Source organism: Corylus avellana, chromosome 2, assembly GCF_965113065.1.
Source record: "Corylus avellana chromosome 2, dhCorAvel1.hap1.2, whole genome shotgun sequence".
NCBI classification, from domain to species: domain Eukaryota; kingdom Viridiplantae; phylum Streptophyta; class Magnoliopsida; order Fagales; family Betulaceae; genus Corylus; species Corylus avellana.
In genome coordinates, this window is record NC_142491.1 from 19,959,446 (window position 1) to 20,231,433 (window position 271,988).

The window sequence follows — 271,988 nt, forward strand, 5'->3', positions numbered from 1 at the left end:
ACGATCCAAGTTGCAAGTCCAAGTCATCGCCATGCATCCTCCTTCTTCCACCCTCTGGGCAACCATAGCGTCCATGGCTAATAACACCGCAACAAAAACAGAATCGAGGAATCCATTCATACTGGAACGCGATCTAGATAAATCGGTCTCTAACTTTCAGCATTCGCCCCCTGGCAAGGGGTTTTGACACATTTACTTTGATTTTTACCCTAAAAAACTCACCTCATCCCATTCCCTCATCATTAGTGTCAATCTCCTCCACTTCCCCAACAGTAGAACCCAGTCTTTGGCCCACTGCTCTACTCATATAGGCTAACAGCAAATTGTACATCCGAACCCAGAACGCTACGTTCTCAAAATCAATATTGGCTGGTGAGGAGAGAACCCATCAAAATCTTCAATAGCAAAAAGGTTCCCATCAACGACCCAAGGCCGACCCTCTAGAACCAATTACTTGTCCCCCACATTCTCAAACTCCAGGAGGAACAAATTCTCTCCCATCACCTTGAAAGAGAGTTCCCCTGTCGGTTTCCATCTTCTCATCAGCATACCCCTTACCGTGTTTTTTGCAATAACACGATCAACAATCAACCTTCCTACCAAGCAATTTTGGCCTTTCACAACTCCATCTTCCAGCACCTCCTCGTGCACCACCACATCACTACCTTCTTCCTCCGAAAGTTGTAATCTACTCCACAACTTGGATAATTCCTCTGTTGTGCCCCCCATAATCCTCAGCTTCAAACACACACGAATATTGTTCACTAGTTGAAGCCTTCACGACCTTTGCAGATCTGAAGAGAGTTTTCTCGTCCTCTATGTTTCGCAAGAAACCCTAGAGAGCGTTTTTATCCCACCCTTACTTAGGAGTGTATACTTGGTTGTGCTTGTAGTATTTCTTAAAGTATGATTTTTTATATACATTTTAAACACAATTTTCAGTTAGATTGAATTTTTTTTCTTTAATTCTGCTTAAAAAAACTTTATCCTTTCATTATAAATTATGAGGTCAGTTACAGTACTGTCTATTTTTTTTTTTCTTTTTTAAATTTTACTGATTAACACACTTAGATCGATTACAATACTTCCTATTATTTATGGTTTTTTTTTTCTTCATTATACTTAACATGTTTATTGTATTATTACATAATAAATATGTCCTTATTTTTATTTATTTTTTGATTTGATCACACAAGAGATATTAAAAATAGGAAGTGCTATGAATTAAGATGAAAAAATAATTACCTATATATTTTTACCATTACACTCCACCAATGAATCAGACATACCCGAATTACAAGACTAGTTATAGTTTCGTCTGAATTTTTAATTTGATTAATTAGTCAAATCAGTTCAATTTTATTTCTATTATTATTATTATTATTATTTTTTGTCATAGTTATTTCCAATAATCACGTAAATCGTATATTTAGTTATATTTTGTTTTTTTTTGTTTTTTTTTTTACTACTCGTCAGTGTCGTCACCATTGCTCTCAAGCCGTAAACCGTAACAGCAACTGCCTTTTTTTACTAGTTAGTCGGTGAGCGCTCACAAAACACACGCAAGTGCTCTCAATCTCGGCGCAACGACCAATTCCTTTACGATCACAGAGAGATTATCATCTTAAACGACGTCGCAACGCGCGATGCCGAAGAAGTTGGGCGTGAACAGCAAGGCCGAGGAGGCTAGGGCTCGGAGGAGCGCGACCGAAGCCGAGCGCAAGGAGCGCGAGGCACGCCAGAAGGAGGAGCAGTACTGGCGCGAAGCCGAGGGGGCGAAGTCTCGCGCCGCCAAGAAGCGTGAGGAGGAGGCGGAGAAGCGCGCCGAGACCGCGGCGCGCCGGGCGGAGGTGCGGCGACAGGCGGAGCTGGAGGAGAAGGAGCTCGAGAAGGCGGCGAGGAAGCCAGACAAGAAGGCGATCCGGGTCTCAATCCCGGTCCCGAAGGTGACCGAGGCCGAGCTGAGGCGCCGGCGCGAGGAGGAGCAAGCCGAACTGCAGAAGAAGGCCGAGGAGGCGAAGAAACGGCATAGCAGGACCGCGGCGGAGGAGGAGTACGAAAGGATGGTGCTGGTGCAGAACACGAACCGCGACGATTCAATCCTCGAGGCGAGGACGGTGGAGGAGGCGATCGCGCAGATGACTGTCGCCGATAGCTTGCCGGTGGATCGCCACCCTGAGAGGCGGCTCAAGGCCTCCTTTAAGGTGCGCTCTTTGGTTCAGAATTGTGACTTTTTTTCGTTGAATGCTGAATTATTTGTGGAGGGTTAGGGTTTTTCTTTGTTCCGTGAATTCTATTAAATTCGATAATGGTTGCTTGGTTTTGGTTTATATATATGTGTTTATGGCATTTGAGCTCTTACTTTGAGGAAATGAAGTTCGAATCACTTTTGAGGGGACAATTGCTGTCGTTGTGGAGAATTGATTTTTATGTTAACTTTTATCTTGCGCATGGTGCTCTATGTATTTCTAGAGTAAGAGATTATAGAACTGAGACAAATGCTGGAAATGAGAATGTAGGTTATCAAGGATGCAATATTTGAAATTAGCATGTATTTCAATCGATGATATTTTTGAGTTTTGCAATGCATATGGTAAATTGGGAAATGTTAAGTTAGTGTGTGTGAAAAAATTTGTTTGGTCTGGGTAAAGTTATGGAGCGGATAGATATACTGATTCTAAATTGGGCTAACATATTGTGTGCACAAGAGCCTGTTTCATCAATAGGAGTGGTTAAATGAGTTGAACTCATGCCGTACAGATTGTGACAAATGTTAGGAATGGTTGTGGATGAATGTCCAAAGGGAAATGTTATTATCTGTGTTGGGGAATGGCTGATATCAATCAAATTGTTTTATGGGAAGAGACAAGAGAATGGTTTACTTCGTGGAGGTTTTTGATGACTTATATGTAAATTTAACTAGCTTTTACAGGCTTATAGTGGACAATGATGGAGAGCAGGATAGCATTTGTGCAAATTTGATTTAGGAAAGAAATTGAAGCAGGAGATGTATTGTTGACAATTGACATGGGCCTGTGGCTTTTACAACCCTTTTAGTTGACATTATGCTGCTCTTTTTCTAAATAGGTAAGGCTGAGCTAGTGATGTCTACACAACGCTGTAAGTGGGAAGAGAGTAATGTACCTTGAAAGGATATGTTGGAGAAGCTGGTGTTCTTAGCTCTCTCTGTATCTTGTCTGTGTGCACATGCATACTCATCTTCTTTGTATGCACTTACTATGTAGTATCGTAAGTGGGCAGTTGCCTGACTTCAATATTTCTAGCTTGAATTTTTGGGTTAATTACCTTTTTAGTATCTAAGTTTTCATGTTTTTATTTTTTCTCACCTAGGTTTCAATTCGTGTCACAGATGGTACCTAACTTATGAATAAATACTAGCTTAGTACCTCTGTCACCATTCTATTAGCCAAAATAACAGACTGCAATGGGGGTAGTTTTGGCCACCTCCTGCGGCCGAACCACCCCCATGGCCTCTGAGGGTGGCTCAACCACCCCCAAGGCCTTTGGGAGTGGTTTCGGCCACTTATTTTTGGCCATTGGAGGTAGTTGAAACCATCCCTATGGTAGTCCGTTAATTTGGCTGACGGAATGGTGACAAAAGTACTAAATTTGTATTTACCCACAAGTCAGGTACCATTTATGATACAAATTGAAACTTAAGTGGAAAAAAATAAAAAAGTGAAAACCTAGGTACTAAAAAGGTAATTTACCCTAATATTTTTCTCTTTATTTTTGTTTCTTGTATACTTCTTTTGTACTTAGGGTGTGCCTTTGTGCTCTTTTAGTAAATTTGCGATTACTTGTTAGATTTTTTTTTTCTTCTTTTCCAACTGAAAGTTGTCCCAATACAGAAGATATGAATTAGTAGCTCAGAACCTACTCCTACTCCCATAAAAGAAGATACAATTTCTTTCTTTCTTTCTTTTTAGTGCACACTCACATGTATTTTCTTTCTGTACACTTATTAGGGTAAGATTTAATTTTTTTTTTTACAAAAGAATTGCAATTTTTAAGAATGGAGTTTTGTGGGCATTGTACGTGTGTTATTTATCATCCAATGGTGGAGTTGCAATTTGCATAATTATTAGTGTTATTTCTCTCCCTGCCACTTCTATGATATAAGTGCTATTGCTGGTTTCTTCTATGAAATATAGCTTTGGATTCTGTAGCGAGAAACTTTCCTCTTCCTTTAATATTGACAAGTTGGATGAAAATATTTTGAGATGTTATTTGGTTATGGCCAAGCCACTTTCTAGTATGGGTGTTTGATACATTTGCTCCTTCGTATCCTATTAATGTATGGTCCCCGAAAATTTTCTTCTTCCTCTGTTGTTCAGTGTTGATTTCTTCTGTTACTTGTAGGCTTTTGAGGAAGCTGAGCTTCCCAAGCTGAAGGAAGAGAAACCAGGTCTTACTCACACTCAATACAAGGACATGATATGGAAGCTATGGAAGAAATCTCAGGACAATCCTCTTAACCAGGTAAGTTTTAGAATTTATCATCTCTAATGGAGGCTTTTGATTTCAATCTGAATTTTTGTAATCTTGTGTTTTCCTTGCACCGCTTTTGGACATTCAGTAGAATTAACGTTTCCCTTTTCCTTTTTATTTTCCCATGCTTTTACTAGCTTAGTTCTACATGAAAACTGAATAAGGTCCAACTCTGTTTTAACTTCATGTTCTGATCCATAAGATATGGTTTACAACTACATCTAGCTATATTTAATATTCAGACCCTTCAGTTACTCATAGAAGAATCTGTTTTTATCGTTTGGTGGGTTAACTGTGGATGGGTTGTTCATTACTTTTTCTGATTCCAACTCTTTTAACTGGTTGTAATTGTGCACAAGCAGATTGCTGAATGAGTGATCACAGCTGCATCTTCAACCTAGAACAGCGGGCAGGTTTCATTGGGGCTAGTCAAGGAGTACTGCATTTTGATGTGTGGCAGAGCATACGTGATTCATATGCTATATGTGGTTTCTGGCCTGTTGTATGTATAGTGTCCGCTTACACTTAATAAAAACTGGATAGAGAAAAACAATGCTAGCCATTGTCTCTAGCCTATTAAATCCCTGCGGATTTGGTTACAGTTGTCCTATAACATTTTTTTTTTTAATTCAATAAACAACTGACTGTTTTATATGCAGAGAAATGGTATTGCATGAAATTGGAGTAATACCATTTCCTTTGTTGCGAAACATGGTATATGCTGAAATAGTTGTTTTGGAGGGTGTTTGCCATCCTCCCCATGTGGAATACTGTAAATTGACATGCCGAGTTTTGGTTGTGTAACTACCCAGAATTGCTTGTGTATCTTCTTTGCATCTCTTGCTTCTTGTGCTATTTAATGTTGTAAGTCACAATTTTCGAAGTGGAGCTAGGTTTTGGGTTTGGCTCATTATGTGTAATGCCCCCACATAGTTACAATTGTTTTGCTAAAACCTAATGCAGACTACATACGGCCTGCCCTATATTCTTTTGCAAGGTTGCTTTAAGGCTTAATATACCTTTCATTTGTATTTTGCTAAATGTTTCCTGAAAATTCTTGAAGGCCATCGTGTTTTTGGGTTAATTTGATTTTGGATTAGGTCAACTTCCAAGTGTCACTGAACATGGATATCTCTATTAAAGATCAATTTTTCTTGTGGGTAGGGTTAGGTCTATCAAATAAATGCACGGAGTAATGGCTTCCTTAGTCCGAAAATGCTACCTTAAGCAGGTGGTGGTTGTAGTTATAGAGCCTTGCAAATTTCCGTTTGTTTTTATTGTCTGACAATCAAATGCACACCTATTAGTTTTAATAGCTTGACTGCTTGAGCAGTGTGGAACGCATGCTCGAGGTTCTTTATTGATTGTGTATTTTTCAATGAATGTGATGTTGTTCAAGGCAGGTTATCTTTGGGCCACATCGGCTGTGAATATCTCTATTTATGAGGAATGATAGGGACTCAACTTTTTTGCCCAACAAAAGTCCAACTTTTGCCTTATTTATTTTTAAAAAATAAAATAAAATAAAAAATGAAAAAAATGTTTGAAGCAACCCTATCTATTTTTTGTCTTTCTTTTATTTGGTATTTTTTTAAAAATGAAAAATGGTATTTTTTTCATAATAATGTCATTTTTTTTTAAGAAAATGTCATTATTATGAAGAAAAATACTATTTTTCATTTTTAAAAAAATACTAAATAAAAGAAAGACCAAAAATATATAGGGTTGCTTCAGACATTTTTTCCATTTTCCATTTTGGTTTTTTTAGAAAAAAAAAATAAAAGGTAAAAGTTGGACTTTTGTTGGGAAAAAAAGTTGGGCCTTTAGCATTTCTCCTATATATATATATATACATAGGGTAATGATATATATCACTTCATCAATGTTGGTTGTTGGGGGTTGAGTTTTATGGTTGGCTTATGTAATTTGTGTGTCAGTGTGTGTTTTTTATTTTTAATTTTTATGTCGTTTGTGTGTTGCTATGCGCTCTAAGTCATAAATTGAGCAATCTTCGTTGCATAGAAAGAGCGAAAATGAAGGAAGATTTGGTAACTTTTTTTTTTCCTTCGTAAAAACTACTTCATTCCACGTAAACCAGATTACAGAGGAGGAACAACAAAACGAAAAAAAAAAATCCAACACAAAAACCCAGCCATAAAAGACATCAGCACCTCAAAGCCCCGAAGGAAATTCAGGAAGGTGACAGTCACGTGAGAATGCAGCTTTTGAAGGCTGCGGCCTAATATGATGGATAAAACTATCAGGAATACAAGAACCCCTAAAAACTTAGATCTAATTCGGTAACCAAAGAAACCGAACAGACTAGGAGGTGGCAACTTAGATCTAGCCCGATTTCCATGGGAACCGAACAAACTAAGAAGGAAAAGAATAGCGGAAAGGGGATCTCCTACATAGACAAAGAGTTTGAAGCCCAAACAGTCCAGGTTGAGTCGTACAAACCACAACACCAACAAACAGAAAAACACCGAAAAAAATTTAGAAACCAGCAGCTTCATCTTCGAACAAGGCGGAGGAAGGCGGTGAGCGGAACCTGTCCGGCATGTTGGACCCACGTGTGAGTGCGTGTGGACCACGCATTAGTGCATGGCTGTGTGGAGAAGAGGTGGAAGGAGGCACCGGGAAGTTGGAATGCCGGTGAGAGGGGTGGTATGGTGTGTTATAGGCTGGGCCAAGTGGAGAAAACAAGATCTGATTTTGAAAAATCCCATCTTGAAAGCTTCGCATAAATGGCCAGCGACGCGGTGGAGAACAGAAGACCAAAACTGTTGTTTTAAGAGAATCTTGGCTAAATCGTCAAAGACAATGAGTTGATCTAGAGAAAACTCTAAAGCGCAAAGACCGAGAGAAAACTCTAAGGAGATTAGAGTTCTCTCGAGAAGAGAGAAACTAAGCAAAAAGAAAAGCATAAAACTGTAGAAAATGGGAGGAGGAGGGAAACCAGAAGGTTTCCCCTCCTCCTCTAGCATCGGCGGCAAGTTTTTTTCTATCAAGGAGAGAGAACAAAGCTTTTTTTCTATCAAGGATTAATTTTTTAAAGCAAGCATCCACACATTCTCTTCTCATGTGCACAGAAAACTATCAATTGGGATTTGGTACTTATTGATATGTTCTTAATTCTTACACAGCTCTACTCAATGAGGGGCCATTTTAAAGCATTGCTCAGCTAGGAAGGAGCTTTGCCCTAATTGTCTTAATTCAATAAATAGACCTTTTGATACCATTTTCTGTCGGTGGAGAAATGAGAAATGAGAAATGATAAAAATCATTTCTCATCTCATCTTTTATCCATTTCCATTTAGTGAATGAATAAATCAATCATTGAATTTGTGGTACTCATATATGAATCTACAAATCCAATAGTTGATTTACAAGAAAAATAGTTGAGAGAATGATGTGTAACATGTCTCATAGAGAAATAACTCCATTTGAGATTGAGTGCTAAGAGCAGTCACATCCGGTTCTTGAATCTCTATTTTTCTTCAAATTTCGAAGAACCATACCCTAAAATGATTCTACATTCGGTTATTTACCATTCTTCGTTTTAGACAAAATGTTATTTGAAAAGCCATTCTCACATTCTTTGAGTCTTTTTTTATTCAATTCTCTACCTCTCTTCGAATAAATAAAAACTAAAATGAGGGATATTTTGGTTTTTTTAGGTATTTCCGTTAGAAGTTAACAGCTAAATTTGACTGAGGGGTTCAAATTGATTGCAATTAAAAGTTCATGGGTTCAAATTAAGAGATTTTAAAGTTTGAAGAATTTATCAAATCGCATGATAATTCAGTGATCTAAACCCTTTAGAATTTCAAGGAGGCTTAAAGGATGTCGGTAGCCATAGAACTTCTCTCCAAAATTCTCCGCCATAACATCCGGTGTGCTTATCATCATTTACAGACAATACACGTGTGCCTTGAAGGCCATTTCCAGATGAAGTATGTCCTCTTACGATTTTAGCCATTTATGATTTATGTGCCATTCATTACGAAGTGCCAAATCAGAAGGCACCTTATTTGCTCCTAATTTCTTTTTCTTTTTCTTTTTTTTGAACAAAAATTAAATAATAAATGGGCATTAGTTGGCCACGATTCTACGAGTATAAAGAAGGATCAGGATTCAGGGCGGTAATGAGCATGACTGCGAAATTTCTTGTTGGTCAGGTTTAATAGTGCATTGAATTTAGAATTCTAGTTTCTTTCTCTTTTTGTGGGCTTTCAACCAATTATTGCATTTGGGCAGCTTTCTAACAGATTGCAGCAGATATATATATATATATAAACCTGATTTGGTGTCTCTTTTTCCTTCACTAGTGGGTTTCTTCGTCGAGATAGAAGTTTGATATATAAACCTGATTTGGTGTCTCTTTTTCCTTCACTAGTGGGTTTCTTGGTCGAGATAGAAGTTTGAGTAAATTTCCTTTCTTATTTATTTTTTTTAAAGAGAAATCATTTCAGTCTCATTAATTGACGAAGGATCACAAGCATAAAATACTTATATCACAAATCAAAAGTTTTAAAAAATCATAGCCGAAGCTACAAGGTTACAAGTCATAAATACATACATAACAATCTTTGATATTCAAGACCTATCTATGACATTAAAATCCGCTAACCTATGACTATTCTTCAGTTGTAACAACAGGTTTACTCCAGACAGACTCAATCCGATACATAGGTAGCAATATCTTCCTGCCGAAACTTATCCTCCTCGACTCGCAAGCAAGGAAATTATTCACATTTTCAACCCAATTGGCCAGGACCACAAAATACAGGAAAAAAAAAAAAAAAAAAAAAAAGCTAACAAAACACCACCAGAGGAAGGTTGCCGAATGATTCTAGCCAGAAAGCGAAATAACCACGTGCAGGCACGTGTGAGTCATGATCTGTCATGGGGTTGTCGAAATTAGAAGCGACAGGTGTTGTTGGAAGTGGGCAGGGCCGGTGCGTGAGGTGGAGTGGCGCGCGTCGAGGTGGGTCTGACGGAGAGATGTAGATCGATCTTTAAATAGTCTAATCCAAGAACTCCATCAGCCCCAGAAAAAGATACGGCAGAAATGGTGAACGGCACACCCGGCACGGTGGGGCTTGAGCCTGTAACAAAAGAAAAAAGGGGGGGTGGGGGTTCTCCCCCTCCCCCAACTGTGCGGCTAGGGTTTTTCTGATTTCCTTTCTTATGGAGTGCGGTTGTGGACTATAAAGTTGTTAAAGTATTGATTAAATGATTAATTTTTTTTTTATTAGCTTAAAATTTTAAAATAAGTGATGATTTAGCATGATATCACACTAGAGGTCATAGCCGAACCCTAACATTATCAATTAACCTCTCATTTAAATTAAAATTTTATGTGTTATGGCTCACCTATTGAAAGATTTAACAAAAGCTATTATAAATATATGTAACAACTTCAAACTATGTGAGTTCCTTAATGTTTCAATTTTTATAATGATATCAATCTACTATAGCATAAGTTACAAAATTCAGAAAAACCCAAAAAAAAAGCAGTAAAATTAAATAAACCTTTCCACAGCTGGCCGTGGGTCACCTCCGACCGAGAAGTTTTTTTTTTTTTTAAAAAAAAAAAAAAAAAAACAAAATTAAATGAAGGATCTAATTGCATTTTTATAAATTTTAAGAGAATAAATTAATGGACATTTTACATCACACGTGGGTCACATGATATGCTTTCCACATAAAGGATATTACAAATTGAATGGTGGATCGGTGGGCCATTACAAAAATTTTAAGATTGGGAAACATTGCAAATTGATTAGAAAATTCTAGAAGATAGAAGATGCATCTATAATTTTGGAAGTGGGTTTAAATTATGAAGAGCAACTCAAAGGGTGCAAAAATACTCCCTCTTCATTTTCACATACGAATCCTTTAAGCAGAATGACCTTAGGTTGCTTGATGCAATCATATGAAGTCATTTTATCATTCTTATGAAAGATTCAGGCAAATAGAGTACTACAACCCGGAATGTGGTTCATGACAAAGAGAATTTTACATGTATAATTTTAATCATATTATAAGCCAATTTTCAAATGTGAGTTGTACTCCAAGTTTGTATAGTTTAGTATCTGAGCTAGCACTACATTGAGTATGGGATTGGACCCACTCATTGAGTATAGAATTGAAGGAATTGCGGCTTTGTAGTTGAGTCACGGAAGGGACGACTTATAACCTAGATTAAGGGTCTGTTTAAGATTGCGTTTGAGGGGTGTAAAAGTACTTTTAACACTCAAAAAGGTTTGAAGAAAAAAAATATCCGTTTGGTAAAAAAATTAAAAGCACTTTTAAGGGTCAAAAAAGTCTAAAAAAAGCAACAAAAAAATAAAATAAAATAAAAACACTTTTGGTAAAAACTTAAAAATGAAGATTTTACCCAAAATCTCTTTTTAACTTAAAAGTTCTATTTCTTAAACACAATCTCAAACATGCTCTAAAACGTCTTGATATCATGTATAGGCATGATGTTACGTCATTGAATACTAAGAGGTGAGTAGAGCCGTCAAAAGAGAAAGAGATACCATTGATCGGGTCAGTGTCAATAGACTTGGTCGTTGTAAACGTCGGTTGTGGATTATAGTGGTATCAAGTATGTTATGATCCTAAGTATCCCACATAGCCCACTTTAAAAACCCTGTTGAGTAAACATAAGTGATATAAGCCACCATCGGGTCAATGTTGATAGATTGGGACCCATGGACGTAAGTGTTTTAAATGGCTTAAGTGCAATCTTAAAAATGTGTATATAGACTCTTGGGCACCATCCCTTTGCAAGCCGCTCTTCGAGGGTAAGTTCTCGCTAATATTTATATCAAGTAACTACTCTTAACTACTTCACAAACCTGTTGAGAAAACGTAGGAAAGTGATATGTTCATGAGTGGGAGAGGTGAAGCTGGGAAAGATATCTCAGTTTTGCAACTACTCATGGCTACTTCACTCCTTTGGGTGACAATGACATGAAGCTATTAAATTTTGCCTTAAGTACTGAACAACTTTTATTAAATGCTCAAACCAATCCAGTAATGGAGCAGTTTGTGAAGGATGGACCACAATAGTTCACATAAAAACTCACTCTTTACACATCATAGCCATGAGGCAATTTTAGGCTTTTGCTAAGTCAGGAAATGGTGAAACTCTCGGGAACTGAAACATCTCTACTCAGATCTGCAATGGGTTGGTGCCTGCAGATCAAAAACTCATATTGTCTATGATGGTTGGAATACTTGGAATTGACATCAGAATGGCATCACTCCTGAGGTCCAAGAGAGTGAAGAAGAGGACAATCATAGTAGGCTTAAAATCAAATAACTGCGGTAGAGAGATGCTGCTTCAGCTGCTTACTTTGGCTGTAAAGCCAGGGGATAGTGTGCTGGCTATTCATGTTCAAGTTTCAAACGACACTTTTGATCCAAACACTTTCCACATCCATGAAGATCTCTGCAAGTCTAAGCAGGTAAGATATTCTCATTTTTAAGTGGAATGGAAAAAGTAGAAACAGAGAGGAGCCAAATTTACTGGTTTGCTTGTTTTAATGGCTTGTCATGCAGGTGGATTTGCAGGTTAAGGTTTGTGTTGGAGAGTCGTACATTTCTGAATTAACCCGTCAAGTACGAGTAAACTATGCAACCATCCTTGCACTTGGATGCAACACTTCAGGGTACTGAATGTTAGAATATATGATTTGATTTCATTTTTGATTATAATCTCATTCCTTTTTTAGTAATATTCTAATCTGATTTGATATTGTTTTTGCCTACCATACTTGAATTATCTTCAACTATCCCAATTTTCCTGTAAATAAGAGGTTTTTGACACTTTTCTAGTGGTGGATCGACGTAGGTGTTTATCACCAAACCACCCGTAAATTCTTGTGTTATTTTCTTTTTTTCTCCACCATTTTCTTCCACAATTTACATTTAATTATGAGTTTCTTCACTGAAACCATTGACCAAATCTCTCTCTCTCTCTCTCTCTCTCATATGGTTATTTGTTATGCAGGCCAAGACAGTCAGTCGTTAATATTTGTCTGAAAAGGTTGCCTCCCACTTGCTTTCTTCTGGTTTTGGATAGCATAGGAAGAATCCTCGTGGAGAAGCAGGGAACTTCCCAACAAGGCTCTTCAAAGGTAGTCCTCCAAACTTCTCTGTCACTTCCATTGAACCACACATGCTATGATCAATCAATTCCCACCCGGAATTTGCGAAAATCATTGACCACACCATCCCCCTCAACGTCGTCATCAACACCGGAAATTAATAATAACGGACCGTTCAATGTCAAGAAGACTCTGCAGGTTCCTGACATTGTCACAACACAAAAACCATTTCAGAGATCCATTAAGCATTTCACATCAGAAGAGCTTAGTTGTGCAACTTCCAATTTTAGCCCTGCAATGGTAATAGGAGAAGGTGGCCACAGTAAGGTGTACAGAGCAAACCTTGAGGATGGTCGTGCTGCAGCCGTGAAAGTCCTTAAAAACACCCATTCTTCAGCAGCTGATCTTCTCCGAGAAGTAGGCCTGTTGTCTGGAATAAAACATGAGCACATAGTTCAGATGATTGGTTACTGTAATAACAAGGACATGTATGCAATTGTGTATGATCAACTAGAGGGAAGCCTGAAGCAAAATTTGAGACAACTCTCCTGGAGTGAGAGGATAGTGGTCGCGATTGGTCTGGCGAAGGCATTGCAGTACCTTCATCATTCTTGCAACCCCCCTGTCATTCATAGAGATGTGAAATCATCTAACATTCTCCTCTCTGACAATTGTCAGCCACAAGTAAGTTCAGTCCAAATTAGATTCAAATATCCAGTGATGCTGATCATTTTAGTCTCATGTTAATTATTTGAGGCTTTTTGGTATGGAAGAGAAGCATTTTTTTCTTGTGAAAAGAGTAATAATTTGGTAATTCTTATCCATGAGGCAATAGGAATTGAAGCCTATAACTATCCATTGCTTCTAAGGATTTAGTGGCTTTGATTTTAGGTGGTATTCGAGTTTTGTAGTTAGAGGAATGTGGAATGGGTTTCTCCAAAGAGCTAGTATTGCAGATTTTGGGACTGAAAGATGTATGCATGTGTGGGTTGAATGGTAGGTGAAAGTTGGAAGGCAAGTCTAGGGTGTGAGTTACTGTCAGAGCCATTGAGCTGATAGGAAATGGTTTATCTAATTATTTATAGTTAATATTCGAACATTCACCTTCACGTGTAAGCTCAAACTCTTCCTTAACAAGTAAGGTTTAACACGTGAAATACTTAATTGAAATAGAAGAAGAATGACTGAGACAACGTTCAAACTTAGGATCTTTATTCTGATACCATGTTAAACCATCATCCATCTCAAAAGCTTAAATTGGTAGGAAATTGTTTATTTCATCGTTTGGTTAATAATCTAATAAAGAGCACCATTTTTGTATTGGGGTCTTGGGTTTGAGAGTGTTAAGTTTGAGTTATAGTAGCTGAAGTTTTTAATCCTTATTGTTAACAGTAAATTTCTTGTGGACATCCAAACCACATTAAATCTAGTTCTTACCATTGTACTGGTTTGCTTGTTTATCACTACACCTGCTCCATTTATATGCAAGTTCAATTAGTTCCAAGACATGAACTTATGTGAAAAATACCTAACTCCATATTTCGCCATGAATATTCTGCCTTCATATAAGTTTCCACACCAAGAGATTATCTTGGCTTTTAATTCTCAGCTGACAGATTTTGGATCAGCATTGGTGCTTCATCAATCTCATCAAGCAAAGCCCTTTAATGTTGTTGGGACCTTCGGATACATGGCCCCTGAGTACATGATGTTTGGGACAGTTGATGAGAAGACAGACGTGTACTCCTTTGGGGTTGTGCTTCTGGAACTCATCACTGGCAAAGAGGCAATTCAAACCAACCTGAGGGAAAATCTTCAAAGCTTAGTGCTTTGGGTAATGGAAGAAAATATTTGGCTTTGAAATATTATCCTCAAATCTTAAAAGTTTTGAGCATATATGCCCGTTTGACATGCATGCAGGCAAGGTCTTTACTCAGCTGCGGCTTATGTGAACGTTTAATAGACCCTACCCTTCTTGAAGACTACAAGAAGGAAGAGATGGAAACAATGATGTTTGCAGCACGCCTCTGCCTCTTGCATTCATCTCCTGAAAGGCCAACAATGGAAATGGTACTTCTTTTTTTCTTTTTCTTTTTTTGGGTGAAAAACATCTTTTGTAAGTATTCTCTATAATGCTAAATGTATTTCAACATAAGCATTGTTTGTAGGGTCCCCAAGTTAATCTGCAGAACTTATATCATGTTAGAATATTAATTAACATGATATAAGTGCCAAAAGCCCTGGATTCGAACTAGACCGACGACAGTCCGGGTTAACTCGGTTTGCGATGTTGTTTTGTTTGTGCAGATACTGAGGTTATTTGAGGAGCCAGAATACAGGCTAAAGATGCACGAGAGAGATAAGTCCCTGGATGAGAATAGTTCTAGAGGTGAAAGAGGCTCATGGAGACATGATGACTCAGTCACTGATGAATCTATAGATGATTGTATTCATTCTCTTTAAGCTTTTTAGTCAGCTTATATATAGGAAAAATTATCTGAAAATGCAAGCTCAATTACCAATTGCTCTGTAGTTTGTTTAGATAATTATATCAAACAAAAGACCTTTTATTAGGCCATCTCTGCCCTGTAAACGAGTCACACATATAATCATATATGTCAAATGTTCCATTTTATTAATAAGAAATGTTGTACTATATTCTATATGCATTTCTGATTTTTATCAGTAATTTTCTTTGTTGTATTCTAACAAATTGGATTCTCTGTTCAAATCTTCATCAAATTAACAATTGCATAATAATTCAATGTCTTAGATTTCCAGGCCAGATTACAAGGGTTGACAACAAGAATGCTGAAAAGTAAATGTCTATAATGAGCACTCAATCACAGATGAAAGTTTCTGAAAATTCAATCAAAATTAAGCTCCAATGAAATTTATTATGTTATTGCAGCACTAACATTGTGTTCGCTGCCAACAAGGTTTTTCCCTACTTAAGATAAGATTTTGATTAAACAAAATGGAGCAAGTCCTACAAAGATTTATCTAGAAGATTCTCTACAAAAATTTATGTAGATGGTTATCCATCAATCTAGAAAGTTCTTTACAAAAATTTATCTAGATGGTTCTCCATCCATCTAGAAGGTTCTCTACAAAGATTTATCTAGAGAGTTCTCCATCCATCTAGAAGGTTCTCAATTTGTCTCTATCATCTAGATGGTTCTAACTTGGAGGCCAAGTTCATTTATCTAGATGGTTCTAACTTTGGCTATAAATAGCCAAGGGGCCTTATGCCTCAAATGATGATTGATGATGATCAACAACAACATATGAGAAGAGAAGCCAGGAGAGAAGAGCTTCAGTTATACTCCAGAGAGAGAATTAAGAAAAGAGTGTTTTAATACACGATTGAGAGTGTATATTAGTTTCAACAAAGGCTGCTTCTCTCTGTATTATTTTACTGTTGTATTAACTCAAGTTTTGCATAATTTGAGTAAACACCACTGTAACAAGTTGTTTATAATGGATTAATCAGAGTTAGTCCCGTGGATGTAGGCCCACTGCCGAACCACGTAAATACTGTGTGTTGATCTCTTGCATTTATCATTCAATTATTATTCTGTGGAGTTTGCACAATCATGATTCAAGGGTGTGTCCATCCCTAACACATTGTTCTGACACAATCATATAATGAAAAAATACAAAAGAAAAACTAAGAGAAGAGAGGAAACAATGAAAATATTTATTGCAATTATAATAATTAAGGAGGCCCCAAGGACTAGTTTGAAGAATGTTCCTAAGCAATGGCTAACTGAGAGAAGTTAATAGGGGCTACAAATCTTGGCGGACCGCCGAAGAGGGTTAGAGCTGTTAGGAAATTAATCTTATTTCCCAAGACCCGTGAGATGCGAAAAATAAGAAGAATGCGGAATAACAAAGATAAGCAATCACACACGACACAAAGATTTAAGTGGTTCGGCTTAACAAGCCTACATCTACTGGCGGAGACGACCCAGAGAAAATTCACTATCAAAAGATGAGTACAAGAGAGTAACAGGGTGAGAAAACCACTCAAACCCAAAGCCCCAAATACACACAATTCTCACTTTGCCCAAAGGAGAATAATAACAAAAAGGGGAAAAGAAAACACTCTCTTTCTTGCTCTCACTTTTTCTCTCTCTCAATTGCTTTTGGCACACAAAAACATAAGGAGCTCATGCCTTTATATACTAGGCAAAGTCGGTGGAAATCTCCAAGAGCCAAAAGGAATCCCAATAAGTGTGGGACAAGCCTTCCAACTCCAACTAGGAGAAGGAATCCAAGTACAAGACAAACTTGTAAATAAATCAAAAACCGGTTGGGTCCACCATAACTTTCAAGGCACGCATAACAATCTCCCACTTGACTTGAAGTCCACCAAGTCGCAACACAGTGAATCTCCTCTGGATGTCTCCTCCACCTATCTTCAAGTTCGAAGACCAACTGAAGCTGCGCACAGCTTCAGTTTCTCAATAATCACACCTTTTGTCAACATGTCTGCTGGATTCTCAGTTCCACGAATCTTCTCAAGTAACAATTGTCCACTTTCAAGAAGAAATCGAATGAAGTGATACCTCAACTGTATATGCTTTGTTCTTGAATGATACGCTGGGTTCTTCGCAAGAAAAATGGCACTCTGACTATCACTGTGTAGAACGCCCTTCTCATTCTTCTTTCCCAACTCATCCAAAAAACCTTGTAGCCAAACCATCTCCTTTCCAGCTTCTGTCACGGCTACATACTCCGCCTCTGTAGTGGAAAGGGCTACAATTTTCTGTAACCTTGAGGTCCAACACACAGCAGTACCTCCTAGAGTATATACAAACCCTGTAGTACTTTTCCTGCTATCAACATCACCCGCTAGATCAGCATCCACGTAGCCCTGCAGCTTCAATTCTGCACCTATGAAGCAAAGGGACATATCTGAAGTTCCTCTCAGATATCGCAAAATCCACTTGACTGCCTCCCAATGCTGCTTCCCTGGATTACTCATGTACCTGCTCACAACTCCTACTGCATGTGCAATATCCGGTCTAGTACAGACCATTGCATACATCAGACTTCCGATAGCTGAGGCATAAGGTACCTTGCTCATGTATGCTTTCTCTTGATCCGTCTTCGGTGACTGATCCTTGGTTAGTCTAAAGTGACTCCCCAAGGGTGTGCTCACTGACTTAGCTTCATTCATGCTAAATCTGCTGAGAATCTTCTTCACATATTCTGTCTGTGAAATCTTCAGTGTACTATTGGCCCTGTCCCTGATGATTCTCATCCCAAGGATTTGTTTAGCAGCACCCAAATCCTTCATTGCAAACTGCTTTCCTAGGATGCAGCCTTCACACAAATCAGACTTAACTGACTTCAGCTCCGGTAGTTTCCCCTTTGACAAAAGTACCTTCATGCCTTTCTCGCTCATGTGCCCAAGCCTTAGGTGCCATAATTTTGAGTCAGCACCCGTATCTGCAACAGCAATTGTATCCTTGCTATTCGTCGTCATATAGAAAGTACCCGCCTTATGACCACGAGCCAAAATCCTGACTCCCTTGCTAACCTTCCACTTTCCACCGTGGAAATGAATTGAATGCCCTTCATCATCAAGCTGTCCTACTGAAATCAGGTTCTTTTTCAGCTCTGGGATATGCCTGACATTTTGTAGCTTCCATACCGAGTCACTGTGGACTCTAATACGAACATTGCCTATACCCACAACATCTAGTGCCGTTCCGTTAGCCAAGTACACCTTCCCGAAATCTCCAGCCACATAATTTTCGAGAACTTCACGGATCGGTGTAGTGTGAAAAGAAGCTCCTGAGTCCAAGACCCAAGAATCAAGAGAACTGTCAACAGATAGAAGTAGGGCATCGTGCACTTCTTCTGTTGCCACGACATTTGCGGCGTCATTTTCGGTCTTTTTCTTCAGCTCTCTGCAGTTCTTCTTGAAGTGGCCTGTCTTGCCACAGTTCCAACACTCAGGTTGTCGTCCAAACCTGGATTTGCTCCTACCCTTCCTGGACTTAGATCTGCCCCTCACAGAGTTTCTGTCTTGTCCTCTACCCCGAGTCTCGAGGTTTAAAGCAGCACCAGAATAAGAGGCTTCACCCGCATCTCTTCTGCGAACCTCTTCACTGAGAATCAAATCCCTAACGTCTTCATAGTTCAATTTACTCTTTCCTACAGAGTTACTCACAGCCATCCTCACTGCTTCCCAGCTATTTGGCAAAGATGCCAAGACGATCAACGCACGAACCTCATCATCAAAATTAATTTCCACCGAGGATAATTGATTTGTGATGGTGTTGAACTCATTGAGATGATGTGCCACCGAAGCTCCTTCCGCCATCTTTAGGTTGAACAATTTCTTCATCAGATGCACCTTGTTTTTAGCCGACGGCTTCTCGTACATACTTGACAAAGCCTTCATTAGACCTGCTGTGGTCTTTTCCTTTACAAAGTTGTGTGCAACTGATTTTGACAGTGATAACCTGATAACTGCTAGGGCTTTACGATCAAGCAGAGCCCACTCGCTATCATACATGTCGTCGGGTTGTTCTTCCAAAAGAGGTTGATGAAGATCCTTCCCATAAAGAATGTCTTCAATCTGTACCTTCCAATACCCAAAATCTTTGCCGTCGAATTTCTCGATTCCCATCTTTCCTTCTTCACTTGCCATCGCTCCCACTCGAACCAAAGGCTCTGATACCAGTTGTTAGGAAATTAATCTTATTTCCCAAGACCCGTGAGATGCGAAAAATAAGAAGAATGCGGAATAACAAAGATAAGCAATCACACACGACACAAAGATTTAAGTGGTTCGGCTTAACAAGCCTACATCCACTGGCGGAGACGACCCAGAGAAAATTCACTATCAAAAGATGAGTACAAGAGAGTAACAGGGTGAGAAAACCACTCAAACCCAAAGCCCCAAATACACACAATTCTCACTTTGCCCAAAGGAGAATAATAACAAAAAGGGGAAAAGAAAACACTCTCTTTCTTGCTCTCACTTTTTCTCTCTCTCAATTGCTTTTGGCACACAAAAACATAAGGAGCTCATGCCTTTATATACTAGGCAAAGTCGGTGGAAATCTCCAAGAGCCAAAAGGAATCCCAATAAGTGTGGGACAAGCCTTCCAACTCCAACTAGGAGAAGGAATCCAAGTACAAGACAAACTTGTAAATAAATCAAAAACCGGTTGGGTCCACCATAACTTTCAAGGCACGCATAACAAGAGCTGCCAGCTTCGAAGCAGCCTGAGTTGGGTGGAATAAATCCCAGAACAAATATTCCTCTCGATTCAAACATAGATTTGCTTTTGGTTCACAAAAGGATTCTCCATTGAACTTCCCAGCTCCACAACATGCAGTCTCCACCCCTGTAAAATCTGGAAAATTTACGGATAGATTATTAGATACACGTGATTTTAACATTCTCTTTAACGTGTGAGCTAAAATTCTATCTTATTAAGTGATGCCCGACATGTGCAATATATATTGAAGGGTGAATGAATTGCTTACTGAATAAAAGGGGGTTCTCTATAACATTTATTGTCATTTTGTATGCGTTTCCAAGTGAGTACTTCATGCCCTCATATTGAGAGCTCAGCTTCAACAAGAGGGAAGCAAGCATTGCATGAAAAGCTCTTGCGTGGTCGTTGAGCTCCTCCAAACACCCCCCGGTAGCATTGTAGATTCTTTGAGATGGACAGCAGCCAACTGGTGCGACACTTATAATGCCAAACTTCCTTGCTCCCAGATTGAGAAGAGCCTGCAGCCATTTATGTTAGCCTGATCATGTCAATTCATGTTTACCAATTTCTTCTTTTTGAAGTAACTTCTGTGAAAGAATAATCTAAGTAATGTTAGAAAAGAAAGATAAAAACAGAAAACCAATTGATCTAAATTAACGTGTGTTATTATGTCGCTTTTCTTAAGAAATTATTTGCCATCAAGGAGTCATGGAACACGTGCTAGCTATAGTATATGCAAGTGCATACACCCAAGTATTGCAATGGAACCAAACTATTGCTTTAAAGCAATAGTTTGGTGTGCATTTGACCCTTTTTTTTCTTTACTATTCAATAATGAGAAAAGGGTTACAGGAGAGAAAACAAACTAAACAGGGTGAGCTTCCCAACGACAAAATCCAAACGGAAAAGGCAATACAGAGATGAAAATAGAAACAAACAGTAGGCAATAGAACCAAAAGGGGTCCGGGCTTCTCTAAGGGCCACACAGCCCGCACTAAGCGGTGCAAAAAGGCTCGATTAGAAGCCCCATGCAGTAAAGACAACCACTACGGTTCAGTGGTTGCAGTGGTGCATTAGACTTTATAAATGCCAATTTGACGCTCTTTTTATAATGTGGAATTTTCTTTTTTGAAGGCTCTTTAATACCATCCATTTAAAGCATTTTCAGATCACAAAGTAGATATATTAATTTTGAAAATTCTTTAACAAGAAAACCCTTTGACTGGATTCCTCTGTGTGTGTGTGTGTGTGTGAGAGAGAGAGAGAGAGAATGAATGTCACCTTTAAGTGGGTCTCATAAGCGAATCCTAAAGTGGCCATGAAATCTTGCTTTGACAAAGAGCTGTTGGAATGGTAATAGCCAAAGAGATCATTACTGCCAGTGCTAATGAAGAACAAAGACTTGGAAAGAAACTTTTGGGTTGCCAAGGGACCCATTGTAGCAATAAGAGAGCTGCGGACTGTGCAAAATTGCTGTATTTGATCCCCCAATGAAATAACATTCTGTTGCTTGTTTGATGAGGCATAAAACTTCATTAACGTTAACTGATCAGGAGAAAATAAGAAATTTAATCAATATATATATCACATGCTTAAAAGAGGAATAATTACTATTTTTCACACAAAACATCTTTCTTATATATATATATATATATATATATCTTCTGATCCATATAAAGATGTTATATGGAGTCAATGATATAACATTAATTATCGTTTAATCTTAATCACGAGACATTGACGTGAAATCTCTTCAAGGTAGAACCACTTTGTGACCTATTTGACTATTTCTGTCAAAAAAACTATGGATACACATCCCTGCGTACAAGAACCGTATATCGATTAAGAGTCTGTTTGAGATTGCATTTGAGAAATAGAGCTTCTAAGTTAAAAAAAAAAAAAATGTTTTTTTTTGCAAAAGTTTCATTTTTAAGCTTTTGCCAAAAGTACATTTTGGTTATTTTGAGGTTTTTAAGACCCTTATATATATATATATATATATATATATATAGGCCCTCACCATTGACTGTCCTGTTAATTGAAAGATGCCAGACCCTCCAGAGGCAAAGTTTATACCTCTCAAGCTTTGCAGCTTCAGACTAGATGAGGTGCTTAGAGAAAGAAAAGGTGGAGGGCTTTTCTCGTAGCCAATTAGCTTGGCTGATGAAGAAATTAACAAAAGCAAAGTGAATTTATGGAATAATTAATTAATTAATTCATACAGAAAAGCATGCCCTTTTGTGGGAAAAAAACTTATTATATACTAACCAATAAAATCAGCACTATTAAAGCCATTACTGAACCTTCCCGTGGGCATGGAGGAAGGAAAATCATTGCCATTGAAAGGAAAATCAGCTCTTGCCTTGCTGCTTGCCAAGAAACTGTTGGTCCCGACATCGGCAGTTGAGTCCCCCAGAATAAAAACAGCCGGCAAGGCTGCCTCTGCCACGTCAAGGACGATTGTATTCGTGGCCAACAGTAGGAGTAGTAGAAGATCCCATCTCTTTGCCATGAGAAATTGAGAGAAAAAAGAATTAAACTTCCAATAAAGCTTAATTATTAGTTAGTTAGTTAATTAGCCGTTAAGATCTTCATGGATTTATATAGAAATTAAGAAGTTGTCGTTTCAAGCAAGAGTGCATACATGCAAAAACAAATCCTTTGATTGGGCGGATTGTCCCAGAGATTTTTCTAAGGCCGGATTGACCAAGTCCAAATGTCAGTGATTAATGAGCACTTTTTTCATTGAAAAAATGAAGTAATGTTTTAATATCTCATAAGTTTAAATTGATAGGACAAAATTGATTTAATCATATAAATAATGCTCAATCGGATCTGGATTTACTAAAATTCTTAAGGAAATTTTAGTTTATGAAATTTCAATCTAGGTCATCTTTTTTTCATCTAAAGGTCATTGTTCTACCACGTGTCCCACTACTAATAAAATAATAAAATAATAAATGGACAACCTAAATTAGAAATTTCAAAAATTAAAATTTCTTAGAAATTTCAGTAGATCTTGATCCTGCTCATTCTCTCGTTCTTGGGCACATCTAGTCCACAATAGACCCAATCTTCTCTTGATCTATTTGAATCACACCCCTGTACCCCTGTTTAATCCAACTCTTCCATCAATAGCTTATCCATCACTATTTTATTCAACATTCCTTCCGGGTCAGTAGCCAATAACCCACCCAAGTAAAGTATTTAATTAAAATTAGAATAAATTGTAGAGTTAAAATTGAAAATTATACCATATTACATCACCAATAAGAGGCAATATAAACTAGGGCGGCTATATATGATATAATACATACACAGATTGCCTAGTTTAATGTGTTTGACTGAGTATTATATTAGTGAAAGAGAGAAAGAAATATAAACAAAAGGAGTCCAAGGAAGTGAAAGGGGCAGGCCATCCTTGTATGGCTGTCTTTATGTGTGTTTTCAAATATAATTTTTTTTTTTTGGGGGGTAATATTCAAATATGGTTTTTGAAGTGTAATTCATCTAGTGGGGAGTGGGGAAATGTAAAAGCCAAATTCCTTGTGACATAAATAAACGAAGCAAACACTTTATACAATTGAAGGCCCACGGCCAACAATCTAATACGTAAAATATTTGATTTAAACGAGGTGAATTGAAAGAGTCAGGGTTCGAACTCATAACTTCTTGCTCTGAAATTATTTTTAAATCACCACTTATCTTAAAAATTTAAAGGATTGTATTTTTTTACTTGGACATCAATCAAAAAGAGCTCCCCCCACAATTCCAAAAGCCATTACAAGAAACAATAATTATGTCAACATTTTCAGTAACAAGGTAAAGAACGTGTAAAAATCAGAAATGATCATGTAAAAGTGTAACAGAATATCCAAAGAGAGTTCCGGTCAAGCCTCAAGTGGCCCATTTCACAGCCTTTTAAATTTAACCTATGAGAATGAAGCCACATTACTTGCTTGATCAGGAAGTGGACCCATTTTGGGCCCTTTTGTTTGAGCCCACCCTATATTTCTTTTAGGTCGAGCCCACCGTGTCTTTTTTTTTTTTTTTTTTTTTTTGGCGGGGGTAACATATAGAGATAAGGGGGAAAATAAATCTAAATAATATATGGTTTTATAATTCAATTATTACTCATGTAACAGATTATTGCGTGACAGTTACAATAATTAAAATTTTGCTATCTTTTAGGAGTAATGTTATAAGTCTTCTTAGAGTCCTCTTAGAATCATTATAAATGTGATGTGGCTTTTAAAATCACCAATAGATTAAAAGTCAATAAATCACATCTCAAATCCAACAGTGATGAATGTTACGAGATCTAGCTTATCACGTTATATAACTAATGTTCATCCAAATAGGTCTCTAAATATTTATTTTCCTTTGCTTTAAAAAAAAAAAAAAAAAAAAAAAAAAAATCTTATAATTCAAACATTGTATTTGAATGTTATCACATGTAACAAGTTGTCGTGTGACAGTTATAATAACTAGAATTTGATGTCTTTTAGATAAAGGAAGGTATATCTATCTCTATATATATATATAGACACGAGGTCTTATCTTATCATGTGATGTAAAACCAATTAATTACTAGAATTCAACTTCTTTTTGATAAAGGAATGTAATGGAGTTAATTTTATCTACTGATCATATAACCAATTTTAGCTTACAAAACACTTACCTAACACAAATTATTAATCAACTAATCCTCTACTCTCTTTTTCTTTCTTTCTTTCCCTCACTCTCTCTTCTTTTTTAAAATATATATATATATATATAATAAATTTGGTTTTGAGCTGTAAATCGTTTAGTGGAGACATGAAAATGCCCAAAATCCTTGTGACATAAATAAAGAGGCTATAGGATAGGTCAGTTGTCTTTAATTTGTCCACGGGTGTAAGGTGGGGCCGAGCTAGAAATTTTAATGGGGGAACTAAAAAAAAAAATTGGCTATACTTGGGTCCGCCTCTAGGTGCTAAGTTTTTAATAAAACTCAAAAATGGCTTATTTGAGTTTTATTGAAAACTCAAATTAATGTAATTCTAAAAGTTACTCTTGTGTTATTTTAAAAATGATGTAACTTTTAACATTATTATTTGATCTAAATTCAATAATAATTAATCATAAGCTCAATAATGATTATAAAAGTCACATCATTTGTAAAGCGACACAACAAGAGAACTTCTAACATTATACACGGCTTAATAATTAATCCACAAAGCAAAAGGAGTTTTCATTCGGCAAAAGTTGATTTTAAAGTACCCAAATGAAATCAAATAAAGAAATTGATTGCAGAAGTATGAATAATAATAATAATAATAAACCAAGCAAAACTTGCAAAGTAAAGAATTAATATGACTCGAGTTGAGTCAATCACATGTGTTCTAGTAATGGTTAATTAATATTTGCTCTATGATCTTCTTCTTCTTCAACCTCTGTTTACAGAGGTCTTGTTTGTTTGCCTGCAGCCCTGCCACAGAGAAGTGCATTCTTTGGAATGGGGAACTCATCCCTTATTGATTCGACAGGTGAATACACTCGGAGATAGAATTGTTGTCCCAGATATTGCCTTGCCCAAAACTCACTTCTCACATTCCACATCCCCACATTATCAAGTGCCATGTAAATTGCAGTCCATGAGTTTGGATATACCTGCACCACCACCAACATTTTTACCATTTTCAGTACACAATATTCCAATGCAGCTAGGCCACAGGTGGCAATTCGTGCTCGGATTTGCTTTAAGGCATAGATATACGATTATATAGGTCAACTTTAATCTGATCGATTTAATTAAACCGATATAATCATTTTGTGTCAAATTGTAGGGCGTGTCAAAAATTGTGGATAACGCATATATTAACCTGTGTGGTGCAACGCGAAACTGCATCTCTTAGATTGTATTGCTTTCGACTGGATGGCGTCCACACTCCTCCGTCCATTCTGCATTACAACATCCGATTTAGATTAGTACATGAATTGTGCCCGCATGCGTACACACAAACACTGAGAACTTGTTTGGGATTGTGTTATAAAGTTTAAAAAATGTTTTTATTTTTTATTTTTTTTTAAGACAAAAACTCTATTTTTCATTACAATTCCAAACAAACTCTGAGCGTCGTTTTTAGCTATTTCTCTTATGCATGTTCTTACCCAACAACCCAGAAGGAGTATCCATCAATGTGCCAGCTCTGGACAATGTTCTCATGGTTCTGAAAAACGATCTCAACAAAGGCTCTATAGTCGGCACCCATAACTGAAGTGTCAAGGTACATCTTTTTACCAGTAGGATTATCAGAGATGCTTCCTACACGAAAAACACCACCAATCTTGAAGTAATCTGCAATCTTCAGGGGAGTGTCAGCAGGGACAAAAGACACACTATTGACTGCATATCTTTGCTTGGCATCAACTTGTGCAGCCGAGCTCTCCAGCTTGATGGTCCTGGAAATGTTAATTAGACCATAGTGGTATGATCCCTGTGGGTTAGGTCTTGGTCCACTTGCAGTAAGGTTGGTCCTGAAATGCACAAAAAAGGGTACATTTAACTATTAAAGCGTGTTGGACACAACGATTTCGCATATCAAAAGTGCAATTTAAAACCAAATCACAGGTACCTAATTGCACGAGCCTGATTAAGAGACCAAGCTATTTGGGTGGTTGGTCCACCGGGAATTTCGCCGGAAACGGGTCGTTTGGAATTGCTATAGTGAAGGGTGGCAGTAGTGGTGAGTACCCGTCTGGTGAAACGGGTCGAGACTGCGACGAAGTAGTCTTGAGCCGGCTGGTCCGCTGTGACAAGCACCGAATAAGATTGGCCTACATGGATGTCAAGCTCGGAGAAGGTGGTTTGCATCGTGTGGGTGCCCTCAACCTCAACAAGCTTCATCTTGTGGCCCTGAATCCTGAAGTTGAGTGAATTTTGGAGACCCACATTTGATATCCTAAGCCTATAGGTTTTTCCTATAAGAAGTAAAGAAATACGTACCCATTAATTGTCACTCATTATAGAAATCAAAACGGTAGTAAACTGTAAAAGTAAAAGATTTTTGAAAAATTACCTTGTTCAAAAGTGAAAGATGTAGCATTTGCCCCTCGACCATTGACTAGAATAGCATCGGGGAAGGGAAGCCTATGGCCACGATCTAAGATGGTCTTCAATTTCTGAATTAGTAACACAACAATGTCAATATACAGGGGATATATTCTTTTACCAATTAACCAGAAAAAAAAAGAAAAAAAAAAAGAAAAGAAAAAAAGAGGCCAATTCTTTTACCGTGTGATTAGTCTTGTACCAATCTCCAATGAGAAGAGAGTAATCTCCAGCAGGTTCAGGGAATGGGACAGGAATCCTAGGCCTGCTGAGGATTTTTATAGCCCCAAAGCCACCAGCTGCCTTGTGGAATGCAAGAGATGGGAAGTAGAAAAAGCTGCCTATTTGATCCTTCACCTGTAGCGTGTAGGTGAAGTTTTTGCCTGGAGGAATGGGGCATGTGGTTCCATACACTCCATCTTGGTAAGAATTTCTCCTTTGCTGAAGCCCGTTCCTGTTACATTTTCCCATTTCAGCTCCATTCCAAAACCCATTACATTAAATCACAAATGCCGGGTCCGCGAGGGTCGGCTTGAATGATCGATTTGTTTAGTTAATAATACAAAGTTCTCACGATACACGGTTTTTACGAGCGGGATCGTTTATTAGGGTTCTAAGTCATTTGAAAAAAAAAAAAAAAAAAAAAAAATTACAAAAGTCAAAAGCAAGCACTATTCCAGTCAAGCATCAAGTGGGCTCATTACATGTATTGTTCACAAAAGCAGCCTACCAAACTGCCAATCACGTTACATGTTTGATTAAGGTTGCATCTCATGAGTGATGCCAGCTGTAAATTTGAATTGCAGCTAAATCTTCCAAAAAGGACTGTATTTTTTGCCCTTTGCTTCTTTTAAAATTATTATTATTACATGTACATAATAACTAAAACTCAAACTCTTTTAAATAAACGAGAATGTTTTATCTACATTTATGATGTGATCCAACAACCAATTTAATTAGAAATAGCATACAAATTATGAACTTTAATCTAAACAGAGTTATTAATCAACTAATCCTCTATTGATCCCTAGCCCCAAGAATTAAACAAGAGTTTGATAAGAATTAATCAACTAATTAATCCTCTAGAGGTAAATCCGGGACCATCTTTTTGGTGTCATATCATATTATCATAATATAAGTGGAAGAAACATTACAACTTTACTTTATTAGCTGTCTTACGTACCATTTAAATAAATGCTTGATTGAATTTTCATTTGATCTTGTTATGTAGGACAAATATTCAGGATCTCTAAAGTTTGGTACAAAAAGTTGTTTGGTTTGTAGGAAAGTAAAACGAATTGAAGTTTATATAAAAGACAAAGACAAAGAACAAAAAGAAAAAGAAACAATCTTTGTATTCTTAAATATTGTTCAGCAGCAGCAGCAGCAGCAAGAGAAGTTAAGAAACAAAAACAAATGGTTGGAAAATGAAATGGAAGATCAAGATAGAGAGATTTGATTTCTCACCATGACAAGAGGAAAGGTTCTGGTAAGCTGTTATGAACATTTATGATTAAATTGTCATTGGTAACAGAGTATATTTCAGGCCCGGGAAACTGGCCGTTGATGAGAATTCCCTGCAGCAGCCAACAAAAACAGAAAGATGACAATGAAATGATTTGTTTTTTTTTTTGGGGGGGATCAAAACATGATTAGAAACAAAAACAGAGCAACCTGCTACATCAAACAATTAACAAACCTGTTGACGAACACCAAGGGGATAAATGTTGCCATAGGTGACATTCCAGTTGAAGAACCTGTAAGGGTCCTCAGCATTTACAACACCCAAGATCATAACAATGGCGGAAAAAAGCCATGCAGCAACTCCTGCTTGTTTTTGCAGCATTTTTGAGAAGTGTATCAATGGGGATGATGATGCAGAGAGAAAGGTGTCTTCAGCCTTCAGGGGTTTGAAGGGTTGTGGAATGAGACACTTTAATATTGGCAGAGGAAACTGAATAGGAGTCTCTCAGAATCCGTGACGTATTTAAAGTGCGAAACAAGGAGGGAAGCCAAAGTGCTTCAGAAAAAAAAAAATATATAATTTAATTTACTTCCAGAGTTTGAAAGAAAAATAAACAATCAATTGAAAATTTGGTGTCGGTTGGGTGTACCCTATCTGGCATGGTGTGTTTAGTGGATTATGATGTCAATTTCAAGTAAAATATATTGTTGATTAAATTACATATCTAACCATGACTAATGCTAAATATTATACTTTATCCTCACTCTTATTGTACTCGCTCGCCTAATTATTAACTGGCATGGTAATGCCCATCAATTTTTAAAGTAGTGATTATTAAAAAAAAAAAGATTTTTTTTTTTTTAAGAGGTATGGTATTGCCACATCAAGCCCTTAAAATAAGGGTGAAAAAGGAGTGTAGTATTATTGCATTACTCTATCAATATATAACAAAATAGAGTAATGGCAAGGGTTCGTTTGGGTTTATGATTTCAAAAGTGTGATTTAAAAATAACAGTTCTAAAACGTGCGATTTGAAAACGTAATTTTTAAAAACGTAGTTAAGTGTTTGGCAAAATCGATATTTTGATCTTTAAATTCTCAGTTTAGCGTTTTCAAATTGTATATTAAAAAAAAAAAAATTCCAAACAATTCATTTTTTACGATTTGGTGCACTTTTTATCTATAAAATCGTAATGCCAATCACACCCTAAATACTACACCTTTTTATTACTCTTATCTTGCTAGGTTGATGTGTTCTGTCTATCATATAACTCATTGTTAAAATCTTTTTTAAAAAATATGATAGTAAATGGACAGTGTCACATCAGCCTAGGACCTAATATTTAATATTATTCTAACATTATATAAAACATTTAGATTTGTAATTTAATCTTGACTTAAAAATTGCTTCTGTCCATTTCAAATTCAAATGGAGAGATCCTAATCCGTGTTTGGTGGGGGGCACCAAAAGGGGTGTGGTGGGACTACTCTAAAAACTCATTTTTCTCTCCATTGTCCACCGAAATGATTACCTAAACGACTGAGATCATAACACGTGGCGATCAAAAAGGGTCTAATTTGGGGTCACCAGTTTGAGAACAAAACTCTACAGAAACCGCGTGGGATTTGCTTTCCAAAGTATGTGCTGGAAAATCGAGTAATTTGCCGTGATTTCTGACGGGACACACGGTATTCTCATTTGCCAAATTTTCTCACTTCCCAAACACGCCACCCTTTTGAAGCTTCCTCTCTTCGGTGGTCTTCAGTCTTGGGTGGCTCATGATCAACGGGAACGTCGTTTCTCTCGTTGGGTCCAGCTCAAATGGAGGGTCAGGATGAAGTGGGCCCAAGGGGAGAGACATAAATCGGGAAATTATGATGGGAAAAGAATGGAAAGCTTTTTTTAAAAATAATAATAATAATAATAATAATAATACGCGGAAACTATATATGATTGGGTTCTAGTTCTAGGTCAGCCTTTGTGCTGTTTGCCTGCTGGCTGCTGTTGACAGAAAATAATAATAAAAAAGAAAAGAAAAAGGATTAATGTGTTTTGCATGCAGGTAGCTAGCCAGCCTTGAGTGCTGTAATCTAATCATCTTTTGCTTCACACGCCTGCCAAAAGAAATTAATTAAATTTATAGAATGGATAAAAATAAATAAATAAAAGGAATGAGGTTTGCATTTTCCTGAAATCTGAGATAATATATTTTCACGTGTAAATTATTTTAACCAAACAATGACATGCATTCTTGATGAAGTAACAGCAATATTGGGCATGCAAGTTTACAGCATGGTATATGGAGACGATGTCACCTAATATTTGTCATGTGTGTGGGGTGATTCATGATTGCATGGCTCTAATATCATATCAAAAGTATTATATATATATATATATATATATATATATATATATATATATGGTATTGTTAATTAACAATTATATCAGTCTCCATGATTTTAACATAAAATTATATATCATTTTTGCTTTATTTACTCACTAGAGAAAAGAAGATATGTAGTTACCAATAATTCAATAAAAAAAACTTTAGAGTGATTAAAAAAAAAGACACTGATTTTCAAAAGACCAAGCGAGCCTCACTTAAAAGTGTGTGTGTTTTTTAGTGACAAATATGTAGATGCCATTTTCAAAATTTTCCTTAATTATAAAAAATAAAAATAAAAATGAAAGGCTTGTGGGGCTACAACCCCCACAAGCCCTAATGTGGCTATGCCACGGAGTATAATTGACATTTTACCACTTTTTCGTTAGATTTAATAAAAAATTATAACACAACAGGGTAAGTGAAAGAGCTAGGTAGTTTGGAGGGATTAGTTGCAACTTTTTAAAGTTTGAGGAGGACATTTAAATTTTGGGTGCAAGTTTAAGGGGGATAAGTATAGTTTTTCCTCTTTCCAAAAAACAGTAAAGTATAGCTTTTTCCTATAAATAAATGTACTTATTTAAACAAAGAATGATATAAATTTTCTGCAAACTAATGTCTAAAAGTAATATGTGTCTTTAGCATATTGTTAGATGCTCTGTTAATAGCATTCATTATATATATATATATATATATATGCTTAAAAAATATTTTTTATTTTTAAATAATAATTTATAAAAAAAAAAATTATGGTTCGCAGAAAATTCGTGTCCAAATAAGAAAACTCGGAGCAAATCTCATTCGTATTGCATATGGTTCTAAGCAAAAGCCTTATTAGTCAAGTATGGTCTAAAGCCCAAACTAATGTGTGTATGGTTTAAAGCCCATATAAATGAAACTCGAAAAGCAATATTTTTCCAGCCTCTTTGCCCCATTTTTTAGGCCCCACTTTTTATCTCTTGATCAGACACAGAAGGCCATTTCCCATCAATAAGGACAAATCAACCCTTCATGGGCCCATACTCATCCTCCAATTGGCCCAATTCCATGTTTGTGGCCAGAAATCAATACCACAAAATTGCGTGGACAAGGCAGAAAAAACAATCGCAGAAACACCAACATATGATAATGGATTATGGATGTGGTTCCTTATCCCAAACCCACTTCCCAGATTTCACTGCATCCACCATTGACAGCTCAGCCACCTTCTCTAACCCACCATCACCGCCAACTATCACGCACCAACGCCACCAATGGACGCTCTCTCAGTCAATCGATCTCTCTCTAGCCTCAAACTCAGAACCATAACCATCCCTTCTTCTTTTCCCTCCCAACAGCAACAACTCGCCCTCAAACCAAACCATGGCACCCGAATCTTCACCGTCTATGCCATCCAAAACCAAGAAAAAGACCTCCAAGAAACTCAGGAAACGCTTCCGAGAAACAACGCCGACGACGAGTCGTACGGTGAAGTCAATAAGATCATCGGTAGCAGAGCGGTGGGAGGTGGGGCAGCCATGGAGTACTTGATCGAGTGGAAAGACGGGCATGCCCCTTCCTGGCTCCTGTCGGATTACATAGCCAAGGATGTGTTGGCGGAGTACGAGAGTCCGTGGTGGACCGCAGCCAAGAAAGTCGACGAGACGGCTCTCCAGCGGCTCGCCGAGGAGGAAATGCGTGACGTGGACGCCGTGGACCAAGATGGGCGAACCGCGCTTATTTTTGTTGCCGGGCTCGGATCCGAGCCATGTGTCAAGCTCCTAGCCGAAGCCGGCGCGAACCTTGACCATCGCGATAGCAGCGGCGGCTTGACGGCTCTTCATATGGCGGCTGGGTATGTTAAGCCGGGTGTTGTTAAGGTGTTGCTGGAGCTTGGTGCGGACCCGGAGATTGAAGATGACAAGGGACGTGCGCCGTTGGATTTGGCGAAAGAGATCTTGAAGGTTACGCCTAAAGGAAACCCCGTGCAATTTGCAAGGAGATTGGGGCTTGAGAGTGTGATTAGGATGTTGGAGGGGGCAATATTCGAGTACGCGGAGGTGCAGGAGATATTGGAGAAGAGAGGGAAGGGTGATCATGTGGAGTATTTGGTCAAATGGAAGGACGGTGGAGATAATGAGTGGGTCAAGGCTGGTTTGATAGGGGAGGATCTGGTGAGGGACTATGAGGCTGGGCTGGAATATGCTGTGGCAGAGGGAGTGGTGGGGAAAAGAGTTGGTGACGATGGGGGCAGAGAGTACTTGGTGAAATGGACGGATATGGAGGAAGCCACGTGGGAGCCTGAGGAGAATGTTGATCCTGAATTAATCAAAGAGTTTGAGGTGACCCAGGAAGTGGAGGCCCAGGCTCAATTGAGTAAGGAATAACGATGGGCATAAAATTATTTGGGCTTTTGATATTGGGTTTTATGTTCATTTCTGTGGTTATTTGAAATGAGGTTTACTGTGATTGGGAAGCAAAAACATTTTCTCCTTCCAAGATTTTGTAAAGCATTATTATAAACCACGAAGTGACTTTTTCTGAACGGACGAGGAATTTAGGGATGGTGTGTACGGACCTGTCGATCAATCATGACATGATTTATTTGGTTAAATGGGTTAAATTTTTTAATTTTAATACAGCTCATTTAAGTAAGTGGGTGTTACTCATTCGATAAAGAGCTCATGTTGGGCTGACGCAACACTATCCGTAATTTGGAAACTAACTCAAATAAATGAATAACCGGTTTACTTTACTTTTAGGTTTAGTGATTTTTTTTATAAAAAAAATGTTAAAAGAAAAAAATGATTTAGTACGTGAGTCACCCTTGGGTTGAATAGGTTGACCCAGCATTGACTTGTATATTAAACGGGTTAATTCAAGTTGACCGACACCCAATTATACAAAACTCTAACATCTTAATTTCGTGTCAAGTTTGTGTTAAAAATTGATAGCCCTATATATATATATATATATATATATATATATATATATTAAGAGAGAAACTATGGGATTGAGATCCCCTAAAATTTCCTTTAAATTTCAGATTCTTAAATTCATAAATCTCAGTCGTTCATCACATCTAAGCATTTAATGAGGAAATTTAATGACAAAGCTACCATCGCCATGTTTCAGCATTTATTTTAGACGCTTAGATGAGATGAATGATTCCCTCCCCCCTCCGGCCCTCCTCCCCTCTCCCTCTTCTGCCTCCCCCCTGTTGTGATGTTACAAATATTGGTTTTTATTTACCTATTAATTTTTTGACCATTTGACAATAAAATCCATTCATGAGTTTTTATTATGGAAAAATTAGATATATGGTTGTTGGGGAATAAAAAACTTTTACAAACTATTTTTTAACCGCTGGTTTTAATGTATTTTTTAACGTTGGTTTTTACATTAAAAAACCATTTGTCTTCAATATATAAGCTTTGTTGACTGTTTGATTTTATTTTTTGACTGTTTGTTGTAAATACATGGATTATATGATTGTTGTTTTTTGACCGTTGGTTTTAATACATAAATTTCATGATAATGAGTTTTAAAAGAAAAAAAAAGATTTCCCATGTCTATCTAAGCAAGTGTTTAACTTTGACAAATTATCATCAAAAATATTACTTTTTAGTAAGATTTCATTTTCATGCTCCAGAATTTTTCTTTGTTACTAAAAAGAAAAATAGAGTTATTTACTACTCAATTTTTTCATCCTCTTCAATTTAAGAAAGGGTTATTTATTTGATCTTCGTTACTTGAAAGTGCGTTCTTAACGAAGGTAGACGCTATAGTCTAATCCTAGGATGTTGCGTGCCAAGAGATCCGATCGCACTAAGTTATACACTACGGGAGGCACGAAATCAATCTTTAAGAACAACGCTCTTGCGTGATTCTATAGCTTTATGAGATTTTTCCTTACTCTATTTTTATTTATTGTAATCTATTTATTTTATTGTTAATTATTTGGATTAATATTATTTAGCATTAATAAGAATTTTTGCACCATCCATTTAATTTTACAACAATCTTAAAGGTTGATCATGGATGCACAAATTCTCGCTGCTGCTAAAGTTCTTCCAGATGCTACAAAAAAATTGAATCTTTTGATGGAAATAATTTTAAATGTTGGCAACAAAAGGTTCTTGCAATTTTAAATTTTACAAAAATTTATAGTGCTCTAACTAAGCCTAGACCGGATGAGGAATCTGAAAAACAATCCAAAGAATTAAGAGATTGGGAAATGGCTAATACATTATGTGTGAATACTATATTGAATTCTTTATCTAATGAATTGTTTGATGTTTATTGCCATTTTACTATTGCTAGAGACTTATGAGATGAATTAGTTGGTAGATATGTGATTGAGGATGAGGGTACTAAGAAATTTGCTGTAAGCAATTTCTTACATTTTCAAATGACTAATGAAAAGAGTATCACTTCTCAAATTCATGAGTTTCATAACATAGTTGCTGAATTAGCCAAAGAGGGTGATGGTCTACTCAAAAGTTTTATGACCCAGTGTCTGGTTGAAAAATTACCCGACTCTTGGAAGGAGTATAAACTTCATTTCAACCAAAAGAAGACTTTCATGAGTCTTCAACAAACCATAGTGCATATTAAAATAGAAAAGATGAATAGGTCTTTGGAAAAAGGTTAACAAAGGTAAGGAAATTATTTCCAAAGCTAATTTAGTAGAAAAGAGATTTAGTAGGCCTCCACAACACTACAAGAAATTTGACCATAAGCCCAAAAGAAAACCTTGGAATAATAAGAAAAAACTCAACACATCTCATTCTCTAATACAAAAGAAAAGGGTCAATTGTTTTGTTTGTGGCAAAGCAGGTCCTTATGCAGTGGTATGTAAGCAAAAGACTACCAACAACTACAGAGGATCAATATCAAAAAATCAGGCAAATGTGACGGAAGTGGAAGAGATCATTGCAACTGTCGTATCCGAAGCTAATATGACTACAGAAGTAAAAGGATGGGTGATTGATTCCGTATCTACTAGGCACATTTGTAGAAATAAAGAAGATTTATCCTCCTACACACCAATAAGGGAGAATACTGAGCAGGTAATTGTTGGAGACAATAGATCTATGCCTGTGGTAGGCAAAGGGAAAGCTCTCTTAAACCTAACTTCGGGTAAAACCCTTTCATTCTCCGATGTTCTACATGTTTCTCATTTCCGTCACAATCTTGTTTCGGTACACTTACTTGGTAAGGCAGGACTTAAGGTTTTATTTGATGGTGGCATTGTTACCTTAACTAAGCATGATATGTTTGTTGGTAAAGGCTATGAAGATCAAGGTCTTTTTGTATTAAATGTTGCTAATACTGTTAATGAAAATCCATCTTCTTGTGCATACTTGGTTGATTCTATTAATATTTGGCATGGTAGACTTGGACATGTAAATCTTGGGTACATCAAGAAAATGAAAGAAACCGAAATTATTAATTCACTAAGTGAAACCAATATGGATAAATGTGAAGTATGTGCTAAGACTAAAATCACTAAAAAACCTTGTAAATCTATTACAAGAGAAAATGAACTTCTTGGCTTAATACATAGCGATTTGGGTGATTTAAAGTACACAATGACTAGCGGTAGTAAAAAATATTATGTGATATTTGTTGATGATTACTCTAGATTTACTAAACTTTATTTATTAAGATCCAAAGATAAAGCCTTAGAAATGTTCATAAAATACAAAATTGAAATTGAAAATCAAAAGAATAAAATGATTAAAAGACTAAGGACCGATAGGGGTGGTGAATATGAGTCTAATCCTTTTAAGGAATTTTGTGAATAAAATTGCATAATACATGAAGTTACACCTCCTTATTCACCAGAATCTAATGGAGTAGCCGAAAGAAAGAATAGAACTTTGAAAGAAACGATGAATGCTATGCTTGTTAGTTCCGGGCTACCCATTAACATGTGGGGGGAAGCCATTCTTTCGGCTTGTCACATTCAAAATAAAGTGCCTTATAAGAAAACCAGTAAAACTCCTTACGAACTTTGGGAAGGTCGTAAGCCTAGTTTGAAATACCTCAAAGTGTGGGGGTGTTTAGCAAAGGTTATGCTACTCGAGCCTAAAAAGAGGAAACTTGGCTCTAGAACTTGTGATTGTGTTTTTATTGGTTATGTTTACAATAGTTCATGTTATAAATTTCTTGTTATTAAGAGTGATGTTTTAGATTACAATACTATTATTGAATCTGAAAATGCTATTTTCTTTGAGAATGTGTTTCCTTTGAAAAATAAGAAAAAATTATTGCATGAATACTTTTAATGAAATTGTTGATGATGTGCAAGAATTGAGGAAGAGCAAGCGAGCTAGAACGGAAAGGAATTTCGGTAATGATTTTATTACTTATATTGTTGATGATGATCCGATATGTTATAATGAAACAATCAAATCTATTGATGCACTTTTTTTGTTAGAAGCTATTAATAATGAATTAGATTCAATTATGTCTAACCATACATGAGAACTTGTTGAATTACCTCCTAAGACCAAACTAGGGCTGGCAAAATGGGTAACCGGGTAGACACAATTAGGACCCGCGACCTGATTACCTGAAACATGAATACGACTCGTTTATCTAAATGGGTTAGCGGGTATGACACGATTATAACACAAAAAATATTCAGGTAACTCGACACAACCTGCTTAACCCGTTTAGCATAACTGAGTCATATTGGGTAGACACGACCCAACACAACTCGTGCGCTAAATAGGTAACACGACCCAACCTGACCCGGCCCGGCCCGTTTTAAAAAACCCTTAATCAAAATTGAAAAAAATAATTTAATAAAGGGATCTCTTGAGCCAAAAGGACTAGTTAAATTTATCCTAACTGTCCAAGTAGCTGCATTCTTCAACAAAAAGTTTTAAAAGAAAATGTTTTAATATATAGACCCATATAGACATAGGGTTTTTCTTTTTAAAAAAAAATAAAAAATAAAAATTTAAATGGGTCCAATGGGTCACCCGAGACCCGGCTGACCCGCTAGACCTGACTAACCCGCTAGACTCGCCAGACCCATTTATTAAATGTGTCTGGTGGGTCGACCCGCTAGACAATAATTTAATCGTGTCTTAATCGGGTAGACCCGATTAAGACCCGAAACCGGTAAGCCCAAACCTAATACCTGTTTATTTCGTGTCGTGTTTGTGTTGGGTTCACGGGTTGTGTCAAAATTACCAGCCCTAGACCAAACCAATTGGTTGTAAGCGGGTGTTCAAGAAGGAACTCAAACCCGATGGTACAATAGATAAATACAAGACATGTTTGGTGGCTAAAGGCTACAAGCAAAAGCAAAATGTTGATTATTTTGACACTTATTCTGTGGTTACTAGAATTGCATCTATTAGAATATTGTTTGCTATTGCTTCTATTTACAAACTTGTGGTACATCAAATGGATGTTAAAACTGCATTTCTAAATGGTGATTTAGAAGAAGAAATTTATATGAAGCAACCCGAGGGACTTGTAATCCCCGGTCAAGAACACAAAGTTTGTAAATTGGTGAAATCTTTGTACAGATTAAAACAAGCTCCTAAATAATAGCATGAAAAATTTGACAAAATGATGTTGTCTAATGCTTATTCTATTAACGGTGGAAATAAATGCATTTATAGCAAGTTTAGTAATAATGAAGGTGTCATTATTTGTTTATATGTCGATGATTTGCTTATTTTTGGAACCAACATTAATGTTGTGCATGAAGCTAAAAGATTTCTTTCATCTAATTTTGATATGAAAGACATGGGTGAAGCTAATGTTATATTGGGCATTAAAGTTCTTAAAGATAATAATTATATTACTTTATCTCAGTCATATTATGTTAAAAAGATGCTTAAAAGATTTTAGTACTTTGATTATTCACCTATGTCTACACCATATGATTCTAAAATACATTTGGTTAAGAATCATGATGGTAGTGTTTCACAAGAGAAATATGCACAAATCATTGGTAGTTTAATGTTCTTGGCAAACTGTACACGCCCTGATATTGCATATGTTGTCGGTAGATTGAGTAGATATACTCATAATCCTAGTGTTGAGCATTGGGGTGCAATCTCTAGATTGTTGAGATATTTAAAGGGCACAATTAATCATGGTTTGTCATATTATGGTTTTCTTGCTATATTAGAAGGGTACTGTGATGCTAATTGGATTTTTGATTCAGATGAACTAAAGCTTACTAATGGCTATGTGTTCACATTAGCAGAAGGAGCTATATCTTGGAAGTCCTCCAAACAAACTTGCATAGCAAGATCCATAATGGAGGCAGAGTTAGTTGCCTTGGAGAAGGTTGGAACTAAAGCTGAATGGCTAAAGAGCCTTTTGATTGATTTGCCTTTATATGTTAACCCAGTTCCACCTGTTTGTATTCATTGTGATTGCCAGGCTGCAATAGCTCGAGCCAAGAGCAAGATCTATAATGGGAAAAGTCGACATATCTGATTAAGGCACAATATTGTGAGACATCTTATTGAGACCGGTGTAACATCCATGGATTTTGTGAGGTCAGAAAGGAATTTGGCAGATCCTTTGACCAAGCCACTAGCAAGAAGGTTGGTGAGTGAAAAATCGAGGGGGATAGGACTGATACCTAAATGATGACACTGTGATGGATACCCAACCTCTGTGATTGGAGATCCTATGAATGAGGTTTAGTGGGAAACGAAGTCACAAGTGATCATGGTGTGGTATTGTCATTCTATGTTATTTCACTATCTTGTTGAGAAGATTCTTGATGAGTCCATCCCTATGGTGTAAGACAATACAAAGATGCAGGGTGATTAAGGATGAATTTAAAACTCTTAATGGTTCCATAGTCCCTACCTGTTGGGATGTGGTGTTACCTGCGCACACTCTTGATGGATACCACCTATGTGAGTGTGGAGGTGGTGCCGCTTCCTATAAGACTTGGGTAGGTCTCTAGAGCGCTCATGAAACCTAGGGGCGCATGGCCTGTATAAGGCGCCAACCCGCAGAACAACCCAATTTTTTTTTAATTCTTATTTATTTATTAATTTTCTTTTGGAGAAAGTTATGTGGGTGATAAGTTTGCTTATTTTATGAATTTGGTTAAAAGAGTCTAACTCTACTACAATTCATTAAGTTCTTACTTATTTATCCTAGTTGTGGTTAAAACTTTCGAGTACTACATTGATGCATGCTTTCAATCTCCTTCTATTCTAATATTTGTAACATGTGGGGGATTGTTGTGATGTTACAAATATTGATTTTTATTTACCTATTAATTTTTTGACCATTTGACAATAAAATCCATTGATGAGTTTTTATTATGGAAAAATCAGATATATGGTTGTTAGGGAATAAAAAATTTGTACAAACTATTGTTTAACTGCTAGTTTTAATGTATTTTTTACCGTTGGTTTTTACATTAAAAACCATTTGTCTTCAATATATAAGCTTTGTTGACCGTTTGATTTTATCTGTTGATTGTTTGATTTTTTGTTGACCGTTTGTCTTAAATACATGGATTATATGATTGTTGTTTTTTGACCGTTGGTTTTAATACATACATTTCATGATAATGAGTTTTAAAAGAAAAAAAAAAGATTTCTCATGTCTATATAAGCAAGTGTTTAACTTTGACAAATTATCATAAAAAATATTACTTTTTAGTAAGATTTCATTTTCATGCTCCAGAATTTTTCTTTGTTACCAAAGAGAAAAATAAAGTTATTTGCTACTCAATTTTTTCATCCTCTTCAATTTGAGAAAGAGTTGTTCATTTGATCTTCGTTACTTGAAAGTGCGTTCTTAACGAAGGTAGACTCTATAGTATAATCCTGGGAAGTTGCGTGTCAAGAGATCCGATCGCACCGAGTTATACACTCCGGGAGGCACGAAATCAACCTTTAAGAACAACGTTCTTGCGTTATTCTATAGCTTTGTGAGATTTTTCCTTACTCTATTTTTATTTATTGTATTCTATTTATCTTATTGTTAATTGTTTGGATTAATATTATTTAGCATCAATAAGAATTTTTGCACTATCCATTTAATTTTACAACACCCCCTCCCCTCCATCATCCTCTTTCTCTTAGCGAGCTAGCCTATTTACCTGATGCTCTTAACTCTTTGGGCAATTTTTTCCTTTCCCTTCCTCTATGCCTCTTCCCCCTCCTTTGGTCACCTTTTTATGCCCTAGGCTTTTGGATCAGCCGTTCTATGCCTGATCTACTATCCTTGCCGAACCCGCGTCGTCGCTCGCCCCTCCACCTATCCTCTTTGGCTCCGTCCAGGTTCTTCGCGATGTGGCCATTTTCCCCCGGCAACCTTCCTCCCAAACGTGGATTGTGTTTTGGGTTTCTTGTTTCTTTGTTTTATTTTCTTGTATTCTCTCCTTTCTTTTTGTTGCTAGAGTTTGTGGTGTTTGTTTCTTTCTATTTTTGCTTTTGTTGTTTCTGCTTGTTTAGGTACTCTTTGTGGGTGATACTCATGGGGTTTCACTCAAACTTTCCCATTCGTTTGAGTGCGCCGCAAATCTCCTCCGCGCTTGCTCCACCACCCACCGTCCTCTGCTTGGCCTTTTCTCTCACCCCTCATCGTGATGAGCTTCCAACGCCCTTTTTCGTTTTCGATTTTTGGCGAGCTCGCGATTGGCTCTTCTTTTCGACTACTGTCATCCTTTTAGTGTGCTTTTTTTTTTGTTGGTTATTTCGCTGTAATTTTGTTTGGCTTTCCTTTTTTTTGTTCTTTCTGTCTTGTTTTGTTTCCATGTATCGGTTTTGCTTTTGCTTGTAATAATGCTCAGTCTTCTCTCTCGATCTGCCAGCCTGATGCCCTTCGAGGTAGTTGATTTGGTCTAGACTTTCGGGTTGTGGATGTGAACGTTATCCTAGCTTTCGGGTCAAGGGGGATGAGTTTTGGCTAGGAGTTCTCTGCCCTCAATGCCGAGGAATGAGAGCCGAGGAATAAAAGGTACCTATACATTGGTTTGAGTTTGTTTGTCGCATATCTACTGTTTAATTTGAAAATTAGTCAGAAGTTAGCGAATTTTGTATGAGTTTGAAATGTAATACGTCATCTTTGACGCTTGTAACCTCGGAGCTTCAGCTATAGTTGTTTTAGAGCTTTGCTCTGGGTCGTTTGAGCTTTATGCTCGTTTATCAATGAATCAGATTGAACTGTTTCAAAAAAAAGAAGGATGAGATGAATGACTGAGATTTATAAATTTGAGAATTTCAAATTTAAAGGAAATTCTAAAAAATTTCGATCCGAAATTATGGGACCTAACTGCTCCAAATAGGCAAGCTTTCTTTCTTTCTTTGTTTATTTATTTATTTTGGACATGTCCACACAAGATAAGGGGGAAAGAGATTTGAATTAATGACCTCTGCTTCATGAAACATAATCCAAAATGGATTAAGTTACCCCTTGGGGACCCATATAGGTAAGCTTTCCTCTCTATTAAGGTGTCGGAATTTTTTGTAAAATTTGGACAACCGATTTCTATATGTAGACAAAAGAGCAATCGGCCTTGCCATTAGAATTGCTGAGGATTCAAATTTCCTCAATCAAGGAGCGGTAGTAGGCGTATTTGATGCAACAATTGTAGGTCTAAAGTAGCTCTTGTCCAATAGCGCCACTAAGTCAGTAGACCTGTAAAGACTGAAAGATCTTTAATTATATGATTAATACTTCCTCCATATATAGCCATTTGGCCCGTGAAAACTCATGTCTTTGTCAATTGTTCGGCGGGGGAACTTTCTTGTTTGGTGCCGTTGAATCAATGTCTTACATAATATTTATTTATTTATTTCATTTATTTTATTATTTTTCTTTCATGGATGAGTAAAGAGTATTACTCAATTCTCTTATTGGAAAGAGTATTACGTACATGATACATAAGTTTGGAAAGCATTCTCAAGAACGCCAACCTTTTATACAAAAGATATATATAATCCTCTTTTTGAAAAGCTGAATATATGTATGTTTGCTGAAGTGTTATTCATCGTCAAATCTAGTAAGTCCATGTTCACCTAGCCTTACAAATGATTTTGGTTGTTGACATCAATGTGTTTGTCGTTTATTTTCTTTAAATGTAACGTTTTGAACTAGTTTAGAAACGTGGGAACAAATTATGAGTTGTTTGGGGGCTTGGGTGTGACTTACGCTGTGTAAGAGATTTTTTTTTTTTTTTTTTTTGTCAGAATTACCACAAGAAGGTAAAATAGTTGAGATTTTCTTACACTTTGACATGAGGAAGAAGAAATGTAAATTGTTTTTGTTTTGGGAGGAAAATGAGTGGTACATTATTTTTTGTTTTGAGAGAGAAACAAACTAATAAATCACTTTATAAAAAAAATAGACTATTTATGCGTTGCCTTTTTATTTAGAAAATATAATGAGTTATTTAGTTTTCTTATAATAAGACCATAAAATATGGTATTTATTTTAACTCTTAAATATAATGGATCTGGGTCCTTAAACTTTTGGTTGTCACCGCATTAACCGATACACATTACTGTACCTAAAATGGAAGGCTAGCTTGAGACTCTTAAAAGAAACTGGAAATTAACAGAAGTGGGTCCACCGTAATAAGAGCTTGCACTTGATTGCCATTAAAAGGTCAGACGGGCTTCCTTGGAAAGACTGTTGAATTCCTCATCAATTACAGACTCAGACCGTAGATTAGATTACAAACCAGCAACCAAAAGGTAAAAACCGAAAAAGAAGAAGAAAAAAAAGGTCAATTAAATCCAACCATATAATATATATATATATATATATATATATATATATATATATATATGGGTCCAAGTCTGCAACCCCAACCTGCACTCCATCGGCCGCAGTGATCCCAAAAACCATCAACTACAGACTACATGCTGCCATGGCCCAACAATACCCTTACTCGAGAGCCCTCCCTTTCATGTTTAACTAGGGTTAAGGCGGACATTCCATACCACAGGGATCACTGAGCGTGCATCACCCGTGCCCCATTCTCATTCATTCCGGCCCAGCTGATCTCCCGCATCAAAATAATTGAAATTAATTTATTCAATAAATTAAAAATTTAAACACTACCAAATTAATTATTAATTTTTTTTTTTGGAGAAATTATTTTTTGCTTTTATGAACTACAACGCATTAGTATTTTTCTTCCATGAACTACCAACTATGATATTCGACCCCATGAACTATTATTTTGTGCCCAAAACCTTCTTTCTATCAGTCAAAGGCTTATTCCGTCAGTCAAAAGCGTTAATTAAGACGGTCTACCTGTTATTTTGCTTTCATGAACTATAATTTATGGTCACTTTACCTTATGAACACGTATTGTCACTTTGTCCTCATACATTATAACGCATTGTCATTTAAACCGTCTGAATTAACACATTTAACTAAAGAAAAGAGCATTTAACTAATAAAAGGAGATTTTGAACACAATAATTCATGAGATCAGGTGTCAATTAATAATTCATATTGACAAAGTAAAAATTCGTTGTAGTAGTTTCCTATTTTTTTTTTAAATAGCAGTAATCTACACAGATATCTTTCCATGTCCACACAAACAGTGAAGCAGCGTGTTCTGTCGGGCAAAGCGTGAACCATACGCCCACAGAGGATGCTAGTCCTAGGGATGACAATTGACAAGAGACTACACATTATTAATAAACATCCAACCTCGTTCCCTTATTCGAACTTCCTAATGAAAATATTTATGCATATTAATAGGATTTTTTTTTTTTTAAAGATAAAATAATAATATCAAATTAATTATATTTAAAGAATATTTTTATGTTTTTATTTTTTAAAAGAACAAATATATCTATATGGATATTTTCCAAAATTCTAATTCATCTAACCTTGCTCTTATGGTTTAAGTTTTTTTTTTTTTTTTTTTTTTTTTGCACGACTTTTAACCAACAAATGAGTAGAATATAATCACCATTGTTCACTTTGCTAGCCTTTTTTTATTTTTTTTTTATATAAAAAATATATTACACATCTTTCTTTTAACTCATATTTTTTACAAATTTATCATTAAATTTGTAGATTCGCAAGTCTTGTGTAAGAGCATTTATGTTGATTTATGTATATTTTTATGTAAAATGACTAATCAAAACTCACTTTATCTAGTTTAGCTAATAAATTTTAAAAGATATCATACATAAGATATTATATTTTTCCAAAATTCTAATTCATCTAACCTTGCTCTTATGGTTTAAGTTTTTTTTTTTTTTTTTTGCACGACTTTTAACAAACAAATGAGTAGAATATAATCACCATTGTTCACTTTGCTAGCCTTTTTATTTTTTATTTTTTTGTTATTATTATTTTTTATATAAAAAATATATTACACATCTTTCTTTTAACTTATATTTTTTACAAATTTATCATTAAATTTGTAGATTCGCAAGTCTTGTGTAAGAGCATTTATGTTGATTTATGTATGTTTTTATGTAAAATGATTAATCAAAACTCACTTTATCTAGTTTAGCTAATAAATTTTAAAAGATATCATACATCAGATATTATATTTTTCTTAAAAATCTTATTTTTTAACTTTTAAAATAAAAGAAATGTAGAAAGAGAAATTGTAGCAAAAATTTTGAGAAAAAAGATGTGGAGAAAAAAATAACATATTAATAAAATAAATGTATAAACAGTATATAAATGCAATATAAATGTATTTTATATTGGAGAGGCATATAATCTGATGTATAGATAGTTTTTTAGTGTTTTGTTTACTTATTTTGGATAAAAATAAAAAATGGATAAGTCTCATTAATTAATTAAACTTTATATATAATATTAAAAAAAAAAACATCGAAGGTCGCAATTCAAATACTTTCCACATAGAATAGAACTCTCTTTATATCGCTGAGTACTTTAGCAATACCTGTCACTTCCTTTCTCGTACACATAACCAAAAAAAACAGAGACAAGGAGAAAAACCCCACAAAACCTTTTGACAACTCTATCCATGGCTGTGACAATGCACGTGAAGTCGGACTCCGAGGTGACGAGCATGGACCAGGGCTCGTCGCCTCCGCGCTCGCCTCGTAGACCCGTCTACTTCGTCCAGAGCCCCTCGAACCACGACGTCGAGAAAATGTCCTACGGGTCCAGCCCCATGGGCTCGCCGCACCACTACTACCACTGCTCGCCGATCCACCACTCCCGTGAGTCCTCCACCTCGCGCTTCTCCGCTCCCCTCAAGAACCCCAGAAACCCCTCCGCCTGGAAGAAGCTACGGAAGGAGCCAGAGTCCGACGCCGACGCCGACGACGACGACGACGAAGACGGCGTCGGAGGCTTCGGTGGTTTGAGCCGCAATGTGAGGTTGTATATTTGCTTCGTTTTTCTCTTCGTCACTCTCTTCACGGTTTTCTCGTTGATTCTGTGGGGCGCGAGCAAGAGTTACAAGCCTAAGGTCTTCGTCAAGGTACTCACTCTCTCTGCCTTCACCGAGTCGACTACTCGACTCGGTTCGGGTGGTTCCCGAGTCGACGACTCAGTTTCTCGCTGGTGTACGACGTTTTAATTGTAAAATGAATCGTTAAAGCCCGCAAATCAAATTATTTTAGATTTTGTGCACAGGGATAAGAATGTTGCCCAAGTTATTTAATTCAAAATAATATATTTTCATTGTAAAATAATCTAAAAAAGTAATAAATTATTAAATTTGGAATAAAAAAACATGTAGGATAAATGTTTGTCTCTTTTGTTTTTCTGGGGCAGAACATAGTGTTCGGGAACTTCAACATACAGGCGGGGAGTGATCACTCCGGCGTGGCAACGGATATGCTGTCGTTGAATTCGACGGTCAAATTGGTGTACAGAAATCCTGCCACGTTCTTCGGCGTCCACGTCACGGCTACCCCGTTGGAGCTTCACTATTACCAGCTCCAACTTGCCTCAGGACAGGTCAGTAAAATTTTGTACGGAAAGTCTGTTTAATCCCTGCCAAAATATAAATGGATGCGTATTATTTTGTGGGTCGTTTGGTAATTTCGGAGTGGTTAGGCGTGGGGTCATTTCTTTGATGGCTTTGTGACCTTGGGAGGTGGGAGCCGCAGAGGAAGTTTGAATTGATTGGATATATTATTTATTAGGGTGCCTGCAAAAAAAGCTGCCACAAGGCTGCACCGATAAGAATCGGAGCCCCTGACGTTGGAAAGCTCGATAGGGTTAGGGTCCATTTTTGTTTGTATTTGCTTGGTTTTGTCAGCCAAGGTTGCTTGGGAGGGGATCTTTTGCATTGCTTGGATTGCTTGTTAGGATTCTTTGAGAGAGTGTCTGTAAAATTTTGTTGACTTCTGAAACATGGAAAATAGATTTTTAGACGTGGTTTCATCACAAACAAACAAAATAGCTTTGAGATAGGAAATGAGGACGGAATTGGTTAATGTGATATAAAAACATAAGAGAAATGCAAGAGGTCTTCACTTTTTTACTAACATTACGAGGAGCTTATTCATTTGGAGATGATTAATACAATTAATAAAGAAAAATACTATGAATATCAATGAATAAGCTACACATTATGTTAGTATTCATCTACCCTTAGCATTTCTCAAAATAAAACTAAAAAAAAAAAAAAAAAACTAAAAAAAACTAAAAATTGTTTTCACCTTCATGTCATATCAAAACCTTTTTCCAAACAAAAAACAAAAAGCATTCTCGCATTGGGAATTTCCTCCATTTGTCTGCTTGTAAAATCATGGCCATTTGATGGAAAATGTAGGCTAAAAAATAGACATGGGTACTTTAGTTGTAGGAAGTTATAATGTTAAAAGATTCTTGTACAAATGAAAAACAGAGGTACTTCATACATGGTTATTTCATAAACACAGATCAAGACAGAAGTCATAATGTCCTAACACAACTCAATAAACTTTAATACCAGCTCTATGGGATGGTTTACATAGATCTTTTATACCATTTGATCCTATTTAGGGTCATGTTCTCTCATTTACCTCTCTAGCATTGCAATGTACTATTGTAACGGTAAGTCTGTTTTAAACACAAAGGTTTACCTCAAACTGGTTTGAATTAATGATTTTGAGTTTGGACAAAAATTTCCCTCAAACATAGCTTAAGCTCAATAACACTATCAAACAACGTCGAAAGCATACCCAATCCAAAAAAGAACATAGATTTTAATCGGGGAGACAACCATAGTTTGAATGATTTTCAAATTTTTTTGTCATCCTCACAACCTGTCTCACTTTTCTCTCTCCCTTGTGTTCTTCTCTCTCTTTTCGAAATACAAGAGGAAGGGGGTAAATGAAAAAAAAAAAAAATCCCAAAACAATGACGGAGGCGGTGGCTTTCGGCAGAGGAGAGGGAATTGGTGGAATGGGAATTTTGTGGAAGATAACAAAAAAATAATATGGTGTCTTTTGTCTTTTTCAGCTTTCGTATTCTACGTTGACATGACAATTTCTTATTGAAGGGTACAAAAGGCTTGGTTTGTGCCGATTCCTATAAAAGTTACTTTCATTCAAATATTCTTTACTCCATTCTCAATGGAGTCCACTTTCTCGTTTGACCTTGTACATTTGGTGATGCCTTATGATCTTTGTGATGGTCTTCTCTAATTAACTTGTAACGATTAATGTAATAGATGAAAAAGTTTTATCAGTCAAGGAAGAGCCAGCGAACGGTAGTGACAGTTGTGCTAGGGCATCAAGTGCCACTCTATGGTGGGATTTCTGCAATTCCAGACCTGAGAGAGCACCATGTGAAAATGGCAATTCCAATGAACCTAACACTTGTGGTAAGGTCGAGGGCCTACATTTTGGGAAGACTTGTGAAGTCCAAGTTTTATAGAAGAGTCAGATGCTCTGTTACTCTTAGAGGCAATAGACTCGGCAAACCCCATAATCTGACAAATTCATGTGTTTACCAGTGAATGAGTTACACTTGTGTTTGCCATGTATATTGGGTGTCTCAAGTGGGAAATTCAGTTCTCTTTTTGGCCCGTAGAAATTTCTTTTTTCTTTTTTGTTTTCATCTTTACAAATCCAATGTACTAGTGTTTTAATTTTCCTGTAGCATCTTGGATATTTAAGACCTGCAAATGGATGAAGGGACAATGTAAATTTCATTTGTTGTATGTGAGATATATGATAACAAGATCTGCTAGGCTTTCATGTTTGAATGTTGACAATAGTGAAATTTATTCATGGATCAAGAATTGCTCGGGAAATATGATTTGTGGTAGGCGAAGAACGGAAACAAGGTTCCGATTTCGGTCAATGATGTCATATGCCCAATGAATGAAATGTAGAAACCCTGTGATTTGATGGGCAGTCAGTGGAGCATCAGATTTTGAAGCACAAGAACTTGAGAAGCAGAGATTAAACAGGTCCAAAATATCCCATTTCTACCTTTAACACTAAAATGGGTTCAACTGACGAAAATAGTCACTTGGTTAAGGCAAAGTAGATGAAATTTTGGCTATTAAAAGATGGCCTTTATGAGGCATTAAGCAAAAGTCCTACCGAAGGTACAAAAAGAAAAGAAAACAACAGTTGAAAAACAGACATCACACAATCAAGAGTACTTGTGCATGCACTTGAAGCACTTAAATCATTTAGATATCCTTCTTCTCTTCATTCTTCTGGCACCCTGGCAGCTTCTCCTTGATTTTCTCCAAGATTCCTTTCTTCTCCTTAGCCTCACCTTCAGGGGAATGCTCATTTGCAGCACACTCTGCAGAACCACCCTCTTCTGCCTTCTTGTGCTTTCCTGGAAGCCTTTCTTTGATTTTCTCTATAAATCCTTTCTTCTCCTCTGGGTTGGTTGCTTCTGCATTTGCTACTTCATTGTCATTCGCAACCGGAGTGATTGTGTCTTTACGGTTCCTATTGCCCTCTTCCTTTTCGCCAAATATTTTTTCCTTTAACCCTTTCTTCTTCTTCTTCTTTTTCTTTTCTCCTTCTCCATCTTCTTCATCACTAGACTGCACATTTTCAAAGCAAGCTGGGTTTTGTCAGTGAATAATGATGACGAAATGAACTGTTTGCTTATTAAACAATATGCATGCTTCGATATTGTAGCGTTATCTCCTTCACTAACTCAATGTCAGATTGATAAATCCTCATTTCAAAAAACTTAAACCGATAAGAAATGATGAATTTGATTATTTAATTTATATTCTAACATAAGGGTAAAATGAGAGCTTACCGAGCTAGAGTTGCTTTCAGACTGGTGGAGCTCTTCCATGAGAGTGAGCTTCTCTTCTTCCTTCATTGTCTCCCCATCTGTCATGGCCACATCCTCTTGGGGTTTCTTTTCCTCTTTCTTTTTGAAGAAAGCTGCAGAATTCATCGATTCTCCTGCATCCTTTGGGGCAGTCTCACTTTCCAGGCCGTTTGATTGCTGATCTGCCATGATTATAACGTTAGCAAATAATAGAAACAGAGCTTTGGAAACTTAAATGACGATGATGGTTATACTTATACTAGGCTGTTGGTTTTTACAGTTGAAAGTGCTGCTATTTATAGGCAAAGCAATGGTCAATCCAACTCAAGTAGAGGGAACATGGCTGATGAGGCCATTCTATTTTATTGCACAGATTTTCAAAAGATAAATGCTTCAGTGTACTTTCTGAAGAAATTCATGGGCCTAACTCATCTTATAAAACCGGTTCAATTAGAAAGGGTTGTCCACTACTTATAAACACGCCCAAGGTCTTATCCACAAGTAATGTAGGATTATTCATAACACCTCCCCTCACGTACAGGTCAGTATTTTTTTTAGTCATTGCCATGGGGTAAGTACTATGGGCTCCATTCATCTAAACCCTAAAAACTGGTTCAATAAGGCTGTGTTTGACAACCGGTTTTGGGGTATGTGCGTTGGCTATGCACTGTTTAGTAACTTTGAATGGGTCTGCCAAAAGCTACAGCATGAAAGACAGAGAACAGTGCACTTACTTCAAATAATGCGCCCATTTTCAGCTGCAGTTTGCTTATTTGAAGCAAGTGCACTGTTCACTGTCTTTCATGCTGCAGCTTTTGGCAGACCCATTCAAAGTTACTAAACAGTGCACCGCCAATACACATGCCCTAAAACCGGTTGTCAAACACAGCCCAAGAGAGGGTTGCCCACTCCTTATAAACACGCTCAAGGTATTGTCCACAAGCAATGTGAGATTATTTATCAACACTTTCCAATCACCATTACATCCAAAATTTATTAATGATTCATCTGAAATCTAAAATTCAATAGAAGAGATGATTTTGATCTCATTGCCCTGCAAATATGTACGGGTATGCATTGGAGAGAGCTTAAACATGGGGCTTGTGTTGGCCATTGGGGGAGAAAACCAACAAGGGTCGGTGACTCGGTGTGGCCGGTGCGCATCTACCAAGAGGTTCCCTTTGGCTGCTAAAGTGGGAGATTTCGAGATCAGGAACTTGTACAAAGTTGACGTGGATTGGTTAAAAACTTAAAACATTTATGAATAAATTACATTGGTTTAGGTGTAATTTTATTGCTTTTAAGGTCCATTTGAGATAAGCGAGCACAATGTTATGGACTGTTTTCAATGAATAAAGTTTTACTTGGTTACATTCAACTATACGAACAAAGCTAAATGCTTTCACTTGTGTGTATTGGAACTTTGAATATCTCAAAAAATGAAACATTTGTTTTGTTTTTGTTTTTGGTTTTTTAGTGTTTAGTTGTTTATTAAAACTATCCTATAACCTATGTTCATTATAATTTAATTTTGATTTTTTTTGTTGTTGCGAAAACGTATTATAAATGAAAAAAAAAAAAGGTTTATATATAAATTTATTAAATTCAAACAATTGTTTATTTCGGTTCTATAGTGACAGTTGACGAAAATGATCATCTCTATTTCAAATCTCCTCTATTTCTTTCTTTTAGTGCATTTTGAAGGGTAGTGTTATCCAAAAGTTTTACATGTCCCCAAGGGGTAGCTCAATCGGCTATGAACCACGCCTCATGAAGTGGAGGTCACTAGTTCAAATCCCCCCTCCCCCTTCCCTTATGTGGACATGTCAAAAAAAAAAAAAAAACACTAAAATGCTACTTGTCACCTTTTTATTTTTTGATAAAACTACTTGTCACCTTTTTATTTTTATTTTTTGATAAAACTACTTGTCACCTATTAGCCCCCCTAACACCATTTTTATGCTAATTTTCAACCTGCATTTAATTAACCAATGTTAGTGAAATTTTTGTTTTTGCCTATTTATCATTTCTTATCACCCGATTCGCAAATAAATATGAGTAATTTGTAATGTAAACATGTCAAGGAATAAGAGAAAACTATTGTCTCTAAGGATTTCAGTTGTGAATATAGGTCATAGGTCAAACTATATAATTATTGTGTACCTCTTTCTTCTTCCATCTATTTTTTTTATTTTTTATTTTTTGTATCAGTCCATCAAGCTATTGTCTAATGCTAGTCTTCGATTCCTAAAGGCATTGTGGACTTCAAGTTCTGATTTCTTCCTTTTCTGGCCAGTGCCTCCATAGCATAAGACTAGGGCCGACTCAATGTATTTTGGAGCTTTAGGCGAAACTTTGAAATTTGGCCTTATTTTTTTAAAAAAAGTATATAAAAATAAAAATAAATATTAATATTATATTTTTATTTAAAAATCATTCTTCTCGCTTTTTGAGATGCAAAATTATTGATTGTGTTTTTATATTCAAGATTTTCTAACATCTTTTGTTCAATTGATAATATGGCTAATCCATTTAATTTCTCTCGTGACATTGTTGATCTTAGGTAGAATTTTATCAATTTTAATTTTGAAAAACTTATTTCTGCAGAAGCAATTGTAAAAGGTATTGTCAGTAAATGCATTTGGAAAAGAAAGTCTTTTTATATAATTTAATATGTCAATTGGAGCACTTTCTTCTATTTGTAAAATTTATTTTAAAACTTTTAATTCTGAAAATAAATCTAAACCATCAAGATCATGTTTTAGGAAACCTTCTAGATTAAGACATTTATTTTGCAAACCATCATCATTTAGTGATTTTAATTTCTTAAAATTAAATAAAAAACCAAAAATATTTTCGTGTATTTGAAATTGTTCAAACCTACTTTGAATTAAAGAAATAGCTTGATCTACTATATATAAGAAGTAATCAATTCTAAAAGATTCTTCAGCAGATTGTGTTGTCTCGTCATTAGCATTCTCATCAATATTTTGATTAATTTCTTGTTCATTTATGAGTTTTTACCTAAATTATCATCAATATTTTGTTTATTACTAATAACAAATTTATTTAGAGCTTCTCTTTGAGATTCAATCAATTTGTCTACTTTTCTCTCTCTCTCTCTCTCTCTCTCTCTCTTTTCTTTTCTTTTTAATTTTTGATTTTTTCATATCCAGATGCATATTTTCTAGCGGACATTTTAATTAAAAATATTAACAAATTAAACAAACACGATTTATCAAAAAAAAAAAAAAGACTATAATAAAATAAATCACAAAAATAGAATAATAAAACCTGATTTGGCAAAGGAATTATAAAACAGTTCTTGGAGACTCGGAGAGAAAGAGAAAATTAGCAATTTATCACTTAGCAGATAGACAGAGAAAAGAAACTCAGAAAATGGCGAGCAAAGAGGAGAGGTAGACAGATAGAGAGTGGTATTTAAAATGCCCAAAGTAGCCAGCATTATACTCTATGAAGTCTGTGTTTTGCCATTGCCTATCCCTAGATAATATAATAGGAAATAAATTAATAATATTTTATTTGTAACTATGAGAATTTCTCACCAAATTCTCATCATTTATAAGAAATCAGTTTTTTTGTCTTGAATTATTTTTAGAATTTATAATGGACTTATTAATTGAGGCTTTATTAAATTGAGGCCTCAAATTTTGATGAAATTATTTTTTGGGTCTTATTAACAAAACTTTGGGCCTTAAATTTTTTTTTTTTTTTGCCCTTTTAAATTGCGACTTTTTTATAATTGCGACTTTATTTATATTATTTACTTATCATGATTAGAGACCTTAAATTTTTATAAAAGAAAAAAAAAAAATTGGGCCTTAAATTCTTTTTTGGTCTTTTTTTTGTTTTTTTTGTCTTATTAAATTGGGGGCCTTAAGGGAGGGCCTAACTCGCTTAGGGCTTGAACAGGCCTGTATAAGACTCCTCACCATTATTCAATGACATTTTGCCTCAAATTTCTGTCTTCCAAGCATTCTATCAAGCTTTTGACAACATCAATATATATAAAGCTTGTGAGCGATTTACACAACCCTACAAAAATCAACCAAATCGAAAGTCGCACACAGTACTAGATCTTCTCTAGTCGAGCTCATGATTTGAGTTGCATGTCTTCGTCATGCACATGATTATTGCTCACTTGAGTTCACATCAAGTTTTCACCCAGGATCTCATTAGCTTCATCCAATGGATCTGGTGGTCAAGCTCATAATAAGTTTTTGGTGCTTGCCATATGAGATCCCGGTCAAAAAAAAAAAAAAAAAACCGATATCCTTCGCTTTCTAAACTCTAATTTCCATAAAATTTCACCTTGAGTTTCAAGATGTTATATAGAATATATGATATGATTCCATATTGGGTTTAAATTTCTTAATCTTATCTTCACCTTATCCGGATTCTCATATAAATTGAAGTAATTTATAATATAAACACGTTAAGCAATAAGAGCAAAATGTAGCCTCTAATGCTTCTATCTGTAGATGTAGGTCATAGACCGAACCACATAATTATTGTGTCCCTCTCTTTTTCTTCTTCCGTCTCATTAGTCTATTACGAGTTCTTTTTAATGTTGTACCGGTTACCTGTTTGTTTGGCTTAATAAAACTCTGTTTCAAAAAAGAAGTAATTACAACAGAAAAAAACTGTCTAAAAACCCCTTTTTGATGTTAACTTGAATAGGTCCATCCAATTCTAATTTATATACCAAATAAATGTTGATTAAGAAACTTGGTGTTAACCTAGCTAGTATATATAATACATATGTATCTAACATCCCAAAAAAATTTCTTGATTTTAACATAAGATTGTTCACGTGACACTCAATATATATACATGAAACCAACAACTTCGTAGCCACGTACTCTAGCAAGATTATTTATATAACATTCAAAATGGGTTAATTAATATTTGTTAATTAATCCTTAGTCTCATATTAAGGCTTGAAGAAGTTGGCATGTAGGCCTTTGTCAGCCAAAGTCCAGGCCGCTGCAACAGCTAAAAGAAAACTAAAAACAACGCCGAAGCAACCGAGCCCCAAGTTGAGAGACCAGGCAGCACCATTTGGGCGGGGCTTCTTCAGTGAAATCCACATGAAACATGGATAGGCAAGCGTCAAAGGCAACGTGATGCCTCCCACAAGAGGAGCCAGGCTTCCCAGGAAGGGAAAAGCCACTGATATAAAGAAAACCAGCCCCCCAAAGAAGAGGCGTAGGGCAGTGCGAACCCACCTTGGGCATGGCTGCTTCATCTTGGTTGTGTATCTGAGTTCCAGATTGTCGAAAACTGGCATTGCGTAGATTTGGAATGTGCATAAGCAGCTCACGATTACCAGTGCGTAGATTAAGCCCATCGTGAACTTGGATGTGCTGTGCCCATGGATTTTCGAGAAGGTGCTCAACAATCCTCCGTTGTATGGTATCTGGCATTCACAGCGAACACACCGTCATCAAATAGGAAAAAAAGATTGTATTTGTCCAATAGGTTAAGCTATGGGCCTGACCACTACAGATTCTATCTTAAGAGGGTCCAACCATACCCAGATAGGTACGTTCTGTACCCATCTAGACCAAATACTCAAAAAAAAAAATAAAAATAAAAAATAATAATAATAAAAAAAAGCAAAAATAATGGTTGAGAAAACATGAAATAATAATTAGGGTTAAATATTTTTTTGCCCTTCTAGGATTTAAACTCTTTATTTTTTTTTTCTAAGGGTTTCATTTTTATCGTAGGAGGTACTTGTGGTTTTCATAAAGACAGAGATGATACTTCCGTTAAGATTCCGTCCAAAACTTAACGGAATGCCATGTCAGCACCAATCAAATGTCGACATGTGTCATATAATTAATTAATTAATTTTTTTATTTTTTTTTTTATGAAAAAATATTTAAAAAAAAATTAAAAAGATTAAAAGCTTATATTTTTTCAATAAAAAAAAAAAAAGGGAAAAAATATATTGATTGATCTAGATCTTTCACAAAGGTCCATTTCAATGGAGGATGAGCATGACATGCACCTAAGCTTATCTAAATTTGTGAAGAACAAGTCCCTATTTATTTCTATCACTAAACAAGACATTATTGCTTTTGTGAAAGCAACAAGGTGGCTTTGACTCTCATCCCTTTGAAAAGGTGGCATAGGATAAGACATAACAAGATAGGCCCTATCATCACAACATCCTGCTGACACGGAAATAAACGGGTTGACCCAATAATGACCTAAACCTATTTAGATTAAACCTAAATCCTATAACTTTGTGTCGTGCTTGTGTTTGTGTTAGGTTTGCATGTTGTGTCAAAATTGTCAGCCCTATTCCCAAGTGGTATCAGAGTCGGAGTTCATAAGTTCAAATTCAAATTAAGCTATTAGGACAAGTAGTGATTTAAATGTGTACTTTGCGAGAAAGGTCAAATTTTGTTACATATAATGAAGAAATACAAGACTTTCAATCTTGTTTTTCACTCTTAGTTTTGATAATAACGACACCCAGTTTTCATTCATGGATGTGGGCTGGGTCTCTCCCGTGTATAAACTAATCTGACAGTTCATGTTGTACTTTTTTTTTTTTTTTGATGATCAAATGCGTTTATATTGTACTTATTAATTAGGTCAGCTATTAAAATATATAATAGTCTGCATAACACTTATACCATATTTATAAATTAACATAACAGTCAACGTGACGATATATATATGAGACAAATAAAATAAGATAAAGTTTGCTTGCCTGGTTTCCATAAGCCCAAAATCCAGCGATTGCGAGGGGAAATTGGCACATGGCAATTAGTGTATATGATACTATCACTCCCTTCCACATTCGCTTATGGGATGGGTGTTTTGAGCTTGAAGGCAATGTTCCCTGCACCATAATTGCATTGTAATCACTATGAAAATTAAGTTTCATTTCCTTGGAACATGAATAAAAATAGTAGCAATTGCTCAAAACATAATTAATAGTGGGTTCCAACATAGGACCTACGACCTACCTTAGGTACTGGATGCAATAAGTTCCCACCTCATTACTATTACTGGGTTTATTTATTTAGCAAGTGTTTACCTGACTAAAATGTAGAATTCATCTATTCAGATAAGTAAATTCTATCGAGATATTAATTGTTCGAACTGATTGTAATTCGGACAGCCAATCACATGGAATCCTAGTCTATTTCGGCCAAAACTCTACGATTATTACAGTGGCGGAGCCACATAGGCATTTGGGGGTGCCACAACACTCCTAAAGATTTAATTTTTTTTTTCCCCAAAAATTTTTTTAAAAAAATTTCCATGGATGCTGCTGTGTATGGTAAACTTTAATAATGCCAAAACTTAATACATATGTATGGTAACAAAAAAAAAAAATCCTTATTTAATACATATGTATCTTAAACTTTAATATCCATATGATTGTTTATTTTGTTGTTTAATCTTTATAAACTTTGATTGTCTCTTACGAGGTCGTGACTTAATTTGAAAATTTTAGGTTCATGAATAAACTCTAGGTTTATAAATTGATTGATTTAACTTGCTGAGAGCTTCAATTTAGATTTAATACTTGATGATTTTGTACTTCTAAGATACCGTAAAATGCAGTTTTAGACACTTATTATTATTATTATTTTTTTTTTTGTATTTCTGTCTTTTTGATATATATAGTGCCGGCATATTACATTTCTAATATATCAATTTGAGGACATATTTATAAACTTTTATAGATATTTTTTTGTGATGCATATATTGTGTGAATTACCAAATTGAAGTTAAAAAAATTTTAGCGGCATCCCTAATATGAATTGTCTAACTCCGCCACTGGATTATTATTGCATCAAATATCATATTTCACCAAAAAAAAAAAAAAAAAAAAAAAGGAAAAGAGAAAAGAAAGAGATCATTTGGATTAAAGTCGGATCACTTTGCCCTTGCACCACCACCCTATCACAATAACTATGTTGGGTCTTGAAGTAGGGCCAAGGTTGTGGGTGGGTTTCGAGTCATATTAAAAATTAAATATAAGATCATATAGGTTAATACAAACCCGATCAATTTAATTAAACGAGCCAAATTGAATCTTAACCTCCTAATTTTATATTAGATTCGTATTAAATTTGTAAATTGTATGAAAAAATTGATAACCCTGAACAAAATATGGTGGGTGTTAAAAAAGAAAAGAAAAACTGACCTGTATCTCAAGGACAACATTATGACCTCTAAAAACAAGAGCAACGATCCCAAGAGCATTAAGAATTCGACTAATTTTGCCCATGTCAGAGTTGGCGGGCTCAGATGGGCTGTAGGACACCCCGCTGGGCCTACCCTTGGTGATTGAGAGAACCCAGATGAGAGTACAGAATCCGACGCCTGTGATGCACCCAATCAGAGACGTCCAAGCTATGGAGTGCAGATTGGGTAGCTGGGCTATAAGAATTGCTATGCATGTGAACACCAGGAACCACTCTGCACCGCTCAATGACTTGGCATGACACGTGCCTTCACTATCACACATTATTTTGAAGAAGCTTTGCATGGCCCCACCGCCTATGATAATCAGCATCGCACATGAGCCCCCTGATAGGTACATTATTGGAAAAATTGCCAGCAACTTCCCTAGCTTTGGACCTACATTTCAATTATAAGGACTTTCATATTAAAAAAAAATACAAATCATAACTTAAAAATTTTTTTTTAAAAAAGAAAAAATTAATGCTCACCAAACGAAGCGATTGCAAGTTGGAGGTATCTGCTGTAGCGGATTCCGGCGACGGATTCGTGGAGTCTGACTAGAATCCAGATGGTGTAGAGCTGCCACACAAATGCTATTGACAAACATATGATGCCCCATACCCTGCAATCAATGGAGTTGAATCAAAATGATTAGATTTTCGTCGGAAGCCAAATATCATGGACGGGGATTAACGGTCATTATCGGCCTAAATTGTTAGCAATTTGAACAACGTATGTAAATGTCAAAAGATTAGTCATATATAATTAAGTTCTTTTACCAGGACTGAAAATCTCAATCTAAATAAGATGGCCAAATTGTTAAGCATGGACCACACTGTGATGTTACTTGTCGCTAATTAAGTGTGCATTCCTCCAAATTATTTCAATGTTCAATCGTTCTTGTTCATGTGCTTGTGGCCGATAATGTCGGTGAGACTGTTTTATATAGTCTTGTTTTAGGTGTATATTATTTAAAAATAAAAAAATTAAAAAAAAATACTTGCTCCACTAATTCCTTATTTCTCTCACCCGATTTTTAAAAAATAATATCTACTTAAGATTAAGAGAACACCATGAAAACATCAGGAGAACACATATTATCATATGTATGTATGGTCCTAAGTGGATATTATTTTCTAGAAAAGCAAAAAAGAAACTGACCACCCCCGTCCCTTATTTCTCTTGCTTAATTTTTTAAAAATAGTATTCGTCCAAAAGCGAAAAAAAATTACTAATTTTTTTTTTAAAAAAAAACACCTAATATTTCTCTTATTGTGAATGGTGTAAGAACACACAGAGCTTAATAGTCAACAGAGAATTTTGTGATAAGTTTAGTTGGTCCACCTGTTACGAAAAGTCAATTGGTGGACAGAGAGATCTGTTATAACTTCTAAGTTTATTATATTTGATTAATAATAAATTAATAATAAGAATATTATTATTATTTTATATTATTTGAAGATACACATCAGAAAATTTACAGTGAATTTGTTTTTTTTTTTTTCTTTATTTTAATTGTGTAAAATATATATATTTTTCTTTTAAAATAATAAGCTTCTAGTGAGTCTTCTCTGATGAACCTAAGACTCATAAAGACTAGGAGAAAATCTAATTAATTAACGTATAATTAATATTTATCCGTCCTTTTCTCCTAGAACCAGTAGGTGGGACAGACAGATCTGTTCTAACTTCTAAGTTTATTATATTTGATTAATAATACTCCTCAGAGGTTGGACAAGTATATTCAATTTCGTTATATAAAAAACCAAAAAGAAAGCTACTTAAAGAATCTCTCCTACTGGAGATAAAACAATTTAAAGATCAACCCAAAATAGAATAACGTTGACGGGTCTATTTCTACTGACCACCGGAATCGACTGGGGAAGCCGCCGGGAACCCGGTTTCCGGCAAATCCAAAAGACCACCGACAAGTCTGCTGACCTTTTGATTCTCTAAAACCGACAAGTTTAAAAATTTTTAATTTAATGTATAAAAAGTTTATAATGTCACCCGTTAAGGTTCGGTAATAAACCAAAAGATAAAATAAAGATGTAAAATGACATTTATAGTTTATACCCTTTAAACTTATAAACTTATAAAATTATCTTAATAAAATATTTTTTTTTTTAAAAAAAAAATTAAATCCTAAAGAATTTTTAAAGTTAATTCAAAAGGTTTAAATTTCCCCTAATTTTTACCCGTCCTTTTCTTCCATTACCTGTAGGTGGAAAGAGAGATCCAAATCCTAAGTTTATTAAGTTTATTCTATTTCATTATATATATATATATATATATATATAAACAGTAAAAAAGAAGAAGAAGAAGAAGAAGCCATTTATAGAATCTCTCGTACTGTGAATAGAAAAACGTTGACGGGTCCAGTTCATCTCTACCGGTCACCGGAATCAACTCGGGAACCCGGTTCCCGGCAAATCCAAAAGACCCGGAAAAGTTTGGTAACCTTTCAATTCTCTGAAACACACATGAAAAAAATCACAGACCTTTTGATTCCATCTCTTTTTTTCTTCTCGTGTTTATAATATAAACAATGCATGAAAAGATGAATAATAAATCACAGGCTAGGAAAGATATATAAATATAATATAATATAATATATATATAAAGCTTACCATCCGAGTGTAGCAAATGCAACAGGAAGAAGAAGGGCTTGCATTCCAATCCCGGAGCAGAGTATATGAAAAGTAACAGAAAAGACGTTGCCATTTCTGGACTCGGTGATGGGAAGCCAAGCTTCTTGTGGGTTGTGCCAATTTGATGGTTTAGAAATAATATCCGGACTATCTGCGACGGAAATGGCGAATTGGTGATCATCTTTCCCATCTTGCCCTCGCTCTTGCATTTCATCATGCCTTCTGGAATGGTGGAGAGGAATTTCAGAACTGTAATCTGCTTCCACCACTACCTCCCCCATGGCTGCTCCTCCCGGCCTCCCCTTACTTCGCACAACTCTGTGGGTCAAGTTTAATAGACCACCGATTGCGAGGGGAAGTGTCTATTTCAGCGGTGGCGGTAATTGGGTGGTGATAATTAAGAAGGCTTGACGGGTGGTTTTCGGGTCGCCAATTATCTCTCAAATAACCCGTTTATATATATAGAGAGAGGGATAATTATATAGAAGAAATTCAGCTCCCCTTGTTGGGAGTTGGGGGTGTGAATTGTGATCATCAATCACTACCATATACGTTTGCTTCAAGCGTATATCATGACCTGGAATACATGTCAAACAGTGACGTCATTCTTGTGATGTTGTTACGGTGACGTATGTTGTATGTTGTTGTCTTTCTTTTTTCCCGTGTTCAGAAACGGATCGAGCTTGGACCCTATTAATAAAAAAGATCATGCGCGATACACGCTATGAATTAACTTTCTTTTTAATGTGTATGAAATTATTTATTATTTTTTTTTTCTCAAAACATTATGATGTGAGCCAGCTGTTGCGGTCCTGTAATTTAGAGGTATTTTTAAAATTTGTGTTGGGGACTATGTTGGAAGCTTGGGAGTTGGGAGCTACATGGTTCTGTTCGTGGCTATTATATATATAACATATAATGTAGTTTATTGAAATCCTTAAATTACATGCTGACACGTGTTAACCAGTTATAAAAGATTATGAAAGTCTACATATGTAACATATTCTTCTCAAATTATTACCTAATTTGACAATGTTATTGCTTAAATTTTCAATTGTAACATTGTCTTCACAGAATATAAAAAATTGTCAATTTCTTCAGGGGCCCGAACCACTCCAGCCCCTCAAGCCATAAGGTGGTCCAATTTTTATTTTTATTTTTGAAAATTAATTTTTGCCTCCCAAACTAAATATTCTAATTCTGTCGCTGAATTTATTCCTAATGACGAAAATGCTCTTAATAAAATTAAAATTAAAATTATTTTTTTATAAAAAAATAAAACTAAAAATGAAAAAAAATCTTTTTTTTTAAAAAAAAGGTGTAGCATTATTCAAGGAATATGTATAATGAGTTCAAATCACAAAGTCTTTAAGCGTGGTAAAGATGTTATAAAAATCTTATTTATTTATTTATTTTTTAAATGTGTTGATACAAAAAACATTAAAAAAAAAAAAACGTTTAAACAAGGTCAACTTTATATTGGTAACTCACCAAAAAAATAAATAAAAAATAAAAAATAAAAATAAAACTTTATTTTGGTAGGTGAGAGTCAATTCTAGGAAAGAAAAGGAGGCGTAGGCACCAAGCTTGAATGTACTCGTCAAAGCGGTGGCTTCCTTTTTCTTTTAGAACTTTCCCTATAAAGTCGTTATGCTATTTTGCATTTATCTGTTTCTTTTTCCTTACTCAATTGATGTGTTATGATTAATTTACTCTTACATTAATTCTAATTATAAATAAAAAAAGTTAAAAAGTAAATTAAACATGCCACATCAATTAAGCATATATATATATATATATATATATATATGCTGAGAGAGATAGTAGAATGGAAACTTCTATTTTTTTAGAGAATAATTTCAGTCAGTTCATGGTGTAAATTGTGTGTTTTGCACGCTCGAATATGAGGCAGACACATAAGCTTCAAACACAAAAAAAAAAAAAAAAAGTAATATAATCCTCTACACCAAATAATTATTTGTTTATTTATTTATTTATTTATTCTCTTAACAAAATACCTTATACACAAAATTGACAAAACCACCGAAGCCATCGTCTTGGTTGATTTTGGAGACTTCGGTGCTTAGGCTTCGGAAGTGGGTGGGAGACGTTGGGTTAGAATAAATGAATAAATCTATGGTATTGATTTAAATTAAAAATACCATGTTTTCATCTCTATTGTATTTTGTGTTTCAAATTTCAATTAGAATAAATGAATAAATCTATGGTATTGATTTAAATTAAAAATACCATGTTTTCATCTCTATTGTATTTTGTGTTTCAAATTTCAATTGAATGCTGTAAAATTAAGTTTTACACCATATCCTCATAGAAGATTTATTTATTTATTTATTTTTTTAAGTGTCGGAAGGAATTTTGAGAAAGTAAACAATTAATTTTGAAGAGGATATTTCATAAAACATTTATAAGCAATTTTTTGAAAATTTTGAGAGCCTATGCTCTAAGAGGTAGTTTAATTGGCTGGGACCACGCCTAATGAAGAAAGGTCATTAATTCGAATTCTCCTCCCTCTCTTGTGCAGACATGTAAAAAAAAAAAGGAGGAATATAATATATATTTTTTTAAATGTTTTTATAAAGCACTTTTAAAAATGAATTGGGGTATTTATGGGACCCATTCACTCCTTGTGTATTTCTTTTTAACGTTATTAACTATATTTTTATTTCATAAATATTATACTCAATTCTTAATTTGTGTTTAATAACAACTAATTCAAGAATTGGTATTCCCCCCCACCCCCCCCCCCCCCCCCCCCCCCCCCCCCGCTTTCTCTCCAACAAATGAACCCTTGTTCGTTCTTCTTTGCCTCTATGACATAGGACAGGGGATATTTATAGGTTCATGTAGTTGGCCTAAATTATAAATCTCTCATTGTGGTATAAAAAATAATTTATAGATCCTTATGGTAGGCCAAAATAAAAGTTTATTTCCTAAAATCAATTTCTGTTAAGTAACTCAATAGAATCAGTTGTTTTGTCATGTCATACTGTTATAGTAAATTAACATAATCTCTTTTATCCTCAAAATTTTACTCCACGCGTAACCTTTCCTCATTTTCATCTTTCTCGCCAAGATTTGGGAGTATTTTGTGAGAGTTTGACTGTCGCATTTTGTGAAGTGGCTGATAAAGATTAAGATGAGGGAGGGTTACACACTAGGTAAAATTTTAGGGATATAAGAGATTATGTTAATTTACTGTAGCCGTATGATGTGGAGTGATGGCTGATATGTATCTTAGCTGGCGTGGTAAAATGATGTGAAAAATTTTAATTGTCATTTTTAAAAGTAAAAAATTAATAATAACACGTATCGCGTTTTTATTGGGTGTTACATAGCAAAGTGACATATTTTGTTAAGTTACTTTACATAAATTGATTTCAAGGATAATGAGTTTTTTTTTTTTTTTTTTTTTTTTTACATGTCCACACAAGAGGTGAGAGAGACAATGAGTTAATTGTTATTTTGGCTACCTCGAGACCTATAAATTATTTTTTATTCCTCATTGAGTTATTTGTAATTTATGCCGACTACAAAGATTAATTTTGTATTTATCCATTTTATTTATGCTAGTTTATATTAAGTGCATTTTCACTTTTTTAATTTAATATTGCTGAACTTTTCATGGTATAATAATATAGTGTCATTTGCTTTATTTGGTTGGTATTTGTTCTTTGAAACAAGTTGCAAAAGCTTTAGAAAAATATGACAATTAAAAAAATAAATCTTTGAAAAAAAATATATTAAAAAAATACGATTTTTTTTTTTTTAAAAAAAAAAAATTTATAAATCGTATAGAAAAGTGATAAATAATTAGATGTAGGGTGCATTTTAAAACCCACTAGGTAAAACAGATAAAAAGCTTTTGATTAGCTATAATCTTTGTTTAATATATATTTTTTTAATCTATAAAAAAAGGGAGGAGGAATAGTTTACAAAGGTCCTTCCAACATGATAATTAGTAGGATTGGACCAATAAATCACTTTCTATTTATGTATTATGAGCTTGTAACTTTCTCCATTTTTATTCAGTAATTGATACATGATATTAAATTGTGGACGACAAAGATTTTCTTCAAATTGAGTTAGATGATTATTATTATTATTTTTTTTAAAATTCCTCTTATAAAATTATTATGTGTTTTTTAGCATATAAGAAGCAAATATATATATATATAAAATTTGTTAGAATCATTGTGCGAGAGTGCGAGACTATGAGGGCTAGGTGATTGCAGGTAAAAGTAAGACTATCTGGGTACGTAATACAGGAGCGTGTGATAGCTAAAGCACTAGTGGTGCTGAGTGCGAAAAGATTTAATCAAGATTTGGGTCTACAAGGTATTATCTTAGAATATGACTCATTGCAAGTGGTTATGCACTCAATGTTATGGGACGAAGCTGGAGCAAATATGGACAAGTGGTAGCGGATATTAAAGGCGTCCTCAATACATTAAGAAGTTGACAATTTCAACATAAATAGAGGCGAATTCAATGAATTCATGGTCTAGCGAAGGCAGCTGTTAAACATTTCATGAATACAGTTTGGATAGAAGAAATTTTGGGATATCCATGATGTTGTAATTTTAGAGCAAGTGCTCTAGATTTGTAGAGCTTTATTATTCCAATTTCTTGATTGAATGATGATTATATATTCAAAAAGAATATATCTGATAAACGTTTGGTAAAGACCACGCACAGTAACTATTTTTTATAATTCTCTATTTACGCATCAGTTTTCTATTTATTATTAACCATCTCTTAGCATTATAAAGAATCAATTATCATCCTCTTTCATTACATGCATGTCTTTTCATTTATTTATTTTTTTAATAATTTATTTATTTATAACAACGCTTCCTCTCTATTCATAACATGCATCTTGTTCAAACAAAACAATATCGATATTGTTTTGTTAACTGTGCATTTATTTCCGCCATGTGCTTCTCTCTTTCCGCTTGCTGTGCAGCTGTCTGCTCTCGTTGTGCCTCTAACAGCGCATCTATCTCCCCCTTGTGTTTCTCCCTTTCAGCTTGAAGTGTAACTTCTACCATTTGTGAGACCCTCGAGCTCTTGGGATTTTGTGACCGTGGTATGACTGGTTTATAATAGGAATGTATGCTGCCGCACACAAGTAGAATATTTGAACCAAGCTGACGAACCCGACCAGCATACTCAGACTTATTGCTGATCGCTTGTGAGTACTCATCATCGGGTGCCCACCGTATGGTGCCATCGGTTATAGATTTTGTAGCAGCAAGGTCAGTAGGTAGTAGCTCCTTCATCCTCTCCTGTAGGGTATACATTAAATTTGCAACATGATAAATAATTAAAAGAATTAATCAGAAATATTAAATTGAAATAAAAAGAAATAGATATTAACCAATACATTGGTTATTAGTAGCATACACATCTCTCCCTGACCAAATCATTTGGATATTTGCCATCCTTATTCACGTGTATATTGATGTAAAACTGTGCTTGTGTAGGCGAAGTCCTTGTATTCATGACCTGCATAAACAAATAAAACATAAACAAAATTTTCAAATAAGTATTAAAATATACATAATTTATCAACTCAGCATAAATTAAATGAAGACATATATATATAACACACATACTTTTTCATGTGGAATCCTGGCAAAGCTCTTCGACCCGATGCAGTGAGGTGTTTGGTTCATGGACCACATTCGCTTCATACATGCATCACATTCCTACACAATTAACATTGTTAATATTTTAGCCTAATACATTCTTTTTAATAAAACTAAACAAAACCCAATATAATATGTGACTTACTTGATTCTCTTCACTACACCATTTCTCCAAAAAAATATCCACGTCTGTGCTATTATATGTGGATAGCATAAGTTCCCCTACCCTAGCCTTCACTATTGCCAAAGTATTGCCCGGCTGAATGTTAAGACTATGCTTAAATTTATACTTCCAAGTCTTAAGCATGTTGCTCATATCTTTGAACGCATCCCGTTTTATCGCCACGATATTGCACTCAGGCAGGACACAAAAGTGCTTCTGCATAAATTAAAATATTTATATTAACAATAAGGCATATATTTGACAAAATAATATACACATAATTGTCATAAATACAATAATATTTAATTCAAACATACCATCAAGGCATCCTATATATCCTCCTTCATATGCTCTGGTACATTCTTCTACTCGTCGCTAATCCGTACATAATTGCTGTTCCTGACGAACAATCTGGTCATCCGTCTAAATTTCGAAGTGCTTTGTCTCACAAGCTGTTACACAGGGTTATACTCACACATGATCCTTTGCTCATCAGGGATCTCCCACAACTTGTGCCTAGCCTTGACACTCAAAACATGATAGCAGGTGGTGTCATCTTCATTTATACCTAATACATTAATGATTCAAACAAGTTAGTTACAAATTAAAACTAACTACATAATAAAATTAAAAATATATTACAATTTTTAGCACATATTCTTACTTATCGTTTGAACCTCGTTGAGCTCCAACAGGCGTCTAGCAGCATCATCGGGATGCGTATCCTACGCAGCACCATCCTCATCACCCACATTCTCGGAGGGCTGTGTCTCATCACTATCATCCACTTGTAGTCTGATGTTATACGGGGGCCGATCAAAATGGCTATGTGAAACAATCCTTAAATCGCTCAACGTCGTGAAGTTGAGTGTGAAAGGTGTGGATGTGCCCGGCTCGGGCGAAGTATGCTGAGAATCTCCATGAATGTCACTAGCAAAGCCGAAGTCCTGCCCCGCAAGGGTCTGCCCTTCCACATGATGTGGAAGTACTAGTCGATACCCTTCTGGCTCCCTATTAGCTCGGGGGGATGAGCCCGACACCTGGGCGCTCGATGTCAACCGCACGGTAGGTTGCCTCTATGCTTTTCTCTTCTCCCTGCAACTCATATCTGCCTGCAAAATACATTGCGGATCGAATTAGTATTTACAATAAGTAAATATGTACAAGCATATATAAACTAATCACACATTTAAAATTTTAAACATATACTAGTTATTCAATTAATTATATATCGTTTACTCATTGTACATATAAATTTCATGGTTAACATAAAAAACAATTACAAATTAAAAAACAGTTACAAATTAATGTGTGTGTATATATATATATATATAAATTCAAAAATAAGGGTGTACTCCAATTTCATTAAATGACATACACTTTGATTAGTGTTAAATCGGGTTGGACGTAATCGACATCATCAGGTGGGTTAACATGATCATGATTGCTACTCAAGAGGAGGGGCTCAATCTTGTGGTAGTTGACTTTAGAATCGTCAGACCCTTGACTCTGACCAACATCGTATAGCATTTATAAAATTTAATAGGGCAAAACCTAAACAATATACAAATCCAAATTTAAATGCATTTATTATTATATATCACTAAACAAATAAAATAAATAAATCTAAGTTAATTACTAGTTGTAAAAATATAACAATCAAAACCACATGGTTGTTCATATATACCACATATCAAATAACAATCATAACACACAGCACGAATCACCTAATTAATTAACAAATTAACAATAATTAACTATCTCAAAAAAATAAAAAATTTAAATAATTAACACAAAAAATCAGTTATTATATATATAGGAGCTCTTGTAGGAGCTAGATGCGGAGGGAGAGAGGATGACGGCCGGACCGGAAGGGCGTATGGCCGGCGGGTTTAGTTGCGGAGGAGACTTCATGAGAGAGAAAGCTAGTGAGCTTGAGAGAGATTATATGGGCCGGGCGGAGAAGAGGAAGAAAAAAAAAAAAAAAAGAAGCTTGAGCTTCAGCTTGAGAATGGTGGAAGAAAGGAGAAAGAAGGAGAAAAAAGAAAGAAAGGAGAAAAAAGAAAAGAAGGAGCTGGTGGTCGAAGAGGGAAAGTAAAGAAAAAAAAATAACAAAAAAATCAAGTGCCTCAATTAATGAGGCATGGTACGTTGCAGAGGGAGATGAGACGTGTGCGCGGGGGTTGGCTCGAGGGGGATCTTGACGTGCCATATGTGGCATGTTAGAATAGGGCTGACGTGCCAAAAAATAATGATGTGCCAAATGTGGTATGACGTGCCACATATGGCACATCAATATTTCTTTCTTTTTTTTTAAAAAAAAAAATTTAATATATTTAAATATTTACTTTATAAATACATAAATAATTAAATACAATAAATTTCATTAAAATAAATAAATTAAAATTTTGTTATAACTAAATTTAATTTTTTGATATTTTATAATGTAATATATATAATTTGTAATTAATATATTAAGAAAAGTAGAGGCATAGAGAAAATTAAGAAATCTAATTCTTTTGATTTAATTAATTGTGGATACTTAACTAGCTTGTGGGGTTCTAACACGCAAAAGGTTGATATAACTTTGAATAATTTTGTATGAAAAACCAAATTTTATTAATATTTGAACTATCTTTTGAATAAAACTACGATAATATAGTTAAGAAATTGCCTGGCATGCAGTACTCAAGGTTCATAAAATTGTATGATTTTCTCTCTAATGTATTTATATTATCAAATTCATAAGATGGCATAACATAGCCAAAAGATGTTTAGGATGTTGACTGATAAGATATGTGCATACCTCTCTCATTGTGCAGGCTGCACGCAGCTAGCAATTAGATTGCTTTAATGTAGGAGAATGATATTTAAAGTAAAATTAAAAGAATTAAAAAAAAAAAAGAATTGATAAATTAAAAATCAATTTTCTAACCATCTTTTAACAATTCCCATATAGTGGTGATTAGTGTTGAATTACTAAATTAATTTGCAGAACGAAGTACTGATCCATTAAATATGTCATATATGTTTATGATTATTTCTTCAAGTAAGTAGTTATTTTCAAAAGGATCTATAGCTAGGTCTATATATATGTATACTTAATAATTATATAATTAGTTCTTTGAAATAGAATTAATTAATGGAGGGAAGCATGCATCATGATCATTATATAATTAACTTAACTTTATTAATTATATAGCTTAATTATAGCATGCATGAACATGCAATATATTTAATACGTTTATAGCTAGTTTAAACAAAATATATATTTTGTTTAAACTAGCTATATAACTATAAATATAATAATATATATATATATACGTACACATCATGCCCTTCCAATTGCTATATTATATATATACCTAATTAATTAATTAATTAGTTTTTACAAAATTTAACTTAAATTCATAAATTATGAATTACTATATTGTTTGTATAAAATTTAATTAATTAATAAATAAAATTATTCACCTGTCATTTTAACAAGTTATTATTTATTGACCTGTGAAATTTTACATGTCATAAAATATTGACGTGTGAAACTGGCAGGTCAATAATTTCCTGACTTGGCAATTTCACAGGTCAATAAATTTTGACCGGTAAAACTGTCACGTTAGAAAATTATTGACCTGCTAGTTTCACACGTCAAGAAATCTTGACCAATGAAATTGCCAGGTCAGGAAATTTTGGCCTCATGAAATATTTTATGACGTGTGAAATTTCCACGTCAGCAAATTTCTGATGCGGCAATTTCACACGTCAATAAATATTGACGTGTAAAATTACCACGTCAGAAATTTGTGACGTGATAATTTCACACGTCAATATTTATTGACGTGTTGAAATTTAACACGTCAATAAAATATATAATTTTTAAAGTTTTAAAATTCTGAAAAATTTATTGACGTGGTAATGTCAAACATGTCAGAATTTATTGATGTGCGGATATTGCCAAATAAATAATTATTGACCTGTCAACATTACCAGGTCAGAAAAATATTTATTGACCTGTCAACTAATTATTTATGTCACGTCAATAATTAGTGATGTGGCACAAATTCATTTACTGTAGTCATATAAAAAAATTGATAATTTTTTTTTTTTTTTTTTGTAGTGAAACATTAATCTTTAGTTCTTTGTTGTTGCTTACTTTTACAAGACAATTATTAGACATTCACGATTCTAGTATTCTTTTTCTTAATACTGAATTTCAAAACCAAGAAAGAATTTTCATGCATGTCATGATGGGTGGGAGTGGGATCCAACAAACCCTCCACCTCCGCCCTATAAATGCATACGCGCGTCTTCACTGCTATCCCTGTGCACCGTACATATTTACCAATTAATGATCCGGCCTACGCCGGGTCCTCAACAAGACCCACTGCGGACCCGGGCTTTACTTTGCCATCATTATCAATTACGCCGGCGCAGCCCACGAGAGGTCTGCCGGCGGCTGCTCACCGGAAGCTCAAAATGATCATGAGCATTATTTAAAGTTTTTTTTTTTTTTTTTTCCACTAAACAGATCAATTTTTTGTTTGGCATAGATTTTAGGTACTTAATGTTAAAACTACTTACTTGTTCCAATGCTTAAGCTTATAAGAATATGTAAATTTAATCACTTATTCATTACTTTGTAACATTCTTTTTCACGTATGGGCTCAAACTTCTTCTTAATAGGTGGAGTCCAACACGTGAAATATTTAATTAAAATATAAATAAATGGTGGAGGCAAAGTTTAAACTAAAAATCTTTGGCGCTGATACCATATATATATTTTTTGAAGTGCTGATCATACCATGTTTTTAAGTTTCCTAACGTAATTCCGACCTTCGACTTCTCAACAAGACCCACTGAGGACTTGGGCTTTACTTTGCCATCATTATCAATTATACCTACGCAGCCCATGAGAGGTGTGCCGGCTAAGGGTAGCAAAATGGGTATCTGGTACAACTCGATTACGACCCGTGAGTACCCATTACACAATTAGCCTATACACAGACATGACCCGTTTGACCCGTTTAAGATAACCGGGTCTAATCGGGTAGACCCGACCCGTTAAAACCCTAAACTCTATATATATATATTTTAAAATTGTAATAATAATACATTAATACAAACAATGCAAAAAATTGAGTTCCAAGGTATTAAAGACTTTAATAAAGGATAAGAAAAAAAAAAAAAGAAAAAAAGACAAAAAAGGAAAGTGACCGTAATTGTACTAAAAAAGAAATTATTAAACTCATAATTTCACCTAAACTTAAAACAAGCAAGCATATTGACTAAGTTCATTTATTAAAATAATTTTTAGTATAAAGAAATTTAATTTTGCTCAAATTACATTCCACTAAAAAAGAATTATTTATATTTCAACACAAAATATGATATTTGTAATATGTTGAAATTAAATGTCTCATAACAGAGATGAATTTTGCAAATCATTTGACAAAAAAAAATTAAGGGCAAAAAGCAAAAAGAATGTTTTTAAATTAAAATCATTTAATTAAATATTTAAATATAAAAAAGGCCCTACCTAAATTTGTTTGTCTTAGGCCTCAAAATCTATTAAGTTGGACCTACTCGAGGGGTTGGCTTGGTTACTAGTAAGCCACTTGGCCCTCATCGATACCTCATAAAGCATAAAGTCTAAGTAGGGACAAAATGTAGCAACCCAGATTTTTAAAGTCTTATTTTAGAGATATTAAATTGATGCTATGATTATATTAATATTCATATTAGGTAATGGCATTTACTTTGAGGTTGAGATATTTATTGATGATATTAGGTAATAATATTTATTCTTGAGGAACTTATTAGATCTTATGAATATTATTGGAATGAATATTGATTTGAGGTTATTATATCATGATGATGATTTTATATTGATTATTTTATTGGGAGATTTAAGAGATATGATAATTGATGATTGATTGGTATAATTTGGAGTATGATTGTAATAATTGGTGATATAATAGGATAGTAAATGGTAGGTATAAGGATGGTAGAATAAGAAGGTAGAATAGTATAGGGTTGGTGAAATAGTATAGGGTTGGTAGAATAGTATAGGGTTGGTGGAATAGTATAGGGTTGGTGAAATAGTAAAATGAGGGTATAATTGTAAATTGAAGGTAGAATAGTGTTTGATTTTCTCCTATAAATAGAGCTCTTCTCCTTCAGTATTTTCACCACTCATCTCCTCTCCCATCTCTTGCATATATTCTTCCTTCTTCCGCTTTTTACTCGGTCTTTCTTCTTTCTAAGAGTGTTTACTCAGAACAGAGAGAGAAAGGGCGAGACCAAGCGCTACAAGAAAGAAAGAACACAAGAGAAACCGAGAGTGAGATGGGAAATTTAAGACAGAGAGCTGAAGAGGAAGAAAGAGAGTTTAGGCGAGAGAGAGAGAGAGAGAGAGAGAGAGAGAGAGAGAAAGTCAGTGAAGGGATTGTTATGGGTATGGACCAACTGCAGCAGAACGGGTTTCAAGTAATTACCTTTGATGATCCATTCATGTAATCCACTGTAAGTATTCTTACTTACTGAGTATGATATTGATATCCAATAATACGGATTTTTGTGGTTTTATAACTTGTCTAGCATTTTGCTATATATGATTCAACAATGATTTATATTGTCGGAAATCAATTGACTCACTACTTCACAGTTTTTTGTAGTGCTTGCAGGAATGGAAAATCAAGGTAATTATGCAGTTGTGATTAGAGATTCATATTGAGATGTACAGAGATTCCAAGTTGGTTAAGTTTTGTCTAGAGTTTAGACTGTCGGATAGATTTGTATAAATGCCTTGTACGATATAGCTTTGGGTATTTTTGTATAAAGAAAAGTATTTTAACAGTATTTTTTTTGTATTGATAATTACAGTTTTTCCGCTATATGAGATTGTTACAAAATGGTATCAGAGCCACCTAGTAACGCCAGGTCATGTGGTATTGAAGCACTGCATGATGAGAAGAAGCCCACATTGAGTGGGTAGTTTATAGAGATAGTCATGGGTGCTAAGTCCCACATTGCCTAGTTACTAGGTGAAACTGGGCTTTATAATGAATTCTAGGGAAGCTCCAAATTGACTAGTCCTTTTGGGGTAATAGCGCAGATGTGGCTAGCGCTTTTCCCTGGGATGTTACAAATGGTATCAAAACATTACCCAGCCTGAGATGGTGGGAGTGTGCACAAGCCTATGAGGGTCGCTAGTGGACACACGTTGGTGATGCCAAAAGTGGGTTATATTATAATGGTGTCAGTTAAGACACAATGAAATGTATAAGGGCCAAAAGTTAAGGGCAGAGAATGAAGAAATTCCCTGAGGATTGCCAACGGTGACACTGGTGCCCAAGAAGAGTGCTTGTAGAGTCTCACATCGCCTGGGTATGGAATATGTTATGATATTTATTTATGAACAGATTGAATTTAAAAATTTTTTTGAGTAAGTTATGGTTCAAGTATGATTTGTTTTTAATTTGGGTTGCTCAATTTGGAGATAGGTGGTAATTTATGGGCTTTAATTTCGAGGACGAAATTCTAATAAGGAGGGAAGATTGTAGCAACCCAGATTTTTAAAGTCTTATTTTAGAGATATTAAATTGATGCTATGATTATATTAATATTCATATTAGGTAATGGCATTTACTTTGAGGTTGAGATATTTATTGATGATATTAGGTAATAATATTTATTCTTGAGGAACTTATTAGATCTTATGAATATTATTGGAATGAATATTGATTTGAGGTTATTATATCATGATGATGATTTTATATTGATTATTTTATTGGGAGATTTAAGAGATATGATAATTGATGATTGATTGGTATAATTTGGAGTATGATTGTAATAATTGGTGATATAATAGGATAGTAAATGGTAGGTATAAGGATGGTAGAATAAGAAGGTAGAATAGTATAGGGTTGGTGAAATAGTATAGGGTTGGTAGAATAGTATAGGGTTGGTGGAATAGTATAGGGTTGGTGAAATAGTAAAATGAGGGTATAATTGTAAATTGAAGGTAGAATAGTGTTTGATTTTCTCCTATAAATAGAGCTCTTCTCCTTCAGTATTTTCACCACTCATCTCCTCTCCCATCTCTTGCATATATTCTTCCTTCTTCCGCTTTTTACTCGGTCTTTCTTCTTTCTAAGAGTGTTTACTCAGAACAGAGAGAGAAAGGGCGAGACCAAGCGCTACAAGAAAGAAAGAACACAAGAGAAACCGAGAGTGAGATGGGAAATTTAAGACAGAGAGCTGAAGAGGAAGAAAGAGAGTTTAGGCGAGAGAGAGAGAGAGAGAGAGAGAGAGAGAGAGAAAATCAGTGAAGGGATTGTTATGGGTATGGACCAACTGCAGCAGAACGGGTTTCAAGTAATTACCTTTGATGATCCATTCACGTAATCCACTGTAAGTATTCTTACTTACTGAGTATGATATTGATATCCAATAATACGGATTTTTGTGGTTTTATAACTTGTCTAGCATTTTGCTATATATGATTCAACAATGATTTATATTGTCGGAAATCAATTGACTCACTACTTCACAGTTTTTTGTAGTGCTTGCAGGAATGGAAAATCAAGGTAATTATGCAGTTGTGATTAGAGATTCATATTGAGATGTACAGAGATTCCAAGTTGGTTAAGTTTTGTCTAGAGTTTAGACTGTCGGATAGATTTGTATAAATGCCTTGTACGATATAGCTTTGGGTATTTTTGTATAAAAAAAAGTATTTTAACAGTATTTTTTTTGTATTGATAATTACAGTTTTTCCGCTATATGAGATTGTTACACAAAACTAAAATTTCTATTTCAAAATGATCAAAATATAAATGAGGGGTAAAATGTGTCAACATTTTCATCATAGCAATAAAGAAAAAGATAATAAAAAAAAAGGCTAACAAAAACAAAAGAATAAAGAAAAAAGAAACAAAACTCAAAACTACATCATCACAAATTAGGTTCCCATGGGCCATTATGCCTGGTGTTGTCCACTTGAAGTCTTGAAGGATCCATGATCCATCTTATGTAATCAAATATATGAATTATGAAACACTACAAATATGATCATTTTTTTGACTTCTTTTTTCTTTTTGTTTTGTTTTGTTTTTTTTTTTGTTTTTTGTTTTGTTTTGTTTTTTTTTTAATCGGGTCTGGTGGGTACTTGTTAGACCCGGATAGTACCCACCTGACCCGAACAGTAACCGACTCTAATGGGTATCCACTAGACCCGAACAGTAATCGTGTTTGGCGGGTCGACCCGCTAGACACGAAATTATCCGGGCCTTAAACGGGTAGACCCGATTAAGACCTGAACCTGATAAGGCTAAACCCAATAATTGGTTTTTCGTGTCGTGTTCGTGTCAAAATTGCCAGCCCTAGTGCCGGCGGCCGCCCACAAAGGTGGAAGCACAAAATGATCATGAGCATCATTTTAAAGTTTTGTTTTGTTTTGTTTTTGTTTTGTTTTTGTTTTTTTTTAAGTGTGGTTGGTCTACTTTTGAAGCTTTTTATACTAGACATACTAGTTTTTTGTTTGGCATAAATTTTAGGTACTTAATGTTAAACTACTAATTTCTCAAAAAACTTAAACTTATAAGAATGGATAAATTTAATCAATTCATCATTACTTTATAACATCTCTCTTCACGTGTGAGTTCAAACTCTCCTTTAATAGATGAGGCCCAATACAGTAAAATATTTAATTGAAATTAAGGTAAATGACATAATCAAAGTTTAAACAAAAGACTTTTGGCTCTGATACTATGTTCTTTTTTTTCGAAATAGTGTTGCTATATTTTAAGCTTCCTAATGCAATTTTAAACATACTAAATGCAAACCGACAGAAAGAGCATCACTTGCCTTCGTGTACGACTTTAATACATGCACAGAAATTGATACCTATTTTCTATAACACAATGGCCATCCCCTTGGGATGTTTCTCATTATGTTTCCCATTTGAAATATATAATACGTCGAAGTGCGCCATTTGGTGGAAATTGGGTTTTGCAAGCACTTGGGTCCATTGGCAAAGGAATTGCCATTTGGTTGGATGACAATGTGAAATGAGTTTAGGGGAGAAGTATCCTTAACACTACTTTCAAATGGGTTTTTTATTTTTTATTTTTCTAAGTGTTGGTTAATGCGGTATGGGCTAATGCTGCTTGTCAGCATTTGCAATAACTTTCCGAGGAGAAATGGTAAGCCATGTGTATGGCGTCGAGTAAAGATGGAGGGATGAGGTGGACTTCTGGTTCATAGCATTTGTTACCTAGAGAGATTTTTTTTATTCAGTAGGGGACAATGGTTACAATAGGTCAAACCATAAAAGAGAGTAGCCTCTCCAACAACGTAGCAAAATGGAAAAACCACAATAACTATGGTGGTTGTTGAAAGGATTAGGATCTCCTATAATTTCAAATAAAAAATTATAAATTCTCAAATTATGAAATTTATGTTATTTTTTAGTATCAAAACGCTTGAAAAATACTATATATATTAAAAATAAGATATGTTGCAGTTAAGAATTTAATATATTTTTCATTAGGTTCTTCCTCTCTATGTTGTACAAAAGTTTTAAGTCAAAAATTATTTTTTGGTTTTCAGAAGAATAAGCATCTCTACAAAAGTGAATAACAAATATTTTTCAAGGGGAATTTTTTCTGACTGCGGTCAACAACATACAACTTTTTTAATATGCGGTATTTTTCAAGCGTTTTAATGCCTAAAAAGGACCTAAATTCCATTATTTTATAATATAAATTAGAGGATCTTGATCCGTTGTTGAGAGGGGAACCTCATTCTTTTTTTTTTTTTTTTTTTTGGGAAACTTCACGAAACACCAAACTTTCATGTGTTTTAAAAGTGCTTTCGAAGTTTAAAAACTCTCAATTAAGGTATCGAACTTGCAATTTGTTTCGATTACCCAATTCTCTTATACCATTAAAAAAAAGAAAAAGCATGAAAATCTCCTCTAATTTTCTTGTAAACCATCTAGGCCAAATCCTATTTGATATCTCCTGGCTTCCACTACCATTAATGAACAATACCAAACCTAGAAATGTTGCTATGGTTGAGTGACTCTCACCCTCATCAAGTCAAAGGTGGGGGTTGTTATTTTATTCCTTCTTCTAAAAAGGCGAGGCATTCTTTCTTACAACCAACTCACAGCAACTAAAAAAAAACAACCCCTTTTTTTTATGTCTTCATCGATGGCACCGCATTAGTACGAGTGCTGCACCAAAAAAGAGCCCAGAGAGAGAGTGCGTTTTCTCTTTAAGGACAGGCTAGAAAGAAAAAGAAGCTACGACAGTGAAAAAGAGAAATCAGTGGTCGCTTGTCTCACAAAAGAAAAGTTCCTTCTTTCATTTTCATCTTTTGGAAAGAATCTATTTTTATATGATACTTGACAGTGCTTTGCTTTTTATTAGTTCGCATTCCATTTTTTATAAAAATTTCTTTGTGATTGCCTTCATATATGTAGATTATTTTGATGTTATTGTTTGTGATTATTTTGTCTTAATCAAAGTTGTGATCGATCGGGTAACGAGCAGAGACGTGATTTGTCGGAATATGCTGCAGATTTGAAAACTGATTGGGCCGTTGACATGCAAAGAGTTAAATAAAGCATATATCAAATTTAGATGGAAGAAATTTTTCATTTTATCTACAATATTGTTTTGTTAAAGGAACATGTTCTATTTTTATGAAATGAATAGAGAAGAAGAATTGTTATTGAAAAAACAAAATGTTTGAGGACAATTGGCAACCGGAATGCTAAATCCATTTTGAATAATGCTATTTCTTACACATTTATACTACCAAATCTCATTAGGCTAATGTTGTCGTGTTGTAGTGCCTATTGCTTTTACTAAAGGCTATTCCACCGGCTAATAAACATTACTACATCATCCTAATAAAATGAGAGTAGAGTGAAAGTGTAGTATATCCAATTTGCATAAATTAATAAATGATCAAATTAACCCCCACACCACCCCCCACCCCCACAAAAAAAAAAAAAAAATTCGCATTTGAATCATTACCATTTGTAGAGGATTTTTAGTCAAAAACTAATCATGTGATCAGTAACGTATTTGTTTTTGATAAGTGGGTTTTCTTGGTTTCTATATTGTCTTGTCTGATGATATATTAGTGTCCGGGCCACAGTTGTCCGTACATTAAAAAAAAAAAAAAGAAGAAGAAAGAATTGAGTCTATCAAACTAAGATGTGTTCAAAATGTACCTAAGAATTACATATATTTTTAATTCTTACATGCATTTTTTTTATTATGTAATTCTTACATGTATTTTGAGTACATGTTAGTTTAAACTTTAATATACTGAATTAGAAAAAATTATACTAATCCAATTTGAAGAAAAATTTTATCTAACGGAAGGAGAAAAAGGGAAGGTAGAAGCGGATAACTCAAATTTAGTAAAAGATCTGTATGAGTTGGGTATGACACTTGGGTTTGGGCTTGGGAGATGGTGAGGCCACAAAATTCTCCGGCCACAGAGACAAAGATGAGGAACCCAAAACACATTATTAATTACACCCTCAACTCATCCTTAGCGTGTGTGACACTATCCGTTAATTCTTGGATCAGTCATTTAAAAAAAAAAAAAAAAATTAAAAGCTTATGCACACTACTACATCAGTTCAATGAAATGAAAGTGGGATATGTGTGTACTAACAGATTGACAACATTGACAATTTCAAAAACTTGGTTGTAATACATTGTTAACTTTTAAACATTTTGAAGGCAAAAGTAAAAAAGTGTTGATTTTTTTTTTTTTTTCATCATTTAAATTTGATGTACTCAAAATCACCCAATTTGCAGCCTGTAGTCTTAATTAATTCCATTAGCGAGGCTTGAAAAATCTGACCCCAACAACACCTGTGGTAATCACAGCATACACTCCTGCCACAATCAAGAGCCCGCTTAGAGCCATTCCAAGCAACCCTAGTCCCCAGTTGAGCCACCACATTAGGGTTTACACCTTTGGTTTCTTAATCTTAACCCACATAAAACAAGGAAGAGCTAAAGTGAGAGGCAAGGAGAATCCTCCACTGAGACCTCCCAGGGTTCCATCAAATGAGATTGCCACTGCCAAAAAGAAGCACAAGAATCCGAACATAACCCGGTAGATCGCCCGGAGCCACCACGGACATGGCTGCTTCTTTCTGCTCGTGTACACTGACTCTATGCCATCAAATACTGGCATGGCATAGATTGGGAAGGAGCTCACCGCACTAAGTATGAGCAGTGAGCTTGTTAGTCCTAGAACATATCTTGAATATGTGTCATGCCTGTGAAACTTGTACAAGGCTATTAGCATGCCCCCTTCTTTTGGTATCTGTCACCCAAAGAAGAAACAAAATGTAAAAAATTTCAATCACTAAAGTTTTGTGCCCCACTAACGAGCAACGGGTGAGTGTGCTAGTGCAAAAGCTGTTGCCCGTTGTGAGTTAGAACAAGTAACATGTGACTGCACTAGTGTGAAAGTCATTGCGCTAACACGCATGCATATATATTTGTTTAGTTGCTAAAAGGGAGAAAAAAAAAAAGAAATACGTACACATTAAAAGAGGACAAATTTGAGGATTTTTAATTTGGAGAAGTAGAGATAGGGGAATATGTATATGAAACAGAGAAAAAGTAGCACCGTATGGCCATATGCCCAATAGCCTCCTATTGCAAGGGGGAACAAGCACAATCCGATAAGTAAATATGCAGATTTGACACCCTTCCACATTGGCACACGTGATGGACGCTTTCCATTTGAAGGCATGGTAGCCTACAAGAAGCCAAGTTCATAAAGAATTACTTAAGAGAAATCATTTATTTATTTATCCATTACTCCTTTAGAATACGATTGTATATTGAATCATAAACAGTAATGACAAGTTGAGGTGGAGTGCAAGAGACGAACTTTGAATTTTGATATAAAAGTGCTACTCAGATATGAACGGACTAAACATATTGAGATTGATTGTCACTTTATCTGAAGATATTAATATAATTTTAAAGGCTAATATTGTAATATATACCTGGATCTCTAGTATAAGATTATGGCCTCTAAAAGCAAACGCAATGATCCCGATTGCATTGATGACATCCAGAGGGGTGCTCGGTTGAACGGGATAAAGCAATTCCTTGGGCATTCTACGGCCCCCCGCGACTGGCACCGCCCACAGGAGCGTATAGCAGCACACAGATGATGAGACAGCTCCAATCAGAGAAACGCCAGCGATGGAGTTGAGATTGGGGAGCTGAGATAAAGCGATAGTGCCGCAGGTAAAGACCAAGTACCACTCCACAGTGGTTAATGGCCTGGAAATGCAGATGCCCTGACACAACATGTCGAAGAACATGTTCATTGTGGAGCCTCCGACGGTAGTTAAAAGCATGCATGTACCTGCTGATAGGTCTATGATTGGGAATAAGACAAACATCTTTGATATCTTGTCACCAGCACATGATAGAAAATTAACGAAACATTCATTTCTACTTCGACACTTCAACACTCAATCCTTAATGACACACAATATTGTTTGTTTCTGGTTCCCTCGAATGAGACTTCTGAAAATGTCACCTATCCTAATACTATTATCGTAAAAGCATGCTTAATTAACTGTGGAGTTCTGATAAGTTCATTGCTATCACGACTTTAAAATGCGTTGTTGTCATGAATGATGTAAGTATATATATAAGCACATCTACATTTTCAGGCGACGTGAGACGTCACATGTACAACAATTAATATTACAACTACCTTTAATGTGCTAATTGGATGATAACTCTCCTTTCATTTTTTTGTTTTTAAATTGAAATTCCAGTTTTTTATTCCATAAATTAATTGAGACCTATACTACCTACGGCTTTGTAAATCAAGACCCCAGTTGTTTATTTTTTATTTTTATTTAATAGATAATAGAAACAATTACAAAAATTTATAAAAATACAAGTCAACCATGAAAACCCAACCCTCCATGAGGTAAGGAGGTGGTGGAGGCATAGGAGGCCGTGGGGCATGGAATCCTTATATTTTATTAGAATAAGGAGAAAATCAATAGAGGTTTTCATTTAAAAATTCTTGTAGGATGCATCAAATGTATTAAATTATAAAAATTGGAGTCTCAATATCAAAAAGCATGAAAGTAGCCCTATATAGTGACATAATTTTCTTTCAAAAAAAGATTTTTTGAGCGTCTAGTTACAATCTTTTTGACCCAATTTTTGAAGGAAAGAAACTAATCATACGCCATGGAAATGGAATCCTCACCAAATGCAGCACTGCAAAGATCAAAGTATCTGCTGTAGCGCATTAATCTTGTTTCAGCTGCTTCATGGAGTTGCACCAGCAAGTAGATTGTGTAAAGTTGCCATATGAATGCTACACTCAAGCATATAACACCCCATGTCCTGCACCACCAAAAAAGATCACAAATATATTCAGAAATATATTGATATTGATATTATTGATTTATATTTCTTAGTAAATTTAACAGCAAAAAACCTAATTGCTTACCACCCAAGGGCAGTGAAGGCAACAGGCAGCACAAGGCTATGAATTCCAATTCCGGAACATAGAATATGGAAGGCGGCAGAGTATGCATTTCCATTTATGGACGTTGTAATTGGAAGCCAATAATTAGCGTCTTGGGGTTGAGGGTCAGTGGTGGCGGAAACGAACGCCGACAGAGATATAGACGACGAGCGGAACTGCCGGAAGGGAGGAGGAGTATCCCCTATTGCCGCCGGTGAAGTGTCAGTACTGGAGTCACCGGAAAAAGACATAATTTCCACAACTTTACCCATTTTTCTTTCTAAGTTTGTCTCCATTAGCTACTCCTTTGAGCAACTTGATATCAATGCACGACCGAGCACTCTGTCGGACCAAGCACTTCAAATTTGGACAAATATATAGGCAATGCATGGAAATATATTCATCATAAATCTTAATATACTCTAAAATTCTTTCTTCAATATGTTAGATTAAAAGAGATGGAAATGATATTACTAGTAAAACCTTGCCTGCTTTAAAAACCAATATATTGAACTATATATATATAATTGATTGAGTCACATGGGTATGACCAAAATTTAGTACATGAATTCATCAATCAAGTTCGTTAAGACGGCATGGTAATTGAAAGGCTGGAGGTATATATATATATATATAATCTCAGCCTGCAATTAAAAGAAAAGAAATCTCAGTGCCTTTTTAGTTAAGACATATATGCATTGACTATGCTATAGATTTCTGTGAATACAAGAATAAAGATTGAAAGTGTTACATAATCTTTTATCAAATAGAAAAGTTTGGTGTTCTTTTGTCTTCTTGTTCCCTTCTAGAGATGTTGAGAAATAAGGGGGGATATCCTCATATATCAAAAAAAAAGAAGCTATTAAACAATTAAGAATACAGTGACAGTTATCCTATAAATAGGCAAACACCAAAGTGTAAATAAAGGGTCAGATTTGCCGTAGCTTTGTAAGCTAGAAAATAGCTCTAAGGAAATAATGGAAAAAAAAGTAGTACTTTAGGAGTCCTTTATGAAAGAAGATGATATATATATATATATATATATATATATATATATATATATATATATATATATGTCATGAGGTCACTTTAATTAAGGCTCTGTCACGAAAAATATTTTTTGAAAAAATGGTATTTGGTATGATTAAATCATGGTAAAACAAAAAATATTTTTCGTTGACTAAGAAAATCTTCTTTAATTTCTATAAAATAGTTTCAATTGTTTAAAATCGTAAACTATATTTTGAGTTTGAGCTTCTCCTCTTTGCACGCACTCTCTTGCATTTCAATCTCTGTTGTAGCTGAAATATGCTACCGTCTCTCAAGTTCATCGGAATCGGAATATTTCACTGGCCATCAACAAACTGTAATCCTCTACTGGCTGCCAGCCGCCGTCATCGTAGTTTTCCAAAATATGTCACCGGCGCCATCGCTGATTTTTCATACAAGTTAACACCAAAAAAAGATTTTCATGGGAAAATCATTTCTCCAAAAACTATATTTACTTCAAAACAAATGGAGTCTAAAAAACTTGAAGTCAATGAGTATCATATTAATCATTCATTGGGCTTGGGCCAGGCAACCCATTTTGAGTAATGAACAACCCAAGTCCAAATCGGCCCAATAATGCTATTTCAACAGTTGCAAAAGCATTACAGTTACAAATACATGATGTTTTTTTACTGAGGCTTTTATTTCTTACAGCCAAATATTACTGAGGCTTGAAGAAATTCACCTTAACACCAGTTTCAATTACAACATACACTCCAGCTGCTGTCACAACCACACTTAATGCCATTCCAAGGACCCCTAGTCCCAAGTTAAGCCACCATCTTAGGCTGTACATCTTGGGCTTCTTAATCTTGAGCCACATAAAACATGGATAAGCTAAGGTCACTGGCAATGCGATCCCTCCGATTAGACCCGCCAGGCTTCCCAAGAACGGTAGGGCCACCGCCACAAAGAACATGATGTATCCAAACTTTGCTCGGAAAATTACCCGGAGCCACCACGGGCATGCCTGCTTCTTCCTCCTAGTGTACATGGACTCCATGACATCAAACGTTGGCATGCCGTAGATTTGGAACGAGCTCACGGCACTAATTATGACAAACAAGCTTGTTAGTCCTATGATAAATTGCGACGTGTCACGCTCGTGGAACGCATACAAGGCTGTTAGCATGCCCCCGTTTTCTGGTATCTGTTGATGAAATTGAACAAAAATTTTTATATTGGAATTCAGCATGACACAATTTTATGAACCAAAATTTTGTCACTTAAGGAAAATAGGGTACCATTTGACCGTATGCCCAATAACCTCCTATTGAAAGGGGGAATAAGCACATTGCTATCAGTAGATATGCAAGTTTTACACCCTTCCACATTGGCACTCGTGATGGATGCTTTTCGCTTGAAGGCATCGTGGCCTGCCACAAACAAGATTATTTAAAAATATTAAATTTAATTATTTAATTAATACTTTAAAAAAATAAAAAGTATTTACCAATATAAGCTAAGCGTCGTAATATATAAACCTCCCCAAAAATTATTTGTTTTTATGGGACATTAACCCATCTAAACTTATTATTATTATTATTTTGATGTCCCTAAAAGATATATATATATATATATATATATATATATATATGGCCATGTTTATATGCCCCTTAATTGTTGGGGAAAGGTGATCTCAATCGATTCCATGGCCATGAACAAGGGCATCATGTACGAATTATAAAGTCAACATCTTCGGCTCAAAAGTCAACTCAATGCAATTTGTCAAAATTCGGTGGTCCATATGATATTTTTTCTTGTATGAGATATTCATACCAAATCCTTGGAAGTAACGTGAAGAAGGCAAAAAACATGGGCAAGCCAGATAATTGTTCACATGGGTTGTCTCACAGAATCAAAACAAAAGTTTTCCACATGCATGACAACCGGATTGCTTGTTGATTTTCTAAGAACTTATAAGAAAGGAAGTCTATAAAATATGTTGATTTCAGATGCCAATAAGAGAGGAAAACATAATTTTATCACTTACGACAGCGATTTTCAAATGCCCTCATCGAGTTCGAATTCTATCTTCATGATCAAGTCACCTTTTATTTTAACTAAAATGTTTTATGCGTTGGACCTTACTTATTAAGTTTGGGTTTGAGTCTATACGTAGAGAAGAGTATTAAAATAATAATTAAATGATTAAATTTATCCTCAATATATATATATATATATATGATATACCTGAATCTCAAGTATAAGATTGTGGCCTCTGAAAGCAAAAGCAACGATTCCAAGTGCATTTAGGACACTAAAAACCTGAGCAATTTGTGTCTTTGCTTGCACTGGATTGTAGGACACATTGGGCAGCCTTCCCTTGGCCACTGACAGCACCCATATTAGCGTGCAATACCCGATAGCCGTGATAGCACCTGTTAAAATATTAATTAAATAATTAAATTTATTATTAAATATAATTAAATTTACTATTATTATTATTATTATTTATTTATTTTTTTAAAAGTGATAAATAGTGATTTAAGGCCACCTATCAATGACACCCCAGCAATGGAGTTCAAGCTGGGCAGCTGAGACAAAAGAACTGCGGCTGATGTAAACACCAAGTACCACTCTACGGTTGTTAGTGGCGGATCTGCCGCGCACGTGGCCCCGCACACAATCTGAAAGAACATCTTAGACGTCGATCCTCCGATGATGATCAGGGCCACGCATGTGCCTGCTGATAGGTAAAGGATTGGAAATCCAGCTAACAACTTCATAAGCTTGTCACCTGAGAGACCACAAATCAAGACAAAATCCAGCAAGCTTTTAAACAAAAAAACATTGCTATTTTAAGACCTCGGGGGGATTAGTCGGTCGGATAAAGAAATGCTAGCTACATGCACTCTCAGGTACAAATAGGTACACACTTTTTAACATGATAGTAAAAATTACAATTGAATTCAAAATTTAATAGTAATTTTTATTGTCACATTAAAGAGGGTATACTTAGAAGCACATCTGATAAGATAATTAAGGGATTCAACTTAAGCATATGTATGATCAAAACTCAAAAGCTTACCAAAAGTTGCACCACAAAGTTGCATATATCTGCTGTAGCGCAGGCCGGTTTCAGTTGATTCATGGAGTTCCACCAGCAAGTATAGGGTGTAAAGTTGCCATATGAATGCTAGAGTCAAGCTTATGATTCCCCATGTCCTAAAACCAAGCACTTGAGTGAGACAGCCTTGTTTAACCATGTAAAAACTAAGAAACTTGCAATAAAATGAAATATTAAAATAGAAAGGCAGAATAAAGAAAAAAAAAAAAAATTACGAGTGATTCGGTGTTAAACACTTATATACGTCTAACACTACAAAAGAGACCAATAGAATTATATTGTGCTCTTGTTCTTAATGATGTTTAAAAGATTAGTATGGTAATGATTTGATCTGATTACAATCAATTGTAGAATACAGAATATATACCATATCATATATTCTAACAAAAACTAAATACATATGATGGACCAAACTTCATATGATATCTTATTTTGACCAGGAAATTAATGTCTACTTACCACCCTAGAATAGTGAAGGCAACAGGAAGCACAAGGGCTTGAATCCCAATCCCAGAACATAGGGTGTGAAAGGCAGCGTAGTATGCATTCCCGTTTCTGGACTCGGTGATTGGAAGCCAAGCATCTTGAGGGTCAAGCTTTGTAAGGTGGAGAGCCCGCCGGATCGGGCTCCCCAAAGGAGTAATGAACCGTGGAGTTCGAGAAGCTTTCGGGGTGGTTTTGCCTGTGATTTCGGTTTGTGGGTGGTCATCGGCCGCCAGGAGCGGGGATCGAGACAAAGATGGGGAGTGAAACTGTGACGGAGGGGCTGAAATCGGTGGGCTTGGTGTTACTGGGGTGGAGCTTCTTTCCACAGCTTCATCCATTTCACACTTTCACAAAAACCATCAGTTGAAATGAAAGTCTATTTATAAGCCCATGGTTAGTTGGATAAACGATTTTGTTTTGATTTTGGTTCGATACTGTAGCAAAAAGTAATTGATGTGAAAAAAAGTAAGAATTTTTTTTTTTAATAGTGAAAAAGTAATAATGTTTGGTATGGAAAAATTAAAAAAAAAAAATTGTTTTGTAGTGACTTTTTTATTTGATAAGAGAATATTAAAAAAATAAAAAAGTGAGATGAATAGTGCAGTGCCAAAATCATGGAAAAACGTTTATCAAACAAATATGTACAGAAGAAAGCTTTGCCCTTCTCTTTTTACTGCTTGACTTGGACCAAGTACTAATTATCCTTTGGAATAAAGGAGGAAAACATGAAAGTCAACGGATATACAAACATATAATTAATTAAATTGATATTCTCTTATTCAAATGAATGGGAAACAATCCTATTCCAAATATATATATCAAGAGGTCAAGACGTTGAAGGCTGCCTTAATTGTGTTCACAATTAATTTTCCCATTGAAAAAAAGGAGCCAAAAAAAAAAAAAAAAATGCAAGATTGACCGTCAATTTAAGTAGTTAATGTGACCATCTTTACTTAATGAAATGGTTGACCAAAAAATTTGATTGACTTGTTAATTATACACTCTTAATTATTTGATCAATTGTACATAGACAATGGATATCTAGAATACACCTCACATATAATTAATTAACTTAATATTCTCTAATTCAAATAAATGGGAAACAATCCTATTCCAAATATATATATCAAGAGGACAAGTTGAAGGCTGCCTTAATTGTGTTCACAATTAATTTTCCCATTGAAAAAATGGAGCCAAAACAAAAAAAAAAAGAAATTGAAAGATTGACAGTCAATTTAAGTAGTTAATGTGACCGTCTTTACTTGATGAAATGGTTGACCAAAAAATTTGGTTGACTTGTTAATTATACACTCTTAATTATTTGATCAATTGTACGTAGACAATTAGGTTAATATGTAAATATATTTCAAATATTTTTCAAGTATAAAATGTGAGATAAATGGAAAATATTGATATATGTATCTAGGTAAGCAAAGTGATCATAAAAGGGTGAGATCCAATTAATGTTAGGTAAAAATTTAAATATAGAATTTAATGAACACTTACTTTATAGCATTGACTATCATCATCGAAGTGAAGAATATTCATTTTAGGGACAAGATTTTGTTTTATTACATCTAATTGTGTAGTGTCAGTGTACATAACGCCATGTTATTTAAAAATTTTAAATGATATAGTAACATATACACCATTAAATCCATAAAATTTACTTCAAACCAAAATAGATGAGTAATTTGCTTCTTATTCATGCTCATTAGACTATCTCCTAGCTAGCTAGAAGCCTATTGGATAGGATTTATAGGTCAATTGATTGCCAATTGAACTTCCAAAGTATATTTCTTGTGTGCACCATCTCTAGTGCACATTTTCAAACTACCTTAATTGGTCATCAAGCTTTTTGGTCTTTGTGCCGAGAAAATATAGGGTCGCGCCATTTATTTGATGCATTCTCTTTTAATTTTTGTTTACTCATACTAATGGGGTCGTTTTGAGACTTATTGTTGGGTTGCATAGCCCTTTATTGTTTGTTATAATCTCTTGTTTAATCTATAAAAAATAAAATTAAAAATAAAAACTTCCAAAGTATTAGTTATTGTTGGAAATGAATGTTTTTTTTAGAGAGTGATGCAATTTGAATTTTTAAATTCCAAAATTTAAGCCTAGAAAGACTTGAAAAATGTCACCTATTAATGTGAATAGGAAGAATTGTTGTGGGTGGAGATTTACTTGGCTTATTTGGAAACCATTGACCGGCAAGTTCACTGTCTATGGAGTCAACTATAATTGACATTAACAAAAATGTTTGAAAAGCATGGTCAGCATGTATCTTTATTTGTATGTCTTGGCTCTAAGATTTTTCCTTTTTCTTTTGCAACAAGAAAAAGGAATAAAAAATTAGAATCGTTGAATTCACATTAGGCTCACTAAGGGCCAATTTAGGTTTGCGTTTGAAGCGTCTAAAGGGCGTTTAACACTCAAAAAGTTTATTTGAAGAAAAAAGTATCCGTTTAGTAAAAGAAATTAGAAATGTTTTTAAGGGTCCAAAAAGCCAAAAAATGACCAAGGCAAAAGCTTAAAAATGAAACTTTTGTCAAAAAACGTTTTTTAACTAAAAAACTCTGTTTCTCAAACGGACTCTAAAGCATATTAAACATTTTCCCTCATTCAAATACTATTATAACATTTTTTAGACATTTTTTAGACCATTAGATATAATGAAGGGCTCAGATTTAAAAATTTGAGAATCTCATATTCTAAAAAATCTGAGGGGATCTCAATCCCATATTAAGATTGACTGGCTGGTAATGATCATATTGGTAATTTGAATCAAGTTTGGCTCGCTTCCTGTGAAAGAATTGCTCGAGATCTTTCTGTGCAAAAATAATTTGTAGAAATTACTTCGAGCGGAAAATAACCGGAGTTCTGCTCCAACCTTATAATCTTCGCTGTTTATTTTTGTACGGGAGATTTTCAATAATTTTTGCACCGAAGGCAAGCCAATTACTTCACTTGAATCAAGAATTAGGAGGGCTTAGGCTATTTTTACAAGTCTGTAGTCGCCATAAGTCTGAAAATGTGAGTTTACATTGCTTTGTTTGGAAAGAAATTAAAGGAAACGTGATCGACCAACTAAGCTTCACCAAACCCTCCCCTTCTACTCCAACAAAGTTATAAAGAGAAAAAAATCAGAAAAAGGAAAAAAGAAGAAGAGGGAATTCACACCAGCTGTGGTGGTTTCCATTATTTGACCAACCAATGAATCTTCTTTATTTATTTTTTTGGGTAAAGGAAATGTAATTTAATTGAATGACTTGAACCAATGAGTCATTTCGAAGATTTCTTCTACACTATCTTGATTTTGTTCCCCTTTTAAAGTCAAGTCACACTCCATTAGCCCTTAATTTAATCATTTACCCCTGCTTAATTTCCGTATGCATTGCTAAAATATTCCAGACTTTATGGGAACCAATGGGAAGCCGCGCCAGTTGGTAGCTACAAGCTTTGGATAATCACAAGCCTGCACACATGTTAAGCAAGGCACAACCGCTACCTTACATAAACGGTTTATTTATTGTCATTCTACTAACTTAAGAACATAAACATTAATTTTTGAAAAACCCAAAAATATTAAATAACACTTGTTACTTATTGAAATAGGTTGCTCATTAAGAATATTGCTGCTACTAGGCTTTGTGCAAGGACTCACAAGTTAGGCCTACCACAAAATAAGCTTCTAGGGTGCCAAGAATTCATGGTAAACAAATCCACGTGAAGGTAGGGGTCCTAGGGGAAAAATGCATGTTTGGATTATATATATATACATATAATTTTTTTTTGGTCCCTAAAAAATTCTTCTTTTTTAGTTTTGCCCCCAAAACTAAAATTTTAATCCCGCCCTTCTGTCTAGGTGAGGCATTTTGTTTTGTATATATATGAGTTAAGAAGACAAGTTTGTTACACACTTGCACACCAAATATCCATCAGCTGCCTATAACGAAGAAATGTGCGGCTCAAAAGAAGCTATGAAATTGAAATTGATAAAATTTTCCTTCAAATTGAATTGAAAGAATTTTCTCAAACCCGATCAGCAAATAATGCTAATTTTTCGATACTGAAGACCACGTTTTTAATAGTCCAACCCTCAAGCCTAGTTATAGAACTGCATACAAAGTAAGGGGAGCTATGGCCTCTCTTGGTTTTCTTTTTTTTTTTTTTTAATCCCTATTAGAATTAAATTTGATTCCTTATTCATATTTTGACCCTCCAAATGAAATTTTTTGATTTCTTCCCTGCCCTAGCCCATTTAAAATAGTCACAAAGGTCCAGGCACATGATGGGGTTAGCCGGCCCATATCTCCTTCGAACATATGTAGGAGCTATATGTCATCTCCAACAAGCAAGATTTATTGCATAAACATGTCACTCAACAAATTCTACTACTTATATCTGTTTAGATAGAATGTTTAGTTATGTCATTGTCTACAGCAATTTCACAATATTGTTTCATATGAATCAAAATGGATAAGATTATAAAATGGATAAGTTAATAACACTTACTAGGAACTAATGACAGGATGAGACTAGACGAGAAAACCGCAGGTGTTCCTTCAAGTCGGTTAGCCATACCCTAATCCAACCCCACCAAAGACACTAATAAACACGTAGCCGGTGAAGTGAAAATTAATTTGGATAAATAATTAAATTTACCATTATCCATTACAATGATCTTGAATTTGAACTATGACATTTGTTATATGTGATTATCTACACTGAATCCAACTATTATTAACTTGAATCTAAGCTGTGTATGATTCTTTCCAGATTTTTATAGAAGTGATGCATCCTCCTGATTTGTAGGCATAAATGATAAATACCATATTTTTTTTATCCAAAAGACAACCAAACATTAAAGAAATATAATTGAAAATTCTATTTTGAGTATCATTATATCCATATAAATCATTTACAGTACATGTTCTTCAAAAGCTGCAGATTAGTGTTTGTTGGTTAGGTGGATCTGGAGCTCCATATGAACATGATGGGCAGCAACCCCTCTCTATGGCTATGGCCAATGCTTTCTCCAGATTTTGCTCTATATTGTGTTGGATCATAGCAATTACATACTCCATAGAAGCTGCATCACATGGCAACTTAATAGGCCCATTTCTCGGCAGCCCAAACACCTCTTCTGCCATTCTGAACAGCTCCTTGAAGATTTCCTTGTTAAGATACTCTAATGGAAGCACAAAGCGTCTCTGGTCAGCAGTGTACATAACAAAGTGACCCTTTCCAGTGGATCTTGGAAATGTGATTCTTTTTCTCTTGATATTGGTGACCTTTTGCCACCTCCTTGCCATTGTGATGAGCTTCTTAGCACTGATCATTTTGTGGGAAATATTGCAGAGAGAAATTTGAGATTGAAGAAGAAAGGGGAGGTCTGTTGTTGTCATGGATAGAAGGCAATGCAGGGATTTGGTTATATATATTCACAAGCTAGGGAAGGGAAGAGACAGCCCCTTGAGTGAAACTTTTCCTCTGCAGGGATTCATGGGAAGCAAATCCATGTGATGTCTAGTTTTTGGTGCTGTTTGGGAGGTGGCATGTTTCCTATGTTTGATAATCAGTCAGCACATTACTGTGGAGCATATATAGTGCCGTATAAGATGAACCAAATGCTTTCAAATTCTCATAATTCTGAATATTTGACAGGATTGAAAGATAACCAAGTTGTGGCTGGTTCTGTTCTGTACAACTATGAGGTGAAAAGACAGCTTGTTGGACCCAACATGTCCATGAACTGCCTAACAACAGAACATGTGGCTCACAGATCTCTGCCTGTATCAATGCATCATATTTGGGACTAATAAAAAAATATTGAGAAATAATTGAAATATGAAATGAATGACCGGAACAAGGTTTGAATTTTGCATTACCCTCCATTCCCCCAAGCCCGTGGCATTGTCATCCCACCAAAAAACCAGTCTCTATGCACTAAATGCTATGGGGGATCACGCCATATAAGCTTTGAGAGACCACATCACATAGAGTTTAAAGGGATACAGGGGTGATCAAGGAAGATGTATAGCATTATTCTATCATGCAAACTTGCTACTTACCCTTAAAGTTTAAGATGATAAGAAATGACAAATTTAATCATTTAATTTACATTCTAACACTCTCTTTTACATGTGGGTTCAACTTTCTCTTAATAAATGAGACCCAATACATTGAATATTAATTGAAATGGGAAATGAATGTTTGAGACAGGATTCGAACTCAGAACTTAACTCTGATACAATATTAAATCATTGATCTATTGCTAGTAGTTAGCCCTTATGCGGCCTGGAGTTTAAAGCATGTGGCCTGAATTTTGAGACGTAGAAACAACCGCAGATGCTTAATTAAGTAAACAAGAATGTCAATTTAAACTTATCCAGGATCACTATACCTAAAATGATAACCTTATTTGATTTTGGTTTGCAATGTTGAAAATTCTTCGCAATGAACTAATTTCAACTTCCATTTCTTTGTAGAATGAAAGCAGAAAATAAATATTTTCAAACAAGTGCCAAGTTTATTGATCAGAAACAGCAAACAAGTAATTGCTGGTTTGTATGTTCTTCATGGAAAACAGATGAGAATGAGCAGGAACTGGCATAAGCAAGGCTTTCTCTACATCGTTACTTGCACCTCGTTGGATTAACTTGACAATGTACTCCAATATGATTGCATCACAGGACAATGTTAAAGGCCTATCTCCAGGCAGCCCAAACTCCTCCTCAGACAATTTTAAGAGCTCTCTAAATATCTCAGAATTGAGGCACGATAAGGGAATCATGAAACGTCTTTGATCAGCTGTGTAGACAACAAAATGGCCCTTATCAGCCACCACTGAGCTACATCTCTCCCTGTTCCTCTTGATTGTAGACAAATTCTGCCATTTCCTTGCTCTCTTGATGAGTTTCTTTGAACTTATCATCATGCTGGGAAATACTGAAGAATCTTGTTTGCAGAGTGGAGTAGTGGAATGCAGAGAGAAATGGGTAAACTTATATATAGAGATATATATGAATGATTCCCCTAGAAACTCTCATAGTTGTAGTTTTTTACAAGGGATGAATTCATCCCTTGTAATACCTGTTTTCTTGCCAAAGTCGCTTTAACATTATAATAGTTGTACATAATTTAGAGTGATGACAAACTAGTTGCATTGTTGTGTGGACTTCACCACAAAATGATTGGAGAAATAAACAAGAAAGCAATGACATTAATAAACTCTTTTTGGTCAAACTACATTAATGACTGTAATTGTTAAAATAAAGTGAAGGTGTCTCAAAATTTTCATTTACATAGTAAACGAATTTTGCTTGTTAGGTTAATTGTATTTCATGACATATTCGTGGAGTACTACTATTCATTGCACATGATCAAGCCCATATAGAAAATTGATTAGTCCAAAACATGATATGTATATATATATATATATATATATATATATATATATGCATTTTGGTGAACTATTTATTTGTCCAGTCAAGTGAACTTTGTATTATCACCAAGTGGTATGCATGCTGTGAAGTTGTGAACTTTGGAAATCAAGGGTTCCCCGCTATGGATGCCGGAGCATTAGCCTCGTTGGGCTTCTCTTTTGGCTGGATCTTTGGTCTGGTCCGTACCAGGCTCATTCTAGATCCATCAATACTCAACATGTGGGATATTTGTGCGGTACGTAGCATTATATACTATGTATAGTTTTTGCAACATTGATTAAAAAAAATCCAAGCTGTCATAGAGAAGCATCGTGCTATAACTTTTGCAAAAAACCCTAGAATATGCTAGAGCATTCAAATATATGTATATAAGGCCAAATATATATAAGACATTAGTACGCATTTTGCACATTATTATATTACTGAGCCAAACACCACTTGCCTTTTGTCCTAGAGCCCACTACTAATTTGGGCGTCGGAGTCTCTCTTAGACTGGCGAGCTTCTAATGACTTCTACCTTGTTTTGCAGATGAAGCTCCTCTTTGGAAAGCGACTTGAAGTCACTATGGTAATTCATGCACCAAGATGAGTCATCATCCAAACTACACCTTTTTAAGAGTGGAATGCTCATTTATCGCTTTCTTACTAAAAATATATATAAGAATCACATAACATATTTCTATTAATATTTTGTTTAGTATGAAAAGTCTTATGCATTTACATGATTATCTAGGGATAAAGGCAAACATATAAGAAAAGGAAAAGGGGATCAGAGTTGGCCACTAGTATATTCCGAAAGATCTTTTATTTGATACTCGATGGTAAATTCCTTTAGAAGGAATATCTTTTATGATTCTTTCGGAGTCTCTTTCGTAAACTTGTCTTTTTGATCAAAAGCTTTCACAAATACTAACTTTTTTTTTTTTTTTTTTAAATGGATTAATTTGTTTATTTTCAAGAATTTGCGTGAAGCTTTCTGTAATATTGTTCTTCATTATCTCCATCTTGTTGGAATTTTTGGTTTCCTCCAATACTTCAAAACTTAGAGGTAACAAAAATTGCATGCTTTCTATTCTTAACCACGAATAAATCTTACATATTATCTCAATAGCTTGTTTGAATAATGACTTCCATTTTCATGTTCACTTTAATGTTACAAATAATGTGTCAAGTGTCACAAAATTTTCAACGCCATATAAAAGATTGATTAGTTCAAAACATGATATGTTAAAAAAAAAAAAAATTCAAAATTTACATATATATTAATGCATCTTGGTGACATTTATTTGTCAAGTCACGTATTATCACCAAGAAGTGGCACGCACGCTATGAAGTTACCATGAAACTTCGCACCATATATATCACTACAAAAAAAAACCGGATTTAGTGACGCTTTGGATAGTGTCGGTTTAAGAAAAAGACACTACAAGGCATCAGTTTTTGTTCAACCGACATCATTTTTAATTTGGTGTCAGTTGAACATTAAACCAACACTATTAAAAAATCGGATTTAGTGACGCTTTGGATAGTGTCGGTTTAAGAAACCGACACTACAAGGCATCAGTTTCTGTTCAACTGACTTCATTTTTAATTTGGTGTCGGTTGAACATTAAACCGACACTAATAATAGTGTCGGTTTAATGTTCAACCGACACTAATAATAGTGTCGGTTTAATGTTCAACCGACACCCTCTTTCTACACTTAATGAAAATAAATCCCTACACCTACTGAGATCCAGGGAAAGAGGGCGAGCAAGAGAGATCGAGGGACAGGGAGAGAAAGTGAAAAAAAAAAAAAAAAATGAAAAAAAGTGAGATCTGATGATAAGCTTAAAATGAAAAAAATAAATAAAATAACAAATAAATAAAAATGAAATGTAAATAATGAAAAATGAAATTAATAAATAAATGGAAAACAATATATATATATATATATATATATATATATATATATGTCGAAATTTAATAAATTGGTTATGGTTTTTTGAAAAGCCATCACCTTTTCAAAGAGGTCGGTTTGGACAAATTATCACTAATTAGTGTCGGTTTTGCCTAAACCGACACATTTTCTCATTTCCCTACCCTTATTTCACTACCCCTAGGAAGAGTCACTATTAAACCGTCACTACTTATGTAATGACAGTTTTTGGCCCTAAACATCACAAAAAAACCATCACTATACATCAAAATTTTATTTTATTTTATTTTATTTTATTTTATTTTTTTTTTGTAGTGTATAAAACTTGGGATATTCTTTTTTTTTTTTTCATTCTACAAACCATCTCTTCACCATCTCCATTCTCTTAACTTTTTTTTTTTTTTTTTGAAAAACTCAAAATGATAAAGTGAAGAGATGGTGGGGAGATGTTTTGTAGAATGCATTGTAGCATTCCTCATAAAACTTTGGGTTAATTTTTTTTGGGAAAAATATAAAAAAGCCCCCTAAACTACCAGCCGTTTTCGATCTAACCCCCTAATGTTTCAAAAGTGATAAAGTAGCCTCTCAAACTACCAAACTATTACATTTTGGCCATTCCGTTAGTCAAAACCGTCAGTTTTGACGGAAATTCAAAACGACGTCGTTTTGTTGGGAGGCTACTTTATCACTTTTTGAACATTAAGGGGCTAAAATAAAAACGGCTGGTAGTTTGGGGGGCTTTTTATATTTTTCCCAATTTTTTTTTTTTTTCATAAAAGGGCATTGTAGTAACTTACCCATAACAAAACGACGTCGTTTTGCAGTTTCCGTCCAAACTAACGGTTTTGATTGACGGAGTGGCCAAAATGCAATAGTTTGGTAGTTTGGGGGGCTACTTTATCACTTTTGGAACATTAAGGGGCTAAATCGAAAACGGCTGATAGTTTGGGGGGCTTTTTTATATTTTCCCATTTTTTTTTAGTATTTAGGTTTTCACTTTTTTTTTTTGGGAAACTTTAGAAAGCCCCCCTAAATTTCCAGTCATTTTGATAAGCACCCCCTGAATTTCCAAAACTCTCACTTAGGCCTCCTGAACTTTGGTTTGCTCTCACTTTGAACCCTTTTAACGTTAAAGTCAAATAATTTGACTTTTTATACCTATTTTATCATTTCCCAAAACTACGTCGTTTTATGTCCTAAAACTATAACACCTACCCAACCCAAAACAACGTCGTTTTAGGCATTATTTTATTTATTTATTATTATTATTTTTTTTAAGAAAAAAGAAAAGCAAAATATTAAAAAAAAAAAAAAAGGAAATCGGGTAGCCACCCCCTTGGCCAAAATGGGGGTGGTCGAACCACCCAAGGGGGTGGTCCGGCCACCCCCTTGGCCAAAAAAAAAAGGGGGGGGGGGGGGGGGGGGGATCTGGTGCATTTGGGGGTGGCCAGACCACCCCCAAGGGGCTGGGGTGGTTTCAGCCTGCCCATACCGGCCCTATGGGGTGGCCGAAACCACCCCCAGCCCCTTGGGGGTGGTCTGGCCACCCCAAATGTACCCGATCCCCACCCCCCCTGGCCCACGTTTTGTTTTTTTTTTTTTTTTTTTGGCCTTTTAGGGGTGGCCGGACCACCCCCATGGCCGGCCAGAGGGTGGCTCAGCCACCCCGATTTCCTTTTTTTTAAAAAAAATTTTACTATGCTCAAAACGACGTCGTTTTGGGTTGGGTGGTGATGTAGTTTTGAAGCCCAAAATGATGTAGTTTTGGAGTCCAAAACGTCGTAGTTTTGGTTGAGGGTAAAATGGGTATAAAAAGTCAAATTGTTTGACTTTAACGTTAAAATGGTCAAAAGTGAGAGCAAACCAAAGTTCATGGGGCCTAAGTGGAGTTTTAGAAATTCAGGGGGTGCTTGTCAAAATGGCTGGAAGTTCAGGGAGACTTTCTGAAGTTTCCCCCTTCTTTTTTTTTTTACCTAGGTTTCAAATAGTATCACAGATATTACCTAACTTATGGAAAAAAATCAACTTAGTACTTCCATCAACCAAAACTAACGGCTACCACATGTCGTCACATAAAAATGCCATGTGTCCTAAAAAAATAACCCCTAAAAAATATTAAAATTAAAAGGTCACCCTATTTTGGCCATTGGGTCTGATTTTGCAATTTTTTCTTAATTTAATAACATTAAGATATAAATGATTAAGACAAAGTTTTCTTTTAATCCATTCTATTAAATTGATATTTATCCTAATCGGCATAAAAATACATATAAAAAATGTTATATTAATATATTGAATTAACAGAATTTCTTCCAACTGCAAATTTTGTCTAATCAAAACAATAAATGTGTGTTTGTTGATCACAACAAAATGATTGCAAACGTAAATCGTTGCAAACATTTCATTCATGTATGTATAAATATCTTGCAGTTTTATAGATATGTATGTTGAATTTACAATGCATTTATTTACAAAGTTGTAGAATGCAAAAACAAACTTGAGATATTGGAAGAAACTAAATGTTTGTATAACTTTTTCATTCGTAAATTTTTTTTGAGGATTGAAGGTGGTCTTCTTTTCCAATATGGTTGTGATTTTGATTTTTTGTTGACCTATTTGGTGCAATTGTGCAATGGTATCGAAGTACTTGCTCGGGTAAAAAAGATGTCAAATTCTCTTCAAGATGAAGAAAACAGAATGCTCTGATTTACCAAACAAAAAACAGAGAAAAGAAAAGAAGAAGGAAGAGAAAGCTGAGGAACTAGAAGGATCAGGGGAGGGAAAGCTGAGGAACTGTCTGCTGCTTCTTTGATTTCTTTGGCAAACAGAAATCTCTTCTGTAGACCTAGCAATCTCAAGACCAAGAAAATACTTCAAAGGCTTTCAAACGAAATCTGTCATTCAAAAGTGTAATGAAAGAAGACACTGCATGTGGATCATCGCTAGCAATTGCTACATCATCAACATAAACCAGCAATGCAATATAAGAAGAGCCTTTGAGCCATGTGAATAAGGAGTAATCAGCCTTGGACTAAATAAAACCAAGATCAACTAATGTAGTTGAAAATTTTGAAAACCATTGCCTAGAGGCCTATTTTAATCCATACAAAGATTTAGTTAACCTACAAACCTTTGTCTCCCCCTTAGTGCCAAAACCGGGAGGCATAGTCATGTAAACTTCTACATATAAATCCCCATGCAAGAATGCATTGTTCACATCTAATTGATGCGAAACCCAATTCTTGGCTGCTGCAAGTGCTAGAAAACATCTAAGAGTGGTCATCTTGGCTACTGGTGAGAAAGTCTCATGAAAATCCAATCCTTCACATTGAGTATACCCTTTGGCTACCAACCTAGCCTTGTACCTTTCAATGCTTCCATCAGATTTGTGCTTCACCTTATACACCATTTTGCATCCTATGGGGTGTTTGTTAGGAGGTAAATCAGGAACTAGCCATGTCTTATTTTCTTCCAAAGCTGCAATCTCAGCCTTCATAGCTTCACACTAGAGTGGATTCTTGATAGCTTGATGATAAAACTTAGGCTCGGGTTAGGATGATATAGAAATACAAAAATGCTTGTGAGAAGGAGACATGTGATCATATGAAATGAAAGAAGACAATAGATAAGGTTTACCTGAGTTAGCAACCATTGCAGCAGATTGGAGTGGATAAGCAAAAACCAATTTGCAATGAAAATCCTGCATGTAACTAGGTTTGTGTTTAATCGTAGTTGATTTTCTAAGGACATTTGAAGATGATTGGTCAGAAAGTGGAACTTGATGAGATGATATGTTTGCAGAATATGAAAGTGGAACTTCTACAGAATTGAAAGATGATGTTTCTGCAAAATTAGGAGACGGGATTTCTGCAGAATGTAGAGGTGATGTTTCTACAGAATATGGAGATGATGTTTCTGCATAAGGAGTTGGAATTTCTGCAAAGTGGTTAATTTGTGAAGTGTCATGAGAAAGAGGAAGATTTTGTTGTGATTGAATGATAGGATGTGATGAAAAAGTTTTGTGATGTGGAGTCTGAAAATTCTATGTCTGGAATAGGGTATGGAATAGATGAAGGAAGAGTGTCAATCATAGGCATAGAAGAAGGTGAATGATCTAGATATGAAGCATAAGGAAATATAGTTTCATGAAATATAGCTTGTCGAGAGATAAGAACAGTTTGAGTATGAAGATTATAGAATTTAAATCATTTCATGCCATATGGATAACCAATGAAGATGCAAGGAGTAGCTCTTGGATCAAACTTTGTTCAATTTCTAGACAAAGTTGAAACATAAGCTAAACATCCAAACACTTTGAGATGTGAATAAGAAGGTATGGTAGAAAATAAGAGTTCATATGAAGATTTGTTTGAGAGAAGAGGTGTTGGAATCCTATTGATTATATGAGCTGTTGTTAGGACACAATCTGCCCAAAATTGTAAAGGAATATGTGATTAAAATCTTAAGGATCTAGCTACATTCAAAAGATGGTGTTTTCTTTCAACTATGGCATTTTGTTGTGGGGTTTCTACACAGCTTAGTTGATGGATGATACCTTGAGTAGAAAAGAAATCTTTCATATGAAACTCAGTACTATTTCCTAATATAATGCATTTTATTTTGGTTTTGAATTGAGTTTGAATCGGATTAGAAAAGGATTGAATAATGGAAGAAGTTTGTGACTTGTGTTGCATCAAGTGAACCCCGTGTAATTGTCTACAATAATGAGAAATTTTTTGGATCCATTTATTAAATTGGTGGCCATAGGACCCCATACATCATAGTGAAGCAAATCAAAAGCAAAATTGGAACTTGAACTACTTAAAAAGGGTAATTTGTGTTGTTTTGCTAATGGACAGATTGGACAAACATCATTTTGTTTACATGAAATATCAGGAACAACGGATTGAATCAACCTTATTCTAGAATTGGAAGGGTGCCCCAATCTATAATGCCACAGATCACAAGAGGGTTCCTTTATTGAATTAAAAGACAAATGCTTGTAAAAAGAAGGGATATTAGCTGATGCATTTAATGAAACTTTGTTCTCTTGCAGCAAATAGAACAAACCATTCTCTTCTTTACCCACCCTAATTGTTCTCCAATGATGTAAACTTTGTATAAAACAATATCCAGCAAGAAAAATGAGGCAACAATTTAATTTTTTGATGAGTTTACTAGCTGAAATCAGATTGAAGGTAAATGAAGGTACACACAAAACTCCAGTCAATGTAAGAGTTTATGAAATTGTGATAGTTCCAATGTGTGTGACAGAAGCTACTGAACCATTAGGCAATTTTACATGAGATGATACCAGGGGCGGAGAGATAGGGGGGCGGGCACCCCCGGTAAAAAAAAAAAAAAAAAAAAAGAAGAGTAATTTTAAGTCAAAAGTTGGAGGGCACCCCTAGTAAAAAATTTCAATACCCCTGCAAAATATTTTTACCACCCTAAAAAAAAAAAAAAAAAAACCTCAAGTCTCAATAACTCAAGTCTCAACAGCACCAACACGGCAATACACTAAACAAAAGAAAGAAAAAAAAAAATCTCAAGTCTCAACAGCACCAACACAGCAATACACTAAAAAAAAAAAAAAATCTTACCCTAACCCCCCTTCCAGACTCCATCTTGTCCTGTGGCTCAAGTGTGGACTGTGCAGCCCTCTGTCTCCCATCGACCTTGAATTGCTTAGCCGCACCACCGGCATTTTCACGCCACGGCCGCCCACGGTGATAACCCATTTGACCGATTTTCGTTTTTTGTTTTCTTTGATTGATTTTCATGAACTTTGTTTGATTTTGGTTTATGGGTTTTGTTGGTTTAACTCATTTATCTAACATCAACATGGTGATTCGGTTTTTGGTGGTTTAGAACTCAGAAAGCCGAAGGGAAATAGAGAAAGAAAGTTTGGTTGTGTGTGTGAGAATGGTGAGAAACAGAGGGATAAGGGATTGGTCATTGGTAGTGGTGCCGTAGTGGGGAGAGATGGGAACTTGAACTTCAGAACTTGGGAAGGTTGTTTCATGTTTGTGATCACACTCTTGAAGACAACAATTAGTGACAAAACTTGAATTGGGCTCCACACTCCACTTTTGACTGACTCTGTGACTGTGAGTAATGAGTATTGCTTAACTTGCTTTATATTTAAAAATATATTCGGTTCCTAGAGACACGAGATACATGAATAATTAAGGCATCAAATCTTTTTTTTTTTTTTTTTTTTTGTGCTACTCTCCTGAGTTCTGACCACATGTTAGCTTTGCTTACTTTTACTAATGCCCATAAAAACGACAAGACTCAAGAGATACTTTGTATATTATTCACAGTAGTTAATTTGTTTTTAGTATATAAATTTAGGGATATCTTTGGCCTTAGCTTTAAAAGTATCGCCTACCTTTGGAACCTTCCCACTAGAAAACCACAACCACAACAGAGAAAGAGAGTGAGAATACAACTCTCTTACTGTGTAAAGTGATATATCAATATATTTGGTTAGTACTGCTTAGAAAAGTGAGAAAGAATTTTATTGTTTATTTATCCTATTCAAGAACTTTATAGATTTTAGGGGATATCCTATTCAAGAACTTTATTGTTTATTTATTCATTTTGTAGATTGTAGTACGGTGCTCTCATTGTAGATGCGTATTTCTCCTTTAATTGGGCAATTTGCAAACTCTAATATGATTGACTGAAATTTATGGAGCTTTTTAATTGTGATATATCTCTTATTTTTATCATTTTGTTTATCTTTTTCTAATAAAAATAGTATTGTTATTTTTTTTGTTAGGTGTGTTTTATATATTTTGGGATTTTATCAAATATCAACGAGTTTCAGAAGATTATTGCCAATCTCAAGTTTGTTCCTTTTATTAATTCATTTTAGGCTAATAGCTATCAGAATATGCTAATAATTTTATTATAATATCATTAGAGACTTAGAGTATGTTGATTAGACATGAATTGTTTAGTATGAGAATTAAAACTAATAGATAAATAATTTTCAAGGTTTCTGAAAATTCTTAGATTACATTATGAGTAAGCCAAAAAGAATTGATGCATTTTTTAAGAAAAAAGATGCTGATTCAAATTCTAAAATGTCTTCCTCGACATCCAATCCTCAAACTTTAGCTCCTGAGCAACGCCCTTCTAAGATGCCAAGAATTGAATCTTAAGTAGTTGAGTCATTTGACATTTCTACTCTACAACATGATCCCGGGTTACGTCCTCAAATATGGAAATATCTTGTTAATCAACGGGATGAAATTAGATGTGCTTATCTTAAAATCGGTCCGAATAGGTTCATTCCTTCTAGTAGTTCTAGATATCCATTTTCGGAAACTGAAAAAAACCGCCGAAGATTTCAATCATCTTGGTATAAGATGTTTGAATATTCTAAGGACAAAGATGGTGCTTATTGTTTACCCTATTTTCTTTTTACTAAAAAGCCAACGCGGCGGTTTGGAGGTAATGCATTTACTATTGAAGGATTTCGCAATTGGAAGAAAGTTAATGATGGTACGCATTGTTCTTTTTTGGTCCACATGGGAAATGTGCCATGTTCACCTCATAATAATGCTATTAAGTGTTATGACAATTTGAAGAATCAATCTCAACATATTAATATAGTGATAGATAAGCAAACTTCAGAAGAAAAATTGAACAATCGATTACGATTGAAGACTTCAATCGAATCTATTTGGTATTTAGCATATCAAGGATGTCCTTATAGAGGTCACGATGAAGGTCCCAATTCTAAAAATCGTAGCAATTTTCTTGAGTTGATAAAACTTGTGTCCAATTTCAATGACGATGTTGCTAAGGTTGTTTTAGAAAATGCTTCACAAAATGCAAAATATACTTCACCTCAAGTCCGAAAAGATATTTTACATGTCTTGGCAAAAAGGGTGCGAGATGCAATTCGTGAAGAAATTGGTGATTCAAAATTTTGCATTATTGTTGATGAGGCACGAGATGAGTCTAAGAGAGAACAAATGGCTATTGTTTTGAGATTTGTTAACAAAAATAGTTTTATACAAGAACGCTTCTTTGATATTGTCCAAGTTAAAGATACATCAGCATTGACTTTAAAGGATAAAATATCTGATGTTCTTTCTCAAAATTGTCTTGATATTCAAAGTATTCGTGGAAAATAGTATGATGGTGCTAGCAATATGCATGGTGAATGGAAATGATTGCAAGCATTATTTCTTAATGAATGTTCTTGTGCATACTATGTTCATTGTTTTACACATCGGTTACAATTAGCATTAGTTGCTGCATCTCGAGAGGTAATTGTTGTTTATGATTTCTTCTCAAATTTGAATTTCATTATCAATGTGGTTAGTGCTTCATGTAAACGTCATCGTGATCTGCAAGATGCTCAAGAAGCAGATATATCATATTTGATAGCTATTGAGGAACTTGAAATTGGAAAAGGAGCTAACCAAATTGGCACTTTGAAACGAGCTGGTGATTCTCGTTGGGGTTCTGATTTTAATTCTATTTGTAGGTTGCTAAGGCTGTTTAATCCTGCTTGTTCAATGCTTGAAAAGATTATAAAAGAATGACCCACTTACTCTCAACGTGGGGATGGTGAAGCTGCTTATGAAATGATTACATCATTCAGATTCATATTCATTTTACATTTGATGAGGGGAATCATGGGTACCACTGATTGTCTTTGTCAACATTTGCAACAAAAATCTCATGACATTTTGAATGCTATGCAATTAGTTTCTAATACAAAAGTACTCCTCCAAAAATTAAGAAATGAAGATTGAGATAATCTTCTTGAGAAAGTAGTCTCTTTCTCTAAGAAATTTGAAATAGACATTCCGGATTTGGGTGCTCGTTAAGTTAAAGGCCAAGAGGTCCGGGATCACATTACGGTGGAATATTATTATCATTTTGATGTATTCAATGCTGCTATAGACTTTCAATTGCAAGAGCTTGATTCTAGATTTGGTGAAAGGGCAATGGAACTCTTGACACTTAGTTCAACTTTGGATCCAAATGATGCTTATAAATCATTTTAGTCTTGCATAGAAGTACTATTCTCTTGATTTTTCTGAGTAGAAAAAAATTATTTTGAGATTTCAGTTGAAACATTTTGAAGCTGATATGCTTAATCATCCGAAACTACAAAAATTGTCTTCCATTACAGAATTATGTCGAGGATTGATAGAGGCAAGAAAATCAGATACATATTATCTTATTGATAGATTGGTTCGTCTTGTTTTGACTCTTCCGGTGTTTACAACAACTATCGAACGAGTATTTTCAGCAATGAAAATTGTTAAAATAAGACTTCGTAACAAAATGGAAGATGAGTTTCTTGGAGATAGTTTACTTATCTACATTGAAAAGGGAAATTACTAAAAGCTTCGATTTAGATTTGATACTTGATGATTTTGTTTTTCTAAGACCGTGTAGAATGCAATTTTAGGCACTTTGTATTTTGTATTTTCCTTTACTTTTGTACTAGTGCCTCTATGGTAACTAATATATGAATTTAGCATATATCTATGAAGTCAGATAAATATGCTTTTTGTGATACATATATTGTGGTATAATTTCTTTTGATTGTATTTACCATATTATAATAAAAATATAATATATAAAGAGAACAAAAAATATATATATATATTTTATCATTATATTTTATTATTTTATTGACGCCCCTAGTATAATGAATTCCTGGATCCGCCACTGGTTGATACAATAGCAGTAATGGTGGTGAAAAGAGATGGGCAACTGATCATGTGGTCAATTGCTCCAGTGTCTATGATCCAAGGGTTATTTTTTTGGTTTGAGTGAGAAGTGACATTCACGTAAGCAGAAAAAAACAAAATATCTAGGATTAAGAGTAGGGAAACAACCTGAATTACCAACAACAAAATTGGTATATGATTGTGGTGTGGTGTGATTGGATACTGCCTTAGTAGATTCATCAAGTGCTGACATTGGTTAGAAATCATGGACAATTGAGGACTGCTCAATTGAGGAGAATTGCTCATCTGAGGAGAATTGCTCAATTGAGAAGAATTGCTCATCTGAAAAGGATATCTCAACTGAGGAGAATGTGGACTGTTTAGGTCAATTCCTTAAAGCTGCAATTGATTTGCTGAGTACGAAACTGGTTTGTTTCGAGTTAACTTAAAACCAAGTGGATATCCATGAACCTTATAGCACTTCTCAACAATATGACCAGATACACCACAGTGAGAGCAAATTGGACGATCCTTTCTATAGGGTGGTTTAGCAAATCTAGGGCCTGATGTGGACTTCGTCATAAGAGCAGTAGACTTATGAGGTGACGTAGGAGATGAATTCAAAATGGATTTGGTCATGAGTGCAGCAGACTCATGACTTAGGGAGCTAACAGTAATCTTCCTTTGTCTTTCTTCTTGAATAATGAGAGAAAAAACTTTGTTTAGGGAAGGAAGAGGATCTATCAACAAAATTTGTGCTATAACAGCCAAAAAGGAATCATTTAATCCCATAAAAAATTGGAATACAAGTTCTTGGCTATGAAGCTCAAGAATTGATTTCACACGCCCGTAGTTACAACAATTACACAGACATTGGTCTGTAATTGTTAAGCTCTTCCCACAGAGTCTTAAGACGAGTAAAATACTGACTTACAGTGGAGTTTTCTTGGATAATTGCAGCAATGAATTTCTGAAGTTGAAAAACTCGTGGTCCATTCCTCTGTGAGTACCTATCCTTCAGGTCATCCCACATTGGGCTGACCTATTTGATTAAAATGAATCTTGTAACTACAATGAAATGAAAATGTACATTATATACTCAACCTGCTGAGCTTCTAGTTAAACATAAAAACTAAACTAACTGTTTAACTTACAAACTGTTACAACCATATTAACAAACTAACAGTTTGAACTAACTTGAACTAACTAACTGAAAAAGTCTATACACGTGTGTCAATAAGAGACATGTAACATTCATAATATTTCTCTATGACGTCGTCTATAGATCAAGTATGCGTATTTCTTCGGTTGAATATTTGGGGTTAGGACACGAAGAGGATATTGGGGTATACGACTTGGGAAATGAAACCTTCTCCTCTTTGTCCGCTCTCCCATTTCCTTGCCTGAATCATCAACGATGCTACGAATGGATCACACCCTAGATTTAGTATGCATATTTCTTTTTGTAATAGTTGTAACTTTTGGGATAATTGGTAGTTTAACATGGTATCAAAGCCAAATGTCATAGAATCGAATCTTGACTCCGTCAAATCACCTCTATTTAAATTAAATATTTCACTTATTAGGCTTCACCTATTAAAAATGGAGTTTGAGCCCACATGTGAGTTGAAGTGTTAAAGTAATAATTAAATGATTAAATTTACCTATTTCTATCAGCTTAAGCTTTTGGGATAACTGGTAGTATGATATCAGAGCTATAGGCTAACGCCAATTATTGATCCTATGTTGTTGTTGTTGTTGTTGTTTTTTTTTTTTTTTTCATATAATCTTTAGTCTCTTTCACAATCTGTCATCTCTCTTTTTCATATATCAAGGAGAAAAAAGAAAAAGTAACCCATCTCTCTCTCTCTCTTTCATGTATAAGAAAAAAAAAAGGGTCAATTTTCATCTTTCTTTTGATTTCATGTAGTGATTTACTAGACAATGAATAGTATAGCATCTTATTACAGTGTCTATTTCTCTCTTCTCAATCACTCTTCCTTAATGAGTGACTGTCAGATTGAAGACATTTTCACCATCGAAGCATCATTATCATCCAAGTTCCGACCAAGAGTAGCCGATGCCGGCCATACGTAGCAGCTGATGTTAAAGTCATGACCAAAAGTAGCTAATACCGGCCAGAGTTGTCGAAGTTCAAGTTTTGGTCATAGCAACCGATGTTCCATTTCAAGCCATATAAGCCATTTCTCACCCCTTTGATGTTCAAGATCAAACCTCAACGTACATGATCTATCTTTGGATTTGCGGTGTATTGAGACAAGAGTTACCATAAGTCAAGAGACAAATAACTCAAGAGTTAAGAGTTACAAGAACTTAAGAGACAAGAGTTGCAAATGATAAATTAACTTTATTGTTGTTAGTGTAAAAGTAGAAAAGATTTGTAACATTTATATTCTTTATCTATAAATAAGAGTATTGTATATAATAAAAAATATCAAGGAAAAATGTAGCTATAAAAAAGTTTTGATGTGTGGAGGTAGTCATAAGCCGAACCACCTTAATTCTTTGAATGTCTGTTCTTTGTTCTGTTCTAACAGCAATCAATCTGGAATCAAATTCAAGCGTGGTAAGATGGCCCCCATCATATTGTCTGGAAGTTTGAACCAGTGAAACTAGTTTTTGGTATTTTCGTGAGAACCTGCTTTTTAGTGTTGTTGTAGAAAATATGCCTTGAGAAAGGATGATAGACCGAGCGAAAGATATTGTACAATTTATCGTAACGTTGAATTATCAATTCAGCCATGGTTAACAATGGAGAAAGAAAAAAGAATTCTAACATATTTAATTATTATTATTATTATTTAGTTTATGTGTAACTATTTCTTTTTTTGTTCTTTTATTTCATATTTTTGAGATAGCATTATTTGGGTTAAATACCTTTGACCCCCTATGGTTTAGCAATACACCATTCTTCCTTTTTTTTGTTTTTGTTTTTTTGCAATACAGCGAGTGAAAAAATGTCATAGTTTGTAGTTTCCATTTGATATCAAAAAATCAATTAACGAAACATAAGTTGTGGTGGTTTCAAATTTTGCAATGAGAATCCTTACACAAGTCTGATTAGCTGCATTAGGTCTTATTGATGCCATAATGAAGCTGAGTCAGACTTTAGAGAATGAATTCTTCACTCCTCCTAAAGCTATTTCTCTTCTCAGACGCTGTGCGGCGCAAGAGGGAAAATAAGGGTAGGGTTTTCCTAATCATACTGTACATACATTCACTATAGAAAAACACGTCATTAACCCTCGATGTTGATTTAGCCATTTCATGATCTTTAACCCTTGGATTGAAAGGCAAAATCAACCCAAGGACCCTTTGTTTGTGAGACCTACCTTTGGAGCATTGAGTAGGCTAGTTTTATGGCGCTTTGCACCCATCTCTAAAGCCAATGGACCATATGGGTTCGGCCCCAATTTCCTCATTTCTCTTCTATTCTCCCAACTCCTCCCAAGCTCCATCACACCTCTTTTCTAACACTGTTGGGGATAAAATCCCCCTTGGCTCCCATTCAATCTTACCCCAAAGATAATCAAGTCCGGAATAGAAGAAGAACAAAAGATTGAGAACTCAACCGTTAAGTGAGGTTGTACACAATACTATGATGAAATTTATGGATTGGAAAGGCTTACATCTTAATTATGAGAGTGGATAAGGGTGCTTAGCATGTAGACATGTTTTCTATGTGAGAAATGTTAGAGGTGCTATTTTACAAAAAGAAACTTATTAAACTAATGTGTAACTCATTTGTTGGAAAAAGACAAAACAATTAATTAAGATGAATATAACAAGTACCAATGATTTAATGAATGAGTTACACATTAGTTTAATAAACCTTTGTTAGTAAAAAAGTTGGTACTCTTAATATTTCTCATTCTATATATAAGCCTCATCCAGCTTTTTTATTTATTTATTTTTATTTATTTTTTTAATTTTTTAATTTTTTTTTTCTATTCTCATCAGTCTTGTCTTTCAACTATGAAACTAGTCATCTTCAATCAATATACATATATTTTTAGCTTTGAAAATGTCTTTCGCTTAAAAAAAAAAAAAAAAAAAACACAATTACCCTTTCTTTTCCTAGCTAGGGTTCCAAAGTTACAAGAGTCTGAATAGTAAACTGTTGAAATATGATTCACTTTTATATCATGACACTTTCTTACACTTCTTGTGAGTTCTGAGATTTGGGTATCTTGATGTTAATAACTTGGCCTCTCAAAAGCAAGAATTTATCCTCAAACTAAGTTGAGATTTAACTTCAAACTGGTCGGAATTTTGGCCAAGTAGTATCACACACTGCACATCGTAAAGTCATTTTAAGGACTGGCGCATCATGGACAAAGGAAAACAAAAGAGAATCAGAAAGAAAAAAGAGTTTCAACAATTTGTATAAACCCTTATCAATATAAAGATTAGGGTGTTCCACGACAGAAAAGAAACATACCTTTTCCTTCAAGAAAACAAACAAACAAACAAAAAGAAGTGATTTCTCAATCATGCGACCGGATACCGGATTCTGAGCTCTATACAACATATCAAAAGCTCATTGTGCATATAAATCATACATGAATCACAATCCCACCCTCCCTGCGTGAAGCATATCGCATCTGAATCCATTTTAGATCAAACGCACGGCATCTTTGTGAAGAAAAAAAAACACATGCCGTGGTGGATATTTATACGAAGCAGCCAGGTTGTGAGCCACTCCTGTGGCTGAATGCTACAATGACAGATTGCCGGTTGATAGGTTCAACTGTTCCTCTTAGCTAATCTTTGGTAACCCATCTTCGGCCTCTAACCTGATACCCACCATAGCTTTGATCGCTACTGCTTTCTCCCCCACTTTCTCCACTAGTATATCCTGATTTTCGACGGTGCTTCTTTCCCCTTGTGACCCCACTGTCACTCATGCTCCCAGTTAAAAGCGGGTCATCTATCCCACGGATCACCCTCCGTGCAGGCGATGATGTGGAAATGTAACTGTCGTCTTTTGTTTTTCTTCCATCCTTGTCATGCCTCTTAATGTTTTGAGAGATCTCGTGTAACTTCTCGCTGAACCTTGTGATCCCCTTCTCCATAGGCTCCACTGCTTGGGTTACTGTGAACCTCACATCTTTCACAATCTGTGTAAGAGGCAAACAACGGATTCAGTACTGAAAATAAAAAGGGAAATAATATAACAATACACTCGGCAAGATTTATTCAGCACACGCCACATGCATTCACACAAGGTTTAACTTGAAAGGCCATTGGTGAAGAGAATATACCATGACCTCTAAAAGGGAAACTAAATCTATCTTCCCCAATGTTCTTTAGTTTCTACCAATGTAAACACATAAAGCTTTTGCTTTCTTTATTATTCAAAGGATGGCTGTTAAAAAAGGGGTAGCCTCCCCACCACCCCCAAACCTGAGGGAAAGCAGGAGTCGATCCAAAGTCTCTTATATGATGCCAATCAGCTTTTATAACAGCTTTCCAGTTTTCTTTTTCCTCAAATACGAAAAAGTATCTTTCCAAAATCATTTGCTATCATTACCATCACAAGTAATGCCTCCATCAAAACCATCACAAATTCACCCCACTCACTATATTGGTTAGGGTTGCACGTGGACGGCTATTAACCGCAACTATCCACTATTTGCATATGCGGATGCAGTTAGCAAAAACCACTATCCACATATGTAAATGCGGATAGGGATTTTAGAGTATGCAGATGCGGTAAATAACCGTATCCGCATACCCCTTATATATAACATATATTATATATATAATAAATTCACCAAACCAAAAAGACGTTTTGGATTTAGTATAGGGTTGCTATGATGCTAAGGCTTAGAAAAACACTAAAATAGGCCCAAACTATTTTCAAAATCGTTTAAAATAGGCCCTAATAGAGAATCAAAGAAGGCCCAAAAGGCCCATTACCTAATATGCGGATGGCAAATAATAACTGCATTCAATAATCGCAATAACCGAGCGGATGCAGATACTTAAAAGTGATAACCACATCCGCATGTACAGCCCTAAATCTTTGGTGAATGTAACCACCTGACCACAAAACTCATCTTCTCAAATGACACAGCTATCTTACAATCAATGCCTTCAACATATATGATTCCATCTAATAACTATTTAATATCTAATTAGTTATAATTGTTTACAGACTTACCAAAAACAGTTATAATTGGCTACAGTACAATAAATACTAAACCTGTAAGAATTCAAGCTTTCAAACTCTTTTTTTAATCAGTAATGATTAGCTCCAGATGTGCAATACAATCAGATTGTACCATTAGTAAGATAAGAGAAACTTACATGTCCCCCACCACCAATAACAACATCCCGAACACTTTCTCTTATAGTCATTCCACTCTTGACTTCAATGTCAGGTTGCGGAAGGCGTAGCTTTGTGGGGCGTTCACTGTCTCTAACCTCGTCAGGATCCAAAGGACAGTCAACAGATGCATAGTCTCCAAGAACTGAAACACTTCCAGTGAAGCGGTCCCCCATTAGCTCATAAGGTTTTGCAGGAAATACGTACAGGTGAACAATGGAAGCAATGCCCATCTGCGCTGGATGAATATATAGACCTGTTAAACTTAAATATTTTTTAATAAGAATTATAGCAATCACAAATAGACTTTTGGGAGAAATATGAAGATCGACAATAGTTAAATAGGATTGTGCAACAAAACCTTGACACATACATTGCATTCCAACCTGACAAAACACACATACCTGGCAACACATACTTGACAGTAAAATTTTCAATAATTTTTTTTTTTTTTTTTTGGATTAAGTAATTGGTTCCAAGGGGAGGAGGGAATGAGAGATTCAAACTAGTAACCACGCCTCCTGGGGCGTAGTCCTCAGCCAATTGAGCTACCCTTGAGGTAAAATTTTCAATAAATTCAACTGTTAATAGTTACAATGATGCACAAGAGACAGAATACAAAAGGCCAAAAGGATCACTTCGAATATCCTCTAGGCAGTAAAACAAATGGTCAATCCATCTGGACCTGAATTTAAGATATCTTATCCATTGCTTAAAACTATTCAAGTACTTCTTGCAGGACTCATTTCAGCATAATCCAAAATGATACAAACTGGTTGAGGTTCAAAGGATAAGGTCCTTTCTGTCGAGTACAAGAATAATATTTCATAGTACAATATTATATCGAAATCTGAACACAAAGGCTATATAGTCCTAGCAAGACCAAATAAATAAAACATTCTCAGAATCAGTGGTAGATCCCATGAACTAACAAATGAGAAAAAAAAATGTACAATACAGGAATTGTTGTGCCATAAGTCAAATAAATAAAACAAGAACTATTAGCAATAATCTGGTATCAATTAATTAAACTAACATGCCAATGGTCCTGGGGAAGAAGTTTCCAGTATTAAGACAATCCAACCAGGAGTCACAACTATCTTTCATGAACATATTCCTTTAAAGGAAATATATAAATAGGGCTGCTTTATAGCAACTAAAATCAATTGCCAAAGAAATAAAGAAGCCAGTGGAAGACAATGTACCTCTATACAAATGATGAAATCTTGAACACTTGACTTAAACTGGAAAGCTTGAGCTATAGGACTTTTGAACAAACCAAGGGAATAGAGAATAGCAATCGCCACACCTTGCCACCAAGTCAAGAATACAATTGATTTAAATGTCAGAAACTTAGCCAATGGCTTTATGTGTGCCAATTCATCCTTTGTAACAGTATAAAATTGAACAAGACAGTACAAAGCCCATGACTGACTGAAATTTAGAATCACTGCCATGTAAGGGTACCTACAACAACAACAACAACCAAAAATAAAGGAAAATAAAAGACTGGTACCATGAGATATAGCATCAGATACATTGTCTACAAGTTAAGATTATCAATTCTATTGTAAGAACAACAACATCCACAGCATGTTGGGAAGAAAGTAAAATGGGGAAAAAACAAAAGCAAAATGTCAAGACCACACAACACCATATGCACATTGTTTAACAAGTAAAACAAGATCCCCTCAAGTCATAACTTAAGTCAAACCTATAGCAATTTTAGTGGCATCAAAAAGCAACACAACGCAGTTGAGAACACTGAACTCCACCCTCATGCAACTTCCTCTGATTAAATGGCCAATGACCTCTCAATTTATTTACTAAATAATGAGAGAACTCGTTATGCTACCACCGCTTGGTCATGACACTTAGTTACTTTTTCAATTCTGTATCAACCGTAAAATTTGTTCTAATGGGCAATATTTATCAAAGGTTTCTAATAGTACTAAGACAACTGAGTTCAATCATCTCTAATTACAGAATAAGAGTGTAAATTAACTTTGACCAATCACAAAAAGTCATTTGAAAAAAACTAAAAAATATATGAAATAAAAAGATGAAGGTGACAGAATTGCAAGCAGCTGCTTAGTAACTCAGCAAAACAGTACTCACCGTTGTTTAAAAATTGTTTAGTTGCAAACTCAGAACACCCAAACCCAAAAATGATGCTCATTTACATGAGTTGCCATCAAAGGTGTCATTTAAAATTTTTTCCCAGAATTCTTCAAAACATTATTAGATTGAGGAAAAATAGATTCCAAAGATGCAATATACAAACACAACAGAAAAATTCCACAGGGAATACCTGCTGAGGACGCATTCTATCTCAATATACCTACCTAGTAAGCAAACAATAATCATCAAGTTGATGTATGGGAAATGCAAGAGAATTAATGTGTGACGGTTTTCGGAACTAAGTTCGTACACATAAAAGTGAGGATGCATAATTAGCAACAAATGAATTTACCACTGGAAAAACAAGTAAAAATTAATTAGCAACATGCATAATCAGCAAGTATGAATTAAAAATTTTAAACAAAAGTATAAAGCAATTACCCACGCAAAGGTTACTAAATGTGAGGAATGATACAGAAACCAACATATTCAGCAAACACAGACTTTAGAACACCTTACCCACATCCCCATTTGAATTCTCCTTCACAATAAACGTCAAAGGCTTCAAGGATTACTGCTAAAAGAGCAGTTAGAGACTTTATTATCATCTGTTAGGGAAAAAATAATTTGATTTTGTTTAACACGAATGAAAGGAACTGAAGAATAACAACTATCAACAAGAGATAAGTGAAAGAAAAACATACATATTGAACAATTCCAATTTTGATAACTTGGTAAAACCACTGGCCTAGTTTCCATGGCTTCAAGAAAAAGTTCATTGGAAAAGGATGCTTCACGGTTCCTCTTTCAGAACTGTGTTCTAATAGTGGAATCTTAGAACTTGCACGTCCTTCTCTTTCCATAAATTCAATGGCCCTCTCTTCCCCACCTTGAAAGGAGGAAAACAAAATAACAACAACAATAGGTTCTACAATTACAATCAGGGAGGCATAATGTCGAATGACCAAGAATTTGAAGATAGAAACTAAGATCTGGAAATTTCAGCAAGAGTTGAGCGAAGAATAAGGATACCCACTAGAATGAAAGTAAAACAACAACATGTAGCACCAAGGGATCTAGAATCTAGAATTACCAAAACCTCCACTGAAAGAATGGCCTAAAAATTCAGATATAAATTCTATATATCAATAAAAGCTCTTGAAAAAGACATACCCAAGCATGCAATAAGGTATCTTCCAAAGCAATACATGGCAAAGGATTCATAGCAATCCCGTAGTATCTCACAATCAACACTAATCGATGGGTTCACCAATGATACAAACTGTTAAGAATAACCCAAGTTAGAAAAGGTGAAAACAACATGCCAGCAAAACAAGGCCTTTTCAAATAGTGTTATGAAACAGGGAGAAAACTATCTTCATAAATTAAATAATAATAATAATAATAATAATAATAATAATAATAATAATAAATCCCTAAAAGATAAACTTGAGCCTAAAAAGAAAAGGGAAAATGCAAAATCAGTCCATGTGATTTACTTAATTTGCAATTAGCTCCCTGTGGTATCAAAATGAACTCCAAGGTTCCTAAGGTATGCCAAAAAATATTTACTCCTTACATTCAAACTTTGTCCACTAACTTAACAGATTTCGATAGTGTGACATGCCAGAGCTAATCAAATTATGGTACGTGTCATATCTAAATCAGTATCAGACTAATAGAATTTGTTAAGTCAGTGGACGAAATTTGATTGTAGGAAGTATATATTTTTTTTGGCATATGTCAGGGACCTCTGAGGAGTTCATTTTGATACCACATGGAGCTAATTGTAAATCAGGTAAATCATAGGGATTGATTTTCCATTTTTCCCAAAAAACAATGACTAATCTAGACTCAGAAAGAAATCAACAACAAGAGCTGCAGATTAATCGATAAACATAAAGAGAAATGAAGTAAAAAAGAACTGGCTGAACCTCTAAATTGGAATATGACAACACTATTGCACAAAAGGTACATCTATTTGAACATATAACTTGTACACAGATATTCATTATAAGATGCCATATTGCTTTAGTAGAAGAACTCACTGATTCTATTGCATAGCATGGAACCATTAGGATGACTCCAATCAAAAATTTTTGCTCCTGGGAAGTCAGGCAAACCAAATTAAGATAATTTGCCAACTATGTAATACATAAAGGTAATATAATAAGAAAGTCCAACACTAATAGAGGAGAACCTCAGGATTCTTGTACGCTGAAAGGTGCTCAAATAGAAGGTATATCGAAAGCACTAGAGTGACAATTACAAGGAAACCAGCAAGTACAGTTGCCCATATAGGTGCTGTGTAGGCCAACAGGGTTACCAGATTGAGATAAGTTGTCATCTTCATCAACTATATCAGATTCTAACAAGCCTATACTCTCAGATATAGCCAGCATAATGGTACTATATCCCACGTAACTGCATAAGGTGATGAATCAACCAAGCCAAATCAGATGCAGACCTGTCAGCATGCATAATGAATGATAAGAAAATTCCAAGAGTCGGAACCTAAAGATTAAACAAAAAGGAAAAGCACTGTCTAATGTATCATTTCTACACGCATCCCCTGTGACCAGGCTCTGCTTTTTTTGTCATTCAAACCTACATTTCTACTTATGGTTTCACTGTCAAAACTAATTCAAACCCCTGTACATATGAAGTACACCCCTCAAGAGCTAGAAAAAAAAATTAAGAAAATCAAAGAAACACCTTTTAACTCAGCAACGCTGGCTTCAAAAATAATGTACCACTGAAAACAAATTTCAAAGACCAATTTGTTAACAAAATAAGCCCAGAGACATTGCTCTGCGTACTCCTATTCATCCATGCCATTAATCCACCAAGATAACAAAAAAATGCACGAAATTCGAAATCGTTTCCCGTACGAGGATGCAAGCAATTAGATATAGAGCTATAAGCGGAAAATAGAGATATCGATTAGGTGTCGATGCCGTACGGCAATTCACCGAATAAGAATTTCAATCAATTGCTATAAGCGATTTGTGGAGGACGGACCCCTTGAAGCGGTCATACCTTCCTTTTTCTGTTTTTCGTTTATTCTACTCTGAATTCCGTTAATAAGAACTGCGGTTCTTACCATCTGGTATCAGAACAGTACTTTCTTGGGATGTTTCTCTGTGCAGTGCCGTGTGACGGTGGGAGGATTGCGGTGCCGTGTGTGTTGCTGATGTGCGGCAGTGGGCTATTGCTCAGTCGTTACCTGTAGTGCGGCGTGTGGTGATTGGGTTGCCCAGACCGTGTGTGGATCTCCGTCGACGCGTGCGGTAGGAGAGCGGCGCTACTGCGGTGGTTCAGTAGTGCGGTGTTGCAGTGATGCTCCTGGGGAGTGCTAGTGACGGGCTGAACGTCGTGCGTTGCAGCTCCAGTGGCGCGGTGGATGCTGTTTCTCCGGTGACCGGCTGCGAGGTGAGGAGCGTGGCGGTGTGCAGCCGTGTCGCTGCAATTTTGGGGTTGTGAATTTGTGAGTCGTGTGTTTGGTGTGTTTTTTTTTGTTTTTTTGTTTTGGAAGAAGAGGGCTGTTTGGTTGTAGCACTTGGGGGAGTTCTTATTCCAGTAGACAGGTATTCTCTTATTCCCTTTTGGTGTTAGAACTTCTAGCTGCTTGGTAGCAAGTTTAAGATAACCCTTATTCCATTTTACTGTGTTATGGGTGTTCCTTCGCTTGTAGTCAAATGAGAGAACACGATATTACCGACATAAGTTAATATGCCATGACTTTCCGTAACAATGTCGCACTAGACAAGGCTTCATTGGAATCGAGTGTTCATCTTTCACTCGTACTCAACTGAGACAACTTGATATTACCGACTTAAGTCAATATGCCATGACTTTCTGTAACACTATTGCAATAGACAAGGCTTCATTGGAATCGAGTATAGATTTGAAATTTGTTGAATAGTTGAGGGGATTGATAGAAGATTCTGTTCCAAGAACGGTTGAATGAGGAATATACAGTCATAGATTGAACTCCATGTTAAAGAAAAATCAAGAGTGAGTAGAAATCTGATCGTGAAGAGGGAAAGAAGCTAGATGAGACAAAAATCAAGAATCACCAAAAATTCAATTTTGAAGGGGCCAAAATAGTAGGGAGCTCCAAGTATGAAAATTTGAGTTCTCATGCTAGGATGATGGAGGTCCCTCATAATGGGTATATAAAGTGAAGCAATTCTTTAAGTATCACCACACACATAATGATTTAAAGGTGAAGATAACATTGATTAGCTTTTAATGAAATGTTATACAGAATATATAGTGATTTGATTGGTCGGTGGTTTGCTGTAGAGAGCCAACATGAGATGAATTTGTAGAAGGATTCATTCTTTGATTTGGTCCTTCAACATATGACAATGTGGAAGGAGAGCTCGCGAAAATTCGACAGACATCCATTGTGAGTGAATATCAAAGTCACTTTGAGCGCCTTTGTCAGAAAAACAATTTGTGAGAACTTCCATTGAAGGACTTTGGTAAGAAATTCAACGAGAAGTCAAGGCTTAACGACCGAGAACAATCGAATTTACATTTTCAATTGCAAGAATACAAGAAGAAAGGCTTGGCAAGGAAAACTGTAATGCTCCGAATCCGACTCGAAAACCTCGTGTTACCTTATTGGCACAAGAAGAGCTCAAGCAACAGTCGGTTAAAAGACTTGTTGGCATTGTGATGAGAAGTGACATTGGGGACTTCATTGCAAGCAAGGAAGATTGTTAATGATTGAACCTATGGAAGAACCAACTCACTTAGAAATTGATGGCAGGTAGTCTGAGTTTGACAATGAAGAATTTGAGAATGCAAAAGATCGAATTGACTCACTTAGAAATTGATAGAAGGGAGTTTCAGTCTGCGGAAAAGAATCTGAGAATGCAATAGTTTATGCATTAGCCGGCTAATCAAACCCCCCGTTAACAAATATCTCAAATGGACACAAGTAATACAAACAATTTTCTTGAATGGAGACATTGCCAAAATAATTTTGATTCCGATGGTGCTCTGTGACCAATTCAAGGTAAAGTTCGCAAACGGAAGAACCTTAACTTGTCAAGGTAAGTGCTCGAGAGCAAAGCTATTAGTGCAAGATCAAGAATTGCGAGGCAATTTTTTTTTTTTTTTTTTTTTTTTTTAAATGTTTACCACAAGGTGATTATGAAGTAGTGTTGGAAATTAAGTGGCTGAAAGCTACGAGAGATGTACTCTGGAATTTCTCAAAATTAACTATGAAATTCACATTGAATGGGGAAAAGGTAACTTTCCGAAGCTAAGCACGGAGAAAATGTTACTACTATTAGCAACCACCCAAATGGAGTCTCAAAAAGGAACAACAAGAACATTTGCTGCAATTGAAGCATCGGGAGGCGAAGGTGAATAAAAGAAAAAAGCCAGAGACAGAATAACTTTTGAAGGAGTTCGAAGATATATTTTTGGAACACAATAAATCCATCTCCTCCTAATAAATCCATTATGTTTATATAGAGACTCAAGGAACACGTAGAATTTCAACAATTTCCTCAACAATTTAAACCTCATACATAAATCACATAATATCCATGTCTAGAAATAAAGCGTACAATAATTTATGCTAGGGCACTCAATATCAACCAAGAAGCATTTTGCGTCAAAGTTCAGATACAATTGTATAGCTTTCTCTTGAATAAACTCCTAAAGAATACACTAGCTAAAAATGCAACAAGATGAATGTTATAACTCCTAGCAATAACTTCATGCAGTAACCTCGTCGTCGTCATTGAGCTGCAAACAACAGGCAAAATTTTCTCAGAAATTTGAATCTCACACTAATTTAGTGGAAATTCAGTCAAGCGCCATGGCATTGGCTCCAGGGCCACAACTTCAGTTTATATAACAGCCCGTAGCTCTCCAGTGAGGAGGGCAAAATCCTGGTGCTGTGACAAGATGGAAGGCACTCTAGCTGCTTCTACTCTTGATGCCAAGCCATTGCTACTTGATGCTATGTGTTGCTTAACGGCATGGAGTACTGTCTGCAGGATTTGCAGGGGATCCCCATGGCTGACAATCAAGATTGCGCATCTGCAGAAATAACATTGTTGGGTCATGCACACTAGGAACACTGAGGCAAACATTGAAAGCTAAGGCTTACTTTTGTTCATTGTCACTCAAAAGAATAGGGTATCAATGCAGCTTGGTAAGCTGTTTTCATCTATATAATTATCTTTCAGGAGCAGGAAATAAGAAAATGAGATGACGGTATGGACCCCAAGGAAAATAAATTGATTTGTTGTCTCCTACTTCACAATTGAGGTAAGAACCTCATTTTCATTCTTAATCTTAGGCGAGTTTGGCCCTGCAATTTCACAAGCTAAAAGTGTGTTTTTAAATGAAATTGAAGAAAGTGTTCTGTTTGGAAGTAAATTTTTTTCAAACCATAGGCAAGGGGGTGTATATTTAAAAAATGCACGATTTTACAGACCAAACTGTGATTTTATTAAAAACTTAACTCCGTTTTTGAAAATCACATGTTTATTAGTTATGTTTTGAAATCATTTTTTTTTTCTTCATATCGCACATTTTGAAATCACTAAACCAAATGGTTACTTATCATGTCTTGATGGGCCAATTGACATGCATCAACTCTCATTTTGAAAAGGGCTTCTGGGATTGTAAACTATTAACCTCATTTCTATTATTTTGTCTCTGCTTTGCCACTTTGTTTGTTGATTTGCTACACAAATTTCAATGGACTGATAGTTATTCCAAGGGACTATGGAACATTTCTAGCAGGTAGCCTTGCAAGAGAGTGACGGGGAGCTTCTAGCAAAGAGAATGCTGAAAGAATTATTCATCTTGGCAAGTAGGATGCTTGTAGAATTATTATTGATAGAAAATTGAGATAGATGAATGCCATCTGAAAACATGAAAATCATGCGAGTAATGCAAACATGGATGAATATAATAATTACCCTTGAAATTCTGACTCCATAATCGCTACAGCATTTGCAAGTCTAGAAGCAACATCATCAACACTTTCTCCACCTTCTGGCCGCATAAACGGATCTTTTGCATCAAGAGCCCATATCTCTGCATACTGTTAGGAAAGGAACAACAGAGATTTAAGAAATCCTTAAATTGCAAATGGCATTGAAAAGTATATATGTTAGCATTTGGCTTATGCATACTGTAGACTAAAACAAAATACTGATCCAACTCCAGCATTCAGTTATATTTCTGTATATATATATATTTTGCTAAGTTGCTATATAGTTGATCATAAATGCCAGAACTAAATCCCTCTGTCTGCCATCTTTATCTCCACTCCTTCGGCAAAACCTATATTAAGCACCACTAACTGTCACTTACTTTATCATGTGACATAAGTTCAAATGAAGGACCAAAGAAGCGTTCTCGAAGATCTTCCATCACCTGTCCAGCAAAATCTATATGATCAGTGAGAAGAAAATTAAAAGTGCAGGGGTGAGAAAGCTTGTGAAATTTTTTATGAGCCAAATTCGTCGGTTAGAAAAATTCTAGAACTTTTTCTTATAATAAGTAATTGGAACATAGACCTGCCACAAACTGCACCCAACACTACCACCTGAGCAATGGCCCATGGGCAACTCTATGTTAAAGATACCAGGAGTAAAATTTCATTATGTCAGACGATATCTTGCATTTATGTTCAGCACATACTAAACTGACCTAGATAAATATATCTATATGAGGGCGAAATAGCTACCTTACATTGAGGACCTTCAAACGGAAGATTCAACATAGATGCAACAACTTTAGCAGTGTGAGTTGTTCTTGAAAATGGAGAGTAACAAATGCGGACATTTTCAAGTGGTGTGTTACTTTCCTTCAGTGCCTGCACATATAACTCTTCAAATTTATTATTTGATTCCTTTTTTTCTTCAAAGAATTATGTTGTAGGGGGATAGAATGAGTAGATCAAACAATAAACAAATTTGTAAGGGTCCACAAAATAAATCTTACTATGCCAATGCCTTGGACCTAGTTAGAAGCCATATCTTTATCTTTATTTATCAACAGCTATATTCAGTTACACTCGATATAGGACTAAGCATGAGTGATTAGAGGACTATAATCTCTCTCACTCAAATCCTGACATTAGAGAAACTGTCTTACGCTCTAGTATCGCCAAGTCACCTGATGTCATATAATGTTACTAGATTTACTCATACATCATTTGTTACTACTTAAGGATATACTAGTCACATATGTAGATAATCCAAAATAACTAGGTAAAGTGAGGCTCATCGTAATAGCTTATTTGGATTGACCTAAATGCTTTTGCAATTCAATCCGAAATACACAGTTGAGGATATATTGTAGTCATATGTTAAGTTCCACATCAAGAGTGTACTAGGTCAATATAGGTATACGCACATTATAAAGCATCTCAATTGTCACTGCTAATCCTTGGACGTTGTCAAGTGAAAGTGAATAGTGTCAAGTGAAAGTAACTAGTGTGTATCTCTAGATCATGACAATCTGTTTTTTCAAGCTTACTTATTTCCCTACAGCAAGTGCATTGCACTAATACTAGACATACAGAAAAAATAAAAAAATAAAAAATTAGGGAAGCTTGCAGAAAGTCAATTCCCAACTCCAATGTATAGCATAAACGCATATTCTGTGTTCTTCAGCAATTCAGGGTTTTGTCCCATACTAAGCTAGTACAAGTTATTCCAGAAGCAGTTCAAGTCTAATGTTGTTATTTCTATTCTTGTCACTCATACAGCTGAATAAGCTTAGTACACTTACTGTACTCTCGTTCACATAGCTAATCAAACTCATAATCCCTGTACATAGATGTTGATCTGATTTGAGTTGCTAAATTTCACAGATAATCCCTGGCTGCAAACCTTGCCTCATCTTCAAGCTTCTCCTTCATAATCCTTGAAGGTGATTCCTTGTTGACTATCCTTGCCATAAACAAGCCTCATTGTTTCTCGGATTGGGCATGCACCTCTTATCTCCAACTCCATCTGGCAGCTATCTCATTTTCAGGGTTGAACTACTTTGAAGTTATCAAGAAGTGCAAACTCCTTGATACACCATGTTCCAACAAATTCCCCCATTCTTTCCTCTATTTAGAATTAGAAGCGGAAAGGAACCCCCTCTTTTATAATTGTTCCCTTTCCCTCTTTGAAGGAAGAAAAGAAAATCATTCCTATCCAGTGGTCCTAAGGATCAAATGTGAGCCAAATCTAGATTACTTCAAGCAACCGGTCAAATTATACAAGCTTAAACATCAAGAGACATAAGCATCATACATGAGAATGATTCAAGAAAGTTTTATCGATTAGTCATAGAAAATACACTCAAAGACATATTTATGACCAAATCAGCCATTAAACCAATAACCTATAGGATACTTTGGAACCTAAGAAATTTATAGAACAGCCATTGCAGTTGCTTCATATTGGATGACAGGCCGAATGGAGCATGATATGGATAAAAGCTAGACTTCAAACAGGAAATCTTGAACTACAAACAACTACCTTTAGAAATAACTCTCCAGCCAACTCTGCTTGCTGAACACCTTCAGATGCCAATTGAAATTCTGCACGCGTACCATTTTCCTGTTAGGATGCCAACACCGGTTAATAACTTGAGGCAGACTCCAAACTCTCTGAACAAATGTAACTTCAAAGATCATATTGCCAGAAAATATGTCCTAAGATCTAAGAACACCGCTAATAAAAACCAGTCATGGCCACAAAATCTACTTTTATCAAGAGATAACAAAATTTACTATGCCTTAATTCTAAATACATGGAGTGAACTAAACCAATGCTTTTATCATATATATATATAAAGCTTTTTCCTTCATATAAAAAATGAAAAACTTTAAATATTGAAAACAAATTTCTCGAAAAACCCAATTGAGCAATACCAATTTAAATATAACACAAAATGCGAACCCCAAAATTTACGTGAGATTACCATCTTTAAAATACACAAATTATTGCAATTACGAGCTGAGTAATAAGCAAAACCAGGAGGAGCTGTGGAAAAACTAAAGACACTTTGTACAAGAAAAAGAAAAAATATATGAAAATCGAAAGAGACGAACCATGGAGGAGACAATAAGGCCTCTCTCGTTTGGAATGCTCTTGCCGTGCCTCAGAATCCAGTATCTGTTGCGTACAAACGACGTCGTCTCCATGTCCGATCCCAACGGTTCCTTCACTCACTCGCACCGTCATTTGTAAATTGTGCCTGGACATAAATATCAGTCCATTCTGACCAGTTCCTCATTTTATGACGTGGCAAGCTATTATTGGCCATGTGACGGCACTGTAAAAAGCTGATTGCAGAGGAACGTATTTCTACATCAAACACCTCCATGGTTTGATCCGAGACCTCAAAAAAAATTGAAGAGCTCAGAAAATTATTTTACTTACGAAGAAACCAAAAATCACTCACCCGGAACAGAGTTTCACGGCCATGGCTCTCAACCTCCGTCAAAAGCAAACAGGTATCTCTCTCTCTCTCTCTCCGTCTGGATCTTGTTCTTGCTTTAGATCGAAAACCCATTTCGTTTTTCTGGTTTTTGGCTAATATTCGCCTTATTTTATCCTTCATTTTGCATGGTTTGAGTAAGAAAAACAAACTGAAATGGAATATTTCTATAAAATTATTGAATTCCGGTTTGGAATTTTGGCTGAGAATGATATTCTCACAATTAAACAATAACCCATTTGTTATGGGTGTGAATTTAGTGCGTATGTATGCGTTATTGAATTTCGATCTCTGTAACTTTCTTTTTTTTTCCTCTTCAGAATGTATTACCCGAATGTTGAATCTAAACCAACCCGTGAACGCAACGGGTACTGCAAACGAAGAGGTTTACAAGATCTTAATCTATGATAAGTTTTGCCAAAACATCCTATCACCATTGATCCGCGTCAAGGACCTTCGAAAACACGGCGTGACCCTCTACTTTCTGATTGATAAGGATCGAAAACCGGTCCACGACGTGCCAGCCGTGTATTTTGTCCAACCGAATCAAGCGAACATTCAGCGGATCATGGCCGACACGTCCCGCTCGCTCTATGATAGCTTCCACCTTAATTTCTCGTCCTCTATTCCCCGCCCGCTGCTCGAAGATCTTGCATCTGGGACATTGAGTTCGGATTCGATCCAACGGATTTCAAAGGTGCACGATCAGTATTTGGAGTTTGTGACATTGGAGGATGGTTTGTTTTCGTTGGCACAGAAGTCTACTTATGTGCAATTGAATGATCCGTCGGCAGGGGATCGAGAGATTGAGGAGATTGTGGAGAGGATTGTCAGTGGGTTGTTTTGTGTTTTGGCTACACTAGCTGTGGTGCCAATAATTAGGTGCCCTCGTGGTGGGCCTGCTGAGATGGTTGCTTCCGCATTGGATCAGAGATTGCGAGACCATTTGTTGTCGAAGAATAATTTGTTTACAGAAGGTGGGAGTTTCGTGAGCTCTTTTCAGCGGCCAATTTTGTGTATATTTGATAGGAATTTCGAGTTAGCAGTAGGGATACAGCATGATTTTAGGTATCGGCCGCTTGTTCACGATGTTCTCGGATTGAGGCTGAATAGGTTGAGTGTGCAGGGTGAAAAGGGTGGGATGAGGTCGTATGAGTTGGATAGTTCGGACCCTTTCTGGGTGGCAAATGGGTCGTTAGAATTTCCTGAAGTTGCAGTGGAGATTGAGACTCAATTGAATAAATATAAGAAAGATGTTGATGAGGTGAACAGGAGGACTGGTGGGACTGACGGCGCTGAGTTTGATGGGACAGACTTGACGGGGAACACAAAGCATTTGATGAATGCAGTGAACTCTCTGCCTGAGTTGACAGAGCGGAAGCAGGTGATAGATAAGCACACCAATATTGCTACTGTTTTGTTGGGTGAGATCAAGGAGAGGTTGCTTGATTCTTATGCGAAAAAGGAGAATGACATGCTGGTCAGAGGAAGCATTGACCGTAATGAGCTCCTTGGTCTGCTCAAAGGGAAAGGGACGAAGATGGATAAGCTGCGGTTTGCTATCATGTATCTGATCTCTTCGGAAAGCATTAATCAGTCAGAAGTGGAATCAGTGGAAGCAGCACTCAGGGAGTCCGAGGTTGATACTAGTGCATTTCAGTATGTGAAAAAATTGAAGTCGTTGAATGCCTCAATGGCATCAGCAAATTCAGCTAGCAGAAACAACATAGTTGACTGGGCTGAGAAAATCTATGCTGTGACAGCAGGTGTGAAGAATCTCTTATCTAGTGATAGGCAACTGGCATTGACAAGGACGGTGGAACTCTTGATAGAAGGGAGGCCAAATCCTGAAATTGATGGTTACCTTGTATTTGATCCTCGTGCTCCCAAGTCAAGTTCCGGTAGTAGTCATTTGAGAGGACCATTTAAGGAAGCTATTGTGTTTATGATTGGTGGTGGTAATTATGTTGAGTACGGGAGCTTGCAAGAACTTGCACAGCGGCAGCAGCCTGTCAAGCATGTTATATATGGAACAACAGAAATTCTCACAGGAGCAGAGTTTGTTGAGCAGCTTGCACTTCTGGGGCATAAGATGGGACTTGGAACTAATGTCGCTGCTTCATCTCATTAATACGTACAGGTTTTAAATGCTCTTCGAAGCTTGTCGTCTGGCAGTTTATCCATGGTAGAGGAGGTACTGTGGGAAGCTAAGACACAATATGGGCAATTGAATATAGATTTCAAGCTGAATATCTCAGAACTGATGCAGAGATTGTTGGGGGGTGCATTTCTTTCTTGATTCCGAGGCATGCATGCTGGTTTTCGAATAGAGTTGAACGACTGTGTTTGACAATCTCTCGAAGTATGCCTTTTTATTTTTCGTCATAGTGAGTAGGTTTCAACCATTGAAAAGCTATATTTGTCTTTATTAAAGTTTCTTTGGTTAGAAAATTTTCCTGTTTCCATTGTTCTTCACTACTTGAAAATTAAACTTTTGAGAAACGTATGTTAATGCTCCATACTAATATGAGTGCTATTCACTTCCCAGTGTAATTTTTTTTCACTATCTATGTTGATTGGAAATTTTTTAGAAGAATAATATCTGTTCTGCAATTTAATAAGTTAAATTACTTATTTTACTTACCAAAAAAAAAAAAAAGTTAAATTTGTTGGCGCTTATTCGTTTCTATTGGTCAGTAGTTAAATGTAATTTGACCAGAGCTTATGTACGTAGCCCGAACCACTTGTTCTCAATTCAATGGATTCACTTTCATTGGCTTGGTTTAAGGCTTTGCACTCTCCGTCTTTTGAAAACTATTATCTTGTTTAGGACTGGTTTATGTAGAGGTAAGACAGTCAGTTAATCCTGACTTACTGTTCTTGGTAGTGTTAATAATCATGTACATGGGTGAAAATAATTGAGCTGATAGCTGGTTGATGAGTTACTGTCCTTTCTCATCATCTTCCAATATTAGATGGTTGGAGAGGCTGTTTTACCAGCATAACTAGTGATGAAAGTTTTCTGATTCATCTATTGACAATGTTTGTAGTTTCTGACAATAATCTGCCATTAAATTCGTATCTATGGCAGGAAATTTAGTTGGAGTTTGGGTCTTCTAGCTGGTAACTCCCTCTCTTGGTGTAGATATAGGGTTTCCTATTCAAATTAAAGCCACTTTGTTGGAGAGCCATTAAACCTGCAACATTGAGTGGATACTGTTTATCCTAATCTATTCCTGCTATGTTGTAGCTATTGCATTCCTAATTTCTGTGTGTATGCTACTTTTTTCTGCTGAGAGGTTGGGCTGTTTCATTATGGTTGGTTTGTGATCGACCCTGTGCCCAGAAGTCGCCGTGCAATTTCTCATGAAAATTCTTTGATTCTTGTCAAGAATTATGTGAATCATCACCACTTGGACCTCACTTTTTATTTTTTTATTTTTTACTGTAATGGAGTCTAGTGAACCGCAGTTTAAGACATTAAGCAGCAAACCTTTCTAAAGTAGACATTCCATCTTTCAATTTGCTTAATGCTTCTCTTTCATTTTAAGTTAGAGGGCTCTCTAGGCTTGGTGTTCTGTTACTGGTGGCTGAGGCAGCCTTCATATTCCCAACCTGAGTGCTTTTGCCCTAATGATGGAAATCTGTTATATTTTTTCCTCCATCTCGGATTGCTGAGTTTTAGATCCTTTGCTCATTCTTACAGTCGTTTCCTTTATTTTCTAATCCTAAGTTGTGGGTGCCTATGACTTTTAGAGTGCTGCAAAAGCTATGCTGGTAACAGCTTGGATTTTTGTTTTTTCAATTCATGTTGCAAAAATTCTACACTATATTTTAGAATTAGATCTAGATCTAGTTCTTCATGCTCAGATCTACTTGTCTCGGCCTGCTTCTCCACTTTCCAATGCTTTTACGCCGATCAACCAACAGAGTCTTGCGTGCTGGAGCGTGTTTCTCACGCGCCGACGTGTGGATCTCATGTGCTAAGTCGTGTCTTTCCGAGGATGTCTACAATGTCGTGCTCATCCGCTACTACTTATGGTGGAGTTTTGTTGTTTTTAGTTTTTTGCTTTGATTTATATTTTGTTCTTTTTGTCCTGGCTTTTGGGTTGAGGACATGAGTTGACTCCTGACCTTTGGGCTTAGGAGGATTAGATCGGTGTTGGGGATTATTTCTCACGGCCGGAAAATAAGTTTTGAGAATTTGGGTTACCCATGTCTTAGATCTAGTCTGCCTAGAGCAAATATGTTTCATAACTAAAGTTATAGCAGAAGGTGATGTCATAGATAGAATTCGGTTGTAAGAATTTTCTGATTGTGTTTATGATTTTGTAATTTCATAACATTTAGCTATGTTTTATCAAAACTTTATGCTTTGTGATGTAAGAGCTTTAATACTTTTGATCTTTTATCAATAAATTTTGAAAGATTCATGTTAAAAAAAGAAGAAGAAGAAGATAACCTTACTGTGACCAATAGAGAATCCTGATTCTGTAAAAGATGTGAAGCAAAAGAAAATCTAAAGCCTTAATTAAGAGTTAAGTGAACTTTTATTATATTTTATAGGGGTGAAAAGACGGTTACAGTTAGCGGTTATTGGCTAAAATCACTAACTGTAACCCTTTAGGTGGTTAGTAAAATTCACTAACCGCCTCCACTAACCGGCTAGGCGGTTAATAATCTTAGTAACTGCTAACCGTTTTTTTAAAAAAAAACATTAAAATTTTTTTTTTAAAAAAAAAAGGACGCCGTTTTTATGGTAATACGCTAATATCTTACTACATACGACATCATTTTTAAATTTTTATGCATTCTTATATATATATATATATATATATATATATATATATCAGTTTTTCCAAAACCTAAAACCAAAAATTATAACCGCCTTTAAAAGTAGTTAGAAGTTAGTACAGTGAGCAGCTCGTGCAGTTATTAACCGCCTACCTTTTCACCTCTAATATTTTATTTTAAACTATGAATCTTAAACTTTCTTGAGATTTCTCTAAAATTGGTTCTCTCTTCTCTCTTCTTCAACAAAACGTTCAAAATGGATGTCTTTTCAGTGACTCTTTTTTAAGCATCATAATATTCATATTATGTTACACAACCCAACTCGTGCATATTTTTGTCTTAAATTCTTCATAAGAAATCTTAAGTTGCTAAATCTGAGTCTTCCAAAAATCAAATACATAACACACAAAATAATATATATATGTATATATATATATATATATATATATATATATATATATATTACCAAATTATTAAAAAATAAAAGTAGATTTAAACTAAGGAAAATCTGTTGCTACCTCTATGAGATGGTTTGCATTCTCTGATTTTTTTTCATATCATATCTGCGTACAAAAAAAAAAAAAAGAAAAGAAAAACCTTGCATAATTGAAAAAACCCTCATATGATAGACCATTTTGAATTGAGACTTTGCTGAGATCTGGCTCCAAAGAAGTTTTGCTCAATCTCTCTGCTACTGATAAACCATTTTAAATTAATTTCCCTTCTATGCCTCATATGGCATGCATTCCATTATTAGGAGATAATCTTGACCTTAAAAGTGAACTTGGGAGGATTTTGACCCAAAAATAGCTAAATCAGATTTATATTTATTTGGAGACCCACAAAGATATTTGATCTTTATACGTAAAATTATTGTAGAGAAATGCTACACTACTTTTTGGTATTCTCTTCATTTTAGTTGGAGATTATTTTTCGGAAAAAAAAAAAAATGAAAAAAAAAACACTTGATCTGTCTCTATTTTTTTAAAAAAATAAGATTTACTTAGGATAAAGAGAATATTAACCGAAAGAAACTATAATATTCCACATTATTGTGTGACATAATCTACTTTCCTCTGCCCAGGTGGGGTATCCAATATTATATAAAGATACTTTGGAGTAGCTAATCAACTTCTTTTTCCATGTTATTTGTTCCTCTTTTTGTTAATGTTTGTAATGCAAAGTTGGGGGAGCTGTAGTTTGATTTTACAAAAGATATCTTTAAAGATCATTAGTGAGTGTCATGATCAGTTGGTTGATGAAATATCTCTGCAGAATGCTTCTCTCAATGAATCAACTTCTTGCTGAAAGGTTTGCAAGGTAATGTGTTAACTAATCAACAGATTAAGTATACAATTACAGTTTTCATAATTCATGCATGATTGGTTGTTCTTGTGTTCATTTTCATCATGAGCTGTGGTCTTCAATTAATTATGACTTGTCGTGCTTCCCAACTAATTATTATTTTGTATCTTCTAAATATATATGAACTTCACTTGAAAGTAATAATCTCATTAATTTCCTTTTAGATTAATGGGTAGATCTTGTTTCCTCGTCTTTCATGGGAGGTCATATAATCTACCTTTGTGCCTTATTTTCTTAGTGTGGTTCTCATCTTAGGTTGCTACTGTAGGAATTATGATGACAGATTTGCTTCGGCTTTACCTCTTCAAACCGACAGTTCTAGCAACTAATCTAATGAATCCGACCATTCATTTGACTCATTCCGAACAGTTTCTAGAGTACTTTTTCTGCAGTATTGTTGTTGTTTTAGGATGATGTGTGTGTCTTTCTTTAACATGCATTTTGGTAGGCTGCAGTGTCGGTATGTGAAGTTCCTGCAATGAGTAGACCATTTGGTTTTTTCGCATTGCAATCCAGCATGCATATGTTTTGGCTTCTGGCAATGATTTTCTACAATTGCCACTTTATTAGCTCTGGCACTGGCACAGATGGTTCTGGTTCTTCTACTAGACCCGACGTGGTTAACATTGGCGCTATTTTGTCTTTCGATTCTTCCATTGGGAAAGTTGCAAAAGTTGCCATAGAAGCTGCAGTGGACGATGTGAATTCCAATCCTGTGGTTCTAAATGGAACTAAGCTCAAAATTACCATGCAGGATACAAAATTATCCAGTGGATTTCTGGGAATCATTGAGGGTAAATGTTTTGTTTGTTCATTAATTCACAAATTTTTCCATTGTTTTCTCTCATACAGATTGCACTTTCATTCTTCTTTCACAGCTTTGCGGCTTATGGAGAATGATACCGTGGCCATAATTGGTCCCCAGCATTCTGCTATGGCCCATGTGATTTCACATATTGCGAACGAGCTCCAAGTGCCTCTATTGTCCTTTGCGGCAACAGATCCCAGCCTAAATTCACTTCAATTCCCTTACTTTGTTAGGACAACGCAAAGCGACCTTTTCCAGATGACTGCCATAGCAGAAATCGTAGGCTTCTACAAATGGCGAGATGTCATAGTAATCTACATAGATGATGATCATGGGAGAAATGGGGTTGCTGCATTAGGTGACAAGCTCGCCGAAAAACGTCGTAAAATCTCGTACAAAGCACCTTTGAGCCCCAAAGTAGACCGGAATGGCATCTCTGATACTCTGTTTAAGGTGGCCATGATGGAGTCTCGGGTTATTATCCTCCACACATATTCAACCTGGGGTCTGGAGGTAGTTGATATGGCACGTAAGAATGGGATGATGGGTAGTGGATATGTGTGGATAGCTACTGATTGGCTCTCTACTCTACTTGACATAGAACCTTCCCTCCCTTCAATGACAATGGATAGTATTCAAGGGGTTCTTACTTTACGTATGCACACTCCAGATTCGGAACTCAAAAGGAAATTTGTTTCAAGGTGGAGCAACTTGGCTACAAAGACAAATGGCAGCCTTTTCAAACTAAATACGTATGGCTTATATGCCCACGACACTATTTGGCTTCTTGCTCATGCACTTGACACATTTTTAAATCAGAGGGGAAACAATATTTCATTTTCAAATGATTCGAGTTTAATTGAGTTTCAAGGAGGAAACTTGCATTTTGATGCCATAAGAATCTTTGATGGAGGAAAGGTATTGCTTAACAACATTTTAGAGGTTAATATGAGTGGTTTAAGTGGCCCAATAAATTTCACTTCAAATGGGGACCTCATTAGTCCTGCATATGACGTAATCAATGTCATTGGTACGGGGATGAGGACAATTGGTTATTGGTCAAATTCTTCCGGCTTATCAGTGGCGTTGCCTCCAGAAAAGAACAGTTCAAATCAGCAACTATATGGTGTAATCTGGCCGGGACAAATCACTCAAAAGCCTCTTGGGTGGGTATTCTCAAGCAATGGAAGGCAATTGCGAGTTGGAGTCCCACTTGATTTTGCTTCTTGGGTATTTGTGTCACAAATAGAAGGCTCGGATAACTATGTTGGTTATTGTATTGATGTGTTTACTGCTGCAAAGGAGCTATTGCCGTATCCAGTCCCATGTAAGTTTATTCCATTTGGGGATGAACATAGCAATCGAATATCTGCAGATCATCTTCTGGACATGATCACAATGGGTGTAAGTATGACTTACAACAATTTTCTGCAGACTCTTTACCCTAATTAACGAGTTTTCCTCTTTCCATGTAGGAACTTGATGTTGTGGTTGGCGACATTACAATTACCACCAACCGGACAAAGAAGGGTGGATTTCACACAGCCATATATTGCATCCGGGCTAGTTGTAGTGGCCCCAGTTTGGAAGTTGAACTCTAGTGCTTGGGCCTTTCTAAGACCGTTTACTCCAATGATGTGGTGTGTTACGAGTATATCTTTCCTTGTTGTGGGAGTAATTGTTTAGATTTTGGAGTATAGAACAAATGACCATTTCCGTGGCCCTCCTAGAAAACAATGTGTCACAATCCTGTGGTGAGTATGTTCCTAAGTAACATTACACTTGTATAAGAGAGTATACATGTACTGTAGTTAATCGTTTAGGTAGTTCATCCATCATTTTCATTCATGTTCTGTAGAATGTTTCATTCATTGTTTCCCCTAATTGCTAATTATTGTGCTTTACTTTGCAGGTTAAGTTTTTCAACTTTGTTTTTTTCTCAGAGTAAGTGAGGTTAATACTGTAGTTTAGTCTAGTTCACCATCTATTTCCCATATGTACAAAGACTCTTACATGAGTATATATTGCTCAATTGCCTGCCCGTTTCCTCTTTTATGCAGGAGAGAAGATTGTGAGCACCCTTGGTCGCTTAGTGGTTATCATTTGGCTTTTTGTAGTTCTAATAGTAAATTCGAGTTACACTGCAAGTCTAACATCAATCCTTACAGTGGAACAACTTTCTTCTCCCATCAAAGGAATTGAAAGTTTGATATCAAGCAATGATCGCATTGGTTATCATCGTGGTTCATTTGCTGAAAATTATTTGACTAATGAGCTCAACATACAAGAGTCCAGACTTGTTCCCCTTGGCTCACCAGAAGAATTTGAGAGAGCTTTGAGGGATGGGCCGAGTAAAGGTGGTGTTGCTGCAGTGGTTGACGAGCGAGCATATATGGAGCTCTTTCTCTCCACCAGATGTGAATTTGGTATTGTCGGTCAAGAGTTCACCAAAATGGGATGGGGTTTTGTAAGTATCATTTCAAACATTATTCTTTGGGAAAAATACATTTAACCCCCGATGCGTACTTGTTTTTCTTGATTTTGCTTTTAATGTTTAAAAAGTGGCAATGAACCCTCACATCGAAACTTCTTAATTTGGCAATGTTGCCCATCTGTTAACTATTTTTGTCTTATTTTCCAAAAAATGACCCTAGTGCGTCACACATGGTTTTTTAATAGATGAAAAGTTCGAACTGTCCTTATTTTCCTTGAAAAAGTAAAATAAAAATAAAAATTGGGAGTGAGCATACCCACCCCATGGGCATTTGGGGGTGGTAAGCCACCTCCATTTTACTAGAATGGGGGGTTTCTTTTGGGGTGGCCGAGGCACCTTCATCTGGCCATAATAGGAATGGCCAAACCACTCTCATAAACCATAAACCATGATCTTTTTTTTTTTATTCTTCTTCTTCATCAGCGAAAATTGAGTAATTTTGGACTTTTCACCCATTAAAAACCCATATGCTATGCACATGAGTTATTTTTCGTCAAATAAGACGGAAATGACTAATGGATGGGCAACATTGCAATATTCGAAAACTTCGGGTGGTACATCGCCACTTTTTAAATATTTTAGGCTAAGATAAAAAAAACGTATATACTAAGGGAGGATTAAATGTATTTTTTCCTTTTTCTTTTGACTTTAAACACCATTCTAGTTAGTAGTTAGGTTTTAAAAACCTTGTATGTTTAATAGGTAGATTATCTCTATTAGCAACTGGTTATTTAATTAGCACTTATCAACTTAATGATGATAATACAGTGTTGTTCCACATTTCTCATTGATTAGGGCTTTCCACGAGACTCGCCACTAGCAATTGACATGTCAACTGCCATCCTAACACTATCAGAGAAAGGGGTTCTACAAAGGCTTCACGACAAATGGTTTACAAGAAGTGCTTGCAGCTCAGAAGGTGCAAAGCAAGATGTAGACCGCCTTCAGCTTACCAGTTTCTGGGGCCTCTTCTTACTATGTGGCTCAACTTGCTTTCTTGCTCTCCTTTTCTATCTCATTAAGATGGTGCGTCAATACATGAGGCAGTACTCCGACGACACCTCGCAATCTTCACGTATTCAATCATTTCTTACATTTGTTAAAAAAAAGGAAGAAGATGTTATTCAAGTGGAGGAGGAAGGAAATAGTGGGTCCAACAGAAGGCCAAGGGAGAGGGTCTCCAATGGAAGAGTGCATTAAGATGAACCTCAAAACGGTTTGAATGGTAGCGTTTCTACCAACCATGAAGTCTAATTAGTTATAAGTTTCTTGGAACTATCATGAACATGTGCAAATGTTGTTATCTTCTATATGGTGCTACTATTTTATGACATACTAAATATATATGTTAAGAGAACTAGCCTATAACCTGCCTGGTTTTCATGATAATTTAATTTTAAAAATATTTTTGTGAAAAAGGTCTTAAAAAAGAATAACGAAAAGTATAAATAATAATAATGAAAAAGAATTAAATCCTCCCAATATTATTAAATGCAAACACCAATAGAAAATTGAGCTTCGAACTCCAAATATCATGAATATGAAAACACCAAATCACGCCAACCTAAGCTTGATTGCTCCGAGAAGCCACAAAACGTACGACCTTTTCTCTCAATGCAAGTAAACCCATTCTCACTCTTTCACTCCATTTAACTGTACAATTATATCAATTTTATCCTTTCAACGTCTTGTTAAATGATCTTTTAAGGCCCAATGTCATCCCGACCATAACCTGTAACCACTTGCGTTGCCCAAGTGGACAATAATAATATTTTTAGCAATTATCTCTTGAAATTAAACTCCTAGCAGGCTAGCCATACCAAATCACTTAATAGTTATAATTTTAGAGACAAAAAATGTAATTTTACACCAAATTACAAAAAATAGATTATTTGAAATTGCATTTTAAAAACATTGTGATTTGAAAAATGTAGAAATCATCGAAGAGAACTCGAGGCAAATGATCGCAAGTTTTAGACAAGTGTCAAAAACCTTGAATCACATATATGCACAAAGAAATGATAGAAGTAGCTAGAGAGCCAAGAAGTTGTAGAAGTTCTTGAAGACCAAATAGAGGTGTTTCCTTTTGTTTGGGATACAAATATCCCAGCAATTTTACTGTTTGACTTACAAAATAAAATTGTGGGAGAGTTTTACCTATCTTAAAGAAGTAATCATCACCAACTTCTTCCATTGTTTTGTTTTTAGCAGTCGGCCCCCCCCCCCCCCCAACAAAATATATATAAAATCACAACTCTTAGAATTTTTCCCTGATTCAACGAATTAAGGATTGATAGGGGTCGGAGGGGAGTAACAGGTACTTGAGGAACACACCAACGCTGATTCAGATGAATGAGTGGTACGAGACGGTAAAGCCTGTGTAAGATGAAAATCACGCAAGTATAGGTCCCTACAGTTGGCCTCAATTACAAATCACTCTTTGTGGTATAAAAAAATATTTTTTTTAGAATTTCCACTCAGGTCCGTAGTTGCCCATCCCTGTGACTGCGATCGAGCGCAGATCACGTGCGATCGAGCGCAAGTACACACTCCTGCAGGAATGGAACAACCGCTCTACCTCGTCATGTGCACATACCCCCATCTCACTCATCGTAGGCACCGGAGTAAGCGGATCATATGACGGCTCCATGTCATATGGAACCTGCTGAAAAGGCATGGCCGCCGCAATAACAGTAATAAGAACCATGTAAATGGAAGTAAAAATGGGTCTCCTCAAATGCCCTGTAAATCATTGCCTCCAGGGTGGTTCGGCCACCCCCTAGGGCCAAACCCATAAAACCAAATTTATGGGTTTGGCCTAGGGGGTCCATGGGGGTGGCTCCATAATACTTCACAAATGCCTCATGAATTTTTACGTGTTTTGAGAAGACCCCCAAAGTTTAAAAACTCTCAATTTCATTCATCGAGCTTCTAATTTTATGTAATATACCTCATTCATTAGAATTTGGCGTTAAATCCTAACGAAGCCTATGAAAAATACCAAAAAACTCTCAACTTTTCATTTTTTTTAAAAAAATATATATTTTAAGGTGAAATTAAGGGTAAATTTGAAATTTTATAAGAGTTTCAAGGATATAAAAGGTCATTTCATCAATTTTAACGTATATTTAACTCCAAACTCTAACAGATAGGGGTAGATTGCATCAAATTAGAAGTTCGAATAGTAAAATTGAGGGTTTTTAAACTTTGATAGAGTCTTCTCAAAACACTTGAAAGTTCAAGGGGCCTTTGTGAAGTTTCCCCTAAAAGAAAAGGAAAAATGTTCTTTAGTTGAATAGGTAGGAAGAAGATGGTGATAAGTTTTAGGAGAAACTTCACTTAACCCTCATGAACATTCGTCGTTTTTGCAATCTCTCTCCAAAGTTTAAAAACTCTCAACTTAGTTTATCGAACTTTGCAAAATTTGCAATCTCGCCCATCCGTTAGGATTTTCAATTAAATCATAACTCATGGGTGAGAAATTTTCAAAATACCCTTGTATTTTTCCTAGATTTTTTTCACTTTTAAAAAAAAATAATTAATTGTAATTTAAGGGTAATTTGGTAATTTCATGAAGTTACATGGGTATAATGGTTATTTTACCCTTTGACCATCTAATTTAACCCCAAACCCTAATAAGAGGGCTGGATTGTAAATTTTTTAAAGTTTGATAAACTAAATTTAGAGTTTTTGAACTTTAAGAGATAACAATGAAAATTAGGGGAGAATTAAGTGAAGTTTTCCCTAAGTTTTAAATAGGGTGTGAAAGGGTAACTTCACGGCATGTGTGCCACTTCTTGTTGATAATATAAAATTCACGTGACTGAACAAGTAACTAGGTCACCAAGATGCATTAATGTGTAAATTTTGATTTTGATTTTTTATTTTTTTTTATTACATGTCAAGTTTTGAATTGATCATTTGTTTTTTTTTTGGGTGAGCTTGATCATGTAAATTCCAATGAATACTCCATGGTTATATCATGAAATACAATTTACCTAGCAAGCAAAATTCGTGTGTAAATGTAAATGACAATTTTGTGTCACTTTACATTAAGGTGAATATGAAAATGGGAAGCCTTATTCAAACAAGTATTTGAGATTAATTTGTGATTAAGAGTAAAAGGCACACAATTTCTTTTATCTCTAATTTTTATTTGAAGTAGTGGAGGAAACCAAAGATTCTGGCAAATGAAGAATAGGAGCAAATTTTGGAGTGTGCGGTTTAGGAATAAAATTTAGGGCTGTTTTGACGATGTGTCTTACTCAAATTTTGGCATGACATTAATACTGTGATAGTGTTGTTTCACACCAATGTGAAGCATTATTGAGAGCCTGCCAATGCAAAGAACAATGTGGGTGGCTTCAAGAACAAGCCGAAAGGGACTTCTGTGATTCGCTATCAAAATCTTAATTTGTCACAATAACAACCAGAATCCCTTATGGCTCATCCACACACAAAATCTCTACCATAATTTGGGTATGGTGATTACAGTGGGTCAAGATTTCTTTGAGAACAAGCATGAAGGTCTCTTCAATCACAAGCACTAAAGGCCCCCAAGGGCCTTTACGTTGTTTGTTCTAAGTGACTCAAGATAATGGCATTCTTTATCTTAATCACGATCGTAGGAGGTTATGTTTGTTCCTATCCTCAAGGTAAGGTTTGCTTTGCATTTAAACATATTGTGAGGATTTAATTCTTTAGCTATATAAAGTAAAATCTAATGAGATTTTTCTTGAAAACATAAAGTTAGATGGAAAAGAACAAGAAAGGATGACCAAACCCAAAAGTGTAGCAGCAGCGGTGGTAGTGGTGTTACTCTTCCAAAAAGCCAAAGCAAAAGAAAACTCCCTTGCAAAAGAAAGCTCCATAGGGAGGACTTGGTGTGGCACAACTTGAAAAAAGTCATACTAGAAGAACAACAAAAGAAAGATGCAGCTATTGTAGCTGTAGCTGCAACTACAATTTTATCACCACTCCCACCTTCAGTATCACCAAGCAAATCTTCCTCTGTATCTTTGTTGATTCTAAATTATCACCACGCAATCCATCTTCATCCTCTAACATTGCATTTCCTCTTCCATCCTCGGTGGATCGTTTGTCACCAAACTTGATGATCCAACCACCTCAATTGATCCAAAACATCATTCTAAGAAATTCAAAGCACAAATGGCGGTGGCTTCTATGCCAGATAGTCGGGCATTGAAAATTCCCAAAATATCCCCATTTGTTTTAGGAAAAAAGAAAGAAAAAAATTGCAAAGATTAAGGCATTGGCCTGAATTTAACGGTATTCGCAAAAATACTCATACCTCAATCTTTGTAATTTTTTTCTAAAACAAATGGAGAAATTTTGGAAATTTTGCTGAGATTTAACAGAAAATTTTAATGGAGGGAGGACATTGAAAAAGAAATTCAAAGTTCGATACACTAGATTAATAGAAATTGAACTTTAGCGGAAACATTGCAAAAGTGATGACATTTCAAGGGTTAAATGAAGTTTTCATTTTTATAAAATAAATAAATAAATAAATAAAAATTATTGCAAAGATGAGAATTTTTAGAAATTCCGTTAAATTATAACTAATGAGTAAATTTTTACATTTTTTTGTTCTTATTTTTTTTAGGGAAAAATGCACTTTACCCCCCAAAGTTTGAGGCGATTTTCAATTCAATCTCCAATGTTTCAATTTTTGTAATGCACCCCCCAAACTTGCAATTTTTTTTTTTCAATTCAACCAATGTCATCCAAAAATTCTCATATTGCTCCTAATTTTTTTTTTTTAAAAAAAAAATCCGGGGTGGCTTTGGCCATCTGACCATTTTTGCACCCCCAAATTAAAAAAAAAAAAAAATAGGGGCAATATGGGAATTTTGGGATAATATTGGTTGAATTGAAAAAAATTTGCAAGTTTGGGGGGTGCATTGCAAAAATTGAAACATTGAAAGTCGAATTGAAAATCACCCCAAACTTTGAGGGAGTAAGGTGTAATTTTTCATTTTTTTAAATTGAGATATTTTGGTAATTTTGACACCCCTCTGTTAGGATTTAACGGAGGGAAATTCCCCTAATAGTTATGTTTATTAAAGTTTTGGGCAAACTTCGCTTAACCCCCTTGAACTTCCACCACTTTTGCAATAATTTTCAAAATTCAAAAGCTCTCAATTTAGTATATCAAACTTTCAATTTTTTGCAATTTTACCTCTCTATTACGGTTTTTTGGTAAATCCTAATGGATGAGAGTCAAAATTACTAAAATACATCTCTCTCTTTTTTTTTAAGTAAAAGAAAAAAATTGCAAGGATTCATTCATTGATCAAGATTTAACAAAATTTATAAAAGGGTTAAATACCTCATATCCCCCTAGGGTTTGCCAACTTTATTTTTTTCCCCCTGGGGTTTCATTTTTATCACAGGACCTTCCTGGGGTTTTGATAAAGGACCAATTTAGTTCATTCGTTAGTTAATCGTTAAGACTGACACGTGGACCAATCAAATGTTGACGCGTGACATCTATTTAATTTTTTTTAATTAAAAAAAAAAAAGGAAAAAACTGGGGGTGGCTCGGCCACCCCCAGTTTTTTCCTTTTTTTTTTTTTTTTTTTTTTTTTTAAATTTAAAAAATAAAATAGGTGCCACGTGTCAACATCTGATTGGTCCACGTGTCAGTCTTAACGGTCAACTAACGGATTGACTAAATTGGTCCTTTATCAAAACCCTAGGGGGGTTCTGTGATAAAAATAAAACCCCAGGGGGAAAAAAATAAAGTTGGTAAATCCTAGGGAGTTTGAGGTATTTAACCCTTTATAAAAATACCCACACCGAGTTTTTTAATTTTTATAAAAAATGGAAATTTTGAAATTTTGACAATATTTAACGAAAAAAACTTATGTTGCAACAAATTAGATATTTGATACATTAAATTGAGAGATTTTGAACTTTAATAAATAATTGCAAAAATGATAGAAGTTTAGAGAGTTGAAGTGAAATTTCTCCTAAAGTTTTTGTTTATATCGGTTGTCAAATAAGTACCCATAATCTTTATTGCCAAGGAAATTATCATTTGCTTGGAATTAATTTCTGTACGAACAATTTCATATAAAGTTACAAGAATATTTTATGAGGTTCTCAAATATTCAAGAATCACCGAATCACAACCAAAAAGGGTCAAAGTGAGAAAAGTCAGACAAAAGGGGTGTTACTGCAAAAATGTCTACGTTTTTCTCGCAATCAACCACGCGCTCAATCATGGCTCCTCTGCAACCTTCTCCTCAACCCTAGTCTCCGAAAGTCCAATAAGCTTAACGTCACCGACGGAGACACCAAAATCTTTCGTACCCCCATCACATGGCGCGCCGAGCCCTCCCAATCCTCAAGCAGCTCACGGACGCGCACCCCGCGTGGACCCGATCCGTGACCTACATGCCCCGACCCGGCGACGGGGCGCCACGCGCGGTAACTTTGATCCCCGGGGATGGCGTGGGCCCTTTGGTGACGAACGCGGTGGAGCAGGTGATGGAGGCGATGCACGCGCCGGTGTACTTCGAACGCTACGACGTGCACGGCGACATGAGCCGGGTCCCGCCCGAAGTGATCGAGTCGATCCGGAAGAACAAGGTGTGCCTGAAGGGCGGGCTCCGGACGCCGGTCGGCGGCGGAGTGAGCTCGCTCAACGTGCAGCTCCGGAAGGAGCTCGATCTCTACGCCTCGCTCGTCCATTGCTTCAATCTCCCTGGGCTTCCAACTCGCCACGAGAACGTGGATATCGTTGTGATTAGGGAGAACACCGAGGGTGAATACTCCGGCCTCGAGCACGAGGTCGTCCCCGGCGTCGTCGAAAGCCTCAAGGTAAATTCTGAGGATTATACGGCCTTCTTACTTCTTAAATTCCTAATCATTGTTTTTAATTAATTGGTTCATATTTTGCTTTGATTTTTAACTTTTCTTAGTTCGTTGTATCTCGTAAAGTTAGTAAATTTTTCAATTCATTGTATTTATTAAATTGTAAATTGCGATGAAAGAATCTGAACCATCTAGTTAAAATTTATAGTTTTCTAGTTGCTATTGTTTGTCTCAAATTATTTGGTATTTTTTGAAGTTCCTTAAATCATGATCATTATTTGTTCGGATTTTACCAGCTCAGTAATTATCGAATGTAATATGCAATGAAGTAAAGATTAAATGAAAGAATATTTTAAAATCTGAGTCTCAGCATATTACATTTGATAAATGCAAAAGTAATTTAAAATAATGGTTAGGATTTAAGGAACTCTACAAGGTAGACTTTAATAGGAACTCTGAAGGGTTTGCGCCAAACCAGGATTTCTGTTTAGCAATTATGAAGATTTTTTTATTTTTATTTTTTTAATTATTATTATTTTTTATAACTTTTGTGGTTATTAAAATATTATTCTGTAACATTTGTATGAAGAGTAGTTTTATTCTTGTTCAATGACGCGGTTTGGCTTAGGTGATAACAAAGTTCTGCTCGGAACGTATTGCGAAATACGCGTTTGAGTATGCTTACCTAAACAACAGGAAAATGGTGACGGCCGTGCACAAAGCCAACATCATGAAACTTGCGGATGGTTTATTTTTAGAATCTTGCCGGGAGGTTGCAACCAATTATCCTAGTATTAAGTACAATGAGATCATCGTGGACAACTGCTGCATGCAACTTGTTTCGAAGCCCGAGCAATTCGATGTTATGGTATGTGACTTTCAGATAAAAGAAAAATCGTTTTGGTTCTAATGGTGAAGCACAGCACTCATTTTTTCTATTATGACTTGATGTTATGTATACCTATATGAAATGTTTGGCATATTAAGTTTTACTTTCCTGTTCTTAGTAAACTTATCTTTTAGAGGAGTGAGGACCAATGAATTTTTTGGATGGTAGATCCTGCTGGATTGAGATGAACTTGACTGGAATTGAATGATTCAGTTCAGCTTGGTAACCAATGGTGTAACAAGATACAAGTCTTTCATCTGCACTCTTAATCTCTGGCTTGGCTTGTGGAGCAGCTCATGCAGGTGCATATGCTCACAAAAGAAGCTAAGCATGGGGTTTTTCCCCTTCCTTTAGGGGTCTACTTTATTGGTTTTCCTTTTGGGGCCCCTTTGGAGGTTCTTTTTGTTTTTTTTTTTCCCAGGAGTATTCTGCATCTACATATATGCTCTAGCAGTAGCAGAGGTAGAAATCTAGACACAAAAAAATGAAAGTTGGATTTTGAGGATAAAATGCCTAAGCTGACCTAGCTTGACTTGTTTCATTGTGCTCAAGCAGCCAAATATTCTGCTTGGCTTGACCTTTTTTCCGAGGTTATTTGAGTTCAGATTTGGTGCTTTGACGAGATCAAAATGTTGTTCCTCCTTTTCTTTCTTTCCTCAATTGTGTTCTATTGGGTTTTGCTCTAGTTGTTGATTCAAATTCCCCAAGTTATCTATTCCCCCAATGCACTGATGGAGTCTGTTTTTTGTCTTGTAGGTGACTCCTAATCTTTATGGTAATCTAGTGGCAAATACAGCAGCTGGTATTGCTGGAGGCACTGGTGTCATGCCAGGAGGTACCATTCGTAATCATAGCCTTATAGATTTTGTATATCATAATGTGAACATACTAACTTGAGGAATTTTTTTATTTTTGTTAACTATGTCTAATCAAAGCGTGGTGGCTGACCAAAAAAAATAAATAAAAGAATTGAAAGTAAAGAAGCGAAAATGTTCTTATCTTTTATCTTTTGGTCATTTCCTTGTGTCTCATATGGTTTTTGGTGAGTACAGGCAATGCAGGGGCTGATCATGCCGTGTTTGAGCAAGGTGCTTCAGCAGGAAATGTGGGAAATGAAAAGCTAATGCATCAAAAGATGGCCAACCCCGTTGCTGTGCTCCTCTCATCAGCCATGATGCTCAGGCATCTCCAGTTTCCTTCATTTGCTGATCGGCTGGAGACTGCTGTGAAGCGCGTCATCTATGAGGGCAAGTACCGTACCAAAGATCTTGGTGGAGACAGCTCCACCCAAGAGGTTGTTGATGCCGTCATTGCTAATCTGGACTGATTGGCTTGTTTCTTGGCTTTCGCTTGCCTCTACTGTTTTCGCCCGACCGTTCTCGAATCGTTGGATGTATGCAGCTTGTTCCATAATCATTGGTAGTTTGTGCTGCTTGTCAGAAAGTGATTATTTTTAGTAACGTGAGTAGATCAAAATAGCAAGTGTTGCAATAAAAAATGATCTTGAGAGTCTTCTTCCTACATTTCTGAACTTGATGAAAGGGTTATTAACATTGTTTCTCCCTTCCCACAAGCCGAATGCCATTCGTTTCAACTCAATTTTGTTCGTCTTCTGTAACTTTAGCCTGAAATAAAAGAAAATTGTGCATTTTAATTTCCTCGTTTAGTACTGATCCAGTGGCCAATCACGTCAAGTGGTGAGTTTACATAAATGACTGTCGATGCAACATTCTAAGGAGAAGAATGAACTACTTAATTAATGAGCCTCTACAAATAGACACTGTGTTCTCAACCATGAACATCCTGCATCAAGCAGCCTTAGAAACTGGTTAATAGTTCAAGATGTATGTACTTGATGCCCCGCCCAAGAAAGAGACCCAAGCCCTAGAAGCCTTACTAAATGGTGATTCAACATAGATTTGAAATTGATCAAATATTTAACTCAGAAGGTATTTTATGTCGTACCAAACATCAAAAAAGACATTTTAGGTGCGGGTGGGGTTTGACGTGAAGTGGATTGGGTTGATAATGCAGTGTGTTTCTACGGTTTCTTATTCTATTCTCATTAATGACTCACCAGTTGGTAATTTTCAGCTCTCTTAAGGCATCCGACAGGGAGATCCGCTTTCCCCCTATTTATTTATTTTATGTGCTGAGGTGTTAAGTGCACATCTGCAAAGGGTGGAACGGATAGGAATTTTGAGGGGTGTCCCAACGTCTTCCAAGGAGATGCGGATCAATCATATATTTTTTGTAGACAACAGCCTCCTCTTTTGCAAGGCCACGAGTCAGGAATGGGGCCATCTTTCCGATTTGTTGGATAATTATGAACAGGCGTCGGGGCAAAGGTTGAACAAAGACAAAACATCGATCTTCTTCAACCGTAATACCACCCAAGAGGTGAAGGATCGTGTCCTAAACCTAGCTGGAGTGCCTGCCTCCCAAAGATATGATACATACCTCGGACTTACGGCACTAGGGGGAAAATCTCGCATAAGAGAATTTCAGAATTTAAAAGAGAGAGTGAGGAGAAAGGTGATTGATTGGAAGACGAAATTACTATCGCAGGCTGGTAATGAGATCCTACTAAAAGCAATGATTCAAGCAATACCAACTTATAGTATGAGCATCTTTCTCCTCTCCAAAGAATTGTGCGAGAAGCTAAATAAAATGATACAAAAATTCTAGTGAGGGCAAAATGAAAATGAACGGAAGATTCATTGGATGAGTTGGGAGCGCATGGGAAAATCAAAATCACAAGGAGGAATGGGGTTCCGAGATCTTATTAGTTTCAACAAAGCACTCCTTGCAAAACAATGTTGGAGGCTTGTCCAAAATCTAGAGAGCTTGGCTGCAACAATAATCAAGGAAAAGTATTTCCGAAGGGGGAATTTTTTCACGGCAACTCTGGGCTATGGAGAATCGGGGATGGGAGGTTGGTTGCTATATGGGGCGACAAGTGGATTCCAAGACACACTGCTCTTGCTGTCCTCTCACCTTGCAAAATCCTCCCAGACACGGCATTAGTGGGGGACCACCTTGCTGGTAACCCACCGGAATGGAATACATAACTCATCCAAATAATTTTCTTGGAAGAAGCCTATTGGAACAAGTGGCTTATATTCTACTAATAGCCCATTGGGTGTAATTAGTTTATATGGGCTTTGGGACAAATAAGTTGTGGGGGGGTATTTTGGGATTTTTCAAAATACTTATAATTAGGGTTTTCCTATAAAAATGTTATGTTGTAATCCTAAATCATTGAATAGTAAAAATATAGCCGCACTCTCTCCTGTGGATGTAGGCACATTGCCGAACCACATAAATTTGTGTCTCAACTCTCTCTTAATCTCTTTCTTTTCGATTCCATATTATTCATCATTGTTGTGCACAGTAACAACAAATGGTATCAGAGCCATAGTTACCTTCCTAGGACGAGTGTCTAGATGCGTCAGATTTAGAGTTGTGTCTCCACCCACAACTCGGGTTTAAAGTTGTGTCTCCATCCGCAACTCTTGACTTGAAATACTCTTGGAAATGTAAAAAGACTCACAAGCAAGAGGGAGTTGGATCAATGTGAAGAGACTCACAAGTGAGACTTTATTGTTTTTAGAATAATTCTTAGGTCTTTGATAGAATCTAGATCTGAAATTGTTTATCTGTTCTTTTATTGTTGTTCTTCAATGCAAGCCACCAAGTCGGGCTACATCAGTTGGTATCAGAGCTCAATTACTTTCCATGAATGAGCAGGAGCAATTGTTGTGCAGACATGAACAAGGTGCACGTGCGCACGGATACACCATGGAAGAAGCAACCGGCAATTTGTTTGTGGCACATGGGTGGTGGGCCAAACAGTTGTCATCAGGCTGCGATCTTGGAGTTTCAGGAAATCCCGTCCGGACATGGCCTCTAGCTGTCCGGACAAGGCTGTGACCAGCTTTATTAGAAAAATCACAACTCAAGTTTTAGACACCGAATTGGAACGATCTTGGTGGTGTTGGAAAGATAATTTAAAGATTTACAAAATCATGTTTCACAAGATTTGGCTAATTTCAATGTTTACTAGGTCAAAACGGGCTGCAAATGGATGATTGAAAAGCTGGACGGAAATAAAGATAAGAATCCAATAAGGAAAGACTTGATTGCTCTATTTGGGACTTTAATGAAGATTTTATGCCAGTAATCCAGCAATCATATATATTTTATTATTTACGTTATTTAAATTAGGATTTTATTTAATTGTAATTTTCTCTTTATTACTCTAGAACTTTTTCCATAATAAGTTTAGGTCTTGGAGGAAGCAGTTCAGAAGCTAGGGCTCGAGACCAAGAGACATCCTACTCCTTATCAATTGGAATGTCTTGCGAAAGGAAATAAGGTAACAGTTTCTAAACGTTGTTTAGTGTCCTTTTCTATTGGAGCTAAATATAGGGATACTGTGTGGTGTGATGTGGTTGCCATGGAGACGTGTCACATATTGTTGGGCAAGCTGTGGCAAGATGATAAAGCTGCTATCCATGATGAAACAAAGAACATGTACAGCTTCATGGTTGGTAAAATTAGATTGACGGTGCTACCTAGCCAAGGGGTAGAGCCAAAACCTTCACAAGGGGATGGTTAATCCTTTGTAGCAAAGCGGAGGTTGACGGGTACGTGAAGTAGCATTAAGAGGGTGGTACCGAAACCGGTAAAGGAGGGGTTGGAGGAAGTTGTCGACGTGTTCTCAGCAAAATTATCAAAAGAGATGCCCCCATTTCGAGGCATTCAACCTCAACTTGATTTGGTGCCGGGGTCTAACCTTCCTAATCATTCGCATTATAACAAGAGTTCTAAAGAGCATGACGAATTAAGATAACAAGGGGAAGAGATACATCTTTTAGAGTGTATTGCACTTTTTCATGAAGAAGAGGAACCCTTGGAAGAGGTAAATCTTTCGGATAGTTTTGCAATTTTTTATGACAATTCTACACACCATGTGCTTGATAAGAGCCCCGAGAATAAAGCTTCGATGAAAATTCTCAAGGAGAAGGGCTAGTTATAAAGGGTAACCAAGAGCGTGGAAGAAGTAGTAATAAGGGTGGTTCGAATGGCAAGAATTGGACCTTGGTCAAAGTCCAGGAAGAGGAAGGACATCAATTGCTATAAGTGCAAAAAGAAATGACACATAAAGCGGGATTGTCGAGACCGAAAAAAGAACAAGGACAACGAGAGTGAAGGTTCCTCAAAATTTGTGAACGTAGTGGAAGACAATTCACATGATGCTGATGGTGATATGCTTTCTGTTGCATCTAATTCAGAGCATCTTGTGGATTCTTGACTCAGCATATTCGTTTCACGTGACGTCCAACAGAGATTGGTTTGACACCTACAGGTTAATTAATTCTGATATAGTTACTATGGGTAATGGTACACATTGCAAAATTACTGGCATGGGTAGTATTAGAATTAAAATGTTTGATGGTGTGATTAGAACGTTATGTGATGTTAGACATATACCAGAAGTGGAGAAGAATCTGATTTCATTAGGTACCTTAGACTCAAACAGTTATGGTTATAAGTCTGAAGGTGGAGTAATGAAGGTGACTAAGAGTGCGATGGTAGTGATGAAGGGGCAAAAAAGTTTAAAGAATATTTATAAATTGTTGGGAAGTATAATTATAGGTGGAATCGCCTCTATGGAGTTTGAGTTCTGATTGCACTGTTTTGTGGCATATGCGGTTAGGTCATATAAGTAAGTGGGGCATGTTGGAGCTTCATAAGAGAAATCTGTTGAAGAGTGTTAAAACGTACAAGCTTGATTTATGTAAGTTCTGTGTTTTAGGGAAGAAGAATAGAGTACAATTCAAGACAGCCACACACAAGACAGAGGGTATTCTGGATTATGTTCATTCAGATGTTTGGGGACCAGTGAGGACAGCGTCACGGGGAGGACATATGTATTCGTGATCTTTATTGATGATTTATCCAGAAAAGTTTGGGTGTACTTCATGTGGCACAAATCAGAGACGTTTACCAAGTTCAATTTGTGGAAAGCTGAAGTGGAGAACTAGACTGGGAAGAAGGTTAAGTGCCTCATGACAAATAATGAAACTGAGTATACAAACAAGAAGTTCAGAGATTTTTGTGAGCAGCATGGTATAAAAAGACATTTCACACTATGCAAGACACCACAACAAAATGACGTGGCGGAAAGGATGAATAGGTCTATTGCAGAGAGAGCACGATGTCTCAGGTTGAATGCTTAAATTGCAAAGATTTTCTTGCCAGATGCAGTGAGTGTGCATGCTACTTAATCAATAGGTTACCAAGGGTAGCACTAGATGAGAAAGTTGCAGAGGAGGTGTTGACAGGTAATGAGGTAGATTACTCTAGTTTGAGAGTATTTGGTTGTCTAGCCTATATGCACATACCTAGTGAAGAACGATCGAAGTTTGATCGAAAGTTTAGACAATGTGTTTTTCTCGGATATGGAAAAGGGATTAAGGGTTACAAGTTTTGGGATCCTAAGGAAAACAAGGTGGTGATCAGTAGAGATGTGGTATTTGGTGAAAATTCCATGTTGAAGAGTACTCAGGGTAAAGAGCAGCAAGTGCTAGAAAGCAGTAGCGGTGATAAACAGGTGGTGCAGGTGGAGTTAGAGACTTATGTGTAGAAGAACACTTCTCAGGGTACAGAGGCCTCTACTTCAAGGGTTGAGCAACATCATACTATAGCCACAGACAAACCTAGTCGCACTATCAGACCACCAGCCAAGTACGGTTTTGAAGACATGGTTTCTTATGCTCTTGTTATTAGCAGCAGAGATCCTACTATTTTTCAAGAGGCTGTCAATAGCCAAGAGAAGAGCAAATGGATAGGTGCTATGGCGGAAGAGATGGAGTCCCTGCATAAAAACCAGACGTGAGATTTGGTGGAGCTTCTAGAGAGGAAGAAGGCAATAGGGTGCAAATGGGTGTTCAAGAAAAAGGAAGCAGTATCAAAAAAAATGGGGAAAAGTTCAAGGCTCGCCTAGTAGCAAAGGGTTACTCACAGCAGAAAGGGGTTGATTATGAGGAAATATTTTTTTCCAGTGGTCAGACGTACTTCCATCAGAGTGGTATTGGCGTCGGTAGCACATTATGACATGGCATTGGAGTAAATGGATGTGAAGACAGCTTTTCTCCATGGTGATTTGGAGGAGCAGAATTACATGGAACAGCCAGAAGGGTTTAGTCAACCGGGATAGGAGCACTTGGTCTGTAAATTGAAGAAATCACTTTATGGGCTAAAGCAGTCTCCAAGGTAGTGGTATAAGCGATTTGACTCCTACATGATCAGAATTTGCTACAAAAGATGTGAATATGACTGTTGTGTGTATGTGAAGAGCCTTGATGATGGCTCATTTATTTTTCTGTTACTGTATATGGATGATATGCTTATTGCAACTAAGAGTATAGTGGAGGTCAATAAACTGAAGGTTTTCTTGAGTATGGAATTTGACATAGCCAAGAAAAATAAATGAGCTTTGATGATGGCTCATTTATTTTTCTGTTACTGTATGTGGATGATATACTTATTGCAACTAAGAGTATAGTGGAGGTTAATAAACTGAAGGTTTTGTTGAGTAGGGAATTTGACATGAAAGATTTAGGCACAGCCAAGAAGATTATTGGGATGAAGATTCGCAGCGACAGGGATGCCAAGAGATTGTGGCTATCTCAAGCCAGCTATGTGAAGAAGGTGCTGGGGAGGTTTAACATGGAGAATGTGAAACCGGTGAGTACACCTTTGGCGAATCACTTCTGTTTGTCTACCTCACAGTGTCCAAAGATAGTTGAAGAAACTGAAGATATGTCTAAGGTCCTATATGCCAGTGCAGTGTGGTGTTTAATGTATGCTATAGTATGTACCAGGCTAGATTTGGCTCATGCAGTCAGTGTGGTGAGCAAGTACATGGCAAATCCAGGGAGACAGCACTGAGATGCAGTCAAATGGATTTTCGGATACTTAAAAGATACTACAGAGTATGACATCACTTTTGTCAGACAGAAAAGTGATTTGTCAATCGTCAGGTATGTAGATACAGATTATGCAGGGGATTTGGATGATAGGAGGTCAACCACGGGTTATGTGTTCACTCTTGCAGGAGGACCCATATGTTGGAGGTCTATGATCTAGTTCACGATTACGATGTCCACAACTGAGGCGAAGTACATGGCGGCTGCTAAGGCTGCAAAGGAAGCTTTGTAGCTTACAAGGTTAGTTAGGGAGCTACGTATTCAACAAGGTGGAGTTCCGTTGTATTGTGACAGTCAGAGTGCCATTTACTTGGCAAAGAACTAAGTGTACCATGCGAGATCCAAACACATTGATGTGAGGTTTCACAAGATCAGGGAATTGGTTGCTACAAGTAAATTGTTATTTGAAAAGATTCGCACTTCTGAGAATGTAGCGGACATGTTGATGAAGCCTGTTACTGCAGACAAGTTCAAGCATTGCTTGGACTTGACAAATGTTTCCAGTGCTAAAAGGGAGAAGAGAGGAGGCGGCATCCCCAAACTTATCAGTTCTAGGTGGAGGCCCAATAGTTGATTATCTTCAAAGAGGTGAATACTCACCAAGATGGAGATTGTTGGAACAAGTGACTCATATTCTACTATTGATCGATTGGGTGTAATTAGTCTATGTGAGCTTTGGGATAAATAAGTTGTGGGGGGTATGTATTTTGGGGTTTTCCAAAATACTTATAATTAAGGTTTTCCTATACATATGTTATGTTGTAACTCTAAATAATGAATAGTGAAATATCGCCGCACTCACTTCAGTGGACGTGGGCAGATTGCCAAACTATATAAATCTGTGTATCGACTCTTTCTTAATCTCTTTCTTTTCGATTCCATATTATTCATAATTGTTGTTGTGTAGGGTAACAATAAAGCCAAAATCATTTGCAATCTGCCCCTGAGTCGTCATAACCAGCCAGGCAAAATTTTCTTGGACCATGAAGATGTAGCTACTGCAGTGGAAGAGGTGAAGTGGAAAACTCCCCCGCTTGTGTTTTTAAGGTGAATTGGGAGTTGGGACGCTGCCATAGCACCTTAACAGAAATATGTATGGGGATGGGGGTGATAATACCCGATGACAAGGGCCTTGTGAGTGTTGCATTAAGCTGAAGTACTATAGAGGCTGTTTTTGACTCAGCAACAGCGGAGGCTGTGGCAGCCTTGCATGCAGCAGAATTGTGTAGAGATCCTGGTATCCAAGATGTGGTTTTGGAGGGAAATTCTTTGCTGGTTGTCAATGCCATAGCTTCGGCAAGTCCTAGTCGACATTACTTTGGGCGGATTGTGGAAGATATCAATTAAGGTGGTTATGCGATCACAAAGGTCTTGGAGTGTCTACCATACCAAACGAGGAGTAAATGGAGCAGCACATGGACTCGCAAAGGAAGCAACCCATGGTGTAGTTGATAGAATATGGATTGAGGATACCCCTTGTATTTCTCACATTGTGAGTTTAGAGCTTCGTGCTCTATCTATGTAGAGCTTCGGCTCTAGTACCTTTTTTCTCTCATGAATGAAGATCGACAATTTTTCAAATATATATATAGAGGCGTTTGGCACATGCAAGAGAAAAAGAAAATTGCCAAACATAGCCCATGGCTTTCGGAGTAAATTGCAGCGCATTTTAAAGAGTAATTTTGTTAATTGATAAGATTTGTATTACTTGCCTTTGACGGGTTTGGAAGCACATGGCTTTCGGAGGAAATTGCGGCGCATTTTAAATAGTAATTTTGGTACGTAATTGATAAGATTTGTATTACTTGCCTTTGACGGTTGATTTTTCTATGTGGGGAGTTTTAGATTCGATTTTTTATTTTATTACAAATCTGTCTTTTCTTAAAAAAACAAAAAATATACACTAACATATATTACTATTGGGGCCATAGGATACCCTAAGTTGCACTCTAGCATTTATGTATATTTATATTCACAAGGAGTCTCATTTTTTCAATTTCAATTATTTGGATCCGGCTTACATGCTGTTATTAAAATAACAGCATGTATGCTGTAGTTGAATCAACGGCCAAATCCGGATTTTGAAGAAAAAAAAAATCATGACAATTCCCAAGAAAAACAAGATGGGAAATAATTGGGATTTGGCTAGGATCCCTTCAATCCTATTTGGTCTATTTAAGAACCCCCACTTGCATGCTCGTTTCCAAAGCAGTAGCTAGCACTTTCTTCACCAACCAGCATCCCTATTCCCCATATACTCACAAATGTCAACTACTGCAGCATTGTGTGTGATAGCTGTGCTTGTAATCTGCATTTCTCACTGGATATACAAATGGAGGAACCCTAAGTGCCATGGAACCCTTCCTCCTGGTTCCATGGGCCTCCCTCTCATTGGGGAGACCATTCAGTTGATCATTCCCAGTTATTCCTTAGATGTTTCCCCCTTCATCAAACGCAGACTGCAAAGGTATTTAGACACCACTCTAGTCCAAAAACTTAAATTAATGATTTTTTTTTTTTTTTTTTTTTTTTTTGTAATACAACGCTCACACGTGCATTTACAATAGATACGGGCAAGTGTTTCGAACTAGTGTTGCAGGTCGGCCTGTCGTGGTTTCAGCAGATCCTGAATTCAACCATTTCATTCTACTGCAAGAAGGGAGATTGGTTGAATCATGGTACCTGGATTTATTTGCAAAAGTTTTTAAACAAGGTGAGAATAGGCCAGATGGTGCCTACATTCACAAGTATGTGAGAAACTTGGCTTTGAGTCACTTCGGCGCTGAGATCCTCAAAGCAAAGCTCCTTTCTCAGTTGGAAGAACTAGTAAACACAACACTCAAGACTTGGTCATGCCAGGATTCCATTGAAGTGAAACGCGCCGCTGCAACCGTAAAAACTTCATATTTTCATAATAGAATATGTCGGAAAAACTTTACTTACATTTCTCGAAATATAAGAATAAGGGGTTTTGCACTTATAACCTCAAAGTTTAAAATTTTGTAATGTCAATCATCGGTATCCTATGTTTCTGTTCCTTTTAGTTTTACAATTTTTTTTGTTAAAATGCATACTGAAAATGCCCCCAATTATTATAATTTTAGTGAGAATTCAAGAACATAAAAAGCCTTTGACCGACTCACGATCACTCTGTGGGTCACCAGAATTTTCACTTTTATTTTTATTAAAAAATAATTGGAGGCATTTTGAGCATTTTTAACAAAAAGGGGTGAAATTAAAAGGGGTTGAAACAATATTATATACCGACAAAATGAGATTGCAAATTTTAAACTTTAAGATTATGATTACAAAACCGATTATACTTATAGGGGTGCAAGTGAAGTTTTTCAAAAATATATATAAAATATTGCATGTCCTTTTGTTATATATGACTAAAACATATAGATAATGACTTTGGCCCGATCGAACAGATGGCTCTTCATTCAGGAGCAAAGCAGATGTTTAGTTATGACCCAGAAAAATCATCGGTAGATTTAACGGAGAAGTATATTAACTTCTCAAAAGGGCTTCTGGCTTTTCCTCTGAACATCCCTGGTACTGCTTACCATAAATGTTTACAGGTAACTCAAATTCTTCTCACTCTACAGTTTGATTATAAGATTTCATGCCTGTATATATATATAATTGAAGTGATTGGATGATGATCAGGACCATAAGAAGGCGTTGGACGTGATGATGGAGATATTAAAGGAGAGGAGAGGTTCAGCTGATGAGACACAGGATGGTCCCGGGGATGTGCTTCATCATATCATCCAAGACATGAAGACTGAGAACTTCCTTACAGACGAATTTGTTGTTCAGCTCATGTTTGGTTTGCTTTTTGTCAGCTTTGATGCACTTTCTTCGGCATTAACGATGGCTTTCAAGCTACTTGCTGAGAACCCCTTGGTGTTTGACGAATTGACTGTACGTACAATTTTATATATATATATATATATATATATATATATATATATATATATATATTTCCAAACTCACTTATTTGGAAGTATAGGCATTTTTGCAATGATAACCTCAAAGTTTAAAAATTTCCAAAATTTGTATTCTTAGAATTTTCTCTCTGTTTATTTTTGGTTGAAATGTCCAAAATGCCATTTTTTATTTTTATTTTTAAGAAAAAAGGTTTATGGTGACATACGGATTGGACCGACCCCACGGCCACACGGTGTTAACGCAAGGTTAGCCGTGGGTGTATACTCACGCTGTGGGTGTTGACCCATGACGTGGCCGTGGGTCTGGTGGTGAACTGGTTCTTTCTATTATTATTATTATTTTAAAATTGGTACAAAAAGGGAAATTAAAAGAAAAAAATTATTAGAATACTATCTTTGTAAATTTTTAAATGTTAAGGTTATGATTAAAAAACGCCTATACTTTGTCTTTAACGAAGGTAATCAAAGTTTTTCCTAATTTTAAATGTTTTTTCACGTTTGGGTTATTCAATGATCAGGCTGAGCATGAGGCAATTCTGAAAAAGAGAGCAAACCCGGATTCCCCACTCACATGGGAAGAATACAAATCGATGACTTTTACAATATATGTCAGTAATTAACATACTCTTCGATCTCTATGCGATTATAAACTAAGTTGGCATTTTTTTTTTACAATTTTTTATTATTATTGCAGGTTATAAATGAAACTCTTAGGCTGGGAACTGTGGCACCTGGATTACTAAGAAGAGCAAAAAAGGATATCCAAGTGAATGGTAAACATACTCAAACTTGTTGGTTTGAGTGTTTAACTCCATTAATCACAAAGTCCAATGTATGTTTAATGAGTTTATGCATGCAGGATATACAATTCCAGCAGGCTGGGCAATTATGGTTGTTACAACTGCTCTTCAATTAAACCCTAATACATTCGAGAATCCTCTTGCATTCAACCCATGGCGTTGGAAGGTGCATGCATTAACATACATAAACATGATCAAGTTAATTAATGGCTCTAAATTGTAGCAATTTATCTAATTATTTTAGCCCCTTATTTATAGGACCTCAAGGCAAACGAGATATCGAAGCATTTCATGCCGTTTGGAGGGGGAATGAAGCAATGTGCGGGGGCAGAGTATAGTAGGGTGTTATTGTCCACCTTTTTCCATGTCTTGGTTACTAAATATAGGTAATTAACATGCCTCATTCTATACTTGCAAGTGCCAAGACCAGTAGGTATGCATGCACACACACTTAATTATTCTAATCCCCTATTTTCTTTTTCTTTTTTTAATTGATATATAGGTGGAAAAAGATTCAGGGAGGAGACATTGTCCGGACTCCTATGTTGAAGTTCAGGAAACCCCTTCGTATTAAGATCTCAGAAAAGCATATATAATTGAGCACTGCTGATGAAGTGATGACAGCAACCAAATTGCTAATGCTGAATTAAGTAACTTCAATAAATGGTTTGATCCTCAATAAAGTTGGTTGGCAATATGTATTTTTTAAATGAAGCGCCTTTATATATATAATATTTAATTTCATTGATGCAAAGTAATGATCGACTATCATATTTATTGCTCTAATTAGGTTTTATGTTAGTGTTAAAACTTATTGTATTGTAAGTCTGGGTTTAGAGTTGAAGTCGGTTTTAAGATAACTAAGGTTCAAAAACTTAGTTCAAGGTGAAGAACATAATAGCTTGTTCGCAGCATTGATTGAATGGCATTCGAACAAGACTGATTTCAAAGATCAATATGCAAGCCAAAATGTCTAGATCATAAGCATGTTCAAATGGCGTTCGGACGAGACCATGAAGACTTCAAAATTCGAGTACCAAAAAGGAGTGAACCCATCCATATCGAATTAGGCTAAATTAGAAGATTCGCATAATGCTCCAATCGCAATGGCAATCATAGTCATCTCACAATGTGTAATCATGATGGTCATCAAGACATATTTGAGACACTCAATAACAACCTTAATTGCACCCTATTTATCGCTATGCAAAAATTGTGAAACCCTAACTCGTATTTGAGTAAGACCTAATCTCATCTGAACAAGACAACAATAAATTGTTTTAACTTTAGCTGACTTAGCATAAAAACTTCAGTTTTCTCTCCATCTATATAAGTTTCATAAATCACCACTTTCATAACCTAGATCAAATGCTATTTTTCATTGTTCTCAGAGAGGTTTCAAAACACCCTTGAGCCTTAAACAAATTAAACATTCTCCTTACTTTTTGTTTGTTCAAACCACATAAAAGCGTACAACTAGCAGAATTATGAATTGTAGCAGACAATGTTTGGTAGTGAAGGTAATCCGAATAGAATGCCAAAGGTTCTAAAACCACTGCGATGGAAGGTGAATTGGTCGTTTGCCAGTGACTAGGGTCACAAATTGAATCTTGGGAGCTACAAATGTTTTGTAAGTAAGATATATCAATTTGTAACACAAATCTTCTATGGTAGCTACCTTTGCGATTGGCTTGCCCACAAGTAATTTTACTTTTGAAAAGTTCTTCAAAAGATATCCAGTTTGTTACCAAAATCTTTGTGTTGATTGATTTAATTTATATTTTCCTGTATTTCGATATTTATAATTGTTGTAATTGGTTTGGTAATCTTGTTTGTTAACAACTTGGGTTTAAATCATATATTTCAACTAGCATTAGAGCTAAGCTAACTTTACTGAGATTAATTTCCTAAGTGATACTTTGACCCCCCTTTTGTCAAAGTATCACCAATCGTGCTGAATGATATACCATCGAGAGCATGCAAGGAATCTAGGGTGCTATTGGTAGATATCCTATATATATAAGCAAAGACGGAGGGAGGGGGGACCGGCTGGGGCCATGGTCCCCCCCCACTTCCTCAAAAAATATATTTTAAGGAGTTAAAAAAAGAAAAAGAAAAAAGAATTATGCTGTCCCCCTCCAAAACAAATTGATAGGTCCTGGGCCCCCTAACTCTCCTCCACTGTTGGTTCTTACTTCTTAGATTAATCTTGGGGTTTTTTTTGGTTAATTTTTCTATTGTTTGGCTTTTAAATTTGGTTAAGAATCTGAAAAGTTGATTTTTTTTTTTTTCCTTCATAGATTGGCTGTCGGCTTGGAAACTTAGAAATTTCTGTTGCTACTTAGAAATTTTTGTGTTTTTTGTTGTTGTTATTTTCTTTATGTATGTATGTAAATCTTGGATCTTTTCTCTGTGAGGATTTCTGGTTCTTGATTTGGTATGGCCGTATGAGAATTTTTGATGGGTTTTATTTTGATGGGTTTTTATAACTAATGCCATTGAGAAATCTCTAGTTTCTCTCTCAGTTTTTGTTCCACCCATTGAATTTCAAGTTTGAAATCATAATGATTTAGAGAATTTTTTATTAAGTCTGAATTTGGGGGAATTTTAGTAAGAAGCTAAATTCCTAAAATTAACTAGGGGCTTTTGTGTGTAGTGGATTTTTATGCATGATTTAAGATTCGGGTTGTTAGATTAATAGGTTTAAAGCTTTAATTTCACTATTGTTTATAGTATGGACATAAACCCTAATTTGTATAGTATAAATTAAATTAGGGCTTTTGGTATGTGAACACTAGGATTGCTAATTGGATGTGTTAATTACATTTAAAACGTTAATTAAACCTAAACTTTCATGAGTTCAATGAAAATTGATGCCCATGGGGTTTAGGTTCTAATATGTCATATTATAATCATATTGATTATTGTATGTGAATATGAGTATTATAAATTTGGGGTAAGTTGCTAGATCAATGGAATAAGAAGAGAATAATAATTATAGGATTAAAGTGTAATGTTTAACTTAGAGTCTATGTAATGATTATGTTATTCATGTGAGTTTGTTCATTGTTAACCTACACATTCTTTATTTTCTAAAAACTCAAAATGATCATGTAAATTTATTTGTATATGATGAGAAAGTCAAATACAATACTTGACTATTTCAAAAGAAAAAATGTACAAAGTTTATTGGTGTTTGATCCTGGATTATGTGTCACTTATGAGAATATCATGTTAATCAACGAGGTGTAAAATAACTCAACGCAGGTCGCACTTTTTGAGGTTAGTACTCTAACCTCAATTCCTAATCTAAGTAGTCTTGTAATTTGGATATTATGGTTATTAAATATTGAGACTATGGTTTGTTAGAATTTAAACATTTAATTGGAGAGTATGACACAATTCTAAGCTCAATTCCTCATTGTATTTAAGTACCAGTGATTAGACAAAGAAGGAAAAAAAATAGAAAAAACTACTAGTTCATTACACGCTGCAAAATAATAATAATAATAATAATTTGCTTTGGTCCCCTCCCATAAAACTTCCTGGCTCCGTCCCTGATCACCTGTCTGCCCTCTAATGGCGACACACCATTATCCTCTTTGCTCAAAATCTTTCAAGAAACTATGTTTCACAACAACAACTGGATTTAGTTACGCTTTGTAGAGTGTAGTGTCAGTTAAAGGGAATCGACACCAATTTAAACATGGTATCAGTTGAACAGTAAACTGACATTCTACAAAGCGTCGATTAAAGAGAACCGATACCAATTTAACTATTCAAAGACGGAGAACCGACATTCTACAAAGCGTCGATTAAAGAGAACCGACACCAATTTAAACATGGTATCAGTTGAACAGTAAACTGACATTCTACAAAGCGTCGATTAAAGAGAACCGATACAATTTAAAAATGGTATCGGTTTACTATTCAACTGACACTATTTTTCAATTGGTGTTGGTTCAACAATAAACCGTTACTACTAAAGGTGCTGGTTTACTGTTCAACCGACAGTACTCGTAACAGTAACAACCGACACTCTTGAGTGATCATTAAATACTTTCACTCACCAAACTGAGGTGTTGTTAAAAGTACAAGGGATCATCAAATACTTTCACTCAACATCCTAAATAGGTGGTCCATGGCTAAGACAAAAAAACAAATGGGTGGTCCATAGATGGGATCACGACTTACAGTACTCCAAGAGTAGCATAGTCCCACACGCTAGGGAGCATTCTGAAAGTGGCAATTGGCTTTTCTAACTTTAGCATGCCAAGGCCAAAGGCCAAGCAAATAATATAACAACCTCATAATATTGATAGTGATGGCAAGGAAAAAATCTTGAAAAAAATCTTGAAAAAAAGCGTTAACCACATTTGTATTATCACCCTATACAAATTAGTCAATTTATAGTTTTTTTAGAATCATTTATAAAGCTTAGTTTCACTTGGTAAATACGTAATTTGGGACTTAACACTTTATGAGTATTTTTATAAACTATCAACTTTATATGAACTACAAACTCTCCCACTTAAATTCCTGATATCCTCACGAAGACAATGCAAATAGTAACGACGCAAAGAAAAACGCTAGTCACATTTGCGCTATCACCACAGATGTAGCTAGTTCTGTTTGCTTATGTTATAACAGTTTTCGGACAGAGTGAACTGCACATTCTTCGGGCCTATTTAGAGGCACAGAAGTGCAGTTAGACCTAGATTAATAGGTTTTCTACTTCAATTTGACTTGGAGTGCAGGGAGGTTTAATTGGACCCGGATTGTGTTTTCTACTCCAATTCGACTTGAAGTAGGGATCTAATCCAGATTCTTTGGGATAGTAATTAATCCCAAAAAATCAATGATTAAAACCTAGTAACACCCTTCCTAGGATTTCATGATAGAACTGATGGGCCAGTTGAGTGATATTATTTGTAACAGCATAGTTGTTACATCAAAAGCAATACAAAGCCGTTCAAAAAATATCAAGGAAGAAATCAAATCATAATTGATTTTTCCTATCTATGTGCCGGCATGCTTTTGGCTTTCACCCAAAAGCATTTGGACAGACGTATGATATCAGATCGCTATTTACTTTCCCTTGTGTACGTGTGCGTGCATCGCACTTCCTTATTATCATCGACAGTAATGAGCGGAAAACTCACACGGCGCATTGTTTATTGACTTCAACATCTTCCCATCATTTCATAGATAAATTAAGGCTTAGCAGAGGCAGAAAGCATACGGCTTTGAAATATTTGATAGTCAACAATAAGCAATGGAGAGGCAGGTGGCCATTATCGGAGCCGGCATCAGTGGCCTCCTGGCTTGCAAGTACACCTTGTCAAAGGGTCTCCATCCGATCGTTTTCGAAGCCAAAAGCACCATTGGAGGAGTATGGACTAAAACCATAGAGACCACTAAGCTCCAAACTCCAAAACCAGTTTATCAGTTCTCAGATTTTCCATGGCCTTCTTCTGTGGAGGAAGATTTCCCTAACCAACATCAAGTGTTTGATTATATTCAATCCTATGCTCGCCGTTTTGATTTGCTTCGGCATATCAAATTCAACACCAAAGTTGTCAGCATCGAATATGAAGGCCCTTCTGAGGAACAGATGCAATCTTGGAGCATGTGGGGTGGCGCTGGTGAGCCATTGATTACCTCTAAAGGGAAATGGAAGGTTGTAGTAGAGGATTCCCCTACTCTCTCCACTGAGGTATGTATTTGCACATGCACCATGTAACGAAATTAGAGTTTTCAATTAATTTCATGATGTTTTGTATAATTATTTATAGCCCACTAGGACATAATTAGGTGAAGGATTATTGATAAGGAGATACATATATATAATAGTTGAGTCTATTGATTTTTCAGCACAGATCTGCTTGTCTATGAGGCCAATGTTCAGGTGGGGGTTAAAAACCGTCCTGCATCTGTAATTCGCCTGCTCACAGGCGAATTTTTAACTCCTAGCCCTGGGTGAACAGATACCCGTTACACACATATGGAGGCGAATAGCGGCATAAGGATGGACATAAATAGATAATGTCCATTTATGCCTACCATATATATATATATATATATATATATATATATATATATATAAAGAGTTGGCTTATAAAACATTATCCTTGCACATGAGAAATGAAGTAGAAAACGAAACCTTAATGCCTCATTTTCTTTCTCTCATTCTGTTTTGTAGCCACAACCCCCCTTCGGCCCTCTTTCTTTCTCTCGACTCTCGTGTTCTCCAAAAATGAAGCCTAAAAAAGAGTCCAAAATGCAAAGCGGATGACATGGACGGTTTGTACAAAAAAATCACCCGCCTAGTGTGGTTATTGGTAGATTCGACACTTTGCAAAATGCAGATGCAAATACATAATAAAAGTATTATCCGTCCATATAGTACAATTTACACCCTCAAGGGTTGAGCGAGTAGGTTAGGCCAAGACTCCAATTCAATCTCAATTTAAACCCTTTTAAGATCGGGTTAACCATACTGAATATATCAAATCAGATTAGCAATATCATAAATCAGATTAGAAATCAAGTGATGACCTCAATGAATTTTATATATTAAATGCAAATGCAGGTGTACCTAGTGGACTTCGTGATCCTCTGCATCGGAAGATTCAGTGAAGTTCCAAACGTTCCAGAATTCCCTCCAAACCAAGGCCCAGAAGTATTCCATGGCAAGGTGATACACTCCATGGACTACTCTGCCATGGATTGTCAAAGTGCTGCAGAATTGGTCAAAGGGAAGCAAGTCACTGTTGTGGGGTTACAAAAATCTGCCTTGGACATTGCCATGGAATGCTCAATAGCTAATGGTAAGATACACACTACTTCACTTATATAATTACAATGTAAAAAACTTTGTAGATCCAGATTCCCAGCAATCTATTGTTCCGATTGCTAACAATTTAGGCGGTAAATATAAAAAAGTCTTTATGGAGTTCACCTGCCGGAGCTCAGAATGCGGGTTGATCGAGGCCTGTTCGGGCAGATGTAAGTAAAGTTGGAATCTATAAACTTCTGTAGGCTTCTGCATGAAAAGTAATTTATAATTATATATTTATATGCTCCTTTTCTCAGATTTACTGCACTTAATTTGCAGGAACTGAACATCCATGTACTGTATTATACAGGACTGAACATTGGAGTGTCCCTGATTTCCTTCCATGGGGTGTGCCTCTTGCTTTTTTGTACCTTAATCGCTTCTCAGAGCTATTGGTTCATAAGCCTGGTGAAGGCTTCCTATTAAGTCTTGTGGCAACAATTCTTTCTCCTTTGGTAAACTAAATTTTTTTTTTTTTTTAGTCTCTATTATTGTTTCCTAAACATGATCCTGATCATAAGGGTGAAGCTTAATTATTTGAAATTTTTGATCATGTAACAGAGATGGGCATTTTCTAAATTCGTTGAAAGCCATATAAAGAAGAAGCTTGGGTTGGCAAAGCATGGAATGGTACCAAAACACAGCTTCCTTCAACAAATCAGTTCTTGTTTGATAACCAGAGTGCCAGAAAAATTCTATGACAAAGTTGAAGAGAGAAGCATTATTTTGAAAAAAGCTTCGAGCTTCAGCTTCTGCAAAGAAGGTGTTTTGGTTAATGGCGAGGTGCAACCTCTGAAGACTGATTTGGTCATCTTGGCTACTGGGTTCAGGGGTGATCAAAAGCTCAAAGACATTTTTGTGTCCACCACCTTTCAGGACCATATTGCCGGCTCTGCCAATGCAGCAGTTCCACTCTACAGGTTCTTTTCTTTTTCATTTCTTTTAAACATAGCATCTGATGTCAATAACAAGCAAAATATGAACCCCAATGAGGCTCAAGTGGTAAATCACTTGGCACTGGTGCTCATCATGCCGGTGAGTGCATACAATTTTTTGCAGCTACCCCCACAGGCAAAAGCGAGAGCTTTACCTGATTCATGTGGAGGGAAGCTTTTGCATGGTGTTCCGGGGATCTAGTCGGGGCCAAACCCCGGATACCCAAGTTAAAAAATAAAAATAAAAAAGGTTTGAAATGAACGTTTGCAATGTATCAGGGAATGCATTCATGCAAGAATTCCACAACTAGCAGTGATTGGATTCTCTGAAAGTGTATCAAACTTGTACACATCGGAGATGAGATGCCGGTGGCTAGCGGAGCTTCTTGATGGCACATTCAAGCTGCCGTGCATTAAAGAGATGGAAAAAGATGTGGCGAATTGGGATAAATACATGAAGACATACTCCGGCCAATACTACAGGAGATCCTGCATTGGTGCTCTTCATATATGGTACAATGATCAACTCTGCAAAGACATGGGATGGAACCCCAAAAGAAAGAAGGGATTTATCGCTGAATTGTTTGAGCCTTATGGTCCAATGGACTACACTGCAACCTCTTAACTCGGTGAGAAATGTTAGAAATTATATTTTTATGTCATAATTATTTTATAATGTTGATATAACAATCCAACTAACTTTTAGATCAATAATTGTTTTAAAAAATAATAAATAAATTGAACGGTTAGTTAGGACTACCACATCAGCATTGTGTGATAATTGTAGCATAAAAATGTAGTTTCTAATATTACATTAAAGTGAACCCTAGAACGGGTCCTAAACCATGAGTTGTCAATCATCTCTGGCACACTTCGTGCATGCGTTTGGGGTTAAAATAATGCTACACTTATTCCCATTTCTTTACACAATTTTTTCTACATCCATAGGTGACTTTTAAAACTACTATTGGATATGAGATGGATCTATTGGATTTTGATACAATGATGATTTTAAAAGCCACCTATAAGTATGAAAAACTGTGTAAAAAAATTAGAGTTGTAACATTCCTCTTGAGATTAATACCCTTCGGCTTTTTTATGTTTATTCATTTGAAAGCATTACAGACTTGCTTAAAATAAAAGAAAAATTATTAAATCAGTCCATGTGGCTTTATCTTGTAACAAATAAATCCTTGTAGTTTCAAAATGAACTTATAAATGTGATGTGCTTTTGTGACAAAATGATCCATGCGATCAAATTCCGGTCATTTTTCCTACCTGTTTTTATGAAAATACAAATTTACCCACAAATAGAAAGTTATACAAAATAAAAGGAAAAAAGAAAAAAAAAAAATTGGTTGGCCACCCCAAGGGTCTTTTGCAGTGACGGAATGCCCCCCATTCTTGAGGAAAAAAAAAAAATTAAGGTCAAATTTTAGTTTTTAAATATTTGGCCCTTACCCATGCAAGCTAGAAAAAATAAAAATTGCCCCTACTCACAATTCTTTCGGCCCTACTTATAAATGTTTTTGGCCTTACCCAATAAAAATTTTGGCTCCACCAACTAAATATTTTGGCCCTACTGCTCCTACCCAAAAAATCTTTTGGGCCATACCCATTAAAACTTAAAAGTTGGTTACTAATTGTCAAATCTTTTAACCCTTACTCATTGAAAATTGTAGTAACCTTATTTTTGTCCTTAACCCATTAAGCTGGTTACCCATTTGAGAATTGGATATATCTGAGCATTTTGTTGTACGTCTCATTGCCATTCTAACCCTAAACAAGCACAAGTCCACAATCAAGATTTAATTTTCCTATACTGATTTAAGTTTCCAAATGCAAAGTAATTTATTTTTACCTTAAACTCTTTGTTTTCGTCTCATAGTTGTTTCTTCTTCGTGTAATTCAATCTAGGTCTTTAATTTTATTTTATTTTTATTCTTTCTTTCTTCTAGTGTATACCTAGCCACTTGAAGATTTCCTTAGGCTATTGAACCAACACTTTAGATGATAATAATAATAATAATAATAAATAAATAAATTTATGACTTAGCCCTTTCTTTTTCTTTTTTTTTTTTCCTAATCTTATGCCTTGGCCCCAACCCACAATACTTTTTGACTCTGTTCGTGGTCTTTTGGTTGTGATTCGACCACGTAACCCCAAGAGCCAAATGTAGGAGTGGTCTGAACAGAAAGAATAGAGGGTCTCGCATATTTTCCTTTTCTTATTAATCTAAGGGGACAATACAAGAACACTCATCATAATACTACCCTCGACAAGGGAAATTGTCTCGATAAATCCTTGCTTTTGTAAGCACTATTGCTCATGCGGGCAAGAAGAACCTGGACTTTGCCGGAGAATAAGATGCATGTTTCCATCAATAATCCAATGATAATCTAAAAGGCATAAATGACAAATTAGTAACAATATTTATAGCCTTCCATGAAAAAATAAATAATAATAATTCATTGAAAAATGATCTAATTGATAACACATGGTTTTGATTAATTTGTTTACTTTATACCAGATGATACCAATCGAAAATCAAAACTGTTTTATCTGCTTAATAAGATCTCTTAAGGAATCTATGTCATACTTGAGAATAGCAGTAGTCCTGCAATCATTCCAGATTGTTCCCACCTCAAGTGGCCAGCTGAAAAACACAGAGATTCAATCGATAAACCATTACCAGCAAACTCTTATGAGTGATTCTACCAGATAGTAGCAGTTTTTTTTTTTTTTTTTTCCCCAATTTCAATTGGAGAAGCAAGAAATACATGCAATATCAACTAAGCTAAGAAAGCAATTTAAGGTAACAAATTAGAAATAAGGAATGTCATTTGCATGGTAAGTTCGTATAAGTCTGAAAACATCACCTCAATGTGAATACTTTAGTTCATCTCCCTTGTCTCAAAAAGAAAGGTGACTATTTGTCATTTTTTTTTTAACTCAAATGAGAAATGCTACACACGCTCAAATACACGCTCCACGAAAGTTGAAACAGCACTAAAAATCACAATTAGATTTTAGATTGACTACTCGTAGCTTTTCAATCGATTAATAATTTTTAGTGCCACATCCGAAGGGTGCATTTGAGAGTACGAATGTGTGTAGCATTTATCAACTCAAATTACTTCGATTTAACTATACTACCAAGTTTCCACCGAATATTGTCACTGTCCTTGCTGGAATTGGGTACAAGATATATTCAAAAAGTAATATTCCAATAAAATGCTTTCCTTCTATAAAAGTTTTTATGGTGTTTTCTTCTCTAATAAAACTTGTGTAAAACGCAACTGGCAGTCGCCTACAGAAACAGAGAACATGAGGAAGGGGAAAATAAATATAAAAACAAGTATGAATTACAATTTTCAAATAACGTTTTACCATAGTTTGATGGGGTGAATTAAACCGTATTTGAAGACATATTCAAATGAATCCATAGGTTCAGAACTAGGAAGACTTACCCACCCACTGTCATGCATAGATTTGTAGGACCAAAGACAAGATAAATTATCATTAGTTGAATACAAGCAAACAAATTAATTACAAGAATATATATGATGTTAATATGTATCAGAAAGTTAGAACACTATGATCCATAATCAGAGTTATGAATATTGACCAACCTCAAGTCTCTGGAAGTCCCTGTGCAGGAACCACCATGGACCCCTTTTTGATAGTAATCTGAAAAAATGGATTAAAATTAGTCAACGAGCACGAGCAAGAAATAGCAAAGATCAAGCATACATAAGCAGAGCAACACTGATAAGCATCTACAAAAGTCTTCAGTAACATTGAGGCCTGTTAGAATAATGGAGAGATATAGAAGCAGAAGAAAGAGAGAGAGAAGAGAGAGAGAGAGCGGAAGCATATAGGACTACATTGTATTGAGTCTTGTATATAATAATGAATACAATGGCCTCTATTTATAGAGAGGAGATTATGAATGAGCCTTCTATGTTAGCAATGTGGGACAAGAGGATGAGGCTTTTATACAAGCCAATGGCTAAAGCCTCTCCTCACTTGGGCAATGTGGGACAACCCACATATTATCTCTAACATCCCCCCTCAAACTCAATGTGTAAAATTGAGTTTGGATAAACGAAAAGGGAAAGAAAAAGGAATTCGCCGAAAAAGGTGCTTGTGCCGAAACAATTGCTGAAGTAACGCCATAAAAGTTGTTAGAGACCGGTGGATTCTGCCTGAATTTGAGCAATGCATTTAAGCTGGAGCTTGGTTCACTTGGTTGTAATTTGACTTGAAAACCATATACTAGTAATGAAGTAGCGCGACTAGTCGGCTGAGAAAAGCAAGGCCGGTTAAAAGGGGCTTGTTTGGCCCGTAACCCTTGGACCGTCTCGCCTTGTCGGCTGAACGAAAGTCTGACCCATCTAACTAGTAGATCGTCTCGCCTGATCGGCTGAGATAAGCAGGGCCGGTAGAAGAGGCTAATCATGCCTGAAACCCTTGGACCGTCTCGCCTTGTCGGCTGAGATAAGCAGGGCCGGTTGAAGAGGCTAATCATGCCTGAAACCCTTGGACCGTCTCGCCTTGTCGGCTGAGATAAGCAGGGCCGGTTGAAGAGGCTAATCATGCCTGAAACCCTTGGACCGTCTCGCCTTGTCGGCTGAACGAAAGTCTGACCCATCTAACTAGTAGATCGTCTCGCCTGATCGGCTGAGATAAGCAGGGCCGGTTGAAGAGGCTATTCAGTGACCGGTGATGGCGGCATTTGACAAGGCAGAAGTGGGCCGGTTGAAAGGGGCTTCTTTGGCCCGAAAACCCATGGACCTAAGGAAAGATTGGTCTGACCCGAGAGTGCCATCCGCTAGAAGAATGAACCGGATTGAGATGCGCCAAAGAACAGGCTATAAAACCGAATTGAACAAGCATAAACCAACTTGAACCGCATAAAACAAACGCCTTAAATTTGAAGAAGAGTCTTGTTTTCTGCCATCTAGAGATGCCAAAACTAAAAATAGACCACAAATTTGAAATCAGGACGAAAAATTGAGTAGGAAACACCTGGTCAACTTTTTCAGTGGTCAAAGTCAAAGTCAACTGTCAACGGTGAAAGTCAACGGTCAACAGTCAAAGTCAACGCTGACGTGGCAATGTCAGACCGATTCTGGTGACGTGGACTGGTGACGTGGCACTGATGACGTGACACTATGGCATGGCACCGATGACGTGGCACTGTGACGTGGCACATTGGGGTGACGTGGCATGCTGACGTGGCAATAGGGCTGACGTGGCAAGGATGACGTGGCACGTGGGTGCGATGGCGCGTGAGGCGCGTGGAGGTGCGTGGACGCGCGTGGAGCGCGTGGATCTGACGCGCGGAGCTTCTGGTGGCGCGTGGGAACGCGTGGATGCTTGTATGGATGATCTGAGACCTGTTCTGGAATCCTGGGGAGCAGATCTATCCAACGGTGGCCTGAGGGAAGCAATCGAACCACCGTGTCAGGCGGTGGCTTGACGGCGGCGTGACCTGGCGCGTGGATCTCACGCGCGGAGCCTCTGGTGGCGCGTGGAGGCGCGTGAAGGTTCCGATGAGGCTGTACTCGACGGCTCTCGCCTCGTCTTGCCCGGATCTATCGAACGGAGTGAAAACCACGAAGATCCGACATAGGTGGAGGCGTGTGGAGGAGCGTTAGCCGCGCGTTGGAGAGACTACAGTTTCTGAGGGCGGAGCGTGGAGGCGCGTGCAACGCTGGAATAGGCTGAAATTGCACAGATCCACCGTTCTAGGGCCAAGACACCACTTTTGGTGGTTATTTGGCCAAGAGGAGTCACGGTGGCGGCGCGATTGGCTCAGACAGAAATTGTCGGAGGAGCGTGAAGGCGCTTGGAGAGCCGATGGCTGTGGATCGACGACCGAAATTGGGAGGACGCTGAAGGGAGCGCCGGAAAACGTCAAAGACGTTTATTGAAGGCCAGAGAAGGTGGCTCTGATACCATGTTAGAATAATGGAGAGATATAGAAGCAGAAGAAAGAGAGAGAGAAGAGAGAGAGAGAGCGGAAGCATATAGGACTACATTGTATTGAGTCTTGTATATAATAATGAATACAATGGCCTCTATTTATAGAGAGGAGATTATGAATGAGCCTTCTATGTTAGCAATGTGGGACAAGAGGATGAGGCTTTTATACAAGCCAATGGCTAAAGCCTCTCCTCACTTGGGCAATGTGGGACAACCCACATATTATCTCTAACCAACAGTGAATAATGCCAACAATACCTAACTTATAAAAGTTGACTACAAATAAAAGTTGATATCATTAGTAATATAAGGTGTAGGACCAAAGATTAATAGAAGAACTAAAACAAGCTTTCGCATCACTAAATCACCAAGATATCAACACCAGGCATATGACAAGTAGAGATGTACATAATAAAAATACTCATCAGCAATTGAACATCGGCCCCTTGCCTACTGTCAGGATATTCAAAAAGTGCATATAACTTCTGGAATGAAAGAAAATAATCATAGTATTGTAAATTTTACCTCATAAATCCTGCCACCGTTCGTAGGCCCATAAAGAGTGTCAATCCCAACCAAACCCCAGGAAGACCAATAATTGAAGGAGCATAGAGCAAAAATACTGAACATATTGCCCCTACTATCATCTATAAAATAAAATTAAAAATGTCAGAGAAGCAATATGTACAACCATGCAAGGACATCTCAAATAAGTTTAAACTCTGCATAAGCCAGGCTTACCATCGAGCAAGCTGCATATGGGAAGTCTGAAATACCAAAATGGAGACCATCAAAAATATAAGCCAGTGCATTCAAAGGTTGACTAGCACTGACAAACTGTGACAAATTTTTGATGAAATCATTAGAAATATGTAAAGGCGCCAACAATTATATCAACTTTAAACTATATAAAAATTAAACAAATTGCAGAACACAAATGTCCATACATACCAATACCCCCGTTTTAACAATTCCTAAAACTTCAGCATCCTTGGTGAACACGGTGGCCAAAGAACCAGAAGGAAGACCCAGAATTGCAGACAAGCAAATTCCAGTCCTATCTGGAAAAACATGCCACATCACGTCCTCAAACAGAATCTATCCAACTTTGTGTGCATCAGACACTCCAAATACAATGGAGAAGCAAAAAAGATATGCTTACCTTCAACACAAAGTGTGTAATGTCCTTTACAGTCTGGAAGTCACCTTTAGATAAAGAACTCGCAATCAGGGCCTACAAATAGATCCAATTTGGAAGTCAACAAAAATACAAACTTCTGTAGGTATCCTGTGAACCAAATGTAGCATCTCATAGTAAGCGAACTACATATTCTTAGAGAGTTGCTTGGAGGTGCTTAAATTCCAACAATTAAATGCAGCAAGATACATTTTTCCTTTTCATTAGAGAGTAAAATGTTTTCCAAAAGCTCCTTGTCATTTTTTTTTCCATTCTTCAACCAGTTGTCAGACTTTCCCTGTGTTTACGTATATTCTACTGCAATAGTGTCTTATTTTACGCACAGCCAATCCACAGAGCTGATCATTCCAACCAAATAGAAATTGAATGGATGATAGCATGGGAACAAATAAATAAGAATGTCAAGAAAGCATAAGAAATCTTTCGAAGAAAGAATTTAATACCTGACCAGATGCAGCCAGTGCATCTGTAAGGAGGGATACAGCTAGCCATACTTGAATACATATCTGATGTGCAGCCATAGCTACCGGACCTTGACGAGCAGCCATTAATGTCCCCAATGTCATGGTTGTAAGAACAGGAAAAGTTCTTCCAAGAAGAAAGCTACCTAAAGCAGCCAACAATTGGTAAGCATAGCTGTTGAAATACATCTGAAGTAGATAAAAAGGTCTAACATGTATATCAATCGCTATCAGAATACCAAATGGTGAAACATTTCACCATCCAAAATCAATGTACTGTTCCATCAGCAAACTAATGTCAATTACTATCATAATAGCATAATTCATGCAAATGTGCAACTGACTGAAACAACAGTTTAGACATATGAACCTTCTAAATATACAAGGAGTAAGGATAGACTTGTTTGGGGTTTATGGGGGAGGGAAGGAATGACATCCTTTCTAAAAATATAAGTGAAAGAAAACCAAAAAATATTGAAACATTGCACCATCCAAAATCAAAGTACTGTTCCATGAGCAAACTAATGTCAATTACTATCATAATAGCATAATTCATGCAAATGTGCAACTGACTGAAGCGAAAGTTTAGCCATATCAACTGTCTAAATATACGAGTAAGGAGAGTTGCAAAAAACTATAAATGGAACTCTTACTGGGGGGCTGGAGGAATGCCAGCCTTTCTAAACATATAAAGGGAAAACACAATCAAACTGACCAAAAACTAAGAACTTACCAGATTTTATATATCCGCCAAATTGAAGTGATCCCATCTTTGGAGGCAATAATACAGCTCTCTTCTTTAATTGCCAGATCAGTAAGAAGGTAACAATGTATCTGAAGCATAAATTTTCTAGCATGATTATTGTCAAATAAGCCCAAAAAGAAAAGAAGAAGAAGTAAATAAGTCCAAAAAAAGCACGTACTGAGACACAACAGTGGATATGGCAGCTCCAGTTGCACCCAATCGAAAATAATAAATTAGAGTGGGGAACAAAAATACAGCTAACAGATTACCAATGCCTGCATATGGAACAAAACATGAATTAGAAAAAAGAGAAGCACAAGATATGAAGAAAAACAGAACTAGGATCTTGATAAAGTGTACATTGAAAAAATAAAGGCAACAAATTGGAAGCAACAAACAGAAGTAACCAGATAAAGTTGACGCTAAAAATATCAGAACTTCTCATACATTCTTCAAAATAAGGTTCTAGAGAGTTGCAAACAACTAAGTCTAGAGACCAACATCAACGTCTTCCCTTTCAGTGCTAAACATCTTTCACTAAAATCTGTCTCGCTTTCTCTATCGAAAAGAAAATCACTATTAAGATGAAGGGCACTGATGCAGATGCCCAGACAGATACCCAATAATGGGGACATTGAAAAACCCACACATTGATTTCATTACTTTTTTATTAAGTTCCCAAAAAGAAAGAAACATGAATACATTTAAAACAGAGAGGGAGAGGAAGAGATAGAGTAACGCTGGGCGGGAGAAAATTAGAAAAAAAAGGAGGGAGAGGAAAAAAAATTAAAAAGGCAAGAGGAAGGGTGCATGCATGATATGATGGCGCTGCAGGGGATGGGACGTCGGGCAGGTTCTGATGGAGTACTTCCCAATGCAGGTTTTTGACATGCAACATGTGGCAAATAAATAATTTTTGACCGTATTACATATAGCATGTCAATAATTGGCTTAAAAATTAAATATATATTTTTATAAAATTTAATTATTAACCTGTAAAAAAATGTCGCGCCAATAAGTTTTGACGTGATAGTTTCACTCGTCAATAAACTTTAACTTATGAAATTGGCAGGTCAAAAAATTTTGACTTACAAGTTTAATACGTTAAAAATTTTTGACTTGTCAGTTTGACATGTCAGTAACTTTTAACGTGTTAAAAATTGCAAACTCAATAATGCATATATTATAAAATATTAAAAATAAAATTTAATTTAGCAACGTGGCAGTATCTACCACGTTAGATTTTTCTAACGTGTTGATATTGCCACGCCACTAAATAGTGAAGTGGCAACATCAACACGTCAGAAAAATTTTATTGACGTAGCATAAATTGATATGTCACTATTTACGGGGAAAAAGTATTGCACAAATCTGTTTTTTGTAGTGAAAATATACAAAGCCCTTGTTACATCAAAAGCAATACAAAGCCGTTGTTACAACTTACATCCATTCCCAACAGCTTAGTTGTTACATCAAAAGCAATATAAAGCCGTTCAAAAAAATGTCAAGGAAGAAATCAAATCATAATTGATTTTTCCTATCTATGTGCCGGCATGCTTTTGGCTTTCACCCAAAAGCATTTGGACAGACGTATGATATCAGATCGCTCTTTACTTTCCCTTGTGTACGTGTGCGTGCATCGCACACCCTTATGATCATCGTCCATCGACAGTAATGAGCGGAAAACTCAAACGGCGCATCGTTTATTGACTTCAACATCTTCCCATCATTTCATATATGAATTAAGGCTTTGCAGAGGCAGAAAGCATACGGCTTTGAAATATTTGATAGTCAGCAATAAGCAATGGAGAGGCAGGTGGCCATTATCGGAGCCGGCATCAGTGGCCTACTGGCTTGCAAGTACACCTTGTCAAAGGGTCTCCATCCGATCGTTTTCGAAGCCAAAAGCACCACTGGAGGAGTATGGACTAAAACCATAGAGACCACTAAGCTCCAAACTCCAAAACCAGCTTATCAGTTCTCAGATTTTCCATGGCCTTCTTCTGTGGAGGAAGATTTCCCTAACCAACATCAAGTGTTTGATTATATTCAATCCTATGCTCGCCATTTTGATTTGCTTCGGCATATCAAATTCAACACCAAAGTTGTCAGCATCAAATATGAAGGCCCTTCTGAGGAACAGATGCAATCTTGGAGCATGTGGGGTGGCGCTGGTGAGCCATTGATTAGCTCTAAAGGGAAATGGAAGGTTGTAGTAGAGGATTCCCCTACTCTCTCCACTGAGGTATGTATTTGCACATACACCATGTAACGAAATTAGAGTTTTCAATTAATTTCATGATGTTTTGTATAATTATTATAGCCCACTAGGACATAATTAGGTGAAGGATTATTGATAAGGAGATACATATATATAATAGCAGAGTCTATTGATTTTTCAGCACAGATCTGCTTGTCTATGAGGCCAATGTTCAGGTGGGTTAAAAACCGTCCTGCATCTGTAATTCGCCCGCTCACAGGCAAATTTTTAACTCCTAGCCCTGGGTGAGCAAATACCCGTTACACACATATGGAAGCGAATAGCGGAATAAGGATGGACATAAATAGATAATGTCCATTTATGCCTACCATATATATATATATATATATATATATAAAGAGTTGACTTATAAAACATTATCCTTTCATATGACAAATGAAGTAGAAAACGAAACCTTAATGCCTCATTTTCTTTCTCTCATTCTGTTCTGTAGCCACAACTCCCCTTCGGCCCTCTTTCTTTCTCTCGACTCTCGTGTTCTCCAAAAATGAAGCCTAAAAAACTATCCAAAATGCAAAGCGGATGTCATGGACGGTTTGTACAAAAAAATCACCCGCCTAGTGTGGTTATTGGTAGATTCCACCCTTTGCAAAATGCAGATGCAAATACATAATAACAGTATTATCCGTCCATATAGAATATAGTACTGTTTACACCCTTAAGGGTTGAGCGAGTAGGTTAGGCCAAGACTCCAATTCAATCTCAATTTAAACCCCTTTAAGATCGGGTTAACCATACTGAATATATCAAATCAGATTAGCAATATTCATAAATCAGATTAGAAATCAAGTGATGACCTCAATGAATTTTATATATTAAATGCAAATGCAGGTGTACCTAGTGGACTTCGTGATCCTCTGCATCGGAAGATTCAGTGAAGTTCCAAACGTTCCAGAATTCCCTCCAAACCAAGGCCCAGAAGTATTCCATGGCAAGGTGATACACTCCATGGACTACTCTGCCATGGATTGTCAAAGTGCTGCAGAATTGGTCAAAGGGAAGCAAGTCACTGTTGTGGGGTTACAAAAATCTGCCTTGGACATTGCCATGGAATGCTCAATAGCTAATGGTACGATACACACTACTTCACTTATATAATTACAATGTAAAAAACTTTGTAGATCCGGATTCTCAGCAATCTATTGTTCCGATCGCTAACAATTTAAGTAGTAAATATAAAGTCTTTATGGAATTCACCTGCCCGAGCTCAGAATGTGGGTTGCTCGAGACCTGTTCGGGCAGACATAAGTAAAGTTGGAATCTCTACTCTTCTGTAGGCTCCTGCATGAAAAGTAATTTATAATTATATATTTATATGCTCCTTTTCTCAGATTTACTGCACTTAATTTGCAGGAACTGAACATCCATGTACTGTATTATACAGGACTGAACATTGGACTGTCCCTGATTACCTTCCATGGGGTGTGCCTCTTGCTTATTTTTACCTTAATCGCTTCTCAGAGCTATTGGTTCATAAGCCTGGTGAAGGCTTCCTATTAAGTCTTGTGGCAACAATTCTTTCTCCTTTGGTAAACTGACTTTTTTTTTGTCTCTATTTTTGTTTCCTAAACATGATCCTGATCATAAGGGTGAAGCTTAATTATTAGAATCTGTTGATCATGTAACAGAGATGGGCATTTTCTAAATTCGTTGAAAGCCATATAAAGAAGAAGCTTGGGTTGGCAAAGCATGGAATGGTACCAAAACACAGCTTCCTTCAAGAAATCAGTTCTTGTTTGCTCTCCACAGTGCCAGAAAAATTCTATGACAAAGTTGAAGAGAGAAGCATTATTTTGAAAAAAGCTTCGAGTTTCAGCTTCTGCAAAGAAGGTGTTTTGGTTAATGGCGAGGTGCAACCTCTGAAGACTGATTTGGTCATCTTGGCTACTGGGTTCAGGGGTGATCAAAAGCTCAAAGAAATTTTTGTGTCCACCACCTTTCAGGACTATATTGCCGGCTCTGCCAATGCAACAGTTCCCCTCTACAGGTTCTTTTCTTTTTCATTTCTTTTAAACATAGCATCTGATGTTAATAACAAGCAAAATACAAACCCCAATGAGGCTCGAGTGGTAAATCACTTGGCACTGGTGCCTCGTCAAGCAGGTGAGTGCAAACAATTTTTTCCAGCTACCCCCGCAGGCAAAAGCGAGAGCTTTACCTGATTCATGCGGAGGGAAGCTTTTACACGGTGTTCCGGGGATCTAGTCAGGGCAAAACCCTGGATACCCAAGTTGAATAATAAAAAATAAAAAAGGTTTTGAAATGAACATTTGCAATGCATCAGGGAGTGCATTCATGCAAGAATTCCACAACTAGCAGTGATTGGATTCTCGGAAAGTGTATCAAACTTGTACACATCAGAGATGAGATGCCGGTGGCTAGCGGAGCTTCTTGACGGCACATTCAAGCTGCCGTGCATTAAAGAGATGGAAAAAGATGTGGTGAATTGGGATAAATACATGAAGACATACTCCGGCCAATACTACAGGAGATCCTGCATTGGTGCTCTTCATATATGGTACAACGATCAACTCTGCAAAGACATGGGATGGAACCCCAAAAGAAAGAAGGGATTCATCGCTGAATTGTTTGAGCCTTATGGTCCAATGGACTACACCGCAACCTCTTAAGTCGGTGTGAAATGTTTGAAATTATATTTTTATTTCATAATTATTTTATAATGTTGATATAACAGTTCCAACCAATTTTTATATCAATAAATGTTTTAAAAAATAATAAATAAATTGAACGGTTAGTTAGGACTACCACATCAGCATTGTGTGATAATTGTGGGATAAAAATATAGTTTCTAGCATTACATTAAAGTCAACCCTAGAACGGGTTCTAAACCATGAGTTGTCAATCATCTTTGACACACTTCGTGCATGCGTTTGGGGTTAAAATAATGCTACACTTATTCCCATTTTTTTACACAATTTTTCTACATCCGTAGGTGACTTTTAAAACTACTATTAGATATGAGATGGATCTTTATTGAATTTTGATACAATGATTATTTTAAAAGCCACCTATAAATATGAAAAAATTGTATAAAAAAATTAGAGTAAGTGTAACATTCCTCTTGACATTAATACCCTTCGGCTTTTTTATGTTTATTCATTTGAAAGCATTACAGAATTGCTTAAAATAAAAAGAAAAATTATTAAATCAGTCCATGTCGTTTTATTTTGTGACAAAATGATCCATGCGATCAAATTCCGGTCATTTTTTCTACCTGTCTTTATGAAAATACAAATTTACCCACAAATTGAAAGTTATACAAAATAAAAGGAAAATAAATAAATAAAAAAAAAAAATTGGTTGGCCACCCCGAGGGTCTTTTGCAGTGACGAAATGACCCCCCATTCTTGAAAAAAAAAAAATTAAGGTCAAATTTTAGTTTTTAAATATTTGGCCCTTACCCATGCAAGCTAGAAAAAATAAAAATTGCCCCTACTCACAATTCTTTTGGCCCTACTTATAAATGTTTTCGGCCCTATCCAATAAAAATTTTGGTTCCACCCACTAAATATTTTGGCCCTACTGCTCCTACCCAAAAAATCTTTTGGGCCATTCACATTAAAACCTAAAAGTTGATTACTCATTCTAAAATCTTTTAGCCCTTGCTCATCAAAAATTATAGTAACCTTATTTTTGTCTATAACCCATTAAGCTAGTTACCCATTTGAGATTTGGCTATATCCACTAAATTTTATATTTCTTGAGCATTTTGTTGTACATCTCATTGCCATTCTAACCCTAAAACAAGCACAAGTCCACATTCAAGATTTAATTTTCCTATATGGATTTAATTTTCCAATCGAAAAATAAATGAAAAAAATGCAATTTGCAACACAGAAGTAGTACAAAGTAATCTATTTTTACCTTAAACTCTATGTTTTCACCTCATGGTTGTTTCTTCTTCGTGTAATTTTCAATCTAGGTCTTTAATTTTTTTTATTTTTTTTTAGTGTATATCTAGTCACTTTAGGAATTTCCTTAGGCTATTGAACTACCACTTTAGATGATGATAATAATAATAAGAGAAAATTACAGTTTACCCCCCCCCCCCCCCCCAAAGTTGATAACGTTTTTAAATTCGAACATCAAAGTTTCAATTTTTGCAATTTACCCCCACAAAGTTTCAATTTTTTTTCAATTCGACCAATATTAGCCTAAAATTTCTATATTGCCCCTGATTTTAATTTTTTTTTATGAAAAAAAAAAAAAAAAAATTAGGGATACAAAAATGGCCAAATGGGTGGCTTCGGCTACCCTGAATTTTTTTTTAAAAAAAAAATTTATAAAAAAATAAAAATAAATAAAAATTATGGGCAATACGAAAAGTTTTGAATTCAATTGGTCAAATTGCAAAAATTTGGAATTATGGGGGGATAGATTGCAAAAATTAAAACTTTGATGTTCAAATTGAAAAACACTGTCAGCTTTGGGGGGTAAACTATAATTTTCCCCAATAATAATAATAATAATAATAATAAATTTATGCCTTGGCCCTTTCTTTTTCTTTTTTTTTTTTTTTCTTTTTTTCTAAGCTTATGCCTCGGCCCTACCCGGCCACAATACTTTCTAACTCCGTTCCTGGTCTTTTGGTTGTGATTCGACCATCCCAAGAGCCAAATTTAGGAGTGATCTGAACAAAAAGAATAGAGGGTCTCACATATTTTCCCTTTTTTTTATTAATCTAAGGAACAATACAAGAACACCCATCATTATACTACACTCCACAAGGGAAATTGTCTCAATAAATCCCTGCTTTTTGTAAGTACTATTGCTCAGGCGTGCAAGAAAAACCCGGACTTCGCCGGAGAATAAGATGCATGTCCCATCAATAATCCAATGATAATTTAAAAATAATAAATGACAAATTAGTAACAATATTTATAGCCCTCCATGAAAATAATAATAATTATTATTATTCATTGAAAAATGATCTAATTGATAACACATGGTTTTGATTTGTTTGCTTTATAGCAGATGATACCAATCGAAAATCAAAACTGTTCATCTGCTTAATAAGATCTCTTAAGGAATCCATGTCAATGATGTCATACTTGAGAATAGTAGTAGTCCTGCAATCATTCCAGATTGTTCCCATCTCAAGTGGCCAGCTGAAAAAGGTGGTGTTAAATCTCAGGCCGCCAAAAAAAAAAAAAAAGTAGTTTTATATTCAAAAGCCAAACTCCAAGGCAGAAAAACACACAGATTCAATAGATAAACCATCACCAGCAAACTTTTATGAGTGATTCTACCAGATGGTAGCAGTTTTTTTTCCATTTCAATTGAGAAACAAGAAATACATGCAATATCAAATAAACTAAGAAAGCCATTTAAGGTAGCAATGTGCGAGTCTGAAAACATCACCTCAATGTGAATACTTTAGTTCATCTCCCTTGTCTCAAAAAGAAAGGTGACTATTTGTCATTTTTTTTTTTTTTTTTCCAACTCGAACGAAAAATGTTACACACACTCAAATACACGCTCCATGATGGCTGAAGTAGCACTAAAACTCACTATAAGATTTTGAATTCAATAGTGATTTATAGTGCCATAGCCGGAGTGTGCATTTGGGAGTGTGAGGGTGTGTAGCATTTATCAACTCAAATTACTTCGATTCTACTGTAGCTATAGTAAACGAATACTACCAAGTTTCCACCGAATATTGTCGCCAGTAAAAAGTAATATTCCAATAAAATGCTTTGCTTCTATAAAAGTTTTTATAGTGTTTTCTTCTTATAAAACTTTTGTGTAAAAAGCAACTGGCAGTCGCCTACAGAAACAGAGAACATCCTCAGGGGGAAATAAATATAAAAACAAGTATGAATTACAATTTACAAATAACCTTTTACCATAGTTTGATGGGGTGAATTAAACCGTATTTGAAGACATATTCAAATGAATCCATAGGCTTGGAACTAGGAAGATTTACCCACCCACTGTATGCATAGATTTGTAGGACCAAAGACAAGATAAATTATCATTAGTTGAAGACAAGCAAACAAATTAATTACAAGAATATATATGATGTTAATATGTATCAGAAAATTAGAACACTATGATCCATAATCAGAGTTATGAATATTGACCAACCTCAAGTCTCTGCAAGTCCCTGTGCAGGAACCACCATGGACCCCTTTTTGATAGTAATCTGAAAAAATGGATTAAAATTAGTCAACGAGCACGAGCAAGAAATAGCAAAGATCAAGCATACATAAGCAGAGCAACACTGATAAGCATCTACAAAAGTCTTCAGTAACATTGAGGCCAACAGTGAATAATTCCAACAATACCTAACTTGTAAAAGTTGACTACAAATAAAAGTTGATATCATTAGTAATATAAGGTGCAGGACCAAAGATTAATAGAAGAACTAAAACAAGCTTTCACATCACTAAATCACCAACATATCAACACCAGGCATATGACTAGTAGAGACGTGCATAACAAAAATACTCATCAGCAATTGCACATCGGCCCCTTGCCTACTGTCAGGATATTCAAAAAGTGCATATAACTTCTGGAATGAAAGAAAATACTCATAATATTGTAAATTTTACCTCATAAATCCTGCCACCGTTCGTAGGCCCATAAAGAGTGTCAATCCCCACCAAACCCCAGGAAGACCAATAATTGAAGGAGCATAGAGCAAAAATACTGAACATATTGCCCCTACTATCATCTATAAAATCAAATTAAAAATGTCAGAGAAGCAATATGTACAACCAAGTAAGGACATCTCAAATAAGTTTTAACTCTGCATAAGCCAGGCTTACCATCGAGCAAGCTGCATATGGGAAGTCTGAAATACCAAAATGGAGACCATCAAAAATATAAGCCAGTGCATTCAAAGGTTGACTAGCACTGACAAACTGTGACAAATTTTAGATGAAATCATTAGAAATATGTAAAGGCACCAACAATTATAACAACTTTAAAGCTATATAAAAATTAAACAAATTGCAGAACACAAGTGTCCATACATACCAATACCCCCATTTTAACAATTCCTAAAACTTCAGCATCCTTGGTGAACACGGTGGCCAAAGAACCAAAAGAAAGACCCAGAATTGCAGACAAGCAAATTCCAGTGATCAATCCTATCTGGAAAAACATGCCACATCAAGTCCTCAAACAGAATCTATCCAACTTTGTGTGCATCAGACACTCCGAATACAATGGAGAAGCAAAAAAGATATGCTTACCTTTAACACAAAGTGTGTAATGTCCTTTACAGTCTGGTAGTCACCTTTAGATAAAGAACTCGCAACCAGGGCCTACAAATAGATCCAATTTGGAAGTCAACAAAAATACAACCTTCTGTAGGTATCCTGAGAACCAAATGTAGCATCTTGTAGTAAGCAAACTACATATTCTTAGAGAGTTGCTTGGAGGTGCTTAAATTCCAACAATTAAATGCAGAAAGATACATTTTTCCTTTTCATTAGAGAGTAAAATGTTTTCCAAAAGCTCCTTGTCATTTATTTTCCATTCTTCAACCAGTTGTCAGGCTTTCCCTGTGTTTATATTCTACTGCAATAGTGTCTTATTTTACCCACAGTCAATCCACAGAGATGATCATTCCAACCAAATAGAAATTGAATGGATGATAGCATGGGAACAAGTAAATAAGAATGTCATGAAAGCATATAAGAAATCATTTGAAGAAAGAATTTAATACCTGACAAGATGCAGCCAGTGCATCTGTAAGGAGGGATACAGCTAGCCATACTTGAATACATATCTGATGTGCAGCCATAGCTACCGGACCTTGACGAGCAGCCATTGACGTCCCCAATGTCATGGTTGTAAGAACAGCAAGAGTTCTTCCAAGAAGAAAGCCACCTAAAGCAGCCAATAATTGGTAAGCATAGCTGTTGAAATACATCTAAAGTAGATAAAAAGGTCTAACATGTATATCAATTGCTATCAGAATAACAAATAGTGAAACATTGCACCATCCCAAATCAATGTACTGTTCCATCAGCAAACTAATGTCAATTATCATCATAATAGCATAATTCATGCAAATGTGCAACTGACTGAAACAAAAGTTTAACATATGAACCTTCTAAATATACAAGGAGTAAGGATAGACTTGTTTGGGGTTTGTGGGGGAGGGAAGGAATGACAGCCTCTCTAAAAATATAAGTGAAAGAAAACAAAAAAATATTGAAACATTGCACCATCCAAAATCAATGTACTGTTCCATGAGCAAACTAATGTCAATTACTATCAAAATAGCATAATTCATGCAAATGTGCAACTGACTGAAGCAAAAGTTTAGCCATATCAACTGTCTAAATATACGAGTAAGGAGAGTTGCAAAAAACTATAAATGGAACTCTTACTGGGGGGCTGGAGGAATGCCAGCCTTTCTAAACATATAAATGGAAAACACAATCAAACTGACCAAAAACTAAGAACTTACCAGATTTTATATATCCACCAAATTGAAGTGATCCCATCTTTGGAGGCAATAATACAGCTCTCTTGTTTAATTGCCAGATCAGTAAGAAGGTAACAATGTACCTGAGGCATAAATTTTCTAGCATGATTATTGTCAAATAAGGCCAAAAAGAAAAGAGGAAGAAGTAAATAAATCCAAAAAAGCACATACTGAGACATGACAGTGGATATGGCAGCTCCAGTTGCACCCAATCGAAAATAATAAATTAGAGTGGGAAACAAAAATACAGCTAACAGATTACCAATACCTGCATATGGAACAAAACATGAATTAGCAGAAAGAGAAGCACAAGATATGAAGAAAAACAGAACTAGGATCTTGATACAGTGTAAATTGGAAAAATAAAGGTAACAAATTGGAAGCAACAAACAGAAGTCACCAGATAAAGATGACGCAAAAAATATAAGAACTTCTCATGCATTCTTAAAAATAAGGTTCTAGAGAGTTGCAAACAACTAAGTCTAGAGACCAACATCAACTTCTTCCCTTTCAGTGCTAAACATCTCGTACTAAAATCTGTCTCGCTTTCTCTATCGAAAAGAAAATCACTATGAAGATGAAGGGCACTGATGCAGATGCCCAGACAGATACCCAATAATGGGGACATTGAAAAACCTACACATTGATTTCATTACTTTTTTATTAAGTTCCCAAACAGAAAGAAACATGATGTGACTCGGATGATGAAGAAATGAGCATGCATTTCACAGAGCATGTCATTTGTTCTTTTTATTCCTCAATCCAAAGCATACAAGAAAGCATTAGAAAACAAAACAAAAAAGTAAATGCAAGGCACAAAATAGCTTAGTAAAAGAAAACCAACTAGCTTGAGTATTATGACAATATAATATGTATGTTTGTTTAGTCTAGATAAGAAGATATCGCTGTCAACAAAAGTGTTACTACACTTATTAAGCCCAAACACTTGCCTAGACAAAAAACGGGAGTTTTTGTATCCTTAAAACCACGGAAAACGCCCTGAAGAGCCAAAGACACCACAACTGCAGGAGCACCAAGTGCTCTAAGTGAAAGAAATCGTTGTGCTGGAATGCGCATGGGTGAATCCTGTACAGAAAATGACACCAAGAAAAACATATTCCTTGTAAATAAATAAGAGGTCATTTACCTGAGAAAACAAAAAGACAGATCTACAAGAAAATAATGGACAATTCCAATACTGCAATTACCTAGTGGCCCAATAAAGTCCAAATGTACTATACCCAATAGAGTGGGAAAATATACGTACAAAACACAAAAATCTATAATGACTAATGCATATTTAAACATATATATGTGTGTGTGTGTGTGTGTGTGTGAGTACAGGGAGAGAGAGAGAGAGAGAGAGAGAGAGAGAGAGCATATATTGGTGTGCATGTGTCTTCATGTACAAGTATGCACATACATGTATGCATATGTATAAAGAGGGGAAGGGGAGGAGGCTGCAATTAATAAACGTACTATGTAAACCTAAGTATATCCAAAAACTTACGGATGATATACCCATCAAACCTAGAAACTTTCCAGATCCCAAATACAAGGCTATAGCCTCAATAATACCAATCGCAACTGCTAACAGTAAAGCTGTAGACACTGAAGCTAGTTGCTTTCTTTCAGCTACTCCATTAAATGGTTTACCATTAGTACTGCCTTCTAGACAACCCCCTTCTGTACAACAATCAGAACAAATTAGTACAGAACATGAAAATATTGAACCAATAATATGCCTAATTTTATAATAAAACCAGAATCAAACACAAGTTCAACAGAAAATGTTAAGGCATCAACCATCAATTGTACGTCACCTGAAGCAGAATCTTTGCTTGCATTTTTTGAAATGTCTTCAGCAACAAAAGAAGTAGCAATACTAAGGAGAGGAATATTAAATAGCTTTGATATGTAGTTAAAAATATTTGTGGAAACACCAGCTGAACCCAACTCCACAGGACCTATGGGAATAATGAAAAAACAAAAAAAAAAAAGGAACAGGTTAAAGCTCCATAGCTACAAATGCAAAAATAGAGATTGGTTTCAGCTTTGATAATTCTAAAGTCAGACTGATGCAAACAGAAACAAGCTTTTAGGTTGATTAAATTCAAGTTATACAAAATACCGATCAAAGAATTCATTAATGGCTTTTCTAGTGACTTCCTGCCACACTAACTAAAGCAACTGAAAGTGACAACATTTGCACAACTTCAGTTTGAGAACAATAAAACCAGCCACTCAGTAGGTAAATACATATTGTGGTTTCCTATATCAACTAATACTTAATTGTCCATTTATTTCTTAGCATACCTCACCATTTTTAAAACATTAGATATGGATATGGCCACCTGAATTAAAAATTCAGAAAAAAGTTCATTTTAAATAATTACTCCATGCTTAACCTCGAAATGACTATAACATAACCTCGCAAAGGATTGTAAGTGACCAAATACATCACATATAAGTGACCAAATAATAATCAACAAAACACAATAAGATATCATCATGGAACAAAAAATAATTTGCAATGTTTTCAACCTGTGAACAAGAAATCATTTGGTCTTAATCTACATCAAGCAATTGAATGTCAAATAAATTAATATCTATAGCTACAGGCCATTTCATGTGAGAAATATAGCCTTTTCTAAGCTCTTAAAATACCCATACTATGAATACTTAAATCACCACTTCAAGCATGTAACTTCTAGTTTACTAGTAAGAAACCCACACATCAATGATAGTTAAGGCCAACAAACAGAATGCAGTTGCTTAAGATTGAGATTCTGAAGAAGAAAAAAGTGTACAAGAATCAAAGCAGAAAATAAAAATTTAGAACCATCAAGAGGACATTTAAGAGAGACGAAATGAGAACTACTCGCATTCAGATTTTCCCAAGACAATAGGAGTATTATCCAAGAAATCATTTCAATGAAACTATTCAAAATGAAATTAGTTCAACCTCTAATGGCAACTGCTATGTACATAAACAAATAGACTAATAAATTTATATTTTAATAAGTAAATAGACTAATAAATATAAAAAACGAAAATAAAAAAAGAAGATAATTAAAGAAAAAGAAAAAAGTAAACAGAGCATATTAAGGAAAACTAACAACTATCAATGAAAACCTCATCAGCATCAAGACAAGAAAATGGTTATTGAAAAAAAAAATGTTAAAAAGGGGCTCAAACTGTCAAACATTACGAAGAAAAATGTGTTAAAATTAAAATGAAAGAAAAATATATATACAACCGCCTAATACTAAATGAGGAATGAACCATATTTAAAAACACAATGTACCTAATCTACCGATATAGGCAGTCTCCATCAACTGTGCTAAAGGTTCAAGAGCCTGTCCGGCAATGGCAGGCAAAGAAAGCATTAAAAGTTCACGTTTGGCATCCTGAGACTGTGATTGACCGACAGGAGTTCCTGTCAATTCACTGCAAACAAATTAAGAGAATTGATACTAGTACATAAGAATCATTATCTGAAACCAAAAAAAAAAAAGAACTTTTAGAGAAACCAAGCCTAATAACATTTCACACAACATGTAGTGAATAAATTATCTAAAGACAAGCATATTATGGTTAGCCTGCTACTTACTTGCTTAATTGCATATCACTGCAGACATTTTCGTGCTGATATACAACTCATAAGAGGGTCTTGACCATACACAAGCATGCACACAGAGACAGCAAGAGAGAGAAAGAGAATCCTAATATTTATTTTCTACGAGCTGCCATATCAAAAAACTTAAAATCATGTCAAATAGTGATAATCAGGTCTATAGCTGTCAAGAAGCTATACCCAATGCATGAACGCCACATTTAGTTAAGAGCTCCATCCAGTGACCCACTAAGACTAATGTGTTAAGTTCCTGTCCACCTTAGAAGTTTTCTACGCCAGCCTTGTGCTCCCAGCCTGTAATGCAAATCTTATCCAGCAAAAAAAAAAAAAAAATCTTTTTTGCCTATTGGTTACTTCTAAAAATGCTACATGCAGACTCAAAATAGAAGTAAAAATTGTTCCCCAATACCAGCTTCATGCGTTCATTAAAAGATGGATTAGGAATTGGAAAGGTGCCATCCCAACACAAAGAAGGGGAGATGGGGAAGTGAGAGAGAGGTTACAAAACAAAAGCTATGACACTCATATTACCACTCCATAGTATTAAGTTTAACGGTTTCACTATAAATCAGAACTGCCCGAATCAAGTATTACATATTTTCATATTACTGTCAAGTATATTTCAGAAAAACGATTCATAATTACATGCTGCAATATTGTTTCTATGTCTATATGAAGAGGTAAAGTGATATCAATAAGTAACATGACAAAAATTGAAACTAGAGCGTCCAAAGCCTCCAATACATGCCACACTCAAGGAAATGCACATATCGTCAGAGCTAAAACTGCCAGTATGTACAAATAATAGGATACAAGGATTAAGTTCTTACGGAGTAGTGTCCTCCCCTGAACTGCTCAAGAGCTCTTCCTCCCCTACAGTCAATCTTTCTTCCACATCAGAGGCACCCACATCACAATCTGAATTCAACTGACTACCACACACATTAAACCCAGGTTTTCTCCGACGGGTCACCAGCGGTGACAATAGTGTTCTATGCCTTGAAGACAAATGGAATCCCCCCACAATATCTGCATTGCCTATCCCCTTCCTGTCAATTCCCACAAAGGAATTACGAACATTGCCACATCGCGATGAAGATAATGGCCTTGTTGGTTTCGTTATAACACCCTTACTCAATCGGGTGGCTGACATCGTTATCAATTCTTGTTATTTCTTACAAAATCAGAATGAGAGCCTAAAAATCCCAAAAAATAAATAAATAAATCACAAAAAAAAAAAAAAAAAAAAAAAAAAATTGCAAGCCAAATATTAGAATCAGATTAATTATTACACTCTTAACATTCAGAATTGTTCAAATTACACGAAAGATGGTCCAACAGAGCAGCAAAGTTCAAAAAAAAAATCCAAACTTTTCCAACACTGATTAAAGCATTTGCTAAATTAAAACATCCCAAAACACACACAAATTATAAAAAATAAAAAGCTTTACATTTCAATTTGTTCGGGATAAGCGTAACGAGAGCACAATCGAAACACATATATGAAAACAGAGTGTAAGACACAAAACCTCAATTACAGCAAATTATAACGAGTAAACAACGTAGGGAACCGGAAATGCGTCAACTTCACGCTGTTTGGAGCATAAGGGTCCCGCGGGATAGCAAAGAACGGCGCTAGAAAACGAAAACGGTTGGCAGAGCCCTCTGTTCGGTGCCCTGGAGAAAAAAATGAGAGAAAAAGCGAAGGAAAATGGAGATAATAAATAGGATAAAAGCTGTGAAAAAAGAGAAAGGATTTTACCTTTCCTTTTCTTCGAAATTTAGGGCTTTAGTCGCAGAGGGAAGGATATCAACCTCGTAAGGTTCGCAACATGTCCATAAGACTGACACTCCCTCTCCACTTGCTATGAAGAATGCCGGCGGCTTAGGCTTATACATGCACACCCTTCCACTTTTGTTTAGTTTTTGGCCTCACCGCCATATTATTTTTTATAAATCATTTGTGACATTTTGTGTAACTTAATTTTCGAGTTAATAAAAAAAAAAAAATCGAGTGTATATAGTTTTTTTTTTTAATTTTTTAAGTACAACTTCATTGCAAACAAGGTAACAAATTACAAAGGCAGAAATACAGGAAAAATAAAAGACAATGGAAAATAAAAGAACAAAATAACTCAACTAAGATAGACTATAAACACCTCAAAGTCTTGAAGAAGATTCACGAAGGTGAAAGTCACTTAGGACATAGTAATTTTAATTGATGTGAAATTAATGTGAAAAAAATTACAAACCTATTCTATTATAGTCTATGATATAAACCATTTATACAACATGTATATGGTAAAGTGAAACCGATAAAGAGTTTCTTTTCTTGATTATATTGTATTGATACACGGATAAACTCCGAGCATTTGAACCAATCCACACTTGAACACTAGATCAACCACAAAATTCAAACCTTATCCAACAATATGGGGTATTTTTTGTTGGGAAATACTAGGTGGTTTTTTTAGTGTCCTCTCAACTATGATGTGACTTTTAAAATTATCGTTGCATTTGAGATTATCATTATTAACTTTTAATTTATTTTAAAAATCACATCACAGTTGGGAGGACACCAGGAGAACACTAAAAAAACACCTAGCGTTTTCTTTTTTTGTTTAAGAGTATTTTTTTTTAGAGTAATGTTAGGTATCATCTTTTTATCCTCTTAAAATCATTCTAAAGTTGATATGGCTTGCAAAATCATCATTGGATCAAAATTCAAATATGATTCATTTAAAATTAATTGTGATTTTAAAAGGCACATCAGCTTTAAGAGAATTTTAGGAGGATAAAAAGATGATACCTAATATTTTTTTTTTTATTTATTTAAAGTGTTCGTTAATGTTTTTATTTTATTTTGTTTTTTTTTAAGAAAAAAAAAGGAAAGGTATTAGAATATGCCATTTATAGAAATTAATGTCTCAGTTGGAGGACTCTAGAGATCTCTGTCTATCCATATCATATGTGTCTCCATTCACAGGCTCTCAGTTGGGTAGTTGGCCCTGACGAATCTTAGGATATGTTTGGCATATAGAACGACGTGTCACGTGTGTGTAGGTCCCATATCGATATGTCCGAGTTGTAGCCGCCATATTGGGTACAGCTACAGTTTGCAGTACAGAAACGGATATGGGCCTAGCCTATCCCAAAAAACAAAATAGTGTATATGGGCCTCTTTTCTTCTTTTGCTTTCTCCATTGCCTCAAATTATTATTATTATTATTATTATCAAGTAAAATTCAATTTTATCTCAGGCAGAATGCTAGGTTTCATTAGTGGCAATAACATATATATTAGTGTTTAAATGGGATTTGAATCTTATTAGTGACATGTGTGTTCACATTACTTCACAATGCATGTGATTGATTCATTTCAATAGATTAAGTTTGAGGAATTTCCTCAAAACTCAATTTATATTAAAATATTGGTTTTTGTATTAGGTATGATAGATTTTTCTTATCAATGCATTTACCATAGAGGAGTGATTGTAATTACCTTTCTTGTTCCACTCTACCTACCTCATTTTCTATGTAAAAATGTGTAATTTGTATTGTAAAAACATCCAAGACTATAAGAGAAAAATGTAAGCATAAGGACAATTCTCTAGCGGTCGACGGAGGCCATTAACGCAAATAACTCGAAAAATCCATATTCATTTTCTTCTTTCGCTTCCACTATATTATCTTCCATTTACATCTTATTACAATTTTCTACATGATATTAGAGCCCTAAAACGTCCAACGTCGCTCCTTCATAGGCCCGCTACCTCTTTGCGGCATTTGGTCAAATCCATTCTCTTCTCCAATACATCTCTCCCAGTCCCACACCAGTCAAATCAGCCATATATATCTCAACAAACTAAAAGCCAACTCTCAACAAACTCGTACAAGTTATCCATTTGTTTGTGTCATGGAAAGGGTAGGATGAGCAGCATCCTCAGTCTCCTTGATAAATCATCTACCACTCAATTTTCTCTACCCTTTTTATACTCAATAATGTAACAATTTAGAAACCAACTTCTATTACGATGGGTACCAATCTTATGCTCCAAAAGAAATTTTAGGCTCTATTGGCAGCTGGTCTGTTCTCCTGCATATTAGTACAACTCAACACATAATGATCATATTCAATTAGGAATTCCTTAGAAAAAAACAGGTAGAAGACAGCATGAGTGGACTGGTGACTGCAGCTTTGAGATTCTAGAAGGCCTCTTTGGCTGCTTTTATACACTAAACTGAATTCTTCTTCAATAGGGCAGTACTTAAGGGTGTGCAGCTATAGAAACACAATTCCTAATAAGTTTCCTGTAATATGCAGTTAGGCCAAGGAATCCTCTGAGTGTCCAGCCAATCATTATCTGTAACTTGGCAGGATCTGCTTAATTTGACTCTAGCAACAAAGATCAAGTGTCTTAGATACCCAATATCCTTGCACCCAAACTGACACTTAGACCTTTCTGCATACAGTTGATGCTGCACTAGTGTTTCAAACAATGGTTAATAAAGAGTAGGTTGAAAAAAACTAAAATTTAATATATAAAATAGTTTGGATTTGGAGGAAATTGCTTACAACCTACTCTAATTAGCGTCAAGTGTCATTTTACATGTTTTCTTTAATATTCTTAACAATTATTTATTGTCATTCTACTAACCTATTAATCCAAATATTGATTTTTGAGAAACTCAAATATGTTGAATGACACTTGTCACTTGTTAGAGTAAATTGAAGAAAATTTCTTCCAAACTAGTTTGAAGGAAATTTATGTCCAAATAGTTTTAGGGTAGTTAACTCTATAACAAGTGGCATTTTATTGTCTATAAAGGATAGCTCAATCGGCTGTGAACCACGCTTCATGAAGCGGAGGTCACTAATTCGAATCCCCCTATCCCTCTTTCCTTGTGTGGACATGTCAAAAAATTAAAAAAATAAATCAAAAATAAAAAAATGGAAAACAGTAGCATTTTATGACTTTTTCTTTTGTTTAATGTTGGTTTAATTCGATCCACCCAACCTTTACTACAGGGCAGAAATCAACAGGTGTTGAAATTTAATGAATTTCTCTATAACCTTTATTTTTTTATTATTCTTTTCTAATAATTTTTGTAAATAAATAAAATAAAATAAATAAAAAAAAATCCAAATAGGTCCATATATATACAAATGTTGAATGGCAATCACATCAAATAGGCCTTAAATCGAATACGTACACTCATCTTCTGGTACATAGCCTTGTTACATGTTAGCTCCATCAAACACTAGCGAGGATATAACTCACTGATTGAGGCCTCATTTGTTGCTGCTTGGAAGAATCCGTCTGGTGATATGTTTGATTCAATGGTGTTGTGCATAAAAAATGCAGGCCGTGAAGGCACCGATAAAGTGATATGATTATTAAGCATTAAAATGACTAAAGCTATAGTTGGTCTGTCAGCTACATTTTCTTGAACACATAGCAATCCTATGTGAATGCATCGCATTATTTCATATGTTGAACTAGCTCTCAATGTAGGATCAATAAGATTTGATGACATGCCTTCCCTCCAATTTCGCCATGCCTTCAAGATACATGGGCAAGCATTATATCAATGGAAAAAAATTTGTTTTATCTATCAATGTCTTGTGCATTAACAATTTACCCACAGATAATTGTACTTACAAAGCTGAGAAGATCTTCTACATTTCCTCTTAAACGGAAATAACTACTTTTCTGCCCAGACATCATCTCCAAAACTAATACACCATAGCTGAAAACATCAGATTTTACTGAGAAGAGTCCATGCATTGCGTACTCTGGAGCCATATATCCACTGCAAGAGTATACAGTAATTGCATTGTTATTTGAATGGAAAGAGATCTTTTAAGAATTTTTTTGCAAATTCTCTTGATTGATTCTAGTATATAGGAGACAATAAAATATTTGATAGGATTTCCATCTTCCAACAAAATAAAATTACTCATATAACAGATAATATACTGACAAAATATATATATAACAGATCTTATTAATACAAAGCATGCATGCAATCTTATAGTTAATTTTGTTTAGATTTTGTTAGGATACTCACTAAGTTCCAGCGATTCTTCTCGTATTTCCATGAGTTTGATCTAGTGCAAACAATTTAGCCATGCCAAAATCTGAAATTTTGGGATTCATCTCTGAATCTAATAGAATATTACCAGCTTTGATATCACGATGTATAATACGAAATTGAGAATCTTCATGAAGATAAAGAAGCCCTCGAGCAATGCCTATTAGGATTTTGTGGCGCTTCTCCCAATCCAAATGTAAACGTTTATTTGGATCTACATATTCCTTCAAGTTTATCAATCTAGTGAATAAAGATATATCCAATTTTGTTCAACGAGACACGCAATCTAAAATAAAAACATTGAATAATGTTGTATACCACACCATTATTCTACTATGCTGACATGACATTGTCAATCCACCTTTAGACCCACCTTTGTTTAAAGAAAGAAAAAAATTCCGCTGGTAAATTGGCAATGCCACATCAACATAGGGGTGTAATATAGGTGTATTATATAGCATTACTATAAAACATTACGAGTAGAATCCAACATTTAAGCAAAAGTATTGTAACCATACCAAATAGGAAGTGATCGAGGCTTGCATTAGGCATGAGCTCATAGATGAGAAGCCTTTCATTTCTTTCCAAGCAGAAACCTAAGAGCCTAATTAAATTACGATGTTGAAGCTTAGCCACTATGAAGGCCTCATTCTTAAATTCTTGATTGCCTTGTCTAGAACCACTAGACAACCTTTTCACAGCTATTTCATGTCCATTTGGTAGTATACCCTGAAGAAAAGCATATTGAATATATTATGTGCAAATATGTAACACTTCATATGAAAAAAAAAAAAAAAAAAAAAAAAAAAAAAAAATCCAAGTTTATGGACTTAATTTGTTATGACAAAGAGTGATTTATTATATGATACTTCCAAATTACCTTGTAAACAGCACCAAACCCACCTTGCCCAAGCTTATTTGCATCTGAAAAATTATTTGTAGCAACTCTAATTGTAGCAAAGTCGAATTGCAATGATTCAGCACTAATAACTTCATCCGCAACTTCATATGAGGAACAAGTCCAAACATCCGAATTAGATACATAAATGCATTGCTTAAAGAAGACTGATGTAATTTTAAGTTATGTGCATACAACATTAATATATGGATTCTCCACCACTAATTACTGCATTATATACTCTTCCAAGATCATTAATGGAACAGAAATCATGAGAAAGGCTCTCCAAATGACATCATCTTTTTTTGGGCTCGTATATAAAATCAATATGTATATATATTATATTTTAAATTATGATAATGTCCCGACTAAGTCCAGCGATGACTTGGTCGAGTCCCACGAGTCCCGACCAGGTCCAAGTGCGATCTCGACCAAGTCTTGACGGTAGTCCAGTTGGGTCCCGACGAGTCCCTATTGAGTCTCGACTATGTCTCAACAGTGGCTGGATTGGGTCCCCGCAAGTCATTGTTTGATTAGGTATTTATTTTTATATTTTATAAAATTGAAATCTTAATGAATATGACAAGAAACCCATATTTAACTTACTTTCAACTTTCTTCCTTCGCTTTTTCACTCTTAAATAGATACTGACACAGATTATTAAAACCACAAAAACAATAGCTGCCACAACTATATTGATTGTTCGAGATGTGTTACTCTTCGTTCCTGGCAATATTCCTGCAAATGCCACAAATCCGTCTCAGTAAAGCATTCAAAATTTTAAATTTATCATAATATGTAAATAGTTTTGTACCAGAGCACTCACAATAACTTAGCTATTTTTCATTTTACTAATAAAATGGTAAAAAAAACCATTTCATATTTTGATTAAAAAAATTTTGATACTCGTAGCATTTCTCTTTATATACCATAAAAAGAAGTATTGTAGCCTTGTAGGAAATATTGTTGGGCAGATGCTTGATTAACGAGTATGAAGAGGGGAGACGGGAAGATAGGAATACTAGCTAGGCTTGGTAAAACAGCAAGATTCAGGCCTTCAAGGCTTATAATGTAAGTTTTTATGGAAATGTTTAATTTTCATATTATATTTGTATATGAATATAGAATAAAGGAGGAAAATGGGAACCATACCTTCTACCGGCCGGTGGAGTAGGAGACAATGATGGCGGCGGTATAACTTCCGATAACAATAATAAATGTTAGGAGAAATGTTAAACATTTCAAATATTTGTTATAAAAGTTAATTTCTAAATGATGTGTCATCATCCTATGAGCTGGTGACACCTTTTTCAAAATAATAAATCTCAAAGTGGCACGTCACCAATAATAATAATATATAAAATGGTGTTGGGGTAGCTAAATCTGTAACAAGTAACATTTTATGACAGTTTTTTATTGTTTCATATCAGTTTAATTTGATCCACCCAACCGTTACCATAAGATAGAAAACAACAGTTGTTTCAATTTAATGAATTCGATCTTCGATTTGTAACTTTCTTTTCTTTCTGTTTTATTACTATTTATATTTTTTGATATTCTTTTCTAATACGTAAGCTTTCGCAAAAATATTTTTAGATTTAAATTATAATAAAAAAAAAACCGCGCTAGTTTAATTAATTATATAATCATTAATTTATAAGTGAAAGAATTGCATATCACAAAATAATAATAATAAATAAATAAATAAATAATTGTATATCACAAAAGAAATACACAAATTCTCATTTCTCAAGTTCAACTGCTTAATTAGCCAAGATTACTGGTTGTTGTTTCTAATCCTGGAGAGATCAAAATTTAACCCAGATTGCATAGAAGGAACATATACACTGATACACATACACCAACCACTAACGAATCTACGTAAATACAAAAAAAAAAAATGATTGGCGTCAATATTTTCTCCATATCTCATCTTACAAATCAATCATTAAATTTGTGGACTCCACATAAATCAATTATTGACCCCACAAATCTAATGTTTGATCTTTAATTTGTAGGAAAATATAAGCAAATTATTGACACCAATCATTTCTTGTATAGAAAATCGAATCACTGCAAACTGCCCGAACCTGGACAAGTGGACTCTGTGACAAGGCTCGTAAAAATGGTTTGGTTGTCGTAACCAGAATAGGCGCAGGTTGTTTGGCTGCACCCTGAAGAAGTTACGTTGCCAATGTATGGATTGCCTTCACCTTCACATTGCATGGCAGGGCATGTCATCCAGTTGGACAATGGTTTTAGTCCAGAAGGCTTGCATTGTAGTCTGGCCTCACCAAAATCATATGAATTTAGAAACTGCAAAAGCCACCAAAACCAACAAGAAGGAAAAAAAAAAAACAAACAAACAAACACAAATAATATTAAGAGCCATTCAATTTCACACTTACGAGGTATAGTTGTTGGCCGGGCCACATGTGCACTTAATACAAGTTCTAGCAGTGTACAAATTAGTGTCTTTGGCAACAAGAAAAGGGAAGTCCAAGGAGTTGCTGCTTACACTTGATGTACAAGCTGCAAATAATTAAGCATTTGAGCATCATTTATTTCCAGTAACTTTTAACCTTTAAATCATGTGTTTTCCTTACATGTATCGAACTTGTAAAAGAGTTTTATTTTTTAAGTACTTTGGAAATTAAAGAGTTACAGATAACAACAACAACAGAAAACATAACCAAACACAAGCAAATCAACAGAAAAATGCAATCTAAACCGACAACTAGCACCTTACTGCTTCGGAGGGAGACCAAAAATGTGGAAGTCTAGGGGGAATGCAGCCAATGAAAGATGTTACCCCATATGATGGATAAAACTATCGGGGGAATTAACAAGAAAATTTGGGATGTGTAGCACTTCTCTTCGAGGAAACTAGTAAGACCAAGGCTCTGTTTACTTCGACGTAAAATGGTTTTCATCGAAAAATATTTTCAGGAATGTCACTTTCCTTGAAAATGTTTTCTGTCCAGAACATTTTACGGCGTTTACCGTGCACATGGAAAATAATTTTTTTTTTTTTTCTATATATTTTTTTCCAATAAGGTCCTCACCGGGACTTGTTCGAGACCCCGCAGAGACCTGCCTGGGACCCCGCCGGGACTTGATCGGGACTTGTCCAGGACCTCGCCAAGACTTGCCCGGAACTTGACCAGGACCCACCCGGGACTTGCCCGGGATCCTCCCGGGACTTATCCGAGACCTCGCAGGGACTTGATCAGGACCCGCCAGGGACCCGCTCGGGACCCCGACTGGACTTGACCGGGACCCGCCCAGGACCCGACCAGGCAAGTCCCAGGCGAGTCTTGGGCAGGTCCGGTCAAGTCTCGGACGGGTCTCGGCGGGGTCCCAGGCAAGTCTCGAGCAGGTCTCTGTCAAGTTCCAGAGGGTCCCGGGCGGGTCTCAGTCAAGTCCCGGAGGGTTCTGGGCAGGTCCGATCAAGTCCCGAGCGGGTCTCAGTCAAGTCCAGGGTAAGTCCCGGGCGGGTCCTGCTGGGGTCCCGGGCAAGTCCAGGTCAGGTCCCGCGCGGGTCCTAGGTGGGTCCCGCCAGGGTCCCAAGCGAGTCCCGGGCGGGTTCCGGTCAAGTCCTGGTCAAGTCCCGGGTGGGTCCCAGGCGGGTCCCAATCAAGTCCCGATCAAGTTCCGGGCAAGTCCCGGGCGGGTCCTAGGTAGGTCCCGGCGGGGTCCCGGTCAAGTCCCGGGTGGGTCCTGGGCAAGTCTCGGGCAAGTCTCAGGTGGGTCCCGATCAGGTCCCGGGCAAGTCCCGGCGAGGTTCTGGGCGGGTCTTGGCAAGGTCCATCAATTTAAGATTGAGATGCTCATAATCGAAAAAGGTTTATGGTTTTCAAAACCATAAACCATTTTCCAAAAATTAAAGAAGAATTTTCAGTCAAAAGGAAAATATTTTCCTTGGCCACTATTTTACGTCGAAGTAAACACCGTAAAATGTGAAAATCATTTTATGGAAACCATTTTATGTCGAAGTAAAATATGTACAACAGTTGCGAGATTTCCTTCTAGGACGGTGAGTTTGAACCCCAACTGAATCAGCTGGTTTTGTTGAAACTCATATCCGAATCTAATAAATCTGAAATACCAAAAATGCTCTTTGGAAAAGGGCCATGGGACCATGGATTTGCTGAAAGAGACCTATGGTAGAGGTGGTACGTACGTGTAGGTTATGGAGAACTGTGTGGTATCGCTGCCGAGAGTAGAGCCGTAAGGTGGAAGAGAGAAGACCGGTGAAAGTGGATGGGAGTCACGAGGATGACAGCGGCGGATGGATGGAGGTCCCTAGTGAAGGCATAAACACACTATATGATGGAGAAAGAGAGAGAAACAAGTCTTTCAATCCTGATATTTTTAGAACACGTTGTTCTCAAAGTTTATGCTTCTAGTTTTCTCAAGCAATTGAGAAAGTTCATCTTTAGCAATCAAAAAGAAAACTTGAAGGTTCATCAATACACTTAAAAGGACCGCGTAAGTGCACCTATCTTGTGCTTTATTTTTATGCATGATCTAGCCTAATTCTCTCGAAGTAAAAGATCATGGGATTATTTCCAATGTGCAAAATATTTATACAAATGATCCCAACGTACACTACCAACTAAAGATAATCTGCGGAAAAGATGTATAGTTAAGCAATTTTCTTGCCCTATCGGTGGTTTAATTAGATAGTAAAAATACTGCACAAATATTATGGAAATGTCCTTGTGCAATGCATGTGTGAGGAGCCTGTGGGAAAAAGTTTCAAAAATAAAGCTCTTGCAGAGAAGGCAATGAAATTCATGGGACAAAACTGGAGTAGATATGAACAACTAGCAGAAGACACTCGAGGAATGCTCAATCTATGCACAACTAGTAGATTAGCCATATTAGAAGAGATGCAAATTCTATTGCGCACGGGTTGACAAGAGCAACAATTAGACAAGTTATAGATGAAGTTTGGATTGAAGAAATTCCTAATTATATCTGTGACATTATTTTGTTATAATAACAAACTCCAGTCTCTTGATTATGAATGAAGTCAAAACTTTAGAGGATATTATTCCATCAACCCAAATGTTTTTACAAATTAATCATATAACCCAAGTTATGGACAAGCAGGGCAAAATAAAAGAAACAAAAAATTAAAGCAAAAGAAAAGTCCCACATATACAATATAGGAAGTTTACATCCAATAAAATTAAATCTTATGTCAAATAATAACAAGGTAAAGTATATCATTATCCTAATATTATTAAGGGTTTCCTTCAAACTGGTTTAGAGAAAATTTCTTTCAACTCAACTTAAGAAGTGTTAAGTGTCATCTAATAGAATTATGATAATCTCCGGTTCATTTGAACCGAAGAATATCCAATTAGTTATATTGAAAGAGTATTTATTAGGGGTGCAAAGGCAACCGCCTAACCGCCTAACCGCATTAACAACTAACCGCCTAACCGCTATAACTGCCTAGCGGTTAGCGGTTATTGGGTCTACTAACCGTAACCGCTAACCGCCTTTTTATATAATATATTTTTATAATTATAATTATAAAAATATTTATACATATAACATAATCACTTGATCATTAAATCACAATTTTTTTAAAAAATAATTAAATCACAATTTGAGTATTAAATATATTATCACTATAATTTATATGATTATATCATATAATCACTTGATCATTAAATCACAATTTTTTTTAAAAAAATAATTAAATCACAATTTGAGTATTAATATATTATCACTATAATTTATATAATTATATCACATGAGATTGATCATTAAATCATTTGATTATATAATAACAAATTATGCATATATAATATGACATAACTCCTAAGTATACCAATTCATACTAATACAACAATTAAATATCTGGAGACTTATTTCCAATGTATGTTATAAACTTATAAGTCTATATAAGTCTACATATGTATATGAATAATATAAATATATAATATCAATACTTAATCATATGATTCAATGACAATTCAAATACTTTATTCAAGACTTCAAGTGAATCATATTATTAATGTACAATGATGATATGATTCGCATAATATCAAATTAAGTAATTGACATTGGATTAAACAATGATCAATGTGTTACTTATAAACACAATTTAAGTATTAATGTATTATCATTATAATTTTAGTAATTTATATATTATCACTATAATTGATATGATTATATCACATGATGACTTGATCATTAAATCATATGATTATATAATAATAAATAATACATATATAATATGACATAATTCACAAGTCATAAGTCTACAAGTTAATCATATGATTCATGTATAATGATAATCACAATTAATTCAATTGAATTAAACAATATATTACTTATAACTACAAGTCTACAATTTAATTAAAGCATTATTTAGATACTTTAAGAATTTAGGATTTAGGAGTTTGAACATTATCATTTACCATTAGATATTAAGTTTAATTCGAAGAAAAAAGATTATAAGTAAATATGATAAGAATTTAAATAATTAATCATATGAATCATATGATATAATTTAATGAGACTATATAATTATATAATATTAAATTAAGTAATTGACATTAGATTCAACAATGTGTTACTTATAATCACAATTGAAGTATTAATGTATTTTTTGAACATTTTTTAGAAAAAGAAATTTAACCATTTTTTGAACTTATTTTATATGCTTTGTGTTGAACTTTTTTTATATATTTTTTTATATGTTGTGACAGTTGTCTGAATTCTGAACTTTTTTTTCTATGTTGTGTTGAATTTTTTTTATTTTTTTTTTAAAAAAAAAGTTAACTGGTTATGATTTAATATTTAAAGTACAAGTAAATATAAATTTTGGGTCAAATATTTTTGATTTTTCAATATGAGCTCTTTTTATAGCAATTGGGCCCAAGAAGATATTAAAAATACAAGAAAAAAAAAAAAGAGAGTAAAAAAAAGCCCAAAAAAATAAGCCCAAAAAGCTCAATTTTAAAAAAGCGGTTAGCGGGCGGTTATCTATTTCGCTAACCGCTAACCGGCGGTTAGCGGTTTGCGGTTAGTGAAATCTACTAACCGCTAAGGCGGTTACGGTTAGCGGTTATTGCCACTAACCGCTAACCATAACCGCCTTTGCACCCCTAGTATTTATCCCATCAAAAAGTAAAAAGACAAAAATACATCTCAAATATAACTAACTAAAATCAATGTTTGGGTTTTAAGTAAATTAGTAGAATAGTAATAAATTATTGTTAAAAATATTAAAGAAAATATGTGTTTTTCACATATTAGATGACATTTGACACTTATTAAAATAGATTAAAGAAAATTTTCTCCAAAATAGTCATTAAGGAACCTTTGAGGGGGACATCAAGAACTTGAGCGGCCTTAAGATCGCTAGCATTAGTCATCTGATTGAGGCTCAACAGAGTAGACGACGTCGTCCCATACTGCTCCGCTATGCCCTCCACCGTGCTCCCACCATCCACCAGATGTCCATAATGGACGACCTTGACCCCATCCACGTCATCACAGCTGCATGGAAGTGGGATCCACAGCTTCTGCCCCACCTCAATCTTGTTCACATCAACCAACCCATTAACGGCCGCAATTTCCTGGAATGTTACCTGTTAAATATCAATTAATTAAAACCATTATCTAAGATGAATATAATAATATTAAATTAAAAAATTAAAGTTTAACGGGATGATTTAACGTAATTACCAGTCCAGAAAACACCTCGGCGGCGATGTGGTACAACCCATCGCGGCCGCCGACGGTGTAGACGGGGCTGCGGTTAGAGAGACCCGTGCCGTTGGAGCAGGCGCAGGTGAAGGGGATTCGAATCTTCTGGTGAGCGCGGATGGTCTGCTTTTCTGAGGTGGTGCTTGGGAAGTTGTTGGCGCCGAGGAGGTTGCGGAGCTTCTTGACTTGGAAAAGATCTTTGATGGAGGAGAGGGTGGTATTGCTGGGAGACACGTAGTCGATCAGGGCGGTGCACTTGGCGGTCGCTTTGCTGCATTTGAATGGTGCCAGTGGCTGAGCGGTTAATGTGGTGGCCAGAGCAGAGACTAGGAGCACACCTAGAAGTACCTTAGCATAACCCATTTCTCTCTCGCTTTAGCTTTGAGGCTTTGAGCTTTCTTATTATTTTGAGGAATATATATATATATATATATATATATATATATATATATAGGGCGGGCGGCGCCCCTGGTAACAAAATTTTGTTACCGCTCCTTAGAAAATAAGAAAATAAAAAATAAAATAAAATAAAATTATCTTTCCCTAAGTCAACAATCACCCAAAAAAAAAAAGGAAAAGAGAATAACTCTTGACTTGGAGAGTTGGAGAGTTGGAGAGCGCTGCTGCAAAGTTCTTCACTGTTGTTTCCTGTCGGTTGGGGGGAGGCACTTGGTTGTCACACTCGTCAATGGAGTGATGGACTATGTTTTTTCTTCTTTCAAATCACGTGTCATGCTTGGTGATCTCGGTCGTAAACAGCTCTAATTTAAGATTGCAATTCTTTTTTTTTTTCATTTTTCTTTTTCTCCAACCGAAAGTTAAAATACTTCTTTTACTTGTATACAAAGAAAAGTGTTCCCTTTTTAATGAATATGTATAACTTATCCATTTAATTAAACAAATTAAGTCAAAAATTTAGCCGCCCTTATCCAATTATTCACCTTCTCTTGTGGTTTTATCTATTTAATTAAATAAATCAAGTCAAAAATTTAGCCGTCCATATCCAATTATTCACCTTCACTTGTGGTTTCGATACTATAACTTAGGGTCCGTCAAGATTTTGAGGATTGACTTGTTGGAAGATACCGGAGTATTTATCAATTGTAAGCGGCATTAACCAAATCAACGAGCCAACTGCCAAGTAATCATGGCATCTGCACCTTGTTAGTCCGGCACGTAAAGGTTTGGCTTGGCTGACCAATCTAGTACACCGACCGAGAGAGACATCACTGCATATCATTTGCTACCAAAATGGTCCACCAAGAAAACAAGCATGTGAACGATTGAAGAAGCCTCACACTAAAATATTCTTCCTGTGGATTCGCAGAATGTCATCATCAGCTTCTAAGTCCCAACTTGTAAAAGTCATCATCAGCTTCTAAGTCAATGGTAACTTCTTTTGATGTACCAATATTCACGTGGGCCGGGCTTGAGTTGAGGAGGCCCACTGAGACTGAACACCTAGGTTCGAAAACATCAACTACCAGTGGTTTGGCCCGTCGTTAAACTAAGAGACAAGAAAAGACGCATTAGTATATGGTTCTTACATTTACCCCAAAGAAATATTAGAGTTTATTGTGAGATATGATTTGATATTGTCATTGATCAAATCGGATTTGAATACATTCAATTATGATTTGATTTGATCTCTCATACCATTTTGTATTATCTACATGTCCCTATTTATATGACATTTGTATTGTAAATCATTTGTTTGAGAAAAGAAAAAAAGAGAGAAAAGTCGAAACCGAGAAGAAAAATAAATTCGAGAGAGGCCAAGTTGCCTATCTTTCGGCTCTTTGTTGGCCCAATCATTATTTAGTTTATTGTTGGTTATTTGTTGACCCAAACCGATTTTTGGCCCGTTGTTGGCTCAATTTATTAGGCCTTTGTGGTATTGTTTAAAATCCAACCACATTTTAGCTCATAGTTAATTCTTATTTTCAGCCCTTTGTTGGCATTAATTTTAGCTCATAGTTGACCTTCCTATTGCTATTTAATCCGTCGCCGACCGCCTTTGTTGGTCCAATGTCTTTGATCTTTGTAGTATTGTTTAAAAACCAACCTCATTTTACCCCATAGTTGACTCTTATTTTCGACTCTTTGTTGGCTTTCATTTTGGCCCATAGTTGGCACTCCTATTGTTATTTAAGACGCATTTTGATCACCCGATCACCTTTTAAATCGGTTTCTAAAAGGTTTCCTCTTCGTCACCAAAATCTTTGTGTGTGATTGTTTATATTTTGGTGATTGTTTGCTTTGATAAATATCTGTTAATTCCGCATAAACTGTGATATTTATCTATTTAGAGTTTTTCAATTGGTATCAAACGGGTTCACTCCGTGAATGATTAAATTCCTGAGTGTGATCTTTGTTTCTTGTTTAAGATGTCTCAAACCCTTAACATTGTGCCTAATTTTGATGGATCAAATTATGGCTATTGGAAGTCCCGTATGAGATTTTTCTTAAAATCTATAGATGTTTGGCATGTCATTGAATCTGGATTTAAAGCTCCAGATAAGCCAATAGCTGAATGGTCTAATGTTGAAAAACAAACTTGTATGGCGAATGACAAAGCTATGAATGCTCTATGCTTGGCAATTTCACAAACTGAGTTCTCCAAAATTTCAAATTGTGATAGTGCCAAAGATGCATGGGAGATCCTAAAAACTACGTATGAAGGAACTAATTTTGTTAAAGCTTCAAAACTTCAAATGTTAATTTCTCAGTTTGAGATATTAAAATGTTAGAGGATGAGACACTCAATGAATTTTTTTGTAAACTTAGTGAAATTAGAAAATCCATGATAAATCTAGGAAAGAAAGTTTCTGACACTAAGCTTATTAGAAAAGTTATGAGATCACTCCCTAAAAAATTCAGAATGAAGGTAACTGCTATTGAGTCATGCACTGATCTTAATACCATGAGGATAGAAGAGTTAGTTGGTGCTCTTCAAACTTATGAGTTTTCCTTGCCTCAACTTAGAAAAAATAAGGATATTGCCCTTAGAACTCTTAGGAAGAACTCTGATGAGTTATATGATGAGGATTCACCAGATGATAAGGAACTTGCCTTGATAGCTAGAAGGTATTTTAGGAATGAACATAGAATTTTCAAGAAATTTGAAAAACAAAAAGAGAGTACTCAAGATAGAAATGAAAGAGACCCACGTGGTCCAAAATGTTATGAGTGTTTTGGCTATGGTCATATGCGAAAGGATTGTGCTAACCTCAAGAGTAATAAGCCAAAAGGTCAAAAAGCTTTCAATATAACCTTGAGTGACACTGATGAGGAAGAAACTCCTAATTATGTGGCGTTTGTTGCATCCTATGATTCTGATGATTCAAATCAATTAAATGTTTAGTCTGCCTCTGATAATGAATCAAATAGGGTTAATGATCTTCAAAACTCCTTAACAATTTAATGGAAAAGTTTTCTATGCTTAGAAATACTAACTTGAAAATTGTTAAGGATTTTAAGAATCTTGAGCTTGAAAGGGATAAATTGTTGAAATCTTTGAGTGATTCACATGCTGTTTGTAATACTCTCAAATCTGAAAATCATATGTTAATTGCTAAAAATAAATCCCTTCAAAATGATCTGATTGCATCTAGAAATCACTTGAGTAAATTCTCTAGTGAAAAGCTTGATAAAATGTTGCATATTCAAAAGCACTCTAGTGACAGATCTGGCTTAGGATTTGATAAAACTGTTTTTTTGTCTTCTAACCGTGCTTCTACTTCAAAGACTGTTTTTGTTAAACCAGTGAAAGTAAAAGAATCTTCAAGTGAAGAAAAGCAAGCAGTTGCTCCGACACCTCAAGGTAAGAAAGGTAAGAAAATCTACATTGAACCTCATGCATCTTACCCTACACCTAGAGTCGTGCATCCTCCTAGGAAATTACCTTCTCAAAAGTTTGTCCCTACATGTCATCACTGTGGAAAAGTGGGTCACATTCGACCTCACTGTTTTAATTTGAAACCTTATGTGCATATAAATGACAATTCCTATTCTAGAAAGAAAGTGAGGGTTTGGTCATAATGATGAGAGAAGTGCTATCTAAGTTATATAAGTTTGAGCAAAGTCATAAGTCTAGACCTAAGATTTCTCAAGTTTGGGTTAGGAAGGATAATACCATTCACCCCTTGAGGGGGAGTGGTGATGATCTCACCTTATGTTAGGTGAGTGACCCACATGCCTAGGACTGATTTTCTTGCATATCTTTGCATATCCTAGAGCATGTTGTTTTTCGTTTTGCATTGCATTTTTGTTTTATTTTGTTTTGAAATTATATTTTTTTTTTGTGCATTTCTTTTGTGAAAAATAACAAATTATTTTACTTTCTTTTTTTTTTTTTTTTTTTTTTTTGTCTTATGCACCTAGATAGTCCATTAATTTCTCATGTTGCTTTTTATGGATTTAATTCCTTGCGTCTTGGAATGTTCTTAATATGCATGAGACAAAAATTTGTGTCAATGGACTTGTTTTTGTGGTTACCTAAAGCCTGAACTTATGTGGTACATTTTGCCTATGCTTTATCTCTTATGCACATTTAAGCTTAAATTGAGGTTTTGTTTCACTTTATTTGTAAGGTCTGTTAGGTAACCATATGAGATTTTTGACTAGTCCTATTTTTCAAATTGACCATATGTTAGTTGAACTTATGGCTTAAAAATTCCTGCTTTTCTTTTGTGATAAGCACCAAAAGTTTAAGAACACTTTCTCAAAAAGAAAAATAAACAAAATAGTGAAACAAATAAAATCAAAAGATCATATTCCAAAAGGAATTTATTTCACTGTGTCAAACTTGTGCAAAATGTTTTATAAAGAGAAATGTATAGGATGAGAGTGGCTAGGCCCTAGTATGATAATATTTGAGTTTTGATTTGATATATTTATCAAAACCTCATGGTGGTGAAACTTTCTCCTCATTTTGTAAGTTGAAATTTTTCTCTTTGGATGGCTTACACACACACTACACAAGCATAGGTTGAATGAAACATTTTTCTTTGCTTGGGTTAAGCAATATGAGTTTCTTGTCATTTCTAGTCTCATGTGTATTTTGCATATTTGGGATATTTATTGTGCAATACATGAGTCATTGATGTGTATATCATATGTGTTCATTTGACTTTTGAGGGGTAGAAACATGTTTTGTTTTTTCAGTTTCTTGTTGATAATTGAGTCATACATTGAAGGGGAGTTTTACTGATGTTTCTTTATAATCTTGCATTCTATTTCATTTTTTTTAATCATGAGTTTTATTTATGTATTCTTGTTCCATATATGCCTTGATGTATTTTGCGAAATGTTTTAGGAAACATGAAGACCTTTTGTCATTCTGTGACAAAAAGGGGGAGTAAATATGAGGAAATGATGGGATTGGCTCGGTATTTTGGTTTTGTTACTGAATTGCCAAATGGGGATTTTGTTAGTTCTTATGTTAGCTTAATTCAGTTTCAAAATGCAGATGTTACTGTTCATAGGCTCAAACACTGATATAGAATGCTCAGAATCCAATCTCCACCGTTCATAATGTAGATTCATATGTTATGAACGTCCCTGCAAAATTTCAGCTCAATCGGACCACAAACGCCCATTGATCGGAGCTATTGATCAAGGCTGAACAGCATTTCCAGAATACAGTTTCACCTATTGCATGCCCTGTTCGAACGAGCCTTCCTCATGTCCGGACAGCATTTTCAGAAACTCTGTTTCTGCTCCGCAAGGCCCTGTCTGGACACCCCGTAAGTTTTAGGCCCAAAAACATGATTTTAAGTGTGTTAAGTCTAGGGTTTTGTCGAAGGTATATATACATCTTTATAGAGAGAGATTGACGAAATTCTACCATAAGTTTCGTGAGAGGCTGTACTTAGAGAGAAAATCTGTGTGAGCATAATTATTCCTCTTAGAAGATTATTGTTAGTTTCATTGAACTTTATTGAGAAGTCTATCGGATGGGTCTGGTAAAGGAAAATCACGTTAAAGAAGATTGTGAATAAGGAGACGAGTTGTAGGCTTGTCGATTTTACAGAGCCAAGGTCTTACAAAGGGTTGTAAGTGTTCCTAGTGTTTGTAATCTCTGAATAATCTTTTGATAGTGATTTCCTAGATTTGGCTGCCCCGGAGAGGTTTTACTTTTAGATTGATTTCTAAAAGGTTTCATCTTCGTCACCAAAATCCTTGTGTGTGATTGTTTATATTTTGGTGATTGTTTGCTTTGATAAATATTTGTTAATTCCGCATAAACTATGATATTTATCTATTTATAGTTTTTCAATTATAATAAAATCAAATTAGATTTGAATACATTCAATTATGATTTAATTTGATCTCCTTGACTATTTTGTATTTTCTCCATCTCCGTACAAATATGGATCATTTGTATTGTAAATTCATCAAGTAAATAAGAGCATCCATGTAAACTCCTTTTATGATAAAACTTTACAGATAACCCTCCAAGCAAAAAACTTCTTTGGCTGCTTCTATCCACTAAAATGAATTCTTCTTCAATAGGGCAGTTAAGGGAGCAGCTATAGAACCATAATTCCTAATAAATTTCTTGTAATATGCAGTTAGGCCAAGGAATCCTCTGAATATTGGATACTGCCCTAGAGTTTCTAACACAACCCTCAAATGTTTTAAGTACTACTCCATTCCTTTACTATAGATAACTATGTCTTCAAAGAAGTAAATTACAAGTCTCCTTAAGGTTAACAAACTTCATTCATCAGTCCTTGAAATGTTGTAGGAGCATTAGTTAACCTAAAGGGTATAACTAGGAACTCATAGCGCCCTTTTTGTGTACTAAATGCAGTTTTTGGTATATCTTCTGCCCCCGCACTGATTTGGTGGTAACTAGATCTCAAATTCATGTTAAAGAAGACCGTTGTTTTAGTCAACTCATCCACTACTCGAATTCGGAATTTGTCCTCAACGGTCTCCTTGTTTAAGGCTCTATAGTCCGCACACATCCTCCAACTACCATCCGCCTTCCTAACAAGCAAAAAGTGAGAAGGAAAAGGACTCTGACTATTTCGGACGACTCATAAAATTCCATTAATTCCCGAAAAAACTTTTCTATCTTATCTCTCTGATAATAAGGAGAGGTACCCTCCTTGAGGACTATTTGATGATCATAACTCCCATTAGGAGGTAAGCCCTTAGGTTCCTCAAATACTGCTTTAAACTCTTCCAACGGATTTGAAATGCAACCCTCAACTACATTAAATCAGGAATTCCACACTCTTCAATAAGCTGTATCACTAACCCTTTTTTCTCAGCTCTAGCCAATCTAGGAAAATTTTCTCCTTCAATCACCACTGATCCAGTAACATATAAACCCTTAAGCATTATGGTTTTTGCACCATAACAGAATTCCGTGGTTAATTCTAAGAAATCCCAAAGGATAAGCCCCAGATTTCTTAACCACTGAATTCCTAGCACTAGATCACTACCACCCAAAGATAAGATAAATAATTCAGTACTAAACACGTATTCAACATATTTCTGTCAAGCGTCACAATACATGCTCATCTGATAAATCACAGGAAAATGGTTTCACCAATCGAATAAGGACAAAATAAAGCTCCATTTATGATAAAACTTTGCAAATAACCCTCCAAGCAAAAAACTTCAATTTTCCGCTTGTTGATGCTACAAGTTTAATCTCAAACACCAAAATCAAATCAAATGAGATACTCTACATCACAAATGTCCACTCCTGTACTCATACAGTAAGTTGAGAATGGATAAAACGATAAAAAGTGCGTACATCTTAATGGGAAAGATGAAGACAAATGAAGATCAGTTGAATAGAGATGAAAAGGAAGTTCCATCTTAAACCTTGAATACCACTGTTCGTTCCATCAGAAGCTGTTTTACCAACAACGAAAAACAAAATGGTATTTAGTTAATTATATAATCATTTATAAGTGAAAGGAATTGCATATCACAAAAGAAACACACAAATTTTCATTTCTCAAGTTCAACTGCTTGGACAAGTGAGCATCAAGAAATTTCGGACGATCATGCTAGTACTACCACATGAAACAGCTAACCAGAGAGAAGAAATCAGCATAAGAGATTGCTGGTTGTTGTTTCTAATCTTGCAGAGATCAAAATTTAACCAAGATTGCATAGAGGGAACATATACACATACACTAACCACTAACGACCTCTTAAAAGGAATTCCTAGGTAGTGACATGGGCAATCTATATGTATTTGGGTGATATAAAAATATTAATGCCCTCAATCTTGGGCTGGTCTCTATAGAACACATAAAATCGAATCACTACAGCAAGGATAGTAAATTGCACCAACCTGGACAAGTGGACTCTGTGACAAGGCTTGCAAAAATGGTTTGGGAATCGTAACCGGTATATGCGCAGGTTGTTTGGTTACAACCACCTGAAGATGTTATATTTCCAATGTATTGATTATTGCCTGCACCTTCACATTGCATTGCAGGGCATGCTGTCCAGTTGGATAATGGTTTTAGTCCAGAAGCCTCACATTGTAGTCTGGCCTCACCAAAATGATATGAATTTAGAAACTGGAGAAGCCACCACCAAGAAGGAAAAAAAACAAAAAAACACAAATATCAAGAGCCACCGAGTTATATACACTTACGACGTATAGTTGTTCGCTGGGTCACATGTGCACTTAATACAATTTCTAGCAGTGTAGATATAAGTGTCTCTGGCAACAAGTAAAGGGTAATCCAAGGAGGTGCTGCTTATATTGGATGTACAAGCTGCAAATAAGCATTTGAGCATCATTTACTCACAATAACTATAAATGTCAAAAATAAGCTATAAGCCAAAAAGAAATCTCAAGAAAGCGTATCAAGCAATGTAAGAAATTGCCAAGGTGAGTGAAACGCATACAACACCTAATTCCTATGGCAGGTGCAAAGCTTAAAGTAGTAACTAGTTAGGGGTGGCAATTCATGTTCGTGTGCCGAATTTGGATCATGTCAAGACTTAGGTATAAAACTATATAAGTCAACTATAACCCGACACATTTAATTAAACAAGTCAGATCTCTCAACCCTAATCGGTCATATCAAAAATTGTGAATCCTGAATATCGTTTGTCAGATTTAAGTTGTGTCAAGGAAGGAGTATAAGATTATATAGGTCAACTCTAACCCGACTCAATTAATTAAACGAGTCAAATTCTTTAACATAACCAACTAAGAAATATTGGTGTTAAGCCCCATGTGTATAACTGGATCCTAAGATAATCCTATCAAGAAATGAGGATGAGCTTGGACCAACTATCTTTTTCTTTAATTCCAAAAAAAAAAATGAATTATTGAAGTTATATATATATATATATAGTTACTCCAATAATTGAGTCAATAATACAACTCGCAGGGTGACATGAAAAAACTTGTTATCCATGAGTATCCAAAAAAGCAAAGAAGTGAATCCAAGAAAATAGATCTTGAAAAACTTTTGAAAAAAGAAACATCATAACTATTTGCACCCACCTATGATGTCAAACCATTTGCCAGACATCAACAAGTCAGTGGGCACCATTGATAATTGATAATGTAAGACAAGATCCCTGGGGACCCTATCCTCTTAATCAATTGACAAGACTAGCTGTACTCACTGGCTGCAAGCGGCAACCCGTGGCATCTTGTGACCGGATTCGAGTGCAATTAACAGCCTGTATTGCATTCAATCAAATTGCACCCGATGCAAATCGGGTCATCATTACTTCTTGAATTGAATATAGTTTTGCTAGTTTCAACTTCAGAGAATATTCCCATCAAGCCAAATGTATTTTCAAGTTAATCCTCTTATGATTATTACTTGCTAACACGTTGATTATCATATAAAATTGTACCGGAGTGTAATTAATTAATAAAATTACTTGAATTTTTAAAACCTTCCAATTGCATTTATAAAGACAATTTTCAAGAAAGCAAAATTGGAACCTTTGAGGGGGACATCAAGAACTTGAGCGGCCTTAAGATCGCTAGCATTAGTCATCTGATTGAGGCTCAACAGAGTAGACGACGTCGTCCCATACTGCTCCGCTATGCCATCCACCGTGCTCCCAGCAACCACCAGGTGTCCATAATGGACGACCTTCAACCCATCCACGTCATCACAGCTGCACGGAAGTGGGATCCACAGCTCCTGCCCCACGTCAATCTTGTTCGGATCAGGCAACCCATTAGCGGCTGCGATTTCCTGGTACGTTACCTGTTAAATATCAATTAATTAATTAAAACCATTAACTAAGATGAATATAATAATATTAAATTTTTTTTAAAAAAAAAAAAAAAAATTAAAGTTTTAAGGGAATGATTTAACGTTACCAGTCGAGAAAACACCTCGGCGGCGATGTGGTCCAACCCATCGCCGCCGACGACGGTGTAGACGGGGCTGCGGTTAGAGAGACCCGTGCCGTTGGAGCAGAAGCAGGTGAAGGGGATTCGGATCTTCTGCTGCGCGCTGATGGTCTGGTTCTCTGAGGCGGTGCTTGAGAAGTTGTTGACGCCGAGGAGGTTGCGGAACTTCTTGACTTGGAAGAGGTTTTGGATGACGGAGAGGGTGGTCTTGTTGGGGGACACGTAGTCGATCAGGGCGGTGCACGTCGAGCCCGCTTTGCTGCATTTGAATGGTGCCAGTGGCTGAGCCGTTGATATGCTCAGAGCAGAGACTAGGAGCACACCCAGAAGCACCTTAGCATAACCCATTTCTCTCTCTCTCTCTCTCTCTCTCTCTCTCTAGCTTTGAGCTTTCTTAATATTTGGGGATATATACATGAATATCCTCAAAAGAAGACGAAAGAAGAAGAAGGAGGGTTGGGTTTGGGGTGTGTGGATAAATTAGGTGACTTTGACTTTCTTGAAAAACTTTTGCTGTATGGGAATTTGGAAATTGCAGGAGCGGAATTCCATAAACTCGACTAGTATTAGCCGTTGGACTCATGCACGGACTCCCTTTTTTTTTTTTTCACTCGCATGCTTTTACGGTGACCTTCACTCTATTCAAATTCAATAATATTTTATCTCAATTTAAAAATTATTATATTTATTAATTTTTTATTTAAAAAAATTAATTTTCAAATAACGTGTTACCATAAAAGTAACTATCACTTAAGAATAACGTCATCGTAGAGTCGGTCGGTTTATGAATCGACCAGATTTATAGCATTATTCTTAGCGTTTGGTTTCATTAATGTCCTCGCAGAGTTTGTCATTGATGACAATCTAAAAGAAATATTATTCAATCAATTTCAAATAGTATTAAGTGCCTATAAACATTTAAAATGCACATTATATTCTTAACATTATTAGTAACAATTTACTAATTTAGACTAAATTTAATATATCTTTTAAATATTTATAGATATTTGACACTATTTTAAATTGATTGAAAGATATTCATACTTTTTTTTTTTTTAAAGGTAACTTATAGAATTTCATTACTCATGGGAAAGCTTTTCACCAGTTACAATCTCTCTAATACATAGAGGAATGGTATCTATCACTAGCTGGCCAACATAAGAGACAACTACCATTTTTGCAACACGGTGGGCTGCTTCATTGGCTGAACGTCTAACATGTGAAACTTTCCAACTGCCATTTCTTTCAGATCGATTTGGAAAAAGAATTTATCGTTCGGCAAATAAATGCTATTATGATTATGTTCAGGTAGAATAATTATTCTTATTTAAAATATTTGGCCGACTAAAATTTGAAAGCCTTTTCAAAACTTTGTGGGGTAGGTCTCTATGTGATCCCCACTGCAAGTGGGTAAAGGCACTTTGTGTTATGTTTTTTCTTCTTCTTCGGCGTGTAAAATGGTTGGCGGGTCAGGGACTCAACTCAATCCAAGCTTGGTCTCGGTCAAAGACCATGTTAATACAACTCTAATTTAATAATAAGATTGCATTTTTTTTTTCTTCATATTTCTCCAACCAAATTTAGATTAAAAAAAAAAAATTCTAAAAATATTTAATCGTTTACAAAGAAAAGTGTTGGCTTTATTTGAATATGTATAGCTTATAAACTTGGCCCTACTTTTTCATCGAGGCTAATAACTCATATTTTATTAATTTTATAGTGAGTTTGTATTAAAAAATTGTCAATCTTATCTTAGATATCTTCACCTTCTCTCGTGGTTTTGGCACAGTGATTTAGGGTCCAACTGGATTTTGAGGATTGACGTGTTGGCGGATGTCAGAATATTTGTGAATTGTATGCGGCGTTGGCGAAAAGTATTGGTGGAATTTGCACGGACATGTTTGGCTGACCAATCCAGGAGGTAATGAGTGATACATACAGCTCATTAATCGGGTGAAATTAAATATAAGAAATGTTGACTTTGACCAGAATTAATGTTATACAACGACTGAGAGAGACATCACTGCATTTCATTTGCTGCCAAAATGGTCCACCAAGAACAAGCATGTGAACGATTGAAGAAGCCTCACACTAAAATATTCTTCCTGTGGATTCGCTGTGATTTTGTCTGTAATTTACTTATGTCGTTGGAAGATTATTCTTGAAAGTCATCTTCAACGTCTATAATAAGTCATCAATGGTATTTTTTTTTCTTTCTTTCTTTCTAATTGAATAAGAAAAAAAAAAAAAAAAAGGCTACAGGGAACATCAATGGTTCTTTTGATGTACCAATCTTCACATGGATTGGGGTCGAGGAAAGGAGGCCTATTAATACCAAACACTTGATTGGATGGAACAATATCCTCTCCAGTTCATTCGAATCGAAAAATATCTAGTTAGTAGGGATGTCAAAAATTACCGGGGACCCGGTTCCAGTTCCAATTTGAAAAAATCAAAAATCAGGTACCCTAGTTCCCGTACCCAGCTTTCGGGACCCGATTTTTACCAGGTTACCGGAACTAGGTATATATATATATAAAAACCGGTTACCAAACTAGCCAGTAACCGGGGACCCAGTTAACCGGAGTCCTAGTTCCCGGATTCCGATCCCCGATTTTGACCAAAAACTGGGAAACCAGACCGGGTTAACACCCCTATCAGTTAGTTATAATGGATTAGTACTTTTATTTTTTCAAAAAGTGAAAAGACAAAAATACTGCTCAATTATAACTAACGGATTAGAGAGGATCCAAATTGTGGTTGGATGGCTCCCCACCTGTGCACCCAACTTTTTGCTATTAAATATTAGGTCGGCTGAAATGAAAGGACGGTTATCCTTTGACATTGAGCTCCGTTTTGCAATTAACTCCTTTGAGTCCAGATCTCAATCATGGCTTTGCTGCTTCTTTTTCAAATTGCTCATAACTAGTGGACACGCACTTTCTTTTTCTTTTACAATTTCTATGGAAGAAAGCTTGAAAAGTAAAGTTGATAGCAACGTTAGTGATATGTTTCAGTTGTGTTTGGAGCCTCCTTTGTTGAGTTTTTGGTGGTCTAGATTGTATTGTTTCAGTTGTTCAATGCAAAGTGATTACTTATTCATATAAAATGAAAAGTACCAAAAACGTATTTTATCCTAAAAAAAATCAGTAAACATGCGATCAATGTCGTTTTATGAATTATATTCTTTACAAATAGTCGGGCAAATCGGAATTTCGTCAAAAACTAAAATGGGACTCCAGGTCCGTCTACACCCAACCCGCGCAGGTCAAAACCGCATTAGTGGCGGGTCGTCAGTTGGAACACCAAAAATCATCCCACCCTATTTCTCTTTCTCCATGCCAGTTAGAATCGATGGTGAAAGCTTGTTACCAGATCTCAATTACGACATCATAAGCAAAAGTTGAGAAACTATATATTATTTTGCTTAATCACAGTCTAAACCCCAAATGCCCTCACATGTGGGGGTCAACTAGCTTATAGGAAATCGACTGTAGAGGATCTCAAAAGAGGTACAAGTAAAGAATTAAACAAAAATATATACATATCACTTCTCTTCCAAACGCCGCAGCATTGACTCAGCAAAGCTTTGTTGCCTGCAAATGTTACAAAAATAAGCTTGAAAATGTAATTATCTCTGATTTTCTTAGCATCAGAATGGTTCAGCAATGCAATAAATAAACTAATATGTTGATGAACTAATATTATGCAAACAAAATTGATATCTTTCCATTTCTACTTACTTATGCAAGAGAAAGATATTTGACTTACTTCTGTTCTCTGTGTTTTGGGCTAGGACGAGAGTACTTTAGATATCCATCCCAAGGTACCTTTCGGAGACCTGCTCTAACAGATATTATGTCCCTAACCCTGCACAAGAGCGTTTACATGCAATTGAAGCTATCCATAAATAAGATATGGTTCTTGGAATCCCGGAGAAGCACACATTTATGACTTTCCAAAAAAGTGTGTCAGCATAACTCATTGCAGCTGAGGAGAAGTTTATTTACCTCTCTGCAAACTCGATGGGTGTCTCTCCAGGTTTTAGAATTTGAGGCTCCAAGTACCAAACATCACAAACAACAGCCCAGGATGTCATGAGCTGCAGCAGATGCGTTGTGAAGGATTGCCTGCAAAGAAAGCACATAATCTAAGAATTACCCTTCCGTTTCATTAGCAGCATAGTAACAGATGTCAATATCTAAGACAGGAGACAAAAGGTGAACCCAAATGCTATCCACCTAGATCCGAGCTCAAACAAGGAATTTATCTCCCATATGGTCGTTCTAACATAAAACAAAAACATGACTATTGAATAGTTTGATCTTCGGCAAAACCTTGCCCCCAGATAAATGAATCTATGTTTTTTGCCACCCTGTCTAAAATGGAGGGTATGCTTTCAGCGCATTGATAAACATGATATACACACACAAGTTTAAACGGGCTCTAAGCAGCTCCTTACTTCCGGCTGTTCCAAAAAGCATCAACGAATATTTTGTTATACTTAATTGCAACTGGGCAAACAGTGCAGCCGAGCTCAAACGCACCCTACACATCATTACAAAAATTGAATATATGAGTTGGAGAAATTACAAGTATCGAGAACTCAAAGAAAAAGAAGAAAATTGTTTTCCCATGTGTGAGAGAGAGAGAGAGAGAGAGAGAGAGAGAGAGAGAGTTACATACAGGAAGATCACAGGATAGAAACAGAAGTTTCCTACTTTATCAACAAGAGATGCAAAACTTCTCTTACATTTCTACGATACAAAATCATATACTTGTACCTTCTTGAACATAACCGTATAGTGATTATTTACACAAGTTCCCTCCGGGAATATGAGAAGAGGATTATTGTCAGCCGCCTGAATGTGGTCCCTCAACCTGAAGTACACAAGTTCATATAATCATGACCTAGTAGATGTTCTGATATGATGATTTTCTATATTTTCATCTACACTTACTTCCTTGCTACAATTTCACGATCCTTTGCCTCTGAACGGTTGAACCAGATACATCCTACACTCTCTAATATGGTGCTCTGCAAAAGTCCTACAGAGAAAGCAAAATCCTTACTTTCAATATTTTGAAGAATAAATTATAGGTTCTATTTAATATTATAGGCTAAGTCGTAGTGTAAATTGTTCTCTAAATATAAGAAAAAATATATATAATATATTAAATATACTAAATATCATAAAACCTGAAATTTACTCATTTTAACTTATACAAACTCAGTGAACTATTTCCACTTTCAAAACTGGATGGACTGCAACTCAAAAGAGTTTGGACCATGTGCACCTTTCCTACTCAGACCAGTACACCACTTAATCCATACCAAGTTATTCTAGATACATATCTTTTTTAATGGAGAACACAAATATTTATCCAAAAAAATTGGATATTTCTGTCATTTATGCAGTGAAAAAGTGTTATTCATGTGTCAGAAGATATTTAAAACACTAAGTACAATAGTTTTCCTTGTCTATCTACATATTGCAATCAGATCATGAAACTCAATAACACAGGGCAAGTTGGAAACGCAAAACATTTTATCAAAAAGATTACCCTAATGGCAGAATAACTACATATTTGCAAACCAAACAAAAAAAAGAGAATAAAATCTCAATCAAGGCCCAAAATATTGACCACCATCAAATTCCAAGTTCCAACCATTTGGAGCATTTTAGGCACTGTCACAATATATGGGTACTTCTTCCACATGATATATATCTTTGTATTACCACCAGGTCTGCTAAAGACATGCACAAAGTCCTGATTGGAATTTATGGATAAATATCATACAAGGATATTTGGTAATACTTTGAGAGAAACACACACAGTAACCAGAAATCATTAATGAGTATGTTATACCATATTAACTGTACGAATATATATCAAGTGTGAATATTGGCATTTAAACACTTACCAACCCATCCAGGATGCTTCTGCATAATAACAGCAAATGCAGTCATCTGTTCTAAGATGATGAAATCAATCATGGAAGTATGATTGGCCACAAAAACCTGTTCAAACCATGAACAGAAGCAAAAAGCCACTTAGTAGCATGAAAATGCTTAAAATATGCTGCTAAAGAAACATTGGATGATATCCAAAAAAAATATTTAGTCAAAAATACCTGCTTAGGTCGCATGCTAGGCCGTGGCCCATGGTATTTTACCACCCCAGTCCATGACGCAACAAAGAAGCTGCAAATTAACTCCACCAACGACCTCTGTAAATAAAATAAACAAAATGGAATATGCTAAATCCAATGCATAACCAGAATTTTAAGAAGATATTAGTAGAGAAAGAAATAGACAAAGAGAGGGGGCATTGAAACATTAGGGCCTTTTATTCAATCTATCTCATAATAAAAAAGCGAATATATGTTGCAGCACCTGCGCCATTTAATTCACAAAAGATAATGATTTTTCATCAAATATGCTATAAAAATCAAAATCAAAGAAGAAAATTAAAATAAGAGAAAAGAAAACCAACCCTATCAAAAGAAGGGGTGGGGCCATGCAAGAGTGGGAATCATCACGTTTAGCTGCCTTTGATAAATTAAGTGTAACACCCTAGTCCCATATTGGAAATATGAGGAGTAGTTCACATAGAGTAGGTAGTTTATAAAGATAGTCATGAGTACTAAGTCCTACATTGTCTAGTTACTAGGTGAAACTAGGCTTTATAAGGAATTCTAGTAAAGCTCCAAAATTGATTAGTTCTTTTGGGGTTGTAGTGAAAATGTGGCTACGCTTTTCCCTAGGTCATTAGAAATGGTATCAAAGCCAGGTTGTAACGTCAAACCATGTGGTACTAGAGCACTGCATAACGTGGCCCTAATGAGGACGTCAAGAATTTAAGAGGGGAATTTATAACACCCCGATTCCATATTAGGAAGATGAGGAGTAACCCACATAGAGTTGGTAGTTTATAAAGATAGTTATGAGTGCTAAGTTTCACATTGCCTAATTACTAGGTAAATTGTTCTTTATAAGGAATTCTAGAAAAGATCCAAAATTAACTAGTACTTTTGGAGTCATAACGCAAATGTGGCTAGCGCTTTTTGCTGGGTTGAAACTTCCATTGAATTCCTTACAAAGCTTACTTTCATCTATTAACTAAACAATGTGAGATTTAACAATCATAATTATCTTTATAAACCACCTAGTCTATGTGGGCTACTACTCGTCTTCCCAATATGGGACCGGGGTGTTACATTAAGCATATCATAAATGTGCTTGCCAAGAGTCTTCTTTGTAGGAGGCAATCATAAGATTAAGTCCATCGGGCAGGTTATTGATAAATGTACAACAAAAGATTTATTTTCTTTCCTTTTGATAATGAAGTAAATGTGTGACAAAAGTTTTCTTTCCTATGACAATAGAGAAGATCAAAGATCCTTCCTCAGATTTCCACATGACCATGAAACCTAGCTTGTAGGATGAATGGTTTCTTTCACCTGATGATATAGAGCATGGTTGGGACTCTTCCATGGTCTCCACGGGAACATGGATTCAATCATGTATGACAAATGGATTCTGTCCTATGACAATATAGAGCATCATGGGTCCCTTCCAAAGATTTCACATGTCCATGGATTCTGTCAGAGTCTCCTACAACTTAATATCATTTGTGTGCTGTTAGAAGGCTGCTGCAGGTGTTTTATCTAGTCCTAAACAATCTTTAGATACAAGTATATTTTCTTATACAAAAAGGGTTCTACGGCACGACAATAAGAGTGTGTTTAAGAAAACTAAAACATTGAATTGGTATATTAATTCTTAGAAGAAAACCATTGATGAACATGCAAAAGAGAACATTATATTAACCTAATACTTAAATTATGTAAATCACTCTGACAAGCTCACTTAAAAGCATTCAAAAATTATCCAATACCAGACAGTTCAAAGTTTCCATTTCCAATACATACATACAGAGAGACAAATAGAAGCAAACAAAAGAGCAATTTATCAAAAAAGACAAATCCAAAGAGTATGGCATTATTCACAAAGAAGCTGAGCAATAATTATATGAAAATCTAAAAACATGTCACATTTCACACCTCAATCTTTTTCCTCAACTTGTCATGCCCTTTCAAAAGAGAATGCACCGGAATAAAAGCCGAAAGGAATATTATCCATCCCACTGTCAATACTATAACCCTGCAGATTCAACCAAGACAAGCAAATTCACACGAACTCATAAACAAGGCAAACATTAAGAACATAAGACCCTCCATTTCACAAAATCCCAATTGCTTTAAAATACATTCCGCATCACAACTGCAATTCAATTCAAAATAAAGATTTTCAAAATCTCATTAAAGCCTAAAGCATCATGCATAACATCAATTAACCAGCTGGATCTTTGAGTGGTAGTTGTAGTAGTAGTAGTAAAATACATTCCGGAGCACAAATTCAATTCAATTTCAAAATAAAGATTTTCAAAATCTCATTAAAGCTTAATGCATCATGCATAACATCAATTAACCAGCTCCATCTTTGAGTGGTGGCAGTAGTAGTAGTAGTAGTAAGGCTAACCTGACGGGGAATAGAATGAAATATCGAACTACGACCCCAAAACACCATAGCGGAAATAAATACACATTCCAGTTCCATGGTTCCGGAGGATTTGACTTGAAACATCGTGTGAACGAGTCCTGCTCAGTCATTATTGAAATAAAAAACCCAAAAACAAAACTAGAAAATCCAAATTTCTTAAATCTTCAATAAACATATACAAACCAATGATTCAAAAAATAAATAAATAAATCCAAACTGTTATTTCTGCCAAAGATCTTCATGAAACATATGACACAAATCTTTGTCAACAAAAAGAAACACAAAAACAAAAGCTTTACATCGACAATGGCACCAGCAGCCTCGGTTAGCGCAGGAGAAATGTCGAGCAAATCACGCCTGCAAAATCATTTTCATTCTCAATTAACGTATTAATTCATCAAACCCCAATTTGGTTGCCCAGAAAATGACTGTTTGGAATCTCACAACAGTCACATTATTTTTCTTTTCCCCTATTTCCCAGCAATCAAACAGAACCCCAATAGAGAGAGAGGGAGAGAGAGAGAGCGAGAGAGAGTTTACAGGCGGAGCTTGCCCAGGGGCTCTTGGATGGAGGATCCGGAAGGGAGATAGTCCTCGATGTTGGGTTGATCCAAGTCCAATTCGGAGCTTGACGACTTTAGCTTCTCAGTGCTACTACTACTCATCGCGCTCCCTCTCTCTCTCTCTCTCTCTCTCTCTCTCGTTCGCTGGTTCGGCTATTTGGTCCTTTTCCTCTGTCGTAGTCGTGGCTCTTTGCGCAATTGTATGGATGAAGAGTTTCCTTCCACGCAATTCTTACGCAGCTTGGGCTGAATCAGATCCTCTACATAATTATATTACAGACATTAATTTTAAAAATCATAAAAATTATATAAGCGCACTCAAGGTTAAAATTGTACTTAAATAATGTCCTTGACAGCCGACATCTATAGCCGTCTACTTTATCTCATTGCTTGACCTTTTTGGGTGACTTGAACTTGAGATGTAGTTTTGACTTAGATACCAAATGATATAAATTTTGAGTATAATTCACTAATAAAAATCGACTTATAAGGAGAGAGTGATCAAAATTTTATATGCACATGATTAAGATTACACTTGCCCCATATGGAATACTTAGAATTGTAACATATAACTAGTAGAAACAACAATTACAAGGGAAAAAAAAAAAAAAAAAACAAAATAAGAATATTTCATCTATTCTCTCCCTCTAAAAATAATATGACTTTTAAAATAAAATAAAAAATGGAGACTCATTGTTGGGCGGCCAACAGTAACCTCCATAACCACGGCCAAACTCTAGGTCACCTCAAGGGAAGTTTCTTTTTTAAATCTAATAATGTAATTGTATTTTCACATATCTCAGAAGCGACATAATGGACATTTTACATCACGTGATGCATTCGCCATTCAAAGTTAAAAAAATAACAATAAATAAATCTAACAAAAGGGGCTAAATGAAAGTCTTAAGTAGTTTTAAAGCCTGTTTGAGATTATGTTTGAGAATAGAGTTTTTAAGTCAAAAAATTTAAGCTAAAAGCTCTTAAAAATGCTTTTAATTTTTTTTTAGCAAACGGGTATGTTTTTTTAAAACGAACTTTTTGAATGTTAAACATACTTTTAGACCTCCAAAACTCACATTCAAACATACCTTTAGAATGAAACATTAGCCATTGCAACTTTTTAAAAAAATTTATGAGAGTCATTAGAAGTAGAGGTAGTTTGAGGGGTAAGTCAAATTTCTCCATAAATTTGTGACTGACACCATTTATACAGCTCAACTATATGAGACAAAGTCCCTTGATTGTTTTGATAGTGGGTAGCAAACTAGCTCCTTGAATATCATCAACTTATATCTCACAAATTGTATAAAGAGGGTCATAGGGTAGGATCATAGGGGTAGGAACATAAGAGACTAATCATCCACATCAGCCTCCAAGTGTGAAATAAACTTAATTGTGAGAAACAACCATATCCATATCATATCAAAACTCAACTACCAACATGAGGAAATTATATGCCTTGTTTGTTAAACTCCATCCCATTTCTCCACATTCCACCACACTATTCACTATATTTAAAAAAAAAAAAAAAAAAAAAAAAAGCATTCTTACTTTTATATCAAATCATTCACTTTTTATATCACATAATTGACTTTTTATTACTATTTAAATAAAAAAAAAAAACTACAAAACGAAATTTTTCACTTTTCAATACCACTTTTTTATTTTCTCATATCAATCATTATTTTCTTTTTTCTTTCTCCTTTTTTTTTTTACAAATGAACAATGTCGTGGCGGGGGTGTTGTTTAACAAACACCCCCAATAGTAACTTCAATCAACACTTTAAAGCAGTGAGAATCAACCTATAATGCTAAATATTATAATTTTATCTTTGAATCAGCCCTCGTTAAAAATAATAATAATAATAAAATATCAAGAGCCCATGAAAACTGCCACATTAGTCCAATAAAATGTTGGAAGTCTCATATTGCCTGAGTATTAAGGAGATTGGCCATTTATAAGGGTGAAGGCAAATCTCAACTCCTGAGCTAGCTTTTGGGTTGAGTTAGGCCCAAGACCCATTTCTAATATGATATCAGAGCCTAGTCCAATTGGTTGTGGCCCACCGTCACCCATTGTCGCACGTGTTGGCTTGGATGTCATCCCTCTACACGTGAGGAAGCGTGTTAGAAGTCCCACAGTGCTAGGGTATTAAGGAGATGGGCCATCTACAAGGTGAGAAAAAACGCCAACTCCTGAACTAGCTTTTGGGTTGAGTTAGGCCCAAGACCCATTTCTAACATACATCTTGTTGATTGCATGTTTGTCATGGTATCAGAGCTTAGCCCAATTGGCTGTGGCCCACCGTCACACATTGTCGCACGTGTTGGCTTGAATGTCTTCCCGCCACACGTGAGGGGGCGTGTTGGAAGTCCCACATTGCCTGGGTATTAAGGAGATGAGCCATTTATAAAGGTGAAGGAAAACCTCAACTCTTGAGCTAGCTTTTTTTGACCTAGCATTTAGGTTGAGTTAGACCTAAGACTCATTTCTAATATGGTATCAAAGCCTAGCCCAATTGGTTGTGGCCCACCGTCACCCATTGTCACACGTGTTGCCTTGAATGTCCTCCCTCCACACGTGAGGGGGCGTGTTGGAAGTCTCATATTGCCTGAGTATTAAGGAGATGGGCCATTTATAAGGGTGAGAGAAAACTTCAACTCCTGAGCTAGCTTTTGGGTTGAGTTAGGCCCAAGACCGTTAACCTACAAATGGCTCTAATACCAAGCACTATCTCCATACCCAATCTTACTAGCTTTACACCTAACAAATTGGGTGAATGTAATTACCTAGCCTAGAGCCTTCAGATTCGTCCCATCCTTCGTACTCGTGGTCATATAAACATCGTTGATGGCTCAAAACCATGCCCACCTAAATTCCTTCCCAAAACTGCTGGAGAGGATGATGATATTATCAACCCTAAAGCTGTTATATGGGAAAGAAAAGACCAGTATGTTCTTAGCTGGCTTATCACTTGTCTCTCTGAGAAAGTGGTTCTAACAGTCTACGGCTTGAATACTTCCCATGAGGTGTGGACTGCATTGGCTACCCATTTTGCATGCCCTTCTAGGACACACATCAGTCAATTACGGCACTAATTACAAACTCTTCATCAAGGAACTAAGACTTGCTCTGAGTATCTACAAGAAGCCAAGTCCCTTGTTGATGAACTAGCTCTTGTTGGAAAGAAAGTTGACGAGGAAGACCTTATCTCTTACGTTGTTGGAGGCCAGAATCCTCAGTTTAATGCCTTCATCACTACCTTCTCTCTTGTCAAATAACAATGCTATACCTTCTTCATCCTTATAATAGACACAAACTTGAATTTAGAAGTAGACAATGTATCTTTATAGGATATTGTTTAAATCAAAAGGGATATAGGTGCCTAGATACCTCTTCCAAACGAGTCTTTATCTCAAGGCATGTGATTTTTTATGAGAAGTTGTTTCTTGCACAAGGTACCGCCTCCCACATGGCTTCAACAAATGATTCTTCTTTGAATCAAGGTATTGTTCCCTTACTCTCTCAGTTCATTGAAGTTAACAATATTTCACCTGATTTAATCATAAATGAACCAATTTCTGTTGAACCATTATCTCCTCCAATTGTTCCCATTGCAATAATACCAACTTCAAGCTTTTTACCTGCAGAATTCAATCCAATTGTAATAACAAATTCTGTTACACTTCTCCACCTACTTCACCTACAACCACACCAACTTCACCTACAACCATTGATTCTGCTGCAGAATCAACACTTACCTGTGACATATCTCTTCCAATCTTAGAAGATCATATACCTCCCATCTCTTCACTACCTACCTTGATTGATCCACCAAGCTCACCTCATATTGTTACTAGATCCCAATCAGGCAGCCTAAAAACCTAAAACATTTACTCGTTTCAAGCTATACTATTCTACCAAACATCCCCTAAAAGCCATGCATACATCTATCTCTACCTTCAGTGAGATGAGCACCTTTACTCAAGCAGCCTCAAATCTTCATTGGCTGGCTGCCATGGAAAGTGATTCCAAGCTTTGCAAGAAAATCACACTTGGTCTCTTTGTCCAAGACCACACAATAGAAATGTCATTAGAAACAAATGGGTGTATAAACTCAAACAAAAACCAGATGGAACCATTGAAAGGTATAAAGCACGGCTAGTGGCAAAAGGGTTTGAACAAAGAGATGGTATAGATTACACAGAAACGTTTAGTCCTATGATAAAACCTGCAATTGTGAGATTGATTCCAGCATTGGTTGTTCATTATAATTGGTTTTTGAAACAAATTGATATATCAAATGCTTTTCTCCATGGACAACTTGATGAAGAAGTTTTTATGGAACAACCAAGAGGATTTGTTGATCCTCAATATCCTGATTCAGTTTGCAAGCTTCACAAAGCCTTGTATGGTTTAAAGCAGGCACCAAGAGCCTGGTTCCATAGACTTAAGCTCTACTTGAACTTGGTTTCACAGGATCCTTGATGGATACTTCCTTATTTTTGCTTCATAGAGATTTTCTTACCATCTTTGTGCTTATATATCACAAAGCCTTGTATGGTTTAAAACAGGCACCAAGAGCCTTGTTCCATAGACTTACTCAAGCTCTACTTGAACTTGGTTTCACAGGATCATTGATGGATACTTCGTTATTTTTGCTGCATAGAGATTCTCTTACCATCTTTGTGCTTATATATATAGATGATATCATCATAACTGAAAATATTCTATCCAGCATTAATGATCTCATCTCAAAACTGCAAATTGAATTCAAATTGAAGGATTTGGGTAATTTGACATATTTCTTGGACATACATGTACATCATACTTCTGCAGGTTTGTATCTTAATCAATCCAAATATATTATTGATCTTCTACATCGAGTTCACATGATAGGAGCTAAACCTTACTCTGCTCCATGCACTTGGGGCAAAAGATTGACTAAATTTGATAGAAAACCATTGGAAGATCAGTCTCTGTATAGGCATATTGTTGGTGCATTTCAATATTGCACTCTCACAAGACCAGATATATCCTTCTCAGTGAATCATCTTTGTCAGTTTTTACACTGTCCTACTACAGCTCATTTTACTGCAGCTAAGAGAGTATTAAGGTATCTCAAGGGAACTCCAGAATATGGCTTGTCTTTCACTAAGGGACATCTTCATCTAGAAGCATTTTGTGACTCTGATTGGGCTGGTGATCCAATTGACCGAAGATCCACAAGTGGTTATGGCGTCTTTCTTGGCAATTGCTTAATCTCTTGGCAATCCGAAAAGCAACCAACTGTATCTCGTTCAAGCACAGAGGCGGAGTATAGATCTATGGCCATTGCCACTACTGAGTTATATTGGTTACGCATGCTTTTAAAGGAGTTGAGGATCTCCTTTTTCCCTCCACCAAAGCTCTGGTGTGACAATCTTGGAGCCATTGCATTGGCATCTAATCCTATCTATCATGCTCGGACAAATCATATAGCTATAGACTATCACTTCATTGGAGAAAAGGTTATGCACAAGGATATTGTGATTTAGTTTATTTCCACCATTGATCAATGTGCTGACATCTTTACTAAGGGATTAACTTCTTTTCGGTTTCTGGAATTGCGTGACAAACTCATGATTCTTCCTCCTCCCATGAGTTTGAGGGGGCCTCTTAAGGAGTCTACTATTCAAGAGAAGAGCGCTCGATCACATACTTCAGAGCGATCGAGCGTAGTACCAGAAAGTCTCGAAGTAAATCATCTCAAGTGCGCTCGATCGCATACTTCAGAGCGATCGATCGCAGTACCAGAAAGTTCCAGTTCAAAACCATCCCAAGTGCGATCGAGTGCACTCACTAGGGCGCTCGATCGCAGTACCAGAGACCTGCTGCCATGGAACTCTTATTTCTTCCATCTTTCTATTAGGACTCTTACTTATCTCTTGTAAGAGTGATTTGTTTGTATCATTTCTCTTTTGATTGATTGTAATTTTTTGTATTATCTCTTTATCTTTTATTCTTTGCTTAAATCTTCTTATCACATCAAAGCTTATCTTGTTAGCTTGATGTGATCAAATACAAATGTAACTCTTTTCTATTTAAGTTCAATGATAAAGCTGCAGAATGTATCTTGGCCAAAATCTCTTCTCTTTATATTATTTTACTTAAAATATGGGTTAGATGAGGTGTAATATCCATAACATTACTCTTACTCTTATAATAAAGTTGTCAATAAGAAGACATTTCACGGTGTAGAAATATTAGAAATCATATTTTTATCCAGTAAGTCGTAAGTATCAAACTTTGTTGACATGACAATGATAGTCAACCCTTATTATGTCAACAAAGTAAAGATATTTGTGGAATAAAAATGTAGTTTCTAGCACTATTTGTCATGGTATTATGAGTAATGTTATATATTCTATCACTATCACAATGTGTTGACGTAGCATTGCCAATCTACATTTTTTCTTCTTTTAACAATGATTGATTTAAAGGTGGTTTAAAAATATCACATCAATATAGTAAAATATGGCTGTGTTTGGTAAACGATTTCGTTTCAATACTATTTATCTCACTTTTTCATTTTTTTAATATTCTCTTACTTTTTACAACACATCAATCACTTTTTATTACTATTCAAATAAAAAAAACCACTACAAAACAAAATTTTTTCATTTTTCCATATCAAATATGTTTACTTTTTCACTTAAAAAAAAAAAAAACATTCTTACTTTTTTTTAAAAATTATTTTTTTTTTTACATCAATTAATTTTTGGTATAGTATCAAACTATTAAAACCCCAAAATCCTTTACCAAAAGGACCCTATATATAGCATTACTATGTACTATTTGTTAACATTTCAAATGCAAAGATGACAAAGCCCAACTTGTACGCAGGCCCACCTCAATCTTGTGGAGGGCCTGGACCCAAATTTTGTCCGATATAGGATGTTGGAGTTTTTTTTATTATTTTTTTATTTTAATTTTAATTTTATTATTTATTTATTTATTTATTTATTTTATTTATTCTAGAATGTTGTAGTTGAAGTTATGATATCAACACAAAACTGCTTATATATTGGTTATATACGTATAAAATTTTCAATTAAATTGAGTTGGATTATTTTTTTTTTTTAAAAAAAATATATATAGTTTATTAAATTGACATCTAATTTTAAAGTATTTGATTCTTATATATATTTATGATCCGATTAAAAATGCAAGTGAAAATAACATATTCTAAGAACAAATATCAGTTAATAACATGAAATTATAAAGAGATAATGCTCATCACGAACCAAAGCTGACCGAAGTGTTATCATAATCATAAAAAATACTTTCTTCGTAAATATAATTATAACGATTCAAAACAGATTTAGTTATATATGTACTTTCATCTTAAAATAATTAGTTAATTTGAAGTTTTTTTATAATCATTTACAAAGCTCAATTTTACTCAATAAGTAAGCAATGTAGAACTTAATACTCATGAATATTTGTATAAATTGCCCACTCTATATATATTACTCATTTTTCCAATTTGAGACCGGAATATTACAATAACCCTATAAATATATATTTTTTTTCTTTTTTTTTTCATCCTCCCTCTATATGACATGGAGCTGGCCTTTTTATTTATTTATTATTATTATTATTTGCAAACTTATCCATTATCAACCATTTTTAAGCCCTCGTTTACACAATAACCCATTATCAAATTTTTGTTGAACAGGTCTCCAAATCCTTTTTAATAAACTCATGCTTATTTTATTTCTCTCCACCAAAAAAATAATAATAATAATAAATAAATTTAATGGCCTAGCGGGAATATTATTATTATAGACATGACCTTCTGAGTCTGAATTCGTCCGACTAAACAGTATTCCAGCAAATATAATTCGACCGGTCTGTGTGTTTAAAATGTGAGGAAAAAAATAATAATTAGAAAAAAAATATAAAAATGCTCCTCCAACTATCAGTGGTATGTAATATAGGTTTTTAATATTTAAAAGGTACTAAAATAGCCATCAAATTACCAAAATGTATCAAAAATGCCAATTATTTTTTTTATATTTTTATAATACTCATATTCTTTTAACAAATAAAATAATAAAATAATTGTAAAAAAACTAAACATTTTTTTTAAAAAAAAAAAAAAAACCAAACAATTTTTTTTTTTTTTTTTTTTAAAAAAAACCAATGGGCGAATAAAAAAGAAGAAGAAGTTTTTGGAATAAATAATAAATAATTAGTCAATGTAGTTGGCCTAAATTACTAATTGTTTCATGTCGTATTAAAGTAAAATCAAAGGTATTCTTGAGATATTTCAAAAAAAAAAAAAAGGTACTAAAGTAGCCCATCAAACTACCAAATTGATTTTACTTTAGTATGACATGAATCAATTTATAATTTATGCCAACTGTAGTGACTAATTATTTATTTATTCAAAAAAAAATTGTATGTGTTCACCCATTGTTTTTTTTTTTTTTTAAAAAAAAAAATTGTTTGTTTTTTTTTTACAATTATTTTATTATTTTATTTGTTAAAAGAATAGGGATATTATAAGAATATAAAAAATAAGTGGCATTTTTTATACATTTCAGTAGTTTAAGATGCTTTTAGTACATTTTAAACATTGGAGAGTTATATTACAAACAGCTAGTAGTTTGAGGAGTTTTTAATATTTTTTCCTAATAATTAAATTTATAATTTTTTTTTATCAGTTTAAACTATTATATATTATAATAAGTGGTGAGATTTCACAAAAGAAAGAAATTTGAGGGTTATTTGATTGGGGGGGACAAATGATTCTTCAGCCACGAGTGCCGCAATATAATAATGATAAATGATTTTTAAATAGTTATTATATATATATATATATATATATATATATATATATATTATTGATTAGATTAAAGAACTCGAATATATTCTCCGAGGGAAAAAAAAAAAAAAAAAAACAGTCAAGTGGGATATAAATAAGTATTTATGTTAGCCATTTGAACTAACAAAATGTACGTACTCCGACAAATCTATAGGTGACCACCATAGGAGTTCGACTGTTTGTTCATGAATCATTGAATCTAATCATCCAATTATCAAACTATCGATCCATCTGTTTGGTTATGGTGCTTCATAATTGGTGAAAATACACCGGCAGCTACTAATTTACCATGCAAAACAATAATAAATAATATAAAATTAAAAAGAGAAGTCAATAGAGAGTCAAGACATAAATTTACATGGTTCGATAAAGTATTTACATCCACAAAAAGTGCATCTATATTTTGAAAAACTCCAAAATACTCCGTACCGTGGAAGGAGCTTTATTAACTCTGCTTGGACTACTCGGTCAACCATTAATATTTTAATATTATTCTCTAAAAAAAAAAAATTACTCTTTATGCCCGAGAGAATATAAACAACTAATTCTAATAGTCGGTGAAAATACAACAGTAATTTATTATAAGTTGAACTGATAACTTATTAAAATACGAATTATAATTATAATTGTTTTTGGTAAAAAATGATAGTTGTACAGTTGTACCTGTAGATCAAGAATAATATGCTATGCGCCATTTGGCATACAAAGCGCATGAACCGGATGGAATAAAAAAAAAAAAAAGTTTTGGTGTTTGGTTGTTAACAAATAACAATTCGCTGTACATGAGGGAAGCATGAATCAGAGTCAACGATTTTGACCAAGTGATCTTTTTGAAAAGTTAATGGATTTGTTTGTTTGTTTGATTTTTTTTTTCAAAGCTTGCCGCATAAGATAAATATTATACATACTATCTGTTTAGTTTAACGGTTCTTTTTATATATATATATATATGGAAAAAAATACATTTTCCTTATGGACTATTCATCCATTTAAACTTTAACCTATAATGTTTCAAAAATAACACTTGCTCCTCCAAACTTTTAAATTGTTGCAATTCAACCATTCTGACATTTTTTTTTCTTCCAAAATGCCTCCATCCCAAGTTTTTTTTTTTAAAAAAAAATTAAAAATTAAGGAGTGGCCAGTCACCCCAGACTGGACACCCCTGAATTTTAATTTTTTTTTTTTTAATTTTTTTAACTTGGGATATGGACATTTTGAAAAAAAAAAAAAAGGGTCAAAATGATCGAATTGCAACAATTTGAAAGTTTGAAGGGTCAAGTGTTACTTATTAAACATTGGAGGTCAAAGTGCAAATAGGTGAATAGTTCAGGAGAGTAAAATATAATTTTTTCATATATATATATATATATTTTTTTTTTTTAATTTTCAAACCGACTATCTATCTTGTAGAGTGAAAATGTGATTTTTTTTTTAAATTTTTTTTTTAAGTTTTGAAATGTCTCAAGCATGACATTTCAATTGTTTTGTTCAAAGAAATTTTTACACCTTATTCATGCTAATGTGTTAGAGTGCAGTAGTTGAGCAGCGGCATCAACTCTTATTAAAAAATAATAATAATAAAAAAAAAAAATTTAAAAAAAATTTTAAAAAAAAAGAAAAGAAAAAGGGTAAAATATGCATAATAATTAGGGTTAACTTTTGACATAATATGCGAACTCGAGACGAATTCAACACAAAATTAAAATGTTAAAATTGAAGAGTTTATCTTGTTTAATTAAATGAGTCGGGTTAATGTTGACGTATATAATCATATATCCATGCTTCGATACAACCTGAACTCGACAAACAATATAATGATGACTGGTAATTTGACACACGAACATGGCATGAACCCAATATTTAAAGAGTTATGATTAAGGAATTTGACCCATTTATTTAATTAAATAGATCGAATTAAGATTAACCTATATAGTATTAAACTCATACATTGACATGACTTGAACCCTACACGCAAATACAAATTACCACCCTTACTAGTAACTAGTGGACCCTATTGCAAATAAAGATTGTTGTGATTATAATCACATCCCTTAAGAAGCACAATTGTCCGATAAAATCACATCACCATGTGTATTTCATTTGGCCTGCAAATGGGGAACGTCAGTCGCTTCTAATGCGAAAAAGAGAGAAAAGGGGAAAAGAACAAAATTCCATGTGTTTATGATTTAGCAGTGACCCAACTCCTACTCAAACCCTCCTCCGGCCAGGTCCCAAAAAGCATTGCTTAAAGTCTGATTGACTGCAACATCTCAAACAGTAAACTAAACCCTTTACGAAAGAAGGTGGAGCCACCTCCTCTAACCAATCAGATTGATCATGTCCGATATAAATTTCTTACAAATTATCTTCTAAGAATTTCTTCAATCCCGTCTTTTTTTTAACGAGATATTCGGCTTCAACCTTGGCGGCCCGATGAGTACTTCCCAGTCCAATGCCTCGCGCCAGTCTCAACACTGAACAGTTGAGTCGCCAATAACTAGTCCCAAGAGAGAATTTGCACTTAATAAGTCTCAAATTCCGTCTTTAAAAGTGTTATATGTTTTATGAGGACGTGAGAATTATGACAGATATGCTGGGCGATATAGCGAAAAAAGAGAAAACTTGATAAGATACACTGCTAAGAGACATAACACATTAAAATACTAAAATTATAATTTGTTTGAAAATTTCTGTCGGAACGTACAAAACAATAAACCAAAGTTCTAAATCTGATTTCCCCAGGCTTACCCTGCCTGGTTCCTTGCTCACCCAGATAATGCTTATTATTGTTCTCTCTTCTGGTAAACACCCAATTAGGCCTTAATGTTAAAGGAAAATCCATGGCCAACTCTCTCTTATTAAACGATAAATATCATATTTGCTTAGGATATCCATGCATAATCAGGTGTGTGGTTTCATTTTCAATGACTAATCTCTATCTGTCTCTCTTTGAAAATACCACCGTTTTCTTCTTTGTTCAACCAACCCACGTTCTTTAGCCTCAGCGTTAGGTATTTAACCACACTTGCAAGTCCTTTCAGCTAACCTCATTATTATTATTATTATTGATGACCAAAATTAGGTATTTAACACACTTACACCCTTCATTGGGTTGGCACATGTGACGTGGGTCCACCTTTTTATTTTATTTTCTCTTTTCTTGATTTAATGACTTAATTTTTTCCCTAAAAAAAACAAAAAAAATTCTTCAGATACTATAGTTTTTATTACAATATTTTTACAAACTCAGGTAGCAAACATGAATCTAAGCAAAAAAATAAAGCAACAAAATTTGCTTTAGTGACTGATGTGGTAAATATTATATAAAGTATAAACTATCATGTTAATTAAATGACTTATAATAAAGACTATACTAGTCTATGAGGGAGAATGATCTTCTTCATTTCATTTCATTTCGTTTCCATCAATCTACTAATTAAGAGTCTGTTTGGTGTTATAATTTTCAATAAAATCGCAAAAAAAATATATTATTTAAGGGTTTGTTTGGAATTGTGATTCCAATAAATGTGATTTTAAAAATTGCTATTTTGAAATTGCAACTTTTTATAATTCTAAAGGCATTTAATAAAACATGTTAAAAAGTACATTTTTATCAAATATTTGTTATGAAAAATTGTGATTTTGGTTTAAATTCGTGTATTTTCAAATAAGCACCCCTAGTCTGCTTATAGAAATTGCATATTTTTTTTTTTCTATTTTAAATTAAGTACTTTTTAAATCGCAATGCTAAACACCATATGTTTTGCGATATCTTTTAAAAACGCAAATTATTCTTGCGAAATCACAATCCCAAACGCATTCTAAAATTATTTTTTAAAAAATTACAATTAAAAAATTAAATCGGGTGTTTTTTTTACTACGCATGAGCCTAATCCTTTTTAAATCGCAGGGTTTTAAACCGCAAATCAAAACACCATGTGATATCTCATATTTATTTGAATTATTCTCCATATTAAATAACGTGGAGACGAAGATACCACTGAGGCACTGACCAATCGAGACGAAGTAGGGCAAAACCCTTAATTAAGTGGTTTAATTACGGTTTAAGGACGTCGATGCGTTACATGTCGCTGAAGCCAAAAACAGCGGACTTTGAAAAGGAGGGCGCTATGAGACAAAGGGGCAGAGGCACCTAAATCACATCGTAAAGCGTTATTAACGAAGCCTAAGAGACAACTAACTCAGTGTAATGACGATTCGTATTCCACGCGCTTTAAGCGCACGTGAAATTGGGCCGCTATCATTTGACGGCGATTTGGCCTTGCTACGATGGGTCAGTTTTCGCACGCGCTTTTTGTGAGAGAAGGAAGCGTCGGAGTAAAGAAATGGGAGGTCGCCCTAACACGTGAGACACACGTGAAGAGGGAAACAACAACAAAGATCTTGCCGGGGAGGAATAAAAGATTGGGAAGAGTTCGTGTATATGCACTCGTACGCATCTTTTCTGTTCATATTGCAAATTACAAATTTCCCAAGCCTGTCCTTTTGCTAATTCAAATGGTTGATAAGCATGAAATCCATTTTTGACCGGTTTGAAGATTTGAAAAATAGCTCACTAGGTATTAAAAATTGATTAATCACTCCATATGGTAAGTTAAAAAAAAAAAAAAAAAGTCTTTAGGGTTTAAAAAAGTTGATAAAATCTATTAACGTACCACATCAGTTTCAATCATAATGTGACATGTGTCACTTATAATAAAAATAAAAATAAAAATATATTAATTAGGATAATAAACAAAAAGGAAAAAACCAAAAAAAGAAAAAAGAGATAACCGACCCATAGATATATTCAGAAAAAGTGGCCAAATCTTGCTCATGTTGGAGGTGGTTTGACCACTGACCATTTGGCCAGAAGGAGTGAGGTAGCCCGACCACCCCTAAATATGCATTATATATATATATATAACTTTATTTTTTTGTATGAAAATTATAGTATTTCAAATTCTTTACTTATCGTAATTTTTTTTTTGAAAAAATAAACTAACTGCTTATAATTATCAAGTTGAAATAAGTGATAAGTAATTTTGAAATTACAAAAGCAAATGAGGATAAGACAAATCCCCCAATTCATAGCGATAAATGATAATTCATAAATATCCTTCAAAATTCATAAACGGATAGAGTACTCTACAGTACAGATAGTCCCGTTTTAGAGTGTCAAAGAAATCGCTGCAACGGTCAAAGGCATCCTACAACTACAAGAGACACGTCTACTCCACACCAGGTGTGAGTAATTACACCCAAGCAGCGCCGGACGCCAAGAAATCTTCCCAGCGATTGTTTTCAAGGCGGGGTCCGCTTGTTTTACAAACAAATTCTTTTTCTCTTTTTTTGCGTCAGTTGTTTGAAGTCGTAGACTCGTAGGAGTTTTTCTTCTGGGGAAAAGCTTATATATGGAAACGCTGTCGCCTTCGTCTTCGTCACCATCACACAGAGAAGACCACCACCACCACCACAACCACCACCTTCTTCAATGCTCTTCTCCCCGTTTTTCTTCACATACAGGTGCTGGAACAGCAGCAACAACGGGAGCGGGAGCGAGAGCTATGCAGAAGAAGAAGAAGAAGCTGAGTAATGGTAGTAAGCGAGGGGAGGTGACGAGTGGGCTAATCATCGCGAGCCTGCTCTACCACCTGCGGAGGAGGCGACTCCTCCACCCGCTCTTATCCGCCGTCTCCGCCTGCGTACTCTTACTCTTCGCCGCCTCCTCCCTCCCAATCATCCACCACCACCACCACTTCTACTTCTCTGTACTCATCCTCTAACTCTGTCTCTGTCTCTGTCTCTGTTTCTCTTCCTCAACGACGTCGTGTTATTCGCTGGCTCTGTAACTGCGTTTTACTTTTTGGATTTCAGGCTGGCAATGCGGTCGATGTCGGATCGGATTTGGCTACGGAGCCGGATACGCCGTCCACGGTGCCGGTACGGGGAGCTTCGTGGTTTTCCGTTCCGTTTTTGGTTCTGGTTCTTTGGTTTGATTGGTTGTCGTTTGTTGGATTGGTTGTTGTTCAGGCAAGTCGAGGCAGCTTAGTCCGTGATTTGTGGGCCTCCAAGCTGTCAAAGCTGTACCGCGGTTGCAGCAATGCCAGCGATAAGTTTGCAAGTACGGTATCTGAATTCAGAGTCTTTCGTTTCCGGATTTGACGTTAAATTTTGTTTCCAATTTTCAAAAGTTGATTGGATTTTTTGGAGTCTAATTTTGTACTTAATTACGTGTAGTTAATTGTTAATTATCGTTGAGCTGTTTGCTTGCAGGTGCTGATGTGAAAACGCATCCGAATCGATACTTGTTGATTGCTACTAGTGGAGGCTTGAATCAACAAAGAACAGGGGTAAGCTTCTTGAGCCATGCGCTCCCACCACCCCCGCCTCCCCTCCCTTTTTTTTTTAATATTTTTTTTTGGATTAGGTTTTCATTGTTTGTCTCAAAAGGCTTAATATTGGATTAATCGATTGAATTTGAATCAATTATCACGTCAACAATAACTATGTGATTAATCCTAACCATTATTTGCCACCTGAGCTTTTACAGGATCCTTGATTTTTCCTTAATTTCCTTAATTCATGTTATTAGGCTGAGACGAGTTCGTTTTTGAAGAAATCATTAATTCTAAAAAATAATTGCAGTTTTCTTGTCTCAAAATGTGGATTATTACTGTACTTGGGCAGCTGAGTGCAATTAGATGTTAATGCCTAATTAGGAAAAAATGGAAGTTCTTAAAAGAGTCTTCTATTAGTTTGTTATAAGTTCTCTCGTTAAATTTTAGTTTTTTTAAATGTTGTAGTAATCCATTTTTCGTGTTCCAGCTGGTTAATGCGCGTAGATTTGTTTATGATTACTGGTGCAAGAATTAGAAATTTGGGCTCTTTTTGACAAGAGATAGAAGAATTTGTCTGCGTGTATAGGTGAAATGATGGAAACCCCATGTACACGTGATGTACAACAGCTAGAAATTGAGGGTGACGATAGTCTTTCTAATCATCAAGGCTTAGAAATGAGGTTAACTTAAATATGAATATGCAGCTGTTCTTAGATTTCCCAATGAATAGCTCAAAGTGCACAGTTTGAAGTTGCAGTTGATTGTTTAATGTGATGGGTGGAGTTCGTTGGTCTATGCAATCACTCATGATTTTTCCCAAAAAAAGTGGCTTTTGAATTTTTACTGATAGAAACTACTTGATAGGTTACAGTATTGTTTTGTTTTTTTGCAAATGATTCCAGAAATATATTGTTCCATTATCTGACACTGTATGTAATTATAATCGTTGTCTTACTGAATTAGCTCTGATTCTTACCTTGCTGCAGATAACAGATGCTGTTGTTGCAGCTTACATTTTGAATGCTACTCTTGTTGTTCCCAAGCTGGATGTGAAATCTTATTGGAAGGATGCCAGGTCTGTTTTTTTTGTCTGATTGCTTGGGTTTGGGGATAATATATAATCCTAAATCTTTTGTAATCTGGTGTTTGCTGCAGCAACTTTTCTGAGATCTTTGACGTGGACCAATTCATCTCATTTCTTTCAAAAGATGTTAAAATCATTAAAGAGCTTCCCTCAAACGGAGGAAAAGCTCTAAATCCATATACCATGCGTGTTCCAAGGAAGTGTAATAAAAAATGCTATGAGAGCCGCGTTGTACCTGTTCTTAACAAAAAGCATGTAAGTGTTCAGTTCCTTGCCTAAAGTTGTGGATCTTTTAATCAATTTGTTGAATGTCATTGACTACATTTTACGTTCTATTTATTTATTTTTGCAATTGATGGTATGATTCCATTAACATGAACAATAATACTACTTTTCAAGAAAGAAAAGAGAAAGAAAGATAAGTATAAACAAAAGACATTGTTGTTATGACCTTCATATCCTTAAAAGGAAGATAATAGGCCAAGCTGAGGGAATGATTGTTGTATTATTGTGTCTGCCATGGATGCCAATGTTAAGGGCCTGACTGATTGTTCTGGATGTTCCTTTCCTTCATTCTTAGGTTTTATAATAATTTTAATTTCTTGCTCTGCAATTTATACCTTAAAAGTAAAAAGGAAAGACATTGCATAATTATTTGCCAGATTCTTGTAGAATGTTTATGGAATAAAATAATAAGCAATTGCTATTCTTGAATGAGTTATTTGATTCCATAATTTACACTTTCTGGTTACCCTTTTGATGGTGCAGGTCGTTCAGCTCACCAAGTTTGATTACAGGCTTTCAAATAGGTTGAATACTGGTTTGCAGAAGCTGAGATGTAGAGTTAACTACCATGCTTTGAAATTTACTGATTCTATTCTTGAAATGGGTGAAAAGTTGGTTCAGAGGATGCGGACGAAAAGTGAACATTTCATTGCCCTGCATTTGAGGTAAAGCACAGTTAGTTTCCAACCATATGCTTTTTTTTTTTAAAAAAAAATTCTTCCTTTACTCTTTTACATGCTATATTCTGTTATACTTCTACCATGATGCTAGTTGCCTCTTGTCAGACTATCTTGTAACAGGTAAAACTTGTAATGTTTGAGTTTATATCAACATGATACCCAAGGAATAAGAGTGCATTTCTCATTATTTGTAGAAAGGAATATTGCGTCTGTAGAGGCTTTTTGATGAGTATATAATGTAGGAGTGTACAGAATTTATGGTAGAATAACTTGGAGTTAAATGTTTCAATAGGTTGAAATATATTTCCTACAAAGTTTTTGTTTTAAAAAAATTTTAAGGGTACAGTGGGAAAAGTTGTTTATGCAAATTCATTTTTCATGTCTAGGTTTGAACCTGATATGCTTGCATTTTCTGGATGCTATTATGGTGGAGGAGAAAAAGAAAGAGCAGAACTTGGTGCAATTCGGAAGAGATGGAAAACTTTACATGTGAGATTCCACTAGTTCTTAGAACTGATTTATTCAACCTCAACAGCAGATTAGCCCTGTCTGAATATTAATATTTTTATTTTGGCATGAGATGCAGGCAAGCAACCCTGATAAAGGACGAAGGCATGGAAGATGCCCACTCACTCCAGAGGAAGTTGGTCTTATGCTAAGAGCATTGGGTTTCAGAAGTGATGCTCACTTATATGTGGCATCAGGTGAAGTATATGGAGGTGAAGAGACATTGGCACCACTCAAAGCACTCTTCCCAAATTTTCATTCAAAAGAGACTATAGCCAGCACGGAGGAATTAGCACCATTTTCATCATTTGCTTCTCGCATGGCTGCGCTAGACTTCATTGTTTGTGATGACAGCGATGTTTTTGTCACCAACAACAATGGCAACATGGCTCGAATGTTAGCTGGACGAAGGTATGCTAATTATTTAAAATTTTAAGAATGACTTCAATACTCTGGAATTTTTTTTTTTTTGGACAATCTTCATTTTATGTTTTTTGGTTTTAAAATGTGAAATTATCTTCAGAATTGAGGTGGTTTTTGACAACAATTAAAGTACCCCACCAGTTTGCTGGGAGAAGGAAGTTTTGTAGGTTGAGAGAAGATATATAGTTTGTTTCTGTAATATTGCCATCACCTTTTTAACTTTCAGAACATTCAAAATGTTCTAACTAGGGTCATTCTAGTGGCCATTTGAGGTCATTATCGTTGCTTCCTTGTTGTTTTAGTGAGCTAGATAACTCAAGCTGTTCACTGGTTATACATTATAACATAAACATGCTTGTATATGCAGAAGATACTTTGGTCACAAACCAACAATCCGTCCAAATGCTAAAAAACTATACAGATTGTTCCTGAACCGAAATAACATGACATGGGAAGAATTTGCCTCCAGAGTTCGAACTGATCAGATTGGCTTCATGGGAGAGCCAAATGAGGTGAAGCCAGGCAGGGGTGAGTTTCATGAGAACCCAACATCCTGCATATGTGAGAAGGCCAAGGCAAAGGCTAGGGAGGGTTTCAATCCTCACAGTCAAAATAAAAATGGCAAGGAGGATAGCACAAATAATGATACAGGTGATGTGACAGACGAGCAGTTAACGGAGGATGAGCGAGACTGGTCTGATATGGATTATGGGGAGAACACATTTAGGATTCAAGAGAGAGGGCTTCCTAATGGAACAGAGTTAGGTCCCAGTGTTTTGCTTAAACCCGACCAACCTGAACTTGAGGAAGAGTTATTTTCGGACTAAAATCAAGGAGGCTGCTCCCATTTCCCATTGAGAAGAAGTATGAGCTTTACTTGACCGAAATTTTCAACCAATTCTTTGGGTCTTTTATTCTGTTATTGTGCTTCAATGGACAGAACTTTCTTGAACAGAAGTGGCAGTGACAACAAAGGACTATGTACATAAAGGCATCGGGCATTCGATCTGATTGAGTCTCCAGTTTCTGTATATGGTCGCACAGTACAACCCCCATGGGGATAAGCAATCCTCCATTCAGATTTAGAAGCTTCTTGTACATAAAAACCCTAGGATATGTGGCTAAGGACAGAATCTTTTGCTCTCTTTGAGGATTCTCGCCGTAAGTCCAGGACAGTAATATGACCTGAGGAACATGAAAAAAGAAAAAAAGAAAAAATAGGGACGGGCGGGGGGTTGACATTGATTTAGAACTTTAGACTTTAGGTTTTCCCTTTCATTTCTTTCTTTTTGAATATTGTTTTGCCTTATCTTCTAGGATATGTATACATCAAAATGTTTGGTTTAGAATTTTTGAAAGTGATACAATACAAAGCATGTTTTGTTAGAAAGCTGGACACCAAGATGATCAAGATGAGATTTATTAATTGTGTGTGCTTCAGTAATTGTAGGTAGGATTTCTGTGAGAACTCAGCAGGGTGAAGTCTGTTAACCTCATGCTTTTTCTTATTCTTCTTTCTAGATAATCATCTCATCCAAGGAAATTATTTAGTAAAGCAGTTTTTGGCATAAGAAAGATCAATGGTGGCAGTTTTCTTCTATGATTATAACATTCCTCTCTTATCTAGTAAGGAGTCTGAAATGGAGAAAACATTTCACCTTCTGGATAACAAGTTCAGCATGATGGAGAGTCATCAAAATACATGTATCTTTTATTTTCTTGATTATGAGAGAAAACATTTTCTTCATTTCCTACTTGAAAATGATAGATTTGCTCACTTTTTACCTCCTCTTCTTTCTCCTTGAGGTAATTCATGCCCAACATAATTTGAATTTTTAAACATTTTTCCATTGAAATAGCTTATTTATTAGAACTACTGCGTTCTACTTGATCTTGTTCAATATTTCTAGGGACTTTAAAACTAAATCTTGAGAAATTTTATTATTCATCTTCTTGGTGAGAAAAATCTTTTGTCCATTCACGAACTTTATTGTCTAGGAAATAAATATTTTTGTTGAACCTCGAAGAGATATATGGCTTGTATTTTTATTTTGATCTTCAGTAAAATCATTTAAAAGCCATTGTTTTTGAATTTCTAAATCCTCCCAATCAATTAATTTAAGACTAATCTTTGTATCCAATTGTCTAGGTTCAAAGATTTTTTTGTAGTTGTCTGGGGTAATTTTATCAATTCATGAAGGGCTCCCAAACTTAAACGGTGTTTGTTAACCACCCTCCTACCCTCAAATACTATTCACCATTTTTAAAAAAAAAAAAAAAAAAAAAATTCAACATAAAAACATTCTTATTTTTTTATAGGAAAATGTTAGGTATTCTTTTAGTATCCTGGTGTCCTCTCAACTGGGGCTTGGCTCCCAAACTCAGACGGTGTTTGTTAAACACCTTCCTACCCTCAAATACTATTCACCTATTTTTTTTTTTTTTTTTTTTTAAAAAAAAATCAACATAAAAACATTCTTATTTTTTATAGGAAAATCCTAGGTGTTCTTCTAGTGTCCGGTGTCCTCCCAACTGGGGCTTTTAAAATCACTAATAAATTAAAAATCAATAATGATAATCTCAAATTCAACGATAATTTTAAAAGTCACATCATAGTTGGGAGAACACTTAGCATTTCCTTTTTTTATATCACATCATTTTTACTTTTTACAACTATTTAAATAAAAAAAACACTACAAAACAAAAAATTTCTACTTTTTAATACAATTTTTTCACTTTTCTATATTAATTATGACACTATTTTTTTTTTTTCTCACCAAACAATAAACAGTATTTGGGGATACATATTGTTTAACAAACAACCCCTCGGTCTTTACAATGATTTGATAGATCATAAAAACTTGATTTTGTGTCCATGCCCTTGGTTTTATTTTTATTATAACCGCGTCTTTTGTATTAGGATAATTAATAGAGATTAAATAATTTAGCTTAATTTTAGACCAAATTACTCCATCGACAAGATTGGACTGAATTCCTCTAATAAAAGAAGAACTAGAAGAACCAAAAGGATGGCTTGACTAATTTTTAAAATCTGAATTATTATTTTCAATTAGATGCTTCCAATTTGAATTATTTCAAACGGTGATGCGAAGACAAAAGTAGAGGTGTCAATTTGTGTTCGGGTATTGATATAAAATTATATACGTCAACCATAATTTAAACTATTAGATTAGATAAAGATGAAGCATCACAAGTAGCCCAAACTCTCAAACTCTAAGTAAAAGACAAACACCAAGAAGAAGAACTTCATCAAACATCAAAGTCATAGATATTTGAGTACAAATAGGTTTCTGGTTTATTGTTGATAACTATGCATTGTAACCGAGATAAACAGTATCTTCATTTATTTAAATGAGTTATACCCTTCAGCCCTAACCCACTAATTATGTATTGAGTTTGTATGAAATTCATTGGTCATATCAAAAATTGTTAATCATTATGTTACGTGTCGTGTCGTAACATGATTATAATATTATATAAATCAACTATAACTCCACTTACTTAATTAAACGGGTCATATTAGTTCACTTTAACTCTTTAATTTTATATTTAATTTATGTTAAAATCACAGATCATGTAAAAAATTACCGGTCCATAGAAAAGTGTAGGATGGGGAGTCGGGGACCATGGATACATTACATGGGTTGCACAGATTTGGTATGTGACTGCTTGGCTGACAGCATTTCGAGTGGATATAGTGACATTACATCAGGGATTCACATATATATACACACGTCAGCAAAATCTTAATCCAATTCAGAGCGACTACGTGGCCACATTGGAATCCCTTGTTCTCCTTCATCGATCCTCTCCCTGTTCCACTTACCTCTTCCTTTCTACAATTCTATTTCTACTCATTGCAAGTGTTTCAGAGAGCAACAATGGCGTTGAGGCTGCCAATCACACAGCTTTCGGCACCTGGCAAGTTCAATCATCATTGCACCAAAACCTCCTATAACATCCATAGCGCACTGTCATGGCGGCGCACTCTGTCTCCGGACTCTCTCATATCTTCTTCGGTTTCCTCACTCATTTCTCCATCTTCCACCACTGGTACTTCGTTTTCCTTCTCTAATGCGCTTCTCTCATAAGAAATGGGTGTTTTATGGTTAATTGATGTAATATAAGTAGTCCAGGCTTACATAATCTTAGTGGGTCTCGATTGTATCAAAGCCAAGCTGGAAGCTCGCTGATTGTTTGTTTCCAAATTAACGGTTTTTTTTAAAAAATTATTTCAAGGGAAATCCTATGGGGTGACGTGCACTTCAGCTCAGACAACTTCGGCGGGGGCAGTGAATCTAGGACCAGGGACGCCGGTCAGGCCAACGAGCATTCTAGTGGTTGGTGCCACCGGAACTCTAGGAAGGCAGGTTGTGAGGCGGGCACTTGATGAAGGCTATGATGTCAGGTGTCTTGTCAGGCCTAGACCTGCCCCTGCTGACTTCCTTCGCGATTGGGGCGCTACGGTTGTCAATGTACGTCTCTCCCACCCTTTCACTCGCCAATTCATTTCTTTTTTCGCTTTGATTTGCAATTATATGTATTGGGTTTGTTTGTTTTTGTATGGAAATAGTCAATTTTGTCATGTAATTTGATGTGGGCAGTTAGGATTTCTTCGTATGGAGATTGGTATGTGCGAATGTGATGCCTTTGTTATATTATGTTGAGGCAACTAGTTTATAGTTATGACCAGCTGCCATTCTTAAAGATTTTGCCTAAATTAGATGATTTTGACTCTGGTTAATCTTTTTTGGAGTCAGCAAAGTTGGTTTGGTTTCTTGATGATCTGGGGTTCACTGGCATCTGAACTTACATTAGAAAAATTTCCATAAAAAGCTGTGGTTCTGTGGTAGACCCACGAATGTTTTGCTTCAGATTGTTTTATTGCTTTCAGTTTTGCTGTCTTACTTTGAGGGTATCTTCCAGAAATTAGTACTTTTTTCTCTTGATAGATATAGATGCTTCTTGTTGTATCCTATGTCTTATTTGCCAGATGTCTGATTTAAGTGTCATAAGTATGATTTATTTATGAACATGTTTGGACATTCATCACTCACAAAGAGGCTTGGTTGAAGCATTTGGGTTAGTTGTACGTTGCACAGGGTTTAATTTTTACTCTATTGAAGTTCAAGGACTGAATGTGAAGTATTTACTGAACAGGCAGATCTTAGCAAACCGGAGACCATACCCGCAACACTGGTGGGTATTCATACTGTCATCGACTGTGCCACAGGGCGTCCAGAAGAGCCCATTAAGAAAGTAAGTTTTTGGGTGAATATAGATTTGTTTCTTTCATTATGTTATTTATGACAATGGAATCGACCTAGATATTTTTTAGTAAAATTTGATGCATCCTTTAACCTTGGTGAGGCAGCAGGGGTCATTGCATGTGCCGATGATGTCTCTTTTAGAATCTCTCTATGTGCAGTTTTCCAGCTCAGCTGTGAAGACGAACAAGGAAATTTATATGTTTTAACCTTTATATATCCTTGTTCATCTTCCTTGTTTTATCAGTACAAAGTCTTTAATGTTATTGTGCAAGCATCTATATCTATCAGAACATGTGGAAAGGCCTGAGAGATTTATATTTACATTTTTATTAAGAAAGTCCTCTCATCAAAGTTATTAGATGTTGTAAACACACTTCATTTCCAAATTCCGATAATGCTGTATAATGGGTTGCTGGCCTCATCTAATCCATTTTTTTTCTGTTTAGGTAGATTGGGAAGGAAAAGTTGCTCTTATACAATGTGCAAAAGCAATGGGAATCCAGAAATATGTGTTCTTTTCCATCCACAACTGTGACAAGCATCCTGAGGTTCCACTAATGGAGATAAAGTACTGCACTGAGAAGTTTCTTCAGGACTCGGGCCTAACTCACATCACAATCCGGTTATGTGGTTTCATGCAAGTAATTATCACCTAAATGAAAATTTTGGCATACTTATCTATAATATCAGTACTGGCATGGTTTAATTTTTTGTTTCTCTCTGTGCTTAATGTTTCAAGTGACCCTTCATCTTCTGATTATCATCCTCATATGACAGTTCCACCTTTTCCCTACCTCTCTGTCATTTCTCCTGAAACATATCATACTCAAAAGAGTGTTTCTTGATTTTATGTCTAATGGAAGTATTGGTTCTCTGAAATAAGTTCTCCAATTGAAGAGATGTATGTAATAAATAGTAACATCCCTACTGGATGCTCATGTGCTCTAAAATGATCTAAGCCAAGGATATGATTATGTGAAACAGTCTGTTATTATATATGTATCAGTACAGATGATTGTTTCCTGTTTTGAGTTTTGTGTTTCGTTTCGATATTTCTTTTGATATTAGTACCAAGTGAAAATGGTTCTTGCCAATTCTCCCAGGGCCTTATTGGGCAGTATGCAGTACCCATTCTAGAGGAGAAATCTGTTTGGGGAACAGATGCCCCAACAAGAATTGCTTACATGGACACCCAGGTAAGTTTTGTCTAAATTTTTTACCTGATTGGTTTCAGGAAGACAATCATATTCAACCATAATATCTTCAGAGTTTCTAAAGTTGTTCTCATTGTGTATTAGGATATAGCTCGCTTGACATTTATAGCCCTACGCAATGAGCAAATTAATGGGAAGCTTCTCACTTTTTCTGGTCCTCGTGCATGGACAACCCAAGAGGTAAGGAAGACCATAAAGACAAAAAACCATTTGCCTAGGGGTGTTGTTTTATTTCTATCACTATCCCTGCACCTTGTTTTCTTCATAATCTTCATACTCTTGAGAGATTTGTTTGATTGCTGAGGAAACATAGGGAGGAAATGACAACTGAGAACCTCTTACCCCAAAATAATTGGAGTGGCTAGCTTCTCATTTCTTCTTAAACAAATTGTTTTACCCCATATTAACTTTTGGTAATAGCATTACTTTTCTGCACTTTGTGTTGGGAGCCATGAGAATATAAATGAAAATGATTAAATTAACTTTTTCTTATCAGTTCAAGCTTTTGGGGTAGTAAACCCTTTAATACTTGGCCTCTTAAAGAGGGAGTAAATGATTAGTGGCTTTGGATAAAAATGAATATCAATCTCTTTCTTCTTCCATGTTAAAAGATTTCCTTCTTGTATTTATTTTAGGTGATAACATTATGCGAGAGGCTTGCAGGGTCTGATGCAAATGTCACTACAGTTCCTGTCTCTGTCTTGAGATTAACTCGCCAATTGACTCGATTTTTTGAGTGGACAAATGATGTTGCCGATAGATTGGCATTTTCTGAGGTAACAAACTCTTATATTTACACTTGAGAATATATCTGTATTTGACATATATTAATGTTATTCTGGGGATATTTGTAAATATCATATTTTGAGGATATCTATGAAAGCTAAACAAAGATGATAGTTATTTTATAATCTGAATATTAGTTTGGACCTTTTGGTGCTTGTTATTTATGTACCAAATCAAATATTAATGTAATGTCTGTATTTGTAGGTCCTTACAAGTGACATTGTTTTCTCTGTTCCAATGAGTGAGACATATAAACTTCTGGGTGTGGATGCAAAAGATATAGTCACCCTAGAGAAGTATTTGCAAGATTACTTCACAAACATATTGAAGAAATTGAAAGATCTCAAAGCACAGTCAAAGCAAACTGACATCTACTTCTGAATGAAGAAGACCATTTTGTAATTGTAAATTGCCCCATGTATTTGACAAGTTTGATACCTGATAACGCTCCTCTAAGAGGATTACCATTTGGGTTCTTAAAGCATTCACATCCCGCTCAATATATATTTTTTAAAAATTTTTAATTTTTTTTTTAATTTTTAATTTTTCTATTTTAGTTTAAAAATCACATTTTCACATACATTCTACTTTTTATTTTCACTATCAACTTTCACTATTCTATTTAAATATTCATTCTTTTTTTAAGCATCTACATTTAGAGCACTCACATTGAGCTCGTCAAAATAGTAGCAAAAACAAAATACTAAAAATCAACATCTGGCTAGCCATTTTGACTAAAAATTTTACTAATCATTACAGTACTTAGGAAATTTGTTAAGCGTTGTAACTTAAAGTATTCACAAAAGCTATTTTGTTGCGCAAAGTACCAAAAAACGCATATCATCCGGCTTAACAAAAGGGTCATCAAATTGTTGAGCAGCTAGTGCTTATTGCTGAGCACAGTAGCTCAACCATGTATATCATATATTAATAAAAAAATGCCTTCTTTTATCTCTGCTCTAATAAAAAACTATTTTATCATCTCCCTTCTATAAAATGAAAAACCAGCCTTCTTCTTCTCCCTCTCTCTTCCAGCATTATTTAAGAATCTTTATTGTTATTAACTTGCTAAATGCTTTATTTTAGAACAATATGATAGTTAATAAGAAACTTGGTATTAAATGCTTCATTTTTTGTTTTTCTTAAATATGACAATTAGAAAAAATACAATTTTTTTTTTTTTTTTTTTTTTTTTTTTTTTAAATATGACCATTATATATATATATATATATATATGTGTGATCATTAAAAAAAGACAAGTTTAAAAAAATTTGACCGTTAGGGAATGACAAAGTTTAAAAAATATGATTGTTGAAAAAAAAATATTTAAATGAAATAGTTAAAATGCTGACTCAGATGTAAGTACTTTTAAAAAGTTGATAATTAAAATAAAATTAAAAAAAAAAAAGTGATATTCCGGCTAAATTTAGCTAAAATTTTGTTGAGCCGGATGTGAATGCTCTTTTTTTTTTTTTTTTTGAAAGGGATGTGAATGCTTTTAACAATGCATAAAAGAAACTAAAAAATTATTCAAATTGATTTTCTTTCCTCTTCGGGAATAGTGAAAATAGATAATATATATATATATATATATATATATATATATATTAAATAGAATAGTGAAAGTAAATTAGCTAAAATGTTGAGGCGGATTTATGTGATTTAGAAAAGTATAGAGTCAAAATAGAAAGAAAAAAAATGCTTTTTTTAGCTAAATTTTAGTTAAAGATTTGTTGAGCAAGATGTTTAGTGAGCTATAGTGCACCAAAATTTGGCGAGCACTATAATAGCTCACCAATTTTAAGCTATAAAATAGCTAGCCGCATGCAGTACATTTTTATTAAAACTTGCATCCCGACCAGCTAAAATAACATTTGTCTAGCTGAGTGTGAATGCTTTAGCCTCCCCAAGTGTCTCAATTTGAACAGAATTAGGCTGGATCTGCTTGACAACGCAATGGAAATCAGGTCCACACAGCCCAGCCCATGTCCACTCCTGTAATCCAAGCCCCCAGCTATAGGTCCGGTGGGTGTTGCACCAAACTAAAAGTCACAACAAGAACCAATACTTACACAGGCCTCAGCAAGCCCAACCATAACCAATACCCTAATGTACCCTTTTTCAATGGCCTTGGATTGTTAGTGAAAGGGATGGTGAAAAAAAACAAAAAAACTTTTTTTTTTTTCTGTCCATTTGGTTTAATCGTTTCAAAATGTGCGGTTTTGAAAAATAACAATATCCAAATATAATTAATAAAAGTGTGAATGTTTTTAAAAATGCATCCCCTTGAGCAATTTGAAAATGTGAATTTTTTCATATTTTCGAGCCGCTATTTTTATTTATTTATTTCAAACATACTCTCAAGTGGGACATTTTTCGCCGTGCTAAATGCGCACTTTTTTTGTATAACCACACAAGACCTTTTTTGTTTTTTTTGAGGATTTGAGTTGCTATGGAGTATATGAGTTGGTCTTTGTCCTACCATTAAAATGCAATGATAGGATGGGAAGAGTATAGACTCAAAAGGTCCCAAGTCAGGTGGTGGTTAAGGAATGTTGGGCACATCAGATTAAAGGTGAAGGGACAATTACTAGGTGGCCCACTTTGAAACCACCATCTAAACCAAAATGAAATGTGCCTCTCATTTCATATCACCACCCATTTACTTGCAAGCTTTTCCAAAATGATTTTGAAACCAAGAGATGATTGTAGGTGCAATAGGGAGGGATCAAAAAAGAGGGCCACTAAAATGACTAACATTTTCAACCTAACCAACAATGTGAAAAATGCAAGGTAAGCAACTCCAAATCCCCTCTCTCTCTCTCTCTCTCTCTCTCCCTCTCTCTCAATAGAAGTTCACCAGCATTTAACTTTTGTTCTTTTCTTTTCTTTTCTTTCTATATATATACTTTTTTTTTTTTTTAGTTATGGTGGGGTTGTTGGGTAAGAATTCTTGAAAAAGTTCTTAGAGGGTTTCCATAACTTCATCCAAAAATAAAAATTACCTTACAATTTTAATTAAATGAGTAAATTAATTATTTCCTATTAATTTAAAGGTTTTAGAATAAATGTTGATTTAACATGATATCATAACAAAATTTTTTTAATTCCAACCCTATTTCTGTTTCCATGTGTTGAGTTTCATGAGAATTTAATTAAAGTCACACACACGAAGAAAATACTAAAAAAATAATTAACTTAATCATTGTGTTATAAAAAAGAAATCATAACACATAGTGATTGCACTTGACTCTGCTGGTTATTGTACTTGTTTCACATGTACACATGTGTTCCATTTTTTTTTGAGCATGAAACTTGAAGGTGTTCCTTACAAACACAGGGAAACTTGAGCAAAGCTACCAGTCAAAGAAGTTAGATAAAGAGTCAAACACATCTCTTTTGTTTGGCTCGACAAATGATATAATTCATGTGAGTGTGGTGTCAATTTTATAATGCCAACTCAGGTTCGTACTTTTTTGTGATTTTCCAAGATTTAATTTTACTGGAATAGTGCATAATAATAATAGAAAACATAAAGAGAATAAAAGGGTAACTCCAATGGAGCCATCACATATGGATGAGATTTCGAATTGTTAATAATTTGGATATCTTTATAGAGTGGAGAACGGCCTAACTCGCTTCTTTTGGACAAGTGAAGGGTTGCTTTGTGATTTTCCAAATCCCGCAGCTTCCCTCTCTATGGGAATGTCTGAATTGCTAGTGTAGGAAATTCAAATCCATTACATACTCTCACAGTTAGCTATAGCTTATGGATTTGGATTCGGTGCAATTTGTTGACCAAATTATATGCAATTCAGACAGTCTCAGAAAGGAGTAGGTAGGTTGGCACCGGCCTTCTTTGTGGGGTTATTCGAATCACAATAATTCAATCAGAAAATTGCACGAAATCCCTAACCATAGTTGATTTAAGAGATGGCCCGACATATTTCGTTCGAACCAATACTTGAAAACAAATCTTGTTAATCTTTTTGGAATTATAAATTAACTTAATTATTGAATTAAACTACAAACATATAGAGGTCAAACCAAAACAACTATTTCAAATTTCAAATGGAAATTTGGTTCCCAAGTATTAAATGCTAAGTGGGTTGCAATTTGGAGATGCAATTGATCACTAGGTATCTGCATCAGTTTTCTTTCGCTTGTCTCTCTCAAATAATTTCATCATCTTTCTCAAGTAGAGAAAGATGACGATGAAAGGACAAGCAATTATAGAGTTGGGTCCTCTGCTTTTTTGCCTGTCTTATTCTCATTTCCCCCTTTTTCTTTTTTGGAATTTTAGATTGAATTATAGCATGGAATTCATATCCTGTTCCTGTTGTTGTCTGTATTTGTCCATTAACAGGCTCAGGAATCTCGAGGATGATTCATTTAAATCGATAGTTGCTTGACAACAACATTGTGGTAAACTCAAATAATCAAAGATTTCAATCCTCTTTCTATTTTTTGAACTAGCAATTTCTGTTTTATAAGACGTGGTTTCTAATCGATTGAGTTATTATTTTTTAAGATAAATGTTATGGTTCTGCCGGGTGTTCTTCTCATCCTATGTGGATATTATTTTTTTAAAAAAATATGAAAGTCCAGTGCGGTAATTTTTTTTTTAGAAAACAATATCCACGTAGGATGATGAGAACATTAGGAGAAACAATAGTATTTTCTTATTCTTTAAAATGATGTAGCAATGTATACACCATTAAATCTGTGATGGTGTGGTGTAATGAATATGCTTAGAAAATAATCGATAATATGTCAATAGAAAAATTAATTAAATGATATTATGAATTTTTCTTTTCAATATTTTTTTAAGATGGGAAATCAAATTACATGGATTTCCAAGTCTTTGGATACCATAAAGAGACATAATTATTTAGAGTAACTTAGAGTAGTAGATCTGTAGATGATAGCATTGAAGACGATGCCAATCCTTTGACTAAAGAAATTGTAAAGCCAAAGTCCATAGAGTCTAGAGATGCCTTGAAACATGAATGTAAAAACAGACACTCTTTGAAAGCTACAAAAATAAATTAGATTTCCATCAATTGCAGATTCAAAGACCACCAATGCCCGTCTCTTACTTTCTTGCCGTGAATCAATCGACAACTACAAATGACGAGCTAGGTTGAAAAAGGACTAACATTTTCTTTGATGCCTATCCAAATAGAATTGGTGTACCTTTTGTGGATTTTGAATTCGGGTTTGTTTGAATCTGCAATTTTGTAGGTTAAAAGTGTGTTTTGAGACAAAAATTGTGAGATATATCTTGTTTAAAAGGTTTTTTTATTTTTTATTTTTTTTATTTAATATATATAGATATAAAACGGCAGTTTCAAATAACATATAAGGAGGTACAATTTTTTTTAAAATGCAAAATTTTAAAGATCAAACCACAATTATATTAAGGGTTCGTTTGGATTTACGATTTCAAAATGTGCGGTTTCAAAAAATGTGATTTTTAAAAACGCAGACAAAATCACGTTCTGGCATTTGAAATCGCAATTTAGCTTTTTAAAATTGTGATTTTTCAAAAAAAACCCACATCATTACTTGCGATTTGACCCTAAACACTTCAGTGCGTTTACAATAATTAAATTTTCAAATTACATATTTTAAGACGTTACTTTCAAATGACACATTTTGAAACTGCAAACCCAAATGATTCCCACTCGCGCAAGGTGTACCAAGACTTAGCAAGTTCACAAGAAAAGTATCTTTGAAATACATAGAAGAGGCCAAAGAGAAAAATAAAAGAAAAGAACAAGGTACACATTTTACGTGATTTGAGGTGGGTCCAATTGTAGACTAGTTTAGGTTACACACAAGGACCCATATTGAGGTGCACTAGCATTGAAATTAGCATCCCATCACATTCTCCTAATTGTGTCTGAAGTCTGCTGTTTTTCAAGCTTTCCCACATTCCTATAAGAGCATTATGATTAAAATTCCTTCATGACAATCTGTTTGGTGGAAGAAAGAAGATCCTTATTCAGGGATCCTGCATAAAGTTCCCAATACTTTAAGCTGTATAAAGAAATGGTAGCTAGGGAAATCTGGATATTCTCAATTGATACTTCATTATTTTATAACCCGACACTTACTTTAATTTATTTGACTTCATGTTTCTTTGGTTAATTATAGTACTAATTTGGACTAGTAAGCATGGCATTGTACCAAGATAGTAATATGGGATTTCCCCTTTCCCCCTCTCCCATGTTGAACAGGAAAAAAAATAAAAAATAGTAAAGTGGGATTTGCTTTTGGGTTGTGCATGATTTTTCCCGCGTTTGTCTAATAATAGGCTTCGGTCAGATGAATAACATTATTCTTCCACTCATTTTATACGGGCTAATATTGTATATTTTTAAGTAATTTTTTTTCTTAAAACACAATACATCAGCCAATACAAAATTAGTGTGATAAATAGATATAAAGAGTAATATTACTCAAAGTCAGTTCCTAGCCTTCAATATAATTAATTAACTCATTCCTTTTTTAAAAAAATAATAATAATAATTAACCATCATGAGGTTTTGAATTCCTAACCTGTTGTTTACCAAATTACCATTATTTGATTTATCAGAAAACGAAAATTTTCTAACTCATCAATATCCATGGCATTGTTTGGACACTTGCTGCCATATAATTAAGATGGTTTCTTGGTAATATGAAACATATACCTTTCTTAAATATTGGGTCACAATTGATTGGTTAGCTGATGTTAATTTCTACATATTTTTGTAGAAAAAAGGAAAAAAAAAATAAAAGAAAAGAAGAAAAGAAGCCTAAAAGTTGCAAAAACCAAACATTCTTTTGAACAAGATTTCATGGCATGCAGTTTGCAGCCAAAGTTGAAGGTAATTAATGAGGGAGGGGGGTAATTAGAGACAGAGAGAGAGAGATAGAGAGAGAAAGTGAAAGTGATTGTTAATGGATTCTCATCTGACTTGCTTTTTGTCAAACAGATAGCTTTTACTTAAAAGAAGATATCAGTTTGTGTTTGTATATACTTTGTCACATGCTTAGTACCCAGATGGAGGACCCTTACTTGCAGTGTACTCAGATACTCACAGAGAGAGAGAGAGAGAGAGAGAGAGAGAGGCCCAGTGAATGCATGCTCTGGTGTTTTGAATGGGTGATTTTCCAAGTACCAATTACCAAACTTGCAGGCATTAAAGGCAACCATTTTCAAAATAAAGCTCCCTAGATTTACAATACAAAAAAAAAAAAAAAAAAAAAAAAAAAATCCCAAAAAGAAAAGGGAAAGAAAGAGAAAAAAAAATGCATATAAATGAAGTGAGCAAACATATATGTTATAAGTTGCTTGGTTTTGTTAACAATGTTTTCGGTTACCCCCAAAAAAGGAGGGGGAGAAAATATATGCTTATTTAAATTTATGGTTGCAAAAAACCCATGTGCTCAATTTACAATTCATAGTTTTTTTTTTTTTTTTTAGGTAAAGAGGTGTATATATATCATCACTTGAATGATTATTAACTTACCAAGAAATGTTAGGCATTTTCCTGATGTTTTTATGATGTTCTCTTAGTTTTAGGTGAATATTATTTTCTAAAAATTAATAAAAAAACAGTTGCCCTTATTTGTTTCATTATTTAAAAAAATATATATATACATAAGACTTGAAGAACACTAGAAGAACACTAAAATAATACTTAGCATTATTATTTTAGTTAGAGTTACACGTTAATAATCACTTGAATGATTAAATCTATTACCTCCGTATATTCTATTTTCTCAAATAAATAACAAAATGATATGAAAATACAATTATATATATATATATATATATATATATATATATAATATTTTTACTTTTATATTTTTTTAATAGGAATAACATAACTGTATTATCATGTCATGTCATTTTTGTTATTTATTTTAAGTAAGAAAAAATTGACATGGGGGTTTAGATTTAAAATATTTGTAAAATCAAAGTCTTAAATTAGTAAAATTAAAAACTGAAATCTGAATGTCAAAATCGTACAAAAACAAAATAATGCTTGGACTTTGGAGAGGAGATCTCTTTCACTTTAAGAGTACTAGCATAAAACTTTTTGCACGTGATATGCAAAGTACACTAGTACCCCCGCAATTATAAAACAATGGGGTATTTTTATTTTTATTTTTATTTTTTTGTGGGGTACTTATGATATAGCATTTGAACTAAACTGATTTTATAATTATGAATAATTATAACTTGTTCTTAATTATTGCGTGCACATGATACTGCCATTATGGTCTTTTTCTTTTCTCCACCATTATTGTGACAATTTTATCCTTCTTTGACCATATGAAAACCTTCAATAATTCATGGGCCTTATTCAAGCTAGTTCATCAATGGAGGACCTATATGATTATATGATTATATGATAGGACATGTATGTGTGATGAGCCAATAATACATGCATTGAGACTAGTAACACATTGGATTCTTAGTAGGTGATTTTTTTTTTTTTTTTTTTTTTTTGGGGGGGGGGGGGGGGGGTTGGGGTGTTAGATAGCTCCTCCATCAAGGATAAATATCTACCGTTGATCTCTGATCATCATTTTTCGTGATCCAACTAACATATGTGTATTCTTCTAAGACCATAAGATACTTACTGCACCATATACATATACCATAATTTATAGTTTCATTTAAATATTTATGAGTTATGTGTAGAACATTCCAATAGATATAACTTGATCACTAGTATATCTACTCACTTTACCAACTGCAAAAGCAATATCAGGTCTTATGCAATATATTAAACAACCAATAACTCTAACATACTCTATTATTAACAATTCCCGTTGTCTATACATCTAAAACAATATCTAAGATGAGGTATGATATGGGATGAGTCCAATTGCTTAATTTACAGGTCAAAATCTATTGGACTATTGAATATGTGGTGGAATTGGTATTTCAATTGATTTTTCAAGCACACATAGCTTGAACTAGGAGAGAATACTTAACATATTTGCCATGATTGATGATAGATTTAGTTTTGCTGCAGTTTTCACAGTCCAAATTTAATTATGATTCATTCAAAAAGTATCAAAGATTAAAACTTTCAGCACATACAACTTCATGAATAAAATCAAAGTATTTTTTCATTCAAATTTTTTCCGTTAATGTTTTGAGTGACTCTTTTGCCAACTAATGTACTGCCCTATTTACTTCCTTTTTTGTAAGCATCAATACCAAAATTGGAATCTGTGTAAAACAATCTTGGCATCTTTTTACAACACCTATAGGGAAGTAGTGGAGACCAATTCTAGCTTGAGCTTGAGGGAGACATTAGAGAAGGGAACATGTCAGATGGATTTGTTGCCGACTCTAAGAATTAATAGGCTCCTTCTCCTGGGGAGGGGACCTTTTCCCATCACTCATTCATCCTATTATGATAGACGGGGGTAGAACTACAGCTAGGGGGCGGGCCAAATTTTAATTTAATTTTTTATTTTATAACAACTCTTCTATAACAAGTTTTTGACCCTTATCTTGATGATAGACATGCACCATCATCGATATCAGAAGCCTATTTTGTACAAGAACCAGCTAGAGTTGCTTTAGCTTGGTTTGGAGAAAGGAAACAGAAGAAAAAAATAAAATAAAAAATCTCTCGTCCTACTCTACTTTTTTTTTTTTTTTTTTAGTTAGAATTTACATAATTAAAAAGTGTAGATTCTACACATCTAATAATTGATTTTTTAAATAATAAGATGAGACAAAGATAAGAGAATAGTGAAAGATAACTTTGAAAACATATTGATTTGTGCATTAATTTGCCTTTTTTAGACAAATAAGAACGAAAATTAAAAATGATATCGGATGAAATTTAGGACAAAACTTTTCTGCAAATTGAGTTGTAAAAAAATATTTAATATAGTCTATTAAATAGATATCCATTCTTAAAAAATGTAATTCTTGTATGCACTTTAACATGTGAAAAATACATATTTTTTTAATATTAGGGACAAAATTAAAATAAATTTTACTAAAAACTCATGTGCATCTCACATATTATTAAAAAAAGGACAGAGTTTTCCTTCAAACTGGGTTTGATGAATTTCTTTCAATCTAGCTTATAAAAATGACATGTGTCTATTTTTTTAATAACATGTGAGATGCACATGAATTTTTTTTTTTTTTAAAAAAACTTATTCTAGTTTTGTCCTTGATATTAAAAAAACATATGATTTTCACATGTTAAAAGGACACATGTCATTTTCATATCACCAAGGTACAACGTCGGTAAGGCGGTAAACATAAATTGAAAATGGATTGTGCAGCAGGCTCTATAGTACACTATAGCTACGGGTGAAAAGGTGGGCCGTTATTAACTGCCTGCAAACATCACTAACGGCTAACTGCTTTTGAAAACAGTTAAGAAAAACCGTTAACTAGCTAGGTGGTTACGGTTAGTGGTTTTAGGTTTTGAAAAAACCGCTAACCGCCTATATATATTATATAATATATAAAAATACATGAAACGGCGTCATTTTTGTGTTTAAATATATACAAAAATGTATAAAAATTTATAAATGATGTCCTATGTAGTAAGGTATTATCGCATTACCATAAAAATGACGTCTTTTTTTTTAAAAAAAAAAAAAAAAATTTTAAATTTTGAACTTTTTAAAATTTTTTTTTTCTTTAAAAAGCGATTGACAGTTATTAAGGTTATTAACAGCTAACCACTAATCGCCGGTTAACTGCCTAGGCGGTTAGCGAAGGCGGTTAGTGGATTTTACTAACTGCCTAAGCAGTTATGGTAAGCGGTTTTATTCAATAATCAATAACCACTAACCATAACTGTAACTGCTTTTTCAACCATAAATATAGTCATACAGGTGTGGGCTTAGGGCTAGGTGTGGGGGGTAGTTTGTGTTTGTGTTAGGTTTGGATTGTGTCGAAACAGGTATAAAAGACAGTTAATCTTAATTTAACTCATTTAATTAAATTGGTCAGACTCTGTAATTCTAACCCGTTAATTTTGTATTGTGTTCGTGCTTGGTTTGCGGGTTATGTCAAAAATTGTCTGCCATAAATATCTTGTGTCGGATTCGGGTTGTGTTAATGCATGAATATAAAAACTATATATGTCTACCTTAACCTGACCTATTTAATCAAATGAGTTATACTTCTCAATATATCATAAATCGTTTAATTTTATGTTGAATTCATGAGTTATGTATAAAATTGGTAGCCCTAAGCTAGTGCTTATAAATATTTTCTTAAGCCACATCACACATAAGTCCCCCTGCCTAATCCACTAACTATGCAAACTGATGAAACACATGTGAGATTTATTTTGATTTATTTATTATTATTATTTTTTAAGATCAGAATAAATCTCACTCGTGTTTCACCAGTTGCATAGTAGGCAATGCGATCTGGTCTAATGATTTAGGTACATGCAAGTTGGGATCATTTATTGCCAAGTGATTTTCTTCCACATTTCTAAAGTGTTCATCATGATTCTCCTTAACATTGGCCCATCATTGTTCTATTTGATATGGAAAACACAGTTTTACAAAGCAAATATGTGGAAAGTGCACAAGAATTCACCCCCACAGAACCCCGTAATCCTAATTTTTACTATAAATTTTTTACAAACTTATAAAAATGAGCGCAACATAAATGATAACATAACATTTTAACTACTGATATAATAACTTGCAATAATAATCAAAATGATTGGGTAGAAAGGTCAATTTTCTTGCAAAATATGACGTGTGTATATATTAATAGCCGAATAATTGTCCATATATCCCCCAGTTGAGAATGAAAATGAATGGTGTCTCCACCCACCTGTACCTTTCATGGGGCCAATAATGTTCTCTTTAAATAAATTAAAACTCCATGGTTGTACTTGTACAGCTTTAACGTTCAACTCATCAACTTTTGTGCAGCTCAAACTTTCACTAGTGCTGCTAATACTATTCCATCTTCATCAAAAACTGTGCTTCTTGCTTCATAAGTTTCAAGTTTGGCATCAAAACACATGTGCATAGACTTGCAGGTTTTTGAACACGTGTGCTTTCAAATTTGAAGGGGCTAAACAATAAAAGATTCAATGCAATGCATGTGGCCATGTGGGTTTTAACTTTTACATCCATTGTAACGTTAGATTAATTGTTGGCAAGAAAACCCTCTACGCACGGTCATTAATTAGTTATTATCATGTAAAACGGTCAATGAATTGGCCACATACGATCTATTTTAATACTTTGTGAATAAATCCTATCCTATTTGATATTTTTATAAACAAACATGTACTTGAATATTGCAATAAAATAAATATAACAATCATTTTAAAATACTTGGTCAAAATAGTTGAGTTTAAATTTAATCTAATTTAGATAAGATTGATTAAAATTTAAATACTTGTGTTTAATTTAAGACTAATATGAAAAATATAATCAAACTTCTGTTTTAAAATCTTTTATATATTTTACTTATACAAAAAATCTTTTATATAATGTAAGATAATATTTTAAAAAATATCCAACCCATTGTAGAAATGATATATCTATCTTGAATACAGTAACTCAATAGTCAAGAATAATGCGCTTAGCAATTACGATATCAAGAACATAATAAAGGGCTTTCTCTATATAAACTTATTTATCCGTAAGAAAAAACGTTTACTTAATTAGCTTATGAGTTACTCCGTTCGCCTGTTTTATAACACAATTTACATTCTACGAGTGCAATCTAGTCAAAATTGAAATTGGAATCTGACGACTGTGATTTTACCCCTCGAGTAGTTAGGTTTAATAGTGCCAATAAAAGCAAAACTCACAGAAACCACTAAAGAGAAAAAGAAGAAGTGAAAATGACGTGAAATTATGGCATTGAATTCTTGGTTAGTACACTTGCAATTATAGCATTTGAACCTTTAATTCTCCTAGCTACCCACCCTCGCCTTCAAGTGGGGACTCAAGATATGGGTGCCCAATTTATTATTATTATTATTATTATTAATTTTAATTTTAATTTTTTTTGTTCTTGAGCCGGCAAATGTCTAAGAGATAATTAACTCAGATGAGTTAGCTACAGGCTTAAGTATCCTCTCCAAGCCTTGACCTATCTTCTGGCATTGGATTGGCTCCTATCATATGTTAGGGAATTTGTTACTATAAAGAAAAATAAAAAAGAAGAAAATATCATTTGGCTCGAGATCCCAAGAAGATTGAGGAAAGAAAAGAAAATTCCAAATCTTCTGTGTAGGGATCCGAAAGTAAATGCACTCATTGGCCGTGGCACATCAAATTTTGGAGAATTTCTAAAGAGAAATCATTCCATCCTGATCATACTCACATGATATGTTTGCTCCATGACCTCTCACTAGTGATGTTATGTCTATTCAAGTTTTGCTCGAGATGAGTGCAGAGGTATCAATCATGTATACTTCAAATTATTCAACAAATAACTAGCGCTTATATTTTCACGTGTAGACCAAAAACTTAGGTGTATTTAGATTAGCCACACGGGTTAGCCATAATATGCAATAAATAGTCTATATGAGCTTCACTTGTTTAGACAAGTGTATGAACATTCCAAACGAACAATTGTTTTTGGATTGTTGTCCAGGTGTCAAAAATCGGGTAATTATAAAATAATAATAAGCATGAATTCATTAGTAATAATAATGACTATTTTAGTCTTAACAATAATGAGTGCTTTAAGGATTAATAGTATTATATGTTCTCTGAGCTTTGACCTGAAACAAATGGACAAGGTAAACACAAAGAGAAGCGTCTGGTACTAATGCTTAAATGAGATCTCTAAGATAGTGTATGCAAGTTCTAGAATAATTCAGCGTGTCGTTGATACACGTGGTTTGGCCTATAAATAGGCTGATAGGTTTACCTGGATTGGAACTTTATCTTCAATCTTTGTCCTATCTTGATGATGATCTTATCCGAGTCTTGTGACTTGATAATGGCAGAGAGTCGTTGTTGTTTATGAACTCTGACACCATTTTTGTGGGATAATCGTGAGAAAAGTTTGTAGATCAATGAGAGATAATTATCGAAGGGACTCGGTGACAAACTAATACTCAATCACTGAGTGTTAGAAGTTGATTTGTCTAGTATATCTGTCTAGTGTATCTGATCAATTTCAGCAAGATCAGCAATAACAATAATAATAACAATAACATGTTCAACAATAAAAGTAACGATGGGTTCAACAGTAATAGTAATAACAATTTTATTAGTAAGAATAATAACAGCTTGAACAATAGCAATGATAATAGCTTTTTCAACAAGAATAATAATTTAAATAATCACATAAAATGGAGAAAGAGGGAGTGATTAAGAGAGAGAGGATGTGACCGTATGGTGTTACACCAGTGAGTGACATAATCTCGAATCAACAATGGCTAGGCCTTCGACAAATGTTGAGTTATATATGACAAAGAAAATGGGATGACGTTTGTGGCTGAACAAGCTTTCCACCAAGCTCTATTTGAGGTTTTTGTAAATTTACAATAAAGAGATAATTCTTTTATTCAATAATGAATATTGTCATGTACATGGATATATATAAACAGAGTGTGTACAAAGTAGCCGTTGGTTTTCTAGAGAATTTCCTTGTACAGCTTGATATGTCTTTCCTTATTTTCACCCATGCTTTGATTGTATTTCCTTAAGTCTTGGTGTATGATATTTCTCTGATTGATTGGGCGTGTCTGATGGGATATTTCCTTCTTGATGCAGCACCATATCTTCATGAGCTGTAGAGGAGTGAGTCACGGCTGATTGGTTAACAGCCCCCCTAAAACTGATGGGGGGAAGACACACCATCAATTTTCCTTTGAGAAAGTTGAAGCGAAGAGAGGATAAACCTTTGGTAAAAATATCTGCGACTTGATCAACGGTGGAGATAAATTTCAACTGAACATCTTTATTGGCTACTTTCTCACAGATAAAATGAACATCGACCTCAATGTGTTTCGTACGAGCGTGGAAGACCAGATTAAAGGCCAAAGCAAGCGCTCCAATATTATCACACCAGACTATGGGGCGAGACAAGAGGGAGAGGTGTAAGTCTTGGAACAGCATACGAAGCCAATAGAGTTCAGCCACTGTCATTGCCAAAGCTCGATATTCAGCTTCGGTGCTACTGCGAGAGACAGTAGGTTGCTTTTTGGCAGCCCAAGAAACAAGACAGGGACCTAAGAAAACACCATAGCCCGTCGTGGAGCGGTGATCATCCGGGTCACCAGCCCAGTCTGAATCGCTGTAGGCATGAAGGTCAAGAGAACCATGTGTAAAGTAGAGGCCATGGTCCACCGTGCCTTTGAGGTAGCGAAGGACACGTTTAGCCGAAATCCAGTGAGCTATAGTAGGAGCATGAAGGTGTTGGCAGAGCTGGTTTACCGAGTAGGCAATTTCAGGTCGTGTGAGGGTGCAATATTGCAAGGCACCCACGACACTGCGATATTCACGAACCTCGGCGAGAGGTTCCCCAGATAAAGAAGATAACTTGCTGCCTGATACACATGGAGCAACATATGGTTTTGCACCAACCATACGTGCACGATGGAGGACATCCAATATATATTTGCTTTGGCGAAGGTGAAGACCGTGAGCTGTCCGGGTTACCTGAATACCAAGAAAATATCCAAGTGGGCCAAGATCCTTCAATGCAAATTCTTTTTGAAGGCGTTTGATGAGGGAGGCCAGCAGGTTGCTATGTGTTCCTGTCAAGATAATATCGTCGACATAAACAAGTAAGAACAAATGAACACCATGTTTATGATAAATAAATAAAGAAGTATCCATAGAGGAGGCCGTGAAGTCCAGTTCAAGGAGACACTGAGACAGCCGATGAAACTAGGCCCTTGATGCCTGTTTGAGGCCATATAAGGACTTGTGCAGCCGGCAAACATGGTGGGGAAATATGGGATCAACAAAGCCTTGGGGCTGCTCCATATAGACTTCTTCAAGGAGTTTGCCGTATAAGAAGGTGTTGGAAACATCTAGTTGACGGAGGGGCCAGCCAAAGTGAACGGCAAGTGCGAGGAGGACACAGACAGTAGTTGGTTTGATTACGGGGCTGAACGTCTCTGAAAAATCAACTCCAGAAATTTGATCAAAGCCTTTTGCGACCAAGCGGGCTTTATACCAATCAATACTGCCATCGGCATGTTGCTTCAACTTGTAGACCCATTTGTTACGAATGACATTCTTATGGGCAGGCTGTGGAACTAAACTCCACGTATGGTTGGCTAACAATGCATCAACTTCATGACCCATGGCTTGGCGCCATTGAGCTGAGGTAACGGCTTGGGAGTAACATGTGGGTTCAGGAACAAGGACACTATTAAGGGCTTGTAAAGGATGTTTAGTTGTGTAAAAAAGTTTGAAATTGGGGAATTCTTTGGGTTTGAGAGAACCCGTTTGAGCACGGGTGAGCATACAGGTAGGAGGGTGTAGAGGAGAAGTGGGAGTGGAAAGATGAGGTGGGACCAAATCAGGAGACGTTGTGGAAGAGACGGGAGAAGCAAGCAGGCTGGGCGTGGCTTGCGTTGAGTTTGGAGTACCTGAAAGAGGAGGAGAATTGAGTGCCAAAATTTCTGGAGATGAGATAAGGCATGAATTGGGGGATTGGATGAGGGGAATATCCAGATTTTCAGGGATATTGATAGGTGTAGGAGCTTCATGGATATTGACAGGTGTAGGATTTAAATCAAGGGATGTGTGGTTTGGAGAGATCACAGGTGCATTAATTAAGGGAGAGGTGGATGTGGCTGGAATGGACAGCAAAGAGTGGGTAGGAGACGTGGCATTAGAGTGGGCAAGTGGTGGGATTTCTGGAATTAATGGAGAGGGGGTTGTTGCTGGAATGGACAGCAAAGAGGGCTGAGAAAACGTAGCACTTGATTGAGGAGATGAGGGGAGACCGGGAAAATTTTTCTCATCAAAGATAACATTGCGTGACAAATAAGTTTTTTTGGAGACTGGGTCGTAGCAACGATACCCTTTGTGTTGGGGAGAATAACCAAGAAAGAGGCAAACTTTGCTGCGAAAGGCAAGTTTGTGAGACGAATAAGGACGGAGAAGGGGATAACAAACACAACCAAAGCTTTTTAAGTGAGAATAATCCGAAGGGTGTTTAAACAATTTACCATAAGGCGAGTTATTGTTTAAGACGGGTGTTGGGAGACGATTTATAAGGAAAATGGCTATGAGAAAAGCATCGACCCAAAACGTGGAAGGGAGACGTGATTGAGCAAGAAGGGATAACCCAATATCCATAATGTGTCTGTGTTTTCTCTCAGCAACCCCGTTTTGTTGAGAAGTGTAAGGACATGTGAGTCGATGTAAAATACCATTGGTGTCAAGAAATGAAATAAACTGTTTTGATATATATTCGCCGCCATTGTCCGTTTGAAATTTTTTGATGCGACAAGAGAAAAGATTTTCCACCAAAGTTTTAAATTTAACAAAGCAAGAAAAAACATCACTTTTATTGAAAAGAGGGTACAACCATGTGAAATGTGAATAGTCATCGACAAATATGACATAATATCGACTACCACTATGGGAAACAATAGGAGAAACCCATACATCTGAGTGAATGAGTTCAAGAGGACAAGTAGAAATTCTAGAGTAATCAGAAAATGGTAGCTGTTTGGTCTTTCCAAGTTGACAATGAGAGCATACATGATCAAGTGTGAGAGATCCAGCCACGGGAAGTTGAAAAGAGGAGACAACCCGCTTGGTTATTTGAGAGGAAGGATGGCCCAATCTTGCATGCCAAATATCCAGAGACGTTTTGACACCGAAAAGAGCAAGACGGGCACGAAATTTATTGATAGAATTTTTATTGATGTGAATGGGATAAAGTCCCCCTTCACTGAGACCCTCCAGAAGTGTGATGCCGGTTTTGTTGTCCTTGATGAAATAATGAGAACCGGTTAGAATGAAGAAACAAGCATTATCTATGCAAAATTGATTAATGGAAAGCAGATTAGCCATGGCTGAGGGACAGTAAAGAACATGTTTTAAATGTAGAGAGGATGAAGGAGTTTGGAAAGTGAGAGAACCTTTATTTTGAATGGGTAACCCAGAGCCATTACCAACAGCTATGGTTTCGTCACCACCATAGGGTTCATGACGAGAGAAGTTGGCGACGTCGTTGGTGACATGGTTGTTAGCACCGCTATCCGCAAACCATGGATCATCCTCAGGTATAGTATGGGTTTGAGCTACCATGGCAGCGAGTTGAGCGGGAGGATGGCACCCTTGAAAGCTGTAATCCATGCGATGAAAACAGTCAAGAGCCCTATGACTTAATTTTCCACAAATTTGACATGGGCTTCGTGATGCACTACTATAGGTAGTAGGAGAACCAGATTTGTGCTAAAGTGTGAAGGAGCCACTGGGTTGCGTGAATTTGGACTTCAATTGATGTTGACGAGTTGCAAAGTGTGATTGAGTGGAGGAATGCTGAGGAGGACGTGGAGAAAACTGCATCTTGGATTTCCTGGGGCCATGGGGCGTGGACTTTCTAGCAAGCATTGCAAATGATTGTTGTGAGGAAAGATGGGCTTGATTCTGCTCCTCCAATAATACCTCATGGGAGAGCAATTTTGATTGAAAGTCATCAAACTTCATGGTGGAATCATCCAGGGCAAAGGAACAAGCAGTTATAAAAGTGGTATAAGAGGCATTCAAACCACCAATTACATATGAAATGAGATCCTCATCCTCAACTGGCTTACCAATTGTTGCAAGCTGATCAGCCAAGAGTTTGGCATCGTGAAGATAGTCAATACAGGATTTGCTACCTTGATGAAGATTCTGCAATTGCCTCTTGAGATGGTGGACTCGAGCGCGGGATTGAGAGGCATAACGGTTGGATAAAGATACCCAAACCTGCCGGGCAGTAGTTAATCCATACAAGGTGGAAATCACCTTGTCTGTGAGAGAGGCATTGAGCCAACTCATCACAAACTGATCCTTTTTGAGCCACAGTAGGTACTCAGGATTGAGATCAGTAGATTCCTTACCATCGGTAGCAAGAAGGAATTTTGCTAGGCACGGTTCAGTACCATCCACGAAACCCAGCAATTCATGGCTTTGTAAGATAGGCCGACACTGAAAACGCCAAGTCGGATAGTTGGTCCCATCCATTCGGGAACCAATAAGCTGTGCAATATTTGGTGGATTGTAGACAGTGGATTGAGAAGTAGAGGTGGGAGCCATGTGAAAAGGAGAGGAGAAAAAAAAAAAAAAATCTGATGCGGAAGATGGATCTATGCGTGAGCTATTAGCTCTGATACCATGTAAATTTACAATAAAGAGATAATTCTTTTATTCAATAATGAATATTGTCATGTACATGGATATATATAAACAGAGTGTGTACAAAGTAGCCGTTGGTTTTCTAGAGAATTTCCTTGTACAGCTTGATATGTCTTCCTTATTTTCACCCATGCTTTGATTGTATTTCCTTAAGTCTTGGTGTATGATATTTCTCTGATTGATTGGGCGTGTCTGATGGGATATTTCCTTCTTGATGCAGCACCATATCTTCATGAGCTGTAGAGGAGTGAGTCACGGCTGATTGGTTAACAGTTTTTATGCTTTTTTTTTTATTTTTTTTTATTTTTTATTTTTAAACTCTTCCTCTCTCACTCTTTGTATGTCAGCTTGGAAGTTCGGACCAATCCCCCTTGTACAGTTGGAAAGTGTCATTGCAGCAACAAATAGAATAAAAGAAGAAAATAGAATTTCTAATCTCTGGCGTAACATATAGTTACATGAAAAATTTTCTCTTATCTGATGCAGATCTGGAGCCTCATCTGAACCCTCGTTTGCAACCGTCTGGACAAATCTCAATCAAAGAGCCTCGTTTGAAGTCCTTGTCCGAACGTCTATGTTTATTTATGGGTTTTAAGGTTTTTGTAAGTGACCGTCCAAACGAGGATATGTCCCGTTTGGACGGGTGCCGTAGTATTTCATATTTTCATGTTTTAGTGTTGGCCATCCGAACGGCTCTAAGCTTCGTCCGGAGTCCGGATAGGCGCTGTAGGTTTTCAATTCGACTTTATTTCGTAGTATAATTAAGGTTAGCGTTTAGGGGTCTATAAATACATGCTTATAGCCTCCAGAAAGGCAGTTGTTGTTTATGAATCAGTTTTGATGAATGAGAATACTCAGAGTTGAGTTTCTTCTTGTTTTCCTTCAAACCTTAGACAGACTCTGTCGTTTTGAAAAGAATTCTTAGATCTTTGATAGACTCAAGATCTAGAATTATCTATCCATTCTTTTCTTGCTGTTATTCGCTGCAGCCCACTAAGTTGCATTACATCAATTGGTATCAGAGCCCAAATTACTTTCCATGAATGGGAAAGGGCAATCATTGTGCAAGCATGAACGAAGTATAAGTGCGCACGAAAACAGCATGTAAGGAGCAACATGCGACATGGTGGCAACGCATGGAGGAGCAATTTGAGGCTATATGGGATCAAATCGAATCTCTCACTACCCAATTATCTAACATGGGTAGTCACCACAAACGTCATCATCAAACCCCACTGCACGTTGTCGGAGGAGGATGAACATGACATTGGGTACGAATCCAGAGACCCTTTTGCTGAGCGCCGAACGCACGGACGTCAGCCCCATGCGCAAGCTCACGCCAATCGGTGGAAGGACGGGTTCAAACTCGATATTCTGAAATTCTAAGGGGTTTTGCAACCCGAGGAATTTCTGGATGGGGTAGCGGCAATTGGAGAGGTTCTCGACTTCAAGGGGGTGCCTGAAGATTGACAGATTTCTTTGGTCGCAACCAATTTTGGGAGGACTTATCGGTAGATTGGGCCTCTCCACCAATCTATGACATCTATCCCGATGAAGAGGAGTCGTTAGAAAAAGGTAAATCTCTCAGATACACACCATGTGCTTGATAAGAGCCTCGAAGATAAAGCCTTTGATTTGAGTGTAGCGTCAATTAACTATATTGATTTTATTAGGGTAGATGCTATTTTGTCAAATTCTTCTAACCAAATTTGCGATGAGATTTGTATGGCGGAGGAGAGATGAGAAGAGCACGACAAGTCTGGCATTTGGCAAAGTGATGCACGGGGCATTCAAGATAATCATCACAATCTCCCGATGATTAGGGGCACTGCGTGAATTGTGGGGTGTTGCCTTGTCTTGATCTCGAGGATGGGGGAATGGAATGAGTTGATAGGGCACCCGAAGGACCATGGAAAGAACCGGCTGAATTCAAGGACGAATTCTCTCAAACTTGGGGAGAATGATGCAGATCGGGAACCTTGTCTAGACCCTCGTCTGCAACCGTCCGGACGAACCTCAACTAGACACCCTCGTCTAAAGTCCTCGTTCGGAGACCGTCCGGACGCTTATGTTTATTTATAGGTTTTAGGGTTTTTGTGAGTGACCGTCCAGACGGGCACCATAGTATTTCATATTTTCATGTTTTAGCCGTGGCCGTTTGGACGTCTCTAAGCTCCTTCTGGATGGGCGCCGTAGGTTTTCAATTCGACTTTATTTCGTAATATAATTAGGGTTAGTGTTTGGGGGCCTATAAATACATGCTTATAGCCTCCAGAAAGGCAGTTGTTGTTTATAAATCAGTTTTGATGAATGAGAATATTCAGAGTTGAGTTTCTTTCTTGTTTTCCTTCAAACATTAGATAGACTCTATCGTTTTGAAAATAATTATTAAGATCTTTGATAGACTAAAGATCTAAAATTATCTATCAATTCTTTTTTTTTTTTTTATTATTCGCTACAGCCCACTAAGTCGCACTGCGTCATTATCTCTCCCTTTCTATATGTTAGCTTGGAAGTAATTTTCATGAATAATATGAAGAAGTAAGATGCGATTTGTCTGTGATGATTTTGAATTCTGGTGTGTATGTGTGTTACCATGGGTCATATTGTGTTGTGTTGTTGTTCTCTCAAGGCTTAGGTTGATACTCTTTATATAGGAGAGTGAACCCATCTTTGAACAAAATATAAAACATGAGGGAAAAGATGATGTGACACCACTTTTTTACCTTGGTCAATGGGCAATCATGTGGGTAGGGGAAAAATTAAACTTTTGCTTAAAAATGCAAGCTTGTTTGGGGTCTTCATGTATGGTCTTAGATGCAAATTGCCGAGAAAGAGATTTAGACTCTCAAAATGCATTAATGGTTGAAAATGCCTAAGATGATGATTAGCAAAGGCTCAAGAAACTAGGTTGAGGTTTAGTCTTTCAACTTACTGCATTCTACATCTGTCTCCAAACTTCCTATGACCTATTCATTGTGCCAAGACACATAATTATGTGTGGTCATGGTCTGACTACAGAGTTGCTAGATTAAATATATGCCTTCCAAACCAAAACTTCTCTGCTTCCTTCGTCAGGCATCATTGGTTTGGCTTATCTTTGAAGAAATGTTAGTTGAAAGCTTAAAAAAGTAATGGGCAAGTAAATTACTACAATAAATCTTTGTCTTTATGCAATCTATGTGAACATGTGCACAATTACAACTTTGACTTCTTCAAGGAATAAAACAACTTCGATGCAGGATTGTTCAAAGGTAATAAAAGGCTTCCAGCGGAGTGTTTAATAGTAATGAAGAGGCTCTTAGCAGTATTGAAAACTTCGGTTGGCCCCTTTCTTTGAACGAAGCTTGTATGTGGCCAGATAGAATAAAAAGTCTTAAAATATGCTGATCGTAGACTTGTTGAACATCCAATTTGTGCATGCTGGTTATGTAACCTCCTCCTTGTAGCCGAGCCTTAATGAGTCGTTTATCATAAGTGGTGGCCCATTATCGTATGGTTGTTGAATGAAGAATGCTGATCCTTTTGAGGTCATTCGACTAGTCCATTGGGAGAAGATGAATCATCGGTTGAAGCACGACTTTAATTGGCATCTTCTTGTAAGCCATGTGCCCAATAAAATATGATATGTGTCATACGCTCAATAAAATATAAGGATTGTTGATGAAGATCTCGTGAGCCATTTGTATTGAAACTTTGGCTCAAATCATAATTTAGTTGGCCTCTAAGAATATGCCACATGGATTGAGTGAAAAATTAGCCCTCAACATGATATGTCTATTAAATCAATTTAATTGATTTATATTCGTAATGCATTCTTTCTCTTTATTGTTGTCGTCTCTTTATAAATAAACTATTAAAAATGAATTATAAACTATATTAGTTGATTTTAAATAACTTTTGAACAAAAAATATCTCTTTTTTGGTATGAGTGTTGTATTATATATTTTTTTCCCTGCAAATCCCAGTCACGTGATAGTTCACATGACACTTACCACGTTAACCATTAAAATATGGACTACGTAACATTCATTTTCATAAAATTTAGATTGTCACGTGAATTTACAATGAAGTTGTAGTAAAAATTGTAATATCCTAAACATTTTCTAAAATTTGGCTCTTGGTTTAGCTTCTAAAGAAGCTGAAGAAGAGATGGTAAGGCAAGGGAAAAGGAAAAAACTGACCATAGTAGATTAACTACCATATAAAGTTCCTCCCTAGCTTGTTTTAGTAAAATTACTCTCTTATTTAGCAATGCCTTTATGTTCAACCACCCTTGAATATTACGCATCCCTAGTAACTTCTTCTTTTTAATTTCTTCCCTTGTTATATTTAATTAAGCAGACTACTTCAGACAGTTGATGATGACATGAATGTATAATAGTCATGCATGCAAATACAACTATGGAGAACATGAATTAACATATAAGTTTACATATCAACCCTAATTCAATTCTCTCCATTAAATGGCACATGATCATCTTCCATTGCCTGGACCCTCCATTTGAATGATGTAGACATAAAGTTCAGGTGAGTCCTCCACCCTTTGTTGGCAAAACAGTGAAGAAAACCCACAAGTTGCTCACCCAATTGGCAAAAGGGTCATCCTTGAGCATTGAAACACCCCAAATTTCATTTCATGTTTCCTATCATTCAATTATTTGAGAATAGAATAAGTGCCAATGACATTTCTTGTAGGTCACCTTTGCTCAATGTTTCATCATTAATCAATAATATTGAAAAGTTACTAATTAAGTTTGACTAATTGGATGGTTAGCAATTAAATCTTGTTTCTAGAATCAAAGCCAAAAGTTTTGATATACTTCCCATGATGGCCAGTTTATGCTAATGTTAATGCATGGACCGGGATTTCCTAATTGTAGCCAATTGAGAGAGGGTTTCGATGGGATCTATTTACCCAAGCAAGTAATTAGTTGATCTCGCCCGAGTTGTCCGAACGCTTGTCCGAACAGGTGGGCCCATCAAAACCCTCTCTCTGTAGGCTGCAATTAAATATCATGAAAGGTTGAAAAGCGTATAAAAACCAAGGAAAAATAAAAAGAAGAAAACATTGTTCATTATACTTGTCATAGCTAGCAAATATTGGATAAAATAAAGAAAGTGGAAGCCCCAAAAGACTATACTATATGAATTAAATTAAATATGAAGATGATCATGCATGCATTAAGCAGCATGTCACAAAAGGGATCCGAGCACAAAGCAAGCATAATAGATAAAAAGGAAATGCCACATGGTGTCTCCTTAATAGAAATCTCTCTAATTAATAAGTTATTTATTTTTGGAGAATAGTACTTTAATACCAAATAACTTTTAAGATGAATATTAAAATTGTATCAGAGATTGGATCAGAACCCATTTGCATATAATGACATAACATTCCAAATCGGGAGTGTTGGTGCATGGGCAGATAATTAGGTCAATCTCACGCCCATACACTTGTTTTGCTCTTAGGCCACTCTCCTCCACATGATGTGCTCGTGGTGTGGGAATTTGAATATTCCCAAATCTAACACCTGAAAAGTATTAGAATACGTATTATATTGATCAGAGTCCCTTATATATATATATAGAGAGAGAGAGAGAGAGAGAATATTTTTCTAACAATATTGCCATTCTACAGACCTGTTCAAAGCAAATAAATCAAAGAAGGTCCACTTTTCAACAGCAAATTAATAAAAGTTATCTGAAAAATATTAGGAGAAATTCTGGAGCTTCAAACAACGGAGTCTTGCTGGAGCGATGATAACAAAAATAATTTTTCAGTCACAACGCGGGGAGTAATAAAAGAGGGGCTTAAACGGTGAGAATCACAAATGCTCTCTCAAGTTTGATGGAACTATAATCTGATATAATTACACCAGGACATCAATGAAAACCAATGTGGTTTACATTAATTATGCATGGAGATTCTCATTACGAGATTCAAACCCATGCCTATGTCTGCCTAACCAGTTAGTTGGATTTCTTTAGACCATTGAACCACCACCCTAGTCAGACAATGACTTAGGGTCCATTTGAGATTGCGGTTTCAGTAAGTGTAATTTTAAAAATTAGTAATTTTTAAAATCGCTACTTTTTAAAATCGCAAAGACGTTTGGTAAAACATTTTAAAAAGTAATTTTTTTTTTTTTTTTTATCAAATATTTGTTATGTAAAATCGTGATTTGGGCTTAAATTCGCACATTTTTCAAATAAGCACCCCCTAGCCGAGTAATTCTAAGAGTCCTTCTTGTCTCCCTCCAAGAAGGATGTAACTCTTAAAATTATCATTTGGTTTAAATCTAATAATGATCAATCACAAGTCCAATAGTGATTTTAAAAGTTACATTATTCTTGGAGGGACATAAAAGTGACATAAGAGAGATATGTAGCATTACTCTCCATAGTCTACTTATAAAAATCACAATTTTCTTTTTTAAAATTTTAAATTAAGTATTTTTTAATTCACAATATTAATATGAAACGTCATACGTTATGCAATAT

At 35.5% G+C, this 271,988-nt stretch overlaps 25 protein-coding genes and 4 pseudogenes across 34 annotated transcripts; 13 read left to right on the forward strand and 16 right to left on the reverse strand.

The window, feature by feature from the left end:
- The first annotated feature begins 1,533 nt into the window (after positions 1-1,533).
- On the forward strand, positions 1,534-5,337 carry LOC132188402 (coiled-coil protein). The gene is made up of 3 exons (XM_059602845.2): positions 1,534-2,204; positions 4,384-4,503; positions 4,875-5,337. The coding sequence occupies exons 1-3, from the start codon at positions 1,647-1,649 to the stop codon at positions 4,884-4,886; spliced, it is 690 nt and encodes a 229-aa protein (XP_059458828.1). The 5' UTR covers positions 1,534-1,646; the 3' UTR covers positions 4,887-5,337.
- A 6,298-nt stretch (positions 5,338-11,635) lies between these two features.
- On the forward strand, positions 11,636-15,244 carry LOC132166934 (protein CYTOSOLIC ABA RECEPTOR KINASE 9). The gene is made up of 6 exons (XM_059577796.2): positions 11,636-11,996; positions 12,091-12,200; positions 12,542-13,322; positions 14,248-14,472; positions 14,559-14,708; positions 14,946-15,244. Exons 1-6 carry the CDS (start codon positions 11,751-11,753, stop codon positions 15,099-15,101), a joined length of 1,668 nt encoding a protein of 555 aa, XP_059433779.2. The 5' UTR covers positions 11,636-11,750; the 3' UTR covers positions 15,102-15,244.
- A 1,148-nt stretch (positions 15,245-16,392) lies between these two features.
- Positions 16,393-22,394, reverse strand: LOC132176072 (GDSL esterase/lipase At5g55050-like). Its single transcript, XM_088512941.1, has 6 exons — positions 22,151-22,394; positions 21,903-22,042; positions 21,164-21,412; positions 20,151-20,400; positions 19,884-20,017; positions 16,393-16,479 (listed from the first exon to the last, which is right to left on the reverse strand). Exons 1-6 carry the CDS (start codon positions 22,392-22,394, stop codon positions 16,393-16,395), a joined length of 1,104 nt encoding a protein of 367 aa, XP_088369067.1.
- Positions 22,395-25,149: 2,755 nt separating this feature from the next.
- LOC132183790 (L-ascorbate oxidase homolog) lies at positions 25,150-28,958 on the reverse strand. The gene is made up of 8 exons (XM_059597212.2): positions 28,675-28,958; positions 28,443-28,552; positions 27,159-27,429; positions 26,944-27,046; positions 26,500-26,845; positions 26,036-26,401; positions 25,747-25,825; positions 25,150-25,534 (listed from the first exon to the last, which is right to left on the reverse strand). The coding sequence occupies exons 1-8, from the start codon at positions 28,819-28,821 to the stop codon at positions 25,322-25,324; spliced, it is 1,635 nt and encodes a 544-aa protein (XP_059453195.2). The 5' UTR covers positions 28,822-28,958; the 3' UTR covers positions 25,150-25,321.
- Positions 28,959-31,652: 2,694 nt separating this feature from the next.
- On the forward strand, positions 31,653-33,365 carry CAO (chloroplast signal recognition particle component (CAO)). Its single transcript, XM_059603436.2, has one exon. It carries the CDS (start codon positions 32,078-32,080, stop codon positions 33,188-33,190), a length of 1,113 nt encoding a protein of 370 aa, XP_059459419.2. The 5' UTR covers positions 31,653-32,077; the 3' UTR covers positions 33,191-33,365.
- An 8,027-nt stretch (positions 33,366-41,392) lies between these two features.
- On the reverse strand, positions 41,393-50,201 carry LOC132169742 (Dehydrin family protein). Its single transcript, XM_088512617.1, has 3 exons — positions 49,995-50,201; positions 49,408-49,770; positions 41,393-41,542 (listed from the first exon to the last, which is right to left on the reverse strand). The coding sequence occupies exons 1-3, from the start codon at positions 50,199-50,201 to the stop codon at positions 41,393-41,395; spliced, it is 720 nt and encodes a 239-aa protein (XP_088368743.1).
- Positions 45,724-48,943, forward strand: LOC132167183 (late embryogenesis abundant protein). The gene is made up of 3 exons (XM_059578089.2): positions 45,724-46,245; positions 46,542-46,727; positions 48,430-48,943. The coding sequence occupies exons 1-3, from the start codon at positions 45,784-45,786 to the stop codon at positions 48,715-48,717; spliced, it is 936 nt and encodes a 311-aa protein (XP_059434072.1). The 5' UTR covers positions 45,724-45,783; the 3' UTR covers positions 48,718-48,943.
- Positions 50,202-54,839: 4,638 nt separating the features above from the next.
- Positions 54,840-61,307, reverse strand: LOC132166987 (lysine histidine transporter-like 7). Its single transcript, XM_059577866.2, has 5 exons — positions 60,881-61,307; positions 58,739-58,872; positions 58,210-58,646; positions 56,761-56,892; positions 54,840-55,452 (listed from the first exon to the last, which is right to left on the reverse strand). The coding sequence occupies exons 1-5, from the start codon at positions 61,180-61,182 to the stop codon at positions 54,967-54,969; spliced, it is 1,491 nt and encodes a 496-aa protein (XP_059433849.2). The 5' UTR covers positions 61,183-61,307; the 3' UTR covers positions 54,840-54,966.
- An 18,293-nt stretch (positions 61,308-79,600) lies between these two features.
- On the reverse strand, positions 79,601-82,560 carry LOC132169735 (lysine histidine transporter-like 8; annotated as a pseudogene).
- A 1,315-nt stretch (positions 82,561-83,875) lies between these two features.
- On the reverse strand, positions 83,876-87,232 carry LOC132167016 (lysine histidine transporter-like 8). Its single transcript, XM_059577908.2, has 6 exons — positions 86,868-87,232; positions 86,370-86,506; positions 85,836-86,078; positions 85,532-85,719; positions 84,583-84,714; positions 83,876-84,488 (listed from the first exon to the last, which is right to left on the reverse strand). The coding sequence occupies exons 1-6, from the start codon at positions 87,230-87,232 to the stop codon at positions 84,000-84,002; spliced, it is 1,554 nt and encodes a 517-aa protein (XP_059433891.2). The 3' UTR covers positions 83,876-83,999.
- A 4,602-nt stretch (positions 87,233-91,834) lies between these two features.
- Positions 91,835-92,239, reverse strand: LOC132169720 (auxin-responsive protein SAUR68 pseudogene; annotated as a pseudogene).
- A 1,197-nt stretch (positions 92,240-93,436) lies between these two features.
- On the reverse strand, positions 93,437-93,834 carry LOC132168189 (auxin-responsive protein SAUR67 pseudogene; annotated as a pseudogene).
- Positions 93,835-103,804: 9,970 nt separating this feature from the next.
- Positions 103,805-104,830, forward strand: LOC148587453 (uncharacterized). The gene is made up of 2 exons (XM_088512618.1): positions 103,805-104,399; positions 104,529-104,830. Exons 1-2 carry the CDS (start codon positions 103,805-103,807, stop codon positions 104,828-104,830), a joined length of 897 nt encoding a protein of 298 aa, XP_088368744.1.
- Positions 104,831-110,356: 5,526 nt separating this feature from the next.
- LAZ1 (organic solute transporter ostalpha protein (DUF300)) lies at positions 110,357-117,965 on the reverse strand. 2 transcript variants are annotated; one of them, XM_059577156.2, is made up of 9 exons: positions 117,550-117,965; positions 116,647-116,870; positions 116,495-116,551; positions 115,620-115,728; positions 115,151-115,335; positions 114,966-115,054; positions 113,531-113,792; positions 112,307-112,558; positions 110,357-111,114 (listed from the first exon to the last, which is right to left on the reverse strand). In XM_059577156.2, the coding sequence occupies exons 2-9, from the start codon at positions 116,797-116,799 to the stop codon at positions 110,758-110,760; spliced, it is 1,464 nt and encodes a 487-aa protein (XP_059433139.1). In that variant the 5' UTR covers positions 116,800-116,870; positions 117,550-117,965; the 3' UTR covers positions 110,357-110,757. The 2 variants fall into 2 exon arrangements, with proteins under 2 accessions (XP_059433139.1, XP_059433133.1); XM_059577150.2 differs by having other exon boundaries at positions 116,647-116,913.
- Positions 117,966-119,976: 2,011 nt separating this feature from the next.
- LOC132190465 (Phosphoglycerate mutase family protein) lies at positions 119,977-124,656 on the reverse strand. 2 transcript variants are annotated; one of them, XM_059605468.2, is made up of 6 exons: positions 124,540-124,656; positions 123,965-124,045; positions 122,176-122,304; positions 121,800-121,862; positions 121,403-121,527; positions 119,977-120,512 (listed from the first exon to the last, which is right to left on the reverse strand). In XM_059605468.2, the coding sequence occupies exons 1-6, from the start codon at positions 124,630-124,632 to the stop codon at positions 120,320-120,322; spliced, it is 684 nt and encodes a 227-aa protein (XP_059461451.2). In that variant the 5' UTR covers positions 124,633-124,656; the 3' UTR covers positions 119,977-120,319. The 2 variants fall into 2 exon arrangements, with proteins under 2 accessions (XP_059461451.2, XP_059461458.2); XM_059605475.2 differs by lacking the exon at positions 122,176-122,304.
- A 182-nt stretch (positions 124,657-124,838) lies between these two features.
- ATSLY1 (Sec1/munc18-like (SM) proteins superfamily) lies at positions 124,839-127,491 on the forward strand. Its single transcript, XM_059578189.2, has 2 exons — positions 124,839-124,944; positions 125,249-127,491. Exons 1-2 carry the CDS (start codon positions 124,914-124,916, stop codon positions 127,057-127,059), a joined length of 1,842 nt encoding a protein of 613 aa, XP_059434172.1. The 5' UTR covers positions 124,839-124,913; the 3' UTR covers positions 127,060-127,491.
- A 3,747-nt stretch (positions 127,492-131,238) lies between these two features.
- On the forward strand, positions 131,239-135,738 carry LOC132185155 (glutamate receptor 3.6-like; annotated as a pseudogene). Its single transcript, XR_015911407.1, has 6 exons — positions 131,239-131,881; positions 131,966-133,299; positions 133,371-133,649; positions 133,808-133,839; positions 133,956-134,362; positions 135,185-135,738. The product of XR_015911407.1 is annotated as a glutamate receptor 3.6-like (transcript).
- Positions 135,739-141,541: 5,803 nt separating this feature from the next.
- Positions 141,542-144,786, forward strand: LOC132166993 (isocitrate dehydrogenase [NAD] regulatory subunit 1, mitochondrial). Its single transcript, XM_059577875.2, has 4 exons — positions 141,542-142,237; positions 142,860-143,099; positions 143,877-143,955; positions 144,173-144,786. Exons 1-4 carry the CDS (start codon positions 141,737-141,739, stop codon positions 144,445-144,447), a joined length of 1,095 nt encoding a protein of 364 aa, XP_059433858.1. The 5' UTR covers positions 141,542-141,736; the 3' UTR covers positions 144,448-144,786.
- An 8,691-nt stretch (positions 144,787-153,477) lies between these two features.
- LOC132185372 (beta-amyrin 16-alpha-hydroxylase CYP87D16-like) lies at positions 153,478-156,467 on the forward strand. The gene is made up of 9 exons (XM_088513781.1): positions 153,478-153,584; positions 153,685-154,009; positions 154,549-154,698; positions 154,787-155,044; positions 155,589-155,678; positions 155,765-155,843; positions 155,930-156,036; positions 156,129-156,256; positions 156,373-156,467. The coding sequence occupies exons 1-9, from the start codon at positions 153,493-153,495 to the stop codon at positions 156,464-156,466; spliced, it is 1,323 nt and encodes a 440-aa protein (XP_088369907.1). The 5' UTR covers positions 153,478-153,492; the 3' UTR covers position 156,467.
- A 4,535-nt stretch (positions 156,468-161,002) lies between these two features.
- On the forward strand, positions 161,003-164,402 carry LOC132184910 (putative flavin-containing monooxygenase 1). The gene is made up of 5 exons (XM_059598703.2): positions 161,003-161,586; positions 162,463-162,700; positions 162,988-163,163; positions 163,270-163,628; positions 163,923-164,402. Exons 1-5 carry the CDS (start codon positions 161,146-161,148, stop codon positions 164,266-164,268), a joined length of 1,560 nt encoding a protein of 519 aa, XP_059454686.2. The 5' UTR covers positions 161,003-161,145; the 3' UTR covers positions 164,269-164,402.
- Positions 164,403-166,184: 1,782 nt separating this feature from the next.
- LOC132169675 (protein DETOXIFICATION 45, chloroplastic-like) lies at positions 166,185-172,570 on the reverse strand. Its single transcript, XM_059580673.2, has 11 exons — positions 172,537-172,570; positions 172,447-172,476; positions 172,218-172,314; positions 172,028-172,128; positions 171,277-171,440; positions 170,781-170,869; positions 170,587-170,692; positions 170,377-170,472; positions 170,161-170,282; positions 167,277-167,334; positions 166,185-166,300 (listed from the first exon to the last, which is right to left on the reverse strand). The coding sequence occupies exons 1-11, from the start codon at positions 172,568-172,570 to the stop codon at positions 166,289-166,291; spliced, it is 909 nt and encodes a 302-aa protein (XP_059436656.2). The 3' UTR covers positions 166,185-166,288.
- A 1,112-nt stretch (positions 172,571-173,682) lies between these two features.
- Positions 173,683-177,298, forward strand: LOC132162820 (putative flavin-containing monooxygenase 1). Its single transcript, XM_059573044.2, has 5 exons — positions 173,683-174,284; positions 175,152-175,389; positions 175,674-175,849; positions 175,949-176,307; positions 176,605-177,298. Exons 1-5 carry the CDS (start codon positions 173,844-173,846, stop codon positions 176,948-176,950), a joined length of 1,560 nt encoding a protein of 519 aa, XP_059429027.2. The 5' UTR covers positions 173,683-173,843; the 3' UTR covers positions 176,951-177,298.
- A 1,759-nt stretch (positions 177,299-179,057) lies between these two features.
- On the reverse strand, positions 179,058-188,310 carry LOC132187079 (protein DETOXIFICATION 45, chloroplastic). Of its 7 annotated transcripts, none has more exons than XM_088513312.1 (17): positions 188,184-188,309; positions 187,951-188,098; positions 187,252-187,617; positions 186,092-186,234; positions 184,608-184,751; positions 184,295-184,470; positions 183,735-183,870; positions 182,956-183,052; positions 182,767-182,867; positions 182,017-182,180; positions 181,541-181,612; positions 181,323-181,439; positions 181,112-181,207; positions 180,896-181,017; positions 180,429-180,486; positions 179,393-179,449; positions 179,058-179,185 (listed from the first exon to the last, which is right to left on the reverse strand). In XM_088513312.1, the coding sequence occupies exons 3-16, from the start codon at positions 187,572-187,574 to the stop codon at positions 179,438-179,440; spliced, it is 1,761 nt and encodes a 586-aa protein (XP_088369438.1). In that variant the 5' UTR covers positions 187,575-187,617; positions 187,951-188,098; positions 188,184-188,309; the 3' UTR covers positions 179,058-179,185; positions 179,393-179,437. The 7 variants fall into 7 exon arrangements, 5 of the variants coding, with proteins under 5 accessions (XP_088369438.1, XP_059457252.2, XP_088369436.1 ...); XR_009440793.2 differs by lacking the exon at positions 179,058-179,185 and adding an exon at positions 180,188-180,274 and having other exon boundaries at positions 179,233-179,449; positions 188,184-188,310; XR_009440794.2 differs by lacking the exons at positions 179,058-179,185; positions 179,393-179,449 and adding exons at positions 180,018-180,108; positions 180,188-180,274 and having other exon boundaries at positions 188,184-188,310.
- A 3,372-nt stretch (positions 188,311-191,682) lies between these two features.
- Positions 191,683-194,654, reverse strand: LOC132169652 (cysteine-rich receptor-like protein kinase 44). Its single transcript, XM_059580654.2, has 7 exons — positions 194,567-194,654; positions 194,021-194,152; positions 193,397-193,518; positions 193,035-193,245; positions 192,493-192,730; positions 192,084-192,234; positions 191,683-191,982 (listed from the first exon to the last, which is right to left on the reverse strand). The coding sequence occupies exons 1-7, from the start codon at positions 194,652-194,654 to the stop codon at positions 191,683-191,685; spliced, it is 1,242 nt and encodes a 413-aa protein (XP_059436637.2).
- Positions 194,655-195,484: 830 nt separating this feature from the next.
- LOC132169646 (lysM domain-containing GPI-anchored protein 2-like) lies at positions 195,485-201,511 on the reverse strand. Its single transcript, XM_059580646.1, has 4 exons — positions 201,128-201,511; positions 200,760-201,030; positions 195,823-195,946; positions 195,485-195,698 (listed from the first exon to the last, which is right to left on the reverse strand). The coding sequence occupies exons 1-4, from the start codon at positions 201,509-201,511 to the stop codon at positions 195,485-195,487; spliced, it is 993 nt and encodes a 330-aa protein (XP_059436629.1).
- A 7,209-nt stretch (positions 201,512-208,720) lies between these two features.
- On the reverse strand, positions 208,721-212,097 carry LOC132166942 (lysM domain-containing GPI-anchored protein 2). The gene is made up of 5 exons (XM_059577806.2): positions 211,485-212,097; positions 211,098-211,368; positions 209,781-209,904; positions 209,472-209,671; positions 208,721-209,023 (listed from the first exon to the last, which is right to left on the reverse strand). Exons 1-5 carry the CDS (start codon positions 211,863-211,865, stop codon positions 208,926-208,928), a joined length of 1,074 nt encoding a protein of 357 aa, XP_059433789.2. The 5' UTR covers positions 211,866-212,097; the 3' UTR covers positions 208,721-208,925.
- A 2,813-nt stretch (positions 212,098-214,910) lies between these two features.
- GPAT9 (glycerol-3-phosphate acyltransferase 9) lies at positions 214,911-220,910 on the reverse strand. The gene is made up of 12 exons (XM_059578143.2): positions 220,625-220,910; positions 220,384-220,441; positions 220,064-220,182; positions 219,586-219,685; positions 217,654-217,749; positions 217,444-217,540; positions 216,479-216,566; positions 216,302-216,398; positions 215,980-216,065; positions 215,528-215,647; positions 215,289-215,387; positions 214,911-215,113 (listed from the first exon to the last, which is right to left on the reverse strand). The coding sequence occupies exons 1-12, from the start codon at positions 220,747-220,749 to the stop codon at positions 215,065-215,067; spliced, it is 1,134 nt and encodes a 377-aa protein (XP_059434126.2). The 5' UTR covers positions 220,750-220,910; the 3' UTR covers positions 214,911-215,064.
- A 13,969-nt stretch (positions 220,911-234,879) lies between these two features.
- Positions 234,880-240,376, forward strand: LOC132185269 (O-fucosyltransferase 16). The gene is made up of 10 exons (XM_059599067.2): positions 234,880-235,294; positions 235,401-235,466; positions 235,557-235,647; positions 235,800-235,876; positions 236,851-236,939; positions 237,020-237,203; positions 237,717-237,898; positions 238,300-238,402; positions 238,500-238,831; positions 239,211-240,376. The coding sequence occupies exons 1-10, from the start codon at positions 234,938-234,940 to the stop codon at positions 239,668-239,670; spliced, it is 1,941 nt and encodes a 646-aa protein (XP_059455050.2). The 5' UTR covers positions 234,880-234,937; the 3' UTR covers positions 239,671-240,376.
- Positions 240,377-242,718: 2,342 nt separating this feature from the next.
- HCF244 (NAD(P)-binding Rossmann-fold superfamily protein) lies at positions 242,719-246,653 on the forward strand. The gene is made up of 8 exons (XM_059605810.2): positions 242,719-242,917; positions 243,104-243,339; positions 244,025-244,123; positions 244,581-244,775; positions 245,238-245,330; positions 245,433-245,528; positions 245,984-246,124; positions 246,339-246,653. Exons 1-8 carry the CDS (start codon positions 242,746-242,748, stop codon positions 246,513-246,515), a joined length of 1,209 nt encoding a protein of 402 aa, XP_059461793.1. The 5' UTR covers positions 242,719-242,745; the 3' UTR covers positions 246,516-246,653.
- The last annotated feature ends 25,335 nt before the right edge of the window (positions 246,654-271,988 follow it).

Bases quoted from the DNA above. Each gene is read 5' to 3' on its own strand.
- LOC132185372 (XM_088513781.1), top strand. From the start codon at position 153,493: ATGGGCCTCCCTCTCATTGGGGAGACCATTCAGTTGATCATTCCCAGT. The intron at 153,585-153,684 runs GTATTTAGACAC...CATTTACAATAG, and splicing joins ATCAAACGCAGACTGCAAAG to ATACGGGCAAGTGTTTCGAA. The intron at 155,844-155,929 runs GTAAACATACTC...TTATGCATGCAG, and splicing joins AAAGGATATCCAAGTGAATG to GATATACAATTCCAGCAGGC.
- LOC132169742 (XM_088512617.1), bottom strand. From the start codon at position 50,201: ATGGCAGATCAGCAATCAAACGGCCTGGAAAGTGAGACTGCCCCAAAG. The intron at 49,771-49,994 runs GTAAGCTCTCAT...GAAAATGTGCAG, and splicing joins CTGAAAGCAACTCTAGCTCG to TCTAGTGATGAAGAAGATGG. The intron at 41,543-49,407 runs ATCTAAATGATT...GACAGAAAGAAC, and splicing joins AGAATGAAGAGAAGAAGGAT to AAAAAAAAGGAAAGCCAAAC.
- CAO (XM_059603436.2), top strand. From the start codon at position 32,078: ATGGACGCTCTCTCAGTCAATCGATCTCTCTCTAGCCTCAAACTCAGA.
- ATSLY1 (XM_059578189.2), top strand. From the start codon at position 124,914: ATGGCTCTCAACCTCCGTCAAAAGCAAACAG. The intron at 124,945-125,248 runs GTATCTCTCTCT...TTTCCTCTTCAG, and splicing joins CCTCCGTCAAAAGCAAACAG to AATGTATTACCCGAATGTTG.
- LAZ1 (XM_059577156.2), bottom strand. From the start codon at position 116,799: ATGAAGATGACAACTTATCTCAATCTGGTAACCCTGTTGGCCTACACA. The intron at 115,336-115,619 runs GTATGTCTTTTT...CCTCCTTTCAAG, and splicing joins ATACCTTATTGCATGCTTGG to GTGGGGAAGAGAGGGCCATT. The intron at 111,115-112,306 runs GTAAGTTTCTCT...CCTCTTACACAG, and splicing joins TTATTGGTGGTGGGGGACAT to ATTGTGAAAGATGTGAGGTT.
- LOC132169675 (XM_059580673.2), bottom strand. From the start codon at position 172,570: ATGTTTAGCACTGAAAGGGAAGACGTTGATGTTG. The intron at 172,477-172,536 runs GTCTCTAGACTT...ATGTATGAGAAG, and splicing joins AAGGGAAGACGTTGATGTTG to TTCTGATATTTTTAGCGTCA. The intron at 172,315-172,446 runs GTTACTTCTGTT...TTCCATATGCAG, and splicing joins TTTAGCGTCAACTTTATCTG to GCATTGGTAATCTGTTAGCT.
- LOC132166993 (XM_059577875.2), top strand. From the start codon at position 141,737: ATGGCGCGCCGAGCCCTCCCAATCCTCAAGCAGCTCACGGACGCGCAC. The intron at 142,238-142,859 runs GTAAATTCTGAG...GGTTTGGCTTAG, and splicing joins GCGTCGTCGAAAGCCTCAAG to GTGATAACAAAGTTCTGCTC. The intron at 143,956-144,172 runs GTACCATTCGTA...TGGTGAGTACAG, and splicing joins CACTGGTGTCATGCCAGGAG to GCAATGCAGGGGCTGATCAT.
- LOC132166934 (XM_059577796.2), top strand. From the start codon at position 11,751: ATGATGGTTGGAATACTTGGAATTGACATCAGAATGGCATCACTCCTG. The intron at 12,201-12,541 runs GTACTGAATGTT...TTTGTTATGCAG, and splicing joins CTTGGATGCAACACTTCAGG to GCCAAGACAGTCAGTCGTTA. The intron at 14,473-14,558 runs GTAATGGAAGAA...ACATGCATGCAG, and splicing joins TTCAAAGCTTAGTGCTTTGG to GCAAGGTCTTTACTCAGCTG.
- LOC132167016 (XM_059577908.2), bottom strand. From the start codon at position 87,232: ATGGATGAAGCTGTGGAAAGAAGCTCCACCCCAGTAACACCAAGCCCA. The intron at 85,720-85,835 runs GTGGCCTTAAAT...ATATTTTAACAG, and splicing joins TGCTGGGGTGTCATTGATAG to GTGCTATCACGGCTATCGGG. The intron at 84,489-84,582 runs GTACCCTATTTT...TTTCATCAACAG, and splicing joins ATTGGGCATACGGTCAAATG to ATACCAGAAAACGGGGGCAT.
- LOC132183790 (XM_059597212.2), bottom strand. From the start codon at position 28,821: ATGCTGCAAAAACAAGCAGGAGTTGCTGCATGGCTTTTTTCCGCCATT. The intron at 26,846-26,943 runs GTAATTTTTCAA...TACTTCTTATAG, and splicing joins ATCTTTCACTTTTGAACAAG to GAAAAACCTATAGGCTTAGG. The intron at 25,826-26,035 runs GTAAGAACATGC...GTTGTAATGCAG, and splicing joins TACTCCTTCTGGGTTGTTGG to AATGGACGGAGGAGTGTGGA.
- LOC148587453 (XM_088512618.1), top strand. From the start codon at position 103,805: ATGGGAAATGTGCCATGTTCACCTCATAATAATGCTATTAAGTGTTAT. The intron at 104,400-104,528 runs GTATTCGTGGAA...GGTTACAATTAG, and splicing joins AAATTGTCTTGATATTCAAA to CATTAGTTGCTGCATCTCGA.
- GPAT9 (XM_059578143.2), bottom strand. From the start codon at position 220,749: ATGAGTAGTAGTAGCACTGAGAAGCTAAAGTCGTCAAGCTCCGAATTG. The intron at 217,750-219,585 runs GTGTGAAATGTG...TTTTATTTACAG, and splicing joins AGTTGAGGAAAAAGATTGAG to AGGTCGTTGGTGGAGTTAAT. The intron at 216,399-216,478 runs GTAAGTGTAGAT...TGTGTACTTCAG, and splicing joins CGTGAAATTGTAGCAAGGAA to GTTGAGGGACCACATTCAGG.
- HCF244 (XM_059605810.2), top strand. From the start codon at position 242,746: ATGGCGTTGAGGCTGCCAATCACACAGCTTTCGGCACCTGGCAAGTTC. The intron at 245,331-245,432 runs GTAAGTTTTGTC...ATTGTGTATTAG, and splicing joins TTGCTTACATGGACACCCAG to GATATAGCTCGCTTGACATT. The intron at 245,529-245,983 runs GTAAGGAAGACC...TATTTATTTTAG, and splicing joins GTGCATGGACAACCCAAGAG to GTGATAACATTATGCGAGAG.
- LOC132176072 (XM_088512941.1), bottom strand. From the start codon at position 22,394: ATGGCAAAGAGATGGGATCTTCTACTACTCCTACTGTTGGCCACGAAT. The intron at 21,413-21,902 runs GTGAGGGCCTAT...ACGTTAATGAAG, and splicing joins AATTAACAGGACAGTCAATG to TTTTATGCCTCATCAAACAA. The intron at 20,401-21,163 runs GTGACATTCATT...AAATGGCTGCAG, and splicing joins CTTATGAGACCCACTTAAAG to GCTCTTCTCAATCTGGGAGC.
- LOC132166987 (XM_059577866.2), bottom strand. From the start codon at position 61,182: ATGGGGGAGGTAGTGGTGGAAGCAGATTACAGTTCTGAAATTCCTCTC. The intron at 58,873-60,880 runs GTAAGCTTTATA...CATTGATTGCAG, and splicing joins GCATTTGCTACACTCGGATG to GGTATGGGGCATCATATGTT. The intron at 58,647-58,738 runs GTGAGCATTAAT...ATTGAAATGTAG, and splicing joins ACTTGCAATCGCTTCGTTTG to GTCCAAAGCTAGGGAAGTTG.
- LOC132185269 (XM_059599067.2), top strand. From the start codon at position 234,938: ATGGAAACGCTGTCGCCTTCGTCTTCGTCACCATCACACAGAGAAGAC. The intron at 235,467-235,556 runs GTACGGGGAGCT...GTTGTTGTTCAG, and splicing joins ATACGCCGTCCACGGTGCCG to GCAAGTCGAGGCAGCTTAGT. The intron at 235,648-235,799 runs GTACGGTATCTG...GTTTGCTTGCAG, and splicing joins TGCCAGCGATAAGTTTGCAA to GTGCTGATGTGAAAACGCAT.
- LOC132166942 (XM_059577806.2), bottom strand. From the start codon at position 211,865: ATGGGTTATGCTAAGGTGCTTCTGGGTGTGCTCCTAGTCTCTGCTCTG. The intron at 211,369-211,484 runs GTAACGTTAAAT...GATATTTAACAG, and splicing joins CCGAGGTGTTTTCTCGACTG to GTAACGTACCAGGAAATCGC. The intron at 209,905-211,097 runs GTTCCAATTTTG...GCTTATTTGCAG, and splicing joins TCTTGATGTCCCCCTCAAAG to CTTGTACATCCAATATAAGC.
- LOC132167183 (XM_059578089.2), top strand. From the start codon at position 45,784: ATGGCTGTGACAATGCACGTGAAGTCGGACTCCGAGGTGACGAGCATG. The intron at 46,246-46,541 runs GTACTCACTCTC...TTTCTGGGGCAG, and splicing joins AGCCTAAGGTCTTCGTCAAG to AACATAGTGTTCGGGAACTT. The intron at 46,728-48,429 runs GTCAGTAAAATT...TTAATGTAATAG, and splicing joins TCCAACTTGCCTCAGGACAG to ATGAAAAAGTTTTATCAGTC.
- LOC132187079 (XM_088513310.1), bottom strand. From the start codon at position 187,574: ATGTCAGCCACCCGATTGAGTAAGGGTGTTATAACGAAACCAACAAGG. The intron at 182,181-182,766 runs GTAAGTTCTTAG...TGGCTGCTTTAG, and splicing joins TGGTGGATATATAAAATCTG to GTGGCTTTCTTCTTGGAAGA. The intron at 181,440-181,540 runs GTAAGCATATCT...ATGTTTTTCCAG, and splicing joins TTACACACTTTGTGTTAAAG to ATAGGATTGATCACTGGAAT.
- LOC132169646 (XM_059580646.1), bottom strand. From the start codon at position 201,511: ATGGGTTATGCTAAGGTACTTCTAGGTGTGCTCCTAGTCTCTGCTCTG. The intron at 201,031-201,127 runs GTAATTACGTTA...GATATTTAACAG, and splicing joins CCGAGGTGTTTTCTGGACTG to GTAACATTCCAGGAAATTGC. The intron at 195,947-200,759 runs GTTCCTTAATGA...AATTATTTGCAG, and splicing joins TCTTGATGTCCCCCTCAAAG to CTTGTACATCAAGTGTAAGC.
- LOC132190465 (XM_059605468.2), bottom strand. From the start codon at position 124,632: ATGGAGACGACGTCGTTTGTACGCAACAGATACTGGATTCTGAGGCAC. The intron at 124,046-124,539 runs GTTCGTCTCTTT...GCATCCTAACAG, and splicing joins GCCTTATTGTCTCCTCCATG to GAAAATGGTACGCGTGCAGA. The intron at 121,528-121,799 runs GTAAGTGACAGT...CTTTCCTAACAG, and splicing joins AACTTATGTCACATGATAAA to TATGCAGAGATATGGGCTCT.
- LOC132188402 (XM_059602845.2), top strand. From the start codon at position 1,647: ATGCCGAAGAAGTTGGGCGTGAACAGCAAGGCCGAGGAGGCTAGGGCT. The intron at 2,205-4,383 runs GTGCGCTCTTTG...TGTTACTTGTAG, and splicing joins GGCTCAAGGCCTCCTTTAAG to GCTTTTGAGGAAGCTGAGCT.
- LOC132184910 (XM_059598703.2), top strand. From the start codon at position 161,146: ATGGAGAGGCAGGTGGCCATTATCGGAGCCGGCATCAGTGGCCTCCTG. The intron at 163,164-163,269 runs GTAAACTAAATT...ATCATGTAACAG, and splicing joins CAACAATTCTTTCTCCTTTG to AGATGGGCATTTTCTAAATT. The intron at 163,629-163,922 runs GTTCTTTTCTTT...GCAATGTATCAG, and splicing joins GCAGCAGTTCCACTCTACAG to GGAATGCATTCATGCAAGAA.
- LOC132169652 (XM_059580654.2), bottom strand. From the start codon at position 194,654: ATGTTTAACATTTCTCCTAACATTTATTATTGTTATCGGAAGTTATAC. The intron at 193,246-193,396 runs GTAATTTGGAAG...GCTTTTCTTCAG, and splicing joins GGTTTGGTGCTGTTTACAAG to GGTATACTACCAAATGGACA. The intron at 192,235-192,492 runs GTGAGTATCCTA...ATACTCTTGCAG, and splicing joins AGAAGAATCGCTGGAACTTA to TGGATATATGGCTCCAGAGT.
- LOC132162820 (XM_059573044.2), top strand. From the start codon at position 173,844: ATGGAGAGGCAGGTGGCCATTATCGGAGCCGGCATCAGTGGCCTACTG. The intron at 174,285-175,151 runs GTATGTATTTGC...ATGCAAATGCAG, and splicing joins CCCCTACTCTCTCCACTGAG to GTGTACCTAGTGGACTTCGT. The intron at 176,308-176,604 runs GTTCTTTTCTTT...GCAATGCATCAG, and splicing joins GCAACAGTTCCCCTCTACAG to GGAGTGCATTCATGCAAGAA.